Raw genomic sequence first — 259,849 nt, 5'->3', positions numbered from 1 at the left:
AAGTGTTAACAAAGAATAGAGGTATGCAAAAATGGGTTAAAAATTGCCAAAAATGGCTTAAAATGTTTTCGCAATGTCAAAACTGGGTTGGAAATGGCCAAAAATGGCTTTGAAAGTTTTACACAGAGGAGAAAATTGGATAGAAATGGCAAAAAAAGTTTAGAAATATCCAATTCATGTCTTGAAACAACTTAGAAGGAAGAAAAAATTGGTTACCAACATTGAAAAATATGTAAAAACGAATTAGAAATGAGCAAAATTCGGTTAGAAATGGAGATCGATTGGTTAGAAAGAGCAAGAAACACACTAATACTTTCTAAGAATGGGCAAATCTGGGTTAGAAATGGCCAAGACTGGGTTTACAAAGAGTCAAGAAGGCTTCAAACAGGTGAGGAAGAGGTAAAAATGGAGTAGAAGTCGCAAAAATGGCTTAAATCGAGTTAGAAATGGGCAAAACACAGTTACATATAGTCAAGGAAGTCTTAACAAAGAAGAGAGGTATGCAAAAAGGTTTTCGTAATGTCAAAACTGGGTTGGAAATGGCCAAGACTGGGTTTAGATATAGCCAAGACGGCTTCAAACAGGTTAGGAGGAGGTAAAAATGGGTTAGACATAGTAAAAATGGCTCAAAACGAGTTAGAAATGCGCAAAACAAGGTTACAAATAGTCAAGGAAGTGTTAACTAAGAATAGAGGTATGCAAAAATGGGTTAAAAATTGCCAAAAATGGCTTGAAACGTTTTCGTAATGTCAAAACTGGGTTGGAAATGGCCAAAAATGACGTCAAAAGCTTTAGACAGAAAACAAAATTGCATAGAAATGACAGAAAATGTTTAGAAATAGCCAATTCATGTCTTCAAACAGCTTAGAGGCAAGTAAAACTAGGTTACAAATATTTACAAATTTGTAAAAACGAATTAGAAATGGGCAAATTTAGGTTAGAAATGGCCAGAAATTGTTTAGAAATAGCCAACAAGGCTTGAAACAGGATAGGAGGAGGTAAAAATGTGTTCGAAATAGTAAAAACGGCTTAAAACGAGTTAGGAATGTGCAAAACAGGGTTGCAAATAGTCAAGGAAGTCTTAACAAAGAATAGAGGTATGCAAAAATGGGTTAAAAATTGCCAAAAATGGCTTTAAATGTTTTGGTAATGTCAAAACTGGGTTAAGGTCCCTTCGAAATCAAACCATTCTAGGATTCTATGATTTTATGAATGCATAACTGAACTGAAGGGGATCAGAATTGCTTGTCAAGTCCTAAGGTAGCATCAAAGCAACCTGTCAGGGAGCCACCTGACATTGACAGGAGGAAGATCACTAGATGGCTATATACACTTAAGCAAAAGTGACAAGTATTTAAAGTAGGCATTCATATGGACTCAGTGCAGCACTGAGAGTACTTCTGTCCTCATAACGAATTGTTTACCCAAAGAAAGCTCTTTTATCTGTCATTGGTAATGGAATTCTGCAGGGCTGTGAGTGCAATATACAAAAACTTCTGCATGGTGTCAGACCAAAGCTCCAGCCACCCTTGTAGCTGGGTCTGACTGAGTCCAGTTGCAGATGTCTAGGCAAGAATAAGGGAAAGAGTGGACGCATGTAATGCACATACGAACCAGGGGATAAAAAAAGTGACTGTAACTGGGCACCTACTTCGTGCTCAGTTACGTCTTGTCCTAGTACAATGAGGAACAAGGCAGGACATTAGCTCAGATGAGAAACCAGGAGGGGTTAGGAGTAATTAGTGTGATAACTGTAACCCCTGCAGGCCACAGTTTGTTCACAGTTGTGAATTCCAGAGCAAGAGCAGCATGACAAGGAATAGCACGGTGTTCAAAAACCAAACGCTTCCTGCCATCTTACAGAAATAGGGGAAAAAAGGGTAAACATAAACAGGAAACAGAATTCTGAGAACTGCAGAAAATGACAAGGTAGACTACAGGGGAGTCATGCACCCTGGCTTTCAGAAGTGGATGTAGGGGTTAATCATCTGGTTGATGCTGAGCATCAAAACACTGTAGGGCAGAGAGTCCAGTAGGACCAGATATTTTCAGGGCAATCAGAAAGTGGTCATTAGCTAGCCATCTGCAGGAGAAACAGTCTGTGCTTTTTATGCTGCCTTTCATAAGGAAGGACTAAGGTTCTTGTACTGCTCTATCATTTGTTTTATTCTAAGTAGACGATGAAAATATACATTTAGAAGGGAAGCTGTTCAGTTTGCCTAATACTGAAGAGGAAAGTGAGTGGGAAAAGCAGCAACTTTCTGGTCAGCAATAGGAATTGTCATTATGTCCAGCGGCTTTTCATAATGGAAATAAATTTAAAATCTGATAGGTGAAGAAAACATATAAGCACTTAAGTGCACTTGAATTTAAGTGATCTCATAATAAAAGTCTGGAAGAGACCACAAACATGCCACTGAGAAGTCACTTTACATGGGGAGCCCTGAGTACCAATAGTTTCTTAAAAATAAAATCGATTTCTGAAGAGGGAATTTAGGCTGCTCTCAACGTTTAATGACTATGGGAGTCTGTAGGTCATGCACATATGTTCTGAAATTAATTCTCCTCCCTTGCCCTTCCCCCTCTTCCCCCCCTTCCCCCCCCCCCCCCGTTTCCGTTTCAATTAACTAACCCTTAACCCCATTAGCTCTCTCATCTTAAAGCAAAACATATTACTCCTGTGCCATTAGTTCTGCACTGTGCATCGTGTTTATTCTAATGTCTGGAACTCATCAGTTCTTTTTCCTTTATTTGGTCGTCAGCAAAAAGGAAAAGAGGAGGCAAGCTCATATGGGAGAGAGAATAAGGCACAATGAATTTTATCTGGACTGCTTAAATTCACCAGTGACTACACTTAAAAGTATAGGTTGTGCCCTAGGTTTAACATATATAAAACATACTGCATTGCAAACTGCATTTCTGGAGACATGGCAGGCACAGACATTTCTTTTGAAAAGGCCATCCCAGGGCTGGGAACAGAATTCCAGGAAAACCCTCTTGCTAGTGGTGAAAGGCAGAGCAAAAGCCGAAAAAGCACAGGGCTCCCCACACATTTTTAATCCTCCTGCAGCTTTGCAGCCCTGGCTCGGTGACAGTGAGTCCTGTTTAACAATGGGGAGAAGGATCCCTGCTGCGGAGGAGGCTCTGTGTGTGGCTGCCTCTCTCCTGCACAAAAGAGCGCTTAGGTGGGGTGGGGAGCGAGGCCAGCATTGCACCATACCCCATTGTTTGGATCCCGCAGGCTCCTTCCCTTGGTTAGGGCTCTGTGCATAGGAGACAACGGGTGACCATGTGTCCCCCCCTCCCAGCTCTCCTTGGGGAATTGCCAGAAAAGATTATACAATACCAGCCGAGGCGGCTGGAAGCACTGGGGCAGGCAGAGGGGTTTCTGGGTTGGGGAATGGGCTAGACAAGGTAAGGAGGAGGGGCTGGGGGGGGGAGGGGGTAACGAAGGCGGGTGTCAGGAGGCAGAGGACTTTTGCATGTGGGTGAGGACTGGAACAGACTCTGAGAGGGAGCAAAGAGATTTGGGGATGGGGAGAAATGTCTGAGGGGAGAAGTGCAAATGGAAATAGCTGGGGCGGGAGGGGGGGGGGGGGGAAGACCTTAAGGGTCTTTCTCTCTCTCCCCTCCCCCCCGCAGGTCTGTGTTTCTTAGTCTCCACCTCTGGAGAAGTGGACCCCAACCATAAGGGTACTGAGGATGCAGGCCCTTCTCCACCCTCCACCCCCCCCCACCCCCCCCTTCCCCAACTGCTTATGTACTTCTCCATCTGTTGACAAGAACCAGACCTAGGAGCTTTTGCTCATTCTAGGGGTGGGGAAAGGAGAGGGGCTCCCCGGGCAGCAGGAAAGGAGCACTGTGGAGCAGCAAGTGGGGCCCAGAGGGGTGTGAGCTGATGCAGCTGAACTGCTGCTGATCCAGACATGAACTTCTCCGGGGGCTGCAGGGCCTCCACTAGGCAGCGCACATTTACTTTTTTACCACGAAACAGCTGCTATGCCTGCATAATAACTTGGATTAATACAGTCAGTGTGTTTCACACTTTCAACAGCTGTCTGTCAGGACAGGAAGGTCAAAGTAGAACGGGAAAAACAAGGCAAAATAAAGAGGAAGCTATGGTGAGCTCTGTAGACATAGATACACTTGCAAGACACTAGCAAGAATCTGTAATGCTCTCTCTAATGTGCCTTTTTGTTGCGTTTGAAGGATATGACCTGAATTTCAGATTTTAGTTTGTTTTGTTTTGTTTTTTTCTTCAGCGAAAGCGTGCCGTTTGCCCCTTTAGAACAGTCAATATTTGACATTGGCAGACTTTCTGGGAAATGCTTTGAAAACATTACAATGAGCTGTAGAAAGCCTAACATACTGAACTAAAGTCAGCACACTGCCCTGAAGAGAGTAACTCTTCTCTTGGAGCCTGATCCTCACCGAAGTCAATGGGACAACTTGCTGATATATTAGTGATGCAGATTCAGAGATGCAGGGAACTGAATCCACAGCTGAAGTCTCAGACTCATTTGTCTCCTGATCCCAAAAAAAGAGGTAGAAAAATCAGGAAAAATGCTAGCTTTTTTTAGACCTTACCTGTAAATAGACCCTGTTGTGCCACTGCTGCACTCCAGGTAAAGCTGCTTCTGGGAATTTTGCCAGGCTGGCTTGTAGAAAGGCAGAGTTTTTTGCCAAAGACTTCACCTCCAGTTGCAGGAATTTATCGGGATGATTGTTGTTTGGCAAAACAGAGAAGTCCATATTTCTGTCCTGTAGAGTAATAACGAAAACAGCCCCAGCTTCTGCTTCCTGGCTGTGCACACTCCTTCTATTATTAATGATGTGAAGAAGGATACGACAGTTTCCTGAAACTGTATCTGACCCCTGTTTGGTGTCAGGCTCACTTATATCATCTACCAAAGATAAAAGATTGCTTAGAAGCAGCAGAGCAGACAGGACATGTTTCTCTAAGTGCCTAGCATACGTTTTCAAGTTCAAGGTCCATTTTTGATAGACACGTATGTGTTCATTAAAGCTAACAGAGTACCAGTGAGTAGATGCATCAGACACTTAAATGCATACCAGCACTTCCTCAAGTGACCTGCCAAAAATGTCAAGCTTACAATACTTCAAAGTAAGCTTTTTCCCCAGAAAATTAGGAGCAGCTCCCAGCCCAAAGCAAGTCCTCCTGATCTGTGGCAGCGCTAAGAGGCTCTATTGTGCTGTCTGGGTTCGTACCATTTACCATGACAGCTATGACATGCACTTCCTTAGGTTCAGGGATCTCTTTCACAGTAAATTCTTCTTGACCCTGGGAAATATTAGATTGTTTCAAGTAATTGATTACAGAAGTTTTCAGGGAACTGGTTTTGCTGACTTGAATGGTATAGTTTGAGTCCCTGTACTTTTATTATTTTATGTTGAGATTTGACATTTTCATCATAATTTTGCAAGTCTTAAGGTCTTTTGGCTTTCATCTAATGGAATTCTCCTTCTCATCATGACCATTGCTTAACAAGCAAAAACAGTGTCCTCATATTTATTTTAACCTTTTTGTCAAAACTTTCTGGTTTTTTAAGATACAATTTCATTTTTGATTACATTACCACAGAGAATAGGTTTTTGAAAGTTCATTGTTTAAAGCCCAGGAAAATCTATTTTGGATCCAATTAGTGCTGAGAATTAGGGCATCGCAAAAATTTTAACTTTGTACTTAGGCAAACCTACTTTCCTTACAGAAGATTGCTGAAATTTAAAAATAAAGTAAAACCAGGAAACTATTTTTTTAAATTTTGTTCATGTGAGATCCTAATGTACTAAATGAGTACTTTCACATACATGTAAGTTAAAACCTTATCTTCTTAGAAAGCTCATGATTTTTCTCTGCATGTATTGGTTGGCAAATATTTTACAGCATATTTGTTAAGAATTATTAATCTGTTCACTTTCAAGCATATACTCGGAGTATTTGTGAACAGCCTCAAAAGAGGCAGTAGTGAATATGTTTCTAGGTAGACTTGCATGCTTCTGGGGAACTTGCTGCCTCATTTGGTATCCTTTCTCCCCAGAGTAGTGAAGCTCTGAAACAGTAAGGAAATACCATGAAGCTGCTGATTTAGACTTACCATAACATGTAGTCTTTGATTTTCCATGTGCGGAGCTTGGACACTAATAATTTGTGTTCTAAAATAGCTGAGTCTGTGCAACCAGTCATGCCTTCTTTCTCATATATACTGTTTCCAGCATCTTTCTGAATACAGGATTCTTCTGGGCTACTGTAACATATGATGTGGTGTGCATTTATTTATATATGAATTTATTTACAACACTGCTTTGGTTCATTAACCATGACATAGGAACGTAAAGAAAAGACCTCACCAGTTCAGCCCCCCCCCCAAGCACAGGATCTATAACCATCTGAGAAAGGCAATAAGAGATGCTGTTTAGGGAGACTCTATACGCCTGGCTGCTTTCTGCTGTTCATTCTCCTTTTGTTCCCCCAGAAGCCACACAATTTTTTTGTGCTAGAGTGTCTCTTCCCAGGCCTTTTCATTGTGTATTTATGCACTTGTTGTCCATGAATTTGTCTAATTGCTTTTCAAATCTTCTGATGCTACCTCCTGTGGATGCAAGCTTCAGAATTTTATGGCCATCTGTCTAAATGGCTTATTTTTATGTCTTTTAAATTAATTTCCATACTAGTTTTATTGAAGATGCTCTCTGTTGTACTGCGTGATTTTAAGAATAAAAGCTCCATGTGTGGCTTATCCATCACCTTCAGGGGCTTTTAAACCTTGACCATGCTCATCTCCACCTCTTTGTCTCCAATATGAAGTATCAAATTTTTCAGTATCATCTCATAAGCCACTTGGTCTGTCCCCTTGCTCATTTATTTGCCCCTTTTTAACATGTTACAGTGTAACTCCATTTCATTGTTCATGAGGACACAGCAATCATAAATGAATGCAATGATCAAACTGAGGGTACACCACAGCTGAAAAAATGGGAAAAGTTATGTCCTCTCTTCTGACAGCATCCATCAGTTTTTGGCTTTTTTTCCTGCTGTTCTCATAGAGATGATAACTTCAGGCTACATTAACCAATGACATTGATTTTTCTCCACCTCTGTGACTGCTAGCTAGAAGTTCAGTAACTTGTAGTAGTAGTTTAGGCTATTTTTCATAGCAATACAACCTTACATTTACCCACATAGAAGTTTATTGGGTAACATCTTTCTTAGTCAGTCAGTTTTGTTTCTTACCAAATGAATCAACGGTTGGTTAACCAGAAGAGCTTAATGTCATGTGCAGAGGTGGGGATCTCAGTTTTTACTCTATCCCTCAAGCCACTGATGAAAATGTTGAAAACTAAACCCAGCATCATTCCTTGGGGCACCATACTGCTGACTCCTCACCATCCTGGAAGATGAGCATTTTGCTTCCAATCCTTTAATCAGTTTTCAAGCCACAAAGATTGCTCCTGCTGCATCCCTGTGTGAATGTAGTTTCTTGAATATCCTGTAATGTGGAATCTTGTTGAAGACTTCTGTGTCCACTAGATCCAGTTTGCTCAGGACACAACTGAAGCCATGCTAACTCTCTCCCACAGTCCATACTCAGCCAGGTGCTCAGGGACCTTTTTATCAGCTATTTTGGCACCAGAAAAAGAACTCAAGACTCCTCAGTCTGTAGCTTACAGGATGCCAGTCCCCTGACAGAGCAGCTCTTTGAAAACAGCTTATGCATGAGGCGAAGCAGTTCTGCCATTTCCTAATTGCATCCTTCCAGGAATCTCACATGACTGCCACCCTAGATACATGTTAGCATCTAACATTCCTATATTCTTCTAAATTTCCTTCAACTTAATTCAGTTTCTCTGACATCTCTGCTACAAGGAACATGGCAATATGCAAGAACCCCTTCAATGTTTCAACTGGAAAGGCCAACACTTTGCTGGGCTGTCTTCCTGCTTCTTATTTTACTATTTTTTACTAATGGTTTGGGCATCTTTTCTACAGAGCCTTTCAAATTATTTCTGAGTGCTTTTAATTTTCTGTTTACAATTGACCTGCTAGGCTTAAGGGCTCCCATTGGTCTCCTTATTCAGGCAAGCTTTCTTTAATACATTTTTAGATGAAGCAAATGGCTGGTTTTCTGTCACAATGAAAATTGAATGAAAAACCCCACCAAACAACTCAATCCTAAACCACACCCTCCAGAGGAAAGCAGAAAATTCCCTCTAGAATAAATGACAATGCAATTAAAACTGAAGTATTATGTTTCTTTAAGAAAGATATGAAAACTGGTAACTGTTGTAACTTTTGGTCACTGCTCTAGATTGCCAATGTGTATGGGTGAAGTAGCAGTCCCACTGCACATGAGCCTAGCACAGACCACGGGCAACCATTTAATGAAAAAAAAAAAAAAAAGAAGTAAAGTCTAAGTGGGATTTAATTAGCAGAGATATCCATTTTAGCCCTTTTGAGCTGGAGTGAATTTCACCTTTACTTGTCAGCTGATCTTGACTGATTTGACATTAATGAGTTGAAATTTTTGCATATACGTAAGGCTGGAAGAAAAATGTATTAATGCAAAGGGATTGTTGCTGAAAAGAAAGATCAAATCCAGAAAGTGAGTAAACTCCAGCAGGAATGTCGATGAGTGCAGAATGCTACTGCTGAGCACAGGTGGAAAAGGCTGCCTGCTGTCTCCCCAGGCTGTGGCAGAGCAGGCATGTGCAAGCACATCCTGCAGCATGCCACAGACTGGGCATGTCCTCAGAATCAGAGAGTCACAGAATAGTTTGGGACCATAGAAGGGACCTTAAAGTTTATCCAGTTCCAACCCCCTGTCATGGGCAATGACACCTTCCACTAGACCAGGCTGCTCAAAGCCCCTTCAAGCCTGACCTTGAACACTGCCACAACGGAGCAGCCACAGCTTCTCTGGGAAACCTGTGCCAGTGCCCCACCACTCTCATAGTAAAGAATTTCTTCTTAGTATCTAATCTAAAATCTCCCCTTTCAGTTTGAAGCCATTCCCCCCTTGTCTTATCACTACATGCCCTTGTAACAAGTCCCTCCACAGATTTCTTGTATGTTCTTACAATTTTCTGACAAAGATGGTATTTTGGTCTGTGCTGTTTCTCTGAAAGATGATAAGAGTTTTATCAGAGCAGTAAGTTAACTTGCTTCCAAATTCATGCAGAGAAGGAAGAGACATTTTTGCTACAGAATCATAGAATCATAGAACAGTTAGGGTAGGAAAGAACCTTAAGATCATCTAGTTCCGATCCCCTGCCATAGGCAGGGACACCTCCCACCAAATCATGTCGCCCAAGTCTCTGTCCAACCTGGCCTTGAACACTGCCAGGGATGGAGCATTTGCAACTTCCTTGGGCAACCCATTTCAGTGCCTCACCACCCTTAAAGAACTTCCTCCTTATATCCAATCTAAACTTCCCCTGTTTAAGTTTTAACCCATTACTGCTATAAATTTTCATCTTAGCCATGATCTGATTTAATTATTTTATTACAATTGATTAATATTGAGAGGCAATAAGCAAGCAGCACTGGGTGCACTGGGGAGTCTCCGCTCGGCCAATGACGCACACCGGGGTCTTTGGGGTTCAGTCTTTTATACTTCGTGGTCCTGGGTCTCAGCCAATCCTGTCTTCTCCTTTACATCAATGTGGCTCCTTTCTATTATTCTTCCTTGGTTGCCGGGGTCTTGTCTCCGGTTGAGAAACTTTTACCGGAGCGTAAAGCTCTCAAGCAGTCTTAAAGCACTCAAGCAGTAAAGCAAAGCCATAAAGCACCCTTATTATTTTAACAGTCAAAATTATTAAAGAGGGGACTAGTCTATTCCCTTGTTTCTTCTTCTTTCCCATCATTACATTGATAGCAACATTTATTATACACGGTACACTGGTCACAGGTGCATTGGTAACAATGATTCCTAAGTTCTTGACACGAATCATTCTCGTATTCTTTACAATTCCCCCATTTGTTTTTATGTAACCTATTGATTTGTGTTTTGGCTTCTAATCTAACGACTGCTTTCTGAGCCGCAGATAATATTGGAGTCGCCCTTGTTTTTAATATCATCAGTGAGTGAATTCCTCCTTGATTTGTCTTTTCAGATTCCAGTGGTATATCAGTTAATTGCGTGTTCTGGACAACTGTACGTATCAATTTGGTAAAGCACAGGATTATACATGGAATAATTAACAGTCCTCCAAAATTGATTCCATTCCAGGTTTGTACTGGAACATGGGCTTTTTCATTTCCCTTACTAATTCATTTATGGCTTTTGCTTCATCATCTATTTCTAGACAACAATTACTGAGATTAAATTTTCCACAGACCCCTCCTTCCTGAGTTAACAAATAATCTAAAGGTAGACAATTCTGATATATTGCAATTCTCATCTTTGTATTCTGTTTTGCAACTATTCCTAATGCATCTCCTGTTTTATTTACCACTATTTCCACTACAGCTTGTGACCTTATAATCCTGTTGAGCATATATATAGGAGTCCTGTATCCCCAGGATCCATCTTCAGCCCAAGTTGCTGGATCATAGTATGAGATTATTCATTCAGGTGGCCACTCATTGTCCTTCCAGTTACTGATTTGCAGTTCTCTTTTATATTGTTTGCTCCTTAGTTCATTGGTCTCTGTGTATAACTGGACTCCTAAGCGTTCCCCTCTCCTTATAGGTAATAAGAAAAAACTAGTTTGATTGTTCCCAATATACACGATCCTGTCCAATTTTGAGGTAAAAATGCAAAGGCTATTTTACCACAAATCCAGTAATGTCCATCTGGAGTGGGCCACCCTTTTGATCCAGTTACTGAATTGCTGATTCATTTCTATAGGATTTCCCCATTTTTCCCAGTCTTTCTTTGTTTTGTTCCATATATAGCCCCTTTCACAGAGTAAATTTCCTACTGGTTTTCCACCCTTTTCTAAGTTTTGCCAACAACTTCTCCCTACTATATTCGTTTGTAAAATCCATTGTTCTTGCCTATTGTTCCCTTGATTTTTCCAAATAGCAGGATCGCTTATATTACTCACCATTGCCTCCCAGGGCCATGTCCCTCCCTGGTTAGTTCCCCCACAAACATAGCAGTTAGTTACATTCAATGCTTTAGCTATATTTTTGGCAAGATTTACAAAGAGATTTTTAGCAACTGTGGAAATTTCTTATTGGACTCTGTTTCCATTTCACGATAGAAGGAATTGAATAGTAAGTGGTGTTGTACTGACTCTCTAGATTTTTCTTTAATTATTATTTGTAAAATCACCCCTGGATCTTCGCCAGGTCCGTAAGTCAAAAGTCCAATTTTTACCTCTTCTTGTTTCCATTGCTCTGGATTCCAGATAGTTAGATTGACAGGGTTACAAGAATGGGCTGTGCAATTGGGAAAAGTTATTCCCATTTTAATCTCTGCCCTCAATTGGGTTCCCTTGCATTCTTGGGGCCATCCCCAGGTAGGAGTTGTACTCCAACAGGCACAACTCCATTCAGTATGTCCACAAAAATGATAACTTCTTTCTGACTGACTATCATAATCCCAATCTGCATAACAACCTGTAGGTAAATATGATCTTTCTTTTGGTAGGGGGCAAATGTATTTTTCACATTCTCTCAATTTGAATATAGGTCATACAGGTTCTCTTAGATTAGTTATTATTTGGCTTGTTGCCATTAGTTTTCCTTCTGCTGAGTTTGTTCTTATCTCTATCCAATATTGATGGAGGAGTTCTTTCGATTAAACCGTTTTATTTTCTCTTTCTTTACGAAGTCTGCATTAAGTTTGGTTGTGTACACAATTGCCAATTATTGTTCCTTTATATTCATACATGGTGTGATAGACTGGTGTTTGAGAGGTTACTCTCCCTCATCTACTTGTGGTAATACATTCATTACAGTCGTCACTTTTATCAGCCACGGCATTTGCCCATATGGGCCCAAGCAGGACCATCGCCAAAAGAGGTCTGGTCAGGATCATAGTGCTCAGCGGTCATAGCCCCAGGGGTTGCAGCCCTCGACAGACCCTTCCAGCTGCAGCACTGATTCCCTCTGGTCTTGCCCTCTCTGGCAGGTCAATTTCCTGTCAGCTATTACGACAATAATATTTGACCCACAACAACTGTTCCAACAGGGTTGTAGTTTCACACTGAATGCAAAAGAACTGTACTTGATTTCTCAGTAATTGTTCTTGGTCTCCTCTACGAGTAATAATATATTTTGAACAATTGGGGCACTTTGCCCTAATATACAGGTTGCAGTGTCTACAGATAGGACATGGACTGGTATTAGCCCTTATTCTATTACTTGTTGAGATGATTTCAGTTATGCCTGCTTTTCCCATATCATATCTACAGGAGTCAATATGAATTCCCTCAGTTACTTGTTTAAGTCCTCTTGAGGGTTAGCTTGGTGTCTCCAGGTTCAGTCACAACTTTCCATTCTCTTACGGGTCCTTTCACTTGTGACGTGTGTGTCCACCCCTTTTCAGCAGTTCTTACCGCCGTTTCTGTAGTTAAAAGAACAAGAAATGGTCCTTCCCAATGAGGGGATAAACTTTCTTCTCTCCAGCTTTTTATTAGTACCTTGTCCCCTGGTTGAATTTTATGTATTGAAAATTCCAAGGGGGTGCTCTGTGCTAGTATTCCCTTGGCTCCAAAATCTTGTATGTTCTTATTCAGAGTAATGATATAATGTTGAATAGTGACATCCTCCAACTTTGGGTGACCTATTGGTAGTCCCTGGGTATATGGCATCCCATTTAACATTTCAAAAGGTGAAATTCCAGTAGTTGAATTTGGCATAGTCCTAATATTTAGTAAGGCTAGGGGAAGACATTTGATCCATGACATTTTAGTTTCAATCATTAATTTTGATAACTGATGTTTTAAGGTTTGATTCATCCTTTCTATTCTCCCAGAACTCTGGGGATGCCAAGGGGTGTGATAATCCCATTGGATTCCTCTGATTTAAAATCAAATAAGTTGCTCCTGTATCCACTTAAAATTCCACTCTATTTCCTCTAGCTCCTCATTTTAATTTAATCAGTGGACCTGCTAGGGAAGATTCCCCAGGTCCCTGTCAGTCTAGTTCCAATTCAGTCACTGGAGCCACCCCATGGTATTCCCCCCCAGGGCAGTCTCACTTCCAGGGTCCAAACTTCTCATACCACGCACACCGATCTGGCCCCACAGAAGAGGAGCACACTCCCTTGGTTTTCCTCCTTTTTTTTTTTTTTTTCCTTCACGGTTTCCCACCCTGCTCTGCAGGGGCTGCAGATGCCTGCCTCTGCAGCAGCACTTCTGGTTTAACCCTTTCTTAACTCTGAATGTGAACATGCCGCTTGTTGCCAGTGGCAGCAATATCCTCCTCCTTACCAGTGTCTGATATGACAGATATAGAGGACCACCTCTTGGAGGTACCTGTGATATTATCATTTTCCTATTTATTTTCCTGATTACTGTTTTGTGGGGGGTTTTTTGTTTGTTTCTTTGTTTGTTTGTTTGTTTGTTTTAACTTTTAAACATCATTTCCCCAATATCACAGCTGAACAACATCTCTCCAGCTTAGGTTTCTGTTTTTCCCTGTCCTTTTCCAAACCCAAAATTAGAGCATATTAATTTCACATGCTGTGTGCCACTCCAGGTGGTTTCTTAAAGTGATAAACATATCTGCATACATCCCTTCATCCCATTTTCCTGTCCACCTGAAAACCAACCTTCATTGTATTATAATTCAGAGTTCCATTTTTAGGCCATTTCTCCTGATCTTCCAAAGTATATAAAGGCCACAATTGGTTACAATATTTTATCAACATTTTCTTGTTTACTGAGTCCCCAGGAAACCCTCCCAGTTCTTTCCAATGTGCCAAAATGCACCCTAAAGGACTCTTTTTCAAGATCTCTTCACTCTGCCAATTTCCCATGATCAATCTTACATTCACACACACACATGGGATCCCACAGGCACACTCCACACAGTTACAACACTTGAGACAGAGACAAAAATTGTATCAGACTAACAATTAACAGTTATAAAAGTCTGTCACCAATACCAAAATCACAAGACCAAAATCATCACTATAACAAGACACGAAAGAGACACTCCTCTTGACTGAAAGGTTCCTTACCATTTACATATAAAGCCTGAAAAATCCAATCATCAAAAGACCCAAATATTGGCCAATATAAATGGTCAGGCCGAATTTCCTCTTTGGTCCACACTTCCATACAGTAATGGACCTCTCTTTTTTTTTCCTTACTCTTTTCCTCCTGGGACAGCCAAGAGCCCCAGTACTTAAGTATTAACCCCAAGGGACTGTCTGAGGGTATATCTGGTAATTCGCTCCCTGCCTTATTCCTGGGACCTCTCCATGGGCCCCTCCCTGGGACCTCTCCGTGGGCCCCTTCCTGGGTTAGAGTTATGACTCCTAGTCTGACCCGTTTCCCACCGGGTGTGTCTCCTCTCAATCAATCACTGTCTCTTCCCTCCTTCAGCGGCCAAGTACCTCGTGGGAGATTGGAAATGCGCTTAGAAGAGGTCCACACTCGCTTCACGTATCCTGATATCCTGACCTCTGTTTTCACAGGTTCAGAGTACCCGGTCCGTGTCTCACCATACACTCCGTCTCTTCACCCACTGGTTTCTTCACTGAAACCACGGTTAGAGGAAAACCATGCAACCTTGTTGCATCTTACATACACACATACACACCGGCCTTCCCACCCAAGCGAATGATACTTACAGTCCGCTGTTCTCATCCAGATCTTCGTGCACAGGAATTACAGGTAATTTATCCTGCAGTTTTCAGGGAGCTCAAATTCCTTGGTTATTGCCTCTCTGTTCGTTGATCTCGTGAGACTACCAGGACTAGAACTCCCGAGCCACAAACTGTGGGGCGCCTCCTCGTAAGAGCTACAGCCCCAAGCAGCCACACAGAAATCATGTTGGGGGTCACCAGTTTTTGTTACAAAAATTTGTCTTAGCCATGATCTGATTTAATTATTTTATTACAATTGATTGAGAGGCAATAAGCAAGCAGCGCTGGGTGCACTGGGGAGTCTCCACTCCGCCAAGGACGCACACCGGGGTCTTTGGGGTTCAGTCTTTTATACTTCGTGGTCCTGGGTCTCAGCCAATCCTGTCTTCTCCTTTACATCAATGTGGCTCCTTTCTGTTGTTCTTCCTTGGTTGCTGGGGTCTTTTCTCCAGTTGAGAAACTTTTACCCAACCCCTTCCTTAAAGCACTCAAGCAGTAAAGCAAAGCCATAAAGCACCCTTATTATTTTAACAGTCAAAATGCTTAAAGAGGGGACTAGTTATTCACTTGTTTCTTCTTTCCCATTACATTGATAGCAACATTTATTATACATGGTACACTGGTCACAGGTGCATTGGTAACAATGATTCCTAAGTTCTTGCCACGAATCATTCTCCTATCACTACAGTCTCTAATGAAGAGTCCCTCTCCAGCATCCTTATAGGCTCCCTTCAGATGCTGGAAGGCTGCTATGAGGTCTCCACTCAGCCTTCTCTTCTCCAGGCTGAACAGCCCCAACTTTCTCAGCCTATCTTCATACAGGAGGTGCTCCAAAATAGCTATGTGGATACAAAACTGCTGCAGAATGATTCACACACATTTAGTCAATAGTTTTGTACTACAAATGCTGAAGGAATCGCAGCCAGAGCTATCAGCATTATAACATCCTGATTCCACTCATTACATTTGAAAAAAAGGTGGTTTTACTGTGCAAATTTCCATTCCTGGCTCCCATCCAAAAGTCTTTTTCTTTATGATGCCATATAAGGGTGATGGGAGGATGATTTCGTTATGCTACCGTATAAGGGTGATGGGAGGATGATTTCTTTATGATACCGTATAAGGGTGATGGGAGGATGATTTCAGCACAAGTCACTGTTTTTAGTTTTCAACTGATACAAGAAGAGCTAAAATGTACTTTTCCATTTTGAGATAAATCGCTTTTCTTGCTAGTAGAATATTCAGAAACAACAGAGTATAAGCATTCAGAATTGTGCAGATGGTATCACTGGCTAACAAAAGACCGTCCTCTGGCCCCTAGTTCAGAGACATGTTTTTGCTTGATTTTTATTTGTGATTTATGTGAGAGAAGAAGTGTTAGCAGGACTGGGTACTAAATAAGTACGAAGAAAATTTAAAATCATTATTGTTTTTTTGCCTGCCACCTAGAATAATTCTATTGCACTTTCAAACACGTGACTTTGACATTGAGGAGTTTATGCCCCAGAGCAACCGAATTTTCTATGCATTGAAACATTTTAGTTACATAAAATAGCACATTCCATGACCTCAATGTTATTTTTTCTTTCCTTCTTTCCTTTTCAAAACCAAGAGATACTTAATTTAAAATTATATATTAGCACATCATTAAAGTTGCAGTTTTTGGATACACAGCAATAAGATGCCAAACCAAACATTTTCACAGTAAAGCACATACATTGATTTTAATGGGATTTAAGACTGCAGCTAGGTATTGTTCCTGGACAGGATCGTAGTCTTTACTGGGGGCCTCAGTTTATTAAATTGTGTAGATATCTACATCACATCTATACAGTAGGCTCTTTGTAAAGAATTAAAAGGAACAATCACTCAAATAAAGATGTGTTCCCTTTTTGCTTTGTGTAGAAAATACGCCTTTCAGACTCATTCTCTGGCTGTCTTGCCTTCACAATTTTATCACCCATGTATTTTCAGAGTGTGCTTAAAGGCTTGCATGACAAAATGGAGGCAGAGGACATACCCCTCTCCTCTTGCTTGAGGTTATAGAACTCACCTGAGAGAAGTAACTTCTCTCCCACTGAATATTGCCCTGTTATACACAACTTTCCACCTGTCAAATCTCACACTGGCATATCCATCTGCAGCTACAGAAGGGCACCTAAATCAGGAGGTAGAAGGCACTTCTTGTAGGGCCTACAGCAGCTATTACCTGCTGCAATGCAGAGCTTGAAGGAATGGGCTCCCAGGCAGAGATGCTCAAAAGAAGAAAAATGCAAACAACAAAAGACACTTTACTTTTTATTGAAAATGTAAAAATCATGTGAATCATGTACAATATTTTCTCATAAGGAAAATTTTAGCTGTTTCATAACGTTTCACAAAACTGTAAAACATTTCATTTTTATAAAGGCTTTTTCATAAAACAAAGATAAAACTAAAGTAGCATTACAAAGCTATTTTCTAAATTGTCAACAGAAAACTGAAAATGTTTAACAGATTAATTCCTAGAAGTGGCAGGAGGAGGGACTCTTCCATTTGTAAATCTGCAGAAGGACACATAAAGGTATAGAGGGGCATGGGGTTGGTTTTGGTTTTTTTTCCCAAATGTTTAAATCAAGTGACAAGAACAGTACAGATGTGGATTCATAGGATGGTACGAGTTCTAGGATTGCATTCTTCTACACTACCTCAAACAGTGCAACAGTGATTCAGTGTAAATCTCTACAGTGTTTCATTGATTCAATACTTGTGTTCAAGTATGTGTCCATGAGAATGATCAAAATCTCCACTTAGCAATTTTAACTTTCTTGTTTATAATATGCTATAAATTACAGTAGATTATCCCCTTCAATGTTTCTAAATCAAATGAAATGATTTCACAATACATTCTGTAATAACCTGTTCAATAATGTTAGCTTACTCACCTCAACATCTGTTGCAAAATACACAAGATCATTCTGACTCTGAATGCCAAAAATAGAATAAAATTAAAAAGGGCTTTATTTCCATATACAACAAAACTATTCAGCTAAATTAAAATAAATTCAAGGTAACATGACTTTGTTTTGGCAACAGAGAGACGACCCTACTGAAAACAAACATTTAAAATACTAGTTACTATTTTTTTTTAAATTCTGATAAATGTATATCCAAAATTGTTCATATAAAAATTAAGTACAAAAATGTCAGAGGTTAAAACAAGCTTGCTGTCTAACCAAAACAATTAAGGATGTCTGGCAGGCAAAAATAAATTAATTTGATTAAATTATATGTAATCTGATAATATTTGGTCTGAAGAAGCGTGGGGTGTGTACGTGTGTGTTTATAAATAATAAGATTGCAAAGAGCTGAGAGCCAGCCAGCCTGACAGAGGTCAACTCTTTTGTTGCATTTTTTGTGCATAAAAGTCCCTGCACGTCTCACAGCACCGCTGATACCACCTCATGTCTTGACAGAGGTTCTTCTCTCTTATCACCCTGCAGTACACAGGCCACTGGTCTCCCAGGCACTTGAACGTTAAAGCAGCTGCAAAAGATCAATAACAGCAAAGTAAAATACACATTATGGGTACATTTATCAGTGAAGAATCAGGTAACAAAGATGACAAGGTCACCAGAAGTGAACCTGGGAAATGGAAAGGAGGACAGGTGTAGATATTCCACAAAAGAAAGACAAAAAAATTACTTTGGTTGTAAATATTTTTAACATTAATTTTTTTTAAAGCCAGCTTAATTTCTAAATTGAATTTAGTTACATTTAAGCTAATTGGTTTAATGTCATGCAGCTGTCTCCTCTTGAGAGGATGAAGTCCATCCTTCTGCCCTATAGAGAGGCAGGTAGGGGTTGAGCCCAGGGCTACATGGGAGCTGCAGAGCCAGGTCCAACAAATTACATGAAGCAGTATCTCCAACTGAAACTGCCCTCAGCCTGAGACAGAAGTTGCCACTGGAAAAATAGGGAACCTCAGCCTGAATAATATCAAAATGGGGTTCTCAATGACTCCTACAAGGGGTATATTTCTTTTTAAATCAGAGGCAGGTAGGGAAATGTAGGAATTAAGGCACGACATTGCTGCTAGTTTTCTGATCAGCTTTTACTCAAGAAATCAAGGCCTTGTGTCATGTCATAAACAGAAACTGAACAAAACTACATTATGTCTTACATCATCTTTCTTTGTAAGTGAAATAATAATCTACCAGACCTTTAGTTTTGTCTGGCTTTTTTGATCAAAGGACCAGAAACATACTGTCTTCCTATTCTGAACACTACAGATGACACAGTAGGAGGCACTTTTATAAGGTTTGAAGACAGCAAGTCCCATTGTACATTTCTAACGCAAATCCATTTTATCTACAATAACAGAACTTAGTGTGGAGTCAGTTCCCTGTTGATATGTTGGCAAATATCCTTGTCCAGGCCTAATTGATCAAACACTGCGCATTCCTTACCTTTTTCTGTTCTCTCAAAGTACATTCAAAATGTTGCTGGTGGTTTTTTTATTGTCTTCTGCTACATCAGTCTGATTTTATCATTCTCTTTTTAATCACGCTAATGGATCTTTCCACCTCCATGTTAAAGCCAGGCTATTAATCCCTACTTTCAGACCTTTCATGTCTTAACCCAGTTATTCAGGTTGCTCTATGAGTAGACTGTTGCTACTTTCTAACTGGGTATCCTGGCTACTGAACTGTTCTTCAGAAAACTTCTAAAATGACAAGGATATCACACTAGCCTGAAAAGCCACCACTTGGTTTAGCCTACCTCCTCCCATGGTTACAACTATTCAGTTCTCTCTAGCAGTGATAAACATTCAGATTCAGAAGCCTGACTTCTGTTGTATGCCTGTTGTACAAAACAGTTATTATTTTCATTGTGTTGTCTTCTGTTTTGCTTACAGAAGCCTCTTACAGTGGTTTTTATAGAAGGACCCTGGTACCAAATTTGGATATTTTGCACATTCTGTTAATTAAACTGTTGTGCATACATGGAATTAACATGGGAAAACAGTGAAAAATAGGGCATAAGAAACAGTCATCATCCAAAAATCATCATAAACACTGAACTGAAAAAAAGTTTATCTCACAGAAGATCTGAGTTACTCTCCTTTTTTAATAGAAGGGAAAGAGAAAAAACTTAGTGTACTTATGAGAGAATAGAGATGGAGTAATCCACATCAGCTTTCACTAGCTCTACACCCCAATCCAGAGGATCTATTCTGCATAATAGTAATGTAACTGGAGGCCAAAATAATCATATTCAAGAGAAGCACTGCACTATGTATTTTGGAGATGTTAATGTTTCTACTGGATTGGAATCTGACTCCTGCTGGATGAGGTTGACCTGTAGATTACTGACATCAATGCTTCATAATCCATTCTACAAGAGCAGCATAGCCAAATCTTTTTTTTCTTTCTTTGTGCACTTCACATTATGTCAAATTTTAATGAATCTGAAGCTGAATTTTTTTTTCTGTGAAAGCCTTTGATTCTCTTTAAACTGTATCACAAAGATGCTTATGGCTCACCATAGATAAAGCATCAGTGATAGAGCAATGGCCTCTTGATTCTAAGAGAGATGTATTACAAAGGCTGACCTTAAACCAATAGTGAAATAGCAAAGGAGAGGGCCGTAAGCAACAGCTGCGATCTCATCCAACAAGCTGAAACAATAACTACTACACATAAATGTTTAAAGGTTAAAAAATTCAAAGAAAATAGGGTTCATCGACTTAATTTAAAACAAGTATTACAGCCCAAAATGCAAGACTTGCTTTCCTTCCAGGAGTAAACTGTTTGACAGGAGGGTTTCTCTTAACAAGGGCTCTGGAAAATCAGCTGGAAAGGGTAGGCTGTCTTACAGCAAGCCTTTGAATATTCCCTAAGTCATGCCTAAGGAGCAGATGAACAGTGTGGGGAGCTAATAGCAAGACCATCATCAAGAACCCAACAGAATTAACAGCTCTGTAATCACACAGTAACATAACTTCTTTAAAACCAACAGCAACCTGAGTTCCTCCAGGAACAGCAAATGCCTTCATGTTACTAATTTTCATTCACACATTCTGATCCATCAGACATAGATTGAAGGCATTTGAACTAAAGACAAGTGGAAAGAGCTATTCCTATTTAAGGAACAAATAATGGCCTCCTTGATCTCACAAATATCACGAGAGCATAGTTTGCCCAGCTTAAAAGAGAAAACAAAATAATTTCTTACTTTAGATGGGTTTGATAAAATTAAGGGACAAATATATATATAAAAATAATATGCTTATAACATCTTATATAATTTATAATGTATGTAATATATACATCATATAATATATATAAATTATGTATATAAAATTTAAATCATATATATATAAACATATACAATGTTTATAATCTCTCTAATGTAAACATATTTTCATTTATGATAGTTTTATTCATAACATGGTTCTTCCTTGGATAACAAAACCCTTCATCATTCTGAGGTACAGTCTCTGATGTACACACTGGAAAACTGAAGCAGAGAAACAAGTTTCTGCATAGAATTTATATCTCCTGAGTCCTAGCCCTCTGTTTCTACACTGGGGTAATCTTTACTCTGTGGAGAGAAAGAATTAAAAACAGATTTCCAGAGGGAATGAATCATTTTGACTGCTTACCTAACCTGGGTGATGTTATTGTGTTAACATTAATTTTCTCATTGCAGGGGTGGAGATGACAGGGTCTGTAGGCTGCAGGCTTTTCTGAGGAAAAGCATTCATTGCCATGCTTTCCTGTGATCTTGTGCATACACTGGATGACTCGGGACTGCATCCCTTTGCCACAGGTAATGGAGCACTGGAACACACAAAAGACATACATTCATTGGAAGTTATTGCCTGTAAACATAAAGGTGAAATGCCAGACCAGGTGAAATCAACGGCTGCTCCTTCCGTCGTCAGCTTTCCAATATTTATGCTTCCATTTGGTTACCTAAATAAAAATAAATTTAAAAAGCACAAATAATTTGGAAATATTAACTGAAGGACTGATTCTAGCATCCTTCGCTGTAAAAGTCCATTCTGTGGACCCTATGATGAAACGAAAACATAGCAATGTGCCTGAAAGGAGCAGGGCCTGTTCTGCTGTATCCATATCCTAATTTACTATTAGAGGTGAAAGAGACTGAAAAAACTATAATGCTCAGTGACACTGGTGGAGAGAAGCATTTTTAATTAAGCCAGTACTCCTGCTAGTGCAGAAGGGCTCTTTCTACTGAACAGTGTATGCCTCCTCTCTACATGTCACATCTTTGTGTTTTCATGGGTATCCCACAAATGAAACATACATGACACATACTGACTGGCCTTTAATTAATCTTCTCATCTTGATGCCACAGAGAATGAGATGAGAAAACGTATCAGCTGAGCACTTTAATGGGGGTAACATTCAAATTCTATCCCAGGAACTTAATATATAGAATGAAAACTTGGACAGTGCTGTACAGATGTATACAAAACCTATTCCAAACCAACAAAATACATACTGTATTTTGTGATCATTGTCCTTCACTGTTCTTTTGTGATCAAAATTTCACAGGACCTGAATACTTTTGTGTCCATTGATACATGTTCTATTACTTTAACTACAAATTGCTACCTGCTAATGATTTTGACTTAAGTACTCACAAATTTCATTAAGTTTTGGAGAAGTTTACTATAGGGGACATCTTCAAATAGTAATAAATTGCTTGCAATGAATGATATGAACACTGGCTGAATATTTATGCTGCTACCATCCACATAGTCCTGAAAATATTTTTATCTAAAAAGTCTTAATTACATAAATATTCAGAATACATTTCCTCCAGAGGCTTCAAGTAACACCCGAAAAGATACTGAAATGAGAAAAACAAGGAGGGGGTTTTATAACAAAAGAGGTTTGCTAACCATCGTGTCCCAAGGTGGGGATGGAAAAGTATAGTTTCCTGCAAAGAAAGAATAAATTTTGAGTGTAGGAAACACTAAAGAGGTTTTTACCCTTTAGCTTTGTTTATTTATGTGCTTTTGAGTGATATTTTAAACACTGTTACGTGGACACATGCCAAATGGTACATAGATGGCTTGTACCCAAATATATACATCAAAAGAAGTGAAACTTACGTGTTCTGGGCTCATGACACTCCAAGGAAGGTATAAGACACTAGGATATACACTTGAAGGGTGTTTTCACAAGGGACTGGATAATGCCCAAAGCATAGTTCATCGTGTAACCACATAAAATCAAACAGTGGCATTCTACACAGACAAGGAGACTTGATTTTGCTTCTGTGCTCAGTGATGTATATCAGTAATAACTCCATAAAGTCAAGAAAGAGCTATAATTTCTTGCAAAGTTAATCAGATACAGCCTGCATGAGCCAAGGCATGCAAAGATATTTAATTATGAATACATAATTCTGTATTCAATAGCAACCACAGCTTAACATATGAATAAATATGCTGTTTACAAGAGGGAATCCAGCTGAAGTCTTTTCACAGTAGAAGTCTGTCATCAAATTTGAATTTAAATACTGCTTTTAAATGGCATGAGAAAAAGCCTCTGAATGAAATTTCTTTTTCTGAATTGTCTGCTTTTTCTGGTACAGTTAAAAAAAATCTGATTTCCTATCATGACCAAGATTATGCAAATGGTAAATAAGTAAAATCACAAATTTGCATACTTAAATTTAATGACAAGTAGCAGCCAGAGCATCGATTATAATCTTGCCAAAATTGCAGCCACTTCTTGGGTTCCTCTCTCCATAATTTCAGAGACGCTTCTCTTTGGAATATTTTAATGTAATAGCAAGTGAGACAATGGAATAGAAAAATAAATAAATAACCTCCCCCCCCCCAACAAAGGAACAAAAAACCCCAACAAACCAACCTAAAAAATCCAACACCTAAGAATGAAGGAAATAGGAAAGTAATATGCTGAAGATAAGATATTTAAAGTAATAAGACAAAGATAATTTTTAAAGATTATCATAATGATCTTCACTTACAGTGATTTTCTACAAAGTATTGTTTTTTTTTCCATTCAGTAAAAATCTTGCATGTTTATTAACCAAAGTCAGAGCATGTGTGAGCTTGGAGTATGTACATATATTTTATCAGTTACAGAGAAAGAGAATAGGAGAGGCAGGTGGATCTGGTACATCAGATTTCCTGAAAATAATTTACTTGTCCTTAACCTTTGGTTATCGTAAAATGAATAAGTGTGACCTCGCCACTGGGAGTACTGGAGGGGAAAATGGGATTTAAAAATGCTAGATCTCTACTGACAAAACAGGCTCCACTGGTTTATCTGCTAATTCATAATACATAACAATTCATGCTTGCAGATACCTTTGTGGAGAGCACTATACTAACAGGCACATCTTCTATAAAATAAATTCTGCTCCAAAAGGTTCTCATGACTGCAACTGAGACAATATGCAACAGACTGTCTCTCAGCTAATCAGTGATTAGGCCCTGCGTTTCTGTGCAGAATTTGGCAAGATTTTGGTATTAAAATTGTAAATGGTGAATTAACAGTCCTTGAATGACTGAGCTGCTACTGTCCCTTTTGAGATATTTCAAAGAACGCTATGAAGCATTAAAATAGTTTTCTATTCCATGATGTATACATCTTGCGAACAACTAATATTAGTCTTGCGTGATCTACTTATTAACATCCCGACTTCAGACGAACAAAATTACACCAAATGATGACAAAATAAAATGCCTTAGTTCATATAGCAAATATGTGGCAAGGCAGGGAATAAAGAAATTCACCTCCTGTTTCATATTTTTTTACAGAAATGTACTAATTTTAAACTTTGTATTTATTCTAATTTTAGAAAACTGAGAATGCTTATTAAGTCTTGTAAGATGTTTGGGGAAACTGTGAAGAGGCAGGGCTACTACACTGTGATTTACAATAAATACTTTCAAAGCCAGCCTGATCAGTTTACAAATAAAGAGGTTTTTGCAAACCACCAGTGTTTTAAAATTAACCAGGAATCTGACAGTCAAGCTGTGTTCTTTCCAGTTCACACATCGTCATCATCATCAGTGTCTGACTTGAGAATGCTATTGATTGGAAGACAGAAAAAAACCCCAAAACAGATCTATATTATCTCATATTCAAGGTAATATGAAATAGGGAAAAGACACTTCAGGTATGGCATTTAGTAGTGCATTTGATAGCTACAAACACTGAGGTATATCTTTGTCTTCATGAAGTTGTCTTAAACCTGAATTTCTGCTTCATACACATCAGCCAGCTGCTGGTATAACTGAGAGCAGTCACTGAATACTGGAGGATAAAAGGCATCATAATAGTTTTCTTTTTCACTCTGCAGCACTATGGACTTGGTCCAGTTTCACTAGGAAACACCTCAAATCTGCAAACAAAAAAGTTGCATCTGCTAGATGCAACTCAGAGCAACCCTCATTCTGATGGTCATTTTACTTCATATGCATCTGTACATTCCAGCTGAAGCAGATTCTTTCAAAACTGTCTCCTAAGGCTGCCTCACTTTTGGTTTTGTCTCACTGAAAATACTCAGTCTGAGGCAAATAGATCTCACTGGATGTATAGCTGTCACATTTTAGGTAGCACTTGTGGTATGTAGCTAAAGCTGCACAGTTGCTGTACACTTAAGAGTTTTCAAGTTTAGAAATGACAAGTATAATTCCTTATATTATTCCTTATATTATTCCTTATATATATATATTTTCCATGATTTTATATATAAAGTTTACATACATACATAAAATTTACAGAAAATGCCCACTCCAATCTGTAGCAACTTGCGTCAATTCAGCAGATCAGAGAAGCCGTAGCTGCCCCATACTTGGCAGTGTTCAAGGCTAGCCTGGATGGGGCTTTGAGCAACCTGGTCTAGAGGAAGGTGTCTCCACCCATGGCAGCGAGTTGGAACCAGGTGACCTTTAAGATCCCTTCCAACCCAAACTATTCTATGATTCTATGATTATTCTCACCCCCTCCATCTCCCAAATGTCACTCTTGCATATACTATACTTTCTTTTTGGTGGCTAATTACATTTTACTCCTGACTGTTCAGATGACCTACACTTTCAGGCCATATAGCTGATTAGTAAAAATTCCCATAGGACAACTGTGTTTGTAGGTTTAGACTAAATGTTCTAATACACAGCCAGAGGTTTTTTTATGAGGCTGTTAATCTGTGCATTTTGGACACAGTCCTAAAGGTACTGTAAAACAGTTCAAGCAGCAAGACATGTAAACCAGTCCTGTTATAGATTACAAAAAAATCCTGGATAAATATAGTTAACAGCTATGTTTTTTGAATTTTTTTTTTCTTTCAAATAAAATCTATCCACCCCTTTTGAATTTTGTCCTACTTTTGAACTTCTTCTAGACATAATTTCAAGGACAGAAACCTAGGCGTTAAATATAACAATCCCTATACTTGGCATGCACACCCGTTACCCAAGATTCTTTCTTTCTATTCCCTGCCAAAGATATATATTTTGGAGAGAATACATATTCCCAAGGCCAACAGCTGAGGAAGTTGCTGTAATGCATTAGCTGCTTCCAGCTGGCCTTCATAAGAAGTAGGAATTCCTAAATTAAGGGAAAAATTGTCACTGGCAGACAGTAATGGTCAAAATGCATCTTTCTGCCAAGACAATAGGCAACCACTGAAGAGGCTGAAACAATCCCCAGTGAAAAAACTAATCTGTGACAATATTAACAGAATTGACTTGGACAATTTATTTTCAAGAATAAATGGGATTGTTCAATAAAAAGGTTTTACAAGTCTAAGTAGCATTTGAAGTGGAGAGTGATGTGCTCGTAACGAAACTCAGTGATGAGCCCTACTGGAAATTATTAGCAAAGCATTCCTAATCATTTATGTGTAGGTTCATCAGTTCCAGCATTTAAGCGGTTTCAACCTTTTCATAAAGTGAGTGTAAAACAAGGATAGCAAGCAATCAGAATTGAGCAACAGGATGCATATTTGCTGACACGCTTGCAATCTTTTTTCTGCAACTTGTATTTTTATGAGTTTTACTTCTGAAGGTAGGTAGTATATAAAGAGGTGCATCTGTTTTCAACAAAGATTTTGTACTGGGTTTAGCAATATTCTTAAAGGTTACCTAAATAAAGCAAATAATCTGCATTTTATTTCAGCACTTTTTTTTTTTTTAATAAAAGCATTTATGAATAGCATAAGTAATAAAAAAAGAGGGTCTAATGGATCCAAACCTAAGATGGAGTCCGAGGTCTCCCATGCATCATTTCCAGGAAGGTGTTTCTGCCTCTCTCATTTCTGAAACACCCAACACCTCAGTATGCCAAATTTAAAGTTCAGAACTTGTGCTAAGCTTAGCTGAAAAAATTCTGTTGTTGGTCTCCTAAGGTTAGCAAGTTTGAGTTGTCCTTATTTCTTTTACCCTCCCCCCTTTTTCCTTCTAGCTCGTCTTTCTACAAGAATAGCTACTGAATAACTGTTCAAAACCATAAGACTTTAAAGTGAGACACAGAGCCACAGCTCACCTTAGACAAGTTGGGCTAGAGATAAGGATCCTGTGAAGGAAACCCTCAACACCTTATATCAAGAATCTAGACCTTTGTTTTCTCTTCCTTTAAAAAAAACAAAACAAAACAAACAAAAAAAAAACCCAACAAAAAAAACCCCAGAAACCCTAATTAGCTTGCCATGCAGAAAAATTCAGTTCTTTGCCGGATGATGTGAAACTGCCTTTGGTAACAAGACAAGAAAAAATTGAAAGTTTACACATAAAATTTGGTTGAGGAAAGACATGTAGAATTTGGTGAAATATGATTATTAATGAAACAAAAACAAAAAATATTTTCTTTCTAGGACAGTATATAAAAATCTATACCTGAGAGTGTCATTACTCATTTACTCTGAGTCAATACTGGGGTTTGAAAGCCTTCAATCTCAGCAGACTCACTGGTCTCAGCTCAGAAATAGCAAACTCTTTGTATTTGAAACCCAGGTTCAGTTCCCCAGTTTCCTTCTTGGATGAACTGATGAAACATTGTGTCCCACATAATAATCTAAAAATCTTGATGTCCCAGTGAAATTATTTTGTTAGGACAGGTGGACTTTTAAGTGCACTTAGGAAGCCTGCTTGGAGAACTACTGGTGGGACAAGAGCATCCTCAAGCTCAGGGAAGGCTGACACAGCATCTACTTCTTGCTGGACTATGTAAGGAACAGGTAGAATACCCTTGAATTTTGAAGGGAAAATCTCTTGCAAGACTAAAGAGTTTTGTAATGGGGCCCACAGAATAGATCTGGATCCCTCTGGAACCAGAAAATTAGCAAATAGTGAAGGCATTTTTTTCTGGTGGATTCTGCCACTAGCTTTATACTGACTTAAAAACCTTTATGATTAATATTTTCTTTTCCTCTATAAACAGAAATCTGATTATCACTGTATTATAAAAAAAAATTACTAAGAGAAAAGTTCCTGAAAACTTCAGCATGAAGCTGCAAAGACTCCGTTTATGACAACCTGGAATACTGATCCACAAAAATAATGGACTGTATTACAGCCCCTAATTGCCAGACCCCCAGATCAAGGCAGATATCAGCATTTTTCTTCCATCACTAATGAACTATGTCAAAGCATGGACAAAAACTGTAGTACTTTAATAGATGTAGGAAACCATGTTTCGCTATATACTAAAAATGTACTTTAATTTCATATGATTTTCAATTTTGTATTTATAATTTATAAGAATCTATATTTAATACAAAAATACATTCAAGTTTTGAGACCATTTTAAGCATGCCTCCATCTGAAAACAGATGGTTCTTTATTCTTATTTAGGACCTTAGCACATTGTTATGTAGTATTTGACATCAGAACACTGGTGTATTTTACAAAAATAAGGTGGTGAATGATGGAATGATCATTTACCTATCAGCATTCTACATGGCTGTAGTATTCTACAGTAAAAATTGGAGATTTTCAGGCTTATTGATTATATACAAATAGATCCTCAAAGAATGTTTCTTAAATGGCAGGGCAAGCTTGGCTTTTTTGTTTAAAACAAACCAAACAAAACTGGAAAAAAAAGAAGACTTAGGCAATTCATCCAAAACTCAAGTCGAAGTTTCACCACTACAGTGCTACCTCTTTTTTTTTTCAGGTAAAGATGCCCAGCAAAATATGTATCCTTGCTTAAGCTTAAATGTGATATACTCTAAATTAACTGAAGACCATTAAAATTTCTAGATCTATAGGACAATCATAAAATTCTTCCAATGCTCCTCAGTGATGTGAAGCCCTAGCTTGTATTTTCCCAGTTCTGTGAACTGTGTTTCTCCTTCATGGTTTCTAAAGGAAATAAAGATTAAATCAAATATTTAACTTTTTGTTTGGTTGGTTTTTGTTGTTGTTAAATAATACAGATCTGTGACAGTTGTGATACTCTTAAGAAGTGAAAGCAAACCAAGCACCATTTCTTTGGGATCTTTACCCTCCAGCCAAGGAAACAAACAGCTCCACCTAACATCAGTTTTACAGAACTGTGTCTTGTTTTCAATGTCGTTGTGGATATTTTATCAATTCTGAAGATACTAAAGCTTTCACTAAGGACGTATGTTACTTTCACAGTATGTCAGCAAAGAAACATGAAGGAAAAAGTTACTTGTTAGAGCCATGTGATAAAATTGGTTGTGCAGATGGAACTTGTAACTCTGTAAGAGGATTCACACTAGTGGATTAAACTCAATACTGCCAACACTATGTATGTCATACTGTATATATTGCTGCCATTAGTGCTTAGTGATTATTATATCCCACATTTTCATATCTGAGATACCACTGCATGGTATTTTGGCAGATGACTTTCCATTGATTATGGATTCCATGATGATTCCATTGATCAGACAGACAGGAATCTGGAAGCGGTTAGATATGACAACCCCAAAATTACCTTTATCTTTCCAATGAAATTAGTTGAGTATGTCATTCTGGACTGACGAAAATGAGCTCTTAGTTCATTAATAATTTAACGTTAGCATGATCACAATGCTGACCTGCTGTTCTGTAGAAAACCTCCCAGGGAAAAGCATAGTTCATCATCACAAAAACAAAATTAAGGGATTATGGCATTTCTAATGAAAAGGCAATTAAAAAAATCCATTAAGGACATAAAGCAAATGTCATAGTAGCCGGGGGGGGGGGCCTCCAAGAACCCCCTTCCTTTCCTCTTGAAAATGTCTACTAGTTTATACCTTCCAGAAATCAAACAAACGTGTCAGAAAGCTTTTTTTCTACCACGTAAAATAGTTTGCCTTCAAAGAACACCATGCACTCTCAAGTTTTTCCAGTACTCTTATAAGTGATTTAAGATGAACTCTTAAATAATAGAGCTCAGTCCTAACAATGAATTTACCTCTCTTCACTATATCTACCAAATTTTAAATCATGAAGATCTGAAGTGATAGCAGGTAACTCAGCTAAATGGATATGAAAGATATTAAAAAGGCCCAAACAACAAGTTGTGAGTTTGTGAAGAAACTGAACCCTAAGGACATTTTTTTTTTTTTTTCAATGAAATACCATGATAGAGTCATAGAATCAATTCAGGTTGGAGAAGACCTTTAAGATCACCAACCCCAAACATTAACCTGGCAATGCCATGTCCACCACTAAACCATGCCCCTAAATGCCACATCTACACATCTTTTAAATACCTCCACAGATGGTGACTCCATCATTTCCCTGGGCAGCCTGTTCCAATGCTTGACAGCCTTTTGGTGAAGAAACTCCTCCTAACATCCAATCTAAACCTCCCTCAGTGCAACTTGAGGCCGTGAAGATGAAGACAGGATCAAGTGTTGGGCTTGTTCAGCCTGGAGAAGGCTCAGGGGAGACCTTAAAGCAGCCTTCTAGTACTTAAGGGGGGCAGACAAGAAATCTGGAGGACTTTTTAAAAGAGGATGTAGTGACAGAAGAAGGGGAAATGGCTTTAAACTGAAAGAGAGGAGATGTATATTAGATATTAGGAAAAAAATCTTCCCTGTGAAGGTGGTGAGACACTGGCACAGGTTGCCCAGAGAAGCTGTGGCTGCCCCATCCCTGGAAGTGTTCAAGGCCAGGCCTGGTCTAGTGGGAGGTGTCCCTCCTTGGAACTAGATGATCCTTCCAACCCAAACCATTCCATGATGATTCTATAATGAAGAAAGACATTGAGGTGCTGGAGCATGTCCAACGAACAATAACAAATCTGGTAAAGGGCTAAGGGAAATAGGACTGTTTAGCACAGAACAAAGGCGGCTTATGGGAGAACTTATCACTCTCTACAACTCCCTGAAAAGAGGTTCTACTAAGGAGACTGTTGGTCTCTTCTCCCAGGTAACAAGATACAGGACAATGGGAAATTATAGAATGGCATAGGTTGTAAGAGACATTATAGACCATCTAGTTACAATCCCCCTGCCATAGGCATGAACACATTCCACTAGACCAGGTTGCTTAAAGCCTTTTTAATTAAAATTTACCCTCTTTCAGCTTAATCTTACCTCTTTCACCTTCTTGTAGTCAGGGGCCCAGAACCGAGCACAAGATTTGAGGTGCAGCCTCACCAGTGAACAGCACAGCAGGGATGAACTCTGCTGGCCACACTATTGCTGATACAGGCCAGGATGCCATAGGCCTTCTTGGCTGACTGGGCACAGGCTGGATCACTTCCAGCTCCATTAGTCATCACTCCCAGGTCCTTTTCCACCAACCAGCTTTCCAGTCACTCTTCCCCAACCCTGTATCATTGCATGGGGTTGTTGTGGCCCAAGTGCAGGACCCTGCACTTTGCCTTGTTGAACCTCATACCATTGGCCACTGCCCATCGATGCAGCCTGTACAGATACCTCTGCAGAGTCTTCCTGTCCTCCAGCAGTTCAACACTCCTACTCACCTTGCTGTCATCCGCAAACTTACTGAGGGTCCCCCTGATCTCCTCAATCAGATAATTGATAAAGATATTAAACAGAACTGGCCCAGTATTGACCTTGTGACTGGCTACCAGCTGGATTTTATTCCATTCAGTACCAGTCTTCGGGCTCGGCCATCCAGTTAGGTTTCTATACCTGTACATGAAGCCACAAGCAGCCAGTTTCTCCAGAATGCTGTGGTAAAGAGGGTCAAAAGTTTTACTGAAGTCTAGGTAGACAACATCCACAGTCTTTACATCATCTAAGTGGGTTACCTTGTCATAGAAGATCAGGTTAGTCAAGCAGGACCTTTCTTTCATAAGCCTGTGCCCTGTGCTGACTTGGCTTGATCACCTGGTTGTCCTGTACATGTGTGTGATGGCACTCACTACAATCTGCTCCATAATCTTCCCCAGCACCAAGGTCAGACTGACAGGCCTGTAGCTCTCTGGATCATCCTTCTGGTCCTCATACATGGGCATCACATTTACTAACTCCAGTCAACTGAGAGCTCCCTGGTTAGCCAGGACTGCTGCCAAGTGACTGGAAGTGACTCAGTGTCCACTTCCACCAGCTCTGTCTATACCCTAGGGTGGATCTCGTTTGGCCTCATAGACCTGTGTGTCTAATTGGTGTATCAGGTTTGCTGACCATTTCTCCTTGGACTATAGGGGTTTAATTCTGCCTCCTGTCCCTGCCTTCTGGCTCAGGGGCCTGGCTGTCCCAAGAACGTCTGGTCTTACTGCTAAAGGCTGAGGCAAAGAAGGCATCAAATACCTAAGTCTTTTTGTCATCCTTTCTCACTGTGTTTCCCCCCACATGCAATAAAAGATGGAGTTTCTCCTTAGCCCTCCTTTTGTTGCTATTGTATTTAAAGAAATGTTTTTATTGTCTTTCATGGCAATAGCCAGATTAAATTCTACTTGGTCTTTGGCCCTTCTAATTTTCTCCCTGAATAACCTTACATCCCTGTAGTCCTCCTGAACTGCCTGCCCCTTCTTCCAAAGGTCATAAACTCTCATGTTTTCCCCTGAGTTCCAGCCAAATCTCTCTGTTCAGCTCGGCCGGTTGGCTCGTCTTTCAGCACATGGGGACAGCCTGCTCCTGTGTCTTTTAAGATTTTGTTTTTGAAGGATGTCCAGATTTCCTGGACTCTTTTGCCCTTCAGGACTGCCTCCTAAGGAAGCCTGTCAAACAGGCTCCTGAAGAGGCCAAAGTCTGCCCTCTGCAAGTCCAAGGTTGCAGTTCTGCTGACCGCCTCCTTTCTTCTCCGAGAAGTGAAAACCATGATTTCGTGACTGCTATGCCCAAGTCAGCCCCCAACAATCACATCGTCCATAAGTCCTTCTCTGTTTACAAACACCAGGTCCAGCAGGACGCCTTCCCTAGCTGGCTCACTCACCAATTGTGTCGGGAAGTTATCTTCCACACACACCAGGAACCTCCTGGACACAATACCTTCCAGCTCTTCTTGTTTGTTACCTACGTGGCATGCATTGGTAGAGATGAACTTCACCTGGGCTACTGATCCTTCCATTTTTCTGGGGAAGAAGCCCTAATTCCCACATGACCATTCTCAGGTGCTTCCACAGTTTCTGACACATCAATAACCCTTGTGTCTTTGCTGCTGTATAGATCTCTATCCCCTACCTTCACTGAGATTGCAGGCCGAAGGACCTCGTCCTTCACCATCCCTCAAACATTGACATGCTCCCCTCAGGCTTATCTCTAGTGAGCCTGGTTTTATCCCTTTTCCCTTTCAAATCTGGTTTAAAGCTCTATGAATGAGCCCTGCTATCTCCTGTGCAAAGATCCTTTCCCCCACTTTGAGATCAGTGTATCCCATGTGATCCCACATAACAGCTCACTGTTTTTGAAAAAAAGCCTTAAAAGCAAAACAGAGAAAATTAAGTAAAAAAAAAAAACAAAAAACCCACACTAAAAACCAAACCCAAACTTATAACTATCTATAAAACTTTCACCAGGTAATTATTTGTTCAAAATGTCTAAATACATTATTCAGTGGAAGAAAATGAATTTCCAGATAATAATTCTAACTGCTTTATTAGTAGGAAAACTGAAGTGTAACACTTCCATTATGAATGATGAGATCACTCAAAAGCGTGACTGTCCTGAAAGACCTGTCAAAGGGCCAGGAGATAGACAATGCTGAGCTCAGTTGATGTGATCCTATGATAAATTTCACAAAGAATGATCATTGCTTTTATGTGAACTCTGATGTCAACGTTATTGGAAGTATTTGTTTCAAGGTTAGATAAGGAAACTCTGGAGATTAAATGCAGATCTGTGAACAACAGCCTGAAACAGCACAGATAAAGTGGAAAACAAAGTCTTTCTCTGAGTATTTAAAAATACAGAATACTGCCAGCAAGTCTTTAAAACTGGTAAAAGAATAATGTTAAGTAGTTATTCTGATTCTGTCTTGCCAGTCAGAAATCACAGTCTTTAATTTGAAACAATTATTTTGAAAAAGTCTTAAAGAATTAGCTATTAATTGTACTTTTAAAGTATTTTCAGCTTGTAACTAGTTACAAGCTATTAAAACTTGTAAAAAGTGAGAATTACATAAATTAAAACAAAATAACAAAAAACCCCAATACTTTTGTGAGAAAATGAGGACTTCATAGAAGATCAAGTTTATCACAAGAATGAACACCTGAAGCAGTATTATCTGTATTAACCGCATGAAAGATATGATAAAAAAAAATGCATGAAAGAAAAAAAGTTTTCCATCACACAGAAATCAGATCCCATAAAGCAGAAGGATTACATAAATTCTAACAGAACCCAAGTGAACCAGCTAAATGAGTTACATTTTGGAAGACGGTACAATCAGAGATGCTGAGGAAAATATTTTGGAAAGAGAGAGAGGTGATCTTAGAGATGGAGATACACCAGGCAAAAAAAATGTTCATTGGATTAGTTTTCAGCACTGGACATTTTCCTGAATACAGTAACAGCTTTGGAATGACTTTTCAGTTATCAGAGAAAAAAATCTAGGCATTTCATGAACAGACCAATGGAATTATTTGCATGGTGTGTATCACTGAGCTAAGGCAAAACATTAAGACAGAAATTAGAATAACGAACATGCAGCAAAAGCCTACACTGAAAAGATAAAAAAAGTATTTGGTTTAAAGTATCAGGGGACTTGGTGATGTTATGTGATGGTATTTTTTACACATAAATTTAGCATAGCTACTTGAGACACTGGAATTCTGATGATTAGTACAGTCCCTATGTTATAAAATTTTGTTGAGAATAATCTTTCTAAATCAATCCTGACTAGCAAGAATTAGTGTTGCAACAAGGACACTTACGGGATGCTCTGTGTTACTACTACTCCTCATTCAGAAGAGTACTGTAGGATACAAATCCTGCTACTTGGGTATAAAGTTCTGCATTGTAATGGCTGTGTGGTAGGTGTTAAAATAAAGATTTCACTGGTAAAGCACTGTTTATCTACCTGCAAATTATGCATTATTTCACTTTTCATGAAAACATGTCAGCTTAATATTTGGGAGCTGAAGACATGCTTGAACAATTTTGTTACCATCCTAGACATTCAGTTTTTTTATGTCACTGTGTATAGTCAGAGACTATTTTTAAACTGACAAAAAAAAAAAAAAAGTTGCAAATTAGCATTTTGGAAGTCCACTTTATGCAGTTTTTGGACTCTAGATTTTGGCTCTGTTCATCAGAGTTTAAAAGGGTCATTAATGCTAACAGACAGTACCAGCACTTTCCAGACCAAACACCCACTCTACCACTTTTCAGTAAGGCTGTAGGAAGAGTAAGTTGTCTGGAAAGAAAGGTGTCATACCAAAAAGCAAAGTGGATGCCCTGGGTCTCTGAATGCAGAATACTACTAAAATAACTATCACAGCTACCTATCTTTTGGGGGCAATGGCAGATTGCCAAATCTGCCAATTCAATAAACAGCTGGACAAACTGCCAGTATGGAAGGTAATTACAGAATGCAAGAACAGTTAGATGTCAGGAGCAGAAAACAGCAAAATAGCGATCATGTGTAGGGCACGGATACCTACAGTCTATTCAACTTCAAATAAAATGGGCTACATAGCATAGTGAAAAGTTTTCAAAATTCATACCAACTCACACAGCAATTTCTGCTTCACTAGACACAGAAGTCTGATTTCTCATACCAGTAAGCCAGAACAGTCAATCATACCTTTCAAGGAGTGGCAGACACTGTGAAGGCAACCAACAGCACTTAAGCTATGGTTTCAGGCTGTAGGTAGAACCACAGAGGCTATGGATGGAGGGAGCACCAATAAAATTTGTAAAGCTGCCCAAAAGCTCAAAGTCTATGACTGCATACTAACAATATTTAGTTCTGAGATACTGTTGGAAAGCATAATTTATTTATAAAGTTCTCAGTTATCTATTTTAGCAGCATTTTTATCATTTTAATTCTACTTCCATGGAGTAAGAAAATCCTTGCTTGTTCCAGTATATTTCAGCTCTCTTTTTCTTTTAGAATTTCATAGACTTCCTTTAACTGTTAATCAGTCAATCTTTTAACTACTGATCTGTGACACTAGCATGCATCTCCCTGGAAACCTCTTTAAAATCAGCACAATCCAAAGCAATTTCATGCAGTTCCTGAATTCATTGATATTACCCATTTCTTTTTCAGACAGGCTGTGTAAGTGAATTTCCTCTTTCCCCATGCCACTCTTTCAGATGGCACCCTGCAGCATACTGCACATTGTGCAACAAGGCTGTGATTGTACAGATCTGCTTTTAAGTACAATTTCCAGTTTGCCATTCACAAAAATTTTGCTTATCCTAAAGAGGCTTGTAGCAAAAGAACAGCAAAGATGTCCCAGTATATCTAGGTGTGGTACAGATACCAGAATTTCCCATTTATGTGCAACAATCTGTGTGTAAAAATTGGATATTTTTAAAATCCTTTCCAGTCTTATTAATGTTTTTACCTACTATTAAGAGTGGTCTTGTTCTGTCTTTATAGAAACTAACATGAAATTAATTGATTCCAGGCAAAATACTACAGTACATTGATCTAAAAAAACCCCACCTTTATCTGAAACAAATTATGTTAATATTATTGGATTGGTTAGAAATGTACAAAATCCTACCCACTCTCATTTCATTATATTGACATCTTCCATATGATTTGTTCATACTTTAATTCTGAAACAAAGACATACCTCATTTGCTGGAAACTAACTGTATAATTAAGTCAATATAAAAGTTATTAACATGATGGCAGTATTATTTTGACTTCTATTATTTCACAAAAATAACACAGTTTCTTTGTCCATAAATCTACTAATAGTGTCATATTTTAGTTATGGCCAGCACTGTTCTGTTCCTGAAATCTGAAAAAGCTACCAGTTTTGAATGGGAATCCAAAGAATAAAACCAAGGCTAATTATCTTGTCAAGAACACTAATATTAACCAAATTCTACTTTTCTTAATTGAAGAGTAGCAAGCAGTTGAGTCATTTTTCTATGGGAATTTAGGGGTGGCTTAAATATTTAAGACACAGTTTAAAGATTGAATGTTCCATATTGTTGAATCGCTGGCAAAAAATAATATATATTTTTTTTTAATCTGTCAATTTTGAGATGTTCTTTGGTTGGGACAGAAGAGGAACAGTCCTTGTCACTAATAGCTGCTTTTTGTACCACTCAACTGGGACATCTCTCTGTGTCCTGTTGGGTTCATTCTGTCTACCCCCCCACAGCTGGGGAACAGCTGAGTTCCCCAACAATAGACACATGTTTTCTAGTGGGCACTTGCATGTACTGTCTCAAATAATTAAGTTGGAAAGTAGTTTCAGATGTCCTTTCAGACTTACTGGAAAAAAAATTAACAGTTTAACCTTTGCTCCCCATTTTCACTTCTTCAGGCTATATACAAAGAGAACATCTTCTGAACCACTGGGACCAGTATCCTAGATACTGTATTTGACTACTCTGTATCTTCGGTCTAGTACATAGACACTATTTAGAAAGTCTACTGCTGCTGATTCTTCAGTTTCCACTGACTACATTTCCAGCTTCCATAGCCGAATGTTTTCTGGGCTCATATACACGTACTTTATACTTTATCTTACAAATGGCTGCTCCTAAATTCTACTCTGTTGTACAGTATTTTGATCCTACTGTCCCCTGATGAATCTTTCCAAAAAAGTTTCTGGTATAATATCATATCAAGCTTAAGCTTTTAATTAATATTTTAAAAACCTACTTTCCAAATTATTCTCCCTTCCTAAAATTCATACTGCCTCTCATGTTTCATTTATTCCACTGATGTTCTGAAGATTCCACATAGTAGCAGTAAAAGCAACCATGAAAAAATTCCTACATGAAGCATAGTACCGTAGTCCTGTTTTTCAACCACTCTGTGCTGTTGACATTTAAAGTCTTTTTTGAGAGTGACTACTACAATGGTGTGAACTTCTGTGAACTGATGTGTAAACACGAAGTTCATTTGCATTTCATTTCACTTCTCCCCTGCTTACTTGTTTACCTTTAGATAATTAATTCCTTTGGGTGTGACCCTATCCTGGCATAGCCTTGAAATGAATGGCAATGGGCAGCTTACTAAAGGACACTGCTGCTAGTAAGACTGAGCTACACCTCACCCTAACCAGTGCTACAGTAGCTATGAGCTTTCTTCATCTGAATATAACCTGTGCATTGTTAAGTTTGGTATTCCAAGGATAGCATTCACTGGGAAAAGATAATGTAATTGGTAATGTTGCTAGGTTCTGGCTTCAGAAGCTCAGTTTGAGCCTTTATTCTTTACTCTCTCATTACACTAATTTTCTTCATGAAGGCAGGAAAAGAGCCCAAGTGATGTTAAGAACAGCAGTGTTCAGCATATTAACCCACATTGCTGACTTACTTAAGAGCTATTATGGAGTTTAGTGCAGCATACAGGCCATCTTATACAGCATACTATTAAATTAATCAGGGTTTTAAAAAGATTGATGTATTTATTGACTATTGGAGCTGCAATTTTGGCCAAATTTTATTTGATCTTGGTATTAATGTTAAAACATTGAGCATAAGAATTATTTGATCTCTATGTGACTGTACCTCTAAAACAAATTAACTCCATTAAAGCACTACTATGATTATTAATAATGTTATTTTTCAGTAATAGTGCTATTTAAGCTTCATTTAAAATTATGCCTTAGGAGTTCAAGGGGAGCAGCATAGCTAATAAAGGATCACATTACGGCTCTTGATTCAATGTGTGAAAGATGTCATCTAATTTCTTCAAGCCAACTCTTGGCATTAGCTTGGGTGAACTTGGCTCTCCTCAAAGGAACAGCCTTCTGTCAATGTCAAGAACAATCCTACCGAGTAAAAACAGTGAACACAGAAGGCTGCACTGAACTTCTGAGTTAGAAACAAACATTGAGCGAAGATTAATATTTATCTGAGTTTTCCATTTGTTTCCCCCATTGCAGGCATATTAACATGTATGCCATGACTTCATGTTGCTAGGTACTCTAGCAATGGAACAGAATAGCAACAGGAAAAAAAAAATCCAACTACATTTTAAATTGAACTTATGTCTCTGTAGAGAAACTAAAGTATATATTTTTTGGTATAAATCTTGGAAAATCTCAGCTGCACAACTCACAGTCAGGCTGTATGTTAACTGTTCAGCAGATTTTGTCAGTTCCATGTGAAACTATTTCCTCATCTCCTAATTTTCAAGTTTAAAGTACAATTTTGGTGACAGCGTTACAGCTTTAACTGTGGGAAGAAAGCAGAACTAACAAGATGTCAGTAAATTTTAAACAGGAAGAAGTAAGTCCTTGTACATTCATCTATGACATGGATGTTTGTGAAAAATATATGAGATAGAGGATAAAGATCTTTTCTTCAGAGGGTACTGGGAGCACGGTGTAACTGTCTAAGCATCCCCACGTAGCCTCAGCACCCCTAATTTAACTGCTTCAACTAAGAAAGCAGATAGTCATTTCTCCATAGTCTGCTCCCTGTTGCTACTAGTGTTAAATGATGGAAGTTTTTTACTGCAGTTCTGTGGTATACAAAAACCTTATTGCCAAACACATCTTCTTGTAAAAATAACCCTGTTGCTGAAGGTTAGTTGCTTCTTTCGCTTTAAAAAATAACGATTATACTATTTTGTGCTTTTGAAGTAACTAAGGTATGGGGATTATCTTCTAGTTTTTGAGAAGCTGTTTCAAAACATTTTCAAATATTTAAAATTATCACCACTACAAGAAAAAAATCCAAATCATGCTACATTAACCTTTATCCTTTAAAATTGAAAAAAGGAATGGAATAAATAGTAATGTGATAGTGACAGTTTGTACCCTATCATCACAAAATGGGAGCTCCCAAGCAGAATTCTATGAAACACTACTTGCCCACAGAGTACTTGCAGCTAGTTCTTGGAAGGCTGGCTAGCCATACACTGCTGGCTTTAGTCCTTGTTTCCAGCTGTTACCTCACATGAAAGACAACTAAAAATACATTAAATACTTCTCCATACAAGCAAGTTAAAAACTGCTGCAATAATGTTATAGCCTGAAAGCAGTTGTGTGCACAGTCATGAAGAGAAGCAAGGAAAGAAAAAAAAAAAATATTACAGACTCTCTGCTGAAGTGTGGTCTGTAATATCGCAAGAGAAAACCTTGACAAGGTTCAATTTCAGTATTACAGCATGTTTTGAATATTCAAAACTGCACCAGATCTTCAACCTAGAACACACTCAATTACAGATCTAACCACTGTTTTCTGTTACACTTTGTCCTGTGCTTATATACCTCACTGAAATCAAGACCTGTATTCCAAAGAAATAATGTACTGACAGCTACATCAAGTGTTCAGAACAGACAATAATAGATGCTTCCTAAATATTAAATGCTCTGTGTGGAAATTTAATAGGCTAAAGGTGCTTCTTTATAAAGCTGGAGTGTGCAACTTATTGGAAAGACAAATAAATTTTGCAAACACAAATTAATGAAATGTGCAAACGGATGTTGAAGTGAGCTACAGTTTCTGAAGCTGCTTACCTGCCTACTGACAACAGTTATATACCAGACTTTTGTGATACTGAAGATTCATCTCATACTTTCTTCTTATTTCTGGTTTCGATTTATACTGTGGTCTCAGTGTGACCACCTGTTTTAGGTAGTTTGGGTTATTTTTTGATGTTTTTTTGTTGTAGCCTTATTGTTCTCTCAGCTGGAGACTCCTACACTTCTGATAAAAGCAATTCTTACAAAGAATTTGGCTTGAAAAACATATTATGCCTTGGGGCACTAGTATCAAGAATGCCTCACCTTAGACCAGTCTCCCATTCTCCAGATAAAGCATTTGGAATAGTCTTCACAGTCCTCTGCTTCTTTAGGTCTTGTGGACAAAACACATTTCTTGCGGGGATTGGTGCACCTCACAGTTCGATGCCGTACTCCCTTACCACACTTTACAGAGCACTGTTGGAAAAAGATGTTTTTCAGATTTCCACAAAAGTCATAGTTATCACATTTTATTCCCTTCTAATGACCTCTGCCAGGCTAACATAAATATTTCAAGGCTTCAGCGATTTCCTGCCTTCTAATATTCAATTCCATAGACACTGGATTTGTTACAAATTAACAAATGAACAAAAATTCATTATGGGGCAGAAAGAAAATGGTTGCATTTTCAGCTAAAAACACATAATTAGATAAAAAATTATTTGCCTGAGGAAAACCTAAGCTTTTGGATAAGAAAACATCTGAAAAGTTATGATGAAGTGAATGCAAGCTATTATACTGAAAACATTAGGCAATCTTTGTTCTAGAAATGAAAGGAAGTGTAATGAAAGAAAATCTACATAATATTCACATGAATAAGATATGAAGCAACATCAGAAAAATTCTGGTAGTGTCCAAGAGTCCTTTTTGGGGAGGGAAAAACGTTAAACCAGAAAAGCAAATATTCTAAAACTGTGCAAGTATCCAGACTGAATCTGAAAATTCAAAGCTACATATGCAGCATGTGAAAACTCTCTTTGAGTTGCACAGATCATAATCTATGTTTTTTCCACCATTCCCACTTACTCTGCCAAAAATTATGCCATTTCCTTCTGAAAACATTATCACTGCTTTTGATCATCCCACTGCTTGCAGATTAAAACTCTCCTTTGCCAAGCTGATTATAACTGCAGGAAGCAGTAATGGCCAGCTTCCAATATAATAGTGATAGTAGGAATGGCCATGGGAAACACCTCACTCTTCAAAATATATTTATTGCTTCCAACAGAAACATGCTCACTTATTTCTCATCTCTTAAATAAAACAAACCAACTAAACAATCTGGGTTTCTTTCTCACACCTCTGAAAGTGAATACCATTCTTCTCACAAACAGTCCTTGCATTATAGACATCTGCATACCAAACCAGGAACTGCTGCTATATACTTCTCTTATCTCTACCTTAGCATCTGCGTTTTGTCTTTGGAAACACTCCCTGTGTTTCTGTTCTTTCTTGTTTGGGGATTAAGGGATGCTGGTGAGTAGGGGACCTCAAAGAAGCGCCTGCATCCACGTTCAGAAGCTGCTGTTTGTATTTTCAACCTGAAGGGATCCATAGCTCAGCTTCTGGTATGGGTGGCATTCAGAATTGCCTTTGCTCTTCAGATGGAGAGAGAAGCTTTAAATAACCCATTCAGCTTGCCCAGATGGAAGTGATAACAAAACCCTTCTTTCTCCACAGTCAATTACTTTTAGAAGTAGTATAGCTTTTAAGAAGAGGAAGAAACCCAAATGAAGATGCACATTAAAAGATCTTAAATAAATGAAGCCTTTTGAATAACAATTACATTCTAAAGCAGTGCTTCAGGATGTAATGTATGCAAAATTGTGTCATTTGCAAGCCCTTTTGCCCACTGTTTGTGGTGTTCTTGGAAAAAGGTGAGAAGAGAGAGGAAGGCTCCCCTCATAGCTTCTCTGAAGCAGAATGGCAGCAACCATTTGCTGACCAACATCCCTTGGCACAAAAGTATGTCAAGCGATGTTTCTACTCTGAACCCAAGGTCTTGTAGCTGATATGTGATGGTGTTAATTCCATTTACCCTTAGTTACCTACTAATAGAATCAGGAGATACATGATGATATGTGCTTGAAAACTGGCCAAAAGAAACTGTTCCAGGACATTAACTAGGTAAAATGTAGTAGTTCCACATGGCTGGCTTTCCTAGTCCTAATCCCTTTTCTACATCACTGCATGTGGACCATGAAAATAATCAGGCTGACCTGTGCCACTTGTCACTGAAAAAATCATTTTCCCAAAAACCAGTAAGGCAGAAATAATCATTATGGACTATTTGTATAAATAAATGCAGCACCTCAGACCACACTCCTGCCTCCCACACAGTCATGCAGTCCTGGCCTTCACAGCGCTGTGCAGAAGCGGGCTTTGGTCCAAGGCAGTCCCTCTCCCTAGCTCTTATCAGGGTCCCATTTCTGAGTTGCTGTGTGCAGGCTACTTGTCTGTTCTGGATCCCTTTTCCACAGGTCCTTGAACATGGAGTCCATTCTGTCATCATCCATCTGCAAAGAAATACAGAACACAACGTACATTTTAAAGATGACAGATCACTTATTGGCCTGACTGTTACATGCTATCCATGTAAAGTCCAGCATTCTTTGAAGATACTCAACTGCAAGACAGAATCAATCCTGTGTGAAAGGCTCGTTGCTCATTTTATACTTCTGGAGGAAGTATAAAAGCTCAGATTTCGTTATGTTCTTCAGGGTCAGGCCTAACTCAGATTCTGTGGTTTAAATCACAGAAGCAAAGAAGGCTGATGCCACTTGGCAGAGCCTACGTACCTGGAGAGCAGTCTTTCCAGAATATAATTTTCCCCAAATGTTCTGAATCTCCAGACTAAGTCCACATGCCCTTAAAAATCAAACAGCTCTGCCAGTGATGCAGTACACAAGCATGTCCCAGGAGACATTGATTGCAAGGAAAAGTTTTTTAGGAAACTGAAATTTCATTAACCTGATCCAACCTTCTGTCACACATTTGTTGTAAGAAAATAAAACATTTAGCTAAGATTATTTTTATTATCAGTCCAGAGATATAATTTACAAATCATAGCCTGTCAAGATAATTCAACAGAGTTTAAGATACTTCTTGAAGTGCAAATAACAAACAACTAGTTATGCAAGCATATGCTTTAGTTAATTTCTACTGAAAGCTAACAATATTTTGCTTTGTATTAATCATTAACACTGTACTAAAATTGGACATATTTTAAGGGTTATGATGCCTTTTTACATTTCTCAGCAAAGCAATTAGCAACATTTAAATGTTTCATTTAATAATCTCGAAAGTGTAAAGAACACTGAAAATTTATAGTTGGCAATGCCTCAGAAAAATATCTAGACTATTCCATTTCTATCCATTAAGTGCACAGTGATGTTAAATAAATAAAAATAAAATAAAATTAAATAAGATAAAATAAAATAAAATAAAGATCTCCTTAAGTATGTATATAATGAAATACAAACAATCCCTCCAAAGTGTAATGCCCAAGTCTGAGGAATTCCAAACCTCAGTGGTTTGGTCTTACTTAAAATGTATCATACCTTGCATTTTAGCAATTTCAGTATTTTACTGTTTTGAAGAAAGCTGTCTTCTGGTTCATTTTCTATAACTTCCTCAACAATATTTGCATTTTATTTAGTTTGCACTGTTTTCTTTAAAAATGCCATGTACAAGTCCTTCAGATGACTGCAGTAGACCTATCCCAGTTATTCCTGGGGATGCTAGCCATCTACTGCTTGCTGACCCCCCCCACCTTGAAAGGTGGCAGATACTTTAACAAAGACCACACAATTCTTGGGGACTTCCTTAGCCATAATTCTTAGGTGCCATATGGAAACAGGATGGCAAACTGAAACTGGTCACTGTTCCAGCCTGGCCAGCCAGTACATGGAGCAGGCTGCTAGCTTTGCTGCAGAGAGACCAAATGAGGTGGGCATTGCAGGGCAAAGGCTACATGCTAGACTTGCCTCCTGGAGGTAAGTTCAGAGAAAGAAAGCTCCTTCTGCTTCTTCCACTAATCCACCATCAAGAGTCTAGTTCTACCTACTGATTCATATAGCGAAGGGCGCAGGGGGAAGAAGGCGAAACTGAGTGGAAGTTGCTCTAGGCTTAAAGTCGCATCAGTGTAGAATAGCCAATTAATATTTATTTATTTATTTATTTACTACTTGGTGCACCAAAAGCTTACTGACAGCTTTTAAAGGACAGAAGCCTTGACTGAACAAAACCCTAAAATATAACATTAATTAAAAGCAAGGGATTAAATCCACCTTTATATAAACAGCATTTAAATTTAAATTTCATAGTACACATCAGTGTGTGAGAACATTTCCTCAAGAAAGTAAAGAGTTGCTTTATTGAGTAAGAATTTATGTAAGCATGGTGCTTAAGGGATCTCTTCCATTAAAACTCAGGGCAAACAGTAGCCAATGTTTCCGTTTTCCCTACAGTTTGCATTATAACCTTTTGGATGCATGTATATACATATTAATTGCCAGAGTCAGTCATGTCTCTTAGCTCCTAAGATTTTTATACCTAGATATCACAGTTTAATTTATTCAAAACAATGTTACCTGGTCTGGCATGGCTGCTCATTGCACCTGCGGATCTGCGGTTCAGGCTTTGTTAAATATTTGCACTTTTTATTGTCCACAAGGCTGATATTCTTGTTCATAATCTTTGTGCAAGAGACTGTTGTCTTTCTTTCACCTAGTTTAAAATGAAGCACATATGTGGGGAAACCAGGAACATGCAACTTCATTAAAAAAAGGACAAAGGTATATTTATCAGTTAAAGCTAATTTATGTACAGTTTGGCTAAAAGAACTGTAAAACCTGTACAAGAAAACGAAAGCTAGTAGGGAGCCTAAGAGACATATTAAAGTTTGTAGTGAACAAGGTGATTTTCTAATCCGGTCTTTACACACTACAGTCAACAGTTTTCCTTCTTTATTCATGTAACTAGTCATAGGCCGAACCCTTAAGTCTTACTGGAATAATTGTTCCTTTCTTAATCACTGAGACCCCAGCACTGAGAAAAGTTTGCAGAAAAATTACATAGAAAAGTATGGTGTTTAATATATAAAATGAGGAAATGAATGGCAGGTCCTGATGCTCCATCTTGCTGAGCTTAGTAGTACTGCCTGGTTTAGCAGCACACTGTTAGGCTGGCTGGTACTCAGCTGAAGGAATTCAGCACATGCAGCCTTCAGTAAGGAGTCTGCACTATTCCCCACGAACCAAAGAGGCCACACAACTGACCTGATCTGTAGGGTAATCATTTAGGAAGTTAGGTGCTGCCTGCAGAGACCTAGAGCATGTTCTGTACAGAAACCTTGCCCTGATGCATGGGTTGGAGCCCAGTGTCTCTTGAAGCTGGAAGTGTCATAAAGCAGAGTTTTAATGTAAGCAGTACTACTACCACAAGCAATAACTTGCAATCAGACTGCAGCATAATTCTTAGAAAACTAGCACTCTTTGTATTAAAGACTTCAATTAGTTGTTCCTTCAGTTATGTTTTGACACTGTTTGTATCTGGAAGTTTACCAACAGAGAGGGTGCGTGCAGGAGCAGGGCAGAATCCAGCACGCAACGTTCACCAGCGGTCAGAAATGTGCCTGTGGATGGAACTTTTAAGTTACAAATGCGCATTATGTGCGTGACCCGAGCTGACATTTTACATGGCGCTTGTGTATTTGACAGCACATGCAACTAATCTATTATATACAGCATCTGAAATGTTTGACAATTCTTCCTGCATTTACATAATACAGCTATGTATTCCTATTCTCTCGCCCACAAAAAACTTTTCCGCAACACAGGAGGTTGCATGCTAGTTACATTCATAAACATGCATGAAGTCACATGCATGGTTTCATCATGGTTTCATGGCTTCATCAGTAGTTTCATCCTGACATACACTTTAAGCAGAACTAATATTATTTAGTAATATTATTTAATTAGATTCATCAAAACATTGATGTTAAAAATTGAATCACAAATATTTGCACAGGGTACAAGCTGAAGCATTTAAATTTCATTATTGCTTCATATTTAAGCTAAGAGTTAAAACAGTTAAAATGCTTTTGTTTAAAGTGAGAAAAATTTTTCCTTTCTATTTCACAATATTTGCAGTAAAAATTCCTCTTATGGAATTTTGTATTAACTCAGCTATTTTAGACATTAACATAAAATGGCCAGCTACAACAGAAAAATATGATAAGCATTACATTAAAACACTTAGATATTTATTTAAGCATTAGTGTAGAATAAATTACCAACATGCTGAATTTTAAGTTTTTTCCAGATGATAGGTAACTTCAGAAATATTTAGGGCAATAATGAGAGACTGTGGTAGCATTAAAATTACTCTAAAAAAACTTCAGGAAACTGTAAAAAGCATGAATATTCCAAGTGAATAGGAACGCACTACTAAGAAACAGAGGATGCTATTAGCACCACGTACAAAATACCTTCAGGGAAGAAGCTTTCTTACCAAACCACAAAAAGCGTGTTTATGGAAACTACAGTAATCTGTCATGACACTAGGATTGTTCACAGAGTCAAAGGAGCTAGAACACTGTGTTCTTTAAGCTGCTGTTATGAGAAAGTAAAGCATTTCCAGGCCCTCTTATTCAATCACAAGGTGCACAGCAGTGTTCAGAATGTCTCATCAGAGCAACCGTGACTGTCAAGGTCATAAGCAGGAATGACAGGTATCAAAAGTCAATACAGTATTCACAGTGTAAGTGCGACTGATTGCACAAGGTATAAAGAGATCTCTATAGGCTGCATTAATTTAAAAAACTCTGAAGTGTTTTTTCAGAGCAATTATCTATCTGAATAATCATTTTATAAACAGCACTTTTAAAGGATTTTGTTACAGCAGTGCTGTTCATGTTCCAATATTTGTTTTTATAACTGTATTCTGTTCTTCCAAATTCACATTTTTTATGGTTATAAACATAAACATAGGAAAAATATCACATCAGCATACTAATATCTGCTGTTGTAATATTTGTTCCATATGTTTCTGGATCATCTTCAACTCATGTTACTAACTGTACATATTTGATCTGAGACTGGGTTGAGCTTTTGTGTAGTTTGAAATGTCTTTTACAGATCATTTATCTTCAAAAGTTCCAAATACAGAGTGGAATGCATATGAACTTTCTATTCGTGTTCTAGCTCTTGCACTTGTATTTCTTCTTGGAAACTGTGTCCTGAATTTGCTTTGCTGATCTAGGTTTTGCTCCTTCAGTAGCATCTTTTTCTACTTACTTTATTTAGTTTGAATCTTTTCCTAAGGTTATCATTATTCTTTTAATATAACAATGAAGCATGAGACTGAAGTATGTCCACCACTGTATGGAATCATACAAGCTACAATAAAGATATTACTATGAAATATACAGCATTGGCCATCAGATCCTTAAGCGTTAATATGCCATGTGTTTGAGAGACACATGAATACACACAGAGTATATATACATTTACATATGCATATTGTATACACACATGTATATGTATTCTGTATATACATGCACATTGTTTATATATGTAATTTTTTTTAATTTTTTTTTATACATACGTGTGCGCTTTAGCACATTTTTTCTTTTATTTTACCTCCTCCACATACAGCATCACAGTCCTCCCAGCCAGAATGAGTCCACATGAAAAGAGGCTCCGGTACTTTAGAGCTCTGATTCTCAGGAAGAGGATCCAGTGGAATTGTATACTCATAGTGTAGACCATAGCTCTGGTCATGGAAGAGCAGCACCTGCAAGACACAGAGAAGGAAAACTTACCTATGTACATAGACACTGTGGAAGACAAACTGAGGAGATAATCTTGAAAAATGTGATATAATGATATAATGACTTAATGCCTTTCAATCTCCTAATGGATTTCATAGAAGAAATTAAAGACAGTATCCAAAGCAAGACAAAGGGAAAATTATTTAACTTAACATAAAGGTAAAAAAATAAGCAAACAAAATTCACCAGATATCTGAAGGACAATTATGTCCTGTGAATTCAGTGCTCTTAAATGGAGGAGACCTTTCAGATGCATCAGATTTAAAACTCTTAGATATACCAGTCAACTTACTCCATCTGATAGATTTTTAATTGTGAAATACTTCCTCATCATGTCTCCCTCTTTCCTTTTGGTGGCTATCAACTCTTCATCCTCTACACTGAAACACATCAAACCCCTCCTTTTTCATGGAGAACTTGGTGATTGCAATACAATGTCAATGCTGTGCAATAATGAGCCAAGATGAAAACCATTTGATATTAATTTGAATCTCTTTCCTTAAGCACATCAGCTTTTTATGACGTTTGTAGGAACGGTGAGACCTTCCATCCTGCCTCAACAATGCAAGGATTATTCTTGGACTTAAATGCATTCTTTAGGAAGTAGGTTAACAGATCTATATGTATATAAGCACGTGTATACATGTATATAAGCATATGCAGATCTCATTATCTTCAGGAGACTGGAAAAAAATTAGTTATTATGCTATATAATAGGAATTGGGTAAAAAAACCCAATCCATATTGTCGTACCAGTAAATGTAAAGGTGATGTTGTGGGACCTTTGGCTGATATTTTCTCCCAGAGACCTCTCCGAACGTAATGGACGGTGGTCCCAGCAATATTGAATGTTCCCGAATGCTCTATCTTCCAGTCACTGTTGATTGACTGTTTTCCAGCGTCTCGAAGAGCTGCAAAATATATGAAAAAAGCCCAATATAAAATGTGTCTCTTCCATAGTGATTCGGACCTCCTTTCACTTCCTGTTAGGATAATTTGAAAAGTAGGTGAAATCACCTAACTGTTTGCAAAGATATTTATGGATCCTGCTATACATGAACTTCAACTGGAACATGCTTTAGAAACACTTTCTGGAAGGAATGCTTGGCAAAACTATGTGTGTTTAACATGACTTGAAGTTAACATCAGTGCTTTAATGCCTGAAGAGACTGACAGGCTCCAGGATATTTCATAATTTGATCACAGAATTTATTTAAGGCAAAGGTAACAATTACCTATTCCCAAGGTGGTAATTTCTATAATCATAAAGTCATGAGAAACAAAATTTTCACAAGACAACATTCAAGATCTGTGGAATTAGGCTAAATCTTCAAAAAAAAAATCTCCTTGAGAATTCTTTCTCCTCTAATAATTACATTAGTTATTTTATATTAGTTACATTACATTAGTGCCTATTTCTCTGCCTTCAAATGTGACAACACTGCTGTCATCTACACTTATTTAAACACTTTCACCATATAATTTGATGCTTCTAATAAACAGAAAAAGCTTGTTCATTTTGGATGATCATTTCTCCTGTTGGCCAAATTTATATTCAAAAGCATCCTCAAGTCAGGCAAAATTTAATTCACACATTGAGAACATAGGATTTTACATTAGTTTTCTATAGCAAATGAAATAGATTCTTCTGTAAAGGACTTGTAATCTTATTTAATTTATTTTAATTTTTTATGTTCAGATCAGGTCTGAACAGTCATGTGAAGTAGAACATACTTGAAGTCAACCTCTGGACAAGACATTTCATACATTCCTCTTCACTGAAATTGCATGTTTGGCATCAGACCTTTGTAAGAGAACCTTGACAGTTTAAGGCTTGCCCAAAATGTCTTTTTCAAAGTTGTAAGCTAACGTGAGTCACTCCTATAATCATCTTCTCTCCTATTCATATTTATACTGTTATGTTTTGTTTCTATGGGAAACAATGGCAACAGGTCTGTGGACTGGCAGAAATCCAATTGCATAAGACACCACTTCTGTGTACCACTGCAGCACTGTGTTAGAAATATTAAGACTATAAAATCCATTAATGCTGTAGAACAGCTATGTGCTAAAAATAACTAGTGATTTTACAAGATTTTAAAATTGGCATTTTAGATTTAGTCATTCTGTTATTAATGGTAATTAAGTTCTATTTAGTGTTTAAACTGTAGGGCCAATCCTCTTCCCAAAACAAATGTACTTGAAAGTGCTAAGGTCCAGTTGGGTCATGCTGCTCAGATGGAGCAGCATTCTCTCTCTAGAGAGCAGCAGACCTTGCATCATTTTGTCTTGTCTTTAAAAAGAATATGCGTGCCACAGCACAGTAACTTGGGCAGGGCACTGGAATTCAAGGAGTATGTCAGATCTTGCATTTTCTGCTTTCAAATTCCTCACTTGAGCCACTGGAGTTAAACAAAGAAAGGGTATCCTCAAGCCTAAAATTTAGGATTTAATTCAGGCAATCCAACTTCACTCTTGACTCTGTCATACCCCATATTGTAAGCAAGTTCATTGAGTTTTACTCCAAATAACACACATATTCCCAATCTACTTAGCTTTTGACAGAGGAGGATTTTCTGTACAAAGTAATGACATACAGGAAGAAAATTCGGCGCACAAATGTATCCTCTCTCAGGTTATAAAACAAAGCCAACAATACATCTACAACTAAAAAGACAAAAAAACCTCAGCCTGTGAAAACTTAATTCATCTGTAACCAAGACCAAAATTTCAATGCTTGAATAAGGCTGCTAATTACAAGTCTATCTCTGCAGAGCATAAACCAGCCTTCATCACAGTGTCAGTTAAGTGGTGGTGGTGAGAGCAACGTATTTTTAATTACTGTGCAAGGGATATACATTTATTTTCACTAGGTGCAATATGCTATACAGCCATAGAGTTGCAACATTTCACAGTTCAGCCATTGCATCTCCCAGTGCTCAGTGGGGAGCAACAGTGCCCTAGTCCTGGTGATCCACTTGCTAAATCTCTTTCTGTTAATCCTTTAATTTTTTCCATGGGAAAATGTGAAATACTACACCACTGTGCTAACTTAGAAATTTTTGCTTAAGTTGAAATTTCCACTCTTTACAGGGAGGTTAAGAAAAAAGGCAATAGCTCCAAATTAAGATGAAAGCTGACATCTTTCTGAATTGTGAATTTTACCTTTTGTTCTGTGCAAAATTTCGTTATGCTTTCCACGAAAAGTACCAAGAGAATGTCATTTTGTCTGACCCTTATTTCTTTCCAGAAAATACAAAAAATATCTGACATTTAATCATAAATAAGAGTACTTTCACTGGTATCTTTTGTCAAGGGCATCATTGTTTCACCGGTTCAGCCTGTTTCCATTCAGGTTATCTTGTGTTCACTTCAAAGCCATCTTAAAAACCGTAAGTCTTGAGATTTGAGTAACTTTTTGAAAATTTCAATTAAATTAAATCTTACAGGTCAGTAGCTCCCAGGATCTTCCTTATTGCAGTTTTTAAAAGGGTGCAACATTCCCTTTTCTGCAGTCACTGGGGTTTTTACCTGACCACCATGACTTTTTAAATATGCTTGAGAGTCGCTTGGCAACTACATAAACCAGTTCCATCAGGGCCTTGGGATGCATTCACTGAGTTCCATATACTGCTGTATGGTCAGGTTCCTCAGGTGTTCTTGAATCTGAACCTGTGTTTAAGTTCAGGGAGCTGAAAGATGTAGGAAGAGTGTTTACCATTAAAACTGAGGCAAAAAAAAAACTATTGAGTACCTCGGTCTTCTCTATGTGTATTAGTTCTCCTCTTATTTATCAGCACGTGTGTTCATGTGTGTGTGTACATTTTCTTTAACCTTCCTTTTCTAACATACCTGCAGAAGCTCCAATTATTCTTTGCATTCCTTGCCAAACTCAGCTCCAACTGTGCTCTCTCCTGATCCCATTTGTACATATCTGAGCAGCATCCTTATATATTTCCCAAGACACACGTCCCTGGTTCCATGCCTATGCATTTCCTTGCACTTTAGTTTGACCAGAGAACCCTTACTGTAATCTTCCTTTTTGTATCCTGCATTAAGAAACTTTTTTGAAATTTTTTTTACACCTGTCAAATATAAATGAAAATTTAGCAACATAAAAGGCATTATCTTAGCCCACAGGAATCTAGATAATGATTGAAACAACTTTTTTTATAGCTGTTCTTACAATATGGTTTTTTAAAGTAACTGAATATGAGCCAAGCTTTATATCAACACTGTTATAAACAGTGTTATTACTGCTAGTTTATTCTTAAAAATAAATTTCAAAATTAATAGGCATAATCTTTAGGAAATATTCTCAAATTAAATAAACACTTGCTACAAGTAATTTCTATGGCTGAATATTGATGAAAGAACAATTAGAGTCTTTCATGCATTTTCTCATATAACTTCAGTAGGGAATAAATACCTAATGTTTGGCTATATCACTGCTCATTCCTCCCCACAGGGGAGAGTATATGGGACAGACTACAACAGATCAATCAATTCAGAAAAAGCAGCTGCATCCTACACCTTATCTTTTCTCCTAGGATGCCACAGATCCTGCTACTGTGGTATATGCTGATAAAGAAGATATTTGAGGTGGTCAGGTACAACTCCTCTGAAGATTTGCTTCAACAGCACAATCACACAATGATGCTACTGATGTGCGCTGTAGGTTTAGTCATCACTTTAGCAACATCATCGCAGCTTTCAGATCATAGTGACTCTGGTTCCTGACCACGAGCTAAATACAGAGAAGGGTATCTCATTTTGACTCCCTCTATATTTGACCTGTGCTATACAACAGAGATCAAATATTCCCTCAGTTTGAATTAGCTACTACTTTGTAAACCACAGCTCTCAGCGTATACTGGATTAAATTGTGTTTCCAGCTATATCTCTAATTATACAATTACTAATTGTATAATGAGCTATATTATTTGAAAACCATAATGCTAAAATGTGTTCAGAGAAATGGAGTACAGACAAATGTACAGAGAAAGAAGTACAGAAATGTAAAGTACTATGCAACACAAAGTTAGCATAGAGAACTGTAAGAGAAAACAAATCAGAATCACAAAGTTAATCTGTATTACGTTTCACATTTTTAATCAAAGTATTTTGAATATAGGAAATATATACACTTTCTCCCCAAAACTTTCATCCTATCAAAAAAAAATATTCCCATTTAAAATGTTACTTCTTTTCATTTTAAACTGTTACGCTTTCAGAATACATCTCCTGTAAATGAAGAAAGTTTAAATACCTTCTGCTAGTAAACCAAAAAAGTGCAACAACACAGGTTTTCATTTGAAATGCTGTAACAGACCTGTTCCTGGTTCCCCAGAAAGGCTTAATAAAAAAATATTGCAGTGAAATACTGTCTGATCTTCATTCAGACTGACAGTGAAATTAAGAAAAGTAAAATTGAAGTGACAAGCAATTAAAAGCTAATTAGCAGCTTTCAAAAATAAGCAGCAGGACTGACATTATTTCATGAGTGCGAAAAGCGTTACATAGTTTTTCCCTTTTTTTAAGGTAAGGGATGAATTAGTTTCCTACTCATAAAAAAGGAACTGATTTCCCTAAATACAATTCCAACAGTTACTGATTTTTGCATTATTTAAAAAAAAACCAACAAAACAACTAAAACCAATAGTACAATAGTATTTCTGTTGTCCACATATGTTAACATGGTAGACACTGAAGGAAAAAAAAAAACCCAAACAAAAAACAAACAACAAAAAAACCCCAACTTGATTGGACATTCATATATCCACATCTGTTGTCCAATGGTGAACACTGAAATAGCTGAGATCTCTAAATCTCCTCTTATATCTTAACACAACAGATGCAGACCCCATGATAAACCAAGGTTCACACATTGATGACTTAGTCTGTCATAATTAAGATTGAACATCTTCTGAATTCTCTCCATTGAATGCTCTGAATTGAGAACACTCAGCAAAAAAGTTTCTTTAAATGTAGACCTTAATTTTGAGCAGAACTAAGAACAGTGATTAAACTAGAGAATTCTTCACTTCATTATCCTATTTCTCATACTACGTCTCTCACTGTTTAAACTTAAGGAGGGCATGGAACAGCACCATTTCTGGTACTTCAGATACTCACACACTGTTAACAATAATACTAACAAAGCATAGTCTCCAACACAACAGCTTCAGAACTCATTAAAAGGAGAGAAAAAAAAAAAAATCAATGAAAAAGAATTTCATATAAGTGTATACTTAAGAAAAAAACCCCTAGACTGCAAAACCACAAAACAAAAAATCAAACCCAAAACAAACAACTACAACAAAAAAACCCCAAATGTCCCCTCCTCCTCAAAAAAAAAAAAAAAATCATTGTGATTAAATTTGTCCATTAAAACAGTCAGACAATTCAAAATAATGCAAAGAAATACTTTTCTGCTTTTTCAGTCTGATTTTACAAATTTTGTTTGACTTTGGTGGTGGTTTGCTATCTGTTGGACAGTGTGGGGGTTTTTTTGTTGTCTGAGCACAAATCATTACATGTTTCAGCATAAAACTCTTTTTGCTATTTTTAATGTGAAATATTTTCTTTAGTGTTTTCAATACAGAAAATTGAAAATGTTAATGTATGCAGTTTTTCTTAAATCATCTGATACATTCTTTGAAATGTTTCTCTAAATAAAATGACAAGAGATGAAAGCTCAAAATAAAATCTATATGAAGAATGGTGCTATAACCATTACAATTTTTTTATTTCGTTATTTCTACAAAATTCCTTTAGGCATATATTTCACAGAATTTTTTTTTCCCACTCAGTTGTTTGGGGTTTTTTTGTTCGTTTGTTTTTTTTTTTTTTTTTTAAATCATATAAGCATCTTTAGCTAGCACTCTTCAGTGTTGCCCAAAAAAGGACATGAATACCAAAGTAGATGTCATTTACCTAAATAGCTGCGAGCTGGTTTTTCTTCCACAACTTTGATTCTCCTTGCTCCTGCAGGTATCACTAAAGCTTCCACATAACCTAAACATGAGACCAGATGTCCCAAGTTAAATAAAGAAGTGTAGAAAAATTAATATTATACATTTTTTCATTTTGTCTCCCCTAATTATTTTTTTAAATGTAACAAGTTATAATATATATATATATATAGTAATGCTTTGAGGGTTCTCCTAAAATACTGAAGCAAGCTATGAAACTGTGCACTATGTGTAGTATAGACACCATAATATAAAATTAAAAAAGTATACGAAAGTAAAATGTAACAAGAATTAGTGAGGCTGAGCAGGCTGAGGCTGAAGCTGAAGTTGTGTCTGGACATTCAGTTTAGTGTCACCATCACCTCTGGATGACCATAAAGGGATTCCGACTTCAGTGAGTGTGGAGGCAACTGATAAGGCACTAAAACCCAAGCACCCTTCCACTGTTGTGTGGTTTTGGTTTTTTGTTTTGTTTTGTGGGGTTTTTTTGTTTTTTTTTTTTCCTTTGTTTTAGTTAGTTTGTTTGTTTTATATTTTTGCTCCATCCTCGTCTTCTGTTTTCTACACATTCAAATCCTGATATGAATGGCTTTAAGGTTTACATCTCCTTATTAATTATGTTGAGGACACCAGAACTGCGCACAATACTCCAGGTGAGGTCTCACAAGAGCACAGTAGAAGGGCAGGATCACCTCTTTGGACCTGCTGGTCACACTCCTCTTGATGCAGTCCAGGATACAGTTGGCTTTCTGGGCTGTGAGCACACAATGAAGCTGGCTCATGTTCATTTTCTCATCAACCAGCACCCCCAAGTCCTTCTCCGCAGGGCTGCTCTGAATCTCTTCTCTGCCCAGCCTGTAGCTGTGTCTGGGATTGCTCCAACCCAGGTGTAGGACCTTGCACTTGGCATGGTTAAACTTCATGAGGTTGGCATCAGCCCACCTTACAAGCCTGTCAAGGTCCCTCTGGATGGCATCCCTTCCCTCCAGTGCATCAACCGAACCATGCAACTTGTTTTTATCAGCAAACTTGCTGAGGGCGCACTCAATCCCACTGTCCATGTCAGCAACAAAGATGTTGAACAAGACCAGTTTCAACACCAATCCCTGAGGGACACCACTGATTACTGGTCTCCAGCTGGACATTGAGCCATTGACCGCAACTCTTTGCATGAGGCCATCCAGCCAGTTCTTTATCCACTGAGTGGTCCATCCGTCAAATTGTTGTCTCTCCAATTTAGAGACAAGGATGTCATGTGGGAGAGTGTCAAATGCTTTGCACAAGTCCAGGTAGATGACATCAACTGCTCTACCTCTGTCCATCAGTTTTGTAGCCCCATCATAGAAGGCCCCAGATTGGTCAAACAGGATTTCCCCTTAGTGAAGCCATGCTGGCTGTCACCCAGCACTTATTGTTTTTCATTTGCCTTAGCATGCCTTCCAGGAGAATCTGCTCCAAGATTTTGCCAGGCACGGAGGTGAGACTGACTGGTCTGTAATTCCCAATCTAAACTAGAGGAATTTATGGTATATTAGTTTCACAGATTTTTTTAAAAATCAGACTCTTCTATGAACTAATGTGCTGTAAGGGAAGACAAATTAGATAACTCCTTATATTATAATTGAAACAATTTGCAATTAATTAGAGATACTCATGCATTCTTATCTTAAATGTCTTGTTATCTTAATGAAATTGGATCTGAAGTCCTTGTGAGGAATGACATAATTTAAAGAAGTGCACCTTTTATACTTCCCAATGCTCAAAGTAATCAAACTGCTACTGGTTCTCTTATTATTTGAGATAAACAGACTTACCTGCTCCTCTGGTATGGTTAAAATCCCCCTTAATAACTTTGCATGACTTTCCATTACCATTGCATACACCGCAATGATCTTCACGAGCCAGGGAACCTAATATACCATCACAGCCAAATTTCTGTGGGAGAAGAAAATAAGGCTATTGTGAGAAAGGCCATGTTTTTCATAAAGCTGCCTTTAGTAGCAGGCATCTCTCCCTTTTGCAAGACACCCTAACTCACATGATCTAGCTATGAATGGAATGAGAGTTCCAGTAGTTCATGTAGAGAGGTCACTTCCATGGTAATTTTTTTCTGTGATTTTATGTAGATTGTTGCATTCAGTCTTCCTATATGGTTGCCTAACATTATCAGCTGCTCTTCAAGAGAAAGACAACGGTGGTCCCACCTCACCCTGGGCAGCACACGCCTCACAGGCCCTCCTGCTCAGCAACTGCAACATGTGCAACTCTACCACTTTCTACTCAAAATATGGGAGGTTAATGGAATCATAGAATAGTTTGGGTTGGAAGGGACCTTCACAGGCCACGTAGCCCAATCCCCCTGCAATGAGCAGATTAGGTTGCTGAGATCACAGTTCCAATTGATCAGGTTGCCCAGAACCACAGCCAGAATGGCCGTGAATGTCTCCAGGGGTGGCGCATCCCATATTTCACCACTCTTGTAAAAAATTTCTTCCTCAAATCCAGCCTGAATCTCCCCTCTTTTAGTTTAAAACCATTACGCCTTGTCCTATCACAACAGGCCCTGCTGAAAAGTCTCTCCTCATTTTTCTTATAGGCCCCTTTTAAACATTGAAAAGCCACAATAAGGTCTCCCCAGAGTCTTCTCCAAGCTGAACAACCCCAACTCTCTCAGCCTGACACGACAGCAATGGCACTCCATGCTTCTGATCATTTCTTTGGCCCTTTTCTGGATCCTCTCCAGCAGGTCCATGTATTTCCTGTGCTGAGGATTCCAGAGCTGGATGCAGTACTTCAGGTGGGGTCTCACAAGAGCAGAGTAGAGAGAGGAATCACCTCTCTTGACTTACTGGCCTCACTCCTTTGAATGAAAATCAAGATGTGACTGGCCTTCTAGGCTGCAAGTGCACATTGCTGGGTCAAAGTGGTAACGTGTTGTCTAAGGTCAACCTAATGTTTTTGAACCTAAATTTCGAATAGAATTTAAACATATCTGGAATATGGAATATAAATTGTGTTCTGTTAAAAAGCATTCAGTATAAAACAAATTGAGTTTAATCAAGCACCTCCACATCACTATATTAGACACATTTCTATCAATAAATGCGAATGGTAAGTTGATAGTAGGAATACACTTAGTATATGCTGGCCTGATATGAAGTAAAAGCCTATCAAAGTCTGGAGAAGTCATCACAGAGTAATCTTGTGCACTGTATAAATGCATCTGATGAAACCAATTAAACTTCAAGGCTGTTTGATAAAGAATCAATAAAAAGCAATAAAGATTTCAAAATACTGATTACAATGTAAACATTCAAAAAACAACTTTTTTTTTTTTTTCCTCTGATAAAAATGGTCTATATATCATCTTTTCATTTACACCTACAATTGTTACATAGTGAGCTAAAGCCCCCATCAACAAGTATTCAAAAGTATTCTTTCCTCATGCACTTAAGTCGCTCAAGAAAGGATAACTATACCTACATGTATATATTTGCATGTGTTTATGCATGCATGCATCTATAAAGTGATTTGTTGAAGTTATTAAAGTATCTAGCAATGCTGTACCTGTGTTAGAAGTTGGTTTTTTTACTGAATTTAATGTCTCCAATGAGAAGCAGACAAAGAAAGAAAAAAGGCCTATGGATTTTTATGTAGAAGAATTTCCATATGATACACTACAAAAGCAATAAAAGAACTGCGAACCAAATGAATTCTGAGTGTGAGAAACAGCATAAGTGTTCAGCTTTAATTATCTGCTACTCTGTTATTACTATTACCTGTTACTCTGCCTCTTTGGTCTTTTATATGTAAAATTTTGAACTCTTGAAAAGGGCAGAATTAGATATACATACCTACACTCCATGGCAAAATTTGCAAACCTCTTGAAAGCTGAGGTTTACCTTACAAGAGTAAATCAGTTATACTAATTTTCCACTCTGCAGCAGTTTAAGTATCCTTATCATCACAGATACACATTTCCCAAGCTAATCCATCAGCTGCTTCACATACTGCACTGGAGTGAGTAAAATTAGCTTAAAATATTTCAATATGCCATAAAAAGAGACATTCAGATTTGGTCACACATATTGCAACATGCTATCACACATATGTGTAACAAACTCATGTGCTAGCATATGTGAGACTGTGTACCTAGGTTTGAAACAAGTAATACATACCTGGCATCTACCATCTGCACAGACATCTAACCCATGCTGGCCACAAGAAGTCCCATCCATCACTTTTTCTGTTAGAAGAATTGGTTGATCCTTTCCAGCTGGTGAACAGAATAAGGCACATGGCTTTTCTGTGGTAGCAGTTAATAGAAGAAAACACCAGATTGGTAAAAGGTCACTTAAAATTATTCTTATCAACATTATTATCAACATTATTTTTAAAACTGGTATTTGCTTATCTGTGTGGCATAAATCTAGTTTACTATAACAAGTTATCTTAGATACAGTGAAAACAAAAAGATTGTGATTCTTTTCTCAGCTGTTTGAAAAACCCAAGTTCTTTTTCCTTCTAGAGCTTACTGGCGCTATAAACTTTCCTACACAGTACTCCTGTCATGTTCATTGTGCAATTAAGAATATTCACATTACAGCTGTGGAATATTTTGGTTGTAATCTATAGTTTAATTCTGCTATATATTTGGAAGATCATGAATATTTTTTAACAAAGAAACTTAACACTTTCTAGGTTTGCTAAATATGCAGGTCAAAGAGAAAAAAAATCAAGTAACTGAGACACTGTAGGAAGAAAAATACACTGATTTAAAAAGTCCTCATTAAAAAAAAAAAAAAAGATAGAAAACTGATCTGCATTCTTTCTAACATCTTTACCAAGGTCAGGCAATTTTCTACTACATTTCGAAAACATCCTGCTAATTTTTAATTTTGAAGGGGAATAAAAAAGTAACACTATCCTATGTATCCATGTATTCCTAATGGTCATCACTTATAAATAATGAAGTTTGCTTCAACACTGCCAAAGTAATACCAAATAAAATGATCTGTCTCCTTTCAGTGGTTAACTGAGTACAAAATGACATGATTTTTTCATATCTTTATTCACAAGTGTAAAACTCAGAAGTTATTCCTAAATCTCTTGCACATTTCTGAAAGGATAGAGTCAATCCTGAACTTGAAACTGATTTCACTTGGACACAGTCTATGCCAGTCTGACTTCATACTGACTTCTGGATTCCTGGAGTACATTTTTATTAGTGAATTAAACAGTTCCAGGAAATATTCATGGGCACTGGAATTCTACTGTCTATACAGCTGAACTGTAAAACAGTCTATGCCACAATTTTTTGCATGTGCTAACTAGCACTAGCTTGGTCTAGACTGGAAATTGCCATCTGCAAAGGACTGTTTCCAAAAAGCAGTTTGGATGTCACCATCCTTTTTAGAGAAAAAAAAAAAAGTTGAAATGTACAGACACTGGACTTGTGTGCCAGCTGACTTACACATCAGAGTGTTCTGGGCACATTTAATTTACTAAATTTGACACAGCCTCTGGTGCAAACAGATGTGATTTCTTTTGCCAATATGTGAAGCCAGTCAGACACAAACCATCTCCAGCTGAGAGGCCTAAGTCTCTGCCTGATTTTGTGCCCTCTGCATTCCTGTTATACTCCTTAAATAGTAATCCCAAAGTTCCCTGGAACCTTCAAGGATGTTTCAGCATTTTTGGAAGTAATACAAAATTAAAACTGTAAGCATTATTTTAAGGACACTGAACTCAAAAAGACAGTAACTCAACAACACAGGACAACTTCAACAGACTACAGGAGACCTCAGTCAAGCACAGCAACTATTCTGGACACGGTGTGCAAGTGGTGTCTGCTAAAGACTAAATGCAAATAATTAAGGATTTGAGAACAATGTATTTCTGTAATACTGGAACTTTTCAGCTGACGTCCACTTTTATGTCTCCTGAAGGACAAACTCAGGACAATAGCATCTCTCAGAGCAAAGTTAGATGAAAGCAATCATCCATAGTCCTTAACATGGGTCAGGAGAGTATCAAGATTTTTCATCAGATGACTGAAGGTCTCAAAGTTGGGCTGAAAATTTTTGACCCCTTAGGATATAAATCATGTGTTCCTGTGATAACATAAAATTTAGTAAAAGTAAAAAAAGTAAAAAATTAATTCACTAGATGAGCACCTATAAAAAAAATGGAGTTCTCCTTACTATAAAATGAGCTAATATAGAAGCCTAATGAAAATAGTCTCAGAAGTTTTCACTTTGCACCTTGAGAAGAGGCTTAAAAGAAAATAATCAATCCTTGTTTATCTAGACTTATATTAAGTTCTTGATAAGAAATTAATATTTTTCAGAATTCTGAAAATAGTTCTCGTAAAAACTGTGCTTTCTAATGGTTTCTGATAATTTGTTGTAAGAGTTAAATATAAATGGCAATAACGTGTGACAACACACACCTACAGTACTCCTGTGTTGTTCCAGGCCCTTCCTTAACACCAGTTGCTGTGCTTTTATTAATTTCTCAAATTAACTGTTTTTATAACTGAAGTTTTTCTGATGTTTTCGTGTTTGGTTGGGTTTTTTTGTTGTTTACTTTTTTGGTTGTTACTGCTGTTGTTGGTTTTGGTTTTAGAGTAAATAAGTCACATAAAAATTTAGAGAAAATTTGGTGGAATGGCAGCTATTGTTCACATTCCTAGCAAGAATTCAGGTATAATGGTTTGTTTTGTAGTTGCTGATATTTTACACCAACATTATCTGTGCAGATACTGTAAGCTCAACATCACTGTACTCCTACTTGAGCAGGCTCCTAATGGTACGGTGTCTAAGCAAGTTTGTTACACTGAAGCATGCATGCAGTATGCCTGGACTTTGCATGAAGCAGCTGTTAGGATTTATAGAAAACTTACCTAAGTATGCAGTATGCATTACATATGGACTTAAGCCAAAATCAAACACCGGTATGTGAAATACTCGAGTGTTATGCTAAATGTAGTATCTCCTTCCTTAAAAATAGAAGTTTACAATATCCGTATTGTCTTTTCAGCTTTGTAGGTAGAAGTATAACTGATTTATGCAAGCTTGAGGATTTAGCATTCCTCGAGAAAGCTATATTTCCGAGGCACTTCATACTTCATTTCTGATTAAACAGGACCAAACTGATACCGAATTTCAGTTCAAAGGTAGTCGTTACACATCAAGGACAGATTCAATAGGAATATAAGACAAAATATTCAGGACATGCAACAATTCCACCAGATGTTGTCTATGAAATGAAAACAGACAAAAACCTTTGGATTGGGCTTGTTTGCCTGCTTTAGTTTTTATTTTATCTGTCTTGATCAACAACAATAGCAACAATATATAAGCTTTATGAGCAGATGATAAGAATGTGGTGATGGTTTATACTTACCATCATCAATGACAGCATGCCACTGGTGCACATGCTTCTGATAGGAAGATCTGGCACTGAAAGCCTGACACTGCCAGTCCCTGAAGGCAGGCACGCCAGCAGGACAAGAAGGATTTTCACATACTCTATACTGCATCGTGGGACCATGACACTCTGCTTCAAGGCCTGAACTAGAAAAGATGGCATAAATATAATGCTTTATTGTTTTAAATGTTTTGTCAAACTTACAGCACAGTTTATGCTATACACAAATTTAAATAACAAATATTTTTTGTTGACAAACAACATTAAAAAATCACCCACAAAAAATCAAAGTCACAGAACAAAGCACGTTTGCCTTCTGTTTGTACTGGTTTCATTACATACAAAGAGTCATGGGTGCTAAACCATAATGTACACTTGGCCCCAAACAAGTGCTAGTACTAATAGGAGCAGTCAGTAAAGAGAACCTCAACTTCAGTTTTGATATAGTTCACGTGACTTTTCTCTAGCTGGACAGAGGCAAAGGTGCCACTGAAAGAAAGCAAGACCTGCTGGTTTGCTACCTCTCCTTTTTAACAAGTGTGGTGTTGCAGAGTTCAGACAATGTATCTTGTTTCTTTTTGGTCTCTACAGTTGTGCTTGCAGGTCCTAATGAACAAATTCAAAAGAACTGAGAACTGCAGAAACTGGGGCTAATTATTTGTAACCTTGCCTGGAAAAATGAATAAATGAAAGCAAAACTGAGATATCAGAAATTCTGGAAGTAGCTTTTAGGCATACAGCTGGCAGTGGCACTTAGATGTCAGTAAATATGAAGGCATTCTGCACATCTGAGGCTTCTGTTAGACTACCATGGGTTTGCATTGCCATATCCAAATTTTCCTCACATTATGCAGATTTCTCTTTTTAATCCCTCTGTCTTTCCTGTCATCATTTTTCCCCCAAATCTGTTACTTTCCTCTTTCTTCATTTTTCCCTTTGTTCTATTATTTTAAGTCATCAGCTGTTCCCTGACTTGCCCTGCACTGTTCCACTCCCCTCCTACTACCCTTTTTCCTCTTCTCCTCTCCCCTTCAATTCTGTCCTCTCTTTTCTTCCCCTCCCCTTCCTTTTTTTTTCTGTCTCTCTATTCTTCTTCTGTCCCCTCCCCTCTTCTTCCCTTTCCTCCTCTCCCATCTACTTTCTTCTCCACTTGTCTTCATTACTTAGCTCTGCAATTCAAAAATTATGAATTTAATTTTCCGTTGTCTTTTCAGGTGAAGCTTAAAAAGAAAGCTGCATTCTCACATTAATATTATCTAAGCTTTTGACAGAAGCAGAAAAGAGGATAAAAAGAGTTACCATGCAATAAAAAAAACCCCCGAACCAACAACAAATACCTATTCTCCTAAGTGTCTTTCAGTATTGATGAAAAAATTAATTGCTTATGTATAGGAGAACTTTATCTTGACTGGCTTCTGTACTCATAAGATTTAAATTCTGTTCAGAAATTCTGATGAACAGCAATGGAAACCTGAACTTGTTTTTACCCAGGGCATTTGCGTTGTCGACTGGTGATTCCAGTGTTGCAAGTACGGCTACAAGGGCTCCAGGCACTCCACTCCCCTTCCATATGCTCCACAAAAGAGGTCCGATTGATACACTCTCCAGCCTTACACTGCTAGGTGAAAATTCAGCTCTTAAGTAAATAAATCAAGTCATATGCAAAACAATTTACTGTTCCACAAGCACACAGGAAGCATAAAATAAACATTTTGTTCAATACATGGTTTGAGCCAGGAACGCTTTTTTTCCTATTGTTGCCCATAACTTTTTTTTTCTCTCTTAGTAAATAAGAAAGCCAGAGACCTTTCTCTGATCCCCAGATCATGCTGTCCCCTTTATTTGAGACTGGGCACTTCTTAGGAAAATGCTGCTGGATCCAGCCCAAACCCACTGCAGGGATCATCCTCTAGCTGAGTTGTAAAAATGATCACAGCACAGTGTTCAGGGCTGACCTCAGGACATGTTTGGTTCACTGTTACAGTGAACTACAATTACAGCTCCCATGTAACTATCAGCAACTGCATTGTCACTGATCATCCAGTGACAATTTCAATTGAAAGAGATATTACAAGTAATAGAGAAAATTATATTTTATTCATAACTTGTATTCAAAGGGAGAATAGAAGCCTTAATAAGCTAGTGTTGAGAAAGATGAGAATTTCTGGTATTTATTTAAATCATATAATTACCTCAATAATCTTGTTAGCATGTATCATTTTCTAGGACAACTGCAATTTCTCACTCAAAAAATATCCAATTTAATACTATTATGCTCTGTAAACCATGTCCATATCTAGTGTAAGGAATCATAACTCTGCAGAAACTAGTACTTTAACAACTTATACCACCTGAATACCCATCCCACATATGACAAAATTTCAGCTATTGCAAAACAGTAAGGCTACAAGTAAACAATGAACACTTAATGTCATTAACATCAGTAATTTAACCCATTTCTCTTTGCACTCTGAATTATTTGTGAATTACTGCTATCAGTGGATAAAGTTCATGAAGAAGTCTCATATTTTAAGGAAATGAAAACATGCCACCAATGCAGTCAGTAAAGGCTTTTGTAATTTTTAGAATTGCTGTCACATTGTCTGTGCTAAATCCTTACCTGGATATTTTAAACTCCACCTGCAGTTTCAAACTGGTCTTCACTGATCAATTAATCTCAATTTTTTTTCCTTAAATCATGGCATTACAATGATGACATAATTATACCACAGATCTTTTTACGCTCTTGTATGTTTGAGACCAAAAATGTTCAGATTTATTTAAAGATATTCCTTCCAAAGTAACAGGCAACATGTTTTTTTTTCCTAGAGATGACATCTGCCTAATGTAGACTCTGAGGGATGCTTATAAATCCTTGACTTAAAATCAACCATGCTGGACAGGCTGTGCAACTGAAATTTCCCTCTCTTCAGAAGGTCCTAAGAAGAGCACAAGGCAACAATACTCCATCTCTGCAGTATCAGTAAACCAAAACAAATCCAGTGATCTGTGTAATCTGCAGCTCATCTTGGACAGATAATACAGTACAAAAGAAGAATAATCACTTCTAATCCTCTGAAATGTTTCAGTGATATCTGCTTAGCTTTTTATTGCTAGACATAATTGAGAGATCTCTGAGCCTGGCACAAGGCTCAATGACATGTTCGAATGAGAATGGGTACTTTGTCTTGGTCGTAATTATTTACTCCCTGCTAGCTAAGCTCTACAATAAAGAGATCAGTGTTACCTCCATCGTTGGACTTTCCTATGACCCATGTCATTAACCATAATGTTCGCACAGTTAGAATGAGTCCTCTGCAACAAGTTGCTATTATCTCCATTCACAAGTCAGACATTAATGTGCAAAACGCAAACTAATCTTGGGTGCCCAGTTCACGATGGCAATGGTTTCACAGGGAAAATTTTGAGTGGTCTTAATAAGAGGACTGCTTCCTCATTCTATAACATGGATTTTAGTCTCAGTGTAAAGACTGCAACATCAAACAAAAGTCCCTTACTTTCCAGATATTGGAAAGAAATATCAAGACAGAATATCAACTACACACATTTATCAAAATAAAAAGTTTGCAGCAAATATTTTAAAGATATTAAAAAGAATAAGTCCTGTGTTTCCCTTAGTACAGAAAATGGTGTTATCCGAACATTTTATCTGTCAATTTATAGACTTGTTTACTTTTGTAGGGTGATGATGACAGTTCTGGTGAATGTAATATGACCCAAAGAGCAAATCACTCCTGTGGGAGACAGCTGTCAGGACAATAGTATGAAAATCCCAACATATATCCATGCTCCTCTCTATTATCTGCTTGTGGTTATTTATCTTTATTTGCAGTTAAATAAACAGATGACAGAGATTATTCAAACATGAAAGCTCTTGAAGGACATTTTATTTAAGTCTGACTTTAGGTGACCATTAACTTTGTCTTTGATGGCATACTTGTAATGACATCACTCTTTTAAATGCACTGACACTACAAGTGTTGATTTACAAAGTTTATCACTTGTGATAAACACACTGTATCAATCCCTCTGGTGAGATGATTTCTAAATCTTAAATCATAGCTGAGAACTTTGTATCTATCTTTGAAAGCTTATGTTTCTGTTTATGGTAATGGCATTCCGTTCATAAATAGGATACAAAACCAGAACAAATTTGAAATAAAACCATGTAAGCATCAAAACATCCGTGGCTTTGGCTTTTTTTAATTCACTGTTTCAGAGAAATGTACTTCTAAATCATAACATACAATATGTAACATGTAATATATAATGTATCATATATCATATATATAATATAATCAGCTATATATGATTTTTATTATAATTGAGGTAGCAGCAAGAACTTTAAACAAATACAAAGACCTGTTCAGCTTGTTACCTTAACTGCTAGGTGTTCAATATCATTTATATTGCTTTTCTACCAGAAACATACCTTTCCAGTGTCACAGTCTGTTCCATCCATTGGTGGATCCAGTTTAGTTTTGCATTCCTTCTCACTTTCCACCTTACACCACAACCCAGTGCAAATGACATGCTGAAAACCAAACACACAGATAACCGCAAAATCTGTTATGCAAGGCTTTCTGCGTGCAATCTACTAAAGTTGTCATGAAGTTAACAGTTTGATGGTACTGAAGTATGTTTAAAGACAGGTCCAACATGCACAAATCCCAAAGTGCACAAATTCTGCTTAAGGCTTTTACTAATCATACTGCTCTAGGACTTCCAAGTCCCCATTGTTAATACCATTCCAATGACTGCTGCTATCTTACTTCGTTCCTGTAGAAATACCTCAAGACAGCTACCAAGTCTGATATCCACAATGAAGACACAAAGTAAACTGAAAAATCAGGGTGAAATATTTTTGCTGGCAAAAAGAGAAGGTAGATGACTGCAGTTGTTGTCAGTGGTGAATTTCGGAGGTGGAAAGAAAAGTTGTTCATTCTGTCCCTCTTCATCAGCATCAGAACATCATAGTTTCATGTTCCTCAAAAGAAAGTTGAGCCTTGAAGAATGCTGGCTTACATTGCCTCCAATTTCCTTGGCAGCTTTCCCTGTTTTCCTCTAAAAAGTCCTCCTTCTCCCATGATTTTCAGTCATGACTTCATTCTCCTTGCTGTCTTTACAGTAAACTGGGTGGATGAGTACAGAGGGAATGTGAAGTTCAGTTGCAGTGTGAATGTTATTGCATGTGCAGACCGATTCCCTACAAATATGTACAGTATTCCCAAACAGGGGCAAGAAGGATCAGGAGACAGGTTGCAGGCAGGATAACATAAAGATCAATTGCTTTTCTGAAATCAGGGTTGCCAGAACTTTTTCTAACTGAAATTATTTGTTACATTGGCAAATCCAGTAGGAGTCTCTGCCTTTTACACCATGCATTAAAATGTGGGATAAATCTTATGCTACCTGGAAAAAAGACTTATGGCACAGGAAACGTAATTCAACAAAAGATTGTGTCTAAACCAGGGAACAGCACAGTTCCAGTGGGAGTCTTGCATGTAAAAATGTCCGTAGCATCAACTTTCAGAAAAAGTCAAAGATTGCAGCGGTCTGAACTAATAAGACAATTGGTAGCCTATGTATATCCTACAATATAGCTACAGAAGTCTTATCCCGTTCCTTGATTATTTTAACAAGCATCTTTAAAATATCAAGCTCTAATTTCTGTGCTTGTTCATGGGAGAATTGTTTCGGGGTTTTTTTGTTGTTTTATTTTTAACATGCACTGTAAGATATACCTTCAAAGCTGAAAACTAAACTTAGCAAAATTTCTGGGCCAGTTTTGGAAGACAATGTCAATGAGACAAAGTATCAGATGTTCATGACAAAGTGTTTCCATACCAGGCTTGAAATGTATACTGTTGGAATAACTCCACGAATATATACGCTAATTGAACGTTTCTAATTAAGATTCTTTTTTTTTTTTTTTAATATCCCTAAATCTTATATCATTGTAAAATGGCTGACAACAAACTTACAGTTCCTTACAAATCTGGAAACAACTTTTCTAAACTCAGGAAAACATGAGGTCAGATTCACAAGGATTTGGGTACCTGACCACATTAATGCATTTGAGCTGTGTAAAGTAAATCAAGTAAAGACATTTGACTTGCTAAAGTGTTTTGTATATATCTGCATGTTTCTGCAAATACTTGTGTACCACCTTCTTACGAACCATGAACATAACTTCCCCAGCCAGAAACATCTTTGAGCCTTAAGTGAACTGTATTCTAAAACCACTTGTTTCTCTTCGGCAATTTTAAAAATAAGCATTTAATATTACTATAACATTTCATCCTAGACTTTGTGATTCCCCAATCCAAAGAAATGGAGGATGACTTGTAAGGTTTTTTTGGGCTTTCCATTTCAGTCAAACCACAAATAGTCTCTTTACAAATCACAAATCACTCTTTACTCTTTATTCTTCAAATTGTATTGCTGCTGCGCTAGTAAGAGAAATGAGAATTACTGTTAGCATTTAACTTTTGATATTTGGGGATTTCTGCATATGTCTGGGGAAAAAACATGATGCACATATGAAAACTAACAAAATCTGGAGGTCAGTGCCAATATTACAATCACTTCAAAATCTGAGCATAAACTTTTAAACAAGAAACTTACTCCTCTGGGAACAAAGTTTGATTCAGTCAAAATCAAAATAGCTATTAACACACACAGAGGTTTACCAGGTATCTATCACAAACATAGTTCAACAGCCGTTAAAGACTTCTAGACTAGCCAGAGAAGTAAGGGTTATTGGAGATGATAAACTTATATATGTGATTATTAGATATTCACAATCTGTAAAATAATTAATTGTGCGTACACTGGAAAACAATATTGCTAAGCACACACAAAGTATTTTGTTTTGTTTTTCTTGAAAGAATGAATTTTTAAGAGCAAAATCTTGTAAAATACAACATGAAAGTGACAATGTATTACAGAAATAGCAGAAGTTATTCCAGCTTTTGGGGTAGGTTTTTTTTTTTTTTTTAATTAATGTAAAAAGTAAGGCGGTCTGTGTGCACCAGAAGGATGCATTTCCAACCATATAAGTATTTGCAAAGATGGTCCAGTTGAGAGGAAAGACCACAGACAAAAAGAACATTTCAGAAATGTATTTGTGTGAAGTCAAGATTGTTTAGAGTGTGGTGGTGGAGATGAGGACAGATATTTCACCAGGGCTGTAATATTTCATGACTTTTGTTCTTTTCATTGTGATCTTTCCCTGAAATGCCTTAAAAATCATCATGAAATATAACCAGTCTTCCACTTCTGTGCAAATATCGCAGCTGTGTTATGACAAGTATTGTTTTAGCGGAACTGACTAGATAGCATTCGCATCCTGGACTTTAATCTTAAAAGTCAGCATCTAATAGTTCAACAATTATATTAAGTTGTCAAGTTCTACAATCACGTTTAATCATGGAGAACAGCTTCTGGGCCATGATCTCATTATCTGTTATGTGAAACAATGTTATGGTCTAATTGATTCTTATGTGAGACATCATGGGCATAAAAGCAAACTTGGCTCCCTTACAAGATAAGCATGGCGACATGGTGTAAATCTTACATTCTGAGATCCACTCACACTTTCTCAGGCTCTATAAATTTTGCTTGGGGCATGAAAGAAAAGTCTTTAAAATAAAGATGAAAAGGAAAAAAAAAGTCTGGACATTTTTCATGAAAGATAAGTGGGAGGGGCTCACTCAAGAATATGTGGGAGTAGGCCCCCAATGGTCCCTTCAATCCTTTGCTTTAGCAAAATGACTATTAAATTATAAAGAGAAATTCTTGATAACCAAGGAAAATCATTGTCATCTGAACTGTTTCTGAGAGGTTGCCATGTAATTTGACTGTAAATGATAGTAAAGTGCTGCTCAGTAAGATTATTTGTAGATTATTTTTAGATCATTAAGAAAACTATTTTCCATTACTACTCAATTGTTTTCTTTCTTGAAAAGCTGTTACATACTTGCTTAATGCAAAAGACTGCATTGAAGTCTACTCATCAAATTATCTTCCAGTCACAAAAACCCTAAAACTCTGATGTATTTCATAATCTTCTCACAGCTACACTGAAATGCACGAACTGTTCAGCAAGTAGAATGTATCCATATGGGCTATAAATTGGTGGATTTACTGAAGTTTAAATGAACCTTCAAGGATTATGTTTCTTTCTCATTTCCTGGCTTGTGGACAACAAGATGCATTACAATAATTTTGTGGTTCAGTATTTGTTTAAATGATTTCCGGCTCAGGGTTCCCAGTTTTGCAGAGGATTTTTGTGAAACAACAAAAGGCTCTTCCCTTTGCCCTTTTCTCAGAAACTATTACAAAGTTTTCTTTTTCTTACAGGTAAGACCATAAGGTTATCAAGCAACAAACGTTTTATGAAGAAAACTGAAAAATAAATTGCAGGGTTTTAGTTAAAAAGACCTCTGGCCTTTTGTATTGTCTTGCATCATTACCAGGTTCATTCTTCAAAGCAAGCCCGCATACCTATCTTTGCATTTAAGTTACAATGGTATCTTAATAATAATATTTACTACTTTTCTTAAACTAACTACTAAAGTAATGACCCAGGAAGTGCAGAAAAAAGGAAGGATAAGTGTTTTAGCCAAAATAAGTCTTCTTACATAAAAAATTCCCAAAAAAATGAGAAAATGATTGAAGATTGTTAGAAATGAACAACTACTCTCAGTGCAAATAATTGAACACTGTCAGGGTAGCCTTAACTGAATTTAACTTTCTAACATTTATAAAATAACAATGAAAACCAAAGAAACCTTGGAGTCAGGACCTGAAGAGAAGAATCTGTGAATGAAACATAACAGGCTCAGGACCACTTGGCTACCTGAATTTAAATGACTGAATAACATCTAAGCACAATGGTATTAAAGGAGAAGTGTCTAGAGAAGTGAAAAGCATGTGAAAGTATTATATAGCAGCAAGTCTCCAGGTCTGAGTATCTCTTCAATTACTTTTTAAACTCTTCTACCTGGTAAAGAAGACCTATAAGAAGTAATGGGCTAACGTACCATTTTCTTGTTCCAAATAGGTTTCTAGAGAATGAGAAATCAAAATAACATATTGTAATTGAAAACAAAGTACTGAAAAACAAGAAACAGATTGAAATTAATGAAAAAAGCACTTGGAAGTAATTAGGAACATCCGTAGAACTGCTGCACTGAGTTCTATTGCTCATCTGTCAGAGTCAAAATGTTTTCAATAAGACTATTATTTTGAATAATAACTGTGTAGTATCCTACAGCTCCTGTTCAGTTTTTCTTTTGTGTTTTTCACTATGCATGCACTAGTCATATGTGTATTGCGATGTTTCCTTTGAGAATCTTTAGGATAGTTATTACTTTCACTGAAACTTGCTAAAAAGAGTACTATGCCCAAGTGGGAAAGACAAAGAGAACTGAAGAACTGGAGTAAGGAATTATGCTTTCATATTAAATACTCCTGACATTTCCAGGCTGATTGCTCTGTCTTTGATGAAATTTTATTTCACAGTTCCTTCTAGTCGCTATATTATCAGACATGTTCATACTCCATATTCTTTATGCATTTTTGTAATATTTATCCATCTTGTCTTGAGGAATCCAGCGTATTTAGCACCTGCTCTGTTGACGTTAAAGAAGGATGATTTTTCTCTATTAAAACCATACTTAAAGTGCTTAAATGTTTCTTCAATATGAAGTCTGCTAGCATTGGGCCTTAAATTCATCAGGACTTATTCAATTTTAGTAATCTGTCTTTTCAATATTAACATATAGTGGCACTGTTTCATGCAATGACATGAAGCTATGTCAGCAAACTCATTTAAGTACTGGAACTCCTACTGCCATGGTATTGCAGAACTCCACTTGGGCTCATGAGGGACTGCTGGGTGGCAGCATATGCTCGGAGGTATACTCTACTGCTGTATGCAGGTATACATACAGGTCAGATATGGAAATTCAATACTCAAAATGTGATGAAACTGAACCTGCAAATGAAACCTGGTCCCAAGTGAAATAAATTGCAAATACTCCGTTCACTGCCACAAGGTGTCTTCACACTATATTTTCTTCCAAAGTACAGAGAAGATACCAGTGGTATGATATGATACAACATGACTCAGGATGTTTGGAGATCCAAATCAAGACTTACGAGGTAAAAAAACCGAAAATACTCGTATTAACTTGGGAAAGCAAAGTATGAACTTCTCTTTTGAAAGGTACTATGTTCCCTTTCTCACAAACACATACACACAAATATCCCTCACATTAAAAATGAGTTGGTAGGTGTATTTCCTGAAGTATACACTCATCCTTACCTGCATTTCTTGGCAGAAGGAAGCTGTTGGTCCAAAAAGAATCTGACACTGTTCATCTGCAGTGTAGGTCATTCCTGGGAGCTTGGAGGGAATAATCACAGAATTGAGGCTCTGAGGATTCGTCTGTAGCAGACAGTTACTGGCCTTTGACCTGGCAATATGCAAAGATTCATATGCTGAGCAATCCTAAAAAGTCTGATTGTCACGCTGACTTAAACATGCATTTGACATTAGAAAAATATAGACTCTTGAGATTTTTCATTTGCAGCACTTTGCTGTCATTCAGAGAAATGACTTTGTACAAATTAATATGGTTACTTGATAAAAGTTAATGGTGTGTTCTCATGTTGCACATTTGCAGAAAGACAATATAACTTATCCGCTACAATAGGAATTTCAGGAAAGTGATGGACAATATTTTAGTGCAAAATTTAAGGAACTGGTTAAGGCTTGGATACGGATTTAAACAGCTATAAAGAATAGACAATTTATAATGCATAGGCAGGTGTGTAGCTTACTTTTCTCATCTCAAAGTATCTGAAATATGAATTGAGGACCTCGAATTAATAATTTCAAATTACATATGTATATGTTTTAAAAAATACATTTCTGAGTTGGTAGCCAAATTTAACTTTTCTCAAAAACTAAAGAAAAAGAAAAAGGAAAATACTTAAACCTGTTTGTTAAAGCACCAAATCATGGTTTTGATTTCTGTCTAGATTCACTACAAATGTGTTAAACTGATATACCTAACTTATACTACCTAATCCAGTGTCATGAAGCAGACCTTTGAGAACTGCTTAACTGTTTAAACTTAATGAAGGAATAGAGCTTTAGGGAGCAGACCCAGACAAATGAAACTAAATGTTTTAATTTAGTTTCTGGGTATACTATTCTGTAGTAAATATTTCACAGTAAATTTCTATTAAAAATTGAAATAATGTAATTATACTGCATGGTTTGATATTAAACAGTACAACATAGATCAGAGAATCTCTATATTGTTCATAGGCCATTCACTGTCCAGCATTCTTCAATAATTATGATATTAATATAAATATATTTACACATATATAAATGTATATAATATATATAAGTATAATGATGTACCTTAACACATGCAAATATAAAAATACAATTAAGTGTTGAAATCAGATTTTAATCAATCTGTCAAATATCATATAGCTCATTACAATTAAAATTATTTTAATGGTTTATACAAACAGATATCTCCCACAGAAGTGGTAAAAATACTGAAAACTTGTTATTTCATTATATTTGTTGCTACTATCTGTAAATGACATACAGTAAGAGCTCTTTTTCTTGAATGATATACCTGAGAAATCTTTCCAGATCTTCCCTGCTGCACCGAGACCATGAAACATCTCCAAGATTCTGTCCTTTAATCCACTCCCCAGACATGATATGAAGACCATCTGCACAGGATGGGTGGTCATTGTCGTGGTTTATCCCCATGCTGAATTTTGGAGTTATTAAAAATAAACCAAAGCACAACAAAATAACAAGTTGTTTTGAAAATGTTTGTAAGTTAAACTCTTTCAAGGGTTATGAAAAACTAATGCATATTACATGTAAGTATTCTCTTCTGATATTTTTCCATGATACCTTTCACAGAAGTTCATGGAACTGTGTGTGGAGGGCAGTTCTATACTATAAGGTGAAAGTGAAGTCTCACCCATTTGATGGGAAAGATACTTTCTAATGAGCTGTTCAACATATACTTTGGGCAACTTTTTGAATGTTCAGAACTGCACAACTACTTGAGGTTTAATGAACTGTACTTCTCACGCTGAAGGGCAACAGAAATACTGGAAATTTACTTTTTTATGTCAGTGAATTGTTCCATACTTTGGCAGTGATTCTATCTTAATTCCAGATTCTGTTCGTTAGCATTTTATAGAATAGTAGAATGCTTAGTACTTTAATGTATAATTATTGTATCTACAGAAAAATCACCTAAATGTCATTTCAATGACTACTGCTAGAATTACCACTCTTGAAGTGAGTCAATGGGTTTTGATTTTTAAGACTCAGCATCCATATGCATCCCAGTGAGTTCTCACAACAACTACAATTTCTTCTAAAAATTAGCTCGAAGCTGCTACATTAACTGAAATGAAGACTCATTGTGACCCTCATTCACAAAAAGTAAACACAGAAGACAGGCTTCAATCAAAATGAAGTTTTCAAAATTAGCAAAGTGGAAACATGCTTGACTGGCATTAAGATAAATAAATGAAATACTCTAGGCTGATTTTGAAGATTTTTAAGTGAGCATGGGACTACTGTCCAGAGCACTGGACTCAAAGTGGCACTGGAATTTTGCAGCCCTAGTCTGCACAGCAGAAAAGCAAAACCTTAGGATGAATAAAGCTTTATACCTCTTACTGTTTCCTTCAGCCAAAGAGCAATCAAACAGCTTAGAGACTACAAAGATGTGAGAAGTTTGCTGTTTTGATAGAAAAACTAGAGTACATAATTCCTTCTCTATATTTCACTGGACTGCAGTGCCAAAGGGCAAAATAGCTTGCCACCCATCACTGAAAACACCAGTTCACTTTTTTTCCCACTCTATCCCAAACCCCCCTCATGATTACATCAAATTTTATATCATCTTGCAAGCCTACATGACCTTGTGTTTACTAATGACATGAATTTAAACACCAGGTAGGGCTTTATCTTGTTTATCAAGAGTGCTCAGCCTCTTACACTGATGTGTACACTCCACCGGAACAACTGCTTCTGCATGAAGTAGGTAATTTTATTAGCCGTCAACTGTCTTAACTGAGGTAAAGAAGTCCAACTGACTCTCATCCCAGCTCTCATCCCAGTTTCGGGATGAATGACCTGAAGGGGACAAAACAACTACACAAAAGCGCCTTTTCACTCTCCTAACATTCTTTTTACATGCCTCACATACAGAATTTCAGACATCATTATCTGAAGAGTGATATACATAAGAACTATGGAAGAACACAGAAAATCTGATGAAATTTTACTTTGCTGACTGCACAAGAAATAATTTGCTTACAGCACTTCAAATTATATACTTCCTTACTGCAAACATACTCAGTTACCAGTATCATATACACTATGATCTGAAATAAAGCATTTATAACATATAAGTTGTCCTGGGTTCAACCGCAGCAGTCATTTTTCTCCTTCTTAGTAGCTGGTGCAGTGCTGTGGTTTTGACTTTCGGCCTGGGAGCAGCGCTGATAACACTGATGGTTTTAACTCATGCTAAGTAATGTTTAGTCTGACTAAGGACTTTGTGAGTCTCATGCTCTGCCAGGGAGGAGGGGAAGCCAGGACGAAACAGACAGAATACCTGACCCAAACTAACCAAAGAGGTATTTCATACCACTGCACGTCATGCCCAGTATATAAACTGGGGGCAGTTACCTGGAAGGGTGAGATCACTGTTCGGGTCAGGCTGGGTACTGGTCGACAGGTGGTGAGGGGTTGTATTCTCTTCCCTTGTTATTTCCCTTATCATTATTATTATTGGTGCTAGCAGCAGTGGTGTGTGTTATACCTTAGTTACTGGACTGCTCTTATCTCAACCCGTGGGAGTTACATTCTTTCAATTCTCCTCACCATCCCTCCAGGAGCAGGAGGGGAGGAAGCGGTGGGGAGTGAGAGCACTAGCTGCGTGGCTGGGCTTAAACCATGACATAAGTACATATCATTTCATGATACGGCTTATTACAGAATTATAGAATTGATGTCTCCATTTACACTAAGTGGAAATTAACACACATATATATTATTTAAAATATTTTTTAAATTAAAAAAACCCAAACAAAACATAATTTCAAATTACTATTATTTTTCATCCACTGTATATTCTAAGGAGCAATTCTTGAAGTCAGACTTTGTCATAAACTAGTCCTTAAAATCACCCAGAAAAATGTGTGCTGAGCTTATCCAAGACCTTTCCTGTTTCAAAAAACAGTTTCACTAGCCAACATCACATACAAACATCAGTGCAACCCTTTTTTCCAATCTGCTACCAAAGAAGTGTTCTGTGTAGCTTATCAGTACATGAATTCGGAGGACAAAATTGTCTTCCAGTACTTCAGATGCTATTCTTGTATAGCATTTCTAATCCGCTTTGACACTGAAATGCAGTTCAAAGTATCTGCACTAATCCAATAGAGTTTATTCTTCAATATGCTTCCACCTCCAAACTAAGTACACGTTACAAAATATCCAGCAAATATCGGAGACCAGTATCAAAGCCTTTGACTATCTGAATGAATAGCTACTTCAAAAAGGAAGTACAGGTCATTATGCCAACACAAACCAACTAAATTGCAAAACAATACACAAGAAATATGCTAAAGTAGCAACGGAACCTGCTCTTAAAAATTCTTAGAAATCTTTTCCTCAATGTGTACTGTTGATCTCTTCTATAATATGGTAATGACTGTGTATTTTTATATGACCTAGTTTCTATTCCAAGACCACGTAAAAGTATATATGGAGTAGGATTGATTCCTGATTTCTTTCACTACACCACATAATGTGTGTGGTAAAAGAAAGAGGGTGAAACGTCATTGTGACCTTCTCCAGCAAGAGAGTATGTAAAGGAAACAGCTTCTTCATTAACAGTCGATAGTATAACAATATTCGATGCTCACACTTGTGGTCATGGCATTTTCTAGCCTTCCTTGCTGCAGTCTACAGGAAGGAGACAACGACATGCTTTCACTAAAACAAAGGCACAGCAGAAATTGTCTGTGTAAGGTGCTGTTCTGTGCTCTTCCTATAGAATGCATTATGCTAGTATAGGGCCCATTGCTGTTTCTGCTCTTTTCAGCTACAGCTGTTATCATTCAAACTCATGCAAAACACCACCATATGCATGTGGGAGGAAGATAGTGAGTTTGGAGAAAGAGGAAAACTTTGTAAGTCTGAAAAAACATAATTAACAAAGAGAACAGTGCTGTACGTCAAAGTAGTTGATGATATCTGTATAGATAAAAATCCTTTTATAAGAACAGGAGTGCTAATTTTTTCAATGATACATAAAAACATGCCACCCATTCTGGTAAAAGACTATATATGGCATATGAAATATGAAAGTAGGAAATATGGAATGCATTCCCTAACTCAAATATTAGCAATATTTCAACTCACACTATGAAATTAAACTGTATTTTATTAATCTCAGTTTAAAAGTATTTTGACAAAGAGCCTTGGTCAAATAAACCCCACTAACATTATACGTGGTTGTCAAGTCAACTGAAAAAATATTTTTATCTAATAAAACTTCTAAAAGTTGTTTTAAAAACACTGCCAGATTTTTTTTGTGATATCATGCAGAAAGCTGGAGCAATCTCTACTAAATTTTGAAGATGATCCCTATTGATGTTTAATGTGCAGTAGAAACAGCACAAAGGAAAACTCTTTTAATTTCTCTCTGCTTGAACGTCAGAGCTAGCAACTTAGGTGACCGAAAGCAGGAGACAAATATTAGTGCATTTTTTTCAGTTAAAAAATAATTCTTTTACAATTCACTCCTGCTACAATTGTATGCATACAGTCGGATTCAAGATAGACAGCACCTCTCCTGCCACCAAGGGAATAGGTTATAGGCGTACAGGCACAAAATGCCTTCCAGTGTCAATCCACACACCAAAAAAAATACAAAGTACCACACTTTGATTTAATTATAGTTGAGTATTAAGAAATAAAAGCTCTTTTAAGGCTCAACAAAGGGTCCTCAGTCATTATACTATATTTAAATAAGTTAAACAAGGCTATGCACACAACTTTTGGAAAAAATTAGGTTGGCATTGTAAAGTGCTATTTTGTATTCTTACTATATGACTCCAAAAGTCTCCTGCATGTCCTACATTCATGTCATCATTTGCTCAGTGACCCAACACTCTTTCAGGCGAAAAGCTTTTTATTATTTATTCATTATTTTCTTTGTGCATTGCAAATGGCAAGTGATCACCACCTTATTCCACTTAAAAGCATGGTAATGGAGCTGAACAAGAATGATGCTATTAAACTAGAAACAGGCAATGCAGCCACAAAGACGAAGTAGTATCAAAAACTTCATATATAAGCAAGTAATAAGATGAATTCAGATGGATACGGAGAATTACCTTAGGTCTATCTGTGAATAAAAGAAAGAAGCTAGAATTAAAAAGATTAAAGAGAATTACTACCATTCAGGCAGTCACTAACAGTGAAAGAGGTTAGGAAATAAGCGATAGATTAGGAAAAGCACGAGAACAAGTACCAACGGAACCAGGGGTAGGTTGCTGAATACTGACTATAGTATAGTAGATTATAGTAGATTCACAAATCCTAAAAGATAAGAGTTCAGCCCATGAGGTAAGCAGCAGAGGAGTGATGAGTATAAACTGCAGATTCAGGGTTATAGTACTAGTTTAAACTCAAGTCAGAATGAAAATTATTGAAAAAAACGTTCCCCTTGTGAAGGAGACAGTAAATCTCTGACTGCTGCTGCCAGTTCATGCCTGTGATGTGTGATGGGATCAGGCTGCTATCTGACTTCTTCCAGAATTTACTTTTTTATAAATGGTTGCTACATAGCATTTGTAAATTTATTGCAATTATTAACCTATAGATTTTCTTCAATTCTAGCAAATAAATCACAAACCAATAATGGCTTGTATTAATTAAAAAAAAAGAATAATTAAAAACCATTATTAATTACAAAGTGTCATCCTCCCTATTATTTCCACTGTTTTCTTTTTTGTCATAATTACACACAATATTATGTTAGAATGATCAAAACTTCTTAAGGTATGGATTTGGAAATGTCAAGGTTTAGATCTGTATATGGCATTTAATAGTACAAAGATTGTCACAAGAATTTGTGTAATATGAAATCTTGCATACCACTGTATCACACAGATGTATTTGGTAAGTGAAAATAGCACCACTCATTGAGTATTACTGACAGGAAAACGGAAGCTGGACTAGTTTGTTAGTGCTTGGATTTCAGCTTTTAAACAAAAATTTTATCACACTGCTGTCTTTATATGGAGAATTAAGTAAGCAAATGGACCAGCAGCAAGTTTCTATCAGCCATTTTACAGAATTAATGCAAAGCAGCAGGTTTCTATCAGCCATTTTACAGAATTAATGCAAAAATATGTATTAAAATATGTGGTTTTGTTTTGTTTAGCCCAGCTGGTGAGGTAAACCTTTATGATTTTTTCACAAGTGTTTTAAAATACATAAAGGCTTTACAGGTCATTGCATAAATGTGACAAGACACACCGTTAGTACTTGTAAATGAATTATTTAGGCTGAAGTGATTGCAACAGAAGTAACTCAGCTGCAGAAAAACTATGATGGTAAAAGGTAGAAGATTATTTCTTTTGGAAAAACAGTCTTCTAAGGAAAAGTCTACTAGACAAGGAAACCTCAATCTTCTTGTTAATAAGTTGATTAGAAGAAAAAAAATGATGTTTATGCAATGAATATTTCTGTTTTGTGAACCACTGATCATTCTCTAGGAAGTTGGATCTAGACATAGCACCTTGCCATGGTCTTTTGACTTAAGTATATACATAATTGAAAGCATTGATGTGACAGGTGTATTTAGCATCGTTATATGAAGATAGATACTACTTGTCACTGAAGGCTTTTTTTTTTTTTTTTTTTATAGTCAGTATGTAATATAGGAAAAGTATTCACTTCTGGTAAATACGATACCCATGCCACATCCCACAAATGGCGATACTTCCAGATAAACAATTATGTCTGCAGTTTATGTCTTTAATCTATGCCAATGAAAAATACTGACATATGACATTTCTCCAAATTGGAAAATATGTAATCAGGAAAAAAGACTTTATGCTACCATGTACTCAATGAATAACACAAGAAAAGAAAAAGTTTCCTTGCTAGCTAAAACAGTAAAACATTGACATTATGATGATCTCTTGCCAAGTTTTTAACAGCTATTTTAAATGTATTAGACTATCAATTAAGCCTATGCATCCTGTAGAATGTTCAGTCACTACCGGCTCTGTTTACAAATGCTGTTCGCAGGAGAGTTAACTCTAAATCCATGCTGGCATATTATAGTCTAGGAGAAATGGGAGCTTGATATCTTGTTAGACAGAAAGTTGATTAATCTAAACTTAACTTACTAAAAATGCTGATGTAGGCTTACTTCACTGTCTCAGTGATTGGCTTGTTCCTAAGCTGTTTCTTTAGCTGTCTAGCCAAAAGGCTAGTGCAGCTTGATTTCTGGTAAGTATTGTGATGTGCTTGCAGAGAGTAAGATCTTTACTGAGCCTCTGTTCTTAGAATTGGACTAAGCAAAACTATTTTTTTCACGGTTTTGAATCACCATATAGATTTTGAGAGTCTGAGTAAATGGAAATGCATGATATGTAGTAAACTGCATTTTCTGTCATCTCTAATTGCAAATGTATTTTGTTGGGCAATTTCCAGGCCACTGGAAAGTTTGATAAGACATATCCATTTGCCCAAGAAGATCCTAGGCTGGTTTAAATCAGCATAACTTCATGAGTTCAGAACACAGATGCCTGCTTTGATATGCATGCAGGAAGATTGGAGACTATCGATTTTTAAAGAACTTACCTAATAAAGCACAAAAATTGAATGACAGAATCAAAGGTGATGTCAAGAGCCTTGTGACTCTTTACTGGGACAATGCTATTTTTTTGCCACTGACCTGCATCTACTGACATTGGAGGGGTACTGAGTTGTCCTGTCTGTATGGTTTAACATCTAGTAGATGCTTTGAAACGCATTGAAATATAAAAAAAAAAATAAAATAAAAGTAATCTATTTTAAAAAAGGCAGTGCACTCTGGGTTTTCTGTTGCAATAGTTCTGAACAGCTATCTTATGGATCCTTTTCCCAACCTAATAGCAAAAAAGGAAGCATTTGTGATTAAATTAGTGGGATTATTCCCATAAAAATTATATTTGAAATAAAGAATATATAATGCTGAAATGCAAAACAAAGCGAACCCCCCCATTGCCTTTTATAAAAACAATGAAGTAACAAACAAAAGGGGAAACATTGTATCTTTCTTGTTAAAGAGTAAATTTAATAAAAGTAGTTCCTTCTTAAACAAGTACTATACTTTATAAATAAAATTTCCTGTAAAGTGAACATTTTTGAATAAACATGATAGAAAATGTTACCACAGGTATTAAAAAATTACAAAAAATAATATAAAAATATGTCAATTTTTTTGTAGCTATGCACAAACTGCAGAGAAGCAAAGTCATTTCTCTCTAAACCTGCCAATGACACAAATACATGTATGGGAAAGATAATTTCTTGTAATTTATTTTGCATGTTCTTTAAAAATAAGTCTAAAGCTTAATTTTGCAAATTGCAAGTGTGCTTTTCAAAGTTAGGTTCCTGTGTCTGCACTTCAGTTGACAGTCAACAATAATTTTATTTGGAACAAAAAACTCAATAATGATGAAAACCAGTCAAAACAGTTAAAGCTCAATATCTTTGACAGTCAGACTGCTTCTGAGTACAACAAGGGTTATAGAGCCTGGCCTGAGCAGCAGTCTTGGAAGAACTGCTGTGGAGCAACAGTGAGCTTCCCTGTCCGATTTGTTACAGATACTGTTTCTCATACAGCAGCCCTCAGAATGTCAGACAGATCTGATTTGTCTGCTGCAAGACATAAACTTCTTCACAAAATCAGTATCCCACGTTCTCAAAATTGCTTATGCAGAACCAACACATCACCCATAACTTTGCAAGAATTTTATACCTACCTTCGATTTTCTGCATCTAGGATTTTGTCCATCACCATTTCTCAGGAAGCATAAGGTACTACACTTCTTTGTGATCACGATACCTCTCTTTTTCAAATCCAGAAATTGCACCTTCAAGTTTTATTCTCTAAACATATTTTTATTGCGCAGCATAAAGCAGTACTTATATTTCTCTAAAACATCTGATATTATCATACCTGACTCAATAAATTTTCTAATTTACTGCACCAGTGAACTTATCTGCAGATGATACTCAATTACTGTTTCTTTCACCTTATCCTTGGTTTACTGCGATAGGAGCAAGTGTACAGAAATGTGTCTTCCTCTAGCCATTCCTCTCTTTCAATATTAGCAAACACTACTACAGTAAAAAAAAAAAAAAAAAGAAAAAAGGTAAAAGCAGAGCATATGGCTACAAAACATAAACAACAGACTTTTCTTTTGAAGTCTTTCCTTTATCATAACTATCACTCAAACAGGCTGGGTCATATTAACCTGGAGTTGCTCTCTGCAGTTATGAAAATTCAAAAAGAGAAAAACCAGAAAATATCGATTCCATACAGCATCTAACAAGTTACAAAATTGCCCTGAATCTGCTTATTTTGCATACAGAACAAATTTTAAATAGAAATATTTTAAGTTTCAGTTCTTTCTTGTAATCCACTCATGTTTCAACATTAGATGCTATGAAATCCATTCTCAACTCTGACCAAATTTAAACCGAATCACTTTTAATTCAAAGTGGTTGTCCTAAGATACCTAACTTCAATGCACAGAGATTCAAAGGATTTAACAAAACATCCCTCTCTGTTGACACTTTGAAGCTGCTATTCTAAGAATGCATACACAGATACCTGGAACAGACATTACAGGTAAATGTGACAGATTAATACACACCTCCCTTTTATTTTATTTAAAAATAAGACCTCTCCTATTTATATTTCTTCAACAAGTACTGAAGACAAGAATCAAATCAACTTTTACTAACAAATCTGATTACTGCAACTTGAGAAATTTTCCATTTTGCTTCAAAGTATTCCTCTTGGCATGAGTAAAAACACCCAATCCAATTTTAAGGGAAAGTTATCTTCACCTGCACTTTGTCATTCTTTTCTATTAAGAGGAGGAAGAAACAATATGTTATGATGGCCAGTGACCATTATACACTTTAATTGTATCTATCCTGAGAAAGCCAAATTAAATGAAGGCTCTTCCAACTCATGATCTCATTAAAATGTTTGTTGGCAACAATAGTCAGAGCTGGATCTGGTACACAATACCAGAGTCTCAAAAGAAAAAACATCTTGGGGCACATGTTTTTCCTCTAGATGATGTTAGCCCTCCCAGCTAACCTGGTTATTGTGTCGCTATAAAGACATCTGTACTGCTCCAAGTTGTAAACATTTTCTTAATTTACATACTATGATCAACAGATGTCACTATTATTAACAAAAACACTGTTTTCCAAATTTTCCATCAAATTTAAAAAGCATTTCTGAAAGAGGAAAACTAAAATACACATTCAAATCAATCAAATCATAGTAATATTACATACAAACAAATACTAGGGTTTCTTATCCACATACTTACTTGTGACCCATTTCATGGGCAATAGTAAAAGCAAGATTCAAGCCATTGTCCTCAGCAATTATACATTTTCGTTTTTCACTGCACATTCCACTTAGATATGCTATACCTAGGAAACACAACCACCACAATAAATTATTTTTTGTTATTACTATCTGTATGTATTATGGCATTACTGAGCCCAAACAAATCTGAAATCTTATTCTGGTAAGTGCCATCCAAATATATAGACATCTGACAAAGATTTACTTACTTGTAAGGCAGAACAACTGATTTTAGCACAGAATTGGATAAAAGATAGCAAACAAATCACAACCAGTGAACAAATCACAACAATATGATTATAAAGACTGCAATGTGCAGTAATTGTATGCTTTAAAAGCATTGCTAGGTACCTTAATGAGATGTGATGGAACATGAGTATTGATACTACTGCAAATGAAAATAGATGTCTACAGCAATAGGACAGAAATCAGAAGAGGTATTTCCTCTGACAGAAGAACAGAACATAAAGCACAGAGCCATACCCCCACATTATCATTGTTACGTAGTGATATAATGTTCAGCATGTTGATGATTTAAAAAATGTGTAAGAAGTCAGAGAAGAATCCACAGGAGACTGCAGCCTGACAAACACATTCATTGTAGAGGTTATAATGCCTCTACTATGTGATACCTAAGTTTTCAAAAAAATAGGAGCCTGAATGGTAGGCTTCTGAGTTCAAGTTCAGCTTCTAAAAAGTAAAATGTCTGTAACTGTAAAAGCTTGAGGAATATGTAGCTTAAATTGAGTAAAAGTGACTATTTCCAGACAACGAATACATTTAGTGGGGACCTATTGTCACTCGTCGTTTGAAATTTCAAAGCAATCAAAACTCTGTTTCAAATGTTTGGCCTTCTTCCCAGGAACATCCTTTCAATGGAATGGTGCCCTCTGGACCAAAATGTTTGTTGGATGTTTGCATGTAAAGGTCAAGTACAAAGTGTTTGACAGTGTTTGAAATTTAGTCATAATAAGATAACATAACAAGATAAAAGTCGTTCTTCTTAGAATCCAAGTATTTGTCAGCCTGTAAGCACAATACCTCACCCGCAACACAAAATCCAAGTAGTAAGCCCATTGCTAGTCTGGCAGTGCTGCTCTTAACCGAGATGGCTGAAAGTTTTTTGACATAGAACTCGTGACAAAAAATGTTCCTCAGGACTGAACAAAAAAAATCATAGATTACATGTGAATAAGGCAGAATATTCCAACTTTTATTATTTCTTTCCAAAGATGGGAGAAAAAAGGAAGCAGGAGTAAAACTAATTTGGGTTACAAAAAAAGGCAAAACATGTTGAAAGGAAAAAATGTGAAGTCCTTGAAATGACACCTCATGCTAAATACAGGTATCATTTATATTAACTCCATTGAAAATAAGACAAATAAGAAATGCTCTGAAATGCAATGTTTTGTTTTTAATGCTACACTCCAGTGGCTGAAATAAAAATATTTCAAATCCTATTTTGTGCCACGTACTTCCAGACTTACATATATTTTCTCTCAAGTTTTGATCACCAAACTGGAAGAGAGAGAGCTGCTGTTAATGCTGTAGCTCTAAGTAGTAGAGCTGGAACTGATACCAGAAGAAGCAGACATCAGGGCCCTGGCTTCAGCTGAAGCAATTAATTTACAAAGCGCTAAACCAAAATGAAAAACTTCCTCTTGGTATAGAAAAAATCCAAGTCTTGTCGGCATTCCTATTACTATCATCAAAATTCAGAAATACCTTCCTTATTGTGCTGGGTTTTGCTGGGGTAGAGTCAATTTTCTTCACAGTAGCTAGTATGGAGCTATATTTTGGATTTGTTCTGGAAGCAGTGTTGATGACACAGGGATGTATTAGTAGTTGCTGAGCAGTGCTTACAAAGTCAAGGCCTTTTCTGCTTCTCACCCCACCAGCAAGTTGGCCAGGGCTGAACAAGAAGTTAGGAGAGGACAGCACCAGGACAGCTGACACCAGCTCACCAAAGGGATATTCCATACATATCCCATACATTATGGCATCATCCTAGGTGTTAAAACTAAGGGGGGGGTGGGCATGGCTCAGGGAGTAGCTGGGTATTGATCAGACTCGTCTTTCTTTGGGGTTTTGGAGGTTTGGTTTTCCCTCTTTGTTATTTTTCTTTTCATTGTAATTTTTTTAATGATCATAATAATATTTCAATTTGTTTTTATCTCAGTGAATGAGTTTTCTCACTTTTACCCTTGCAGTTCTCTCCCCATTCTTCTGGAGGGAGAGGGAGCAAGCAGCTGTGTGGTGCTTAAGTCAAAAGCTGCGGTTAAACCAGGACATCTACTGATGATGGGTATCCCGAGTTGGATAAAACATACTTGCTGGGATCTACAGAAAGAGAAATCCCCCAGCCTCCCTCTGACTGTCGATGAGTGCTAACAGAAAACTGTCTGGTGCTCTCTAGTTTTCTGCAGGGAAAATAAGGCCCCTAACCTTCTTTTGACCTCTAAAATAGAAGATTCAAGTACATTAGCAATGTCTTTTCATACAACATGAGTACTATTAGTTGCCATCCAGTATTTGCCTGCCTCCCATTGGATCCCCAAGAACTATGCACATAGCAGGTTTCATACTGTCCTGGGTTCAGCAGCAGCAGTCATTTTTCTCCTTCTTAGTAGCTGGTGCAGTGCTGTGGTTTTGACTTTTGGCCTGGGAACAGGGCTGATAACACTGATGGTTCTAGTTGGTGCTCAGTAATGTTTAGTCTGACCAAGTACTTTGTGAGTCCCATGCTCTGCCAGGGAGGAGGGGAAGCTGGGAGGAAGCAGAGACAGGACACCTGACCCAAACTAGCTGAAGAGGTATTCCATACCACAGCACGTCATACCCACTATATAAACTGGGGGCAGTTACCTGGAAGGGTTAGATCACTTGGGTTAGATTGGGCTGGGTATCGGTCAGCAGGTGGTGAGCGGTTGTATTCTCTTCCCTTGTTATTTCCCTTATCATTATTATTATTGGTGCTAGCAGCAGTGGTGTGTGTTATACTTTAGTTACTGGACTGCTCTTATCTCAGCTCGGGGCAGTTACATTCTTACAATTCTCCCCATCCCTCCAGGAGCAGGAGGGGAGGAAGCGGGGGGGGGGGCAGAGTGAGAGAGCGAGCTGCGTGGCTGGGCTTAAACCATGACAGTTTTTTTTTGGTACCCAACGTGGGTTGAGATAACGACAGGTCTGACTGGAGTGTGTCTAATCATATTTGTGATAAGCATTCATTGTTTCGGATTAAGAGTCACTCATCACAATGCTGATTTATTGGCTCTCAAAGTTGTTGCTCTTGATCTTACAGTTTCGGCATGTCATACCTTACTTACAGCTGGTATTTGCTGTGCTAGTGTTTATCGGCTGGGGGCCTTGGGCTAAGGTTCTTGTTTCGTTGTGCTTTATGGTAGTGACTTGTAATTCAACAGACTCATTGATCATGAAACTGATCTGGCTTGTGTTCCCAGTGTGGTCACCACCTCTATACTTTGGGAGGTATATAATAGAAGTGTATGGTAATTACACATCTTTTTTCCCCTCCTCCCTTGACATGCTGAAACCATTACAAACACTAACTCTAGAAGACGCAGTCAGCAGTAGTAGGCATTTTCAACAATATTCTGTATCTGTATCACCAGTAATGTTTTTATATTTTGCATTCCTTGAGGGGAATTGATTATGTTTGACCTACTTAAGTGCAACATATGAAACAGAAGACCTGCATTTCATTTAATCAGAGTTCTGATTCTAAAAATGTCCAAAAGCATCCAATGCAACTAAAGTTTTATGACTTTTACCCTATAACACAAAGTAAACCTCATACATAAAAGCCACATCCAACAGCAGCTACTGGGTATAAATCATCAAACTACTAGCCATGAACCAGTTTCATATCTTGTCCTTGGTTATTAATGTCACATGTAAAGAAAAAGAAACTGACTTCAGTAAGCAGCTGCTCTTGCTTAGTTGTCTCTGCATTAACAGGAGGAATTTCTGCTTTAAATATATGCATATTCACTGCAGCTTCCTGTAGTTTATTAACACAGGGAACAGCTCCAAGGTTAAATTCACAAGGGGAAAAAAAAAAACAAAAAAAAAAAACAAAAAACCAACCAACCAACCAAACAAAAAAACAAAGCAAGGAACAATTGCTCCCTTGTTATGATTAAGGTATTCCCAGTGAACATCATCCTCTCAACACAGAACTTCAAATTAAAACACTTAGTATGTGAAAAGTGTTGTCTAGAAAGCAGTAGCAGCATTTCACTGACAATTCAAGAAAGGACCCTGTTATTTATCTATAAATAAAATTGTTTTATTACAAAAGAAACCCACTGGATGAATGTGTAGCAAATATAAAATATTCACATTATTTCACTCTGCAGATACCAATTTCTCATGTTAATTCTAAAGAAAATACATGCAATATCAATAAAGAGAGTAAAGATTTACCACTGAGCCCTAGAAGAACATAAGGAACTACATTTTCTTATCAAAGATGCATATATCCAAAAGAAATATATGCTCCTTAAGAAAAAGTAGAACTTTTGCAAAGTCACAGCAGTAGTTTATTACTATTACCATTATTGCTATTCACAGAGATGAGCATTTCATTCTATTTAATATAATAAATTTTCTTTAAAGCTTTCTGGTAACTTAATGAACATCTTCTACAAATCATCAAACTATTAATTGTTTCAAATTAGGCACACATTTTTTTCCATTGAAAAGCTCTGCTTCAGCTCACAGACATATGCAAAACCAAGTTACCAACTAAGACATCCAAACAAATTTGTTAGCTTTGTTACTTGTTCATGGCCTTCTGTACACAACATAAATCCAGTACACATATTAGAAGGCTACTGTCAGCAGTAATGAAAAATCCACAGTAAAAAAACCCCAACCAAACCAACAAAATCACATGAAGAAATATGCAGTCAGATATACAATCATGGCTTTTTCTTACTGTGACAACATGTAAGTATGATTCAAATATAGAATCATAGAATGGTTTGGGTAGGAAGGGACCCTAGAGATCATCTAGTTCCCAACCCCCTGCCATGGACAGGGACACCTTCCACTAGACCAGTTTGCTCAAAGTCCTGTCCAGCCTGGTCTTGGAACACTGCTAGGGGTGAGGCAGCCACAGCTTCTCTGGGTAACCTGCTCCAGTGTATCCCCACCCTCACAGTGAAGAATTTTTTCCTAATATCTGATCTAAATCTCCCCTTTCAGTATAAGGCATTCCCCCTTACCTTTCCTCTACATGCCCTTGTGCAAAGTCCATCTCCATACTTCTTGTAAGCCCCCTTTAGGTACTGGAAGACTGCTGAAAGATCTCCCTAGAGCCTTCTCCCCTCCAGGCTGACCAGCCACAGCTCTTTCTCTCAATCTGTCTTCTTAGCAGAGGTGCTCCTGCCCTCTGATCATCTAAGTATATGATCATCTAATCACCATAGTATGTCTGCATTTGTAAAACTGCATTCTAAAAGTCCAGAGAATGGTTATTATTTCTCCCTTTACAGTGATCCAATAAAATAGAGCTAATATTCTGAAAGTCTTCATTACATAAATTACTTACTTAGCACATTTTAATTTCTTTTTCTCTGACCTTCCTTTATTTCACAACACCTTCACACTTGGTTTGTCACACCATGTGCTTATTCTGAATCCTTTGCCTTACTTCAAAATCTACTTTCTAATTTTAGATGATTTTAAAAGAGAAAGAGACCCTTCTACATACCACCAATTTAGTCCACTGATATTACCTCGATATCACCTCTATACATTCATGAGCTATGTTACAGCTCTCTCTTTTGGAAACAGTAATGTTCTGTTGGGCAGAACATTTTTTTTCTAGATTATAAGATGACAATGACCATAAAAAATACTGAACAAATTTCATGTAATATAGTATTTGATGAAGAGGGATAGGGGATCACCCAGACCAGTCTTCTACTATTGATGAAGAGCACAGAGTAGCAGAATTTCCAGTGCAGATGAAATAAAAATTTCCATGAAATCGAAATATATATGTCTGGTTCTGAACACTTGAAAAAAGAAACTGAAAGAAATGAAGAGAGCATATGTTTGTATAGCATAGTTCAGGAACAAACAAACAAACATACAAAAAAAAAAATTCCATTTTAAAACATTTTTTACTGAAGAAGTATGTTGTATTCTCAGGACTCTATGGATAGTATGTTCTTTGTTATGGTATCTATCCAGCAGTAAAACTTGTTAAATTGGAACAATATCAAAACTGGTAGAATAGAACAGATTTCCAGTGCCTACTGCATTCCCCATCATCTAGGTAAAATAATGAAGCCCACTATTACTACTGAAAGCACATTAGATATAACATAAATCCATATATTAGATATAACTTCAGGAACGCTGAAACTGCTCATGAACTTCATGAATGATGGATCTATTTTTACTAAATTAGTACACATACAACTGATATTTCTTAAGCACAGACTATGAATAACAGTAATATTTATATATAGGAGTTTCTACACTGACTTTCACAAACAATAGTTTATGACACTGATGAAACACAGGTAAGCCATAAATGCATAGAAAACATGCAGAAAAACTTATGATGATTTGAATCACAATCACCTTCAAAGGTGACATGAAGGAATACACTTCTGAGAGCTTGACCTTAGTTTGAATTATTGATGAGGCACAAACTGAGTAAACAACTTCAACAGAAGCACACAATGCCCAAGTATGTCTGGCTCTGAATTCAAACATAAGTGTTTTAAATTTGAACTGGCAAATAAACGGGCCTGGGCACATAAACGGTAGTACTTAAATGAACTTGATTGCTAATCTAAAGAAATTAATATTTTTAGCAGCCCAGGTGCTTTTCTTAAGAAACAAGAGGAAAAAACTTTCTACAGAGCTGTCACTTAAGTGCCTAGTTAACACAAGCTCCTCTGACTTGCGTCCCAGGCACTGATGATTTGTATGAAAAACAAATCTTCTCAGTCAACAGTGAATCAGCAGCCCTTAAACATGGCAGCAATCAAAACAACACAGTTCACAAACAGGAATCTCAAATGAAAAGAGAAAAGCCTACAAATATCTGTTTTTGTTTTTTTTTTAGTTAGGTTTTAACTATACCTGCATGCGTGTGCGTATATATGCAAATGCACACACAGAACTGCAAGACTTTAGGAAAAATTAACGAGATAAAAAAGAAATCAACTATTGCTGCATTTTACAAAAACGTAACTCAAATTATATTCACCAGTTTTGTTAGTTTATGTACACCTCAGAAAAACTAATGCTTCCAGAAAAACGTTAACAATAACTAAGTATGTGATTTTTATGTTTCAGAATAGATTACTAAGCATATTGCTGCACTTTAATCCTTAGAGTGAAGATAAAATGTAAAAATGGAGAGGCCATACAATGTATGCCATATACCCACGAACAACTTCTGAATATGTAATTATGCAGTTTTAGGTCCTTAGTTGTTGCACCTTATGGACAGTCCACAGACGTTTAATATCTTATTATAGGGATCGGATGTAAGAACTGCTGGAAGATACTAATCTTCTTTTAAAATGCAGCCCACATGGAAAGCAGTTCTCTCAAGATGAATACAAAGATATATTCCCCTGGTTTTTTTGTTGGGTTTTCTTTTTCCTTTTTTTTTTTTTTTTATTTTAAAGCAATACATGAAAAAGAAATCTGTAATACGTAAACGAAAAACTTTAAAGCAACAATACACTGTAAAATGGACACTCTGCAGAGCTCTTATAGTTTTAAATCTTTTAACTGACTTTTTTTAAGTAAAGGCAACATCATCTAATGAAAATTTATCCATAAAAATATGCATAAGCAGAAAAAGACAAAGATGCAAAAGAAAATGCATGCTAGAAGATGAAAAAAAAAGCCATAAATTGAAAAAGTCAACAACTCCCCTCCCCATTTGACTTTTGCACCTGGCATCTAGAAACAGAAAAAAAAATTGGTTAGATAGTGTATATTGATGTTGAAGACCTCCTAAGTCATTCCTTTTATAAAAAAATGTGAAAAATCACAGCACATGGAGTAGCATGTTCTAAAGGTTTGCTTTGCCTAATATTTTCTCATGCAATTAATATGACATAAAAATCAAATTTCATCTTTCTAAACAGTGTAATTAGTCTTACAAGAAATTGAACTAATTTGATTTATTAACTTCCTATTGGCATGATTTGCAAAAAAACATTTTCTAGATGTTTGTTTTACGTGCCATAGAAAATTAATAACCTTGATCTACATTTATAAGTTTAACTTTTAAACAGAAGTAGAAAAGTCTATTTTTAGGGCTTACACAATAAAGGCTTTCAGTCCTTAAATTACATAGATAAATTATCAAAGTGCCTTATAAAAGCTTCATGGAAGTCTGCTGTATACAATCAAATAAGACGTGACTTTGAAAAGGAGACACCTTACTTCTTTGGCAACAAAACTGAATGAGGCTTTCCAAAGAACAGTGGAAGTGTGTTACTAAGATTCCAGAAACAGGTTTCAAGCTGAGTGCCAGCCATTTCAGAACAGCTCTCACCAAATACATGCATAAATAAATTCATCTTGAGGATATGCTTTTCACTGATGCATTTGACAGTCTTAACAGATATGCAGTTTACTTCAAATGAGTATCACATGCTTCAGATTAAGAGTTGATGCCCGTTTCCTACCATAAAACTGTTTCCTTATGTTGACAAAACCCTTGCTACTCTACAGACAAGATGGGGAGATGACAACAATGGAAACTGCAGTACACCACAGGAAGTATTTTTAACAACTCAAACTTGCTTTCTGTGTTTTCAAACTTGTTTTACATTTACATTTGCTTTACAGGAGGGAAATATGACAATGTTGTCTTGCAGTCTTTCAGGCTGTATCAACACCTTCTGGGGACCATGGTTGTTCTTGGGGCAACAAGGAAGAGGGAAAGGTATTTGTGTGAACTAGCCATTTCCAGTTCTCATAATATCTAAGCATATGACACTTCTCACCTTGGGACTAGCTGTAGTGAAACAAAAATAAGAATTTACTCTTTATAAATAAAAGCTTTTATTATTGCCCACTACTTTCTTATATACATATAGAGCATAAGAAAGACCATTCAGAAGAAACATCTTTTAAAACATCATTCTAGATGGAAAAAGCAGAGCTTGAATTATGCTTTTCTTTGATACAATGAAACCTAACTTAGAAGCTAAGGAAAGACTGCTATTAATGGATCATGACAATTACTAGAAAATCTGGTAAACATAAATTTTCCTTTAACTTATTTACTTTTGCAACCAGATACACCACTATTCCAGATTTGCACTTACAGTTGCATAAAGTGTTACAAGGTGGTGTGCATGGTATGGAAGCTCTATCTAATCCTTTGACTAAGTATCTTTCTTTTTCTATGTACAAGTATTACACATTTTTTCTACTCTTTTGATCCTTACTGAGCCCACATTTCATGTTTCTTTTCTACACCTGCCTTACTTCCATAAACCAATTAAAAAAAAAAAAACAAAACAAAACTTTTTTGTGTTTGGTCAATAAATCCCTAAAACAGATGAAGGGTCAGATGAGATGGGCAAGGGCTATGTGCTTACGAAGCTGATGGAAGAATGTAGGGAGTGACTGACCACAGCTGTTGCAAAAAAAGCTGAACTGAGTTCAACAGAAAAAGGATTGGAGCATTTGTTTCATGTAAGTGCCTGTATCAGTTTAGTGGATTAAATGCTTGTGTCAATGTTTTTCCCTGAGTTGATCAAAAGAGTGTGAATGGCTTCTTAAGTTAGCCTGCCCAGCAAGGGGTAAGTACATATGTGGCTCAGCCCAATAGCGTATAAAAACTTAAAAACTGACAGAATTAACTTTGAACAGAGAGATGGACTTGAGCTGCCTTTAACTCGTATATTTCTTCCTGGCTCTTGGGGACACCAAGCACTGTGATGGTGAGCATGTAAATGCCAGGAATAGGAATCAGATTTGTACTGCAATGGCTATACTGTGCTTGCACTGTGATTTCAGTACTCTGCTGTAATTTATTCTGCTAAATTAAAATCTCATGTAACATCAAATATCTTCAGATAAGTAATTTTGTTTTAAACACTAAACTCTCCTCATGCGGAATATCTAATAGAGCCTGGTCAGAGAGTACTGGATTCCGATACTCCCGCATTTCATTGCTTCCCACAGGTGATATCTTGAAAGAAGCAAAAGTAATACAAAATTAGCCCTTTCTAAAATACATTTTTCGTTCTTGTTGTTTTCAGTTTGAGCCAAGTTCTGTTCAGGTGATGGAAACTAACCCTGTGCCAGAGCATACAGTAGCTCTTAAACCAGTCAGGAAGCATGTAGGACCACTATGAACATCTGCGATATTAAGTGTTGGACATTGCCACAGAAAAGTCTGAGAAATGAAGGAATTCTTGAAAGTGGAAAGTTCCCTGTGAAGTTCTTCAAAGAGAACAATTATTCTTCAGATGCATTTAAAAATAAATGTTCCATTGTCAAAATGGTTAACATGGAAAAATTATTAAGAGGTCTAAGTATTTAATTGTTGAACATTTTTTGAGAAGCAAAACTGGTGAACAAATATCGTAGATGATTAAGCAGCCTGATTAATAGTGGATGACTCATATCTGGCATTTGCCCATTCAAAAATCTGTAAGAAATAGGTGACATAGATTTACTGTGACAAATATTTAAAACAGTTATCTTTCACAGAAAAAGAGGATCAAGTTAATTTTCTAGCCCTATATAAACACTTTGTGCGAAAGCTTTTAGAGGCTTGCAAACTGAGGCTTCTGCTACAGTATGGCTTTAGAAGGAAAAGTAGGAATCACAGACTCTAGACTTAATTCAAAGAGAGATACCGTTGCCAAAAGGCAAGTGAAATTCTATTTTGCCAAGAATATCAGAGTAGTACAAGAAATTGCAATTTGAATACATGCTAGCATTAAGAAACACAAACTGACCTAATTTTATAGGATGACCTTTGCTAATAATTCATTACAGCTTTGCTATTGTATACTTTCTTGCCACTGCCAATAAATAGCTTTTTTCTTTTTCTTAGGTAATGTAAGCATTCTTTTAAACATACGTTTATCAAAACAATGTACAGAAAAGCTTGGTTGATTTAAAAATATTTAAAATGTCTGGAACACATTTAAAAAAAATCCAACTTTTTATTTTAAAGCATATTTAAAAAAAGCCTCATCACTTAAAGGCCCTGGCCCAAGGAAATAGCACAGTGTACATAACAGCATGTTTATGAAAGTACTGATGTCAGGGTAAGCTTTAGACTTCCAGGGGAGCTACACACCTTATAGGTACTTAAAAAGTTCCCTTAGCTTTAGAGATCAGTTTTGAGATAGTCTCTATTTTCTAAATGGAAATGTTACGTAACTTCTGTAACCTTAAAAAGTCATCCTGAACTTAAAACTTAAGTGTGCATGTCATTTCAAGATGATTAAATGTTTTCTGCAATTTGTAAAAAAAACCAACACAACCAGAAAATACTTACTGCACTCCTAATTTTAATGCAAATACCGTTTTTTTAAACTGTCTCATCTCTGGTTCTGCTTCTGGGAATATCTGACTTTCCCTGTAAGAAATGCATTGAATAATTGCTACCCTGAAACATAAGATGGTCCAATTAGTTGTCAAAACTGCTTTCATTTCTGTGAAGTGTGAGTTCATTTCAGGATGTTCTACAATACTATAAGCCTCCCATTCTGCACACTTACACTTGGGTCAAAATATATTAGCATCACAGAGTAAAATATAAACTATATAAAGAATTAAGTTACTCCATCCAAATAGTGAAAATACTCATTCAAGTGCTTATTGCATATTGCAATGCCTTTGAATTCACCTCATCTCATTCCATCAATTTTTTTTTTTTTAATATGCTTCCAAGCCTTGTGTAACATCAACTCCTCTTACCAATTCGATCTGCTCATAAGGTATCACCAGATCTTACAAAGATTTCAGGATGATACCCTATTAAGCAGCTTTCCCTATAACTGAATTTCTGGTCCCGTCCTCCCCTTGTCTTGGTACCCACCATGCAACAAACTGATGTGAAATCACTCATGAGACTGTAATTTTCACTCTTAGACACCTTCTTTAGAACTCTTTCTATTTCTACAACAAAATATGAGAAAAAACAAGCATTCCATGCCTTCTTTTGAATTTACTTTATTATAGCCATGCTATGGAAATGACACTGGTAGAAACACAAAATTGTTCCTTGGCAAACAGTGCTTCCGCACAGATATACACTGCCTCACTTTCTGCAATTGGGGTGATCCCTGTAAAACATTTCTCAATGCTTTTATAAGATAATCAAGCTAAAACTGATATGAAAATTATTTTGCTGTTGTTTGGACCCCTCTTAAAAAATATTTAGGATACTTTTTCTTCCCTTAAAGTATGACATAATCTGTGTTCTCTCTTGTGTGAGACAAGGGACTGCTAAAGGGATTGAAAAACCCATTCGCTTTTTTCCTTAAACTAATATATTACTCTAGGGCCAAAGTTTTGAAGTTTTTTTGAAGTTTTTGTGACCTTAAAGTTTTTTAGGTGAAGAAATTACAGCTTTGTTTCACTATGAGAGATATGCACTATAAAAAAATGACTGATCTTGGGGGATCCTAGCAGACACCAGTAGAACACCTAGGAAAAGTGAATTAAATAGCTAACTGTTCATTTATACAGAAAACTTTGTCTAGATGTGGGTGGCTAGCTTAACTATTATCTCTCCGATAAACGAGAACAAAGGCAAAACTATCTTGAGAAGAGTCTTCTACCACACCTCTTTTCAGCTGAAATTATTTAAAATTACTACTGTTATCTCCAGATATCCATCCCGAATTCCATCTTCATTAGTGTAACTAAGCATATACTGCTTTGTGCTGTATTAGCACACACGATGGAAGTCCTTATGCTGCCTAAGTAAGAGTCAGTGCTAACTTATCAGTGGTTCAACTTGTACCTGCACCTGATGAGTTTATTCAAGACCGTATCTCCTTTTTCAAATTGTTTGCAACTCAGAAATTGAGTTTCTTGTGATGGCCATGAGGAAGTTTGAACCCCATGAAAGCAAGCTGAAAAAGTTGAGAGTATCAGGTCATTCTTCTTGAACCATTATCCAAACTACCTTTGCAATGCCTGCAAGATGTAAGATAACTGAGAGGCTCCTGTATCTCACATGTCACCTGACAAGTCCCCACTTCAGCAAGCTGAGTAAAGGATGACCTAACTTGATAAGAAACTCATGTTTTATTCTAGGTAGGGTACAATCTTTCTGAGAACATAAAACATTCAATACAGACTCAAAAGAGAAATATAAAAGAACCTGTTGCCATTTCAGTATCTCAAAAGGGAGCTACGGTATGGATTCAAATAAAAAATCCACCCAAAGATATTTAAATGAAAAGTGAGCCTTGGCCATGTTCCTCTGCTCCTTTCTGCTTTTATTTCTGAGGCTCTTTTCCTTATATTTTAACAACAGTTAGATTCAGTTGCATGGATCATCCATAGTTCCTTCCACCTATATGGAACTCCTTTTGTTTCCTCCTCAGTTAAAGGACTCATGCATCAATGGCTACCAATCCCATTCTTCAAAATCCAGACAAAAATATGCATTCATTACATGGTCTATCTAATGCCATTATGCTGATGTTTTTTCCCATCATATAGCTATGGGACACAGAAACTGATGCATTGGTAACGAGTAGCTACCTGGACTCATTTTGCAAACAACTTCCAATTAAAAAAGTGTAATTTTTTAGTGCAAAATGCTATACAAGGTTGAGTATCTGAATATAACATTGCAAACATTTATTTTTAAGTGATGCAACTAGACACAAGGATACCTACCAAGAGCTAAACAGAAGACTAATGGAGAAATGCCTGGTATACCTTATTTACAGCCATGTATTTCGGATTTCTTTTAATTTGTAATGCTTGAGACCAAATTAAATTTTTCATTTTTAAAACGTAACTGTATGTACACATGATACATGACTCGAAGAGCAATTCTTTATATAAACTAATACAGGTTATATATCAGTATTGCAGCATATAGAAAAAATGATTAATGATGTGCAATTATTTACAGTTGCCAATCCACACTATTTTATTATGAATGTATGCAAGATTTCATCTAAATGCTTTTCACATAAAAACAAGCTATAAGAGATGAGCACTGAAGTTGTAAGATCCAGGAGACAATGAACCTGATTCAGTTTTTCAACACTTTGGATTAATAAAATTACTAAGCATGTAATTAACTGTTCAATGCAGTGAGAGAGTCACTAAATCACTCATTCATTTATCTCTTGCAATCTGTTTAGCTAAAACTGTAGATTTTCTCCTGGTGAAAAAACATTTGTCAGCAGAGACCTAAGCTTAGTTAAGCTATGCCCAGTTCTATCCTATGCTTTGTATCTCACCACTCTTCTCTAGCCTAAATATGCCCACCTCTTGCGTCCCATAGCAGTATTATTCTGCTGTTTCACTTATATTTTGCTTTTGAATCTGGCATGCATAGCTGAAAGATTCATACATACATACACTACTCACAAGACAAACAGAAATTAATGTGATAATTACTTTCCAATTTCCTGCACTTTGCTTTAACAGAAAGCAAATACACACTGTATAACATTACAGGTTCTTTTGCCCTTCTTTGGGAATACCTTTTTCTAATGGACACAGGACTTTTGCCTGTGAAAGAAACTGAAGTTACAGCTCCAAGCACCAATCTTCCAAATGCTATTCAGTGTAATGTTAAAATTCTTTACATATAGTAAGACTCTCTCTCTATATTTTAAATCCTCTTAAGACAGAATTTTAAATACCTCAGATAAGTTGAAACTAAACACCAACAACAATACAAAATAAATGCAAAAAATTTACCTAGAGGTGAAGTAGTATAATTTGTAGAAAATTACAATGCTATATTACATTTTCAGAGAATAGATATAGTGATACATGAAATTAAGAACTGTGAATGATACTGCAGCATATTACAAGACCACTTACTGCAGTCAAGACCAAATTCAGCAACTGAGCATGTAGTTGACTCTGCTGGGACTTAAACATGCTAAGAACAATCACAGCATGTAACCTAAATGAGAAAAAGAATAACCGAATGTATCTGAACTGGAATGTGCAACAAGAATTAGACACGGGTCTGAAGGGATGTAATAGTTATTATATAGTGTAAAAAGAAATAATCACTAACCTCAGAGGTATTTCAAAATAACCACAGTATCTGAAAATGCTGATTTCTTTAGTAACTGAGGAATAACATCACCTTTAATACTATCTTAATTATCCTGCATTTATTTTTAATTTATAACTCTTATACGAATAAACACTACTAAAGATAATCAGAAATACTATCAACAAAGCCACAAAATCATCCTGCACATCAAACAAGTAATGTGTTACACTTTAATTCTGAAAAAAATATTATTCCTTGCACCAGAACATTCAGAGTCTAACAGAAGCTTAATACAGGTTTTCTCAGATTTTCTTAGCTCTATCTAAAATTTACTTACAGATTTCTTTGAAAATTTCTTAACTGGACGTTAAAATTTCTAACTGGACGTAAGCACGAAAATTAACCTTCAGTCTTCCTAAACACATTAAAAGGCCCTATTGTTTCCTAAAACAGATTGTTAGCACATACTTAGTAAGAAAGCAGTAAGCGACTTCTGTAGTGTAAATCTCAAAAACAAAACAGAAAAGTTTTGGGGTTTTCCTTCACTTTCAGCTCCCTGTATGCATTGGCTAAGCACTTGAAAGTAAAATAAAGTAAAATAAAATAAAATAATAAAATAAAATAAAACAGAAATTGCCTGAAGGAGTAAGCCCTTGATGAATTGTTTAAGGAAGAAAATACTTGGGGTTTAAATATGATAAGTGGTTTGTAATTAAAAGTAAGCTCAGTGATTATGAAATCGCCATCAAGAGTTCATTCAGAGAGATTTATTCTGTGTTACCCTACTCCCGTCAAGATTAATTAAAGAGTTTAAATAAAATACTGGAAAATAAAACAATCTCATGTGTTGTAACACAGTTGTTTTGTGTATGAGGACACAGCCTGAAAACAAAGGTTCAGATGTCTTGGTGTGAAAACTTAGCATCCTGGTCTCGCTGGCATCTTGCCAATTAGTCCAACTCAGTAAAACAAAAGGCAAACATGAGTTTCTACACAAGCTTTGCTGGAATCAAAAATCTTAATAATTTTTAGAATTGAATTTAAGATATCTAGACGAGGAATAAAGTTGAGGGTTGAAATAGCAAAAACCTGTATTTGATGACTGAGCATGCATATTGTAGTCCCAAGTTCTGCTTTCCTGAGAAACTGCATCAAGCATGAATAATTCATTTGACATTTTATGACATGATGTAGACTAAAATTCTATGTTTAGTCTACATGGAGTTTGGGATTTTTGTTTGTTTGTTTATTGAAACTCACATCTAATTAGGTTCTGTTTTGCTGTACTTGTGGACATGTAACTCACTGACAAAAGCAGATTTTATTTCCCCAGTGATTTAAGGAAATCTTGTGTATTAAAGCTATTTATGTACCAGTCACACTGTACTATCATATGGATATTACTTCCTATGAAACTTCTGTTTTTCCACACTTCTACATAGTTTGGATTACAATAAATAAAAAAATCCTAGCAATATCACAAGAAAAATTAATGTTCAGAAGCCACATGTGGACACTGTAGTTACTGGGGCATTTGCAGCTACTGAATACACATCTGAGCTACAGTACTTTTAACAAAATCAAAAGTTTGTAAGGCTAGCTTTTCCACAAAAGCACTCTAAATAATGTTCTGCCCTCAGTGTATGAGGAGTTCCTTTACATACAGGTCATTATTATAATGATCTTGCTGTGAAAGATCATGTCGTATGAACGTAAATTGTAGGTGTTGCAAAAGCCACATGAACGGCTTAGATTACGTTACACTGGAAATCTCCATAGGAAATATTTTGCAGATTAAGCAGTGAACCCAACTCTCTGACTGTCAGCAACCTTACTGACAAAAATTATCTTTCCTTCACACAGGATATGTTCAGAGCATTTTCTGTTCAGGACATTTTTTGTATTTTGGGGTGAATCAACTCACAGGGCAAAATTTAAAGCTTACAATTCTCTTGCCATTTTTGTAAATTTTGTGTGGCAGCAAGCTTGAGGATCTGTCAGAGAACATTTCTGACATGGAAAGTTTAAGAGACTTCAGCTATTCCTTCACTGGAAGAAACATGTGGAAGAAACTGTCATCCAGTCTGTCTGTCCCACTGCTTATGCTCCCACTCTGAATTCCTCAAGGCATTCAAGACAACAACATTTACAGCAAAAGAAACAAATTTAATTACATTAGTAATGACTATCAGGAACAAATGTTGGTCACAATGTTCAGCGGAGGGCTAGGTGTACATCTCAAGGTATGGGTGACTTTAGTCAACAGATTTTTAAAGTGGAAATCTCAAACAGTATTTCTTTACTTAAAAGATAACACTTTTCACCAATATTTAACCTGAGTGTGTACTATGCTAAAAAGTTCCAAAAAACAGAAGAATGCACACACATTAAAAAAATCATCTTGCTAGCCTCCACTTGTTTCATTCTTTAAGCATGCCTCCTACGTTTCCCTCTGCAAGCCAGGACTACCAAAAGCCCACCTCCTCTGCTGTAACATAGAATCATAGGATGGTTTGGGTAGGAAGTGACCTTTAAAGCTCATCTAGTTCCAAACCCCCTGCTATGTGCAAGGACACCTTCCACTATATCAGACTGCTCAAAGCCCGGTCCAACCTGGACTTGAACACTGCCAGGGATAGGGCAGCCGCAGCTTCTCTGGGCAACCTGTTCCAGTGCTTCACCACACTCTTAGTGAAGAATTTTTTCCTCATATCTAATCTAAACCTTCCTCATTTCAGTTTAGTCATTCCCCCTTACCCTTTCATTACATGCCCTCGTAAAAAGTCCACCTTCACATTTCTTGTAGGCTCCCTTAAGGTACTGGAAGGCTGCTATAATGTCTCCCTGGAGCTTTCTCTTTTCCAGGCTGAAAATCACAGGTCGCAGCTTGTCCACATCCTTCATACGTTGGAGGCCCCAGAGCTGGATGCAGTACTGCAGGTGGGGTCTCACAAGAGCAGAGTAGAGGGGTAGAATCACCTTCCTCGACCTGCTGGTCATGCTCCTCTTGATGCAGCCCAGGATACAGTTGGCTTTCTGGGCTGCAAGCACACATTGACAGGTCATGTTCAGTTTCTGATCGACCAACACCCCCAAATCCTTCTCTTCAGGGCTGCTCTCAACCCCTTCTCTGCCTAGACTGCATTTGTGCTTGGGATTGCCCCAGCCCAGGTGCAGGACCTTGCACTTGGCCTTGCTGAACTCCAGGAAGTTCTCACAAGCCCATATCTCGCACCTGTCAAGGGCAAGACCTATACATACTTTCTTTGTAGAGGTTGTTCTAGCTTACCACCTACTTTCACCCTACTTCTCTTTCAGAGAAACTTGTTACCAAAAATGCATGTCAAAGTTAGTACATACTGTAAATGACAGGCCTCAGTGCTTATGGATTCATGTTTTCCTTGACTAATCAGAAATCTCCCTTGCACCCCTTGAAGTGTCAGCAACTGAACAACCTACAGGATTGATTTGTAACTGCCTTAAGTGCAGTTCTTCCACAACTGTGCCTCAGCGGAAGAGAAGAAACAAACAAAACCCACTTTCTATAAGCTGCTGTCAGCATCTTCCAGAAAAGGACACACCAGTTCTGACAGTGTGGAGGGCTTGGAATCATAGAATCATAGAATAGTTAGGGTTGGAAAGGACCTTAAGATCAGTCAGTTCCAACCCTTCTGCCATGGGCAGGAACATCTCCTACTAAATCAAATCACCCAAGGCTCTGTCCAATCTGCCCTTGAACTCCACCAGGGATGGAAAAGAGGGAACAGACTCCCCTTGCTTCTGTATCCTTGTTAAACCAGATACGCCCACTGAAAACATAGTATCAGCACCTCTTCCCTCCCTTCCCTTCCTCTAGAGACAGCAGAGGATCCAGTAAACCTATCCTGTCTAGCCACAAGAAGCCTTAGGGAGGAAGAAAGACTAACCCTGCCTACACAGCTAACACTGCAAGGGTTCCTGTTCTGCAGTACATATCTAACTGAACTAGCTTTAAATTAATAGTATCAAGCGTCTGCTGAAGTTCAGCCACAGCAGCATGCAGTTCAGCACGAGAGAGTTCACCCTACTTCTTCGCAAACTGTTACCTGTCCCCTAGCTAGTTAGGAGAAGGGCAGGTACTCGAGATTACAACAGACTGATTTGCTGGTTAAGATGAGGGACTCCAGATAGATACAGATGTGGAAGCACAGGGAAGCAGACTTCTGAAGTTTACTTTTGCAGTTGTGCTGTCCATGTTCTGTGCAACTTCTTTGGCTTCTTGTCCTTCCGTAATAGGCCCTAAGCATTCAGGTCCAGTATTTCTAGCATTAACCTCCGCTGACAGTGATAGCCTGCCTATTTCCTGTTCTGTTGTTTATCTTAATGGATAGAGCTGGACTAAACCTTTCGCCTGGGGGCAAGGTTTGGAGGAAAAGGCCAAGTCCTTTCTATTAAGGATCTACAGCTTTCACATTAGAAAAGTAAATAAATCTATGTCTGGCATTTTGCTAAGTTGGACAGAAGACATGTTCTTTCACTTTGTTTTGTGGTCTTTATTGTATAGAAGTTCGTCTGATTCCTTACTGGTTATTATTTGCATCCATGCTATTTAGGTCCTTTGCAACACAACGAAGACCTCATGGCGCCTCAATTTTCTGCTATTGTTTTTACCTCTGCAACACTATTACCCAAGTTAGAAATTTATAAAATCCCATATTTGTACCAACCCCCTAAAACAATCTGACAAGAGGTTTTAAGGGAGTTTTGTTTAGAGGTTGCAATATCAGCATTTTACTGGAAACTGCTTTCTAGTAAACAACTTATATGGAAGCACATTTACGGTAACAAATGTTCTTATAGCTGATGTTTTAACTGAAAATGGAATCTAATGGTATCTGGAAATACAGGACCAAATAATGCAGTATCAAGTTTAATTTTTTTTTCTTTTTTTTTTTTAAGCAAAGCCTGCTCATTTGTGAGATCATAAATTAAAAGTAAATTAATAAATTAATTATCTTCTCTCTAGGAGACCATAATGAAAACATCACACTTACATTTCGCTAAGATCAGTGAAATGCTGGAAACCATGTATTTCTTAAATCATCAGAAAAGCTCCATTTACTATTTCTGAAATGTCATATTTGCGAATTTCAACCAGGACTAAGAGTATACTCAAATGGTATCAGCTTTAAAGGAAAGGTGATTGTGCAGAACAGTATACGTCTGTCAGCTGGAGATGTATTTAAAAAAAAAAGAATCATCTCCCTCCTGCAGTAAGAAGATAGTAGCGAAAAAATCAGCTGAGGTCATTCTATCTAAGGCAAAAGTTATTTTCAAAATTAGTCATAATTTTGACATTAGGTCAAATGAAATTCAATTTATACATGCAGAGAAAGATCCTGACCTTCATTTGACAGAGGCATATTTTTTAAACTGAGTGCAGTAAAAGGCTTACAATAACTGAATCTGGTAATACTACCTTTGTTTGTTTTCCATTTAGTTGCAATCAGAGTAACTAGGACGTTTTTCTAGTTATGATGAATCTTTTGAAACATGAACTACGGTCCCAACATTTTATAGAGTATGTGTTATACACCTGTGGACTTTTGACAAGTGATAAGAGAAGATATTACCTAAAAAATCAGAAAGCACGTGACAAAAGTTAAGACAAGGATTCAGGTGCTTAGCGTCTGATATCTGGTCTACATTCAATATAGATTTACAGAATCACAGAATCACAAAACAGTTTGGGTTGGAAAGAATTTTCAGAGATCATCTAGTCCAACCCCCCTACAATGACCAGGGACATCTTCAACTAGAACAGGTTGCCCAGAACCACATCCAGCCTGGCCTTGAATTTCTCCAGGTATGGTGCATCTACCATCTCTCTGGGCAACTTGTGCCAGTTTTTACCACCCTTGTTGTAGGCAGTAATAATTTCTTCCCCTCATCCAGCCTGAATCTCTCCTTTTTTAGTTTAAAACCATCACCCCTCATTCCATTGCAACAGGCCCTGCTAAAAAGTCTCTTCCCATTTTTCTTATAGGCCCCTTTTAAGTACTGAAAGGCCGCAATAAGGTTTCCCAAGAGTCTTCTCTTCTCCAGGCTGAATGATCCCAACTCTCTCAGCCTGTCCTCAAAGAAGTGTTCCATCCCTCTGATCGTTTAATTCACTTGGAAGAACAACAGCTACCAATAGGAGCTGCAATCAATATTCAATTTAAGACAGTATTACTAAAGCAACAGTTTACACATAGTAAAATATAAGATTTTTTTTCAGATTATTGCGAATTATTTTTAATTACTGCAAATTATTTTCAAATTCACATGTTCTTTAAGGACAAATTTACTTGGAGCTTTACAACTTACACTGATATGACAGCATACCAACATTTTAGATCTTAGAAGGCACATCAGAGGCACTAGAAATGTAGACAATGCAATAGGCTGAATGGAGAGAAAGAATATGCTTTGTTCCCTTCCTGATTCTCTCACTTACCAATTCGCTTATCTTGTGTGGGTCATTCTGCCTGCCAGTATTTCCACCTATAGCAATTATGTTCATGCCTATGCCTTTTGAAAAGCATTTTAAGATGATAGTGCTGCAAGAATGACTTTGTGCATCCCTGAACACAGGGATCCAGAGCATAAGAAACTCTCACACATCCTTCTAGGACCTGTCCATCAACCTAACCTACAGCTTTGGTGCAAATAGTGAGCTGCATGGAAGCTACAAACAAAACCGTATAGCAAGTTAAGTAAACAACCACAGTTTGCACTAAACACAACAGCACGTTTGTGTTGATTAGCTGAGTCATTTTGCTGGCACAAGGAAACACTGGAAAAGGAGCCAGAGGGATGCTAAGCCAAAGCTGTGAGCAGCCTCAAAGTGGGACAGTCCCAGAAAGGACAGACTCCCTTAGAAACATTCATTCCCTCTGCTCCTGCAGATTAATGAGCCTCCAAACTGATGCCAACAGAAGATGAGCATCATTTTGCAATCTGCCCATGCTTGTAACAATTCACAGTAAGAATTCTCTGTTACACTTTTTCACAGAAGACAGTACCTAGCAGCAAACAACAAATGTAAACCCAAAGAAGTATGTCGCAGAGACTCAAAATCTTAACTGCTGAGGAGAGGTAGACAAAGGAAGGGAAATTCAAATGCTTCAGGAAATAGCCTTGCTGTGTTTAATTGTTAGCCTAACTCTTGAAGGAAGTGAGAAAATATCTTGTTGATTTCCATCTACTAGTACGGAGGTCTGTGCAATAACCCACTAACAAGTTGTCCCATGAATCACTGCACCTTTCAGTTACTCCAGTATAACACCAGAAGATGCATACATGAGAACAATGCAGTGTGCACTAGACTCCAGTTTATGTTTCATGCTGATTCTTTTAGTAAAGACTTAATTTTCTGAAAACCAACAACTGAATTATTTCTAGACTTTTCAGAAATTTGTTAAGACATCTAGACTCATAATTTTACCTGTCTACAGTACAAGAAAAAGAACAAAACTCCAATTCAACACACATTTAAAAGATAGTCCCCTCTGACTATGCTAACAAAACCTGTTTGGAGGACAAAAGTGTCACATTCCCAAAAACCAGCTGTCTTCTGGGGGAAGAGAATCTTAGATAGTTACAGGTATAAACCAATTTTTAAATTAGCTAAAATATAATTTGAAGAACATCTACATATTCTTCCACCCCCAGATGAGCTCTCTGTTTTAATCAAAGTATGTCTGTAGTTATCATAGAGTAAAGCAAGGACCAAAGCCAGTCTTTAAGCTATAGAAGAGCTGTGAGACTCAGTGGCAGAGTAACAGGATCTCACTTCTGTGCTGGAATAGGAGGCAGGGAGCATACACATAAGCAGAATAGCAAGGTAAAAAAAAATAAAAATCAAAGAGTGCTGCAGCCAACCAACCAGAGGAAGCTCAAGAACACTCGAATGTGATCAACTTTTAGCCTAAAACAATTCTCTTGTGGTTCTCCACCCAGAAAGAATTTGACTGGGGCTGTGACAGTTGACAATGCTGAAATCAGAACAGCTTAGCTGAATTAAGTTGACCTGGGTTGACTGACACCAAATGAGAACACAGCTTATTGTTTTACAGAAACATAAGATTAGTGAAGGAAAATGTTGGAAAAGTCCTTAAGATCTTTTAGTTCCAACCCCCCTGCCATGGGCAGGGACACCTCACACTAAACCATGTATTACTTGTCACCTAAATACATGAAAACTTTATCTATATAACAGAATGTTGGTACTTACTACATCAGGCTTAAGTGGGTACTCATAACCAGTCTGAAAACTGTGAGTTTTGGCATTTAATGAATAAAAAATAAATCCAATTATTTGTCTGTTTAGTGTCCATCACTGAAAAGTGCTATGATCTAACATGACAATCCTTTCCAATAATGGAGTCTGTCTTGTAAATATTCCCTTCTCATGACTTTCATTTCTGGACTCCTTAACATATTAATGTAACACACCCGTGCCAGGAAGACAATTTAAAATTTCTCTTCAAGAGAAATGCACAAAGTTCTCCCTAGTTTTTGAATATTCTTTCTTAGATTAGTTCATGGATGATGGTGGACAAGAGGTTAGAAAGAAAGACATTATCTATTAAAAGTGAGCATAGACTTACAGGACTGTCAATGTGCATGGAAGAAATGATACACATTTTACAGAAAGGTGCTACATTCATCTAGAGAACAAATTATTAAATTCACACAATAAATGGTGGAGCAACCGGAAATTAATTACCTTGGGTTTTGCTGCACAATTGTAGCTATAACGAAAGAACTACACATATGAACCATTTTTCAATTTCTGAAGAAATTCTAAATAACAGGCAGATATGGAAAGTCCACAAGAGCCATTCCACAAAATGCCAGATTGGACAACCAAGGTGTCTACTTCATTTTCCTTATCACTGTATTAAAACTGCAAACTCTTTTACTTTCTGTGCACTTACAGTTAAGGCACTGCCTTATTTTCAGATTTCATCTAAGCTGCTTCATCATAGAATTCTGAATTACATACTTGAATCAGTTCAAACTTATCTCATTTAAAATCCCATTGATAAATTCAGAGATAAATAGCCATTCTATTATTTCCAAGGATCAACCAAAGAGGAAACATTTATTAGGCAAAATCCTTGAATACATTCACTAAGACTGTGAAATCTAGACATCAGCCTATCCTGACATAGATATACTGGAAGTACTCCAGATTTGATGTTCAACGTAGGTCAGCATAAGATGCTGATGATTCCTTGTCACATTGCTTTGCCTGCCAGCTGGAAGGAACCATTTTCCACCTAACAAGACAAAAATAAATGCCTCTCTCTGCGCACCAACCAGTCACATGAAATTCACCTGTGATCAAGATACCAAATAGTGGAAAAATACTATGAATTCTTAACCACTAACTACTGGGAGAAACATTCCCTTCCTCATTTGTAAGGATTCTCATTCATATCCACGCTTCAGATATGCTCACATTGACTGGGGATGATACAGCAGTAAAAGAAAAAAGACAAGCAAATAGTGACATAATACAGTTTACGTAAGAATTCTCCCCAAATCTTTGCCACTGAAATTAAACGGGGAGAAAACAAGTCTGGTTTTCCTCTGCCTAAGAGGGAGCACAAACATGATAATAGTTAATAGTCTGTTACTGTTATTATAATCTTACTGAAACAATTTAGGTTCTGAATACTTGTACTTACATACACAGAACTGTTAAGAACTTCTATTATTAAGTGAATGAAATTCTAGGGTAAAAACATACTATGACATCCTACATTTAGTGTCATGGCACATTTTCAAACAGAATTACAATTGAAAAGAAGAATTATTAACTTTTGCTACCTTTTCCACCAGATCTTTACACTGAAAAACTGTATTCCGTAAAGGGTGTGAACTAGATTAATGACAGTTGATAGAAAAACTCAGTGCAGCTAGCACTCAGCTTAATTGAAGACATCAGAAGATGCCTTGCACAATAGTTCTCACATCCTATATTCTTTTGAAGTTACACTGACACTGTATCACTCTTCTATATTACTACAGAAACTTTTTTCAAACATCATAGACATGGCTGCACCAAAATAAATCCAATGCATAAAAAATGAATCATAAATAAACTTGTTTAGCTTCATATTCTGAATTAATAATGTTTAGATAATTTTGTATTAAACTGTCAGTGAAATTAAAAAGAAACATATTTAAAAGTTTGCTCTATGAGATGGAAATACTGTACTTCAACATATTTTGCTAGAAACACACACAAACTTAACAAAGTATTATTGGCATTTGAGATGTACTTTGAATTTTAGGCAGTTATCCATCACCGATGCTGCTATCCTTCACCAATGCTGCACCATCTTTTAGTTTCACATCTTTATTTATGTAACACTTACTGTTTGAAGTGATCTATACACACAGTGTCTTACATTTATTTACTTACCAACAGTATCACATGGTTCATCTTTATGTACACAGAAATCCTTCCTAGAACGGGGGGGAAAAGAAAAATGTTAAGCAAGCCAAGCTGTCAGGCTGGTAATGACTGTGTAACCTATTTACAAATATTTTGCATGGCTCAATGAATAAAGACAAAACACCATTATCTCAATCATGAGGATGGGGAAGCAAAGGCCAGGATTACCCAGAACACTTAAACTTCAGTTCTCAGAACTGATTTAGGAGTACTCAGGTGACAAAACATGTACCATACATATATATTGAATTGTACCTAATTTCTGGGATTTTGGTTTTGGTTTTTTTTTCAGTGGGGAGGTGGCTTGGTTTGGTTTGGTTTGGTTTTTCCCATAAGGTACCCTGAAATGTAACAAGTCTTTCCTTACATGTAACAAGTCTTTCCTAACAAGTTAGTCTTTCCTTGCATTCAAACAGGAAATCTCTTTAGTGTTTAATATGAGATCTAAATGCAGCATTATAATCCAGCATTTAAATCAGAAATAAGAGTCAGAAAGTCAAAAAAAAAAAAAAAGAAAAAAAAAAGTCAGTGTTAAAATTACTAGTAGGAGTACATTCTGGAGAAATGTTAATGCTAGGGCATCTTATTCCAGTAGTGGAAACTTACAAATTAATTCACTTGGAGAAGACTATCCTATCTCCAACACAGATTTTAGTCCAGCCATAGCTCTATAAATAAGACTGCTCACTTTCATGAAGTGGAATTAGTATTTAACCTCTGTGTTAAACAACATCACCTTGGGATTCATTTTAATTTAACACCTATTTTACCTGTTCTCAGAGACATGGAATAAAGTTACCAAAAGAGCAAACGAAAAGCTGCTTTTTACTGGAGTGTTTATAACTCATGCTCTTTTTTATTTATTTATTTTAAGTAAAAATAGGGCTGCTGAGGTATGCAAAAACTTGGGAGGGGACGAGGGAACCAATAGGGAACAAATAGCAACCCTCCATACCACATATAGCATCTAAGCAAAATACTAACTAGTTACTTGAATTTCATTCCAACACGTACTCAAGAAGTTTCTGGTTTTCAACTGTACCAAAGAGCAATGATCTCTATTTTTAGAAAGAGACCATATGGGCCAGATAGACTTCATTTTTATATTCTGTCTACAGAGCTACATAGATACATACACATAGATTGATAATGATAAATATACACACATATAGAACCACTCATTTTCCAGGAACTTAAATGTAGGAATGGTTTGATGCTTGAGATGGGAGAGTGGAGTAGTGATACTTATAATTTTTATAAATGTAATTACTCCAACAGTTTTTTGTGATTTGGCTTGTTTGTTTCCCACAGACTATTCCCACAGAGTAATGTAGACCCCAAAGCAATCTTTAGAGGCTGGCAAATTTTTGACACTTGTTAAAGGCCACATAGCCAGAGACATGGGGATATATAGCTTTTGATCTTAAGTAACTATTGCCAGATAATTACAGAGTAGAAAAGCAAACCAACAGTGCTAGAAACAAATTTTGTGAATAAACTGATGAACTCTGGGAATCCTCTTAGAAGAGCCCTGGAAGTAGAATCAAAGGTGGTGAACAAGGAACTATAATCAGATACAGAAGGAAGTTTTTCTGTTTTTTTCAAACCTGCAAAAATTGCATTAATGCAATGGGTTGTAACACAATTCTTTGTCTTGTGCTATGTGACACAAGGGACTTATTGTCTTGTTAAGCAATATGACAAAACCATTAGAAATATGGGACTTGTAGTGAAGCATGAGAACATGTGTAAAGGCAATCTAAAGACAGAGACTCTCTTCCACACACACTCATACAACTACCATAAATATTAACTAATGTAACAAAAAAAAAAAAAAGGCAAATGTAAAAGAATACCATCTGACATTTAAAAATTGCCTATACCCATGAGGTTTCTGCTTATGCAACAGCTTTGTTCTCATACAGTTACTGAGCTGATTTGATTTTGTTTTGTTTTTCTTTCTTGGCTGACTGTGACTATGGTTATGCTGTGCATCCAGAGTTTCATTATGGGGCTTGGGGGAAACAGTACTGCTATGATTTGGCAAGACGGACGTACTATAAAACATTCTTAGTTCCTGATTTACATTGAAAGTATGTAATACCTCCTTTAATTTCCAAGAATATGAATGCATTACATACATTTGAGACTAGGTTCCTTAGTAAAGATTTACAGCTCTAGCTAGATCTACCAATGACTCTCACAGAAACCATTCTCTAATTCCCACATGGTAACTTGAATATTCCATCATATTATACCGATGTTCTTGTGTATATATATATAGCGTACACAGATGTATACACATATAAAATGTTTATATTTTATATATATATATATATACACACATATATATATATGGAACTGGCATACTGAAACTACACAAAACAAAAGACAGGATATGGACTCTTCCAAGTAAGAGGAGATATAAAATAGAGCAATAAAGCACACCACAAAGACCTCAGGAAAACCACTGAGAGTCTTTGTTCTTTTCCTCCCCCTCTTAGCAAAATACAGCAAAGATATAAGCATTACCATTAATGTAAATAGAAGAATTCATGGTGCAAGTTAGTAACTGAGTCTAACACTGACAGCAAGAAACTGCTTAAAGCACACTAAAGCCCCCATTTCTAACCAATATCCAGCAAACAATTCATTACGCTAAAAGCATATAGAAGGTAAAACTGGTCCTTATTTAAGTGAGAGAAAAGAGGAACTTTTATGAGATATCGGGACTGATGTCAAGATTGAACAAGCTGACTAAGCCTTGAAAAGTATTAGAAGCAAGAATGGGTAATGACTAATTCATCGTTTCAGAAAACTGTATTTAGTTAGTACATTTTTAATCAAATAATATAGCATTATGTAGGGCCATCACAGTAAACAAAGATTATTCAATTTCTAAATATAAAGTAACTCTTTACATTCTCTGTTAAAATAAATTCTGAAGTGTAGATGTGATATACAACAGAAGACATCAAAAACAGCAGAGGAAGACTAAAGAAGAATCAAGGCTTTTGCATTAATTCATCATTTTAGATAAATTTAACACTTGTTTTTGGCATACTAGTCAAAAGACCTATTTATTGGTTTTATTGTCCAATTAATTTTGTTTTCATACAGTAGATTGGAGGAAAGAAGAAACAGAAGATAATCTTGATAACAAATTATACCAGTCTACCAAATCTTCATTATGGCTTTCACCCTACTTTCAATTTCTTAACTCCTCTAATCTTCACAACTTTGAAAGTTGGGACTGTTTAGCCTGGAGAAGGGAAGGCTGTGTGGAGACCTCATAGCAGCCTTCCAGTATCTGAAGGGGGCCTACAAGGATGCTGGGGAGGGATTATTCATTAGTGACTGCAGTGATAGGACAAGGGGTAACGGGTTAAAACCTAAACAGGGGAAGTTTAGATTGGATATAAGGAGGAAATTCTTTCCTGTGAGGGTGGTGAGGCACTGGAATGGATTGCCCAAAGGAAGTTGTGAATGTCCCATCCCTGGCAGTGTTCAAGGCCAGGTTGGACAGAAGCTTGGGTGACATGGTTTAGTGCGAGGTGTCCCTGCTCTTGGCAGGACAGTTGGAACTAAATGATCTTAAGGTCCTTTCCAACCCTAACTATTCTATGATTCTATGATAAAAGTAGTAGTGTAGGGTTGAAGCTGCAGTCTAACTCCTGCTGTTGTCATTGATTCTAGCACTTACAACTTTTTAAGATATATTTGAGGCTTATTTAGCAAGCAACAAGTTTTCTCAAACCATAAGTGGTGTTTTTTTTTTAAAGAATGGTTGCAACTAATGGTCCTTGTGCAAATAACTTCATCATCACATTGCAAATGCTTTCGTTTGCACCATGCTAAGCGAATAATGACAACACAGCAGGTGTTCTTGTCTCTTCATGTAAAAGGTCATTTTGAAATGATTCCCACATATAAACTAAGCACAATATACTTACTACTAATGCACTTAAAAAATAAATAAAAATCAATTTTGGAGTTAATCGGCTAAAAAATAAATTACATATTTACTGTTTAGTTGGGAATTTAAATAAATGCACAATATTACTATCATGAAATCTATTTCAGAAACTGTTTAGTATTTTGAGTATAAATTCAAATGCACCAGTATGCACAGGGCAGTGTATTTTAGCAATCAGGAAATACCATATTCAAATATTTTAAATACTTAACATATGACTTAGGCTTTTTAAAATAAAACTGTGACTAAAAAGGATAATATAAATATTAGCCAAACTAAAAAATAACAGGTGTGTGACAAGTGTCAGAGGTGTGATAAATGAACAAAAAACTGAATTGAATGTATAGCTAACATCTCAAAACAGATACAGAAATGTTAGAAAGCCAAGGAAGGTGTTTTTCACTGGAGTCCAACAAAATCTAGGCAGCGTTAGCATTAATTAATTAATGACCTGGAAGACAGTAAAAGTGCACTATTGGTAAAGTTCAAAAATTAAATTATTTCTGGTAGACTACAAATAGGATTGAAGACAAATAAAATTAAAAGATGAGTCATCTGAGTAACTTATATTTTAATGTAGCCAAAACTGTCCCCCCAAGCTTCTCCAGATACAGCAACACCAGGAGAACAACAGTAAAAAGAAAAGACCATATGAAATCAGGCAGTAGGAGTGAACAGTATCCTTGGATAAAGATGCAGGAAAATATCAGACACGGCACCAGTACAACGGTTCACACAATACTGTGTCCAATTTTTACACTTATGCTTCAAAAAAACAATATGGGTAACAGGAAATGGTTTGGAAAGAGCTAAAACAGTGATTACACATGGAGAAACAGGCTTAGAAACCTCTCTAAATTAATCTAAGAGAAAGATGAGTTGTGATTTGAGCAGAATCTACAAATATTTAAACAGGGAGGAGCTTTCTAACAGCAGCTGAGGGTATAAAGAGATCCATGGCTGAAAGCTGACGTAAAAAAAAAATAGAAATAAGACACAACTGTCCATTGTGAAGGTACATAACAGTGGCCATGGTATACTTCAGGACACAGTTAATCCTCCTTTCTTTGAAATCTCTGTCTTGAGACTGTCTAGTTTTGTTATTCAGAAAAAAGAAAAAAAAAGTAAAAATAACCAATTGAATTTAATGTTAGGGACTTGCACTAAATCAGAAATTCAAAATTCAGTTTAGGTCTGTGTCATCACAGAATCACAGAATATTTCAAGTTGGAAGAGACCCATAAGGTTCATGGAGTCCAGTTCCCTGCTCCTTGCAGGACCACCTAAAACTGAATCATGCTGCATTTTAAATGAGAAGCAAAGACTATATGCAGGAAAAAAACCCAACCAACCAACCAACCAATCAACCAACCAACCAACAGCAAATAAAACAAAACTGACAGCAAAAGACTCAGTGATAGTGATTTATAATTTTTCCAAATTGTATCCTTCAGCAATACCTCAGATGAGAACTGGCGGAATTTTCCTATTAACAGGCATTAGGATTAAACTATTTCCTAACTACTAGGAATTCATATTTTAAACAGAATTTGCCAGCCATACTGTTGTCCATAAACTTATTCATGGGATGATAACTAGAATAAAAAACCCTTGTTCATAGAAAAAAAAAAAAATCTGTTCTGTAATGTTGTCTGTATGAATGAACAGAATATATGTAGCCTGAATACTAAAGTCCAAAAAATAAAGCTGACAGAAACAGGTAAATTCTTGCATATTTTTCTCACATGTATTATTACAAGCACTACCACTTCAGACACCCTGAACTTAGAGAAGAAGAAAAAAAAACCCACCACAACTAAAACAGCATGCAATGATTTAAAATTAATAAGACTTTTAAGATACACAAGATAAAAATACATGTTTTAAGATTAAAGTGATAAACATAGGAGATTGTGTGTTTTTTTAAAAAGACACTGGTTCATTCTAAAGTATACTCTTTTCACATTTCCATGCTTCCTGATGTCTCTACAATCCTTTCAGTAAATAACTAATATTAAGGGCATTTAAGATTCTCATGAACTCCCTTAATGCTTGCAGCTGATGTGAAAAAATCCCCAAGCAGTAAACATCATCAAGCTTTGCAAAACTACACAGTGGGCAGTACTGAAATTACAGTAATGAGAAAAATATAACTGTGAAAACAAAATTAAGAAAAATTTAACCTCTTATCATGCACTTGCAGGAACTCATTTTTCCAGAGCTGAATTTCACTAAAAGTTCAAGGACAGCAGTAGCAGCTTAATAACTCAAGCTCTATACCATTACACTTCAACAATTTTGGACTGCCAAAAACTGCAGCCTTCTGGCTCTGTAATGTTAGTTTCTGTGCAGGGGTCATTCACAGTCTTCTACCTCTGATTTTCCTGAGAATGTATCTTTGGTTTGGTTTGGTTTAAAACTTAATCACCAGAAGGGCAGTAAAAGGAAAAGCCAGAAAAAGAACTGTGCTACTTCTGTGCATTGGAAGGCATACATAATAGCAAAGCTTAAGAAATTCTTGTCCAAACTTTGGTGAGAGTTCTGGAGGGTTTGAACAACTGGAAAAGAAACAATATTTAGCAAATCTAAGTGTTGTTTATGTTTTTATCTATTTTATAGAATGAAGCAGTTTCTTACAGTGAAAATGCCTTGCAGCACTATTTCAATTAAATATCACACAGAGCAAAGAGATTTCAGATACTGCAGATCAATAAGAATGAACAGCTGATGTACACTGTGAACATGGAATATCACTTTATATCTGATGCTAGGAAAATCAGAGGTCTGCTTTCTAGCACAAGCACATGTGAAAATGGCAATTCTGAGAAAATTACAGAACTTGATTTTTTTTAAATTATTTTCTTATTTACACATTTTTCTAAAACCCATTGTGGCACACATTGACCTACACACTGGAAAAACAGCATGATACATAATTTTTAAGTGAAGGTATATTCTGCCTCATTCTTGTATTAGGTTTTTCTTGGGAGGGGGAGGGGCTACACTTGATTATCTTGTTCGCAGCAAGAGCAATATAAGAACTTAAGCATCACTGTAGAGCAACTATGGATGCCATGGGCCTTTTCCTGCTTACTTTCAGTAATCGCATTCAGGTTTGACAGCCTATGCAGATAGCAACTAGTAATATCATCTCAGTGGCTATCAAATACAAGGCTTATCTCTGTGCCCTCACACTTTGTAATTTAAAAGACAAGGAGGATGTTGATGAACCATGGTATATTTTTTCCTCAAAGAAAAGTACTTCCTGATATATATATCTCTAAAGTAATAATGCTTATTTATGATAGTTTTAACAAGAGTCCTTAAAATATTTATGTCTTAATTCTCACATTATCCTTATACCTAGCTGTGGAGTAATTAGAAATTAAACTTATATTAAAAATATAACATTGTTCATACATAAAGGAAAAATGGACTTTCAGGCTACACCTGGTATGCCAGGAATTCACTCCATAGCAGTTCCCATGTGTACTGGGTTTACCAGTAGCAGTCATTTTTCTCTTTCTTGGTAGCTGCTGCAGTGCTGTGTTTTGACTTTTGGGCTGGGAACAGAGCTGATAGCAATGATATTTTGGTTTGGCCAAGGACTTTGTGAGCCTCATGCTCTGCCAGGGAGGAGGGAAGCTGGGAGGAAGCAGAGACAGGACACCTGACCCAAACTGACCAAGGAGGTATTCCATACCACAGCACGTTCATGCCCAGGAGGTAACTGAGAGTTACCCGGAAGGGCTAGAGTGGACTGCAGGGTTGGAGGAGGTATCGGTCAGTGCTTGGTCAGGCTGGGGGGGAGCAAGTTATCTGTCACCTGGTGGTGAAGTCTTGTATTCTCTTCCCTTGTTATTTCCTTTACCATTACTATTATTGGTGGTAGCAGTAGTGATTTGTGTTATACCTTAGTTACTAAATTGTTCTTATCTCAACCTGTGGGGGTTGCATTCTTTTCGATTCTCCTCTTTGTCCCTCCAGGAGTAGGGGGAGGGCAAGAAGGGGGGGAGTGAGTGAAAAAGCTGTCTGGCTGGGGTTAAACCACGACATCACGGTAACATTGTGTCCTGGGTTTAGCAGTAGCAGTCATTTTTTTTCTCCTTCTTGGTAGCTGGTGCAGTGCTGTGTTTTTGACTTTCAGCCTGGGAACGGTGCTGATAGCACTGATGTTTTTAGTTGCTCCTCAGGAGTTTTGGTCTGGCCAAGGACTTTCTGGGCCTTGTGCTCTGCTGGGGAGGAGGAGAGGCTGGGAGGAAGCAAAGACATGACACCTGACCCACACTGACCAAAGAAGTATTCCATACCACAGCACATCATGACCAGGATGTAACTGGGAGTTACCCGGAAGGGCTAGAGGACTGTGGAGTTGGAGGAGGTATCAGTCGGTGCTTGGTCGGGCTGGGGGGGCAAGTTATCGATTGGCTGGTGCTGAGGTGTTGTATTCTCTTCCCTTGTTATTTCCTTTATCATTACTATTATTGGTGGTAGCAGTAGTGATTTGTGTTACACCTTAGCTACTAAACTGTTCTTATCTCAACCCATGGGAGTTGAATTCTTTTTGATTCTCCTCTCCGTCCCTCCAGGAGTAGGGGCAGGGCAAGAAGGGGGGGAGTGAGTGAACGATCTGTCTGGCTGGGTTTAAACCACAGCACATTGACAGAGGATGGAGTGGGGTGGAGATTCTGCAGCCGCGCTCTGTCATAACACCAGCAGAGATGGGAACTAGATGGTACTAAAAACCAGCAAGCTGCATAATTGCTACCCTGAGCCAAGAGTCTGTCATCTTTTGATAAAATGTTGTCCTTTGTGCAAACTTTGCTTTATTATAATGCATTTTAATACAAAAAAACACACCTCCGTCTCCAGTGCTACCCACCTCCAAAGTGAAACCACCCCTCTTTGAGCATGCTCTTTGAATTCTTTGTGGTATATACTTTTAAAAGCTAAGAGAATTTTATGCCAATAATAATAAAGGCATGCATGACCAGAGTCACTCAAGCTCCACCATGAAGGTGAAAAATAGTATAAAATGGCCCAAGGAAGGGGGAATATTACGAAAGACATCACTGTGGTCGAGTCTAGGAAGATTCAATCAGCAGATTACCCTTGACTCCTGGGACTGGTCAATGGGCTGGACCTTTCTTCCCCCTCATAGGTATGTCTTTGGGTAAGCCTTGCACTGTACCAAGTGCTTCCCCAGGAAAATTAGGAATCTATATATAGAGTTACTTTTCATTTTTACATTTTAAAGCCAGGCGTGTTATTCATAACTTTATCACACACTTGTATAACCTATTATTTGCACGTGCTTTTGTAGACAGTGTATTTTATCACCAGCAATCCATAAGAACTTGTATTTGTTGCTTCAATAAGCTGCACTGTTTAAGTAGCTAATCATAATAGTTTTCCCATTAAATGTGACCAAATCCTTCAGCTTTGCCATGCGAGTTCATAAGCATGATTAGACTGAAGGTGAAGTGCATTATTACTTCATCTGGAATCATGATTGTTCAATATATTGAACACTACCAGACTGTTAGTGGAAAATTGGGCATCACTCAGAATCTTAACCCAGATGCACCCAGCCCCTCTAATATCTGAGGGCCAGATGAAACACAAGGGGTTTATTTTCTGCTAAATTGTCTTACCTTTTAACCCAACACTAACCTTCCTAGGGATCTTTTCTAAATACATCATCCAAACTTTTTCTTTTTTTCTTCCTTCTACTTTATGGCACCATATTTTAAACAGGTCATTACTGCATCAGAACAAGCCAATCTAAAAGGAAAGCAAACAAAACCTCACAGGCTGAAATAGGAACTCAGTAAAGGGAAGCAAACAAATTGGTAGCAGATTCATATTCATTAGAGACTCAGCAAAGAAAGTCGTGGGGAAAAGCTGGTTTTGCTGTCTGCTTTACATAACAAATGCAAGAGTAAGTCTTGAAAATTACCTTTCTCATGAACAGGTTATGACAACTCTTTGACTGTTAAGTAACAGTCTCTGTTGCAAACATATTTTGCTCTGTAGTTAAGCATTACAAATTATTGCTGTAGAACACTCACTTCTTCATTTCTAACTCTTCTGATTGCTGCAAACAACTGGCATGTGAAAGCACAGGAAAGCTTTTTCAAAGCACTCTTGCTGTTCTATTATTGTGCAAGACAAAAATGGAGGCATGGGTAAGTTTTAGGAGGCTTGCCACAGAATGTGTTAGATAACCAAAACTTTACATTTTTACTTGAGCAATAACAAGCAGTTGGTGTTCATCTGTCTAAACAAAATTATTTCTCCCAGTAAAAAAGGTCTGCTGTCCAAAGCTGTTTGAAAGTTTTAACAAAGAAGCTTGTTCTGTGTTTGCAAAACAGAATGAGGCTCTGAATTAACAAAACACATAAGTGGAGCCACACATGGGGTCAGCCATATCATAAACCTGACGATATGCAGAGGGAGCCTGGATTAGCAAAACATTCCCAGAGTCAGCAAACTGCATTGGTATGATTTATTAACAGCTAAAGCAGCTCTGAGATGGGAGGCAGTAGAGTTTGGAGAGTAATACCACTGAAAAAGTAAAAATGTCAAAAGAACAGACCTCTAATTTCTGGCTCCAGCACTGCCTTGCTATCTGACATCCAACCAATCACTTCCCTGCTCTCTACTTCAATTTCTTTAACACTGATCAGAGATTTACTTCAAAAAATGTATTGAAACTGACAGGTAAAAAATTGCAGGTAGCTCTGGAGCAAGTCCACAGGAGGGCCATTAAGATAGTCAGAGGGCTGGAGCGCTTCTCCTATGAAGACAGGCTGAGTTAGCCTTGTCCAGCCTGGAGAAGAGAAGGCTTAGGGGAGACCTTGTAACAATCTTCCGATACTTAAAGGGGCCCTACAAGAAATCTGGAGACATTATAGCAGCATTGCAGTACTAAAGGAGAGCCTATAAGAAAGCTGGAGAGGGACTTTGTACAAAGACATGGAGTGAAAGAATAAGTGAACGTGTATATTGAAAGGGGGCAGATTTAGATCAGATATTAGGAAGAAATTATTTACTGTGAGAGTGGTGAAGCAATGGAACAGGTTGCCCAGAGAAGCTGTGGCTGCCCCATCCCTGGTAGTGCTGAAAGCCAGGCTGGACGTGACTTTGGACAGCCTGATCTAGTCAAGGTGACCCTGACCATAGCAGGGGGGTTGGAACCTAATGATCTTTATGGTTCTTTCCAATCCTAACCATTCTATGATTCTATGAAATCAGAACATAATTATTACAAAGCACACCAGAAAAGCGGGTCTTAACATATGTTTTCAAAAGCTTTTTTACCATTTAGAAATGTTTTGTGAAATTCAAAAATGCCTGTGTTCAAATGGACTGGCTCCTAAGGGCATCCCCAGACCACTGTCTCCCAACTGCTTAACAAACACCTCACTTGCATCAATTCAGAATTTTTCTGCACCTTCCCATAAAGGCTGGTTAAGGTGAAGATGAAAAAATAAGAGAAAAAATGTGTTACATAATTTACTTGATAGTGTCTTACTGTTTTTAAGATACACCTTCCATCTAAAGAATGCAGCCCTAGACTTACCCTCCTGGCAGATGCAGGCTTGAAGCACCCAATACTCGCTCAAGCTGCTTCTGTTGCTGACTGCCTCCAGTGTCTCAAATAGGAGAGCCAGATATAGGAGAGAGGTCACTCAACAGTCTCACATTTCTAGCAACCAAGCAGTATGCAATTGCTCAGTTACCCTTGAACAGTCACAGAGTACAATTAGATGTAAGAAGGTCTATTAGCTATGCTCATCAACTCAATGTCAGGTATCGTACTCATTCACCCTTTATGTCTTGGCCCTTGCTCACTCACATCTTTCCTTCTCCATCTAGACTCTTCACCCACCAACACGCTCACTGCCATTAAAATCAGTTAGAAGCCTTAATCTGATTTTTTTTTTTCCAGCCTGTCATCCCAAGTATGTTTTCTGATGACCTAATGGAAATCTGTTACAGAAAACATTACTTCTTATGTCTTCCATGGTAGTTCAGAGGAGCCTGTGTGAAGGATTACTGCTTAGCTAACATACAGATGTTTCACAAAAACTAATCAGCCCCCTCAATCCATAAAACAAAGATAACAAACAGAAAAGGATGGCACAGAGTAAGAAGAGATGGGTGTGCATTTTTCCAACAAAAGACATCGGATTAAACAGCAAAAGTAGCAACAAAACTGCCACCAGACAATCTGGACTTCTTTGTTTCTTTCCTGTATGTGACAGGCTCTTCAAAATGGAAATTTAGGGAACCACATGACAGAACAATTGTATTTCAATATATCAAATCACAGGAATTTTCTTTGGAAGGGGACTCTGAAAGTCAAGGTCAGCCTCAAAAAATATCACTAAGCCCAACCCTAGGCTTATCATTCTGTCCTTTTCCTTGGATAATGGGGGGGTATGCTGCCTAAACATCAAGATGCATCCCCCTGTGCACCACTTACAGCCTAAACCATGACAGCATCTGCTTGGGAGGGAAGAGGTGAGCTGGAGATATATTTCCTTCTAAATCTGTTAAATGCCTGATAATTCAGAGTTATAAGGAACAGTAAATCTGGGATCACACTCCTATGGCTGCAGAGTACAATCCGTGTACATGATGTACCATTAGTACACAATGAAACATACCAGTTCTAGATCCATTAGAAGGAAGCAAAACTCAATAATGCACATAATGTCATGCCAGTCCAGTTCTGAATGATCGGAATATGAATTTGTGTTCTGAATGAAAGTATCTACAGGTCTGTGTGTGCTGCCTCTGGCAAATGAAGGCACATGGAAAGAGGTATCTAACCTACGGCCTTAGCTATATAGCCAAAGAAGAAACAAGAGTGACCTGTTTGTCATTTCAGATATTTACCAGCCTGGAACTATCGCTTTCGGAACCGTCTTTACAACCACTCCAAGATTACCATAATCTTGGAGCTCTGCAAAGAAGACTTAAGTTGTATTCTTCCTCATCTTACCTCTACTGGTAATATATTAGTTTCTTTTATCGATGTATGTATTAGGCCACTGCTTATTTTTCAGTGCTCATCTTTCAGTATTTTACCTTGTGATCAGTATGGCTGCATCAACTGAAGACATGTCTTCTCCCCAGCTTGTTGACATTTCTAAGTGCACATCATTCTTCTTGCCAAATTCTTCATGTTGCCATTTGCAAAAGCTTTCCAGCATTTTTTCCCCATGATGTCCAATATACATATCTGCCTGGAAATAAAAAACAATTAACTTTATTAACATTAAGATTCTGCAAATAGAACTAATAACAGTTTTTGACTATCAAAAACATTCCCCGTTTTGTGGCATGGTATCTTCAGCAGAATTATTTGCATTTCAGCAGAAGAGACCACATCTTTCTCATGTTAAAAGTGAAGACAGTGCACTGAGTGGCATACAGTGGATCTGTTCACTGAACTCTCATCTCTGTATTTGCTGATTTTTACTACCCAGTGAAGAAATATTAATGATGTGAAGATCCAGAATCTGAACAGGAAATGAGACTTCTCCACCTGCTGAGAGGACATTGAATAAAGAAGTACTTTCTTATTCACTGGAAAAATAAAATATTTTAAAATTAGAAAAATGGTAAGAGAATCTCTTTTTCTTATTAGCTAACTAAAGTACTAAAGGAAGATAAAATTTTGTAGAAAAGAAACGAGACATCAAGTTGACGTTGGTGTACAAATCATAGGTTAACAGAAAGTCTCATCAGGTATCAGCTGACTTTTCTTTCTTCAGAATGAAGAACAGGATTTGATACAGTGCCTGAAAGGTGAAATATTGTTTGTCTAGGGGTTGGCTGACCAGTTCTCCTCCTACTGTTCACTAGGTTTAAGAGAGATACACTAAAAAGCAGGGCATAACCAGACTTTATTAAGAACTAGCTGATTTCCACATGGAAAATTTGCTTGACTGAATTCCAACTGCAAGTACAGAAAAATCTCAGTACGTGCAGCACATTAATTAGGAGAAGCTTAATCTTTATCGGGGCTGCCCAGCAGTGTAAATAACTAATGGTTGTCATGGTTTAACCCCAGCTGGCAACGAAGTACCATGCAGCTGCTTGCTCACTCCCCCCCCGCCCTAGTGGAATTGGGAGAATAATTAGAAAAAAAAGGGTAAACCCCATGGGTTAAGATAAGAACAGTTTAATAATTAAAATAAGCAATAATACTATCAATAATAATGGAAATAACAAAAATACTGTTTAACAACAAAGAGTTAAACAGAGTTAAAAACAACAATTAAAGAGTTAAGACAAGAAAAAAAAAAACACCCAGACACAATTGCTGCACAATACAATTGCTCACCATCCACTGACCAATACCCATCCCATATCTATGCAACAATATGGGCCTTCCGGGTAACTCCTCCCAGTTTATATACTGGGCATGACATGTTGTGGTATGGAATACCCTTTGGCCTGTTTGGGTCAGGTGTCCTGTCTCTGCTCTCTCCCAGTTTCTTGTGTCCCTCCTCACTGGCACAGCATAAAAGACTGAAAAGTTCTTCATCAGAGTGCTACTGAGCAACAACTAAAACATTGGTACGTTATCAGCATTGTTCTCATACTAAAGGCAAAACACAGCACTGTACCAGCTACTAGGGAGAAAAATCCTCTCTTCCAGCTGAAACCAGGACAATAATGCTCAAAAGCTGAGAAAATTTGTCAACCATCAGTCACTCACTATTGAAAGCCTTTGTGATGCAATAAAGCAAGTAGCATTACTCTGTACAAGCTAACAGAAAGGTAACATATACTTACCGGAGTCTCATGAAGGAGGACAAGCTTAGTCACCCGAAGATTTACTTGTAGTCCAAGACTCTTGTGCTGGAAAAGGTTAAAAACCTAAGATAAAAAACAGCAAATAAAATATGCTGTGCTTGTATTGCACACAACACACTGTAGGCTAAAAACAACAGAACCTGATATTTTACTGTGACTACTTTAATTCTCCATAATTTGAGCAGAATGTTTAGCTCATTTATTATGTTAGCCTTTTGAAGGGAAAACAGTTTAGGCAGCATTCATTCTGGAAGCACAAAATAAACCTTTTCCCCTCAATGGCCATGACCACTTCATGAACTGTAGCCTGTATCTCAAAATATTTACACATGCGTATAACACTATTCACATGAAAATTTCTATTCAGTTAAATCCAGGATTGTGTCCCAAATGGTCTGAGTCAGGATATGGCAATAACTACCATTCAGAATAGTTAAAGTTTGTATTTTTTGTACAGTTTATGCTCTGTCCTTAAAAGAATCTTTCCTTGTACACTGCAGATGCTAATTTTCACTGCTTTATGCACCAAATGAGCACACTACAGCTCCAGACACAAATGGGAGGGGATGTAATTGTGTGAGTGCATTACGCCTTGTTATTTTCAGCCACTAATGATCATACAAACTTTCTCAACAACAATCTCAATAATTTCTCAACAACATATCTTCATAACAAGCACAGATCATCAGAAACCACCCAATACCCCAGCTTTCCCAACAACATAATGAGCTTCTAACAAAAAATCATGTTGCTCAGCTCTCACTTTCTGGCTACCCTGAAGTTATAAGACCAGACACTGAAGATATAAGTCTGCAGCACCATAATTCTATGCAGCAAAACATATGGAGTAAGTCTTTACAGCTTGCTAATAGTCATGTACTGAATGTCCCTTACAGGTGCTGAGTCAGGATAATTAAAAGGAGCTATGAAATCATGCGTGCGTGGTTGGCAAAGCACCAAAATTGATTTTAAATTTCCTACCATGTTTAAGATGGTTAGAATAAATCTTCTGGCAGCATCTGTTCCATGATATGAAACCATAGCTGGATCTGCCACCACAATGGTTTCTATATTGTACTCCTGAGGTAACTTGTAAGAGTATCGTTTTCCTCTTCCATTTTCTGATACTTTTTGATTCTTTGATTTTCTTTTATCTGTAACATAAAAAATACTTGAAAAACTCATCCTTCAAACCATCGATATAGTACACCTAGGATTTGCTATCTGTGATTATGGTATAACTGATTAAGTGCAATGTAATAGCTATTATTTATTACTCTATATTATTTATTTGTTAATTTTATATTATGCTAATAGCTATTATATTACTCTAATACATACTTATTGAGCACGGCAATTCTAAGGCTCAGATTGAAGGCATGTACTACCTATAAATTATAGTTCACACCAAGGAATCAGTCTTATCCAGCTGCTCAAATAAACTTAAATTCTTTGTACCCTTTCACCTAACACTTTTATAAAAGCATACATTCTGCCTAGTTTGGTTCATAAAACCATGTTAGATTTGACAGAAATATAGCCTCACTGAGAATGCAGAACTGGTATCTGCCCATGTACATAAATTACAGAAAAAAACATCTTGATGTAACTGTGTCTTAGCATGAAAGGCAACAAATATAGATTTGCCACAAATTCAATATGAAGAAAAGATATTTTAGTGATTTGGAAAGAGGAAAGAATATTTTAGATGAATGACAGAGAAATGTACGTAGGGTATAGTTTTGTTGGAAACAAAAAGTGACTTCACAGTCAGTGCTGCTGTCATTATAAGCAGCTAAAGTAAAACACCAAAACAAAACCCTGGAAACAGGCTTCTCAACGAAAGGTCTAAATTGAAAATACATTACATTTATGGTAACCTAGAGGTTACTGTTCATGTTAATTTTAACTTTCCCATCAAAAAACACAACAAAACCCCCATTACTGCTAGATTACATATGGAAAAAGAAAAAAAAAAAGATATACAGAAGCAGTACAAGCCAGAAAGTGGTCAGATATGCATACAGCAGTTAGCAATGATATTTAAAATAATTTAATTTAAAACAAAATATAAAATGAAACTCCCTGTTGTAATAGCTACATTCTGTTAGATGCCCTTGAGAGGATATAAAACTTCTGGGACTGATCTCACTGAAGTCACTGAAATGGAGTGAAATTTTTTCCAGCTTCCACAATGGAATATTGGGCTCTCTATTTACAACAAAATGTGGTGCTTAAGATGACAATTATAAACACATGTTCTGGAAACAATCAAATATTCAGAAATTTTGAGGAAATGTTTTATAATTAATCAGTCTCATCTCTAATAGGAAAGTTCCTGAAGCTCATTTTATAACACATGACTACTCCCCAAAAAAATAAGTTACTCTTCAGGAAAGTGCTAAAAATGTACCTTAAAGACACTGAACTCATGAATTACCTTTAAAATATAAAATACCAGTGGAAGAAATATCCATAATTTAATATATTTACATTAAAATCTGCCTAATATAGTTTTAATATAAATAAAATATATACTTTTCAATGTAAAAAGTATCCACAATTAAAAAAAATAAAAAATTTATCTTCTGCAGTAATTTCTTGAAGATTACATATGTAAGTGCTTGAGTACAGCCTGTTATATTTTACAAGGGCTTACCAATTCCTGTACAACTGGTGATAATGTAAGACATGCTAACACTGCTAAGCAAACAAATTTTCTAAAAGACAAAAATGTATATATTCTCCAGAAATAAACAATTGCTGCTCGATTGCATAGAATTAGAAACAACTTATAAATTCATAAGCTACCTAAAATTAATTTTAACCTTTCTCATTTTTATCCTTCAGATACTTGCTTAGCCTTAAATGTACAGCAGCTAGCCTGTAGCTTTATTTGTGTTTGCTAGCTGTGGATCTACAGCCTAGTATATAAAACATTACAAGTATCGTTGTCACACTTTTTAGGATGATTTTCAAGACAACTTCAGTGTCAGGATTCATGCCAAAAAAACACACCCTATAAGCTACACAACTATGACTTACCACAGAAGCATCTAATGCTCCAAGAGTAGCCTACAGATATAAGTTTAAACTGCAAACTCATTTGGGTTAAAAAGGATTTCTCATGAGCCATCTGGTCAATCTGCCTTCCTCCTACGAACAGCGATTGATTCCAGTGCAGTTTCCAGCAATATAGTTTGTTAATTGTTCACTTCTTTGTAAAAAGCAGCACCTAATGGGTGAAAACTTTAATATTAGCATGGCTGTTCAGAGAAGTATGCTAACGCACTCCTCCAAAAGTTTTACCTAGTGGTGCAATTTTATTCAGAATTGAGAATAAGCAGCCCACAATAAAATACAGCACTGTGCTAAACACTAAGGTCACGGCAGTCCCATAAACTGTTGAAAACTCTGTCTTTCGGGATTGTAGTGGATAAGAAGACTGCACAGCTCTACAGACAACATGGCTGCAACGGGCAATGCCCATCATTTACGTCAGATACCTGCTGGGTTAATAAACCAAAGGACCATCTGTTCTTGCCCAGCCAACCCTTTCCAAATTGCTGGCAGAAATCCCCATCATGTGAGATCTCATTTATCTGAAAATTTTAGCTCATCTCTAAGAGCCTTAATAAATGGAATTGGTAATTTTGGTTCAGCAGGAATCAAAAAACTGCCATGATTACTGCCAGATAACATGCAAAACAGGCTTTAACAAAAACACTTGTTTCTTTACACACTCATAAGTAAACATTACAACGAATTGCTCATTACTGAAGGTACAGTATATAAGAGGTAATACCTCCTGCAAAAAATCCTACCAACACCAATAATGCATGTGCTAACAAGTCAGATTAACTGGGAAAAAAAAAGAACCCAACCCTCCCTCTTGAGAATAAAGAAACATAAATTTGCCTAAAAACTGCAATTACATTGGCAAAATAAAAGCAATAAATGTTACAGGAGGGTTCTATGCAGTAAGACTTCCATGTTTTGTGCAACTATAGAAAATATGGAGATTTCATATTAATTTCTTACTGAAACGCAGTTGATTGAAAAGAAAGCTAGAAATACCCCAGTACTCCAACAAGAAGGCTAGAAATACTGCAACAAGTGCATTTGACATTGAGTAGGCAATTGGTAAATAAGAGAAAAAAACAAGAAGTGTTAACAAAACAATAAAAATTCCACTTCCTCTCCCCTTCTCATCCTTGAAACTAAAATAGCTGAAAATCCAGCTACTATAACCACAGGTTGCATAAGGTATCTGAGACAACATAGAACAACCTAAGACTACAGGACTCCTGGACACTTAACAAGTCCTTAGGCACAAAAGTATTTCCTGAATACATCCACAGGAGGCTCACACTACAGAGGGACTACCATTACTCTCCAAGCTTTCTTCTCTCAGAAAAAAAGAAAATGGGTACCCTAGCCAAACAGACATTGCAGTATTCTGGCTAGGTAAGGAATATTCAGGAGCTCAGGAAGCCACAAGCTATACCTTCACTGTAGTTTGGATAGGTATTTGAATGCCTTAAAGCAGAGTGGTAACTTCTTTCTTACCCAAGGAATGGAAACCAATACCTCAAATAGCACCAGTCTCCATCCAGTGCAATCTCACAGATGCAGACCTATGACCAATATTGTTTATGCATTTTATTTCATTATTATCACATGGAAACAGGCTGTCGAGCAAGAACCAACACAGCTCCTCCAGCTGACTGTCCAGTTTACATTCCATAAAGTCAAACTTCTGCTTTTGATCAGCTGAAACTAGCAGGCTTTTTCCTAAAAACCAGCATCACTCTAAGAGAAAAAGCACAACGTACTCATGACTCAGAACAGTATACCATTTATTGCCAGAACTGAGAAGTAAAAGCTCAAAACTCAAACCTACAGTACCCTGGATAACAGCTCTTGCTCACTATCCGTTGTGAAAAGGAATGACCATATGAGATTTCTCCCTGCCCGCAGTGTGCCCCATTCTTTTACAATTAGTTAGGTTTACTGTACAAAGAACTTCACCCTTGAGCAAGTGTTTCAGATTAGGTAGAAGGAAAAGAGCTTGGCTTTCCAATGTAGCCCTTTGCTCTAATTACAATTGTTTCTCTCATGTTTTCTCTATAACACACTTGTGAACTGGTTGCTTTTAAAGGTTTCAAAGACCATGTGCTAAAGAAAGCTGTGAAGCATGAGATCTGTATATGTTCAGCTGGCTCACATATGTAGATAACTCACACATTCAACAAAAGTATATACAAGCACACTCTTACAAATCCAAAAAGCATCTGCTTCTGTCGGTATGATTCTCTTCTACCCCTAATTAATAAGAAAGCTCCACCCCATTCACAAAACCAAGTTCTTTATTCTCTGGAAACATGTTTGGCTGTGTAACATCTTTCAATCCAGCCCACAACAGTAACAGACAACAAACAATACCTTCTTTGATTGCCTTTTCTAGATCTGCATGAAAAGCTATTATTTCCAGAAGTGATCCTTCAACACCTCCGGCACTGATATTCATCCCTTCTAATAATTACATTTCATCACTGGCAATACACAACTGCTTGATAGGTAGCCATTCTTTCAGATCAATCTGGCCCTAAACCAGCAGCCTAAAAACATGTCTCAGAGCACATATTCTGACATGAGTACCATCCTCTTGTAAGATAGGTCCATACTGATAAGAACGTGCCCTACTGCCAAGACAAATAGTTCCTCTGTGTCATACAGCTACAACTATCAAAGTGCATTACCTGAAAGCATCAGAGAGCCCATATAAACACATGTCTTATTGTTGCTTCACCGAGCTACTTAATTTAGGATTTGACTTGAAATATTTCTGAAAGGTTTATTTTTGTTGCTTTAAGGTCATGTCTGTACTGTGAATATTTAGGTGATGTTTACCTAACTGCATGTCATACCAGCAAATGTTCCTATACTGAGTTTTTAAGTATGTAACTCACTGCAGCTCCTCTTAGTAAAATAACCTGTAGCAGCAGGGTGAGGGACTGGTCTTGCTACAGCAACAGTGTTAGCTAGAAATTGCAGATTAACCCCCCGGCAATATGGTTATGCCATCAGATGCTAATCAGTTATGCACAGCCTGTGTTATTTCAAAGTTTCAGGCTTTTAACAGAGATAATGAAACATATTTCAAGCAAATATTTGAATCTCTGTTGACAGACTATTTGCACCAAATCAGATCCTTGAGCATAAGATTATTGAAACAGAGTAAGATGGCTTTCCCATTTTAGAGCACAAGAGAAAGTGAAAGGCTGACTAGTAATGAACATGACAGAAAAATAACATCCTTGAGAAGAGTTTGCATCTTCACTCATTTTCATATTTCATACTATTGTTGTTATTTATCAGATGCCTCTCTCCCCTTTCCGAGTGCAAACATCATGCATACTTCTTATTTTCAATTTTTCTCACTCCCAAACGCGTGTGCATATATCTCTAACTTACTTATTACTAATGGGGAAGAATAACCAGCACTAATTATGTGAACAACTTTTGCTAATAAAGAAAACTTTTCTTTTACATGAGCTGTGGTAATGCAACACAATACCTAGAAGAGAAATATACAGCCTGCTGGAGGAAGTTACGTGTCATTTACTCAGCTCATCTTTATAATTAAACAAAGAGCCTTGCTTTGCTGCTTCATCTTTGATTTCAACCCATGGATGGATGCCTAATTATAAAAGCAATAATGGAAAAAAAAAATTGACACATTTATCTGTAACCACATAAAATGGACAGAGCAGTAGAAATGTTCAGGAAAAACCACACAGCCACAGAAAAGTTTATCTTAGATGGGATGTCTGGTGGTCAGCTAGGCCAACCTCATGCTCTAGTCAGGGCAAGCTTCAAAGATCAACTCTCAGAGCTATCTCCAGCTACATTTTCTAAAGTCTGAGAAGGCTGACTTCACAGCTTCTCCAGTCTGAAATGTGCTTGCTGAGATTACTTTTTCCTTATGCCAAACTGAAATTTCCTTGATTATAAGTTCCAACTTTCTTTCATTCTGTCGTACCATATCTCTAAGGAAAACATGGCTTCATCTTCTCTCTGAAGCCCCTTAGGTACCAGAAGACTGCACCTGCATCCTTCCTTTGCCTTTCTTTATCTGTTTGAATAACCCAGTTCCTTCTGCCTCACCCTAAATGTCACATGCTCCAGCTCCCTAGTCCAATCAGGCCAGCTTTGCTATTTCTACTAGCAAAGTAGAAAACAGCTTTGCTATTTCCAGTTTGTCAGTATCTCACTTTTACTGTGTTAGAGACATGGTAAAAATGCTTATAAATATACATTCATTCTGCTTTATTTCCTGGGACTAAAAATAATTTCTCACAGCAACATTAAAACACCCTCAGCTCATCCTGAGTTCAAAAGATTTAGATGTCTTCTATCCTTTGAAGAAGAGAAGTTGCCAGTGAAGCGGAAATAACAGAATGTCATCTTTCACAAGCCATTTTCCCCCTCTCCATTGAAAACTATGAAGCCACCCTTATGTACAAAATTTTTGTTGAAACCCTTCTACTTCAACAATTTCTTCTACCTGCCATTGAGGAAGATACATTAGGATTGTTTCATACAGATATAAGTGTCAATCAGAACAAGAACACTGTTATAAAAATCATTTCATATCAGTGTCAGACCCATTTGGGAGTTCAAGACTTACTACTAACCAAAACTGTGGTAGACTGTGCAACTCCTTAAAAATGGAAAATTAAATACTATCACTGCACATAATAAGTAATTAAGTAACTAGAAAAACACAGAAGGACAAGAAATAGGTTGTAATTATTAAGTTGAAGCAAAAAAAGACCTGAAGATTTCTACTTTCAAATATACATATATATGAATATATATTCACCCTTTACTTTCAAAAATATATATAAATATATATGAGTATATGATTATATATGAAAATTCATCCTCTTCCGATAAGTGAAACAGCAGCCTAAGCATGTCACTCACCTCAAAGCCCACCATAAGTTACTGGTACAAGAATAATCAGATATGCTTTTGTTGGGGCTGTTTTCAACTACTCTCTACATATCTTAAAAATACACCTGCTACATTAGATTTTTCAGCAAGATTTGTATATTACCTGTAACAACACCACAGTACTGATTCTGAGAAGCTGGCTTTTCGGTAAGTTTCTCCTCTACAGACCTTTTCCGTCTGTACACCCTGTGTGCATGACCTGTTACAGCCAAAGTGCGATTCAGTGGCTCAATAAATATGAAGTCCTCATTAATCTGTATAAATCCCATCTGCAAAGGAAAACAAAAGGAACACATAAGAATTAAAGAATCACAGAATCACAGAATAAATTGTGCACAGTCTTGCAGTAGAAAAATACCCACAAAACACTGTTTAAGAAAACCCTTTGTTTTAGTAACCTTACCAGCAACGTGACTACCTTTATATTTTACAAGCTATTCTACTGAAGGGAACTGGAGTAAATTTCATTTATTTCAACTAATTTGGGTGGGTGGGTGGCTACATGCCCACAACAGATGCACAGTAAAAGATATGGAATGTTAAAAGTTTGTTCTGGGGGACCCACGGGGTCATTTAAATATGTACAGCATGTACAGAGAAGTTTATACATTAGGTTTATTACTCAGTGTATTGTCATATTTTTAGATATCTATATTTAATGAAATAAAAGGCATAATCTAGGGCATATGAATACATCCTGGACAAACATGACGCTGGAAAAGACATCTTGTGGCACTCTTTTTACACTTTTCCAAATTAAAAAAAAAAAAAAAAAAAAAAAAGGAATTAAAAAAGACAGCAATCCCTTCTGGCTTGCCAGCAGCTAAAACAGGAAAGCATCCTAATACAGTCATCTAGTTGGATAGCTTCTCCCCGATCCCAACGTATTTATACATACAAAAATATATAAAAAGCTAACACACCAGATGTATATCCAATATTAGAAAAGTGTGGCCAGAGTTAAAAAAACAACTATGAAACATATTCATATAAATACCACACAAATCTAACTCAGCTCAAATTGTTAAGCTGCCAACAGACAGTAGTTCCTATCAACAGTAAAGCTAGGGACAGCAAGGTCTTGTAGGTTGTTTTTTTTTAACTCCTAGAAAATTCACCAGCAAGACTGATGGTTAATTTTCTCATTCCCTAAACTTAAAAACCTGTTAAACACTTTTGCTATGAAAAGCAAACAACATGGTACAGCTGGCTACGAGAAGCAAAGAGCTCTTCTACATGTGATAATATAATATGAATGGAGAGAAATAAAAAAGAATTTTGTTTCTTCCGGCATTGTGTAGATGCCATTATCACATTGCCTATCCCACCTAATATATCAATAAATCATCAAAATTAAATTCTGATCAAAGAAAGAAAATTGTATGAAATTCTGTAGCTGGTAAAAAATACAGTCTCTTTCACACATAAAACAGCATAACTTAAAAAAAAAACCCCAAAACAATCTCTCCGCACAAGCACATTTATGTAAATGTAAATACATGAATTTATTTTTTTCAATCAGCTACACTAGCTACAGAACACTGAACAGGTTCAACGGCCACTCGTAATATTGTACAGAAACATAAGTGTAGTTGAGTTTTTCTGGCTATTCCGTTTCCTTCTTGCACTTACATTTTAGGCCAGTTTACCTTCACCATAAGCTTTAAATATTATACATTTAGAATATTAGCTACTTTGAATTGCTAAGTACTTTCCATAAACCTACCAGATACTACTTCTGTATCTTGAATACTGTTACTTTAGATAACAGTTAACTTTTCTAGTATAAACTAAGTGATGATATATGAAATTTTAGTGTAAAACATAGCTCTCAAACACTAATAAAATGCATAAAGAATTTTTCACTCAAGTTTTATGTCTAGCACTGAATTTCACTCAGATTTTTAATCTGAATCATTATTTAGCCTATGAAAGATGCTGATAAACTCTGGATATAGAACATGAATAGCTGTCCACCATCTGCTGCAGGTGCTGCAGATTCCCCGTCCACCTAGAAAAAACAAGGTATTAGTCCACTTGAACAAAGATCAATCATTGCATGTTTCTCATCTTTCTTTTGTTTTCATTCTCTTTGCTGCAAAACAAAACCAGGGCTTTAAGATGCTGTTCTTCAGATTGACAACTAGACATACAGAGAAGCTGTGCTCAGATCGCTGACACCCTGTTTTCTTTCCTCTCCTGGTATAAACTGAAGGTTAATCCAGTGGTAGGGAGCTCTGAAAATTATTGCCAGTCTCTTGAGTCAGAAGAATTGAACAATTATAAAGTCTATTGAATAAAACTGAACATAGTTATATATATTCAAGCAGTTAACTTTAAAGCAAATCTGGACAATTAAATAAACTCTACAATCATTTGGACTACTTTGAAAAAAAGAAGTGACTATTTCTCAATCTCTTGGACAATTTCATGGTAGAAAAGGGAAGATGAAGCTGTATCCTTGTCAACCATGCCCTTATTTTTTCATAATCATTAGAAGTGAAGATCTTCTACTGTAAAATTAAACACAGAAAAACAAAGCCAAGCATTAAACCACCACAGTTTCAACATGGTTTCAGATATTAGAAGCAAGGGCCAAACACAGGCTTCAGAAAGTTCAAATGGCAAAACCTCCACGTCATGAAAATGCACACCAAAATTAAAAAAAAAAAAAAAAAAATTCAAAATAATATGCATCTGGGTTAGAACTGTGTGGTCTGAAGAACTGATCCATCTCCCAATAGTTTCATCTGAAAAACTAACACTGCTCACAGCTGCAATTGCAAAAGCTACCAGGATGATGAACTTATCTCATGCAGAGGTAACACAATAAACCATTTTTCCCCCTGCATTCATGTATCCTTGCATTTTCAGTTTCTTACCTGAAATAAAACAAAACTTAAATGTTGCAAGCATATGTCTCAGCACAGTTCAAAGCTCAGGACAATGTCATTTGACAAAAAATTCCTCAGACCCCCTAAGTCAGGATGACTGGATACTTGTTTTGCACTTTATTTATTTTATGCAGTACTTAGGTACAAGGCAGACTTCATCAAATGATCATGATAAAGCATTACATAGGACTAGGAACAGACACTTTCCCTCACAAAGGAAAACTTGACATAACATACTAAGATCATATTAAGATTTCTCACTTTCTTAAACAAAAGCCGTGTGGAAACACCAGCCCTGAACGAAAATTAACCTTTGTCTTGTCTAAAATAAAAATAGTTCACACCTGAAATATGCCAATAATCACGAGAAGAAAGCATATCAGAATTCTTCTGAAATACAAAAGCTGGACCCTTTTTCTTACATCCAATTGGAAATATCATAGATGAAAGATGAAGAATGAAAAATATATCAATATTCTCAGCAATTGCATCTGATAGAAGACATCATAGGATAAACTGTTATGCCACCTCATTTCTAACATCGATGTTAGAATGCACATGTTAATCCTTTCTGCCCAGCATTTCAGACCTAAAAGGACAGCAATTTTTTTCCTATTTGGAGCATATATATTTGACATTCTGTCATGTAGTCTACAACAACCTGAAGTCTACTGCTTCTAATAAAGTTATATTACCATGGAAAGCTATACAAACATAAAAGTGAACTAAATTTGTGAAGACCACCTATGCATATATTTACCAGATACTGGGTATAAGCCAGGAAATGTCGAGATTGGCAAAGGTTTCTTTAAACTCTTACAATACTTTCCTTGCATACCAATTCAGAGTGGCAACTTGTTATCATTCAAAGTTGAAACAATGCAGATTTTTAACATAATAACGTTTCTTGCAGTATTTATACAAATGAGGCATCAAGGGATTGTAAGAAAAATGCATATGTTTTCCTATGAACGGGCATCAATAAGAAAAGAAGAAAATGTACTTTCCTTGCTATCATCACAAAAGAAAAAAAAAAAAGGGGGATGACAGAAGAATATCTACATGTATGTTTCACAATTTGAAATTAAGTCATTCTCCTTTTAATATCACAGAATAGAGATGGGGCACAGATAATACAGTGTCAAAAAGGAGATCTTACATGCCACAAGACAGTTATGAAATAGCATTTTGCCAGTATGTGGTGTTCACCACAGGTATTCACTGAAAAGCAGTAATAAATGCAGATTATATACACAGACTTCTAAGAAATGTCGGAATATTAAGGGGTTTTTTTACCTTTTTAAACAGTTTGTCAGCTCCAAAGGAAGAGTTTCAGTATGATTTATCATTAGTCATTCATGCAGTAGTAGTTTCTAATTCTGTGGTTTGACATGTCAAAGCAAAATAATTCATTTACTAAACAATTCACTATTGCAGTGGGTTGACCTTGGCCAGCATGCACCCTGCTGCTCTCCTACTCCCATTCCCCAGTAGGGCAGGCATAGAAAATAGGATTAAAAAGAAAACCTCATAGATTGAGATAGGCACAGGGAGATAGGGACAGGCAGTTATCGCCATCATGGGCAAATAAAATTTCACTTGCAGAAAATTAATTTCTTGCCGATTAAAAAATATTTGGATAGTGAGAAACAAAACCAAATGAAAACAACACCTTTGCATGCACCCCGGGCAGCACTGAGTGGGTGGGGAATGGGGGAATGGGGTACAGAGTCAGCACATAACAGTTTTTCTGCTGCTTCCTCACACTTTCCACTTCTTCCTTTCCATGGGCTGCTGTCCTTCAGAATAAATTGACTCCAGAGTAGGCTTTTGATGGCCTGCAGGGCCTTCCTTGCCTGGGGTTCTCCATAGAGAGGACCCCTGGGAACCTGCAGTGAGGATATATGCTCCAGTGCCTGGGCACCAACTCTTCCTCTGGCCTTGGTGTCTGCAGGGAAGTTATACTCATTTTATTTCGTCACTCCTCACACTGCTGGACAGCATTTTACCTTTTTTTTTCTTCCAGAGACATTGGCATCTTGGCTGAGGAGCTCAGCTGTGTCATGCACCAGATCTGCTGGAGCCCAGTGGAAACAGCTCTGCGTGGCACAGGGCAGTCCAAGGTGCCATCCCACAGAGGCAATCTGTACAGAGTTACATACCTGTGCCCTTCTTGCAGGTTATTTCTACCAGCTGCAAGTTTGCATGGACACAGGTGTTATCTAATAACGGTGTGTTCCTCTAAACAAGTGGTGGATTTAAAATTTGGTAATTCTCATCTGAAGTAAAGTACCACTGTGTTACATCTTTCCTGTTTTCTCACTACTCTTTTGCCTCCTCATACATTTAACAGCCACCTTAAACTAGACTTTTCTCTTTCATGGACACCCCCTTGTCATGGGGAAAGAGCTTGCGTGCCCTTGTGAAGTTGGAGCTAAGCTGGCGGTGGCTTATGCTTCCGGTAGGGTCTCCCATGCCAGTCAGCTCTCAAATGAAGGGTCAGACAAAGTGTGTCCATGGGCAGGATGGGCTCACTAGCCTTCGGGCAACCATCCTAGGAGAAGGACAACTCCAACTTCAAACCCAGGCAGATGGAGCTCGTATAGCCCTGTAAGGTCATCCATCTAAGAGAAGGATACTCTAATCAAACCTACGACCTGAGGACTTTGCTGTCACCGTCCAAGCTTGCTAGGCCCTGGCAGATAAACCTCAGGTGTAAAGGGTGAGGCCAGTTCTGCGCACGCTGTGCCTCACCTAAAATAAATCCACTGCGCAGGCCCAAAGGGTTTACCCACACTTGCAAAGCCCTGTAGCGACAGGCGAGGGACAAAACGGCAGGTGATAAGGTGCACTGGAAGTCGCAGACCCAACCCTGCATGCAGGCGGTTCAGGACATTGGTCGCTCAAGTCTGACCCAGGAGATGACAGTCTTGTTCGGCAGCATCCTGAATGACCAAGCAGCCTTTTTCAAGGACAGCACTGCTTGCTCCATATGGAGAGAGGCCTAGAAAAGGTGGCCTAACCAAAGCTCATCTCCCCCTCCACCTGGTTGGCTAGCCGCAGCCAACGGGCATCTTCTATTGCGGTCAATTAAAGACAAAGAGACAAAGGCATACACCTGCCTCCAAAGGTGTGTCCAGATTGACACTCGCATGTTGGAACATCAGAACCATGCTTGATACAGTGAACAGTGGGCGTCCTGAGCGCCGTTCTGTGCTAATTGCCCATGAATTGTCACGACTTAACATCGATATCGCTGCTCTCAGTGAAGTTCGCCTTCATGAGGAAGGTAGCCTCAAAGAACATGGTGCTGGCTATACACTCTACTGGTCAGGCAAACCCAAAACTGAAAGTCATCTTTCTGGAGTCGGCTTCATGATTAAAAACTCCATCATCTCTAAACTTGAAAATTTGCCGATAGGTCATTCCGACCGTATTATCTCCTTACGTCTTCCACTACACAATAAGCAACACGTTGTTCTTTTCAGCATATATGCTCCAACTCTGCAAGCTGACCCTGCAGAAAAAGAAAAATTCTACTCCGACCTGCGTCACCTCACTCAAAAAGTTCCTATAGAAGATAAGATCATAATCCTTGGTGACTTCAACGCCCGAGTAGGAAAGAACTTTGAAGCCTGGAAAGGAGTACTAGGCAAGCACGGTGTTGGCAGCTGCAATGATAACGGTCGTCTCTTACTAGAGTTCTGTGCAGAGCAACAGCTTACCATCACCAACACTATCTTCCAGCAGAAAGACAGCTGGAAGACAACCTGGATGCATCCTCGATCTAAACATTGGCACCTTATTGATTATGTTTTAGTGTGCCAGAGAAATATTCGTGATGTCTGCCAGACCAGAGTGATGCCTAGTGCAGAATGTCAAACAGACCACCGCCTTGTGCGTTGCAAACTTAATTTCCACTTCAAGCCCAAACCTAAGAGGGGCGGCATTCCAAGGAGGAGGCTCAATGTTAATAATCTCCAAATAGCTGCAGTGAGGGACAGCTTTCAGGCTAACCTTCAAACTAGGCTTGAAGACCAACTTATAGATTCTTCTCCTGAAGCGCTTTGGCAACATATCAAAAACAGCATCCTGCAGTCCTCCGTAGAATCCATTGGGTTCTCCTCAAAGAAAAACAAAGACTGGTTTGACGATAGCAACCAGGAGGTCCAGGAATTGCTGACAAAAAAAGAGATCTGCTCATCAAGCACACCTCGCTCAGCCACTCTGCCATGTAAGAAAAGCAGCCTTTCGTCTTGCATGTAGCAAACTCCAACAGAAACTTAGAGACATCCAGAACAAGTGGTGGCTCAACCTAGCAGAAAAGACTCAACTATGTGCAGATTTGGGTGACCACAGAGGGTTCTATGAGGCTCTGAAGGCAGTGTATGGACCCACATTCCAGGTTCAAAGCCCCTTACTTGGTGCAGATGGCCAAACGCTTCTTACAGATAAAATCTCCATCCTGAATCGTTGGTCTGAACATTTTCAAACCCTCTTTAGTGCTAATCATGTAGTCCAAGGTGAAGGAATCCAGCACATTCTGCAACATCCGGTGAAAAACGAATTGGATTTAGCCCCTACCATGGGAGAGACTCTTAAGGCCATACAGCAGGTGAAAACTGGCAAGGCAGCTGGGGTTGACGGAGTCCCACCTGAAATATGGAAGCACGGAGGCCAAGCACTTCATGCTAAATTTCATGAGCTAGTTGTGTGCTGTTGGGAACAAGGCAAAATACCGTCAGACTTTCGTGATGCAATCATCGTCACTCTGTATAAGAAAAAAGGTGTCAAGTCAGACTGCTCAAGATACCGTGGTATAACTCTGCTCTCCATTGCTGGTAAAATTCTTGCAAGAATACTATTGAACAGACTCGTACCTGCTATTGCAGAAGAACTACCTGAAAGTCAGTGTGGTTTTGGAGCTAATAGAAGTACCACAGACATGGAATTTGTTCTCAGACAACTGCAAGAAAAGTGTAGAGAACAGAATAAGGGGTTATACGTAACTTTCGTTGACCTCACCAAAGCTTTCGACACTGTGAGCAGGAAAGGCTTGTGGCTGATCTTAGAACGATTAGGTTGTCCCCCCAAGTTCCTCAAAATGATTATTCTGTTACATGAGGATCAGCAAGGCCAAGTCAGGTATGGTGATGCACTCTCTGAGCCTTTCCCAATAACCAATGGTGTGAAACAAGGTTGCGTTCTCGCACCGACCTTATTCACAATCTTCTTCAGCATGATGCTCCAAAGGGCTACAGCAGACCTCGACGAACAAGACGGCATTTATATTCGATATCGTACCGATGGTAGCCTATTCAATCTAAGGCGACTGAAGGCCCACACTAAGACCCTAAATCATCTTGTCCGTGAACTGCTCTTTGCTGATGATGCCGCCCTTGTTGCCCACACAGAAGCAGCTCTGCAGCGTTTAACATCTTGCTTTGCGGAGGCGGCTGAGGTTTTGGGGCTGGAAGTCAGCTTGAAGAAGACAGTAGTCCTCTACCAACCTGCACCGCAAGAAGATTATCGCCATCCCCATATTACCATCGGCGAGTCAGAGCTTAAGACAGTTCAGCAGTTCAGCTATCTGGGAAGCATCATTTCCTTGGATGCCACGATCGACAAAGAGATAGACAACAGAATAGCAAAGGCATATAGAGCCTTTGGAAAACTCCATAAAAGAGTCTGGTGTAATAAACACCTGAAGAAAAGTACAAAGATCAGTGTCTACAGAGCCATTGTATTGTCTACTCTTTTATATGGGTCTGAATCATGGGTCATCTACCGTCATCACCTGCGACTCCTGGAATGCTTTCATCAGCGCTGCCTCCGTACAATTCTAAACATCCATTGGACTGACTATGTGTCTAATGTCACTGTCCTCGAACAGGCAGGGGTCACCAGCATCGAGGCCATATTGCTGAAATTGCAGCTGCGCTGGGCAGGGCACGTCTCTAGAATGAAGGATCACCGCCTCCCCAAGATCGTGTTTTATGGTGAACTTGCCACTGGTAGCCGCAAGAGAGGTGCCCCAAAGAAGAGATATAAGGACTCCCTGAAACAATACCTTAGCCTTGGCCATATTGACTACCATCAGTGGTCCACCTTGGCCTCCAATTGGGAGACTTGGAAGCACACCATACATAATGCCATTGACTCCTTTGAGAGCTCACGAAGAACTAGTCTTGATGAGAAAAGACAACGCAGAAAGAATAGCGCCCCACCTGTACCACCCAAGGAGACCTTCTGCTCTGCTTTTAGTAGCCAGATTTGCCTATCCCACATTGGCCTTCTTAGTCATCATCACGCTTGTAGTAAGCATGGGTAAAGCCCTTCCCAAATCTTCGTTCATGAAGTCAAGCCATGATGATGATGTAAACTAGATTTTAGTAATAAATGGACATAAAATTGCCATGACCACAATAAAATTTTTCCCTGCAGTTACTCTCCACTGTGTCTCATCTGATGCAGATGCACACAGTGTGCAGGGAATGACTGTATGGAGCTACTTCTTCAGGTTCCCACCATACTCCCCCATGCTACTAATAATACTGTCATAGAAAAAATGCACCGCCATCAGATGTAAAAGATGTACGTACAGCTTAATAAGCCTATTACACACATCAGCACAAAAATGTTAATGTCATCTGCAGTATAAAAATTAAAGGTTCACTTCAATGTACAGTGCAAAAGGCAGTTCTTGCTTACTACTTCATTACTTACTAGTTTTGAAACACATCTGGGTAATCTCAGACTCTTTACTATTTGCAAAATGTTCCAGAACTGAAGATTTATTCTTGACTAAAGAGGTAAAATCTTTAATTTGAATATTGGTATCCCACTCTAAAGAAGATTTGCCTCCATGATTTTAAAAGCCCAGATTAAATTTAGTATCATGACTCTAACAATGCCATCAGAACCTGCCTTCAGCTTGTATCATTGGCTACGAAGTCCACATCTTATAATGATCAGCAAGTCACACCTCCAAGATAAAGACTCATCGACGCTCACCATGCCACTCACTAGTAAACAAGCATTCAATACAGACAAAACAAAACTGCAGATGAGATACATTAAATTTATCAATTCTAATCTCTCTCATTTAAGTATCTTTTTTTTAGACAAAAGCACAAAATGCGCTTCCTGAGCTCATAGTGGTGTTTTAAAATCAGAAATATTCCATCACTGCCATTATCATTCCATCATTAGCAGTGAAACTCACAATTCTGACAGAAATTCCTCCAAGTGCTTTGCACAGCTTTCTGTGCAATGTAACGTACTGGTCGTCAGGTTCAAGTGACTAGCTCTTCACATGATAATTCTCTGTTCATCTTAATAGAAATATCAACTGGCTACTAGATTATTGCAACAATACTGCCATATCACTCATGGAGTCCACTTGTTCAGCTTCTGTCACTAGTTCCAGAAAAGTCAGTGCATTTTCAACTACTGTACACTTATGCTTTGATCTTGAAAAAAATCCAGCAGAATTGATATGCCAATTTTCAAATGCTGAAATTACATATTCAAGTCCTTTTTCCTTTCCCTCATTTAAGAAGCTCTTGCCCAGGTTTTGCCTGATTAAGCTGTGACTTAAAGAACCAATCCTCCTTCCCCACCCCCAAACTTGACAAAGGAAAACACATCCCAATACACAAAAAAGCTGTGCATTCTGTGAAAGAGAGAAACTCTGGCAGAAAAGACCACTTGCTGCGAAGTGAACCATTTCAACTTCTCCAGTGCTTATCAGAGCGCTTGGCATTAATACAGGACATGCATATTTTTCATAAACAAATGACACAGTCTTGAAAGAAGCACCAGCCAAGAGGACAAGTGGCTGATTCCTCTAGTGAGGAACAGCACAATGGATTTTCAGGTTTCTTGTTACTGTCTCTAAGTCATAGAAAGACATTTGATCTTTTTACTCTAGCCAGGACATCAAAGAAAGATAATTATACATCACCCATGAAATTGTAGGCTTGCTTACAAGGTTCACTTGAATATTAAAAACAAATTCAGCTAAATGCAACTTGCGAAATCTAATGAAATTTTCTCTTTATGTAATGTGTAGCATGCAATATTTCATTCTCATTATACTACCTCATTTCTTATTGCTTAAATCCTATAGGAGTGAAAAATTAACAAAGAACAAGAAAGTCTACAACAGGCAATGTAAATTGCCTCTGTATTTTAGACGTCTTAGATCAAGGCCAGCACCCCATGTATTCAAGATTTCATAGAGGTTTTCTCACACTTACCCTTGTAACACAGATCCCTTATCAGCTTAGATTTCTTTTTAATGTATTTCCTTGCTGTTACTATTAATTAAAGTAGCTTCAACAGAACTGCTCTATTTTTTTATTTGAAATTATTTTTATGTATATCTGATGATGAATATTTGATATATTCAAATAATTGAAATTTATTTGAAATTTTTTTCTGACTTTTCTAAGAGCTGGTAATCTTTACAATTTTCTAACCTTATTTATGGCTAGTACTTTAGATCCAGCTGATCCTGGTTCTATGTTGTTTTCCTCTTTGGACTGCTTTCCAGGTTCCTTAATATTTACTCTAGTGTTCTTGTAAGAGGTATTCATATTCTATCCCAGTTTCTGCTGTGTGATGATAAGCACCCAGCCTTTAGCTGTTGCTTGATGAAACAGGCTTTACTATTCTAATTATTATTTCAGACACAACTGATTTCCTCTCTCCAAATACCAGCAAACAGAACTACCAGACATATTTCATCTACCATTCCACTGCAAGTTTGTCAAATGAGAATTGACAAGTTTGTATCCCCACTAAATGTCTTTGACCAGAAAGATGCATCTTTCACACCCACATCATGCCTGATGGCTCATAATGATGTTGTGATCAGCAAATACACAATGTTTTCCTCCTCCTGTCACAGGCAGCTAAATCACCAGTTTCTAAAGCAAATCTGTAAATGTAGTATAAAAGCAGTAAGTCACACTAGAAGCCACTTACAGCTTTTGGTCTGTTTAATTCCTCTGTGCCTCCCAGCTCTGAACCTATCACTAGAACAGTCAATTCCATATGTATTGTTTCTGCTCTCCCCTCCTGCTCTCATAAAGCATCCAAGATAGGTTCTTCATGACTAGAACTGTTCAGGGGCTTTCCAGCAAAAGAGAGTTTTTTCCTGAAATATACGGAATCATCAAAATGAATATGCCATCATGTAAAACACTGCATTTTCTCCACATTAATATGAACAAAAGTCACACTGAAAAATAGGCAAAATTTACTGGAAGCTGCCTCTCACTCTGCCAGCTAAATTTGTGAGAGTGGGGATTCACAACAATCATACAAAGTTACACCAAAGGTATATCTTCCATTGAAAGGTGTCCAGCTCTCATGGAAAATAAAGTCTTTAAGAAGTGAGATAGCACAGAACAACTATCAAACACATAATCACACCACCAGGGATAAACAGGATTCCTACCATTTGTTATTTGCAATTCATTATTTTAAGGTCATCATTATATCTGACATTGTGTTTTTACAAAAATATCTCTTCTTGTCTAAATTTTCTCGATCTAACTAGTTTTGTCTGTTGCCTTTGATGCTACTTAGTTTTCTGTATTGTAAGGCATACAACATGTTATGAGCCAAATACAGTGGTGAAAATTTTTTTTTCTAAGTAATGTGTCAGCAGGTTCATTACACTATCGGTAAGCTTTCACAGAGTCTCCTTTGCTAACAAAAAACAAACTTCAAGAAAAAGTTTACTGAAATTAAGTTTAAGTTATTCTTTTCACAGATTTATTGCTTCAACAGCACACTGTAAATGGACTTCACTCTACACTCTTTTTTTTGGCAGCAGTTACCCAGAAGTATAGTTTAATTATAGTTTGCTTTAGTCAGATTAGTTGTGTCAAAACACTGGAAAAGGCTCAATACTTTAAAACCCAGAACTCATACCAAACCCTTCTAAGTCTTGCGCTGACAAGGCACCCCATAATTTAAACATAAGTAAAAAAACTGCAAAATCACTAATACACCATAACACAAATTTCAATATTAAATGTTAAACCGAGGTAAATAAGACACTGATGTTGAGCAAAACCCTATAGTTCTTAAGATGACTCTTTCTGGAACAATCACTACCCTACACAGACTGTTCAAGGAACTAGATGTGCGTATGCTGATTTTCATCTCCACAGAGACAAGTCTAATCTGTTCTGGTATGAGACAATTGAAGTACTTTTAATTATAATTTATTGAAAACTACTACCATAAGGCAATTCTCAATGCTGTGTTCAAATACTTCAAACAGAAATGTTATAAATAACTTCTAAAGTTAAATGTAACATTCCTGTTGCATAGTCTATTTTTCTAAAAAATAGATGTCAACTAAACCAACTACGCAGACCTGAAGATAACTTACACCCAATGTGTCACATGATCATTCCATTACCTAATGATTTATGATAGATACTAGTAACCCTCAAATAATTTAAATCATCAGATAATTTAAAAGTGTGTGTGTGTGTATGTGTGTGTGCGTGCGTGTGTGTGTGTGTGTGTGTGTGTTTGAAGCATGACAGGACAAAGAACATTATCTATGAACCAAGAAGAGCCCCATCATCTTTACTGAAGTCACAGAACAATGGAAATGTGGGTCTCAGAAAGACCAATCACTCATGTGGCCTCATTTTAGTGCCACCCCACCTACACATATAAAATATATGCATAAGTATATATTCATGAATAGTTATCAGCAGTAACATGAAATTCAGCAAGGATGACTGCCAAGTCCAGCTCGTGGGACACATTCACCCCCTGCCATGGTATGGACTTTCTATCGAATGGATGGATGGCAAGCAGATCTAAAATGGAACTGTTGGTCCTTGAGGGCAACAGGCGGATCACGGAATACAATCAAGGGATGATTGTAAATAAAGAGAAAAAGCATAATGAACATTTACATAATCCTACTGAAGTGTAAGAGACATTCAGAAAGAAAGAAAATTTACTCAAATATCTTTTTCCAAGGTATTAGTAAAGTCAATGGTGCTGCAATCCTGCAAGAATAATGGAATATTTCTGTGTATACAATTTCTAAAAGAAAAATTACAGCTTATTCAGTACTTCCTCACTTTAGCATGAATGATCCCTGCAGCTCTGTTCTGCTAGACTTTTTTTTTTTTCTGGTAATAACAGCTGATCTATGCCACTGCTTATATCAATTATCATCACCTCTCACAGAGGGGACATGTACTTGGCTGTGATGTTGTACTGAGCTGATACTGTCCTGATCTCTAAATTCTAGGCCAATTCTATTATTTACTTTTTCTTTGTTTTGGTGTTTTTTTTTTTAAAGTTTTGCATTCTAATCTTGTTTTGTCACTGAGTTGCGATATAAATTTGGACAAGATACTTAAGCTCATGTATTCTTAACTAGCATTCAATTTCAGGAGTGTGTATTTATATGCTCAATACTAATAACCTGAGATATTCAAAACTAGTAGCTATATTTTAAAATGTTGACATAAACCACAATTTAAAGCCTAGTTTTTATTTGCAACATCTATAAAACAATCAATTGCATGCAAACATACACACACAAAAAATGTTTGACAGAAGCATGCTTTAAACGCCTCCTTTTTTTCCCGTTACCAGCTAAAATTGCTATGTAAATAAATGTATTTTCTTACTAAATTGCAGCTACCCACCCAGTTTCTGAATACACATTCTCCAAAGCTACACATCTGTTAATCTACCAAGCGTTTAGGTTCTACACCCTTTAAAGAAACTGGGGAAAAGGCAACAGCCACTATAAGATAGAGGCATGATTTGGTGAGTCTGCAGTACATAAAATTCCATTTTCTTTGACATACACAGTTTTATGTTCACTGAAGAAAAGTATGCCATAAATATATCTTAAAAACCATAAATTCAAAATTATTAACACCTAAAGATTTATACTTGGAAACTACAAACTAAGAAATGTAGACTTGCTACAGGCATGTTGTTCTTTTCCTTATGCAGCACTCTGGAAGTTTAAGAGCTCTTAGGAGAGGTGAATTTATTTTATAAAATTTTTAAAATCAAATTAGCATTTCTGATCCAAGTACTAGAAGCCATTTTTGAAATGGAAAGTCAAATTTTACTTTACATATGTGACAGCCATATGACTTAAAACATATTTTTAAGACACACTGGGCTGAAGACACACTGAAAAAACTCAGTTTTCAAACTAACTTAAATTATAGAACAATATTGTATGCATTTGCTCCAAATGACTATTCAAGGATTGACTAATACCACTAATAAAGACAGCTATTGGCAAGCCAGACTTCCATCAGATGTAAAGCTATTAAATGCGCAGAATATCTGTCACTGCTCACAAGGCACACTCTGAAGTCCTTAAGAAAACAAATACGGTATTTTCAACCTTAGGTACCTAAAACAGTACAGATTTTATGGCAACCATGACTATGTCACAAAAATAACCATCACCTATTCTGCCAACCCACCGTGTAATAAATTACTGGTCTCTGATCATTTCTTCCTTCACTCAGTAGTTCCTACTCTTCCTCTCAGAAGGTTGAACTGATTAGTAAAACTAGTTACGTTCTGGAATTATCCTTGTATTTCAAGTAGTTTTGTTTCTAATACAGAAGAAAGAGAGGCTCTGTGGAAGGGCTAGAAAGCCTTAAAGTTTGTCCATTTATTCCAGCTACATAAGTGGAACTAATAAAATAGGTATCTGTTGCTCAGAAACCTTACCTAACATCAAGTACTTACTATTTTTTAGAATCATCACACTAAAGACCATCCTATGACACTTTCAAAGCCATTGTGTTTAAGCCAGCTACCATGAAGCCCTCATACTACATTAAGAAGGTAACCACATATCAGAAGAGATTTTCTCAATTTTAGAATGTGAAAAGGGAAGACAATTGATGGAACTCTCAATCTGCTTTGGTCTATATAAGCTTAATAAAGCAAGATATGGTATTCTACCCCCTCTGTCTAAACCCTAAGCAGATCCAGATCTGATTTAATATCAGTTTAGGTCAGTGGTGGTGCTGTGATAGTAAAGATAAAGTTACGTTGTATAACTAAGGTCTGATATTTGGTGTACAGAAAAATATACTGCCTATATACTGATGTTAAAAAATTAATTTCTTTTAAAAATAATAATTAATAAATGGAGGTCCAGCTAGTACAGAGAAGTAAACTAGAAAGTAACATCTGTGCAAAAGTGATGAACTGGCCACCAAGCTTATTCCTCTTCACTTGTATGAAAGATACTATTAATCAGAAATAAATCTAATTAAAATGGAATTTATTATTCTAGTAAGAAAATGCACAAACTTTCTGACCAAATCTAAATGGTCAGCTACAATCAAGAACCTTTACTTTTAAAAGAAGTTGTTTAGTGGTCTCCCAGTATTTTGGCCTTCAGGTTTTGTATTTTGATCCACCCTTATGTGGGCTACAGAACTGGTTTATTTTTATGTAGGCTTACGTTTCAAGAAGCTGGAAGGCACAGCAACAGTACAGCAACTCATAAGAGCCAGTTTGGTTCACCAAAACCACAGTGATCAGAGCTGACTGATTCAAACACAGCTTCCAAATGAACTAAAGGAAATAACTACCATTACAAAAGGAATTAATCAACATTAAACAACTACCAAGGCTTCTAAACTAAAGTAAAAAATTCAAAGATAGGAAACACTTGAGTCCCACAGACAGAGATCTTCATTTTGCTTGGGTAATCATTCATTAAACAGAGATTGTATGTGGTTGCATGACCTGAAGTCCATTTTTGGTGCACGCAGCAACTGGCTAATGAATAAAAATGTTTCTTGTCTGTTGACTGTTATGAAATGTTCTGGAAACCCTTTATTTTATTTTGCTTCATAAAGAATGCTGAAGCAATGTCTTCAACCAACCACAGATGACTAATACATACCAATAAAATAAAGCACAATCAAACTGAAAACCAAGATACAATTATACTTGAACAAGCATGGTAAAACCCTTTATTTGAACAATTCAAAGCTGAACTGGCAGAAAAATCCATTTTTAAAGCAGCCACATAACCTGTAAATTATGTCTACCATGTGATAACGGAGTGATGCACAATGTTAACAATCACTCGGTTTTGTTCAATTACATGCTTTATTAGGTGGAACACCACCACTGATTTACTACTAAAAAACCCAAAACAATTCACAATCTCAACCATATCCCCTTTCCAAAATAAATACAACAGCTCCTCTAAAGTAAGACAGGGTTTAAAAAACTTTCTTCCATAAAACTTAAGCTAAAAATACTAGACAACAAACTGTTTTAGTAACATTCTAGATCACTTAGTATTCAACAAAGTTCTTGTAATTATTAATACTGCATAAGAAAGCCCTTTTGCTAAAAATGACTACTCCTAGAAACACCTATGGAAACAGATCACCTATGGAAAAAATCCTTGCAATTAAAGATTCAGGGCTTTTAAAGATGTGTTTCTTTAGATCATTTTGATGTAAGATGAGTAACCTCAACGCTTCTTGTGGTAAGACTAAAAACCACTCTTGGAATATGAATGAATCTGCTGAACCTTTAGCTAATGAAACTCCATTAACCTCATTTCTTCAGTGCAAGCCTGGATTTAATCCCATCAGAATCTGAAATTCTACTTTACGCAGGCAAAAATGCAATAGTACACAAAGGATGAGCACAAGGCATTCTACACTGAGTACCATGCAGGAAATGTAAATGAAAATAATCAGCCACTGTCTACGTAACCTACATTAGACAAAACACCTAGGCTAGTCCCGAAAAGACCAATACAAAGGATTGAAGTTTAAATTGATTCATCCATGTAAAACACTCAGATAAGTGCATACGAATGAGCTACCACTGTTCAGACTCATGTGCTCTCATACCAGCCACAGAGAGATGTGGTACAGCTCCAAAACCTGCCCGTGATTGCCCATAGAGAAATTTAACCTCTGCTAATCCTCACTGAAATACCTATCCATGACTCCATTATTTTGGTTTTCTTCAGAGAGAGAGGCTGAACTGCATTTAAAGACCATTTAATTCAAGGCAACACGTCATGAAACTCAGTTTTGTAAAAATCTGCACCTTGTGGAAAACATAATTCAGGAAAGGAAAATAAATTATGTTTATGGACACAGAACTATAATTTAAAAAATTGAGTTAGTCCATTTGTAAAATAAATTTATAATTAAGTTTTTTATATCTCTATGTAGAATTACATCAATCCAGAACTGATGGCTTCAAGAGAAATAAATAAAGAGAAATAAAAGTAGAGAGTTTGATTTTATGTGTGTAGGAATACACATGGTGAGCAGAATGGTGATTTTATGTGTGTAGGAATACACATGGTGAGCAGAATGGTGTTTTGGTAGTACTATCTTTAGCCAAGTAGCATCAGTCTGACTTGTCACTTTTAAGTAAATTTGTCCACATGAATCAAGCAAAATGAAATAAGAAAGGAAGTATTTTCTGCCATTTCCAATGCAAATGATTTAGTATTAGAAGAAAACAACAATAACAAACTAAAGGGACATAAGAGAAATCCTTTTTATTGTGCTTCCTTAGACAAGAAGAGCGCCAAGAATTTTAAGCATATCTGAATCATAGTTTAACATTTTGTATAAAAGATAGCATTGCTACAGTGGCTGTAGCCATTACTTGGGCACTTCTCACAGCCAGCATTCCCCTTAAGCCCAGAAGGACATAACAGGATATTTACTCTGTGCTGAATCATAAAAAGTCTTCCCCATTAACTGAATCATGTGCAGAAATATCTGTATTTTCCTTAGCGTACTGCTATGTAAATAAGCTTGACCTGATTTGACCCAGTTAAACTTCTGACATCTAATAAGAACTTAAGGTAGCTCAGCTAAGATCATAAAACAAGCATATGCAATTGTTGGAGGATAATCACACAGAAACTAAATAATTTCTTCACAAGTCAGTTTTGGGAAAATTTCTACATTTTTGGATATAAAGCTCCTTCAGAAAGTAATTCTGACTGAAGTACCAGCAGACCCAAGAAAAACATGCATAGCACAGGTTTCCAAAAATTTTTACTTCTATTCACTTACGTGCAGATGCATGCTTATTAGCATCTTCTATGATATCAATTTATCATTCTAAATACATTGTTCCACAACTAACACTAGAAATTTTATTCATTCATTTTTTATTTGCTTACTTATGCCATTATTAAAAGCAATAGAAATAAACAAGAAGACCAGATTGTCCAGGCAATGACAGGTTAACAATGAAGGGTTAACTGAACTGCTAATGTAAAACAGATGTACAACTGATTTTAAATCTAATATAGATATTTTGGTCTATTGTTTTATAAAAGTTTGACCAACTACCATGTGGATATGCAATATAACACGCACATGCATATACTCAGCATATTTCACACTATTTCCATTATATCGCTGTTTCTGCTTAACAAGGAGCAACCAATCAACCCTCATGTCATGTCCCTAAAGTCATTAGCAAGAGACTGAGTAAACCAAGGAAAGGCACTACAAAATTTCTGTAAACATCTCATTCTCCTACAAATCCAAATGGCTTTGACTCATCTCTTTACATCCTGGTAGATCTCTTTATCATGTAGCAAAGAGAGGTGTGCATGGTTTGCATGCTACCTCTACGAGACCATCAATTTTCACAGACTCCTCCTTGAATATCCTCGCCTACCATAAACCCCACAATGACTCTCATACCTTATGCCCTGTTTTTACCTGTTTCCCAGATTCCCTGTTCTTACGGTATTACATCTTGGAAATCATGGATCTTATTTTTCTCCCTATCACAATCTGCATTAACTACGAAAATGAATCTCCATTCTTTAATGTTGAATAAATGTTTTGAAAAATAAAGACAACAGTGCTTTTAAAATAAAATCACAAGGGTTGCAACACAGGGAATATATGTTTCTTTTAAAAAATTCTGGTTTATCTGCCATAGAAGAAACAATCAGCATATATAATGAGATAAGAATGGTCAGAGATACAAGACTTCGAAAAATGCTAATTTCATTTTTTCACTAGCCACAACAGATATAGCTGGGAGAGTCTCTGTGCTCTGTCCTTTCTTTTTAAAACACATTCAGATCAGGGATCAAAACTTCACTAATTTAATTAATGCAAAAACTGTACTCATTGAACTTACCTCTTTTTTCTGGGTGAAAAAGTGAGATTTACTATTTCATTTCTGTATCACAGTCACAGTGACTTGTATCTTGCAAAATAACCAGAATAATTTTATACTTAATAATTACAAGGGGTAGCAATCTAAAGTGATTCACAACAGTCTCAGTTTTTTAAAATAAAGCTACTCTGGGACAGCATATTTCTCAACTCTAATTGTGGCTTGGAAATACATTGCAAAGGAAGTATTTGTACTGAAACTAAGCACTTTAGGAGAACAGCAGGCTATTATAAGCAAGACTGGAAACACAAATCAAACCTGTCTCAGGATGGAGTGATTACATGATTACAGGATAGCTCTTAGAAGAAGAAAGGAATCATTACCACATGGTCTGAGGCATGTTGGCCCAACATCTCACATACCATGCCACAGTGTTTAATATTAAAGGAAGCAGAGATCATTATAGCTCAGAAGTAGTCCCGGGCTAAATCTAAAATGATTTTCTAAACCTTTCAGCTTTACATTACCACTATTGTTCCTATGTTTAAGAGACTTTTCCTTCTTATTAATTACCAAGAGTTCTCAGATACATAAAACAAAAATCCAACCAATGTTGTTTCATCCAGAGAGGTAAAGATGAACAGCAATGCACTGCAGCATCAGGGCTCAAGAAAGAAAACAGAAACGCAAAGGTTTTAGTCCTTTATCTTCCTTGGTTTATGATTCTTGGTGACACTAATCAAACATTTAAAAGAATACCATCTCCAAACTCCTTTTCTTTATGAAAAAAAGAAACCAAAACCAAAAATCAAGGCAAAAAACCCCCACACACACAAAAAAAAACCCCACAAAAAAACAAACCGCCATATTCAGTAGTCTGTTTGTAATTAACTTGCTGCTCAGGGAGGATAAAGCAATGTTTGTTAATAGTGCTTTGCTTGCACATACATGCTGTTTATTCCAGCTGGCCATAGTCACTTTCTTGATGTTAATGATGAGATTTTAGTATTACAGAGAGATTAACAAGAAAGCAGGTAAACCTATGTTGGAGGCGGATGTGTAGTGCCTAAGCATAGAAGTAAACTACTTGTTTTGTGTCATGTTGCAGACCAGACTCCCTAGAAGCCTGGTTGCCCTCCTCTTTTCCACTTTCCACTGCATGTAAATCCAGAAGGAATAACATTTCCACCCATGCCCTACCTAGCCCAACTATTTTATGCTGCCCATTTAAAGATGTCTAAAACACAAATAAGACATAAGTTAGGTCAACAAAGCAAATCTTAGTGAACCTGAGAGGTCTCAGTAAGGGATACTCACAGAGTACACTCATTCACGCACTTCATTCTGCTCCTCTCACAAAGTTTCATTCATTTAACAAATTCACAATGCAACAGTAGGCAGACTGCGCCAAGAAATAGAGTTCAGCATTCTAAACAGGTGAAGAAGCCTCCGAAAAAAACCACATATGATTTCCCAAATCTTTGTCTTGTGTTAGCCCTATTTTTTAAAGAGACAGGATCTAAACACATATTTTACTGCCTGAATTTTTCCTCTCTTTCATTTGAGAATTCCAGGAAGTTGGGTGTATGGAAGGAGGGTGTTCTTCACTTTCTTTAAGTATCATCCTATCTAATTTCGTAATCCTCCTTCTGTAATCTCAAACTTTAACCTGTATGTATCAAATGGACCATAAATACTGCTTGCAATCTTTCCCTCCCCCCCCCCCCCCTTATGAAAAATTGTTGGCAAGTTCTGTTTTCTAATGCTTACCCTCAGCACAAAAGAAGCTGTAATTGCCTCCAATTTCTTTTGGAAAAGAATCTGGTTTGGAAGTTACTCAATACCAATGTGTAACTGCAACATCTTGGAAGTAGGGAGGCAGAGATATCATATTTAGTTGACAACTGGCTTGGTATTTAACCCATTTCAGGTTTGCATGTTGGTACTGTATGGTCCAGGATGTGTCATGTTGTAGCTGTTCTCCAGCTCAACAGAAGCAAGAAGCCTATTAAGTCTCAGAGCCTTACACCAAGAGCTCACAACCTGTAACAGCACAGCTTCCCAGGGCAATTTATGAAGCCCATGAGCTGCTCCCGACACTTGCTCCAAGAACCCCACAAAAGCAGGGATGTTTTACATTGTATGTGCATTGCAAAGCAAATGTCAGGTTCATTATTTGCACCCAATATATTCCCAGTCAGTGCAACCCTAAGCCAGAAAAGGAGTTGAAGCAGGTTAAGTACTGCAGTGCCACCAAAAGGAACTCTACAACCAAAATGTCAACCAAAACTTAATTCAATATAGCTGTCCAACACCTTCCTAGCTGCCAAAAAAATCATGTACATTCACCATGTCAGACACTACTCTCACTGCAGGAATCATTAGGCAGTGTAACTAAAACTACATACCTTGGGAGTTTTCCCACATAAAAATATTGAATAACTGTGGTTACAATCCTTTTCTAGGAGGAAAGATATTAATCCTACCCTCAAAGGTGACTGTGTGCAGAATTTCAGGACTACAGAAAGTTGGGGCTTTTTTTATTTCATTACTATTGTTCTTTTAGAATTTCATTCTGCTTGTTCTGAGTCAACTTCTAAAGTCAGACTGTCCTCAATATATAGGTACAAAATAAAAAATTCCAGTTTTGTAGGAGTTCTGTTATGTGCCTGAATTTGAGGTTCCCATGAATTTAGAATACCCTAAAAAAAACCAAAATCTAAAATACTTTGCATCCATCATCTGTCATTTCCTTACTATTAGCCAATAGCACTAATCTTCAAAACACAGTTTGTCTCAGAAATAAAAAAAAAAATAAAAATCATACATTTCCTGTAAAGTTGCTTCAAGGGCTTTTTTCAAATCTCACTGAGGTATCAAAGGAGCATTCCATCAGCCAAAGAAGACACACAGGTTTTTTTCCACACTCCTAAAAAGTAGGACGTTACCAACAGAATTATTTCTTAAAATGTCCCATGATACTTGGCACATTTCTGCATGACACAGAACCATTCTTTTGTTGATGCTGGCTACATGGATTTGAATGGTGCTCTTTAGATATACGTATAACGCTGGAATAAACCTCTGACTGCTTGTCTATAAAGTATTGATCAGATATTTAAATACCTGCTTCTTAATGAGGCCTACCAAAATCACCATACATTTCTCTAGAGAGCCCTTCCCTGTATTGGGTTGAAGAAGGGTTAGGACCCAAATCACTGGGAAAATGCACATTAATTTTAATTGCAAAAACTATTGGCACTGACTCTAAGGATTTACAGAACTATAAGTATGGTATTGACCATTTCACATTCTTAAGATCCAGTGAAAATACAGAACCAGTCAGATGCATTTCAAAGCTTCTCTCCAGTAAATTATCCCAGCTGGCAATGTTGTCTGTTTAAGTAGATCTCCACACATGTTCTGTTAGACAACCTACTAAGTGCTGCAAGAAACAGCATAGCTGTATGAAGCTGCATTCTCCTGTTCATTGTCTGTGTATACATTTGTTCTTGTTCGAACTTCCTAACAGTCTAAACATAGCCCATTGGTTTAGGTATAAGAAGACATTCAAATCCTTTCTCTACCTAGCCATTCTCTATGTATTGCTGACCATTTCAGTTAAAAATGAAACACTGGGAAAAGCCTTGCCTGTCACCACACTACCTAAGCAATTCAGTGCTGAGAAAAAGCAACATTGAAGGCCTCTCTTTCTGAAATTAAAGGAATAGAGGATAAAGCACACATTTGCCTTTGTTAGAGCTCTCTTTAGGAAAACATAGTGAGACTACTTCAACTTCCATGCTAGTAGCAGACCAGATCATTGATAAAGAACCAGATTTCTTCATTCTAAGTCCACAGAGTTCCTCCTACAGCATGCTCAGAAAGAACTACCAGTTGTAAGTTAAATATACTATGTTACAAAGAAAACTGTTCAACAACATTTAACTTTCTTTTTTTCCTTACTTCAAATATTATGGCAAAAGATAAGCAAGCGGCAAGTATTTCATAACTAATGCTCCAGCTCTGCAATTCATCATTTTCAGAAGAACGGTCTCACTGGCATCAGCAGGGCTGCTTACATCCTGGCATTTTGCTAATGATGAACAGGCAGCAGGCAGTAAGCATACAGACAGAGAATACTTGGAAACCTCTCATTAATCTTTCTGCAAAAGCAGTGCAGAATCCCAGGGAGCTGCAAAAGGATGTAAGAGTTCACAAGTGTTTTACCAGGAATTTGGATAGGGCCATCATCACTGATGATGTGAGCTTTGAGATTACGCCAAGGTCATGGTGATGGAGCTTCTAGACAGGCCATGCATATCTCCAACCTTTAGTTTGATTAGAAAATACCCACTGAGTTACGTTTCCTTCATTTGTCAAGATAGGTTGCCAAACAAAGCCAATCCTGGCAGTCAGAATTTGGTTAGTACTTATCTGGGACTACAGCTCTCATTTTACACTTGATTAACATGGTATCTTCATAACATATTATCACCCCTCCATACTGGTTTTTAATGAACAGCTCAAGAAAAAAATAAAAAATACTGGAGCTCTCAAGAACTCTGAAATAGGAAATAATGGGGAAGCTTTAACATTGTGCTGTATCTTACATGCTTGAGCCAGCTGCAACCAGTGAACTATTCAAAAAGCATCTAAATCCCATTTTAAGGGGATAAAGTGCCTAACATCTGTAATAATATTCTTCTGTCTTTCTGCCTATAGAAGGAGCAGTTCTACATAGACATTTTTGCAATTTCCTGAACATCAGTGGCATGGTCTCTCCATGCCTTGAGAAGTCGGAACAAACACCAGCATCCTAAGATGGATGGCAAAACAATTTCACGTTAGGCCATTTTTTCATTTTATCAAACACCTTTTCACAAAACTAGCCCTGCAGTATCAGCCACACGTCTGTACTGCCATGTATACCCTTCCCTGCACATGATGGCCAAACCTTTTCTATTGGCCTTTACACTTCCTCCTCTGTGGCAAAATCACTATTTCCTATCAGACTACAGTTACTTTCCTTGGTGAATAAAGAGATTCACTAAAACGTTACTATTTAAGGAGCGGAATGGTGGAAGTTTTGTTTTTAACTGAGATGCTGTTTCACACTCAAAAGAAAAATTGTTGAGTGGAATCTAAACTGCACAGTAAGGGACTTACAGCCCACTTGTTTAGCTTTAAGAAGTGTTTGCAACCTAGTAATCCTAACCCAAATCAGCCAGGCTTTGAAACGACAGTACATCAAAGATATTCATACCGTATTTTTGTCCAAAATTTCTTTAACATTAAAAAATAAATTGTAATTGATGTAACTACAATTACATACTTGCAAGTTCAAGTTTCAATGTACTTTTACATCTTAAAAGAAAAAATGTAGTTTGAAATGTTGCTTGGCTATTTTTACAGAACAAGGCCTAGAGGAAACAAAACAGGGTGGAACATGCAATGTATGTATGATGTTTTTTCAAGACTTGGAAATAGAGCAGCTTACATATGTAATAGAGCCCAAGCAATGACTGCATAAAGAATGACAAACAACTTAAGATTTGTTATGACAACTCTGACATAATAGCACTGTGCAATTGGTTTTTTTTTAATATGTGACTTGCCCAGTAATACTCTCAGGAAAAACAGCTGCTTAACTATTTCACTACAAACAAGACTATGCAGTTGGGGATCATGACAACACCAGTCAACATCACCAACAGTTCCCAGTTTTATTTGAGATAGATAAAATAGTTTATATTTCAACTATAGATCCTGTTCCCCTTTTCTGAATGGGGCACATGATCTCGGCACATGCGTGCTTAGACAGCTAGCAGGATCTGAGTAAGCTAGTAAGCTGGTGCCCTCAGAAAATTCTAACTGAATCATAAATTACAAATAGAGGTACTAGGAAACTGGGGCCTGTTTAAACAGTGAATTTTAATTTAAAAATCAAGTTAAAGGAATTACCGATATGCAATGACGTCCATCACTTTTGAGCAGACATTTCTGATAATGATCTCTCCCAATTCCTTTGCAAATATCCTCTAACCTAATTTTACCCATACACAATGTAGAAAGAAGTAAAATTCTAACAAGTACAGGAGTCAAAAGCTTTTTTGAACATAAAAATCCTTCACCTGATTGCTTTCAAACCACCTTCAGCTGACTTTTCTCCACAATTAATTCTGCCACCATGCTTTGGAAAGTCTGACAAAATGTTAATTATTAGATGCCAACCACTTGGAGTTGTGTGAAACTTGGCGGTTTCACTTTGCAGGAGTGCAGGCAAATATTTTATTTGGTGTCAATCCACATATCCTCTCCACCACTTCAATTTGGGTTTTGACTCTTGAGTAAGTCCAAACAGGCAAATGAATAGCCAGTCAAAATTTCCACACTCTACCTGATTTCACTTCATGACCACGCAAATAAATCCAGACATGCATATCTTCATGAATCAACAATGGAACAAGTTAGATGTTCAACTTCGGAAAGAAATACAAGGAAATATCCATCATGTGATTGTGCTGATTTACACTTATCTAGCCACCCAAAAACCCAAGGGTCATGACAATAGTAACTATTCCTAGTGCCACTACCATACCATTTATATTCTATATTCTGTAAAGTGCTGTAGGCATGCACATTTATGATGCTATATAAAGGCCCAAAGTGAGAATAATAGTAGTAATAATTGGTTTTATTTTAAATCTTGCCAGCTTTCTACATCATCCCAGCTGCTTTCTACTCCTTCTATCCACTTCCAATGCCCTGGGATTGCAGCTCACTCTATCACCATTGCTGTCGTCAGTGTCCCCAGTGCAGGTCTTTATCTTGTAAAAATCATGACTGACCCAACAGAAATTATAACAGGTGAAATGTGTTTTAAGTAGGGGAGGTATGCCATGGAAGTAACAACCAGTCAAAGGGTCTGACTGTTTTAACATTTCTGCTGAGAACATACTCACTGTGTACTTTTATGGAGGAACTGAAAGAAAAGAAGGTTGTGGAGTCCCAAATCCAAGTAACTACTCGTACTATATGTGGAAGTTGTTGAGATGGAGGAAAAAGGCCAAAAGGATCAGAGGAGTGAAAGAAATGGAGTAAAGATGAGAAAGCAATCCTAAAATATTGGCTGAAGAAAGAACAAACAGTGTGAAACCTGAGATGTAAAAGATAAGGAAGATAACACAGATGAGAAAGATAACTTTAAAATACAGGGTGGGAATGAAGAAAACCACAGATTACAGATGGACCGGAAGAGAGATGATGATCCAGGGAAAAGGAAGGAGAGTGAGCATGGAGGTAACCAATCACATGCACAGAATGAAGACCAAGATAAAATCAGAGACAGAGATTTAGAAAAGTTGAAGAAAGAATGGCATAGGAATAAAAAGGAGATCCAAAATGAAGGTGTGGGACTGAGAGACAAAAGCATGCCTAGAAATGGGACAAAGCACATAAAGTTCACTGGACCAAGGCAGATGTAAGATTTGAGAAAAATTGTAAGTGGGGTAATAAAAGTATGAATGACAAAATGGTTAAAATAAGGGTAAGCACCGAGGTTGGACCCAAGTGGGTATGAAAGAAGGAAGACCTCAGGAGAGGCATGGGAGTGAAAAGCAGCAGATGAAGTGGACACTCAGACCTTGGTGCTACCCCTGCGTGCAAGGTCATCTTACCAATCCACCACAGGTACTGAAGGAAGCAAAGGAGCCTGGGTAGCGGAGGACAGCACCACTGTAGTAACACACTCTCTCAGGTTGCAACTGTGCAGCACCGGATGGGCTTTTGCCCTCACTGCCAAGCCGCTCCTCCACAGCAAAGCCAGGGGCCAGGAAGCGGCTGTCCCTCTTGAGCAGCAGGTAGAGCTCCCGAGCAAAAGCCGGGATCCTCAGCAGCACCTCATCTCCATCCTCTGCTGCAGGTGGTGGTGGTGGGGATGGTGGTGGTGGCAACTGAGAGGCAGCACCAGACCCCTGGGGCAGAGGGGACCAGTGGTAAAACTCCTGAGACTCGTACTCATCTTCAGTGTCCTCTTCCTCTGCTGCCTCCCCCACAGCCTGCGCCTGCCCGTCCACCGAGGAGGAGACTGAACGCACCTCCCGGGAGCTGCCAGCCACCAGGCTAGGTGTGACAGGGATGCTGAGGGTGCTGCTGCGGTTCCCACAGGGGTTGGCGCTGCAGCCCCCACCACCACCGCTGCCACCTGCCGGCTCCTGCTGGCCCCTGCTCCACAGTGCAGGGAAGACAATCTCCCACTCCTCAGTTTCTTCTGAAGCATGGAGACCTGTGGGAAGGCCAGAAGATGCTTTAAATGAGTGGTGTGCCCAGCAGCACCCAGAGCCTGCCAGAAACGTACCCTGTATCTCCCATGTCACTCGCCTCCTCGCTCCCAGCCCACCAAGCATCCCACCAAGCCCATAGTGGACTCAGTTGCTCCTGTCATCCTGTCCTTACACATGGTAGACAGGCCAGCCACTGAAAGTCCCTGTGCCTGTGTAAGGGTCTGGAACACACCACGATCCTGCTAAACTGTGAGAGAGCTGGAGCTCAAGCTAGGGAGAAATTGTAACAGTAGCTGGGGGCATTCTCGATGACCTCCTCCATGCAGTGAGAGTTGCACAAACGTTTCCTTATTTAGACAAAGTGGCAACTTTTTCATGCAGTAAAAAAAAGTTGCTAATTTAGCAGGGAAAACCTTAACAAAAAGAATTGAAAATGTCAACCAATCTCTCGGCAACTTTTGCAGTACCCACAATGATTTCAATAGTGCTGCCAAACACACACATCCCCACGGCCACACATTTGCGAGTGCATGTACAAGTGTCAGCTGTGCATGCTGCATGATTACCACTATAATCAAACTGAATTCAAATCACTAACTTGTAATGACAGCATATTACACAAACCATATCACAATTTACATAGAATCCCAGCATACCAGTATTATGTTTCTAAACATAAACACACAGCTTCCACCAGCCTGAGATGACAGTTTCATTTACACGTTCATCCACTCACGCTAGGAACAGCCCTTGCAGAGGTGACAGGGCTGCGTATGAAGATCAGCGGATTGCAACGCGCCCTCAGAGCGGGGACTCGCATTATCTGATCGCCCATCAGTTGCAGGGGCCGGGCGCAGTTGTTAAGGCGCCCAACAATGGGCAGGTACTGGCCACTGGCCGCCGGCGGGGCACGGAGGCCGCCCTGTCCCGCGAAAGGCGCGCACTCACCTGCGGCAAGCCCGCTGGACAGCACGCACAGCTGATAGAAAACGCAGCAGACGCGGCTCAGGCGCATCCTCCCGCCCGCCCCCATCAGCTCCGAGCCCGCGAGACACCGGCAGGCGGGACAGGGGCGGCTGTGCAGAGCCGAGCCGAGCCGAGCCGGGAGCGCCGCGGGGCACAGCCACCTGGGCGCCCGCCGAGAAACCGCAGCCGACCGCGAAGCGCGCTTCTAGGCTGGGCGGGAGGCCGGAAAGCACCGGCTGCGCTGGACGTGCAGCGCACGGCGAGGCCGAGCGCGTTTGGGTGCCGGTGTGTGCGGGCTCGTGAGAGAGCAAGCAAGCAGGAGCCCTGCGGCGGGCGGGCAGCTGCGCCCCGGCGGCGGCGGCGACCGCGCTGCCCCCGCCTGCCGCTCGCCCCCACGGGGCGGGACGCGCCGGGACCGGGCCCGGCCGGCCCCGCCCCGCCCCACCCGGGCGGGCACCCGGCGCGGCCCACCTCCTCTGCCTCCGACCCGGTCGCCCCGCCGCTCTAAGCGCCGGCGCCCGGGTGGCTCCATGTGCGGCTGATTTGGGCAGTGCCACGCGGCTACCTTGCGTGCTTCACACTCCGGCGGGCCTGCTGGCAGGAGGCAGGGCTCTGCGCTCTCCGCACAGCCTGCGGCTCAGGGTCAAGGAGCAGCAGAGGCTGCCCGTGTCTGCCTGGTCTTGTGTATAGTCTGATTCTAAACTTCTTGCCCCCTTTACGCAGCTCTGCATGGAAACCCATCACTTTCCACCCCAACCCCTGTCAGCAGAGGAACAAATAAATGAGGAGTCGAGCAGAAGCTTTAAATGCATGTCTAACGCCAGCATAAACTGCAGAAGCAACAGGTAAACCCCGCCCTTTACAAGCCTAATTTACCACAACTTCTGCTGCTTTACCTACTGTTGGTGGTGTCAAAGGGGACCATGATGCCTTTAGGGTAAAGCAGAGCAATGCAGGGTGGAGGGGAAAGCCATCTGTGCCGTTAGGAGTAAGCTACAACGCTGCAGGAATGCCTTCCAAAAGTTAGTTGTATAAAATGAAAAGCAAAACAAACAAACAAAAATCACATGTTAGGGCTCTGAATAAAAAACACGTTTAGACTCCACAAAAGCCAAAGGCAGCTGGAGTTTGCTGTCTGTTGAATTCAATAGCTGCTTGAAACCTATGCTACATGTGTACGTATTTTCAGCTGCCTCCAAACAGGATTTTTGATTACTTGTTTGGTTTTATAGAAAAAAACGTTGTCATATAGTGGTTTTGTGTTTTTTATGTTTTTTTTTTTCTTTTTTGGCATCTGACCCAAGTTGCACTAAGCAAAATAAGAGTGGCTTAGTAAAAGCAAGATGACAGATTTACATCGACCAATGTAGGAAGGGGGTTTCAGAGCCTGCAAACTAATATTTTCCTGATAATTAGATTACCTTAAAAATGTATTTAAAGTCAAGTTTTGTTTCGCACGTAAATAACAACAGTCATACTACTTTACAGTGGAATTAGTTAACAGGCCCAGTACTGCAGCCTTTCCACAGCCAAAACTGTTCTTATAGCTGATTAGAAAATGCTGTAAAATGTGGTTTATAAGCTCCTGTGCCAATACTGAATACAAATTACAATCTTTACTTACAGTGCATGTAGCTGCATCCGAAAAGATATAAATGGACAGCCAGTGGGAGCAGCCCTGCAGGGCTGTTAAGGGGAAAAGGCATGGCATGTGTGTTTGCTTATTTTAAAACTGAATTGCTGTAACTGTTTTCAGTCTGCTGAAGTTGAGTTAGTCCCTTTCGATCCAATTCTGCTTCTCTTACTCACAGGTATATTCTTACTATAAAGACAAAAGAGCGCTCTTGTCATAAGGTAAGCAGAATTTGGCCTTTTCAACACAAGCTGCAGGCTGTAAAGAGACTCTTAAGAAGCCAATCGAGAAAGACTTTCATATGTTTGACTTTATCACCAGCCAAAAAAGAAGGAACAATTCAAGTTAAGTCTCCACGTAGGAATGCAAGGTAAGCTAAAGTCAACGTGGAGCTGCAACAAATTTCTGTAGCTCATTTTACATTTCCTTTTTATCATTTCAATAGTTAAAAATATATGGGGAACTTCTGTATGTTTAACTCTGGGGAAAGTACACTATAAAATAGAGCCCCTGCTGGTGTTCATTAATTTTAACAAAGAGTCTGGTCATAGGTTAATACTAGTAGACCATATTGTAGACCACCACATGCTAACTGTCGTCACTGTGAAACTAGTGCAGAGAAGTCTTATGTCTAAAAGAATAAGAATTAAAAGAACAAAACAATGCTTTCATGCTGCAGTTATTTTGCAGAGAGAATAATATTGTATCCACATGTACTGCACAAAAGACCTTATTTTCTTAATCACAAAGCCACCAAAATGTTTTGCAAAATAGTTTTTATTTTACAGAACATATTGCACGAGGGCTAGTATTAACAATGTGTTTGTAAAATTGGAAGAAATATTTTCAAGCAAAATGAAAAGAAGCAGTTAGTTTGCTCCAGTAGGTTTTTAAAACTGCACTTCCTACCTGAAAGGTCTAAGCCTCTTGGGATTCTGAGGGACTTCTGCAGAATCACAAGTGCATTAAGTAAAGAATGTGTTGATTTGCAAAGCATAACAATAATCCAGATCATCTTACTGACATGAGAAAAATATTACAGAAAATGAGGTAGAGAATGTGTCCTTGTCAGGCCTTCCTGACTGAGATAAATCAGCCTAATTTTGTTGAAATCGATAGACATTTGGCAATTTCCTCTCTGTGTAGTCCTCCCTGATGTTAAATTTACAGAATTGTGCCATTGGTCCCTTAGGGGCTCCAGGGCAAGGGCTCTCTTAGGCCCCACCACCCGCTGACTTCTTATTTCTTCAGTGTGTCAGAGTCATTCCTGATAGTGCCTTCATCAGTGGTGGCTGACTTCTCAAGCCATCTTTTGAAGATGTGGATATTGGTCTTCAGCCTCTACCCCTTTCACCACTATGGTAAATCAGTGCTGCCCCATTACTGTCTTTCATTACATGAGCAAGGGCAGGCTTTTCACACCAATTTATAGGAAATCTGTTTCAGTGATTTAATTCTGGGGATTAAGATAAGTATGAATAAATCATACTGTTGAATTCAAAATGTCAGGTTCTAGCAATACAGGTGCCACCATCAGTCGGGACTTTTCCTTGGTTTATTTCTTCTCTTTACTTAATCATCTATCTGTAAAAGCTACCAAGTTTTTACATACAGAAATGATTTAAAATTAGCTCAGCTTTACAATATATACAAGATTGCCTGAAGTGATCGTTACAAAAAAATACCCGAAACCTTTAATTCTTCTCACAAGGAAATAGTTAATTATTTATGCATATACTTTATATATATGAGATTGATATCATTGATTTTTTTTTTTAATCTTTGAGTACATTTGTTTCAAATTTTTACAACTTAACAAAATATGCTAGATGGGTGGAAAAAATCTATTCTGTTTTAAATGGTTCTTACTACCTTAAGGCCATGTATCGTGTGACCATTGAGATTAGAAACAGAAATTCACATCTTCCTGTTTCTAGGGTGCTTTGCAAATGTTATCTCAGTATAAATAAACTTGTTTAAAAGCATATTGAACTAATTCTTTTTTTTTCTGCAAGATACACATGAACTGATGCATTTTTTTCCCACTTAAGCATGAATGAAATAAGATTTTTTCCATTTCAGAAAATGTTGTGTTCCCTGTCCCTTGAACTGAAAAGTGAATTTCCGCTACCTATTAGCTCACAGGAGTCTGAATGTTTGGTCTGTAATTCTATACTGTTATTTACATGCTCAAAATTTAAACTGTACGTATTTAAGACCACTTCAAACAATTTCTCTTCAGCAGTTCTTCAGAACAAATCTCAGAGTTGCATCTAAAGTCAGTAGTCCAATCAGATGACCTAAGAGTAAGATGTGCATTAAACTACTGTGAGCTTAATACCTCCACTGGTTTTAAATTCAAAACCTTTAAAACTGCAAAGGTAAACTCATAGCAGCGATGTGCTGTTATGCTACACCACCAATTCTTATGATCCTATTGAATTTAGGTAATTCAATTAAATTTATTCAAGGTCACAGTTGTGAGTTTTTTCATCCTGTAATTATTTCACCAAGTCATATTCTGACAAAAAAAAAAAAAAAAAGCAGTAATGGAAAATATCCTTAAAAGAGCTTTATGGACATGAATACTCATAGTGGAGGGAAGTCTTTCTCTGAAATGAAGATACTGACTCCTCTGCCAAACTGTAAGAGAAGGTTAGAAATCAGAGAAATGTATCATCAAAAATGGTGGAAAATTAGAGGTCTGGTTTCTGGTGAAAAACTATCCATTTGTGACTGTAGCATTTTATTTTTAAAAAGTTCTAACCTCTTCTAATGTAGACAACTTGACTAGGCTGCTTCATGCTCTCCATACTGGCATGTCCCCACATGAAAATTCACTGGGGACAGAAAGCAGAAATACAAGCTGTACAAGAAAGGAAGGTGTTTGGTAGGAACTGCATACATCTGGGACTAGGTATAAAACTATGGCATTTATTATCAAACCAGAATAATTGACAACTAGATTAGATTATTAGCGAATGCTGGGTAAATATCTTGTATGTGTAAACTAGTAAACTTAAAAGATTCCATAAGCTATATTTCCCCCAACCCTGCTAGGAACCAGTCTGTTTCAGAATTTATTCTGATTTTATGCAGAGAATTGGAGCACTTTCGGAGCACTTAAGAATCATACAATGAGTTAAAAATAACTTCCCATAACATGCATACACAGTTTAAATGGCTGATTGGTATTACCTTCAGAATGTATTTATACCATTTTAGCTTCAGAAAAAAAGCCCCCAAAACCTGTTGTTTTTGGGGGGGAGTGAGGGGTGATGTTGTTGTTTGGGGGTTGTTTTTTTTTTTTTTTTTTTTGTCAAGACATCGGTATATTGAAAACAAAATGAACTTGAAGATAAAAATGAAGACTACAGGAATGGGAATGGTGAGAAATACAAAAGGCAAGGCAGATAAATTTTGTAGGACATGAAATATGGCTCCAAGAAAGATTTAAAAAATGTAATTACTTTTAGAGGTTCTGGCAGTTAAATTCCTGTATCATCAGTTTATCAGTAAAGATGCATCACTATTTTTATTATATAACAATATATGTATTATACTATTAATTCAGAAGCAGAAAAAGAAGACGAGGCAGGACAATTCATCCAGAATCAGGAGAAGCCAGTGTATAGGTGATTGAAAGCTGATCAAGATAACAAAGTCAAGGAAAAAAAAAGTAAGGATGAGGAGGAGATAATAAGATATCACTTCAAAAGCTGTAAGTACATCAAAGGAAGTGGTCCTTGCAGCAGGCTTCGTTTCCTTGCTGTTTTGAAATGTAAGGCCTACAAACAACTATGCTTTCTAAAATACACATATTTCTTTCCATATAGATTTAAAGAGGGCAATAGGATAGCTGAACAAAGATAACACAAAGAGAACTCTGATTCCTTATTCAACATGGCTCCTAGCTGCAAGCACTGAAGATATCATGAAGCCTTATAGAAATGAAGTTAACTAGCCTCCAAGTCATTATTCATTTAAATGACATTGCGGATATCCTATTTGCACTTTCCCCTGCTGCAGAAGAGAAAGACTTTATTATATCTACCAGATAAAAAAACAAACATTGCAGAAATGATTTACTTTTTCCTATCTAAAGGATTTATTCATAAGACCTGCTGCGTGGTAACCTGCAGAACAGGCTTCCTTGCTCTTTTAGCCTCTGTAACTGGGAAACCCATTAAGACCACATGAGTTGTCAAAGCATACAGTATGTTGCATACCAGATGAGTACCGTCCACAGGCACTCGCTTTGAAGGCAGGCCAATGGCAAACAGTGGCACCAGGAGACCAGCTAAAATGCAGAGAAATCAAGGTGACAGCACATAAACCACAGGTTGTGTAAGACCTCTGTTAAACAGGCAAAAAGCCAAAGACCCACAGCTGAAGGGTTCCAAGCTACTCTGTAAGTACTGTTTTGCTTGAATTAAGGTGGGTAAGAAAACCCCAGCAAACTGGTGTCACATGAGATGTTCTCAGTTTTGCTCCTCAGTTCTTAATCTCTGCCTCTCTCTCCTGCCCATTACTCTGAGGCAGATAAGAATATAAGCACAAAGGTCAGTATACTTAAGTGAGATCAGGCAGCAGAAATAAACAACTTCACAAGACACACAATGGTGATCATGTTCCTAGCCAAAGCCTGGAAGTGTCAGTCAACAGAGCTCAGAGATCTCTGCTGTAAAGGAGACATTAGTTCCTGTTTGCAGATCACCCTGAAGATTAAAAGTGCTGTATGCTGCTAATATCCAAAGCTCAGTTGTCCAATGAAATGCAAACTATTATGTATTGTCAGAAAACATTGGGATTATTTATAAATACTTTTTCTAAACCAGCTGATGTAAAACTGGTGTCCATGATTGCTTCTGCTTTTTCATCCAGAGTAAGAGCTGTAGATCAATGATTTTACCTCCATGCCCAAGCAGCAGTAAAAGCCCGTTTCATGGCCAGTCTGAATATTCAAAGCATATGACACCTGGAGCAGGTAGCATAAGTATATTGGTAAAATAGAAAGTAAAAAACAGAAGGATTTGATATCCTGTGAAGAAAGGCTAGCAGTTGTTCTGATATTAACTGCATAGGGGAATTTTCCTATCAATAGAAATATTTTCTATAAGACATCAAAGTTATGGCTTGTTGCAAATCCAGTCATGTGGTACCTAACCCTATTAAAGGTCCTACTATCATCGCCTTTTACAGTTTTCACTATTTTAATCTACTCACATGACTGAAAGATAGGAAAGTATATTTTTAATCTTAATTTTTGGTGAAGCAAAGGACCTAAACAGAATCCAGTGATCTGTTGAAAACTACAGAAGGAAAAAGTAGTAAAAGCTGAATTTCATAGAATCATAGAATAGTTAGGGTTGGAAAGGACCTTAAGATCATCAAGTTCCAACCCTCCTGCCATGGGCAGGGACACCTTGCTCTAAACCGTATTACCCAAGGCCTCGTTCAACCGGGCCTTGAACACTGCCAGGGATGGAGCATTCACAACTTCCCTGGGCAACCTATTCCAGTGCCTCACCCCCCTCACAGGAAAGAATTTCCTCCTTATATCCAATCTAAACTTCCCCTGTTTAAGTTTGAACCCATTACCCCTTGTCCTATCACTACAGTCCCTAATGAAGAGTCCATCCCCAGCATCCCTATATGCCCCCTTCAGATACTGGAAGGCTGCTATGAGGTCTCCACTCAGCCTTCTCTTCCCCAGGATGAACAGCCCCAACTTTCTCAGCCGATCTTCATATGGGAGGTGCTCCAGACCCAATGATCATTCTCATGGCCCTCCTCTTTACTTGTTCTAACAGTTTCATGTCCTTTTTATGTTGAGGACACCAGAACTGCACACAATACTCCAAGTGAGGTCTCACAAGAGCAGAATAAAGGGGCAGGATCACCTCCTTTGACCTGCTGGTCACGCTCCTTTTGATGCAGCCTAAGATACGGTTGGCTTTCTGGACTGCAAGCACACACTGCTGGTTCATGTTCATTTTCTCATCGACCAGCACCCCCAAGTCCTTCTCCGCAGGGCTGCTCTGAATCTCTTTTCTGCCCAACCTGTAGCTGTGCCTGGGATTGCTCCGACCCAGGTGTAGGAGCAATTTAAAGTCATATGTATGATTCTGTGATTTTATGATTCTATGATCTATCACTTCCCATGCTGGTGTCCTAGATACCAGACCCAGTTATTTTGATATTTGTGTTGTGTAAAGAAAATGTTAATCCAAGTTCTTATATATTCAATCATTTCCTAAACAAGTAAGATTATCTGCAGTTTTCCGTTCCCATCTTTTACTTAGTTTTAATGTGAAGGAGAGGACCAGGCTCTGGAGGCATATCAGTAGGAGTGACTGACTTGACAGGGCCAGTGTCAGTGTGGTAGTTTTTCAGAGGTAACATCTAATACAGAAGATACCCCATATGATTGAGTTGTTCATTTTGCTGTTGCTCACTGTGATCAGTTCTGATTTAGGCCTTGATTTTGATTCTCGGTTGCATATCATCCACAAATTTTTAAGCTATCCAGTTGCACATTCTTTCAGTGAAATACTAGCATCCCAGAATTTGTAGTCCCACTTTCTCTTCATGAGGGATATCTCTCCAGGAAGACGTTCAGCTCTTCATCTATGGAAGACTTTTTGTGAGGGTTAAATCTATGAAGTGAAAAGCAGCTCAGCCATATAGCAATCATACTTCTGCGTTGGAGAGACCTGGTTTCTATAGTGTTTTCTCACTGTTTTTCTTTCTATAAGTCTTCCTACCAGCCACAGCTTTTGAGCACACCTCCAATATTGTAACCAATACAGTCAATTCTGACTATATTGAGCTTATTTTCCAGTAGCTCACACTTCTAAGGAAGTGTACAAACATGGGAAGATGCTCAAAGAAAAGCTTAGATATGTTTCCCTTTTTCTTTCCTAAGGAAGCTGACCTTAAGTACGCCCAATTACATACCTATTCATCATGGTAGTAGGGAGAGATAGGGGAAACATAGCAGAAAGCTTCCCTCTTGCTCACTTCTCTACATAATGTAATTCTGCAGAATATGGTTAGGCAGGCCATTTAGCCACCTTCCTGCTCAAGAAACAGTTGTAATGCCGGTATCCTGTCTTAAAATTATTGGTTTGGATCTATCAGGAGATTTTAAACCCCAGGGATGAAAAAACTCTGTTCTTTAGTTGATATGAACTCTAGCATTAAATTCTCATAGCTGTTAGGTTATTTTTCCTTAGGTCTGATCTAATTTTTTTTTTTGTTCAACTTTTAATCTGTTACTTTGTTACTTTGCTAGCTATAGATAGGAATAAAATTTGTTTCTCTTTTCAGCAGAAACCTATTAAACATTTATCACTGCTTTTTAAGGTCTTTTTGCTCTAGGTTCAACACATTTTTACAGTGTTTTCCTGCTGGTCATGTTTTTAGATTCATGTTTTTCTAGACTTGTGATGGGCACTGTTGATCTCCCCTGAGCTCTCAAACTGGCCTATGCATTTCTGGAAGTGGAGTTAACTCAAAACAGGTTCTTCTTGAAGCCTTCCCACTTCTCTCAGTAAGAGCATGTTTTGGACTTTCTTTTGTGTTTGAAATCAGAATAAGTGACCTTCGTGCAAGAGTGAATGAAATTTGACTTGAAACTGGGTTAACCTATTGTACAAACTAAGGTGTTTGTAAGAAGATGGCTTTAAAGGAAAAGTATCATATTTTGAAGGTGTTATGCATATATGGCCTGTGCCTTTTTTTAAAAACATTAAATATACTTTTATATGTTGCAGTTTCCTAGGAAAGGTAAGTATTTGCAGAATACAGATCACAAAAGATTGGGGTTTTTTTGCCACAGTAAACCTGTGTTTGATATCCACAGATTGGTGCCAAATCAGCACATCCGATTTCCTTCATAACGTAGAAAGATTTCTTTGTACATTACTTATCCCCTCATGCATCAGTCTGCAGGCATTAGGAGAAAGACTTCCTTTGATCTTTGGATGTAATTGCATCTCTTCCGGAAAAGTTCCTCAAATGCTAAAAGGAGCCAAAGAAATAATTTTTACAAAGCAATGAAGAATCCTAGGTGGGTGTAGGGAGACAGAGGCTTTATAATACAACCTGCAAGTTAACAAATTCAAGTTATTGCAGATCAAAAGGAAGGGGTGGGGTGCATTGCCTGATTAAATATCTTCCTTCTTTGCAGCCAGGTATTCCAGCATAAATGGCCTCTCACACTGGTAGGACTCTCACCATTTGACCAAAATCTTAAAGTCAGTTTTCAGCCATTTGGTTGCTTAGAAGAAACCTAAGACCAGAAAACTGCATTCGGGCTTATCTTAGTGCTGGTGAAGAACATAAATATGTACCATGGTAACTATCACTAATATTTCGCGGTCTATAAAAGCATAATTGATATTACATATTTTCCACTTTATATAAAGGGATATCAATTTTGATTCTTTTTTGACTTGAGGTCATGAAGGCTAAACTCCTTTAAGAAACACACATGTTTTTACATGGTAGGATGTACATATAGTTTATATTCTCCTTTAGTATGACTTCTAGAGAAAAAAAGGATGAAGACACAGCAAAAGCAAACAGGGATATTGTTTGATTGCAGGAAATTATGTGAAAATTGGCCACGTAAGCAAACTTTTTCTCTAACTGCCCCTCTTGACTTATGAAATGGCTGTCTTGCTAGTGAAAATGCACCAAATGAATAAGTTGTTCCTTCTCTCTGCTGGCCTGTGAAAAAGCTAGTGAGAAGGACCACTGCTCATTCAATAAAACACGCTTAAGAGGGCAAAATCTTTTGCCCCTTTCCACTGCAAAACGTATTACAGTAAACTATTCAATCTTTTGTACACAAGAGATCAGCTGCATTTATTGAACCAGCACAAATGTGCAGTTCAGATGTGGCTGGCAGTGGAGTGTCATCTTGCCCATAATAACACATCGTAATTTTTCCTTACTTGCATTTCTTCCATTCTTAAATTCTTACCAGTACACAAAATCAAGTGTCTCTTTTGTAAAGAAGTGTGATTCATAAATACAAGCAAAACTGATGAATGATGAGAAGACAACCAGGAAAAAAAAAAAAAAAGAACATCCTTTTCCCTTTAATGGTTATGAATACTGTAAAGTTCCTGCAGTGGCTCTCAGCATGAAGCCTGCTGAAGTTTTGGTCCTGCTTTAATAACCTACAGAGTTTCACAAAAAGCATACTATTTTAAAGCATTTAAGACATTATGTCCAACTTCTGCACACTCTTTTCTAGCAAACTTTCTATTAGAAGAGAAACACCCTTCCAGGTAAAACTAATCTCACTTCCATGTTTCGAATGATTAATTTAAAATCACTAACATCTGTCAGTAGCTTACATCATTTGTTCCCCTAGTATCCATCAGTAGCTTATATTACAATAAACAAGCACTCATTTGTTTTAGAGAAATAAATAAGCTAATCATAGTAGATCAGCAGGAGATAGTAAAAGTTCTAAGGCTCTTGGGGCTTGATCTTGAAAAAAAAACACTTTCTGTTTTACTGACTGTTCAAATATAAGTTGTGTGTACTAATAGTTCAGTGGAAACAGTCGTATATTAATGAAACTGCTTGTTTCTCAAACCTACAGGGTGACATTCGTCAAAAGTGGTCATGATATCTTTTATTGCCCTTTTAATTTATGTTTGATTTCTTCTTATACCTTCAACAGAAGAGTTTGTTTTGTCATCATCTTTTTGAAACATGTTTTACATGCTCACAAAAAGGTATACGTGAATAAAAATTTCAAAGATTTTTCCAAGTATCTTTTCACATATTTTTAAAAGAAGGTTTTTTTTGTTTGTTTTTTAATTTTGTTTTATTTTTGTCTCTTAGGTTATTATGAATATTATTATGAAAAAATATTTCTACATTTCATAGAATTCATTTTAAATAAGTTTGATTCCCAGAATATTCATCTAGATGCTTCTGAAAAAGCATCTAGATGAAGCCATTTATTTTAAGAAAATGAAGAGAAAAGCAGTTGTAGAACCACTTCAGAGGACACACTGGATAAAATGATTAAGAGTAACTGAACTCTGCTAGAGGGAGCTCTGCAGCTACAGATTTACTCAAGTGAACTTCACAAGAATTTGTGGTAGTTCAACTAGTTAGTTAGAACTACCTAGTTAGTAGAAGTTGGAGGTAGCAGCTTAAACATTAATAGCTAGAATAGGCAAAGCCTATAGAGTGTGGGTGTGGACAATAACAACCATATTACAATATGCCAGATAGCTGGCTAAAAAAAAAACCCAGCCAAAACTAAGAGAATGTGATATTTGTAAAAAGATGACCAGTTAACAACCACTTAGTTATGAAAGAGCAAATGAATCAAACCAATAAAATAGCAAGAAGACCCCAGACTTGAATATTACTATTGCTCTGAACTACATCATGAGGGGTGGGGAACTCAGATTGTAAGGGTATAGTTGCCCAGGGATTTATTTGTTTGGGTTCCCCCTCTGGAGGCACCCAGCTCAAGCTGCAGTGCTATTTATAAAAGGGACTTTAATCTCTTTTCACCTTACTGATTCAGTGGCAACCAGAATCAGTAACAGTTGAAACCTGTTACAGTGCATAACTACACAGAATTATGATTCATGTGAATTTGAAATGGCATATGTGTATTGTATGTCATCCCAAGCACAACATCTGGATTACTGATGATCTGTGAAACATTATTTTTCTTGCTTTGAACATTATTTTTGTTATCAAATTTGAGTCTGCTTTTAACATCAGTAACTTAAATGGTGATTCTGTTACAGACAACAGAGTATGGATAATATATAATAAGGAATAAACTTTTTTTTTTTCTTTATTTTCAAGCCTAAATGCTGTTTTGCAAGAAATGCAGTGTAAAGCCTGACTTTGCATTAAGCAAGACATCCATTGGTTTTAGGGTACAACCAGAAAAAGCATATGAGTTCTGAAAAAGTTAAAGTTCCTACTCGGGTGCTTTTAAGAATCCTGCTCCTTTTCTTGATTAGGTTCATTAATTACAATCAGATTACCTCAGTTCACTTCATCTGCTCATCCCTAGGTAGGTAAGCCTACCTTCTTACCCACTGTTCAATTTGTGCCCTCAATACAACTGTGCTGCCAAGACCTCTAAGGGTCTGCTTTGGATTAACATGCCCTGGCATTGCTAGTCATCAAGGCAGCACAGAGATCCCTTGTGTAAAATGGTCACAATGCAAAACCTATGTGGAGCAAGAAAAGGTTCCAAGATTTTACTAGTCCTAGTGTTTTAGGCAATTTAGCTCTGTTACTAGCAGAACTGAAACCTACTAGTTAAGGTCTTTTTCAGAGGACAGTGCATCACACTGCAGCGCTGTGCACAGGGATGCCTCTAAAGGAAGGACATACAAAGAGTTACTTTATTATTTCTTTTTCTTTAATAAAAACTTCTTATTTACTAATCATTGCAGAGACAGAGTTTCTCTTATTACAGACCCTTGGCTGTATCCGCCTCCCAGATACATCTTACTGAGCTCAGTGTCAAAAATCATGGAAGAAAAGTTGACCATTACAAGATCCCAGTGACATGCTTCAGCTCCCTATGCTATGCTTACAAGAAAGCTTTAGTGTAAGACTTCATTAAATACAAGGTAGCAAATGATTCCAGCTTTTTCCATAGCTTATTGCCATGAATAAGAGAGCATATAAGCAGTTATAAAGTAAAAAATGTGAGTGAATTCCCCCCTCCCCCCCCAAATACAGACATTCTAATGTAGATATTATTTAAATAGGGTGTCTTTGTAAAGATTTTGTTTTTAAAAATATCACAGAAAAGATCAAAATAACCAGTGAAAACAACAGCCTCTTGAGTCCAAGCATCTTAACAGATGGTTTCTATTAAACTTCTATTGCTTCTTCAAGAAGAACTGCTGTAATGTCTACTACAGTTGTATTATTATTATTATTTTGAGAACATACCTACAGTATTTTAGGCATATAATATAAGGCCAGAACTATGCCAGAAATCTGACAGAAGCATTTCTAATGGGCTTAACTTCTACCCTTTCTTCAGCTGCAGATTCAGGTCACGTTTTCATTTACTTTCTGCTGCTGTTGGACTAGATGAACTATTCTGTTCAACAGAAGGCTCTTTCACCAAAATTCAGTTTCTTTTCAGTGTCTCTTCTTTCTTCTCTTCATTAACAGCACATCTGAAGCAAAAGTGCTGAAAAAATATTTTGTTTCCTTGGCTTTTAGAAAGCAAAACTATTTAGGAATTACAAGAAGGCATCCAGCAACCCTTATGGAAATTTGTTGACATAGACTTTGGTCCTCATCCCAGACAAGAAAACTCTCATGACTTTAAATCTTTTGTAAGCATAAGAACTAACTATGTAACATACTTATCTTTTGTTATTTCATAGGCAATGCATTCTAAAATGGCTAAATTATATAAGTCAGTATTGGTACATTGTATTGCAGGACCATATACCATTTCTTCTAGAATAAATGTTATGCAAAAGCAAAGACACATAGAATTACGATAGATTTTGCTATATTCAAAAGACCAGTAAAAAGAGAGGGGAAATTTAGCATTCTTTGATTTCCCCTATTTTGCTTTTAGAGTGAAATTAATAATGATAACCAGGGATTTCTGGTACCTTTGAGTGAGGTACATTCGAGGTATTAGCTGAAAAAAAACTGTATAGAAACTTCCTTAATGTATATTTGATAGTGTGTTCTCTGCCTCCCTATAATTTCTCATATGTTTCAGGTTCAGCATTAGGAAACGTGATGATTTGTTGTTCTCCTTAGCAGATTCTCTAATCATAAGCCAAAGAGCTATGCCTGTCCACATGGGTGCTTTATTAACTTGTGATAGCTATAAGACCTGCTTCTTCCTAATGGCCTTCAGTTTCAATTGCTCATGGAAATGGTGGGTATGATCTTTCTAGTAAAACTCTCTCTCAGTGTAATAGCCAACAAACAGAAAGAACTTCTATAAAGTTGAGGCTGTAGACTACAATTTTTAAATAAAAAAAATAAGAACATAATAGTTCCACAGACAGCACAAAATTTACTACAAAAAAAAAAAAAATCACCTGTTTCCATAATTATCTCACCTAATCTAATCTAATGTAATCTAACTAAAAGCAAATAAAATGATCTCACCAAATGTCTGCCTCCAAAACCACCATGGTTACTAGTAGCATTACCTTTTTTGGAAATGCTACACAATGCTCATGTGAAAGGAACCCAAAGTGAATTTCACTGGCAGGTATTACTCTGGTTTTCCCAACCTCTAGGTTATGCAATCAAGAACAACACAGAATAAATGTGCTGACACACTGCAGGCTTATTTTCATCAGCCACCCCCAGGAGGAAAGTGAGAAATTTACTTTGGAGAGTAAATGGAGAGGTGACGTTCTCAGGCTCTGTAAGGATAGTTATAAACCTTCTCCTCCTCATCATCATCCTTTTGTTCTCTTAGGCATTTAAGTTTTACTCTGTGTCCTAAGCTTCTGCCTGTTCACCTCCTGCTACAAGGAGCAGTTGTGTGTCTCAGCCATGGCTTAGTAAGGCTGCTGAGCGGTTTTACCCTTTCTTCTTTGCGCTGCTTTGAAGCTAGTCAGAACAACCATCCTGCTGTCCGTTGCAGTGTCCAGCACCAGAGTGATTAAGGGAAGGATTTAATATGGAATGTGATAGTACTATTCTTTAACTCTTTTGGTAGCCTTTATGATGGGTAGAAATACACTTTCTGCCTATAGCACACATGGACATAATGTGGGCATGTATTCAATAGCAAACAGAAATTGTCCATGGTCTTTGTGAAAATGTGAAAGCAAATACAAGCTTACAATTATAGGGAAAACTAAAATGCTGGAGCATGTGACAGTTAGAAAGGATTCACTTTTTTATTTTCTTTTTCTTTTTTTTTTGTGGTAGAGGTATGTCTGAATTCTTTGAATAGGATCATAGCACTGAATGGTAACACAGTGAGATCACAATTACTATCTCTTACTCTCCACAACAGAAAAGAACAGTCTGGAGAAAGAAATAACACAAAAAACTCACAAAATCTTTCTGCTAAGGATAGAACTAAATACACACACAATATAACGTAAAAAATCAGTTGTTAGAGTCACTCAGATCAGCATGGGAGCTTCTTAAAAATATCAGAGAGGGTACGCATAACCTTAAGCATAAAAACAAAATAGCCAAAGGGTATCCTTAAAAAAGCTGTCAAGAAAAAATAACAGAATATGTGTTCTGTCGGCGAGAATGCGAGAGTGAATTTATGGAAGTTATCAAGTCTAGAGGAATTTTAAAGGATTATTTAAAGCAAAAAACCCCACAAACATTAAACTAATGTAAGAGCGAGGAAGTGAGTACAATGAACACTATGGAAAACTGTTGCTAGCCCTCTAGCTGTAAATGTTGTTCTGCTTCTATATAGTCATGCAGAGGATAGAATTTTTCATTAGCTTCAACAGCTGTGGGACCAAGCACTGATTTTCACTATCCAAAAGTTTAGGTAATACAGGGGACAAAAATTAGGGAAATAATACAAAAGGAAAGAAACAGAATTGTTTTACTAAACAAAATAAAAAAAAATACGGCTGAGATAGAGACTATGAACAGGATTATTTTCATGTCAGCATCACAGTTCCATACTTCTACATACTTAGACAACTAGTAAGACTGCCAGGGTATCCAATGGTCTCTGAGACATTTATTTATGTATTTATTTACCTGTGTGCTTATTTATTTATTTGCAGTGGGTCAAACACAGTCAAACAGAATATATATTTTATCTCAAAGATCAATTGTTCTGGAAGATCTTTATGCCTTCCCATGGGGGTATCATTCGTTTTGTTCACTGTTCCCACCTGGGAGATAATATTTCATTGTATTTCACTACAGTTGTCTTTTAAACTAAAATCTTAGTTCTCAGTTTTACAATGGCAAGTCACTAGGATGGCTGATCCAAGACCAGCCACTTTTATATGTTAATGTGTATTCAAATTTTGGCACTTGTTGATGTCTTTTCAAAACCAATTCATGTAGGAGAAATGTGAGTTTGGGCTTTGGGTTTGTTTGTTTGTGGTGGGTTTTTTGTTTGGTTGATAGTTTTTTAAATTTTATTTTTTGTTGGGGTTTCTTGTTTGTTTTTTTTGTTTTAGTATATTTTTTTTTTTAAAACATGCTAATTGTTTCAAATGGTTTCTTAGAAATGAAGTTATTTTACCTTGGAAGTTTATTATCTCAATTTCTCATACCAAAGTTTTTTGCTTTATGCAGTCATTTTGCTTTTTGTATGGTGATGATAAATGCTGACATTTTTCAACTTTAGGTGAACTAGTTAGAAAATTTCAGTTTTTATTTAATCAACAACAATATAGAATCAGCAGTGAACAGAATGCATTTGTTCACAGTTTGAGAAGATGCATCCGAACTTTGTATTTTTCTGAGTACTAACTGAGGGTTCCGGTTGTGGGGTGCCAGGAGCAATTTAGAGGTATAGACTAATTGCACAGAAAGATACTTGTGTGAACTGCTATTTTGTCCCTTCAGCCATAACAAGTTTTTGAATTTGCTCCATGAAAGTTAGAGTGAACTTAATGTCCAGTTTTGTTCTGGGCATGTATTTGAAGCTTGCCTTAGATGATGTTCAACAAAAACAAGGATACCAGGAACAACTTAAAATGCACTAAGATCATGAATATTTTCCTCTGGGCACACCCCCAAATATAATACTTCCAGTAGGTTTTAGTAAGTGATTGTGAAAGGCATCTGGACCAGACAGATGCACGCACACACACACACACACACACACACACACACACACAAGGAAAACATCCTACTATCCAGTCAAGAGGAAGAAGTAGTATCTTTATCATTGAGTGTGCAGGGGAATTTGCAAGGTTAAGAGGATCCATGCATTAGTGAACTGATAGACAGAGCTACCAAAGAACACTTAGGTCATAGGCTTAAAATGCAGCCCCTGGGAGGTTACCAGAAAGTCCTGCTCTGTGTTCCTCTGTTTCACCCAGGAATCTGGAAATGCTGTCGAGGCATATGACCAAACCCACAAGCCTGTCAGTAAAAGGAGGTTCCATACTGCATGAGTGTACACCTGCAACATGAACACAGTATCTGGGTCCCTACTACTCAGCTGATGAGTATGTTCGATAATTAAAACTAATAAGGATGACTTGAGGTTCCCAGGGAGGAAAACTTAGCGGTATATCAAGTGAGAAATAGAAACAGAAGGCTATAGGAAGAAGAGTGACATGGAGATTTGTCTTCTTTGTCAAAGAAGTGTCCTTGGTCAGTATGAGGTGTGAATAAGGGAACAGTAAGAAAAACAAACAGTCATTATAGAAAGATATAGTAATGACTGAGGCAACCAGACCTAGTGCTAGAAGATGTCAAGTAAATTAAAGTCAAGTAAAATGCACTGGAACAATAGGATTTCATCCAAAAGGGGATACATACAAAAATGAAGACATTCACTGGGAAATATATTTAGTGGTAAACCCACTCATGCAACAGTAGGACTGCATACAGCAGCCCTGTCTAATCCCATACTGAAAGGACAGAAGGATCCCAGAGTATTAGGTTCTATTACACCTGAAAAATTTGTCAATGGGCTAGGCCGTTTTCTCTCACTATAGACACAACAAAGACAGGTCTTAGATGATTTGTAACACAAACAAAAGGCACATCAGGGATTAAAGGGCAAGAAATATATCAGATGTCTTTGTCAGTTCTGCCAGAATTATCCTAGTAATGATTATAATTTAACGTAGTTGAACAAGAGTTTCTGTTGTGAAAACTGGAAATTGCTTAAGGATTTCACATATACTGATTAACATCTCCACAAAACGCTACAATAACCACATATGGGATTTTTTACCTATGAAAAAACCTTCATTCAAAAAGACTTTGTATCCAATTTCTCATAAATAAACACTTTACCTTAGCTTAACTACTGAAGACATTCTCACCTGCCATGGGAACCTGCCTGTTCTGAGAGCAGCTTTCTCTGAGTCACATAAGAACCAATGAAATTAAGGAGATAGAAGTTTAAACACAAAACCAAAATACAAACCCAAACTTTATATTACATCCAGAAATGAAGTGAAAGCTGAGTATTGCAGAAGTTTGCTTTCAGAGAAACTCTTGCTAACAGTGCTTTAATCCCTCAGTTACAATCCACCCTAAAATAAGGTAAGACATGCCATTAGCTTTTCTGATGAAATTTCACAAGTCTAATTCTGCTTATCTTCCTTCCCTATGAATTTACCTGTGTACGTGCCCTGAACAAAAGAGGACTACTGGTAGTTGTACCTAGTAAATTACAATATAAAGATAAGTAATAGATAAAACCACTACTATTTTAATCACACAAACCTGAATTGTCTCAAAAACAGGAGGAGAAGACCCGGAAGATTGTTCTCAGCCCATAAACCCATTTTGTTCAGTTAGCATCAATGGCTTGATTTTATACTCTTTATTCTCATTTATTGTGAGGTGGCTAACATTAAAGATCAGTGCAGTATTGTGCCACAAATCATAAAACACTTAAAAATCGAGGATTAAATTTATTTTTTTTTCTTCTGGCTGTATGCTCTGTCATGGAAGGAAAGTTTGATAGCACATTAATAATTAGAGAACTTGTCAGTGCAGAAAGAAATGAGAAGTAAAACAAGTTTTCACCCATTTCAATTACAAATGAACTGTTATCTTGCTTTCTCCCAGGAATTTCATTGATCAAAAGCAACTTGAGTGTTTGGCTTATTCATCAGTTTGAAACTTCCACAGTGTTCCTAAAGTCTCACCAAGAGACACTGTTGACCAAAACTCAAGCCAAAAAAACATTTGTCCTTTCTGAAGCCAGCCTTTTGCTTTGCAAGCCAAAAGCCAAGTCTGAGTTTTAGTGAGTTTATCCAAGTATAACAAAAATTCCTCATCATGAAACACTCAACCAACCCCAAGAGTAGACAATTACTTGGAACTAGTCACTGACTGAGATGTTACAGATGTCATGGAAAAGAAAGCTCATATACTTTTTTCTTGAACGGTTGTGTCATAAAATACAGACTTTATCAGTGTCTTTGTCATTGACACTCTAGTTATCTCCTGTGATATTGTAAAACATTGCTATGCTAAATCTTGAAAAGGATTATTAGGCTGCATTGCACCTACAGCTGTGGGCACGTCAGTTTAATAATGACTTAATAGGCAGCAAAACAGATCTTCAGAGCTATTTATAGCCAGTCTGGATCAGAAAAAGGTCCAGACTATCCTTAATCATAATTTTTCAGGGGGATTTATAATCAGAGTTTATATAGAATATGGATTTTACAAACTGAACTGTTGCTATTTCCAAAATGGAGATCCAAGAAAGGCACACTAAATATGCAGGGATCTTAACAAACTTAAATATTCCTTTCTTTTCTACTTACAGAAATGATGAATTTTTGAAGTTGTTCTGAGGATTTGATGTTCATAAAGATACTATCCTTGCCCAGGGCAATACGTTCCTTCACACTTGATCAACTCACGTAGAAGTAAAATACTTCTACTTGAATACAGCTAAATGAAATTATTTAAACCTTTAATTTAAAATAAAATATTATTGTCTGTTTAAATAGAAAATTGAAAAAATCTAAAATTAGTGCATTTAGTGGTCCACTGGAACAAGGGAAGTTCATGATTTCCTTTGGCCAGGATTTCAACTATGGTATATGCAATAGAACCAATTGTAAGTTGTTCTAAAAATTGCACCATAAATTAACAGCAAAATGCTATATATATTTGACCACAATTCAGAAAGACTGAGGATATCTCATGGTTAATTGTGTAAGTAAAGTATACCATTGTGGGAGTGAATTTAGTGTGCTTGCAATGCACCAGTGGTTAACAAGTGGTGTCTGTGTCAAAATATTAAAGTGAATGTTAGTGTTAAAAAAACTGTACCTGAGACTATAATCTTATAATAAACTGAAGATCTCTACATCCAGTGAATCCAACACCCTAACATTAAATGTGTCACAATGTGTGTGGTGAGGACCCAGAATTAATAGACTCTTTTGGGTTTAGCAGTTTGGGCTTGCCCTTAGAATTGCTGGAGAAGCCCAGCAGGGAAACGAAGTAGCAACAGCAGCTCAAAAAGCAGCAGAGATTCTAACACAACCTATGTTTGATGAGTCTTAATGCAGTTAGCCTAATAAGCAGGAGAAAGAGACCAAGTTGGACATTAATGTGTCCAAATTTTAATTTTGTAGTAAGAGTACAGCTGAGGGGCATTATTTCTACCTTGAGCAAAAAAGACGCCATGGTGCAATAATAAGAAAACGTACAGAATACATACAAAATCTACAGCCTTCTGTTGGATCGTGTTGTCAGACCAACATAAATGCTGTGAAAATGTACAGGGCTCAAAAAATGAGCTCTTCATTCCACAAAGAAGATGAGAATTTCTTACCATACTATAAAAGTTGACTAGGCTTATTTATAAGCAGTTCATCTATGGATTATAAAAGTTATTTCAGACATCAACAGGAATTGCCCATGGTGTCTGCCTGCAGGGCTGGAGCCTCAGAATGCAACAGAGAAATGCTGAGGCATCTGCTGCTTCTATATATTATTTTTTTTACGCTGCAAACCAGCACAAACTGGGTTTCCATACCCGAAACAGCAGTACTTGGCTTTGTTTACACTTTGACACCAATGTCTTTAAAAGAAAATATTTGTAATAAATGCTGCAAGTGTGACAGAAATTATGGACATACCATACTGGTTTTGGCTGAGTGGAGAACGAACTGGGAGCAGTCCTGAGGAGAAGGACTTGGAGGTGTTGGTTGATGAAAATTTCACCACGAGAGAGCAGTGTCCCTTGCAGCCCATAAAGCTAGCCATATGTTGGGCTGCATCAAGAGGAGTGTGACCAGCGGGTCAAGGGAGGTGATTCTCCTCCTTTACTCTGCTGTGGAGAGAGTGAGACCCTACTTGGAGTACTACAGTCAGCTCGGGCCCCCAGCACAAGAGGGGTGTGGACCTGTTAGATCAAGTCTAGAGGAGGGCCATGAAGATGATTAGAGGGCTGGAGCACCTCTCCTATCAAGAGAGGCTGAGAGTTTGGATTGTTCAGCCTGGAGAAAGGAAGGCTCCAGGGAGACCTTACAGCAGTATTCCAGTACCTAAAGGGGGCCTACAAGAAATCTGCAGAGAGACTTTGGTATTTTCTTGAATAATCTGTTGATAGAAATTCAGATCAATTAAGAATAACAGGCATTTGGGTTTCTTTTTTAATAGAAACAGAGAGCAAGACAGGTAGGTGGGGATTTGCACTTCCTACATACACTGCACTTCTGTATGAGGCTAAGATTTTCAGAAAATATTGATAGGTGCATTACACTGTCCAAGAAAAATACTCTCTTGGCCAAACTTGAGGAAAAAGGTAAGTATTCAAATAGCAGTGAAAGCAGTAGAGATGATCTAATAGAGAAGTACATCATGGAGGTTCAGGCAGTTGTTTTCTACACCAACACCCATTTTCAGTTTGGACACAAGCAGTAACGGATATCTTCGAAGTTAACTGTGAGAATCTAAAGCTGTGTGGGCTAAAGTACAGCTCACAGATTTTGTCCAAGCCAAGGTCAGCAGACGCTCCCAAAAATATTAAATGAAATTTTGGTTTTGGGTCCCAATAGATTTACAAGGTTAAAAACGGTTTTTGTATTGCTGTTTTTTTCTTAGAAGCCAATGATCTCTTCAAAGACAAAAAATCTGTTTATTCCCATTGGCAACTAATAACCCCAATGAAATAGATATGTGTTTTCTATTGGGGTTTATGCCATTCGCTCTAGCATTTATATTACTGGCTTGTACAAAGGAAAGAAATAGTAGCTTGAGCTCATAATATGTTGGGCAAAATATCAAGAAGATTAAGGCACATGGTAGAGCAAAGTCTGATGGAAAACATACATTTGCTGCAGAGAAGTAATTATGCCAGAATCTTAGAAATTCTACTGCAAAACAGTGTCTGCCTTGTATTGTGGTCTCTTATTCCCTCTATAAGATTTTCTTAGCAGGAAACTGGGCCTTAGCAAAAAGGATAGGAATAGCAGATTACTTCAAAAAAGAGTAAAAGAGTATAGAAGCAGAGAAGAGAAAAGATGGAAACAGAAAACCTAGAGCACTTTTTATTAGCAAAAATATTTATCATTTTCTGTTCCTTAAGTGATGGCTTCCACAAATACTAAGCAAACTACAGATGTTAAAAGAGAACATCAAATGCACTTTAGAATGTTTATGATGTTTATTATTATGACCTCATTTGAGATTGAGTCTAATAGTAACTATGCTCTGCAGCTGCTAGTCCACTAACATCCTCCTTCATTTCCATAGGGAATAAGGAAAATGCTCCCACTACCTCACATCCATGAAAAACAAGCTACATGCTAGACAAACTGTTCCTTCACACATTGCAAGACTGAAGACTTCCTCTGCACTGCTCGGCAAATAGTTGTAACCCAAAACACAGCTGCTGTCTACATGGCTGAACAGCCCATCTGCCTCTTTCACCCTAGCCAGAACCACACTGATGGCAGCCCTTTTTTTCAACATCGTCACCCCAGGGAGCACACTAAAGGGGAGGCTGAGCTCAGATCAAGCATTGCTGTGTGGGACACAGCCTTTACTTTCAACTTTTGCTAAGCCAGGTTTGACACCCGCATAAACATGGCTTCACTGCATACGCTATCTTCCTCTTCAGTACATATTGGCACACTGGGTAATACCCTGTTCCCTACTGACAGAAACATGCTTGGTACAGTTAAGCCCACCCTAAAGCCTTAATGTTTTGAAAATTCTCTTTGGATTTTATTTGTTCAAAGTTTGCCGCTCTAATAGTAGCAGTTAGTTATCCTTCTCCCACCGATTTGACTTCCATTTTTGTTGTACTAACATATAGATAGAAGTGCATTTTTCTGCCCTAAAACTAAGAAAGCTCACTTTCGTAGTCATTCTGCCTTTCAGAATGCACTGGGATGTAACTCCGAAAGTAGGGCTGTGTCCCTGTTGCAGACTTTACCTCCTGAATTCATTCTCCAATTGTAGCAAAGTCACTCACTGTGAAATCATCTCTTCTCTCCAGCAAGTACCATCCAGAGGAACCTTGACATACCTGAGAGGTGGGCCAGTATGAACCTCATAAAGTTCAAAAGACCAAATGTAAAGTCCTGCACCTGGGTTGGGACAATCCCAAGCACAACTACAGGATGGGCAGAGGCTGGATTGAGAGCAGCCCTGAAGGACTTGTGGTGCTCGTTGATGAAAAGCTCAACATGTGCCAGCAATGTCCCTTGCAGCTCAGAAAAGCCAATCATATGCATCAAAAGGAGCATGGCCAGCAGGCTGAAGGAGGTGATTCCCCCTTCCACTTCACTCTCATTAGACCCACCTGGAGTACTGCATCCAGCTTTGGGGCCCCCAGCACAAGAAAGATGTGGACCTGCTTGAGCAAGTCCAGAGGAGGGCCACAGAGATGCTGAGAGGGCTGGAGAACCTCTTCTAAGAAAACAGGCTGAGAGAGTTGGGCTTGTTCAGCCTGGAGAAGAGGAAGCTCCAGGGAGACCTTGCAGCAGCCTTCCAGTACCTAAAGGGGCCCATTAAGAAATCTGGAGAGGGGCTTTTTACAAGGGAATGTAGTGATGGGACAAGAGGGAATGCCTTTAAACTGAAAGGGTGTATTTAGGCCAGCTATAAGGAAGAAATTATTTACTGTAAGGGCAGTGAGACACTGGTACAGGTTGTCAAGAGAAGCTGTGGCTTCCCCATCCCTAGAAGTTCAAGGCCATGTTGGATGGGGCTTTGAGCAACCTAGTCTAGTAGAAGGTGTCACTGCCCATGGCAGGAGGGTTGGAACTACATGATCTACAAGGCCCCTTCCAACTCAAGTCATTCTATGATTCTGATTCTACAGGATTTGTCATGTGGTTACTTTTGTGAACTATTTCCTGATCTTTGAAGGTGCTACCACAAATAATGTCCTATCTTAATCTTTGTTTTTCTTCATCTTTGGGTTTTTCTGACCACAGTCTTAGCAATACACAAGCATCTCCCAGAATGGTCAAGAAGCAGACAACGACTAAAATATTAACCTTTTAAACATCACCTAACAGATGTCAGTACACTCTTTTTGACTCCTGAGTTATTCCAACATCCTTCTCACCATTGCATCAGCCTTTCCCCTTCCCCACATTATTGTCCCACAGGACTGGTTTATCTCCCAGTGCTTCTTTTAATCAATAAATCACTTCCTCACTGACATTTTCCCCACCGAGTGCAAGTCCTGTTCCTGATCCTGTCCTCGTACCTATGTCTTCCTTGGCTCCCTTGTCCTTATTATTCATACTCAGCTGTAAGAGGGTTGGAATAGGAAGGAAATCTCATGTATGTGTGGCACTGGAAAAGTGAGGCTGTCGTGAAGAGATAGCATGAATAGTAAAACCACTTAAAATGTATATTGAAAAGACCCTACATGTACAGATACTTGTATAAAGTTTCTCAACAGCCTTCTGCGCTTTCATACTAGCCAAAACCCAGGGGTTTGTCACTCTTAGCAGCAAAGCAGACCATAGGAGTATAATGAGATGTCTAAAAAAAAAAAAAAAAAAAAAAAAAAAAGACTTGCTGCAAAACAGCTTTTTGGGACTTCTTGGGGTTTCTTGGAGTCTTTTTGTTTAATTTTGTTCTGGTTTTTGTGTGGGTTTCTTTGTTTTGGTTGGTTTTTTTTTGGGGGGGAGGGGGAGTTGCTTTTTGTTTTGTTTAGGTGTGGGTTTTTTTTTCTCATTTGGAAATGAAAAAAAAACCCACATAAAACATGCTGCTGTGAAACCAAAACAATACATTCAAGGTTCATTTCAAGCATATATAAACTTTTTACAAGATATGTGTATAACGTGGAAATGATTAATGACAGTGATTGTGTAGCTGTATTGTTAAGTAAGATTTATCAGACAAGCTAATCTAATTTTTGTGACATGAACAAAATAAACACCAGCATAGCACAGCACATCAATTTGAGCATTAACCAAATGTAAACATTTTATTTCTGCTTCACTCAAAGTGAAATAGAATTATCACTTACAGTGGTAGGTGCCACGCTAAACCTCAAACAATTTCCCCTCTTAATAAAACTTCATTTTTTGCCTATACTTCTCTTAGAAAATTCATAGGCTAAATCCTGGTGTATTGGATGATTTCACTGTGCTGAATCTCACCATGCCATAAGTAAAAACAGGATTTGGTATATGCTTGAGGTAAAGAAACTGTAAACTTTAATTGTTTAGAGCTGCAACACAGCACAGAGCATGATGGGAAAATGTAAAGAGCAAGCAGCTTGTAATAAGCCTTTAGATTTTTAAGCCCATGCAAGCAAGTAGGTGTCTGTCAAATTAAAATTAAAAAAAGGCTAGCTTGCAGCAACAGCAAATGAGTTTATTCATGGGACCAGTCCCAAGTCCAGTGAAGGTGACAGGAATCAGGAATCTTTTTGTTTACTTGTGCTCTATCTTCATATTATTTTCCTTTTTTTTTTTTTTTTTTTTTTTGACAAATATTGACTGGTTAAGCTTCCCCCTATCTGCAGGAGGTGAATTTCTCCGTGGATCTCTCTTTCAGAAGCAGCAAGCTGAAAGTTTTTACACTTACATTGCATTTTCATCTTCAGGTCCCAGAGTACCCCCAAGGATCTCAAAGCACCCACCCCAGCCACCTTGCAGTCCCATTTCCCTTGAAAGTAGGATGAATCCAAGCCACATTCAAAATCTTCATGAAAGGTGATCTTCTCAGAACATCAAGCCTTACTTGTCTACTAGCTGTGTGCTGTAGAATGCTATGACATGCAGGAAATGGAGAAATCTGAGCCCCATCAATGTGCTGGGTAGGTGGGGAACCTGGCAAATGGTCCTTCACACACCCTTGTCAATCTTTGTGCCTCTCTCATCATCTTCTGTTGTCTTTCTGTGCATCAGCATTCTTCACAATGCTGTATCATGCTTCAATAATCTGATCCTTGTCAGTTTTTCAGAGACTTCTTTAAATTCTGACCCATATTATACCCATTCTCAGCTGTTAAGAATTCTTACTCTCTTCATGCATTAGGTACAAAACCAGATATGGGACTTTTTGTGAGATATATAGATTTAAAAACAAATTAGCACCAACCATGCTTATGGTTCTTTACTTCAGCTCAATGTGAAGAATGCCCTGGTGTCTAACAGCATGAATGTGCATGAGGAGGCTATTACAAACAGCCCTCAGCAGATGCTCCTGGAACACAAACTTTAAACAGACAGCAGCACTAGCCTGCCAAGAAGACAGTTCTTTAGTGTCAATAGCTGTGGGCTGGGCAGAAATTCACAGATCAGTAAACTCAAAACACTTGGTGTTTTTTAAATGGTGTGGGATACTCATTCAGGAAAGGGAGAGACTTCCCACAGTCACTGGCAGGAAAGCAGTTATATAAACCAGACAAAGAGGTGGCCATATTGTTTTTTAGCTGAACAGTGTATGCATGTTATACATATCTTTCCCTTTTGTGCAAATCAGCCACAAGAAAAATTATTCTCAAATTGAATTACATGTGACAGTACATGTATTTTACTTTTACATATGGTGCTTTAGGTAAAGCCTGCACAATCCAAAACAACACCACTGTAATCTGTTCCCTCTTTTAAAAAATCCTAAGAAATTCAATCCCTTTGAAGGCCTTCAAATTGATTTTCCCAAGTTGCAGGATTGATGTTCACCCAGCTGCAGAGCAGCAGCAAGGTCAAGTTGCATAAGAAAAACAAGAACCCTCAAAAGTTATAGCTCTTGTTGTCAACAATTCAGTTACGCCTGAGGAAATTAAGTAAACCTGTTTCACAAATTTAAGCATAATCTGGAAAAGTGAAAATGTGGTCAGTATATTCCAAAAATCTTTGTATTTATAGGTATGCTAAACACCTTATGAAAAAATAGATTCATTTGCAATATTATTCCTGAAAAAAAAGTTTATTTGGTTTTTAATAGTGATCTATCTGTCCTCTAAGAATTTTGGGAATTTGGGTTTTCTTTTAGTAAAAATTTGCATGGTATTGTCAAGTAGAACATACAGCGTAGGTGCTTGTCATAAATGCAACAAGTGAGATATTGTTACCGCAGTGTTTATTAAGTTGGTTGCATTTCATAAAAGAGCCACACAGAGTGGAAACAACTGAGAAGACAACTTGTACCTGGGAAGCAAGACAGGAAGCTCTAAATCTTAGAATAGCCACATGTCATGAGGACGTGAGCACATACTGTAGTTCCATAGCTGTCAGGGTGCAGAAGCAGAACAAACCAATTCAGTCCAGACAGTCCAAGACAGAGCGATACCAAAACCCAGAAAAACCAAAACTGAACTTTATGAGCAGCATTTACCAACACTTTATGAGGATTATTATGGACACAGCTCTGTTGGTGATCGTGTGCTAATGCAGTGGACTTTCAGACTGCTAATAAAGTAATATGGCATATGGCGTGTAATTAAGACAAGGTGTTTGAATGTAGAGCACTGCATAAAGTGTATCAGATATTTTTGATGTATCTGTGATGTGTCTTGGTGGCTTGGATCTGTGGATTCCCCCTCAGGCACAGACACTACATTTGCTACAGATCTTTAGGGATCTCTTTGCTTTGTTAGAGGCATTAGTCCTAACCTGCTATCACTGTTATTTAAGACATTCTGATACAAATTTGCAGGTTCCCCTTGTCCCTTCTCTGTGTTTTTGCTGAGATGATAGTACCTACCTCTCCTCAATTTCTGCCTACTAGATTTTGAGGACCCCACTACAAGCTGTTCCTGTTTTCCCTTGTTAGATATATGGTATCATTTCCTGTATCTTCAGTTACTCCACCATACTGGTTACTCTGCTTGACCATTTTAGTTTCTTTGTACTTCTGCAATTCCTCATTTCGTCTGGCATCAGTTTTAAATATTACAGGCCCACTATATCCAGTTTTCTATTAAAATATGACATTAGTACTTGGTTGATGCCAACATATAATTTGATAATGCAAGGTATTAATGACTCCACGTGATTTTTCTAAGGGTACGTTGCTACTCTGGTTTTCCTTTTGGATTGCGATCTGTGATTTTATACCTAACTGCAAACTACAGTGCCTGCAGTCACTCTCATTGGTCTGTGCATTATCCATTGCTGCTGTTAGATATAACACGTCTTGAAAAATAGAGTGCAAAATTTTCTCTTTTCTAGCAAACTTATCTTTGGAAAATAAGGATTTATGGTCTTCTGGCGAAGCTCTAGGGACTGCAGGTTTACTGTGGGTATGGACTGTAGATTTGCTTTGGGTATGGCTCTCACCCAGCCCCAGTCAACATATCAGTTTTTCTCTGCTTAGCTTTAGGGCTTGCCAGTTTTTGCTCAGACTGCAAAATTAGATTTTGTTCAGTTTTCTCTTCGTTTATGGCATGTGCAGGAAACTATAACAGTTTCTTCTAAATATTTTGCCAAATATTATTTATGAATGCTCTAGAAATCTCTGTTGCTCTTTCTCACCAGTCTGTGCTGGCCTTACAGAGGCCCAGACCAGGACAAAATTACAGTTTGTAACTGAAACAGAGGTGAAGAATCAGATTCTTCAATGATTTTATTTGGCTTTTGTATTTTTACACTTGTCTTTTTTTCCTATAAATATAGTGCTAGCGCATAATCTAAATATCTACCTACATCTTCCTCTTGCACTGGAGAACTACTAAATGTAAAAAAATGCTTTACCACACAATAGTTTAAAAAGTAAAGACACTGTCTGAAAATCGTATTTTTTTTCTGGTACCCATCCAATTGTAAGAACAGAATGAGATATTCCTAAGCAATTTGATTTTGCAGATCTGCATCCTCCAGTATCTCAGTTCCAGTGGCCTTGCATCTACATACCAGAAGTCTCCACAAGAAGGAATATTATCTTCCAAAGTAAAGAGTTTTTAAAAATCGTAACGTTGTCCTAGAGGAAAGAGTATATTTTCTAAGAATACATATGTTATTTGAAAATCAATCTTAATATAAATGTGATTATAGCAAAGTATCATTTATGGTCATTTGGGGGGATATCAATTATTTAAGAAAAGAGAGAAACATAAAATAAGGTTGTTTGCAATCTTACTTCCCCTTAATTTCCAACATCATGTCTAACAATAGTTAAAATGGAACGGAATCTTATAACATGACATTAAAAAAAAATAATTAATTTGGTTAATTCTAAATCACTTACGTAGCAGATATTGTGACCTATATGGAGAAAAGCAAGTAATTCATCTTGTTCTTAAGTGGAGCTCTGGCTAAACTTGTAGAAAATACTCATTTTAGAGGTACACAGGTAAACTGCCTGAGCAAACTGTTTGGTGCAATTACGTTTTAAAACATAATTATGTAATTATACTTTAACTATGTTTATATGGGGTTTAGCTAGCAAATAATTTTGTTCTCTACCACTCTCAACCAATACAAGTCATGCCACATGGCTTCATTCCTAAAATAATAACACAGTGCTTCGCAGCAGGGCTTACTAGCATGGGCTATGTGATACTGTAATGGCAGTTAAATGGATCTATTGGCTCAGGATCTGGGAAGACCTTGCTCATGTCTGTATAGTAGCATACCATTTAGTAATACCTAGTAATGCTAGTAATGTAGTAAGCATATTAATTAACATAACTGACTGCATGGGTGGTCTTTTTTTATTTATTTTATTTTTAAGATGACGAGTGGAAAGGCAGGCAGCAGAGTACTTTGCCTGTTCTTTAGCCTGAATTTTGAGCAACCTGGAATTTTAATTGTTTTGTAAGATAATTACAGTTCCTGACTTTTGTTCATGATTAAACTTCTATCCATGCCTTTTACTTGTGTCTTCACAATAATTCTTTTCTCTCTCTAACTGCTGTATCTTTGCAGTTGCAATTGTCCCTGGAGCTCCTCACTGTTGCTGTCTCTCAGATTGGCTTCCTCCATGATAGAAGATGAAAAGGTCCAAGGACATCAATCTATCTGTTTTACTCTGCACTGAAGGAGCCTTCATAAAATTGATAGTTTCATGGTAGGTGGAAAGCCTAAGGACATAGCTTAGCAACTGCTTCAGCAATAGTGTATAAACTAATGGTAAACTACGTTAATGGTTCTTGAGCCTTTCCCTGAATTATAAATTCACAAGTATGTTTCAAGCTGCCGTTTGGGTATATCAGAAAATCCTACCCTTTCTGTTCTTTAAATTTCTAATCTATCTTTTTTCTCTGTCTTCATTATTAAAAAATACTCTTTGTTTCCATGTTTAAGTATGCTTCTTCACATCACATTGGTTTATGTAGAAATCATGGTAGTTTTATACCAAAAGAGAGGGAAAAATTAATAAGTTTCAAAATCAGGTTGTTTTATGGAGAAGTCTGGAATGTTTCCATGTTTGTAGTTCTAAAATTATGAAGTGATAATTACAGATTAAATTCACCTGCATTTACAGAACCTTTCTAAATCCTTTCTAAGTCTGACAGATGTGCTTAAATCTTTCAAAAATGTGAGCACCCAAGCCTCTGCACTGGCATTTAATTTAAATACGTGCTCAGTGCAGCCTCTGGAGAAATTAAACTACTGTGATTTCTAATCATATTTTTCTTTTTTTTTTTTTTTTTTAGGTACTTTGTGACCAATCTTCTACCTTTTAGTCAGGGGAATTTGAATTGCAAAAGAAATGGTGAAAGGTCAGCTACTCTCAGTGTGCCATACTATTTGAACCTGAGAACTTGTGGTGACCTTGCCATAATATGAAAAGAGTACACAAAGTTATTTAAGCTGTCAATGTAGCTGTAGTTGAATAGTGTCCAGTAGATACTCAGGACTCATATACTAGTTATAAAAGAAGTTTCCAGGAATCTATTCCTTCATGCGTCTGTCACACTGATCTGTCATTTGCTAAGTCTCTGAAATATTCCAGACTTGACCTTGTCAGTTTTCTGTTTCTATTACTTTTCTACTGGCAGCTTTCATGTACTTCGTGATGTTTTGTACCTCCTTGAAAAGTCAGGGGTTTTCATAAGTATAGTTTCATGGATTGTAGCATCATTATTACGTTAAATTATACATTACAGAGCAGCTCTTCGAGTTAAATCATACAGTAATTCATAACTTGAGTTTAAGGAAAAAAAATATCCCTTCTGTTAGTCTAGTAAAAGGGGGATTCTCATGTAAAACTATGTATACCCAGGGCAGTAAAAATGTGGAAATTGCCTGCAGTAGTTCAATTACTTCCTACTTCATTTTGCAAGTCAACATTAAAAAAAACGAAAGAAAAGAGACCTCACACATTATGAATTAGTCTCATTGTGACATGGATAAGAATTTATCAAATAAAATACCCATACTTGAATTTTAGAATCATAGAATCATAGAATAGTTAAGGTTGCAAAGGACCTTAAGATCATCTAGTTCCAACTCCCCTGCCATGGACAGGGACAACTCACACTAAACCATGTCACCCAAGGCCTCGTCCAACCTGGCCTTGAACACTGCCAGGGATGGAGCATTCACAGCTTCCCTGATCAACCCATTCCAGTGCCTCACCACCCTAACAGTAAAGAACTTCTTCCTTATATCCAATCTAAACTTCCCCTATTTAAGTTTTAACCCGTTATCCCTTGTCCTGTCAGTACAGTCCCTAATGAAGGGTCCCTTCCCAGCATCCCTATAGCCCCCCTTCAGATACTGGAAGGATGCTATGAGGTCTCCATGCAGCCTTCTTCAGGCTGAACAGCCCCCACTTTCTCAACCTGTCTTCATATGGGAGGTGCTCCAGTCCCCTGATCATCCTCATGGCCCTCCTCTGGACTTGTGCCAACAGTTCCATGTCCTGAAAACATAAAAATGTTGAGGACACCAGAACTGCACACAATACTCCAAGTGAGGTCTCACAAGAGCAGAGTAGAAGGGCAGGATCACCTCCTTTGACCTGCTGGTCACACTCCTTTTGACGCAGCCCAGGATATGGTTGGCTTTCTGGGCTGAGAGTGCACACTGAAGCCGGCTCATGTTAAGTTTCTTATTGACCAGCACCCCCAAGGCCTTCTCAGCAGGGCTGCTCTGAATATCTTCTTTGCCCAACCTGTAGCTGTGCCTGGGATTGCTTTTTTGTATTTTTTTAAATAGTATTCAAAATGTTTCCAGTAGAAAGAATGAAATAAAGTCCTTCAAAGGATGATTCAAAGCAGGAATATCCCTTTCCATTTATTAGAAAAGGAGCTTGCCAGCGTAAATTTGCCTGAAAGTGAGTTCTGGTATAAATTTAATACTTGCCATCAATGACAGATAGTTTTGACAGTTGTAAGTCTGTTCTTTCAAGTGATACTTGTTCTCATGCCTTACAAAGTTTTGTTGCTTTTATGAAAACACAAGCAGTCGTTTACTTAGCTTGGAGGGGAATTGTTCACAAACAACTCTGTATTAAAAAAAGCTAACATGAATTTTAACATTGGGATTAAGAAATAATGCATATTTCTTTCTTTGAATTTATATCTCCTTCTATAAAGCATTTCTCCCAACTTATATTATGCATCATACCAAAGAATTTCATCATATTTTTTTATATCTTGTCTTGTGCTAAAAAAAAAAAAATCTAGCAACAATATAATAGAAAAATATTGCTTATTAAAACTTCTTTTATCTTTGCACCTGAGGCTCAGAAAATGAGAGTAGTAAGCACATTTGAAATACATCAGTTTCAAAAATTGAAAACCTCCAAATTCGTTATGCAACTGTAGATTTTATATTTTATCTATGTGTTTTTAATCCACACTCCCTTTTCAATTTTGGGGATTAAAAAGGCAAATATCATAAATCATCTTTTTGTTTTGTACTGCAGCCTCATAATGGCAAATTCTGCACCACAATTCTGTGTGAAGTGTGTCAGACAAGGTTTTGCACAAAATCAAGCAACCTATAGTAAAAAAAAGTAATGTGATATTTAAAATTATTTGGTTACAGAGACACGGTAAAGGTAGGGAATGTGTTTAAATGAGACCTTAGTAGTCAGCTCAAATTATGAAGCAGAGACAAGGAAGCTGCTAAGATGGAAGAACAAAGTTAGGTGTGGTTGGATAACAAGTTCATACAGTGAATTAGAATAATTTATTAAACTTTTAGAAAAACACCATTTTGAAGTTGATTAGAAGGTCAGTCTAAGTAGAAAGCTAGGGATTAGTCTGGAAGACGAAGCTGGTAGCAGGGATATTTACTGAATAGGCAGTACTATCTGGCTATGATACTTCAGTCCCCCCAAAGCTGAGATAATAAGGACTTATAAAGAATTTAAAGAGGGAATTGCAATACTCCAGATAAGCAGTGATTAATGAGCAACTGAGGATTTCAGCAATTAAAAAGGTCATTATAAGATCAAATGTGGGCAATGTTCCATAGGTGGAAAATTTATAGAGAAAAAAAAAGAGTTTCTTGAAAGACAAAGATTATTCACAGGACTTTCTTTGATCTAAATATAAAAATCAAGAAGACTGAGGACAATTATCTATTTTAGGACTATGCTGGCTAAGTAGGGCAGCTTGAAAGAAAATCATTATGGACCACTCATTTCATGTGTGCAGAGCTACTTTTTTCTGCTTTTACACTCCTACTTCATATGAAATGTTTATTAAATTTTCCTTGAAAAACATGCCTGTGTCTGTCCACAAGCAAAGACTATGAAGTAAAAAGAAAATAATTGCTTCTACATAGCTTCAGTTCTCTTGATGATTTTTTGTTTAAACTACAGGATATTCAGCATTCACTTTAAAATTGTGGCAGGCAACTTCGTATGGTTTGCAGAAACTCTGAATCTTCAGTCTCAAAACTGTTCTTCAGAAACATAAGGTTTAACTGTTGTACCAGCTAAATGACATTTGGGTTTAGATTTTATTTACACAATGCAATAAAATATTCTGCCAGCCTCATACCTAGCTGTGTAACAGATCACTCAAGTAATAATGAAATTATTTAGGCCAAATTCCACTTGCAGACCTACACTGGACTTACCTGAAATTGTAGAAAAATTACAGGAATTATTTAAAAATGCTGAAATGCTACAGTTTTTCAGTTCTAATAAATAAATGTATTTTATGCAGACCTAGCAAGTCCATAAACGATAACAAGAAAAACCCCAAAACAAAAACCCCAAACAAATAACCTAATCAAATTTGTGTAATCTTCACTGTTCTAGATAACAAGGTAAAGGTGAATACCCAGCAACTGACTACATGCAATGTTAGTCCCTTTTTTTGATAAAGTGATAGGACTCTAGAGGGAAAAGTATCCAGTGACAGGGAGGTAACATTAAAAAAAAATTAAATTCAGGAAGTTAACAAAACAGCAAACTCAAGTGATTTAGAAAAGTTGAAATGAGTAGCCATAGGACTACTTGGAATGCTTGTTTTATTAGGAGTATGTACAAATCTATAATCTGATGTGCATCAATATACTTGCCAGTCAGTTCATATGGATTTTTTAAACAGAATCTAGTACTAGATAGTATTAAAAAAAAATCCATACTTCAATGACTCTCAAAATTACCTTTGATATAAGGAACAGCTTTCCTTGAATAAACTGAATTTTTAAGCATCATAGTCAACAAGCAAACAGAAAATATATGCTAGCACATGTAAGCACACCAGTATACAGGGCTAGATCCTTGTATGTCCCTTGGGGCAGAGAACTTCTTTTCCTGCTCATGTTGGCAGCATCTAACTGGTAACACCATTAACAATAGAACAAACAGAGAGGGTGAATTATAGCTTCTCCATGCAGTTTTCAGTATTTTAATCTTTAATCTACTATGTGACAGTTCATAATGTTATCATAATCATTTGCAGAGAGTGGTAAGTTTTCCATTCCTAAAAATGAAGATGCAGGTTCATCACTTTGGCTGGTGGGAGCCTGTGCAAGCTATGCTGCCTTGGCCATAGTGGGCAATCTGGACAGAATTTCTTGAATGTGGCCCTTAGCAGAAGACTCTTGAGCACTCAGAGTTGTATATCATAATGTATCAAACCTTAAATCTTCCCTTGTATTTTCGGCTCAATATTTCTTTTCTTTTTCTTTAATGAAATAATTATATGGTGAAAAAAAAAAACCATAAAATGGAAGTTTCTGGTAACTTGTAACTGTTGCTACTTTAATTCCATCCAGCCATCACCTTTGAAACAACAATATTAACCCAGGGTATCGCTTGTATAAACCACCATGTAGACTCTGACAATATATGGTTTATTTAAACTTATTTTAGCTGGTAGTATTATGGTGATGTGTATTAATGAGATACAACTTGCCTTTGACACTAAAACCTAATATCACACAGTACTATATATTTCATTTTTTAAAACAAGAGAAAAAAATCCTAAAGGTATCGTATTACATGAAGTCCTTTGTTTGCTGTCATGTTATCAACTTCCCCTTCTGTCAGATGGATTGGCCGGCACATTTCAAAGAGGATTATATCCAAGAAACCTCAGTTCAAGGTGTGACATCCTGCCATACTGCAGTGAAACACAGTTACTGCAGTATTTAGTAGCTTTTATGTATTGATTATGCTGATGGCAGGAAGAAATCAAACATCCTTATCATTCTATGTAAGCCAGGCAAGTTTCATTGAAAATCTTCCTTTGCCCTCTGCCTCAGAATTCATCACCAGAACAACTCTCATTCGGCTATGAGTAAAGGCTACAACAAGAAGTGTTTTCAGCATCCTCAGCAGTCCCAAGCCAGTCCTGGAGCCAGTATCTCTGTCTGTGGGTACATGTTGATGAAAGCACTGAACACTCCCTGACCAGGGTCAGCATGACTTTACTTCCTAGTGAATTCAGTGAAGCAACTAAGCATTCTGCAGTATATGGCCCTGCATCTATTTAAAACAACATGATTTCAGTCAAAACACTTTATATCAACTGTCTGAAGAATTTTTACTTTAAAAGCCTGACTGTACCTGAAGCAGAAGATGCCAGTTCAAAATGTCCAACATTTTAATTCGTGAATTAGCATTAGGTGGAACTGCCAATTAAAAAAAAAAAAAAAAAAAAGAAAGAATTCTGGTGAAGCTCCCTCTCCTTTTTCCTCTCCTTTCTTCAGTCTTCTCAGTGTCACTGTCATCAGTCTACCATTTGCCCTGCTGTTTAATATGCTATGTTATAGCCATGATGACAAGTTTGAGCTACACCAGATCCTTCTTGGCTCATGATCATAGGAAACTTCTGTAAAGGGGAGAAGAATTACTTTGAAGATTAGTGTTATCACTTTATGGACAGTGAGCAAAACCACAAACCAGGATCCACAGGCGTTGCAACATGAAAATTTAGGTGATTGTCTTCTGCGTGATTTTATGTAAAACATTCATTTCCTCTGACATAGTCGCTGAGCTACAGTTTTGTTTACATAGGAGTCTTTGAAGTGCTTCCTGCTACTCTCTCTATTTTTTCAATCTTAGTTCAGCTTCAGCTTTGTTCATTAAAAAACCATCGGTGAACTATTGTGTTTGAATTCTGTCTTAAACAGGCCACTTGGGGGTACTGTGCTGTAAAGCCAACAGAGGGAGCACCATAAAAAAGCAGACATAATCTCATTCACAGCCTAAATTTGCAGAAGGACACTTGGAAAATAAATGTGTCTGGATAGGACTGGGAATTTTGTGATTAATTATCAGCATTTGTCCGTAAGAGATAGAAAACCAGAAGAAAGTGTTCCTTGGGGCCTCCACTGCTTGCCTTCAGATGTACTGGGGCAGGAAGACGCGCAGTGAAACTCACAAGCAGAAACAGATCTTTTCACAGGGAAAAAAAAATTAGCCAAGTATTGATAATTTATTTATCACCTTGTTATGGTTATTCTCAATTTAGGGTTTATGCAAAGTTGCAACCTAGGTTAATTGCTTGTGTTTTTCTACAGCTTCCTTTTAGAAATCATACCTTGCCTTACCATAAATTCAACTAAGAATCACAGGCTGTGATATTTAAGCATATAAATGTTCTAAACATCTGCTGAGCTGCAATTTATGGATTATTGTGCTCAGCAAAACCAAGGACTTGCTTAAACTGTCAATAGAAAAATAGCCTTAAAAATAACAAATAGTAAATGGCAAAATTAAAGCAATAATGAGGCTTAATATGTTAGCTTGATTAATTAAACACAGAAATAGCAAAATTGTGTAATATTTCATAGACTTGTAGGGGTTTTCATTTGAAGATACCACCTTTATACTGTGGCAAGAAAGATGAAATTTCAGAATTATCAAATTTCTTAGATGTATAAAATGAAGCTGAAACATCACATTAAATCCTATGCTGAATCATAAGCCCCAGAAAGTAAATCCTGGAAATCCTTCAAGAACGGGTCTGTCATTTTCTGTTGAGCTTTTTAGAAAATAATTAAAAAAAAATTCTGAACATGAACTTACAGGAACAAATGAGTACAGAATTCAAAAGCAAGCAGATGATTTAAGAAAATAAATTGATCTTCTAGTAGAGACTTACTTATCTAAATAAGTGGAATATAAGTTCCTAAGTAGTAATTTCTTGAAAATAGCCACTTCATTTTGATATTTTTTAATATTTTAGGCAGTAGTTCATGCTGTGTAATGTGCTGAGTAGTATCCCTTTTGAAAACAAACCCAGACTCTCTTGGGTTAAACACTTATATAAAAAAAGTAAAAATAAAAATAACAGCTTCAGCAACTTCATAATAAAATTCATGCACCCCATTTACCTGTGGTTTTCTCTGATGTGATGTAAGAATACAAAACTGGGAAATCCTTTTGGAATATTATTCTAGTCTCAGTTTACTGCAAACAATTTTATGTGCTCTCTTCCATGAACATGTAAACTTCCACTTAAAATTAACTTGTCCTTTTTTATTCCTCTAGGAAAGCTCTTTAAATATCTTGTTCCTTGAATTCTTATACATCTGATTTCCATTCTGAGTTTGCATTCATTTGGTTTTCCTGTATGTAACCTTTTCCCTAATCAGTCTTCCTGATAAATTGATAGAGGTCAATAGCTGTTTTTTCTAAAATCACATTGGATGTGTGACAGGTGCTTTAGAAACATCTTTAGGATGATATGAAGCATCAGAAAGATAGGCCAGCTAGTGCAGGTAGTAAATCTCTGGACAGTACTTTAGTTTCAGATTCATGAACCTTTCCTAAACAGAATCAACAACAGTGTGCAAATGCAGGCAAAAAAAAAAAAAAAAAAAAAAAAGCTGAAACTTCTCTGCTGAATCACTGAGTAGATCATTCTGATCAATCCTTGTAATCTAAAAAATTCGAAAGGGTAAGTTTTACAAAGGTTTTCAATTAATTGTAATTTCTATTTATTTTATCACTTGCTAAATTCTCTGTTCTGGGCTGCATCAAAAGGAGCGTGATCAACAGGCTGAAGGAGGTGCTCCTGCCCCTCTACTCTGCTCTCCTGAGACCCCACTTGGAGCACTTGTGCAAAGTTCTTGTGTCCTCACCATAAAAAGGACATGGAGCTGTTGGAACAAGTCCAGAGGAGGGCCACGAGGATGATCAGGGGACTGGAGCACCTCCCATATGAAGATTGGCTGAGAAAGTTGGGGCTGTTCAGCCTGGGGAAGAGGAAGCTGCGTGGAGACGTCATAGCAGCCTTCCAGTATCTGAAGAAGGCCTATAGGGATGGCAGACAGGGACTCTCTGGCAGGGGCTGCAGTGATAGGACAAGGTGTAATGGGTTTAAAATTAAACAGATGAAGTTCAGATTAGATATAAGGAAGAAGTTCTTTACTGTGAGGGTGGCGAGGCATTGGAATGGGTTGCCCAAAGAAGTGGTAAATGCTCCATCCATGGCAGTATTCAAGGCCAGTTTGGAGAGAGCCTTGGGTGACATGGTTTAGTGTGAGGTGTCTCTGCCCATGACAGGGAGGTTGGAACTAAATGATTTTAAGGTAATTTCCAAACCTAACCATTTATGATTCTATGATTTTGAAAGCAGGCTGTGATTTGACATTTAGCAAGAGTATCTCATTAGAGAGGGTGACACCAAAAGGCAAGAAGATCTGAGAATTCACATTTCTTTGAAGTAGGGGGGAGAAGGAAGGAAGAGAAGAAGGACTTCAAAGCAGGCAAAGACTGAATTATGATATAGATGCATAGCATGTAGATGATCTGAACGGGGAAAGGAAAATACTTGTGATGATCTGATATATACTTTCTAAATGAGGAAATCTGATAGGTGGGGCCAGAGCTCTCCAATAATGTCTCAGTTTCTTAATTAAACAAAATTGCTTGCTCTTTCATTATACTTAGTACTACCCAGTACTGAACAAAGCAGAATGCTTGCCATGTTGTGCTTAACTGGTATTACTGAGGGCGGATTCCTTTCTTGGTTCGAAAAATTCCTCTTACAAACAAAATGCCAGCTCTCCCAAGGGCTGGAAGCATAATTAGGAGCATGTCTACTGCTGTCTCCTGGCAGGCTGTGTCACAGCAAACCATGACAAACCAAGTTGCTTCCAGCAAGACAACAGGAATTAATGGAATACCTCACAGGGGAATCCCAATACCTACCTATACACTGTGAACAAAAGTTATTACTGTGGTTACTGAGCTGATGGGAAGGAGACGCAATCAAGGAAGGTGTCTAAACACTCATGATAACAGAGCAGGGCTTGGATTAATTTGAGTGAATGAATTTGATAGTATCACATGTCCCTGCCAGGTAGAGGGAGGTTGCTCTTAGTCCCTTTTTGCTCAGTCTGGTTTATACTTATGCTAACTGTAATGGTAAACTGGCCTCTTGCTAGAGGGAAGTGGTCACCATCACTTCAGAGGTGGCAGTTTATCATCTGTTCAAGTCAAAGGCTACATAAATCATTGCTTGGGTTTGATTACTCTGCATTTGATATCGGGTATGTGTAACTCGTGAAAAAAATTCTAACACTGGGTAATTTTAAGCTGATTTCCTAGTTCTGTGGCAGTGAGGTGGGCATATATGAGTCGCTAGGAGGTTACTGTAGTTTTACTCCAACACAGACCATAATGCAAGGTCTTTCAGGTCTCATTGGTAGGTTGCATTTCCCACTAGAAGCTGCAGTGACTGCAGTTTCCAGGGCTTGCCCCTGGACAGAGCTGAAGGTATGGGGCACACACAGATCCCAAGTCTGCCCCAGCCTGCCTCACGATCCAGCTGGTACTGCCACAGCTGCAGTCATGTAGTCTCAGGTCTTAGGCTGGAATTTCTTTTCTTCCAGAAGAGAATTTCAGAGGGGAATTTTTCTTAACAAAAAACAAACCCAAACCAACCCAAACCAAAACAAAACAAAATCTCAACTGTGCAATACACTTCCCTTTTCTGAGCCAAACTCGATGTAATGTAGAGTTTGCTAAGTCTCAGACTCAGCTTTTAAGACAGATGCAGTGAAGGCAATTGAGTAGGTTGTACTGTGTGGCTTTGCTATTTTACAAGTTGTGTTTTGTAGATGCCTATGTTGGAAACTATTTCCATATCGTTTCTGGTACTCTATACAGAATATAATGTTAATATGTTTGCATGGGGTATGTGTTTGTCAGAGTTAACATGAGTTCTGAATAGTAAATGTACTCTTTTAATACCTTTCCAGTAGTAAATATATGTGCTTGTACAGTCAGTTGTGTCCTGTCCTGCTCAAAGGCATTTCCCTAGGAACATCTTTAAATGTTTCATGGTACTTTCCCTACTGTGTTGCATACTCACCAGGAATACAAATCACACTTTGAAAAATGCTGAGCAGCAGCTGCGATATTTGCTTCTTTATTACATACTATAGATATTTCTCTGTAACGAACACCACATGCCCTGGATTGAACCCCAAAACAAATGCAGCATTCTTAACTCTAATGGAGAGAATGTGTTAATTCATTTTTGTTATTTCATTTTTGTTTTCATATGTTTTGTTGATATTGCTCTATTGTCCTTTAGCTTTTTGATCAGTTCTCAGGCACTTTGAAGATTTCCGTTTCTATTCTTTTTCATCACTGAAGCTCCACATATAGTGTTTGATTTAAAGCAAAGAAACATGTCCAGCTTCCACACCACAGAACCGCCAAAAATACCTTCTCCAGACTATTTGCAGTCATACCCAGACTTCTACAATGCAGAAGCCAGCCACAGTTTAGCTAGGCATTTAAGGTAATTTTCTTTATTTGTATTCTTCATAGATTTTCAAAAGTTTGCTGAAAATTGGTTCAAACCAATTTTGGCTGGGGCTAAGGAATGGAAAATGCATAACTGAAACACAATTCCTCCTCCCCCCCCCCCCCCAAAAAAAAAGTTGCTTTTTATAATCTACTCCCTCCCTCCCCTGAATAGGTCTGATGATCTCTGATATCAGTTATTTGCACTGCTTAATCACTGGGTAATATAAAGTGATCTGGAATAGGTGCATTTTGAATTAATTAGCTGGGTTTTACAACTGGATATTTATGTAGTATTTGCTACAGAAATGTCATCTATAACCCTGATAGCATTTGTTTTTCCTCTTTTGCATAATGGTGGTGAGGACTTAATGCAATATATGTCTGTGATGCTGAGTCTATCACCATCAGTATGGTTACCCTCATGACTTGATGATTTGTCTTAGTTCCCAATTGCTATCCTAGGAATTGGCTTTGTTTTTAAGGTCAAACACTGCTATCAGTTAAAAGCTTGAATAAAATGACAGATCTCTATAGCAGGATAGGTGTCAGAGGACTGTGCCACAAGTCTCAGAGTTTGGGGGAAATGTCAGGTTGAAGAAATTTGTTTCCATGGACATCAGTATTTACACTCTACTATGGCAAGGAAGTTAGCCAACAGGAGATTTCTCTTAGGCAAAGAAATGCAGGGTTATTCGAAAACAGTCGGTCACAAATGTGTGATGTGCTGTTTCTAGTTATTTTGGTGTAAGTTCACATCTCACTATGATTCAGGGGGCAATATTGTGCTGGTCAGAAGCCATTTTCATAATGCTAACTGCAGATGGTGCACCCACAGGAAGTCACAAAAAGCTTTATGAACATGGGTTTCCCTGACCGTGGCAGAACAATGAATTTTATGCATATGATGCATGCTTTTATTCCCTTCTCTGCTTACTCATATTTTTGTAAACACAAGTAAAAGTACTTCTCCATTGTATTTTAACCTGAGTCACTGTATCATATGGAATGCTTTACCACTATCCTTCTATGTTGGATTGTTACTAGATACAACACCTAGGTAGAGAGCTTTTTCTAGTTAAAAACATCAAGAAGCCAGAATGTGCCTGATTATGAGTTTCCCACCACCATTATAGTTATACTTGCTATTGAATTAAACATAGATAATTTCATTGACTTTATTTTCAACACTATCCCACAAGAAATTGCAGAGAAACAACTAGAGACCTGGATGCTGGGGCACAGAAACAGGAGCACCATTTGGAGGTTAAGGGAGGGAAAGTGTACATATTTTTTCAGCTCTGTTCCCTGAAGAAAGTAGTCATGGATCTGTCCCAAATGCTAAAAGTTGTGGAAAATAAATACTGACAAAAGTTGACCTTCAATCTAAATAGTGAATTTTGAGCCTAAGAAATAAAATTACTGAGATTGTAGAGTAAAACAGCATGTAATTTAAATGACTAATTTCAAAGATAGAAGTTTAGTCTGAATATCAGATTAATACAACTATGCTACAATCAAGTCTGCAGTCTAATGGGAAATGGAGTATTCCCTTAATTTATACTGATAATGAAATATTAAGGAAAAGTATTTTTAATAAAGAGTGTAGAAATTAAGAAAAGTAGCTGCATAAATTCTTCATTGGAAAGCAATCTCCCAATCCTTTTTAAATTCCATTTTAAAAAGAGGATAACTGGGGAAGTGATCTTAAAGTTGGTTGTAGTAATGGTAACAGGTAATTTTTCCCTTTTTTAATCTTCTTAGGTTATGATTAAGGTAGTTTAAGTTCAGTGTATAACATCTGTTTTCTTTTCCTTACAGTTGAAATTATATAACTGAGTCTCCATGGACTTGATGTTTATATAGTCCTTTACAATTTTTAATTCTATGTAACACACATGTTACTTGGTTTTAAGCATAGTATTTTATGAAAGATTATACAAAGTCTATGCTGAATAGGGACAAAGATTCTAGAAAAGAGGTAAAGCTATTAGAGGTAATTTTGAATGTCAAACAGTAGGATTTAACTAGGTGACAAATAAGACATTAAAGAGGCCACCGTCTTTCCAAAGATCTTGACATGACTTTGTAATGGAAGAAGGATTGTAGATATGAATTGATTTCAAAGGCTTCTAATGGAAGCAGGGTGGGGGAGACTCCTTAGCCAATAAAAGTCTGTGTGGTATCTGATTTAACCTTAGAAAGGCAAAACATCTGCATTAAAAAACAAACAACCCCCCCCCCAAAAAAAAACCCACAAAACAACCCAAAACCAAAACCAAGAAAACCAACACCACCACCCCCCCCGCCAAAACACCAGTAACTGAAACCTAAAAACCCCCCAGACAGATACACGTATGAAATTGACCATGTGGCTCCATTTTGGGGACAAATTATCCAGCCCCATTGCCTACAATATTTCTACCAGTACCTTTCCACAATGCTCTCAATAAGCTAAGTACAAACATGAAACCCCCAATCCACAATTCAGAAAAATAATCTTTAAAAGATGAGGCTGCATGCCATTTGGATCAGAACAAACAAATAAACAAAAAAAAATCAGGAATAAAAATATCCCAACTACTTACTGCAATTGAATGTGAAGTTCAGTTTAATTCACTGTGCAGTTTCGGTATCGAATATTTTACCCCCAGTACTTTACTTACAATGAAAGAAGCTCCATTGTGCTCAAAATCAGATATTTTTCATCCAGAAAAACCACAACCAAAAATAATCACGTTTCAGGAACTTCTAGTGTTGGGCTTTTAGTACCAGTGTTTCGAGGATGAAAAGGAGTTAGAATTTTTCATCCCTTATTTCTAGATTGACAAGGATATAAGTATAACTGAAGTGCAAGTATTGCTTACTATGAACCATAAATCAGCTAATACTGTTACCAAATTCTGCGTGTGAAGGCGTAGCACATAGAAGAGATATACGAATTATACCTAATAAAAACAACATTTTATGGAAAGGAAATAAAATTACATAAAAATGGAAAAAGAAAGAAACCATAAGGCATTTTAACTCATTTGAGAGAACAACTTCTAAGTTATTTTCATCTGGAGTTGGAATTCTAAAAAATAGAAGAAAGCTAGAAATAAACAAAGTTTGATTTGTTTTCTTTTACAGCCATTGCAAATAAGAATAGTTAGCATCTGGAATACGGATGAGGAAGAAAAGATATCGAAGTAAACTAATAGTCCACCAGGCTTTCCAGATTATCACATAGATGCCATTACACAGAATCACAGTGTGGTTGAGGCTGGAAGAGAGATACTCAGGGCTGTGTCCAATGAGATTTTGGGTATCTTCAAAGGTGGAGTTATTAAATAGTTAATAGATGCACATTTATATAAAAGATCCCCCCCCCCTTGAGGCATATAAGCAGAAGGTACTCTTTTATTTCTCTCACCTGATTCAAGAGCTGTAGGCTGACATTATAAATCCTTTTTCACCTACATCCTTTTATGCACAGTAGGCTCCATCGCAGAGGCTCCTGTTATTGAATACCTGGTTTCCACCTGAGCACACAAACAGCTGTCACTCTTCAGCATCCAAACCAGCTTTGTTAACCTTAAGAAAACTCAGGTATTTATGAATATAGTATAAAACACTTGTAATTTTTACTAAGGAGTCACTTGCAAACTTCAGACAGAGTTCTGAATGCAACACCTAGGGATGGCAAGAATCAGGCATACCTTTGAGGGATGGCAAGACTCATGCATACGTTTTCCTATCTTTGAGGTAGGAAAGTGTTTCCTATTAATGGCAGCAAGCTTTCCAGAGCAAACAGTTATTAAAGAAAATCCTACATTGCAAGCATACTGCCAGTATATGACTGCAGTGAGCAAAGTATTATAGCTAAATTGTCTATAGACATTAGCTAAAGTTCCACTTGGCAGTTTCAAGGATGAAATAACTGAATGAGACAATAAAGTTCTGGAGAAAGTTCCCAGTGTCTCTTGTGAGACCTTTACCAAAAGGCTACAGAGCAACTTCCCCATGCAAATGCACTCAGATAATCCATGCCAGTGATAACGTGTCCATGGAATATGACTGATACTCTCCTTTTGAAAGGTAAAGACTGTAGTAGGTGTGAAGTATTTTCTCATGGTGTCCACAGTGAGTATATCACAGAAAACCCAAGACCTTTAACTGTTCCCCTTCAACTGACCACCTCTTTCGTGCTTGGAGTAGGAAGATTTCTGACATATAGACATCTTTTGTCTCCTGGGCTGCAAAGGGAAAATGGAAATGTCACATCCTTTCATATGAAGTACATATCACCCGTGCAGGGAATTGCTCTTCTGACTCATAACCAGAAGAAAACAGGATTATGATGTTTACTCCCATCTGTTTCTCCTGCATGTTTTGTGTAGGCTGGTGCAGTGTTGTCATTAAGCTTTTGCTCCAAGAAGTGAAGGATGATGATTTCTCCCATATTTGCCCCCTGAGTACTTTCAGGTTAAAATCTGGACTCATGCTGTTGTCACATGTAGGCCAGAATAGGAAAAGAAAAAAAAAAAAAAGATCAAGAAAGACAAGATTTCTCCCACAAAAAGAAAAAACCAAAAACAACCAAACAAAAAACACAAAAAAAAAAAGACAACCAAAGATGGTAGAAGTTCAACATGTTGACTTTTGGCAGAAAAAGGCAATTATATAAAAAAACCCTCTTAATTTTCCTTCTTAATTTTAAACCTGAATACCCTGTAGCAGTGAAAGCAATATTTTTCTTGCCACTTTAAAAACAATTATTTGGAGATCACTGACTGACATTTGTTTTCTTTTTATGTTTTCTTTTTTTTTTTTTCTTTTTTACTGACTCTTGTTTATTTCATAATAAGTTTTGGAAAAGCACAAGAGAAAACAAAAGTTTTGAAAAACCTACAACTTCACATTAATAAATACAGTAAATTTTAGTGTATTCTTCTATTGTACATACTGATTCCAGGTGTAATGTAGTTCTCTTTTAAGGAACAGAAATAGGTTTTGAAGAGTACACTCATTTTTACGTGGAAGAATAAATGATTATGTATTTGCACCACAAACTTGCATCCTTAGCTGCTAATTGTACCCAATTGTAGCTGAATGCTTGAAAGTTTTCATAATTGTCTGTCAATTTCTGGGGGATGAGGGCGATTCTGAATATCTCAGTTGAAGTCCTTTGCAGTTCTTGGTCTTAATTATCTAGGTGATCAAAATTGCACCAGAAATCTCCAGAAGAAAGTCCTGCTAGTAATTGTTCTAAATTGAGAGCCATCTAACCTCCCTGAAAATAACTGTAATTGCATGCATACTATGAAAAGGTCAGAGTAAACTGAGGTTAGTAATCTTCCCCACCCCTCATTCACAAAGCCACACAGTAATGTATTCTTTTAGCAAATAAATAATCAGATCATTTTTAAATATTAAGCATAGTAAATATATAATTAATATTTTGCTGCTATGGAGTTTTTTACACAAGTATGGCTGTACAAGGAAAATATCTGGTCATGCACACTGGATCAGATTCTTAGCTGAAAGAAGCTGTAACTTGTAATTTTACAATCTGAACTGGAGATTACAAATCAGGAACAGAGTCTTTGCTCCTTATGTAAAAAAGCTGTATCACAGATATTTAAGCCTCTTTTTTTTTCATGGGATTTTGCATATCTCTTTGCAAAGAAAGAACTATCATAAGACAAGTGATAGAGGATGACTACATGGGTAGCAGGTCATCATACAGGCCAAGTTGCCACAGTTAGTATTCATTCTCTGTTGTTTTTCTAAGGTACCAAAACTTCTAATGTTTTTAGTTTTGTTTTTGTTTTGTTTTGTTTTAGAAAAAGCTCTTAATATTGAAGACAGTGAGCATTGTATTTTATTGACCTCAGTGGAAAAAATTATAAGACTTTAAGAGAAACTCAAGGTATACTAAATGGCAAAAAGAACAGGATCTATGTAAACCTCAACTATAAATGTCCATGTTAAAAGTAAAAAATGTTTCATTATTTCATGCCAAGAAATCAGATGATAATTAGAAAAGAATAATTGTCCTCATTCTCAGAAATCCAAGATGGTATTAGAGTCAGAGTAAAAATATCAGATTACACATCATAGTTCTTGGATTCTTTTCAGTCTGATTTTAATTACTTGGAAACACTGAAACATCTTGTCCCAAGGAAGTTCATTTTCTCTCCTGTGTGGGTTTTATCTGAGGGCTGCAAAATTAAACTTTGCTAATTGCTGTGAGACTTCTATAGTTTCATTCTAACTTTGGAGGTGACTCTCAGATTTGCTGTCACAAACACTTTTTAATGATAATTTTAGTGGTGCTATTAATTTCAACAGTTACTGTCATAATTGTGTTCTTGTATTTTTTTTCATGTTAGCAATAGATGTAGTCATGGATTAAAAGATAATTTTTCATTTTAGCAAAACAATACTATCTCTAAAGTTTTGGAATAAATTAAGGCTTCAACAAGCAGCCTGTGTAATAATATAAAATAGTATTTCTGAGAAAGTGAAAAGTATCTAAACTCCACAATATCCTCAGAGGTAGAAATTTATCTTAGCAAAAATTTGTATAAGATTATTTTTTTTTTGCATGAACTTGACCTAATCAAAATAGAGCCCTAGAGACAAAACATCATTGAATTAGACCAGAAAATTTCAAATATTCACAGGATAGTCTGTATTATAATAAAGAAGTTTCATAGAATGCATAGTTATGCCCTACTACTATTAATTTTTTTCAACATTTATTAAATTCACCCCACCTTCAACAAATTGTGTCATGCAACCTGTATGTGTTTCAGGACAGGCGCCTGTAGGGACATGCATGCATACAAGAGCCCAAAGTACTGAAATCTGGGAATTAAAATAATTTACATGGCAGACAATCTTCAGATTATGCAGGTGTATTAGTAAGGTTTAATACCTGGGTAAAATGCTTACATAGAAATGTCCCATTTATCCACCTCCATTTTTATAGTTTTGCTAAGGAGAAAGAGGTTGTCAGACCTGAAAGTTTTAGTTATCCCGATCACACACCGGCCTGAAACCAATGGCACCTGTGTTAAAACTGTTTCCCTGCCAAATCTGGAACTGTTCATGTACAGTCATTACTGAGAAAGATTTTCATCTGATCATGATAGTTTGATTAAAACTTGTGGGGTAAAACCATATATGCTTGTAGCCCAGATTTCCATTATAACTGCTACAAAACATTTAGGAAATCAGTCATAAGTAGAAATCCAATTACAAGGAATACACAGGGAGATAAAAGTGCTGGTTTTGACTAAAGAATTAGGCCATATAGAAGTCCACTGGGTTTACTGTTGTAGCTAAACAAATCCTGAAGCAAACATGTCTGTGGTACAAAGTAGAAAGTATTGGGAGAAAAGACAGTGGAATGACTGAACAAAAATATAAAAGCTAAATAATGAGATATATTCAAATACACAGAATTATTTCCTCTCAAGTTCACAAAATTTAAATGTTTCAAATATTAATTTGAAAACTGAATTTGTCTTGAAGATCTGTACAAATGAAACAAATTGCTTTTGTATAGGAAATCACCTATTACTTAGAGTCATTAACTTTTGCACTGTTGGTCTGGTGTTTTGTGTACCAGTTTTAATTAAAAAATCCATTTTCAATGGATAGAAGCCCTGAAAACAATGATTTACCATGGAAATACTGACACAATGCAAAACACAATAGGACCAGTTCTGCTTTTAGACATAAATGATTCATACTGCAATGAGTCACTGTTCTACATAGGGGACTTGATTTCCTGGCTCCATCACTGATTAGTTTATGTCCTAAAACATTATACTTTAATATTTGCACTAATATTATCTTGCATAATTGTAATTATTAATAAGGACTACCAAATCATCTACAGAGCTACATAGTTTGTTCTCCTGTGTCACAGATGTAGATAGCAATGCTTTGTCAAAAGCCTCTCATTCTTGTATGTCTGAGGATTAGGTCAGTGTGCCATATGGTTAGCCTCATGTTCCCTCAAGGAAAACACTGCTTTATAGTCAGTATATCTAAAAAGATGTAATTGCTTGGCCTTAATTCTTTGGGATTATTTCAGTTGTACTCTCTTGTGCTTATTTGTTATTTCTTACGGTATATTGAGAGCTGTTTTTTTACTTGATGCTCTGCAGACATAAAGAAATAGATTGAATAATGCACTTCTTTATTTCTAATGTTCTTTTTTTTTTTTTTTTTTTTTTTTTTGGTGCAGCCTTGTCAGACAGTTGAAACTCAGACTGAATTTGGACTTTATATGAAATTTTCCAGGTGACTGCATGCAGGCAGATATACAAAGGGCAGCTTGCAACAAAACCCCACTTCTAAGTTAGAGACACTTGAAAATTTAGATTCACCTTTTGAGGCTGCAGCCTCTTTCTAGTCAGTTATCCAAATCCTCCCTGATTTTAAGCCAAAGTCAACAGTATTAAACAAAAGAGGGATCTGGCCAAATAATGTGATGTAAAATGATTTCTAGTATCTTATAAAAACATTTTGGACCAACTCAATTCTAACCAACTAGTGCTTTATCTGGACAAAACGAACACCGATTTCCTCGCCAATGTACTATTATCTTTCCTTCAGGGGTTTCTAGTTACAACAGTAAAAAGTTGACATTTCTTCAAGCTAGTAACTGGGCATCTTGCTGGATAAGGAAAACCACAGTGCAAACACATGATGGAAATAGAGGCATGCCTTTCTAAATTATGTTAAGCACAGCAGTCATAGCATTTCAGTTGTTCCTGCACAGCATTACAACAGTAGGAAAAAGCTGATGAAGAGAAATGTTGCCACGTGGTGAATTATCTGTTCCTTGAAACCCTGAAGTAAATGATTCATACTTTTGTATCTTTTCCTTAAGAAAAGAAAAAAAGAAAAAAAAGTCTCAGAGCCAAATGCGTCAGGCAGATGTGGCTGGAGAACCTACCTGAGGTGCCAGCTGGATTTGTACTAGCATTCTTGGAGAGACTGAAGACACGAATGGTTGCTTTGAATTTAATATATGTTATTTCCTGCCTGCTGGCGTTACTTATAGGACATTTGCTCTCCTCTCTGTTGTGCCCTCTGAATATTTTCTTTTTCTTCCCTTCAAATTTTTCCTCATTTTTAACATTGACTTTTCATGAAATGAAACAAAAATATTAAATTTTTGCTTTAAACATTTGGCTCCAATCATTCAGTTCCTAACCAAAGACAGACAGCAGTTCATGGTAAAGAGTAAAGGCAAATGTTTAACACATTTTAAGACGGATTTTTGGCAATGAAAGAAATTTGTGAAATAGTTTCTGACTTTTTTTCTGAAACAAAGCTGCTTACTAGAGCTACTGGTTCTGACACTATTGCTGTTATGAAGATTATTTGCAGCTTACACATTATGTAGTGTGAGCCCTGCTGGTGACAAATAGCATTGTTTATCTAAAAATCTTACTTATTGAAAAAAAAAATAAAAACCAGTAAGCTAAAATTGGTGAGTGCATACTCTGCTCCATTATCTAGGAGTGAATTAGCAAATGACTGCCTTGTTGGCAAAATGCGCTGGAAATGACAAGAGATTCTCAAGAGGTTCTTTATATGGGCTATGTCTGAAGTCCTTCATGCTATGAAAGTTCCAGGCTTAGTGCATTCAGATGCAAGTGTGCATACATATATCTACAAACACATGCTTACACGTGGTTTGTATGTGAGTGCCTGTTCCTGTAGCTTTTAGATATTCTCTGCTTCCTAACAGATGTATTGTGCACATAGCTTTGAGAACTGTTATTTGGATGCTAGCAAGTAGCGTTGAACCCTGTGTTTTGTTTCACCATTTAAGTAGCTCTGTGACAAAAGGCAAATAAATGTACAGAGATTCTGGTTTTGAATTTTTTTTTAATATATATTTATTTTATGGAATGCTTGAGTCCCAGTGCCCTCCAGTCCTACATAGCCATATCCTTAATCCTACATGAGCCTGCCCACAACCTGTCAGGTTTCTCTCTCTTTTTTTTGGCCTGACAGCCCATCAGGAAACAGCATGCACTGTGGCTTGGTGAAAATCACAGCCGTGCTAACTGACCGACAGCTCTCCATGAGCTGCCTGCCCGGGTGGTTGCTGTTTCTTGGCTGCTGGGTGAGCCTAAACAGAGCAACACAAATTTGGTGGATCAAACAAGTAGCTCTGGAGCCTGAATGAGGCCCCTGGGCAGTATTTTCTGCAGGCTGGTTGAAAGATCTTAATATCCTTGAAAATTCAATGTCTGTCAAATTTTGTTGAAACTGTCCAAGGGACTCCAGGGTACTAGTGAAAGAGACACAGACGCACAGACAGCAGGACTGCCTAAGCCTTGTTTCCTCAGGAAACCAGGCTAAAAATGTGCCCAGGGATATTTTTAACATCCCAAAATATTAAGCAGTCCTCAAGATGAGGAGAAGAAATACCTAGGAAGATTTCAATGTGCAAAATGAGAAAAAAAGTAAAAATCCATTCCATGCTATGGATTTGCAAGGTGCAAGTGCTTTATGCAACTTACACTGAGTAAAATCAACACCAATATCTACAACAATTATAAGTGGCTATTAATTGTAAATGCTTATAAACCAGTAGTATGTTTCTTCTGGAAGAGAGGTTATACTTATTAGATTCTTTCAGCACCTTGTCCTGTATAAATTCACTTGTCACATGATATGTTTTTGTTCTCTTGCCAATATATTTACAGATGCCTCCCATTTCTACCGAAGTGTCTGTACAGCACTCTCTCTATAGCTTGTCTGATATGACATCCAGATCACATGCTGTGTTTTAACTGAAGAAAAGGCTGATGTGCCTTGAATATGAAATGAAAATTAGGAAGCTTGGAAGAAAGAATATTAATTTTCATATGAGACTGACTACTTAGACTTACTGTCTCAGGAAGCATTAATGCGAATATGCACCTGTTATCAAAGTATGACTGAAAACTTTCAATAGATATGGAGGGAGTGAAGTTTAAGCATATACAGAAGATTCTGGCTTACCTCTTTGTAACTTCAAAAATATGAACAGTGATGTTAATGAAATAATCTACAAATATAAAGTTACAGACCCACTCAAGGAATAGAATTGAGGCCTATTTGATCAGCCTTACTTGAGAAACCATTTCTACCATGAACTAGTGACTAGGTCACTCCATCTGAAACTGAAGTACAAGGTGTAGAAATACATCAATTTCCAGCTTTATCACTGTAAAATAATTTATTCCCTCCCACATATTACATATTTGCATTTCATCAGGCACAAATGACCTTTCTAACAAGGTTATCATTCAGAATAAGGTCCAAAGAACACTACAACAGCTGGTTGCAAGGGAGGAGTAAATTAGCAGGTCCTGCCTTTTCCACAAGGTCTCTATTTCTGTAGAGGCCAGCCTTAAAGTAAGTCCTTTACTGGGATATTGCAAGATTTTAAGTACCCCAAAGGCAAAAAGGTGGGTCTGTGTGCCAGTATACAGTGTGAATTCTCTCATGTGCCTGCCTGTTCTGCTTTGTCATCGAGATGTTCTCTGGCACTGTTTTGGCTGAGGCCATCATGTGCTTTCCCAAGCATAATTTGGGTGATAACAAACTCCAGGAACTATATAAGAAGGCTCCACTGTAACTGTCCTGTTTTAGGAGATCTAGCTATGGACATGAAAAGTTCAGATGTGTGGACTCAAATCAGGCTTTGCTGCTTGGCTTTGGAGCCAGAATTTGGGTCTTGGTTTATTTTATTTAGCAAGAAAGACCCAGTGTCTTCACTTGAGCACTTAGTAGTGCATGATGGTGCTTAAGCCTGCTGTGGACAAGCTGACTTAGATAGAAGCAGTTTTTCTGCAAAGAGAGACAATTTCAAATATAAAGGCAACATGGACATGTAAAATATAAACTCATAGTTCAGAAGAACCGCAAGAGCAGATAAGAGATTGCATAACAACTCAGAAATTCCCTTGGCCCCCATAAATGCCCTGCTCTTGCCCACAAACTACATGGATAGGCTACAACAACAAGTGTGCTGCCAGCACAGTCTTGTAAATTCAGCCTGCAGGGTAAAAACTGGCCACCTTATTTTGGAGCTAGTAGCTGTGCCTTTATCTATTTCTCAACTCTGCTTGAGCAAAGCAGATAGGAGTTCACTCAAATTTTCAGTGAAAACTGCATTACATTGTATTGCAAATTTACACATTCTGTCCCATCCTGTAAAGTAGCCTGTAAAAAAATTAATGGAAATTTTTCTTTCCTTTATTAGTATTTTTATTATTACACTATTTACATTTGGTGAGAATACTCACTTCCATGCATCTTTTCATTTTATTTTGAAATGTATTTACTTTGGTATACATTCTTTGATGAGAATTCTCATGCATGTGCAGAGGTATGCATGAGCAAAGCAGTGAAAATACCTTAAATTATTTCGTTAGCTGGTCTGTTAGGATATAAAATCACAGATTTCTCTGAGACTTCACTGTGCTCTTCATAATACATTTAAATGAGGTACATTTAAGTTCTCTTTTGTGTATTTTTCTGTTACTTTATGTTAAACCTCCATAGTGTCATTCCCACATAATGGGACGTCTAGAGATGCACTGTCTCTATATTACTGGGAGACAAGATCCACAGTGCATCATTTCAGCAGTTCTTTTACATACATTTTATGTGCCAAAACAAAACACTTCAATTTTTTTCTTTTTTTATTTTTCTGCAAATGTGCTTTTTTTCACAGAGCTGAAATCCTAATCATCTGAAAATACATATGTGCATAAATATGCTATTAAAATGAATTCAGAAAACATTGGCAAGCAACACTTCTCTACCATTAGCAACTGGCTTATATCTGTAACTGTAGATTTTGAAAATCAGGGGTAAAAATAAAGAATAATAAATAATTTTCAGACAGAAGTATCTATTGACTTCCTACTGTGATTTTTGTCTTGTACAAAGCACTGCTGGAGGTATTTTATTGCATTTGGCAGCATAAACAGACCACAAATAATGTTTAAGTTTGTAACTTTTAAATATGTTTAAACTATATAAAAAATATATCAGTTCAATGTCCAAGGTCCATATACACTCTTTATTTGTTATTACACTTTGTATAACTGAAATTAAAAAGAAAATTGCAGATTTCTTAATGTACTCAGTAATTACACCTTCATTACTGGTCCTTTGAAATAGCAGTCTGCCTATCTATCAAAACAGTTTCCACACTCAGTACTACCCAAGTGACAATATTAAAACCTCCTTTATATTGAAAACAAGGACATAGGTAAGAAGCCTAACCGCACTGTTTTCCAGCTATTTTAGTAGCCTGAGAAAATAAGCAAAGTTCTACAACTGCTTATGGGTATCTGCCACTTGTTTGTTTTTTTTCCTTCTTCTTGCTGTGGCCATCTTCTTTTTCTCATCATCATTCAATGATACAGTACAGCTGATGCAGAGAATAATAAAATGAACTCGGCTCACATGCCTGTGGTCCAGGTGCCTGATGTTTCCATACTGAGCTCCTGGTGGAGGGGATGTACAACAGGGACATGAGTTGACTGAAGGCAGGGCATGTTTGTGTGAATTCCCCATTTTGCACTAGTATTGCTAGAGAAAACTGCTGCCTTACCTATCTGCAGAGGTGGTGATGTTTCATATTCCTATGCTTTTAAAGTGGTTTTCTGTCTTCAGGAAGATAATTCTATTAAATTTAAGGTAAACTAAATATTTTTGTTCTAAAATGCAAAAGTTCTTTAAGTTTTAGCCAAATTTAGAATCCCTAACAAATGTTTTAAAATACATTTTAAAACCAAACTGTTTAAAGTTAATTTTTTCTTCATTTAAATAAAAAGATCTGTGGTAATTGTTTTTTTTTGTTGTTGTTGTTCTCTGTTTTGTTGGTTGTTGGGGTTTTTTTTTCTTTGCAGCTGTAGTTGGGGGGATCTCTATGCCAAGCAAATATGAGGACCAAATTTGTATTGCTGCTTTGGATGTTTACGTGGTCATCTGTTATAAAACAAAAGCATCACTCTGAACTCACGTTTTGGCAGATAAAAAAGTTGCTTACAATGTTTTGTGTCTTGCTTTAATTCCACTGTGAAGATGTGGATTTTGAAAATATGTTTTTACTTCTCTGTTTGTTATAACTACCAGTATAGGGATTACCTAGTTATTTAAAAAGCCATTTTTCCTTGATAAAGAAATATTTTTGAAGACAGTGAATTTCACGTAATTTGTATTAATGATACTTATACAAATATAATGATACTTATACAAATATAACAAGTATAGTGATACTTTCACAATAAAAAGGGACTTTTTATAATGTAAATTACAAGATACTAGCAGTAGGAGCCAGATGACAAACAAGTGCATTTGCATTTCAATATTGTAATTCATAAGGGATTATTTGATACCACAGACTAATAGTTCAGGATTGTAACTCCAAAAGTATTATTAAGTCACTTTTTGAAGATATTTTCCCAGATTAGAACTGAGTACTTACAGAATACTCAGTGTATTTCAGTGCTACCTGAAATTACTCAAGTTACATTAAACTTAGTTAAAAAAACTAGGAACTGCTATGTATAAATCTGCAGTACTGTCTTATGTACTCCACTGAATCAGAGATCAAGACAGCAATGTTCCTTTTAACGCCTCTGGTATTACATATGGGTTTTTGATAGCAACATGGGTTTTTTTTAGCACCACCCTGTTACATTCAAGGAAGGCTGTATACATATGATGAAGATTTTACAGATCTGTTAAAAAGACTGACTTAAAATTTATTGTTTACATTGATGAATAGTTTGAGATTTATTAGATACATTATGACGGAAACAGCGAAAATGGCCTATTGGCTCGTTTGTCTGTTTAGTTTATGTGAAACTATCAACAAGCAAGCAGACCAATAAAGTAGGATATTTTTTTCAGCATTGCATTTCAGTATTGCAAAATCTAAACCTCTGCACATACATTTTGTGGATACAAATATTGTTATGGATGGAGAGGCAAATGTGTACAGGGCTTGGACTTTCCAGAGCACAGACACCTGAGAATAAAGTGGGAGACCTCTTGACTGTAGAGCCAAAATACAGAATGTAACCACATACATAATCTGAGATAACTCCTTTCAGATTAGTGTTTCATAAACAGTAGGATAAGTTGAGGCCCTTCTTCTTCAAAAGAAACCAGAAAGAATCTCAAAACTTTTGCAGCAGAAAAAAAAAAAAAAAAATATCAGCAAAAGGTGGACACAACTTGAGTCTATTTATTCTGGTTCATTGCTGATCTTTCACTCATGAGTAGAAAACAGCATGAGTGAGAAGCTAAGAAGAATAAAGACTTCAGACAAGAACATAAAAAAACTGGAATACTAAGGAATGCTATTAGCACAAGATTGATAAACAACCCTGATCTTCTACAGTTACAGTAAAACTCTTATGTAAACCTGATTAATCATTGTCATAAACGTTAGTATGTATGTATTTTTTCAAATAGGAAATTAATTAGCTTTGCCCAGCAAAATATAGTATTTGTGTATTCTTTGAAGAAGTTTTACTCTAAATATATGTTCTTCAAGTATTTTTAGAACTGTCTGTCACAACACACTCTTAACACACAGTGTAAAAAAAATATATATATACAAGGATTCCAGATGAAATGGTGCTCAATGAAGAAATGGATTGTTCCTTCCATGGACTTATTGAAGGAATACTGAATAATGCATGTAAAAATCTGAAAAATGTAGAGTATGGAAATATAAGATGTATGTATTGTTAAAAAGGACCTGTATATGTATTCCCAAGTATCCCTATGTGCTTTACATCAGTGTAGTCACATGCTTGGAATAAAAGTCAATCTGGAACAAAAAATACATTTGTCCTCATACAAACTTTGTGTCTCAAGTAGAAAAGTAGATTATTTCTTAGAAAAGTGACAATCAGAAAAGGATAAGCTAGTTTTCTCACACCGTTAAAGCTGGAAGATAAGGTTGACCTGCTCAATGGTTTGGGATCTTTTTTAAGGAATTAAATGTAACCAATGAAGTTTTTGCTCTGTACACTTGAAGACAGTTTTTCTGTGTCACAGTATCCGAATAGGTATTACAGAATTAGGTTACTACTGTGTTAATTGACTCCCTACTTGTCAAAAAAACGAACCAAGTTATTTCAAATGTTAAAATGGTGGTACAGATGGAAATTATAGAAGTTGATGAAGACTGTCTCAGACAGCACTGTTAGATTATGTTGTGTGTATAGATATGTATAGACACTATATATGTGTGTAATTCCTTGGGGAGGTAATCTTTAAAACTCTCCAGGACTTATGACTGAACTTGATAAAACCAATTAAAAAATAGAAGAGATGGAAAATGCTGCACCTTATGGTAGTATGTAAGTGCTTGGGCCTTGACAGGCAGAATGAACAAAGGTCAAGAAGACAGAGAAGATGATCACAGAATCACAGAATGGTTTGGATTGGATGGGACCATTTAGGATCACACTGGAGAAAAGCCTCTTCTTTCCCCTGGGTAGCTTTAATTCTGTGAAAATGCCAGCCAGTTCATACCAGAATTCTTCTCAAATAATTCATACAGACTTACACTTAGTCAGTGTGAGGTTTTTAAAAGAAGTGTAGCCTTTATTTTTGTGCAAACAACTGACCCAACCAGCTTCTGAGTCCCTTTGAAGAAATATTACATGTTCTCATCTGCCAGGAAAAAAAACACAACTGTGAAATGTCTCATCCTAATTCTAAAAAAAAAAAATAAAAATAAAAATAGTCATAGTAGTTCCATCGAATTCTTAAATAAAACACCGAAGTCTCTCTCATTTGCAACCAACCTCTAAAAATAATAGTGTTAACTTTGCATATGTACACAAGCACATCCACATATTCTTGTCAAAGAAATCTGGAAAATAAAATCAGAGGTTTCATTGTAATTTCCTATTACAGCTAGATAAATCCTTCACCACATTATTATTTCTCCAGTTTTGAAAGGAACTGAGATCACATGTAGTCATTCCACCATACTAGGTCTTTTCCAAAAGAAATAGAAATATTTAAAATTTTTGTGAGTTTCAGTCAGTTATAGTTCAAATCTGTATGGAAAAACCAAGTGTGAAATACAAATGAGGTTGTTTAGCCATATAATCAGTTCATCCTACTGCTGTACTATACCATTCTAATAAATCATTAAAGTAAGCCCAAACTCTATAATGATGTTTGATAATGGAGACAGGTTTTAAGAGTACACATGAAACTCAGAACCAAAAATGGGTAAGAATCTCTATCTTTAGCATTATATATAAACATTCACATATATAGTTTGGTATTAACAAATTGGACTATGTCCTGAAAGATGTCAAACTTTATTTTTTTAAGACAGGAATAGTCTTTGAAATCACAAGAAAGATTTTTGTTGACCTCTGCAAAGCCCATGGAGAGCAAATGTCCAGCTGCCATGTAATGAACAAAACGAAAGGACAATGATAAACTGACATTAACAGCTGCATAATGTTTGCAAATGTTATTTGTTCTTTTAAGCCATTTTTTATGATTTTTGTATAAAATTGTAATAAGTGTGAATAAACAACTCTTTAATAATAAATCCCTTTATTGTTATAAATAACAGAACACATATTTTATGCTGATATGACCTGGTGAAAAAAGAGTTTCATCACCATTTGCTTCAGCCACATGTTCTCATTCACAACAGTGCTTACAGAAATAAAAATAATATTTATTTTATGGATTAAAATGCTGATTTATAGCAGATTCCACAGCTTTATATGATGCTAATGGAGTGAACTGTAACACAAAATATCACAGCTTCTTTACTAAATATTCACTCAACTCTAAAAATAAATCTTTTTGAAGTATTGTTTACTTAAGTTTTCTGATTACATTACTACATTTCTCTACTTTAGAAAAAAGGACATACATAGAGAAAGGAAGACATGCAAAGAAAGAAAGGAAGAAAAAGAAAAGGACTCAGCTATGCTCTTGCTGTGGCCCATGACTTTTTAATTTTTTAATTTTCCCCAGTCTTCACAAGTATCCTGGGGGGGATGGCAAACCCTTTATTCTGGCATTTTCCACATGTTCTGGAGAAAACAGGTTCATTTAAGAAGCAGTAGCTGTGTTCTATACTTTTCTAGGTACTGACCTCTCATTTCACTGTGATTTTTAGGTTATTACTGGATTAAAGACTTGTAAGACAGCTGCTGGAGAACGGGAATGAAATAGTGGACATCTTTGTTAGCTCCTTTGGAAGACTAGGACTAGATGAAGATGTTCAATATTCAGTCCTGAAATATTTTTGTTTGCAGTTATAAGGAGGGAAAAGAATCTATCAAGGTGAATTCTGCCAAAAAGAAAAAAAAAAAAGAAGCAAAAAAGACCCCAACAAATAAACAAACAAAAATACAACCCCTCAACTAACAAAACACAAGATTGAAAAATCTTTGTTCTAATGTATAGCCAAGAGTATTTCCAGGATGTGGCAATTAACTCAAGTCCTATAGTAATTTAGCATTCCGTCAAATTATCAAACAAATTCAAACTTGCTCCAAACTTTGCAAGACTCTCATCCATTCCCCAGTCTCCACTCCCAAAAAGATGCATAAGCAAAACACCTACCTTTTGCAGGTTTTCCCACTTCCAAGACTTGCGCTGCAAAGACCAGGTATGTAGTCTGTAAATCCTAGAGATCTGAGAGCTTCTCTGATCTGATAGAGAAGCACAAAGGAGCTAGGCCTAAATTAAAAGAGAGATTGAATAAGAAGTAAGCAAAGAGAAGTCATGCCTAATGGATATATATTCCTTCAAAATTTGCTCACTCTGAACCAAACTCCATACAATGTATTTCTAACTTATTAAAGATCGACTTGACACTCCAGGTTGTACTAAAGCCCATACATTTTTTGGCAATTCACTGTTGCTATACCCTTAGGAGTTCTGAAGTCCTGGCCCTGCAGCTTCAGTAGTGGAGAACTTAAGAGATAGCAAAAAAATCCAGTAAAGCCAGTGATTTTACTGAAACTAGCTATGGAGTGACACTCTCTATGGATTACACCAATTATGCAAACACTGAGGCTAGAGAAACTCCAGTTGTTTTCTCAATCTGTATAAAATCAATGCTTATAATAATTTTAAAAGAATTTGTTAAACTTAGTTAAATAAACTTGCACTTGTTAAAATTCTCAGCTCTTTCAGTCAGTGACAGAAATTGTCATTATTACGAATTGTTGTGCACCTAATTTTCTACCAGTTTGTAAAAACTGAACTATTACTACTGATACACACAATATCATTTACACCCTTCACTGATTTGTGTCCTTAATTGTTTTATGGTCTATCAACTAGATTAACCACACATGTGCAATCCAAACATGATTTTTCAGTGCTATAATATATTTCAAATCTAATACCAATGTGACAGAAAATATTATTGAGAAAGTCTAAAGATAAAGATTTTCAGAGGCATCTTGATGCACTTGTAAGGTGGGCTGATGCCAGCCTTATAAAGTTTAACCATGTCAAGTGCAAGGTCCTACACCTGGGTCAGAGCAATCCCAGGCACAGCTACAGGCTGGGCAGAGAAGAGATTCAGAGCAGCCCTGAGAAGGACTTGGGGGTGTTGGTCGATGAGAAAATGGACATGAACCAGCTTCAGTGTGTGTTCGCAACCCAGAAAGCCAACCGTATCTTGGGTTACATCAAAAGGAGCGTGACCAGCAGGTCCAAGGAGGTGATCCTGCCCCTTTATTCTGCTCTCGTGAGACCTCACTTGGAGTATTGTGTACAGTTCTGGTGTCCTCAACATAAAAAGGACATGGATCTGTGGGAACAAGTCCAGAGGAGGGCCACGAGAATGATCAGGGGACTGGAGCACCTCCCATATGAAGATCGTCTGAGGAAGTTGGGGCTATTCAGCCTGGAGAAGACAAGGCTGCGTGGAGACCTCATAGCAGCCTGCCAGTATCTGAAGGGGGCATATAGGGATGCTGGGGAGGGACTCTTCATTAGGGACTGTAGTGACAGGACAAGGGGTAACGCGTTAAAACTTAAACAGGGGAAGATTAAATTGGGTATAAGGAAAAAATTCTTTCCTGCCCAGGGAGATTGTGAATGCTCGAGCCCTGGCAGTGTTCAAGGCCAGGTTGGACGAAGCCTTGGGTGGCATGGTATAGTGTGAGGTGTCCCTGCCCATGGCAGGGGATTTGGAACTAGATGATCTTAAGGTCCTTTCCAGCCCTAAGTATTCTATGTTTATATGATTCTATACAACCTTTGAAGTAGTTAATATTTTACTATCAGCTACTACATGGGTTAGAAAAATAGCTTTTAATTTCTTTTTCCTTACAGTCAATAGAGTTTCAAATCTAAGGGTGAAATTTTGGAGACTGGGAAGAAGATATGGAGGACTGGTGGTAAAATGGGACTTAAAAATTTATATTCCGAGTTACAACTTTTATTCAATCACAAGTATTTGCAAGTTAGGATTTTAGGAAAAACAAATAAACAAATGCTGCAAAGTTAACAATAGGAATCATGTGAACTGGTAGCACTGCTTTGAGTTCAAGATTTGTCATTTAGTCTGTTACGGATGCAGAGCTTTCACTACATCTCCTTGAACTAGAACTACATCTTCATGAGAGGCTGTGACTGCCATGTGAAGAGGCTGGAACAACAATCCACTCTGGCCACAGCTATTGTGTCAAGGTACTTCTTTAGACCCCTTCTCAGCAATGAGCTAGTGGAGAAAGTGCTTGCCAGTCCTAATGACATAGGGAAATAATAATAAAAATTAAAATAAAAAAAAAATAAAAGCAGACCAATGAAAGAACAGTGAAAGACATTAGTAAATTCATCACCTACAAAGCTCAGCTGTGAGACTAGTCCCATTAGATTAAATTGCCATTCCTTTTTAACAATCATTTTTGCAGTCAATTTTGAAAATAATCATGTACTTCTGCAGAAAAATACGTGCTACGCTAGTTTAGTGTTTTAATACTTATGGCTATTTGCACATTTGCAGAGCCAGTAAATATAAGAATGGATAGGATTAAGAGTATCTTTCTCCGTTTTTTGAAGTATCAGCTACTAGCTGTATATGTGAGTGTCAATAAGGCCTCAACATAGTGCCTTAATAGGCCATATGCACCACGTGCGGCCATGCATTACATAGGAAATATCAACATCATGCAAAAGGTATAAAATATATGCAATATATTAAAAATCCAATCCATATATACATTATGCACACTTTCTTGCAATGACCATAACAAATCTTAAGAGTACGCAAGTGTTCAGTAATTATTTCCTATTTTTTTTTCAAAAAAGTAAATTATGAAGTTAAAGACAGACAAGGGGGTAAGGGAAGAAGGAGGAAGATAGAAAGGAATTTTGACCAAATTCCCTAAGTACAAAGTATCACCTATTAGGAGGCTGTGACATGCTAAGAGCTTTATCCTGCAAAACAGGACTAACTCTACATCAATAAAACTGTCTGCATGAATTCTCACAGCTGGCTAATAAAAAGGGAAGGAGGAGAGGAGCTGGAGAGCAGCTCAGCCTTTCTTCAGTTGTTTATATATCTAATGCAACAATTGGAGGGATTGATCCAATATGTACCGTACTGGTGTAGTATGTCAGACTGCTTTCCGTGCAAAGACCGCTGCACACCAAACAGCTGGATTTACTCTCCTGTTTTTGTGCTTTATTAACACCATTTTGGTATCTTTCTCCCTCCCACTGAGATGAATTTCGGGGACAGAAGATATGACCACAGCACTTTTGTGAGATAGTTAATAAATGAATGTCTGGTTGTCAAACTACAGATGGTCGAACTAGTTCTAAAGTTTATGGTGAAAGGAGAATGGAGACAAAAAAAAAAGAAAAAAACAAACCAAACAACAAAACAAAACATTACCTCACTATTTATGTATTTTGGTAAATATTATTTCATATTATTGTTGGAGATTGATAGCAGCACTGCATTCCCACCAATCATAGCCTTGGAAGCTAGGGACATTATAGAAATAGGCAGTATCTGAATTGTTTCTTCTTCCAACACACAGGTAAATTTGAAAAGGTAATGAAACGGATGTTATGGATGTGCAACAAATTTTCTTTGTATTTCACATGTGATGTTCAGATTTTTCCAGAAAAGCAAAACAAGACGAACGTGGATCAACTAATTTTTGGAGGATCTTAGCAAGGACAGCACTAAAAAAAATGAAAACTAAAAGCTTCTCCTAAGAAAAACCCTTGCAAGCAATAAATAAATTTAAAAATATGAAGAATTATTTATTTACTAAATAGGAAACATAATTTATTCACTTAGTACCAGAGAACTCCCTGATAGCCTTAGACTTCTCCTAGTTTGTCCTCTGCCAGCATACAGAAATGACCCCCTCAGTGTATCTCTTCACTCAGTAGGCAACATCTGTACACCATTGCAGATGTATAGGTATACCCTGTCTACTGGGGAAACACAAAAATGGCTGCACTAAAGCATTCACAAGATAAGGGCTTTGCCTTTTTTAGGGCAGCCATGACAAATACTTCAAAAGGAATCAAAGGACAGTAAAAGAACCCCCTGTCATATGAAAAAGGTAAAATAGTGAGCCACTTACAGCAGCGGAGAAATACCTTTGGTTTGAAAGACTGTGCATAGAGGTACAACTATGCATGTTGGACACAGGAAGGTCAAACTTAGGCACAGCAAATCAAGAACCAGAACTTGCAGAAGACTCTCCTGTGAAAGGAATTGGAAGTTTTCAGGGCTCCCAGTTGCATCTGTACTAGCCTGGGAGCCCACTTTCAGGCATTGGCCATTCTTGTTTTAAATCTATCCATGTCAGTGCAGGAAATTACAGTCCTCCACTGAAGACTCCCTCAGGCAGCACATCCCTTTATATGTGGTAGTAGAGATATTCATCTGGTTTGCCTTATTAATTACTTCAGCTAAAGTAAGTGGATTCAGGGTACATCCAGTACTTAGTCTGTTTACAGTAGCACATCAGACTTAAACTGAAGCGGGTTAAGTAGCTGTTGTACAAGCAACTTGGATGCAGCTTTAAGCAAACGGTACCCTCTGGTATGAATGGTCATCCTTTTTTCACAATAAGAGAATAAGAGAAGTTGGATACGAACATATTGATCTGTTATTCCTTCAGGAATAGCAGTGGTTTAAAAGTCTTTATAGTAAAAACCCTTTCAATCACAGCAGGGCTAATTTAAAATAAATAAAATCAAATCAATAAACTGTTATCTCCCTGGGATGTCTCCAGAATTTAAGTTGGCACAAGCTGCAAAACCAAGCTTTGTGAGTCTACAGCGACATAAGAAACAAAATCCGGGAAGTGAAAACTCTGTGTCTAATCATAAGCAACTACAGAAACTGTGTCTCAGCTGTGATCTCGGGAGAGCCATATTAAGATAGGGGTGTTGCTGTATGTATGTGTCCCAAATAGTTGAGACCTATGGAGACCAGCTTTAAATAATGAGGAAAAGAAGGTTAGCAATTGCTGCATAAAAGCAGAAGTAGCACAGCCCTTCATGTATCTATCCCCATACCACCTATAAAACTTGAAGTGCATTGAACATAACATTTAACTTTGGCTGAACTTGATAAACAACTTGAACGGGGTAAGAAATGCTTAAGTAGCCTCTCCTGCTTTCTGTGCTAACCCACTAATAATTCAAACATACTTAGGCAGCTTCAACTGCAAGACATCCCAAATATGTCATTAACTGTTCCAGTGCTAAGTACTAGGGCTCAGCTCTACAACAGTATTTATGCATGTAAGTCCCACTGGAGTCAGTGCTGTTCATCTCTGGGTGTCTAGCTGCATAGGTATTTCTGTCAATTTTTGGACCCAAACTTCTTTTTAGAACAGTCTGCTGCACAGAAGAAAAACCATATATATATTACAGTGATAAAAATCACTAAACGTATAGCTTGTTTTTGGCTGATGTTACGTGAATATTTAAATATATATTTTTTAAAATTTTAAATATTCACTTCAGTTTTCAGCTCCTCATTCATCTACATATCATTTCTGTCTTTCACAGTTCCATATCTTACAATGGAAAGCTCATTATCTTCTTCCTGAAGAGGAAAAAGAGGAAGACGATAACTAGAAGCTTTCTGGTGAGTCAGGAGAGCATGAAGGCAGCAGAGCCCTGTGTAGCACCATCTCTCAGAACTAAGGGGTCCATGCACTCTTGAAGTGCTTTCTGAGGAAATATTTGAAGAGGTGTATGTGTAGATTTTCAGTCCAGATTTATTCATAAACTGCCTGTTCATCCATTTTTTGACTTAGTAAAACACATACCTGAGCCCATTCATGGATGTACAGTTGGTTTCTGAGGGGAAATAAAAGACAGCAAACAATAAGCATGAGGTGGTTGCTTCAAAACCTGTTTTTCAAATCTTTGTGACTTTTAATACTTCTGTTTCTTACTAGTCAAGCAGATGAGGTTAAGCAGTTTTAAGGCACTGTTTAGTTTTGTACTAGAAAGAAGTGGAAGTGGAGATAAGTGCAGACAAACTCATTTCACCTCTATGCCTGATGACCTCTGCACTAGCTGCAAGGAGCGAATCTGCAGCTAAAATCAATGCCCAAATGCTATTTGTGTTCACAGTCTTCGAAGGCAGTGGCAATTTTTTTTTTGTTTCAGACTTGAGACCTTTCACTGGGGATACGATAAATGACCATCACTGGTAGATACTTCAAAAGCAAAATCTAACATATCTGTCTTGGGCAGAGGTCCAAGGTGCATTTTAGTGAGCTGAAAATTTAAAAATTATTTTTATAACTAGTTACCTTTGTTGAATTGCTCCTTAAAAATCTGATGGAGTTCGGCCTCATAAAGTAAGAGTGGCTTATCTCTTGTGGCTTCTCTCTTAGTTTCACCAGCTCCTGGAAAAACAGGTCTACATAAATTCACTGAAGCAGTGGCTGTTTTATGTTACTAGTAGGTTTTGGTTTATGATATCACTGAAAGGAGGGGAAAATAGGTTAGAAAAAAATAAAGAACCCATTTTACCCCCATGACCTGAACCTTCATTCTTTTCTCTCATGGCAGACCAAACTCTTGCAGCTTTGGAAATGTTTGTTTAAGTGTTTTCCTGCCGTTATTTTTCATTGTTGCATACTTCTGCACTTGTGTAAGGAGAACTTTGTGACAGATGAAGCAGAAACAACTGTGAAACTACAATAAATAAATTGTATGTCAGAGTTTTCCAGAAAGAAGAAAAGTGCCAATGAATGAGGTAAGCTTTAGTGATGAGAAAATAATAAAATAAAAAAAAAACAGAACAAAACCCCCCTCTCAACAAATCAACAAACCAGTGACTTGAAGATATGTAGAATATTTCTAAAGAAGATTATTTTTCTACAATATCACTGTTAAATACTTTGAAATATATGACAAATATCCTTTGTTCCTAGCAGAAGCCTTTAAAAAAAGAACAGGGGAGATTTCTTCAGCATAAGCTAAATCTAACATTTTAATTTGAACTAATCTATCTAAAGAAACAAATTTTGGGGCAGGGCAAATATATAATTATTTATGAAGCATTTTCACTTTGTTGTTTTCTCAGAATTCCTTACAGAGGAACACAATCTTTTCATATTCCTTAATATCTAAACCTGTTTATGTGTTTTTAACTACAAAATACGGATGAAATGGTTCACTCATGGTTAAAAATTTGAAAGTGAAATTGTACTGTTCATAATATCAGCAATGTTTTTTCCCATTGATTTTATGGTTTATCCCAGATATGGAATTTTTTTTCTTTTTTTCCAGGCCCAGTTGTCTGTAATCCAGCATACATACAGGACATTGCATGTTTTGGAAAAGTTATGTATGAAAAGTATCCACCACTTACCTTTCTTTCTCAGAAGAAATTAATTCTGAGGAGGTTTAGTTGTGTAATTAGCATGCACAGTCAATGCAAATGCTGGTCACTGTTGACTAAAGCCCCATTTTTTGCAAGTTTGTTTAACTCCTTCAAGTTTCTCTTTTTTTACAAATTGCCAATCTTTAATAACTAAAACTTTCAAGCTTGACTGCAGATTGGACAACTTATGAGTCACAACGCTGACAGTCACAGTGAAACAGAAGGTTGTACCAGTGTTTCAAGTACTGGAAAAGGTTGTGGGAAATGCAAATTCCATTCTTTTTCTGCCCTAACCTTATTCTGTGACCCTTGACAAGTTATTTTATCACTTTGTACAACGGTTCAGAGATATAATTATGCCTTTGGAGCCCCCACTTGTGTTGTGATAGCGATTACACAAGTAACCAAAATTTTTAAAAAAGAGCACCTAGACAAAGAGAAGTTATTTACAGACCATCTGTAAGGACATAACTTTTGGACCCCAATCCCATAACTAGACCCATGTGAACAAAGCTGTGAACTTTTATGGAGTTTTATTGTTCTCTTTCTTTTTGTTATTTATTTTTAAAGCAACTACCTAGAAGCCTGGGGCTCTCCTCATGCTGTTCCAAACTCAGAATCAGGGCCATCAATGCACATTTTTATTTTTTTTCCCTTACAATTGCAATGCAAATAAACAGCTAAATCATGGACTACATTAGCTGAAATAAGAAAATAACTTCTGATAGTATAACAGTGAAGACTAATGCAGAAGGCCAGCCAAGAACACTATTAATGCAAGACAGGACAAAAAAAGAAAATTATGCTGGTGAGGAAAAGAAGATAGTAGTGGTGAATAGCTTCATCTCAGGTATAAGGGTGGGGTCACGTGTAGTGCTGTAAGATGAATGCAGAAATACCAGTGAGCTGGACAGAATAACACAAAGAAATGGAAATAATTATTTGTCTATGCTCAGGCTCACTGGGTAAACCCCAATTTCTGAGTGGCCATTCGCCCAACACGAATGTTTTCCTGAAATGACAGTAAGAGAGATAAATCCTGTCATTTTTCCGCCAAATGAAATCTGGATGCAAAGATGGGGAAAAAATGGTTTAACAAGTTCATTTTACTGTGTAATAAGGCATATACACACACAAACACACAGAGCCCTGCATTAAATACAAGCATAATTACTCTGTTTGTATCTTGTTCCAACATACGGGCCATTTGCTGAAATGAAACACCTAGGAGAAAGACTGTAATTCATTTCATTGCTTAACTTTTCTTATATTTTGGTGGGTTGGCAGCCACTTGCATATCCCAGGCTGGATCCCACAGAGCAGACTGAGGAGATACTTAACCTCTTAAATCATGTCTCATTTTCCGTTATCTTTCAATTCTAAAATTTCTTGGCAGAAGTGTTAGGAGGTTAACAAGAAAAGTTCTTGTTTGTAAATTGTGTTTACGGCCAAAATAACAGTCTTTAAATGCAGGTTCACAAATAGGATTCATATCTGCCTAAGCATATCAGGTCCCCTTTAGTTAATTCCAAGCTCTATCTACTCACTGACCAATTTGTACATTTTATACTTAAACTTCAGTGTTGTTTACTAAAATGTTGTGTCATAAGGAATTACATAGTTTAGAAGGTCCTTCTATTTGGGTTAAAACTCAAGTTTCTCATTAGGAAGAGTATTGTAGCCAGTGGGATGTGGTGACATCAGAACAAGCAACCCAGTCTTTAAACCCATTCATTAAAAGTCAAATGTTATGTAGCATTTATCTCCATTTTCAGATTCTGTTCTTTTTCTGGACACATACACTTCTTCCTAAGTGGAAATAAGGATTCATCAGGTATTTTCAAGAGTTTACACACATGAACAAGAAATGGCTGGAGAAATAGAAATTATTTCCCACTGAAAATGTGATCGCTCAAAAGTGTTGTAAAAACAATAAGACTGCCTTAAAGAAGTTCCCTTAAATGGAGTTTGAAGAATATCTGGCATAAAACAGGAAAAAAATTCAGAAGGACAGAAATTGGAAAAATACAGCTGCCTTCTTAATACACACTGACCTGAGACAATTCTCACAAATATAATTTCTCTTAAAAGACGGATTTACCAAAATTTTCACTTATACTTGCCTAGATTTAAATCAATACCACAATAAAAGACTGAAATATATTAACTGTACTACTGACTTGAAATCACATTTCCTTCTGGAAAGTTAGCAATTCTAAGACAGAAAATATGTTTACATCTAGGAATAGGTGTCGGATTTTCTTGAACTATCTTTACTCTCAAAAATTCATTGGTCATTCTATTTTTTTCATATCTACCTAGAAGAAGTTATTATGTACCTCAGAATTAATAGTGAAAGGAAACTTTCCTTACATCTTCAGAAAGAGTAATCAATGGACTCCAAAATATTTTGCTGCATTATTGAAATATTCACGTATTCTGTCACAGTGCACATAATAGCTGTAAGCCAAACAGCTGGAAGCCATGCCTTATGTATATGTTACACTCTATACATTATTCCTACCATTGTTGCTAACAAAGTACATTCTTTAACAAAATCTTTCTCAAAGTGATATTTCTTTAAGTCTTTGATACAATGTGATCAATGTTCTGGCACCAAAGTTTATAAGTGAAAAACAAATGCTGAGGGCTTGTGGGATAGTGTCTGGAGAGTAATTTTTTTTTTTGTAATGTTGATCCAACTTATCCACTTTTTAGTTGATCTTGTGTTATCATTTTATCTACATATTCAAAAAGCCTCACAGTAATTTTTCATTAATAATACTGTAACACACTATATATCTAAAACTGCCCTGCAGTGTACCCCAAGAAATCCATTGCATACAATATTCCCCTTTAATTTTCTAATGTTTTTAATTTTCATTGTAGACAGGACAAATATACACATTTTTACAACTATTTGTATATTGAGCAACTCCTACTACTTTCAGGTAGATGAAACAGTAGTAAATTCCAATAAGAAGACTCAGGGTTTGCACTGAATTTGTATGCTTACCTAGGTATCAAAACCTTGTCTAGAAAGCCAGCAAGACTAGCATTCCTCTAGAGACTGTAAGGACTTCCTGCTTCTGGCTGGAACACAAGCTCCTGGTCCGTTTTCCTGGGAATCATAGACGATTAAGTGTGCAGGGCAATGAACAGAGATGCCCAAGATGACTCCTGCCTCCACTTTTGAATGCCTTGAAAACTTCCTTCCAACATTAAGACGAAAACTTTTTAAGGACACAGATTCTTTTTATGGAGTTACATCTTTTGTGTGGCTTTTTCTTTTATTTTCAATTTAATGACAGAATTTTAGAACAGCTGAGGTTAGAAGGGACATGAAAAGATCATCTAGTCCAACCTTTCATGTGAAAAGGAGCCGAGATGAAATTATCTAGCATCCTGACGTACCATGTCTTGAAAATCTCCAGTGATGGTGACTCCACCATGCCCGTTGAGAGGCTGTTTCAGTGACTGATTGCTGTCACTGTAATTTCTTTCTTTTATCTAGTTTACATAGCAGGTTATTGCTTATAATTTCATTTGTGATGTCCTATCTGCCCAAAATCAAGTTAAATACAATTTTAATTACTGTTTGCACAGCTAACCCATAACCATTAATACGGCTACCACTCAGAAGGCATCACCTATGTCCTGATAACTAATTTCTTACTGGTATTAGCCATCAGAAATCCAAAGTAGAAGAGACAGAACATTTTAGCAAACTCTGAGTAGGGGATTGTTCAGTTGTTCGCTTACATCAATTAAATAATTTCTTTAAAATCAAAATGGAGAAGCAGCATTCCTCATCAATGACATATAAACAGTTTATGATTAGATGAGTAGTGCTTTAGTTACCAAATCATTCAGTTGAAACACTCCATTGGGATTTCAGAGGAACTGTGAGAAATGGGAGATGCTCTGAGATAATAACCAGCTACTCATTCCCTATAACCTGTTTCCCATGAATTGTCTCTTTTCCCTCTGATAAACTCAAAAGACAGTGATCCAGAGTGACACATGCAGGCAATATTGCAAAGAACGACCACACTGAGTGGGGACACTACTCAAAGAATGAGGAGATCTGAGAGAGAAATCATGTCAAACAGTGGAGGGAGTCAAAGGACTGGGAGTGTACAATGGAGGAAGCTCTAACTTAGTGGGGAAAGAGATACATAAACTACTGGAAAAAATATTTAGATATTACATTACAGATGCATGAAATTATGATTGCTTCTTCATTTCTTTCTACTGACTTGTCTTCCTTCCTCAAGAGTTGACAATGCCCTCAGTAAACCCCTTTAAAATGTAGTAATCCACAGGAAGATGCGTGCAGATATTTCCAGTGCTTTGATCCTTTTATTCCAATTCATCTTGCATTATTTGTTGTTTTTAACACAAGCCGTTAAATTTTAGCCTTGCTGGTCAATGTCAATCTTTTTCCTCTAAATGAGTAATTCCTGACCTTCTGATATAAATCACCAGCCATGGCAAGTTTGCTTGAAAACTGGTAGTCTGGTATGACCACAGCTCATTAAAAGACTACCATATTTATGTTTTCTTACTCATTTCATCAGTAAGAGCATAACACAGTGCAGTTCATTAAATAAATATGATGAAAAATATCAACTCCTTGTATCACGATCTAAGGCTTACACTATTTTAATGGTTTCATATCCAGACAAATTACAAACTAATTTTTTAATAGAGTAAATGCAAAAGTAGGAACTCTTTTCATGCTGTCTGCCTACAGCTATCTGAAAGAGGAACCCCAGTAATAGCTATGAAGGGAAACCTGAGTTAGAGAATGCGAATAATTACAAACCCTAGACTCTGAGCTCAGAGTAGAAGTCCACTTTGGACACCTGTCCTTACAGGATTAAGTTATATGATACATTGGTATATTCCTTGTTATGGGGAAAGGAAAAGGTATATTCTTAGTACTTAAAGATGCTGCAAATATTTACAGATTCAGTGGCAAAGGAGTTTATGTCCATTTTCTTTTTCAGTCTTGCTCTCTTTGCAATCTCATATTCTATGGCAGGGAACTGTGTCTGTGCTTAAGGATTTCTGCATAAGACTGAGATGTGAACACTATTTGTATGTTGAGTCAATAGTTATGTAACAAGTTCATATTCTTTTGCTAGCTTCCACATTCTCATTTTAGTTCAGTTACAGCACTACCCTATGAATTTTCACTTCACTATATAACCAAGGGCACTGCATGAAATATATGTGCATGGGATTGATATGGTTATATTAAAAAAAACAAAAAAAACAACTTAATTCAACATTGACAACTTCACCACATGAGGTCAAGAAGTGCTGACATACTATCTCCACAGGGCTTATGGAAATAAAAAAGGTGAAGACAAGAGAATGGAAACAGTATGTAAGACAGATAGACTGAACAAAAAGAATGAGACTGTTCTGTAGAAGTGATTTCCAGAGTTCAAACAATTACTGCAATTTAACTAAAATCCAGTTGTTCTCATCCATGATCTTTAAAGCCTGTTTCTCACAAAAAGTTACACAGAATATTTTTGTTTGTTGTTTTATAATCCATTAAATAAAAAACATATGAGTGAGGTTTATGCAATGACATATGGAAGTCATTAATGCTGCTTTAGCTCTCAACTAAGTACCCAATTCTGCACTCCTTAAGTAAGAAAAACTCTTACTGAAGTCACTGCAAGTTTTTCTTGCATAAAAGGAAAAAAACTTGAGTACTAAATCTGAAGGCTACTAAAACTGCCTAGTGACCTTTAGTTATGTCAGTCCCTTTTAATAATCGACACTCATTTTTGAAGTATATAAGTTCTCACTGTAGAGTGAGTGATTGTTTTCTGTTCAACTGGGGACCAATTTGGCTCCCACAAAGTCAAATGCAAAACTCCCAACGACCCCTATAGGAAGCAGGATTAAGACTTTTACATAGCTTCTTTATAAGAAATCTTCCGTCTAAACAGGCTGGTCACCTTCTCAGCTGCAGACTTAAGTAAGCTGCTGTATCAGGGTCAGTCACACATTTCTTGACAAAGAGAGTGCAGAAAAGCTTAGCTGAATGTTGCAAGGTGAAAACTGCAAAAAAACAGAGACACTCAAACCCCTACATATAGTCTACAGAAAGGCCCTTATTAGCCTTTTAAGGAGATAAGCAAACAATCAACAGATCCTTTTTTTTTTTCCAGTTAACGAGCGCTTGAGAGTGCTATTAATCTTGATCTCAAATCAAGCTCATGGAAATCAATGAAAAAAAACGTTGCAACAGTAAATGGGAGTGGATTCAGAAATATTTTTGCCTTTGTGAAGTAAAATATGTAGATGAGAAATTTCACCATAATTCCTGAGTTATGTTGTTATGTGAAGTCTCAGAATTCAAGTATTCTGCATCAAGGTCTGTTCACGTTACCTGTTATTCTGACTTTTTATATCTGCATATTATTTTTCCATGTTAGGTCACCATGGTGATTCCCTGAAGCCATTAAATCTTTGACACTGTAAAATAAAGATAGAAACTGAAGACTGGAAATAATTTTCAGAAAAAAAGGATTAAAGAGAAATATGAGATATATTGAACTTCTTGTATTCCCTGCTCTACTGCCCCTGAAAAATTGCATCTATGAATTTATGATGTAACACTGTGTATTTCTGAAAATATACATGCAAAATTAAAATGCATATTGACCTACATGGTCTCTGTAGTCCATAAGAGTATTTAAACATGTTTATTTTAAAAAATAAAATCTGTTCTTGGAAATTGGAAAGTAGACTATAGATAATGCTGTGTTGCAATACAATGATTACTTGTTCCAGTATTTTTCCTGGAACTGACTGACGGTCCAAATCTCTGTGCATTCATTATCAGCTTTCTAGTACTTCAGAAATTCACTGCAAGATTTGATAGAAAACAAGAGAGAGAGAAGAAAGAGGCAAAAAAAAGGAAGGAGAAAGGGAGGAGAGGGGGAAGGGAGGGGACACAATGAACTGCCATATACGTATCTATAGGAATATCTAACCTGAGTAAAACAGAACTCCTTCTACTAGGCAATAAAGGGCTTGTCTTCTATTCTTTGCCTGCTTCAAATATCTCTCAGTTGTGAAAAGGCAAGGGTATCAAGTAGGAATCCTCAGAAATTCTTGTGTTTAGCCTTACTGAAGGCAGCTCTTGACAGTGATATTTCTATCTCAGGTTCTCCAGTCTAATCTTCAAGATCACAGAGAAGTTATTTCCTACAAAAAAAAAAAAAAAAAAATTCTTCATGCTGATATCAGTAGTTCTAGTTTAGAATATTCTTGTAGTAAGGCAGGGAAAAAGTGAGATCAATTTTTCCAGATCAAACGATGCTGAACAATAAGGACCTTCATAGAAGAAAAACAGACTGGTTTATAATATTAGCCTCCAAATGCATGTGAAGGCCACACATGAGCCGTGAAGTCAGTGATTAATCAAATGGAATTCTTTATATTTTTCTGAGCAGGAAAGGAAGAAGAAAACCTGTTTTTATTTTCTTTTCAGCCTTATCTTCATCCAATGTTAACAAACTAAGCTACATAATACCACACATTTCAAAACTGAAGTGCCGATTAGCATTATGACAAAAAATATTTCTGGTCACTTTGACAAAGCCACTAAATCTTTTACTATTCCAGAGTCAGATTTTAACATAATTCTATGCTGTTGTGATTACATATTTACTTAGAGGTGATCTACATAAAAATCAGTGGATGGGGAAAGGCCAACTCAAATAATTTTCCAGCAACCTTTCCAAGTTAAATCAAAGGAAGTGTTCAGGTGACAAAGAGCTCTTTACTTTAGCAACCAGTGCTTAACTACTGACCGTAGGGACTACTTACTGAGATTCCTGTTTCCTGGTAGGTTTTCTGTAGGTTTTGGATGGATGTTTCTGAAAGGTCAGGAGGATGGTTATTAATTTGCATGTGGCTTTTTTGGAAATGTGGGCACAAAAGTCTGTGACTTCTATCTTCTTTTCACTGCAATGATAGGAAACTTTTTTTTCAACACTACAAATAATTAGCATATTAATTATCAGTTACCTTGTTATTAATGGCCTGCTATCTAAGTGGTAGCATCTTATCTGCAACTAAAAGAGATAGAAGACAAAACACTCTTCTGACATTTACATTGCAAAAGTCATAATGATTCCTCTATTTTAATTTTACTACATGGTGAGAAACAGGAGAGAGTAACCTGTCCCAGTGGATAGAATGGAAAAACCTCAGCTGACTGCAGTGGTGCCGGAATTTTACCCAAGAAGTTCAATCACAGGGGTAAGGACTGCTGGATGTATAAGCTCCTTGTAACTTTTCAGAACAAAATGCTATTGAACAAAGTTTACATTTATTTTACTTAAAGTTTGCTAGTACATTGGGACACTCACTTATGTTGAATGTGAATAAAAGATATAAAAAAAAAAAAAAATATTTCCATGCAGTTACTTTGTTTACCTCATACATTTAAAACCACTTCACAAAAAGTGGGCTTGTATAAATATTGCTAGAGAAGGTCCGGAGATCTCAGATTGGGTGTCCTGTTGTAGCTTAGGAAAAGAAATACAGTTACTGATTAAAACAATGTAAGGATTGTCACATTAGAAGTTCCCTTGTACCTCTAAAACTGCTGCAGATGAACATTATCACTTAGTTGGAGCAAAACTGAGTCCCATGATTGTGACACAGATGTAGATGAAGAAATATCTGATGCTGGAACAAGAAGTCAAAACACCCCAGTGGGAGCTGGCCCACTGTTCAAGTCTGCAGTTATCTTTATCTACATAGATATGTATAAACTTATGTGTGTGTATGTACATATATATATACATAGACATATGTATGCATGTGTGTGTGTTTCCTGAAGCCCTAAGAGATTAAATCACTCTTTTCAACAGTTTGTCTCTTTTTTTTTTCATTTCCAGGACAAAGTACATAGCTGTGTTGTGCTCTTCTACAGACCTGAGTACTGATACTGGGTTTTCCACTACGTATTAAGTAGAGGATTAAACAAACTTAATATCCAGAAAGCGAATAAAGATCACTATGTACCATTCATCATCTCTCTACTTCTACTTTTTAAATTAGTTTATACCCAGTGTTTTTCCTCAGATACGTTTTCCCTAAAAAGTGTCATAGGAAGAGCCATATATACATATACAGAACTATCAAGTATCTGACATGGCTATGGGAATGCACGACACATCAAAAAGGGGATGGATTCACCCATAAACAAATGTTTCCATTTGCATTCTTATAAATTTAGCTGAGTGTATTTGTCTAGCTCAACTAGTGGTGTGTAATCATGGTAGATGGTCCCCCAAAAAATCAGTTAATGCTAGATCTTAGAATCACACAATAGCTATTTAGGGACCATAAAGACTAGCTGGTAGTTGTATATGGTACACAGAAGTCAAGAGCTGACATGAAAATTTGGAGACTTTCAGTAAATGCAAAAATGTGCTTAAACCTATTCTTTAGCATCCTGGGCATAAGCAACTGTGCTGTAGCAAGAAATCTACATAGATTATGGCAGACAGTTTATGAGACATATGTTTTAAATTGCTTTCAATACTTACTGTAAATTACAGGAATTATTCTGCATGAATTAATTCTAATGAAATGCAGATGCTGGATATGTTAAAATTAGTGGTTTAGGGACAGCACTTTCTGAACACATTCTGTCAATTAACCTAATTCACACTCAAAATTTTCTACTGCTTGTCAAAAAAATGGCATCAAATATAACACCAGTATACAGCAACAGATAGTTTAATATGAAGGTTTATTAAAAAATTCAAACGTAACTGGTCAATATTTTCTACCTAATCAAAGACTTATTTGAAAAGATGTATTGTTTCAGCTTAAAAATTCTTCATCAATGGAACTTATGTAATGTATTTAATATATCAGATTTTTTTTTCATTAAATTTAATCAGTTCACCATTTTCTTAGCAGCCCCCTGCCAGGAGTCATGTAATTCAAGGCAGATTCCTTTTTCTGAGCCCAGATCCATTGAAGATTTACTCTCCTGCAGTGCAGTGTTTCCTTCCCTCCTACCAAGCCTTATCATGGTCCTCATCTAGGAGATGTCAGCTGCTTGATACTTGCAGAATTGAAAAGCGTTCCTTCATTTTATCTCTAAGGAGGAAGAAAAGCAGTTTGGCAAGCCAAACAAAGCCATTTTGAGATGTTACAATTATTTTTTTCTAATAGAAAGTCCATCAGGGAATCACAATCCTTCAATGAACTGAAAGTGTTTGGCACTTTTTCTGGGACTAGCATTTTAAATGTTCTGTTTTTCAGCTTTGCTCAGCATCAGAAAAAACCGATGATACTTCAGAAGTTCCAGGTGAAACAAAAATCTCAAGTTTTATGCCAGTCCTAGGTTTGAGCAAGCCAGTAAGAATATGTATTTTACTAAGTCTGCATATTAATTAAAGCTTATTTTTTAATCTTGAAGAAACCCATTTCAAATTTGTATAGTATTTAAAGAGTTAAAGACAAACTTTGGTCAACTGCCTCTGTTAAACTTTTAACTCCAGAAAGAAAATATCTCAGGCTAATTATGAACGTAATTTCCACTTTTCTTAGCCCTGTCACATCAACCTGGTTTTAATTTGGAGTCTTTTTTTGTTTCCCATAAGAGCATTAATTCACAGTTTGGTCTCTAGTGAGAGAACCCATTAAAGATAATCTCATTTGTTGATTCTCCTTTCTGATCATTCTGTCCATTGACCTCCCTGCCACAGTCCTGGACGTCTTACCTGGCCTAGCAGGGGTTGCACTGTAGGTCAGAGCTTTCCAGGTATGCTACTGCTGGAAATCACTCTTAGGGAAAAATTGGGATTTGCTGTTCTTTCCTCCAGCTATTGAGGGATCCTCTCAACAAGCCTGTCAGCACTGAAGAAAACCGTATTCTACTTTCATAGACTTGGTTACCTTTACCTGTTTTTTGACACTGTTAGGAGAAACAAAACTTGAAACATTTTAAATTAGTCCAATAACTGAAAAGTGCAGGTATCAATACTACCTTCCCAATTCGAAAATGACAGAGAGAAAAAGATCACCTGTTTTCAGGGTTAATCCCTGTTAAAAGCTCAAATACACTTAGATGTATGGATATATTTTCAAGAGTCTAAGGATATATTCCAACACTGATAAACTACCGGCAAAAGAAACCATTAGTATTCCTATGAATAACACTTTAAAACCCTACAACCTTGCACTGTAGCAAATCCAGCTTCTAAAGTAATTGATGCTGATTGCCAAATGCAGCCAGATGCCTCCCTACCATGTAACAGGAAGTATATGCTCTGATGATAGGAGCCCTCAGTTGGGAATTACAGTGCTCACTCTCTCCTCCTCCAAGAGTTATGATCCATGAGCTGTGAAACTAATAGTTTTGTTACTTGTTGTGTTTCCCTTAAAGCTGTTAAAAATTAATGAACCATTCAACAAAATTCACATGTTCACCATCTAAGACTCTGATCCTGGCAAATAAATCTTTGCAGAGCTGGTTGGCTTTATATCTCACTGAGTCCTGACAGTCCAAGTGGGATTCTGCACAGGTCCAACAGAGCAATTGCATGTACAGGATCAAGCCTCCTGCAGACTTTATCTAACATAAGACTTTATGTGATACTGTGACTGGATCACATGCTTGGAAAACTGTCTGCAGGTGTTACTCAGGAAAAACTTTTTTTTTTGCCTTACACATACCTTCCTTCGCTGAGACAAATGTTTAGAAAACCTGTATTTTCCAAAATAAAATCTTTTATGTAATTTTATAGTTTATTTTGAAGTTTTTATTGCACAAAGCAATCACTGGTGGTAGTTTCCACATATTTTTATAGCCAAGGAACCTTAACTCTTGAAACCTATAAGACCATCTTGTGCAATATCTCTTTTATTGTACCTACAGATAAAAAATAAAGAATCAAATGCACAAAATAAAGTGAAAGTACTACACTGTCAGAAAGACTACAGTATCACTATCCATGTATCTAAATTCCTCTGTATTTAATATGCAGTTATCTGTCAAGGCATTGCATGGCTCAGTTTCAATACACAGCATTCAGATATTCTGATAGAAGATGGAAACTTCACAGAGACTAGATACCAACGAAGAACAGAGGGCAATAATATTTTATAGACTGATGAAGTGAGTTTTCACATCTGTCAAACAAATTCAATTAAGCATTTTAAATACTAAAACACTTTCAGTCTCATAATTCAATATACTAGGCCAAAGTGCTTTCAGCAAAAACAAGGAAGCTAGAGGGGTGTTACAGGGTATTGCATAATAAGTAAAAGGTAGTGGAAGCTGACCTAACACATGGAGGCATAATTCCCTTAAAATTACTGGAGTTTGTTCCTTTTGCTCTGAGATTTAATTTAAACCCTGGTGCCTAATTACTGTGTTATTGTAACAAGCAAGCATTATTATGGTCAGCCTGAAATGACACCATCGCTAAAATGATTTTTGCTTTAGTATAGGATGTCATTATTAGAACAGAATAGCTCTTACATAACCACACTTAATTACAGAAAGCTAAATTAAATACTTTAAGTATTATTAAGTAAAATTTTAATAAATGTTATTTTTATCATTAAAATACATCTAGCCATCACGTGGAAGTAAACACTGCAAAATAAACATTTTTGAGCTTTTAATTAACAAGCTGGATAATTTTTAATACAAAAAAGATATTGCAATATTTGCATCTCTCAAATACCTATAATTAATTATTTTAAAGCAAATTAATTTGTCCGGCATTTCAGTTAATGTTGAGATAATTATATGGCAATGATTCTGTTCGCAATAGCTCCAACTTTCAATTATCTGCTGAAATATGCAGGTAAAGCAAAAAAAAGAGTCCACCTGCTTAGTTTGGAGGTTAAATCTTGCTAAACACACCATGTAATTTCATAGAACTCCTTATGACAGTTTTAGAGCTATTCTTACTATCTCTGATAAAGAAAATATTAAAAAGTGTGTGTGGGGGGGCATTATAATTTCTTCCAGTTTTTCTAATATTTAATTAGCTTTCCCTACATAAACAACTTCAGGTCCTACCAACTCCACAAAGCTGTGATAGTATCTTCTGCTTAGGCCAGTTCTTAAATTTTAAAATTAACAACATAAGAAGTTGGTCATTCCTTGTAATCTCATTGGGTTTTGCCAAGATTTTCTTGTGGGACCACTCAGATTAATCATCTACTTCTCTTTCTAGTTCTGCCAACCCTTCTTCCTAACTAAAAGAGAAATTTAGTGTTAAAAAAAAAAAAGAGCAAACAAAAAAAAAACCAACTTAGGATTCTAGTCTCTGTTTTTCATCACTGTGTCAAATTTGGTCAGCTGTGCTTTCCATATGCCTCTGAGGAGAAAACAGCCACAGGAACATGTGAGGTGCTGATCTTATATGTTAAGAGGAAGGCTCAAGGATGCTGGGACTCTACAGAAAACTTGAGATTAGAAATACGTCTCTTTAATAGTGAGATGGTGACCTCATTTATACTCTGGATCACGTAGAAGAGACCAAATTACTGCTTGTATAAATTATGTTACCTTCATCAGGAATGTTGGTTCAAAGTAATGCAAACACAAGGGCTGTTAATCCTACTACCTCTGAAAAAACTCACTTCTGCAAGCACATAAAGGTACTTTATGGGAGCAATTATTCTCAGAGTTCAGGCAAACTGAACTACATTTATCTGTAAATAGGTATTTAAATTGGATATTAAAATTTTGTCTATTTTATCCACTAGGAAGTTACTTACTGATACTATTTCCATTTTATTTATTATGCTTTTTTCTTGATATTTACACATGCTGCCTTTAATACAAGCTGAGTAGAATGTGTCCTGTAACTCTCTATATAAGACCTAATATTAAGCGTTTCTTAATTGTTACGACTAGCATGTTTTTGAACTCCTACAAAATGGAATGCAAAGATCATCAAATCCAGAACTACTGAAAGGCATAAGAAGGAGTACCCACAACTCTAAATAATATGCATCTTTGCCAAGCATTTTTTTTAAAGGCACATATTCCTCCTTAATCTTGGATCTACATACGGAATTCCCACTGACGCCAATAAAAATTAAAAGCCGAAGACAAAAGGAAGAAATCATCAAGATTGTCTACTCAAAATAAAGTAATTAATGATTATTTTTTTATTATTGTCCCAGTTCTAAAAAAAATAGAATACAATATTACTAATATAGGACAGGTGGATCGCATACAATTATATACAGATTTATATCTGAACGTTCTCTTATCTAGAATGAACTTTTGTTACTTTTTATACGCCTTGTTCAAAGTCAATCAAGAGATTTTACAAATACTAGTATTACAACCTGAAAAGTAGTTAATGATGTGGAATTCATTTTGAAAGATGAGAAAATGGTTTAAGTGGAATAATGGAATCATAGAATCATACAAGTTAACAATCCTGTACCCTGCCAAGATAATGCTGTTTTCTGACGGAAGAAAGACCATTACTCTTTATAACGAGTCAAGTAGTTATGGTTTTATACTGAAATAAATCAGTTTACTGAAATAACTAGATGTCTTCAAGATTATAGTTGCAATAGTCTAGTTTGTAATCTACATACAGTACGTGAAGAGTTAATGAGTCACTTTCCAGACTAGAAAAGCAAATGGCATTAGCATTTTCGAAATCTATCCAAACTCGAGTGTATGAATAGATTTACCAGTAATAGTTGGTAAACTGTAATAGCTGGCCTGTTGCTAAACTGAACAGGATACCTGGTTTAGACATTAGACACAGACAACAGAATCCTAACTTATGCACTGCTAGTATATATGTTGCACATTTCATATCCTTAAACTGCCTAAGTAGAGTTCAGTGAGAAAAAATGCTAGGACAATTCATGCCTTTTTTTTCCAAAGAAATCTGTTCTCATACACCCTCTTGGTTCTAAAATTGCTTTCAATAATATTATGCTTAAAGAAATAAGCCTTAAATGCCACAACACAAAACTTGAGAGGGCAACTTACTTTTGTTTTATTTCAGTAGCTTACAATTGCTAAAGTCCAGTTCTTCCTTCTCATTGCATGAAACACCTGGTTAGAACACCTGGTTAGGTGAAACACCATCTTCATTGCCTGAAATGATGATGCACTACCGACAGAAACTCCTTCACTGGAGTAAGGGAGCCTGGAGAACAAAACTGCTCTCCAGAGGAAACAGTGGAAAAGGGAATAGCTTGGGATGACTTTCTTCTCAGGAAACTTCATCTGTGGGCTGTGGAGTATTATGGCACTCTTTCAGGTAGTTTGGTGATACTGAATCATAGAATCACAGAATTATTTGGGTTGGAAATGACCCTTAAGATCATCATGTTCCAACCCCCTGCCATGGGCAGGGACGCCTCACACTAGACCATGCTGCTCTGTCAGCTGGCCTTGAACACTTCACAACTTCTCTGAGCAACTTGTTCCAGTGTCTCACTACTCTCACAGTAAAAAGTTCTTCCTAGTATCTAATCTAAATCTACCCTCTTTCAGTTTATAGCCATTCCTCATTGTCCTACAGTCCTTGTTGCAAGGAAGGGAGTAGCTAATTCTCATTCAATTTATTATTGCCGAGTAAATATTTCCAACAACAGGCTTAATAATTGCAAAAGAGAATGTAAACATCAACAATCTGAAGTAAGTAAATGCAAGGTTTGCAACTGAGCATAACCACATGATTTTTCTGGGCTAAGAAGTAATTAATTCAATGCCTTCCCAGCAGGTATTTGTTACTAACTTATGCTACAGTAACAGCCACTACAGAGCACTGTTAAGTCCATTCCTGTGCAACCAGGAATCTACACCTTTGATGTAATTCAATTTAGTCCCTCTTTTTTCAAGTTGAAAAGATCAGGAATGCCTGGTTAGTGGTAATGACAAATAAGAACTGGAAGAAAGCAGGAGTGATTGCGTCAGAATGCTGAGCACTGGGATAGGTTTCCCAGAAGGGTTGTGGAAGTCTTCCTGCTCAGACAGTTCAAAAACTCTCTGGATATGGCCTTTCACAACTGCTGTAGGTAGCCTTGCTGGAGCAGGATGTTTAGACCAGATGACCACCCAAGGTGGCTTCTAACATCAACCATTCTGTTAGTCTGTAAGGTGCACGCACATCCCTGAGTTTAATGTCCATAGAGCCAAGGGGAAAGAGTAAGTAAACAGATTGTCAGCTCTTTGAATAAAACAAGAGGAGAGGAAGACAAATTACAAATATCATCAAAACCGAAATCATGTCAAAACAGTCTTTGTCCTTCTTCTAACAGGTTAACAGCCTCCTGAGCAAAGGAAAACATTAACTGCAAATATTTGGTTTGTCTAGAAAAGCTTTTGGCAGTGTAGGACATATCATCATGGCTTGACTTCACGAACGAAGATTTGGGACACAACATTATATACAAGTACAGAAGCATGAGCCAGACAGAAACAATACAGGGTAATGCCAAGGTGTCAGTAGTCATTACTAACACACTACCAACAGTCTTGAGCACAGTCTCACATACATTTTCCCTTTGTTGGTTTTTGTTGTTGTTTTTTTTCCCCCCCAGTTTTTGCCCTCAGGATCTGGGTAACATCTGAATAATGTTTATCAGATGTACACCAAAACAGAAGAAACAGTAAGCATAACAGAGGACAATATCTGAAAACAAATTTACAGATTTTCAGCCTGTGGAATAACGGGCTAAAAGGTCCTACTTGACTATAGGAGTCTATCACCTTTGTAACTCACAATTTCTTATAGCTAGAACTGTTTCATATGTGTCCAAATACATATCTATATTAATTTGTATATATTTGTGAGCATATATATATACAAATACCCATATCTGTATATATGCATATATTTATGTGGGTGTAAATACATATTAATATGCATATTAATATGTGCGTATCTGTGTATGTATACTTATGTATTATCTGAGACAGGTTATTGATTTGAAAGAGAGATGTCATGGACTGAGTCCCCCCATTGGCATGTGCCATGTGATCTTCTAAACTGAAGTCGAATCCACACATTAGGAAGTTTTGGTTAAAAATCTGCAAGCTTCCTTAACTGAGTTATTACTAATTATTGAAGAGGGAAAGAAGGCATTTGACCTTTCTGCTGTGCAAACCATTACTATCAAGTAAGGTTAAGAACTGCTTCTTGTTGTTGCTGAACTTGAAGCTTAAGCACACCAGGGAAAATATCCAAGATCATATGCTGCAGGAATTAACTTACTGTTGGAAACAAAATTACACTGGAAACAGTAACACAGAACAAACCTGACTTTTCCCCCACCAAAAGAAAAGAAGGAAGCACTTGTGAACATGTCTGCATCATTTTCCTAGCCATAAACTAACTAAATAAAAAGCATTTATAAAATAATATATTTAAAGATTTTACCAGTTACATGTCTTGATATTGATATTTCCAAATATTTTCCCTGATTTTCAGTCTAACCACAAACGCCAGACCAGTTATCCTCCCAGATCATCCTCTTGCAACAAAGTACATAGCCATTCCCTAGAATTAAGCTCTTATCAGAAAAATAAAAACCGAAACAAACAACAAAACAACATGAACCGAAACAAAACCAAAAAAACCCAAACCCAAAAATCTGAAGTTAAACCAAAATATTACTAATTCAAAATATAGTCTGTGCTCCTCAGTATTTGTTTCTATTTTGCAGAACTTTGTTCATCATTGTTACCCACTGCTTTGTAATCATCAGTTTAATTCTTCACTAGAGAAAAGAGTGCATGCATTTTTGAAGGGCTATGATAAGCAGCAGCAGACAAGTGCAATCACAGGACAAGCTAGCTAGCTGATTATAGCTGATTAGCTCTTCATGTTACAGTCACTGTAATCTAACCAGGCAACTGGAGAGGTTATCCAGAATGGTAGAGTTAAATTATTGAATAAGTTTTGCCAATTTACACATTTAGATGATATTTAGATGGTGACACTAGCAAAGGGAAGTGAAGTAGTCATGATAGCACAAAGCTTAAGGGACAGTGTGGGTGGTTACTGGAGAGGAGGTTGATCTTTTTCCAGAGTTCTCAGTTTATGCTGACTAAATAAACAACGTGTGAGATTAATTTTAAATGTGTTTCAACTGCTTCAGTTTTCCCCAGTAATTTCTAGTGCCCTAAATTATGAAATATATGAAATAATTTTTAATGGCTGATTCATCCACAAGTCAATCCTATAAAAGCAAAATTACAAGCACAGAGGGGCTGCACCACCTGCAGCATCTGATAAGCTGATTAGCATGACATCCCTTCCTTAAACATACCGAAGTGCTACATCACAGAAACAAGACACTTGATCATTCACAGCATATTTTTTGTAACTATGCTAATAATCAGTGGCTGTTGAGAAGGCGGGTCAATTGGACAAACATTGTGATTTCTTCATGTTACTGTATGTCCTTGGATTCCTTTCCTATGAATCAGTACAATAAGCAGGTCACATTATCTTCCTGCTTCTTAGCATCTCAATATCCCTTTTACCCAGGAGGGTAATAATTTCTTACATAGATGAAAATGATATTAAAAAAAAAAAAAAGAAAGAAAAACAAGAATAGTGTTTTCCAAGGTTGAAAACCACAAGTGAGTCCTAACTTTTACCTTAGTAAGACAGTTTATGATATGGACTAGGTAGTTTAGCAATACCTGACATGCCTACTGCGTAAAAGTTCATTCAGCTTTTCTAGAGGAGTAAATATGGCGGGGAATCAAAGCAATACCTGACATGCCTACTGCGTAAAAGTTCATTCAGCTTTTCTAGAGGAGTAAATATGGCGGGGAATCAAAAGAAAAACTCAAATAAGGTGGTCTTATCATGCTTGATAGGAAATGTCAATATGGCATTGCTAACTTTTATTTAGTCACAGTAAAACACTCTGCTGAGAGGAATGCTCATAGTGGGGTTATTGACAGGTAAAAAAGGTAGGTAGGGATTAAGTATTTTCATGACAAAAGCATAGAAATGTTGTGAATTAGCCAGATACTTCAGAGCTCAGCTGTTGCACATATCTGTCATTCTAGAAGATGTTTTCTCAACACTACCTTAACTACAAAAGAGTTCTGCTTGACTGAAGAAAGAGTGTTCAGAATTGCTTATTGGCTGGAGGTGTAACATGCTTGATTGAATACGTAAGTATGAATAAGGCACAACCAAACCAGATAATAAGCCATCATACTCAAGTAATGTGGACTTCTAATCATAACTGTGATTCTCTTTGCAAAGTGAATATGAAAATTACTTATTACATGTGTAATACATTACACATTAAATGTGCAATATAAGCAAGGTAGAGAGTTTCATAAAGCAACTATTGATATGAAAGAAATCTATAAATTACAAAAGAAGAGTAGCTGAAATAAAAGCAAATGAATCCTCAGAAAATTTGCCAACACCACCAAGCTATGCAGTGCTGTTGAACACTGGAGGAAAGGGATGCCACCCAGAGAGACCTTGATATGCTTGAGAGATGGGCCAATGAGAAACTCATGAAGTTCAACAAGGTTCTGCACCTGGGTAACACAGCTACAGGCTGGGCAAGAATGGATTGAGAGCAGCTCTGAAGAGAATGACTTTGGCTGGTGGATGAAAAGCTCAACATGTGCCAGCAATGTGCACATGCAGCCCAGGTTTACGGCATCAAAAGATGTGTAATCAACAGGTTGAGGGAGGTGATTCTCCCCCTCTACTCCACTCTCTTCAAACTCCACCTGAAGTACTGTGTCCATCTCTGAGGCTCTCAGCACAAGAAGGAATGAGTTCAAAGGAGGGCCACGAACACGATCAGAGGGCTGAAGCACCTCTTCTATGAAGACAGGATGAGATCTTGTTCAGCCCGGAGAAGAGAAGGCTCCAGAGAGACCTTACAGCAGTCTTCCAATACTAAAGGGGCCTACAAGAAATCTGGAGAGGGGCTTTGTACAAGGGCATGTACTGATGGTTCAAAGGGAAATGGGTTTCCACCACTATGAGGGTGGTAAGACACTGAGGTTGCCCAGAGAAGCTGTGGCAGTGTTTAAGGCCAGGTTGGATGGGGCTTTGAGAACTTGGTCTAGTGAAAGGTGTCCCCACCTGTGGCAGGGGGTTGCAGCTGGATGATCTTTAAGATCTCCTCCAGCCCGAACCTTTCTATGATACTATGAAAGAACACATGGCAAAGCCTACTTGTCATTCCAGAAATTTACAGCCTGAAAACCAAAACAAAGCAAATGACCAAACCTTTGCAGTAATAAAGAATAAAAAGCCCACTGTATTAAGACCATCTAAGAATACAGTCTATAAACAAATTTAATCTGTTTCTTTGTGCACTAGTATGGGAAAGCTGAGGAAATACATTCAGAAATTAGCAGGTGAAAAGTGTGATTCATCATGCAATGGGATAAAATTACTGTTACTTTTTCATTAGCAGTTCAGAGAATGAGGCTATGCCCTTACCAAGAACTGTTTTCCACATAAAAGAGCAAATTTTTGTTATTCACAAAACTAGCATACATAAGCAATATTTTAAGTCCACATGCAATGCTATTTAAAGACAAATGAAGTCTTCCCAGTTGAGTTGAGTGAGATTCAGATTTAACCTTCAGTGAATGAAGATGCTGAGAACTGGGGGTGGGGACGACGATGACACAACACAAAAAAACCAAAGCAACAACATAAATGGTGTTTAATTATGTCATAATTAACATTGATAGTTTGAGCTAAACTTATCCTTTAAGAATGCCTTACCTACCCACTATAGGCATGTCCAAGCTGCTTCACGCTTTTTTGAAACTAAGATGTTGTAGGAATGAGCACCAGAATATCTGAAACAATAGAGTCACAACCTGAGGTATCCAGTTTATGCTAGCTTGTCAACCTTTGGTGTAGAGAATATTAGCATCAAAAATTTGTACCAAACCCAGGGAAAAGGAAGTGAATAGCAGACTCTTATCTGATAATTTGAGAACTTGTGATGTTCTCAAGGCAAAATCTACATAGCCAGCTGCAGCAAGACGTGAGCTCAGTTCCTCTAGCCCAAGCTGACCCAAAGAAGCCAGATCTGGTCTGGAAGCTGTACAACTGTGGTGTCAAACTCATTTAACTTCAGGCTTGATGTGCTGACATATCCCTATAACTTACAGGCAACTGCTGAATTGCAACCAGGTACTGAGGAGAATCAGCAAAGCTTTTCTAGCCTACTTGCTGTTGAATTCTTCACAAGCTAGGAAGGGAAATACGTGGTAATTCATAATTACTTATTTCAACAACTGCCAGGAGTTACCACCTTAAGGACATCCTGTGAAGTTGTATGTGCAGACTAATAATTAACTAAATGTTATGCTAGTTAATTAAGAGATCTTTTTTTTTCAAACAACTGCAGTTATCTATTCTTTATACTGGTAACCGATGCAAGACAGTAAATGACATTTTACTAGCACTACTCACCACGAAATTCATGCAAGAAAGAGAAAATGTTACTGACAGCATTGAGGGAGTTCCTTGAATCAAAGGTCAGTTGATTACAAAGCATTCATCAAAGAGAAGTTTATAAGAAAATAACCTGAAGAAATAAAATAATTCCATAAATTACTAGCAGTAAATGGAAGAGAGGAAGTTAGGTTCCCAAAAATGTTCTTGACCCTGCCAAGAGAAACAGCTCTTGGCAGCTGTATCAGGTTTACACATTGCAACTACCTCTGAAGTACCAAGAAGGACACAAGATCTCTGTTTTTTAAAAGATGTAGCATGTTAAGTCACAGAGAGAAGCTATATACCCCAGGCTGGGAATTGCAATATGCTGATATATCCGCATAGATTTCTGACAGTTGTGATGCTAAATGCACAATATATGTGGATTCTGTTCTGGAATATTTAAAGAATCACCCTAAAATAATTTTATGAATTCATTTGAAAACCAGAATAACTGCAGACAGTTCATAGTGAAATATTTTGTGTAAAGTGTACACAGCAGCTGTATCAATTTAGCTAAGGCAGGTAGTCTATTTGTATAAATAAGTGAAGACAACTTGCCATACAGGTACTGGCAAATGAAGTCACAAGGAACAACACAGCAGATAAAATTATATCAGTCAAATGAAACGTTTCAAGACCTTTTATTTGCCTGCTGATTATTTGCATCAGTTTACCATAGCTGTATTTAGATAGTATTGTTGTGACTAAATCATTCTATAACTTCTGACTCGGGTCTACAGCTTTCTTATTGTATCTCACTGCTTACCTCTCTTTTAATTTTTGTTCTCCATTGAAAATCAAAGATGGTACAGACTACATAAAAGAGTTACTGGCACTATTTTGCAGTATACTGTAAGTTGCTTTCTATTTATGTTATGATTATATTTTAACAGTCATTGCCATTTTGTGGGATTTTGGGTTGCCTAATATGGAGAAGAGCAATGAATATACCTTAAATGCTAAAGACAAGCCCTGATATGACCACAAAGTTGAATGTTGTGCAACACCCAGTACATCTTATTGTCAAAGTCTTCTTGCTAATATTTATATGAATGTGGGCAGTTGTTTAAATAAAATTGGAATACATTATTTTTAATTGATGTCTGGGGAGATATACTTTTTTTCCTTTACTTACCAGCTGGGAAAATCTGTGGCTGTATGGATCAGTAATTTCAGTGCACCCACAGGTGCTGAGGGAACTGGTGGAGGTCATTGCTGACTACTCTCCATCATCTTTACCAAGTCTTGGGAAACGGGAGAGATGCCTCAGGCCTGGAGGAAAGCAAATGTCACTCCAGTCTTCAAAAAGGGCAAGAAGGAGGACCCAGATAACTATAGACCAGTTAGCCACACCTCCATCCCTGGGAAACTGATGGAACACCTTATCCTTGGTGCCATATTAAGTCTTATTAAGGATAAGAGGGTTATGAGGGTCAGTCAACATGGCTTCACCAAGGGGAAGTCATGCTTGACCAATCTCATAGCCTTTTATGAGGAAATAACACGGTGGATGGATGATGGCAGAGCGGTGGATGTGGTCTACCTTTACTTCAGCAAAGCATTTTGACACAGTCTCCCACAGCATACTCAGCTAAATTGAGGAAGTGTGGTCTGGGTGATTGGGTAGTGAGGTGGACTGTGAACTGGCTGAAGGAGAGAAGCCAGAGAGTTGTAGTTTATGGGGCGGAGTCTAGTTGGAGGCCTGTATCTAGTGGAGTGCCTCAAGGGTCAGTACTGGGACCAGTATTATTTAATATATTCATCAATGATTTAGATGAGGGAATTGAGTGTACTATCAGCAAGTTTGCTGATGACACTAAGCTGGGAGGAGTGGCCGACACGCCAGAAGGCTGTGCTGCCATCCAGAGAGACCTGGACAGGCTTGAGAGTTGGTCAGGGAATAACTTGATGAAATATAACAGGGGCATCTGGGCAGGAACAACCCCAGGTTCCAGTACAGATTGGGGAACGACCTCTTAGAGAGCAGTGTAGAGGAGAGGGACCTGGGGGTCCTGGTGGACGACAGGGTGACCATGAGCCGACACTGTGCGCTTGTGGCCAAGAAGGCCAGTGGCATCCTGGGGTGTATTAGAAGGGGGGTGATTAGTAGGTCGAGAGAGGTCCTCCTTCCCCTCTACTCTGCCCTGGTGAGACCTCATCTGGAATATTGTGTCCAGTTCTGGGCCCCTCAGTTCAAGAAGGACAGGGACCTGCTGGAGAGAGTCCAGCGCAGGGCAACTAAGATGATTAAGGGAGTGGAGCATCTCCCTTATGAGGAAAGACTGAGGGAGCTGGGTCTCTATAGTTTGCAGAAGAGGAGACTGAGGGGTGACCTTATTAGTGTATATAAATATATAAAGGGGGAGTGTCAAGAGGATGGGGCCAGGCTCTTCTCAGTGGCAAACAATGATAGGACAAGGGGCAATGGGTACAAACTGGAACACAAGAGGTTCCACTTAAACTTGAGAAGAAACTTCTTCTCAGTGAGGGTGACAGAACACTGGAACAGGCTGCCCAGGGAGGTTGTGGAGTCTCCTTCTTTGGAGACATTCAAAACCCACCTGGACACGTTCCTGTGTAACCTTATCTAGGTGTTCCTGCTCCGGCAGGGGGATTGGACTAGATGATCTTTTGAGGCCCCTTCCAATCTCTAGCATACTGTGATACTGTGGTACTGTGATCCCTTTCTTATTGATTGTCTAGTATGGATCAAAATTTTTTATTTAAGCAAGGTCACCTATTCAAGTATAGCTACTTTGCTACAGTGTTGAAGTCACGCTTGCAAGTTTACATTAACAGGCATCTGCCTCAGGCATTTTTCAGAAATGACCTAACCATTAACAGAGACTGCATGTGTCATGCCCTGAGCTACCTTAGTAACAAAAATGTTCTGTTAAAAATCTAATTTTGTTTGTGCTACAATATCCTGAGCTTTCATATTCTTTGCAATTATTTATCTTAGGTACAAAAGTAACTACAAAGCAATGACAGCATGGAGTGCATTTTTTTTTCCGTTCACTTTAATAACTACAATAAAGGAAGCCAAATAGATTAAAAAGAGCTGAAATGCACTAGAATTGTATACGAAAAAAACCCACCACCAACAGAAAACCAACTAACCAACCAAACTCTCTGTTGTGAACTCTTTCAAATTGTTTCTGTGTTATGCAAATTCAGAGAAAGCAGTGGTGAAATGACAGCTACAAAGAAGGGTCCTATTAGTCTTGTTTTACCATTACCCGGAACATTAAATAATTTTTGACAAGTCTTAAAGTCGTCAAGTAAATGTCCATACATCACCAATAAAATGGAAGAACCTGGCTTTGAAGGTAGAGTTTCAGAGGCAACGACTATGCAGTTTGCACTCTCTGAAGTACTTTGTGTCCATGTATTAGTAACTGCATGATTTATAGACCAGTTGTAGAAATCTTAAACACGCCTGCCATCTGCTGGTTAATTTACACTTGAATCGACCAGCGCTTCAGCAAAGTAGAAAAATGAGGACAAGCATATTCTAAAATGCTTTTAAAAAGTAATTTAGCTTTGGTATTCCCTCAATGTATTCTAATTAATCTCTTTTTATTGCTGTAGGTTAACAATCTTAGCGTTACAGGATGAAGAATACTTCTATTTCTGAATTATTCACAGGAGGAACCTCCAACAGTATGAAAGAGTGGCCTGTGATATTACTTTCCTCCATTTTCATTTTTATTTCTTATAATACTTCTTGTAACTAGGTCACCGTTGTCTGCTGTGTATAATCTTTCATGTTGAAAGAGGGAAATATGCCAGCGCTCCATCTTCCTGTTTTAGCAGCCAATTTGGTGTTGAATTTACTTTTATGGTTTCTGTGGTTCAGAAAACAAAAGACAAAAAAAAGAAAAATACTTTTGGAAAGTTGTACATAAGCAGCAACAGTATTTAATCTGTATCAAAAAGTTACACATACAGTAGTTGTCATGGCAACTGAAGCTGTCAGGGTTATGACAGGAAAAGCTCTTACCACTTAATGTTAATTAAAACTGATCTTGATCATTTAAAAACTGATGGCATCTACCTTTGCAATTAACTTTTCATACATAAAGGAAAACACTACCATCACTGAAAAGTATACTGCTAGACTAGAAACCTGGGGAAAGTGAGAGGATGCTATTCCTAAAAGGTTTTCTATGAAAGTTGTAGTATTGAGCATTTCCATTAAGTAACTACAAAAAACTAACAGAATTCCATATTAAACTATCTGCTTGGATAAAAAAAAAAATAGCCAGTGGTGTCTGGGAGTGAAATCCAAAGGCAAAAAGAACAACAATAATCCAGGTTGTTTGGATGAGGGTCTACAGTCCTTCAAATTTCCTCCATTTTCAAACCTAGGATTATTATCCAACCTAGATTTCAGGTTCAGATCAGGATGTCTCTGATGTTCAGGTGTTCTTTTGTTGATCCTAACCAGCTCTAGGTGGGGTAGTTGGTCAAAACCTAGGAAAATGATGACCAAGACTGGTGACAAGGCATGTTTGTCTTGCTCATCACAGAATTGTATTGCTGCACATATTGAATCATTGGTAACACTAATTCTTTATTACTTTTTTCCAGAATTCTGCAAAGACTTCTTGATTCTGTTATTTTCACCAGGTAGGAATGAAGAAATTATATGCTTATAGAGATGTTAGGCTAATTCTAGAGCTGATTTACCTGGAAAAGGCAGGTTTTGATTTCTTATTCTCTATGTGTTGTAATGCTGGTGTTTGGGAAAAAAAAAAAAAATCAAAACTGTGTGCTAAATCCTAATTTTTTAGTGCTTCTGTAAAATACTAGTGAAAATTCACTGATTATTACTAGTCCAGCCTTGCTGTGGTGTAACCTAGAACAGGAATTTATCATCCACTTTAGGTCAGATTTAAAGGGGAAATTTGTACCATTATATCCTTTCTAAATATATGATCTCATTTAAAAAGCCCAGACCTGAGGTTACAGACTAAGGTGCATTTGAACTTTACATGTTCAAACCATACAAGTACATGTTTTAATTACCCCTTTATCTTTTAGTTTTGGTGAAAATAGAAACTACCAGCTAACCAAAAATAAAATTAGAAAGTTTGTTGCTGAGATCCTTCTAGTTGGCTACAACTGAAATAAGTTAGCAACTTCACTGGAAATGCCTCCCTGCATTTGCAAGATTTCTAGACCATTTTGTAGACTAGAGAGCTCTGAACAATTATCCATTTTTGTTATGCTTACCTTAGCAGAACTTCCATGGTTTTGTTGCATTAGTCAGTATGTTTCTGTTACAGTCAGATACCTCCTAATATGGCATGTATTTGTCCTACGTTTCCTAAAAGCAGCAAGGTTTTTTAAGAATGAAATACAGAACACAACTTTAGCCACTGAACATTCCTAGCTAACCAGTTTGAAGAGTGAATGAATTAAAACAGAACATTAAGTAGATGAGAGAAAAGAGGAATAATGTGGGGTCACATGAGGTATAGATTCTACAGCACTGGCTTATTTCTGCTCCTGTTGATGTCAGGGGGAGCAAAGAAAATCCAGCACAAAGCACTTCTGAAAATCCTACCCAAAGGGTTCATATACTCATATATAACATATATTCATATGTAACATATAACCAGGCCTTTTGTTTCCAATTTCACCAATGCTAGTTCCAAAATGATGGAATCAAGTAACAAGCCAGGGTATGCACTTACCATGTTGAAAATGTTTTTGTTAAGATTTTAAGCTCTGTGGCTTTATTTCATCTGGCAGTGGTTGAATCTAAAATTGGTAATTTCCTGTCTTATATCTACACATCTGTATTACTGAGGGATCCAGCAACGTGTCAGCTACATGGGAACACGAATCACTTTGTCGCTTTGTGTGCCAGTAGACTAAACTCTGAGAAGGGAACCTTTAAAACTTCAGAAGAGGTTGTTCCATTAAATCTGTTGTTCCACATTTCGCTCTTTTCAACTTTATTCCTGGGGCTGCTACTATGCTTGCTAACTAACCAACCAGTTTGTAGTTGAGTTTGCTCAGTGTGGCTTTCTTATCTTGTAACTGAAATAAAACCCAAACAACCAACAACCAAATCAAACACGTAAACAAGAGTTGGATTGTTTATATATACATATCAAAAGAGATCTGAAACTAGCTTAGCATATAAATAGTGCTATTTTATTTATAACAACATCTCAATACCTGCTTCATTTCTTTAAATAAATCTCTCTTTGGCACAATTTGTGCCTATAGGAAAACTACCACATAATTTGGCAGAGAGTGATACAGTTGGCAGTCTCCACTCAAGGGAGGTCCAGGACTGGAACCAAAAGGAATACCATAAGCCAGTACTGAGGTACGTTAAAAGAGTTACACAGGGAGGATTTCACAGTGGTTGCCCACACCATGTCTGATCCAAGCCATTGCTATTAGCTTCTTGGTTTCAGGAGCATTGAAGTCATGCTGAAAAAAATAAATGTGGGTGTATCTAAGCCTTTCTTACTCCACTCAGAGGTCTTTTGCCCCTTCCTGTCTTAAGCTCACTTAAGAATTAGAATTTTCCATTTCCTGGAAGACATTTTCAAAATTGTAACCTCCAGAATACAGAACTGTAAAAATATTTTCGTTTCCAAGTAGTTCATACTAGCAGATTCAGGTATTTGACATTTTGCTTGGGTGTTCATCACAGCCTATCTGAATCAAGTTTTAGCTCACAGACACTGCTGAAATTACGTCCAGCAAAAGTTTGCAAAGTGTAAAACAAAACCAAAAACTAACCACAAAAGAACATCTCTTTGTGTGTTTTTATTACCTTGCTATGCAGAGGGAGAAGGAAAAAAAAAAAAAAGAAAAAACAACAAAACCCACAACCATTTAAATTCTCTAAACAGTTAAAAGTCCTGCTGAATAACTACATTTTCCCATTTGAGAAAAGAGTATCACTATGCTCTGGTTGGTGGGCTCTAAACTGATTATTTCCAAGGAAAGAGCAAAAGAATGTGGGTGGAAGGGAAATAATTCCAACATCAGTGCCACAGCACCACCTCTTGTCAATGCACAGCTGCACAGAACTGACTGCTCAGTTTTGACTTGTGCATAAAGTAGCACTGATCGGAGTAAGAGTATTTTTATTCTACAAATTGCACCTCAAATGGCATACTGCTTGCTATAATCTGCATCTCCAAGTAAAATTGCTGTTTTACAATAATCAGAGAAAAAAAAATTTCAAGGTGTTACTTATTTCATATTGGTTCATTGATACTTATTAAAAAATTCTCTAATGTTCGAAACAGTGGGAGATAAACTTGGTATAGGTACATTTTAGTTTGTTATCTTTTAAGGTGAATCCTCACTGATTATCCACAATTATCCAGTGGCTGATGCCAGTGTTACCAAGATTTTTAAGTCCTTTTAAAAAAGAAAGGGATTAGAAGACAGGTAGATGAAGGACAAAGAAACAAACCCTTTCTATTCAGTGGAGGCCCCGGAGGCTGCCAAAGAGGTGTGACACAGGAGGTGAGGCAGCATCTTGGGACCTTCTGGCTGGAGACATCCCAAAATGTTGTCAGCCCTGACACACAGCCAGGCATGTTGGTGTCAGTACAGTCCCAGGACAGCTATGTTGCTGATCGTAAGACTTTAACATCCCTTTCAAATGTTATGGCAGGTTATCTGATTCTGACTGTAACTTTCAGGTTTCCAGTTGCATTCTGGAAAGGGATGTAACAGATACTTGAAAGATGAGAATTATTCTGAAGGCCAATTGGATGAGCCTGAAATTGTAGTATTCACCTGCAAAAGTTGAA

General features: G+C 37.3%; 1 protein-coding gene across 2 annotated transcripts; it reads right to left on the bottom strand.

Annotated features, from left to right (window-relative positions):
- Nucleotides 1–17,068: 17,068 nt before the first annotated feature.
- On the bottom strand, nt 17,069–162,914 carry ADAMTS19 (ADAM metallopeptidase with thrombospondin type 1 motif 19). Of its 2 annotated transcripts, none has more exons than XM_061378761.1 (23): nt 162,710–162,914; nt 161,156–161,763; nt 133,508–133,673; nt 126,364–126,536; nt 125,362–125,445; nt 123,646–123,803; nt 110,538–110,581; nt 84,794–84,899; nt 74,749–74,889; nt 73,413–73,563; nt 67,512–67,613; nt 64,546–64,676; nt 63,035–63,204; nt 59,806–59,933; nt 57,442–57,562; nt 55,590–55,670; nt 49,407–49,564; nt 48,463–48,616; nt 45,412–45,547; nt 43,131–43,335; nt 41,084–41,236; nt 21,430–21,607; nt 17,069–18,308 (listed from the first exon to the last, which is right to left on the bottom strand). In XM_061378761.1, exons 1-23 carry the CDS (start codon nt 162,792–162,794, stop codon nt 18,157–18,159), a joined length of 3,585 nt encoding a protein of 1,194 aa, XP_061234745.1. In that variant the 5' UTR covers nt 162,795–162,914; the 3' UTR covers nt 17,069–18,156. The 2 variants fall into 2 exon arrangements, with proteins under 2 accessions (XP_061234745.1, XP_061234833.1); XM_061378849.1 differs by having other exon boundaries at nt 64,546–64,673.
- Nucleotides 162,915–259,849: the final 96,935 nt, after the last annotated feature.

This window comes from Neopsephotus bourkii, unplaced genomic scaffold (genome assembly GCF_033783945.1).
Source record: "Neopsephotus bourkii isolate Nb327-2 ecotype Australia unplaced genomic scaffold, CSIRO-AGI_Nbou_v1 NB_30, whole genome shotgun sequence".
In the NCBI taxonomy this organism is placed as follows: Eukaryota; Metazoa; Chordata; class Aves; order Psittaciformes; family Psittacidae; genus Neopsephotus; species Neopsephotus bourkii.
This window is presented reverse-complemented; position numbering and strand designations above follow the sequence as displayed.

Coding starts and splice junctions, on each gene's coding strand:
- ADAMTS19 (XM_061378761.1), bottom strand. CDS start 162,794: ATGGGGGCGGGCGGGAGGATGCGCCTGAGCCGCGTCTGCTGCGTTTTC. Junction 161,764..162,709: donor GTCCAGCGGGCTTGCCGCAG/GTGAGTGCGCGC, acceptor GCCTTCCCACAG/GTCTCCATGCTTCAGAAGAA. Junction 125,446..126,363: donor TTCTAACCATCTTAAACATG/GTAGGAAATTTA, acceptor TTTTTATCTTAG/GTTTTTAACCTTTTCCAGCA.